Here is a 288,358-nt window from a genome sequence, read left to right as displayed (position 1 = left end):
CCCCCATCAAAATCTAATTCTGTATGTTCTCTGGAACAACACAGAGAGGCCAACGAGAGATTGACACGGAGTCTTTCAGAAATGGGAATCTCACCTCTGAACAGCAAATCTCACACTCCAGGCAAAAGCAGGGCCAGCAAGGCACAGCTGGGTACCACATGAGCAGGTGAAGAAGTGATGGTGAGATTTCTGACGACAAGCTGGTGTCCAAAAGACAGACTGTCTCACTGCGAGGCTCTCGTTTGCATCTGTAATGGATTTAGGGATTTGCAGAGGTAGTTTTAGAGATATCCAAGCAGGTGCAATGTGCATGATGGAATGGCCTGACTGAGTGAAGAAGCAATAATGGGAATATGAAGCAGCACAAAGAAAGGTAACAGCATGTGCTTAGAAGAATGTGAGATAAAGAGTGCAAGAAATAAACTGGCAGTCTCTACAGAAGAACAATGCAATGGAATACCTTGCATTGAGAGTTCATTTGGAAAAATCTTTGTCACTGTACTTAATTATTCAGAAGTGTTTGAAATACTTCAGAGATTATTTCTTCATTATTTACCTGCCAGGATGGGAGTTGAGAGTTTTGCAGTTCTTTGAGACCTTGTCATCTTGAAACAACACAACACAATCCTAAATTAATGAAAATTAACTCCTGCTACAGCCCTGAACCTGCAGTCACAACTCTGTTTTCATGTGATTACTTGCTGGAACAGACCTCATACTCAGACAGAAAAGCAGGTGTGAAAGGTGGAGTAACTTCCATGTGTGGGAACAAAAAATGCCAAAACTTTCATTTAGGCCTAGAGTTTCTCATGCCTTTTTAAGGCAAACAAATGTTCCTTGGGTTTAGGCTCTACAGAGCTAAACTGGTGCAATCCACCACGGATTGCTGACTGCTCAAACACTGATTATTCTCAGAGGAAAGTAGGCCATGGAAGCTTTGTTTCACTTCTACATAGTAAAAGTCTAGTAACCAAATTTTCTATATGCTACTACCAACTGTTCTGCCTTTTCTCCCCCACCCCATGACTACACAGCAACTTGTCCTGCAACAGTATCTCCCAGCATAACCATTTAAATTCACATTACTGGCTGCCACTTTTATTTAAAAATAGTACAGGACCTACAATTAATGAGAAGAGAAACCTGTATTCCAAAAACAGAGTTTGTAAAGCCATAGCAGGTGGCAGAATTTGTCCTCCTATGTAACAGAGCTTAATCCCAAGCCTTCTATTACTCCTGGCTGATTTAAACCTTTCTGTTCCTTTTCAGTTGGATACAGTCCTTGATAGCTGTTGGACAAAAGCTGATGACATCCATAAGTGCTATATAGCTCTCCTGTCTTTAACAGCCACAGAATTTTCATCTAGGCATGGAAAAAGTCAAACATCAGCTTGTAGGAGATTGTTCTACATTGTTTCTAAATTAGTGCTCTGCAATTTAAAAGCTAATTCTCCTATCATCCACTTCATCCTTATCTGTTTGCCAGCTCAGAGGTTAAATGAAGCAAATATCATGTTACGTTCCTTTAAATTTGGAAAAGGAAAACATATGGGGTAGTGAAAAAAAAAAGAGGTGTAGTCTTCAGATATCTTAAACTATGAAAATATTGTCAAATAACCATTATTGTCTTGTTAAAATAAATATCTGAACACAAAACTCCCAGATAACTAATGACCAGAATATGGTAACAATTACTTCTTTTCTAAAACATTTTTTGAAAACTGTGACAAAAATCCAGACTAAAGAAAGCACTAATAATCATTTGCACATTTGCCTTGCGTTTAACTCACTTCCTTCTCTGTCACTCTTCCTGTATGAGCTTTAGGAAATAAAAGCATTCTTTTCTCCATTTCAAGTACAATCCTGAATAGTGAAGTAACAGCTTAAAAATTGCAATTATTACTCCCTGAGATTCTGCAAAACTCGTGTCTCAATTCTCTTTTTCCATGGGATTACTAACAAGACCATTGCCTGTCTCTCTCCAAATAATAGACAGTAAGGACCCCATACAAAATGATCACTTGGATTATCCAGTTTTTACACTTCATTTTGTAGAATTACTCCCTTCCTGTATAATTTTCAGTGATGTTTAACTAGCTCCCAAATGGCTCACAGTGTCCACTTTGCTTAACTAGCTTCATTTTTTCCCAAAATCTAATTGTTCCAGCAAAATATTTCTGACATATAACCCAAACTTCTCTTTTTCTGGGTGTTGCTTTGTGAAATGGGAGGCCAGCAGAAACACTGCATTTCTGAGTAAATACAGTGACAAGAACACAGCAAAATGCCTGCAGAGGGACAAGAGCTCCAGCAGCTGAGTTGAGAGAAGCTACTTCACTAATATTTAATAGAATGTGTCACCCAAAAACATTAGGAAAGAAATAATTAATCACAACTCCTATACTCTGCTATTGCTCTGTCCCTAATCAGGACCAAAACCTTCGATATTCTCTCACAAGAAATGAACAAAACTTAGTGTGACTCCAACATATCTACATTATCCGTAAGCTTTAAGACTCCTGTTTTGTTGATCAGCAAGCTTGTGGATTGGCTAGTCCATAAATTCTTATATTTATTTTCACTCCTTAAACACAGCATATCCCTGAGTTTGGTGCCTTCTGAAATAAATTTTCTCTTGACTTGCTTGTAAAAGCAGAAATGTTTTACTGAGTTGTTGGCAATTTTTGTCTATGGTATTTCTTGCTTTGCTCATGAAAACCAAAGTAAGAAAAGATAGGAGTAATTTTGTTATGAAGAAAAGATTCCCCAGAGCAGAGGCATGGAAATGCCATTTATTACTGTAAAAACACAGGGAACAAGAGCAATTGCAGGTCCTCAGTTTCAGTTCCTGGGCAGAGGTTTAGGTACAGTTGGTCCTCTCTCGAGTGGGATCAGGTCTGGTTCTATTTTAATGATTCCATTATAGTTCTTTAACAACATTTACCTTTTTTTGACATGAAGAACTGCTGCACTGATATCCAGGGATGAAGACTGGTACCCATCAGATGTTGCTGGGGATATCTTTCCACGAACTATCAATCTGTCTTTGCCACTATGAGGACTTATAGTATCACTTTCTATTTGGCAAGACAATGCTAGCATTATATCCATTTACACCAGCAACAGCCTTTTTTAAGAGACTTCAGGATCCATTCCTGATGGATTAGCTGTAATATTAGATCAGATGCAGAATGTTTAAAGTTTAAAAGCATTATTTCAATTTGGTCTTGCAATACATTATTAATAATACATTGCTGAAATAATTCCTCCCAAGTTCCTTTAGGGCTGTAGGTTATAAAATATTTGTAATTAGAAGTGGGATTGTATGACAGAGGTGCTCTCTTTTTCTCAGACAGAGCAGAAGAGAAGGTTGATTTCACACACCAGGCTCTATTCGTGACAAATCCGTGCCTGTCACAGAGGTTTCGTACAGTGATGGACAGACTCACACAACAGTGCAGCCAAACACCAAGTTATGATTCTTCATGCTTGACATGTCTTCATTTCCTCCTCCTTAGCCCTGCACCCTCAGGGATTCTGCAGATCCACTAGGAGATTGCTCACCTGGAATACAAAACCCAGGGCCTCCACCTACAAACTCTATTTACTGGCTGCACTTCTGTAAAACTTCTGGGGGTGGTTGCTTACATTCCACCCCCACCCCTAATCTCTTCTTCACACCTTTACTCAGTCCTAGCTCCTGTGTCACTGCTTTTCCCAGCTCTCCAAGCTGCCTGTCTCACAGTCCTACAAAAACACCAGATATAACAAAAACAAGCTGCTCTCCTTGCTCAGCATTTCATTGTGTCCCTTCTTCATTCAAATCCACCTGACAGATGCTCATCTGCTACCACATAAAATTTGTCCTGTGTCAAAACTTCTTTCCTCTATCATTTATCTGAACTGACAAGCTTTGCACTGGCCTATCCCTCCCAATCCATCACCTGTCCATCTGTCTGTCACACTGCTCTACAACCACCCCACGTGTCTTTCCCCACAAAGAGCTCATGCCAGACACACACGTGTTTTTTAAAGACACTTTCAAAGCCCTGTGACAAGCCATAACTAACATGGGCTTGTACCCATCCTATAAGGCTCTTATTATTAATTAAGGGACAGAATACACTTGCAGATGTGCAACTGCTCTCCATGTGGAAGCCATTCCTTTAGATACCACCCTCCTGGCAGGAAAGCACTCAAGCCCAGACGCTTTGCAGCTTTTCCAGTCAGCCAAGAAGCACCCAAGTCACCAAAAGGATGCACAAGACAGAGGGAAAGCTCCAAAACAGACACAAACCGGCTTATTTCCCATTTCAATAAATGCCAGTGTTGTACGTCTTACATAGGAGAAGCCCCTCATATCTTCTGAAGAAAAAAACTAAACCAAACAAAACCCACACACTGCATTTAATGGTATGAAAATATCTGCTATAATGCACTCCTTTGCTCTTGATTAGGGTTTCCTGAGCTGCAAATTGTGCTGCCCCTCCGAAGTCCCTCCTCATGCTGTTTATGGTGGTGCCATGTCATTCCAGCAGAAGGAAATTCATCCATGCTGGTCCATGCACACAATCACTGTTCTAAAAGGTGACCACACTCAGTTACTCATACTAAATAAAGCAACAAGACAATTATGACCTCCCTTACTCCAGGACATAAAATGTAAAGACTGAAGAATGGGCTTTCTAGCTCTCAGGCCTCCAAGACTAGAAAACCAAGACTAGGTTGCTCTGGGACCTCCAGGTTTTCACGCTTTCAAAGCATGTGCTTGAATTTCCTAGAACACAGCAGATCTGAAACAAAAATAAAACCTTTTTTCTCCTTGTTGCAAACATGCCTGAAATAATAACCAGTGGAAGTAAACTATCCCTACTGAACAATTTTTGAATGTACATACCTCAAATGTAGCCTTTAGCACACTGAGAATTACACAACTGAAACTTGCAAGCTTTTAAAGGAATAAATGAGGTGGAGTTAATAACAGTCAGCAAACAATACAGAAAATGCAGAACAAACTACTGTACTCAATCTGTTGCTTTCATAGTACATAAAGGAACTCTTTTTTTTTCTAATGTAAACACCACTGGCACAAAACATCTATATTGTAATTCCAGAGGAATGCAAAATTCAGTGGCCTGTCTACAAAACTAACCTTGTCATTAAAGCTGTCCTTAGCTGTGGGGTCAAACAAAAACGTAGTTCTTCAGTTCATTGTGAGGACTGAGGCAGCAAAGGTGGAAAAAAGAAACCAAGTTCCTTTGTATTATGCAACAGAAGTGCTGCCTGTGGTTAAGGAGGTGACACTGAGCCAGATGAACAGCTGGTACAGGCTGAGACCGAGACTGCAAATCCCTGAAATCAGTGGAGGTTACAGGTGTGCAGCATCCTGACAAAACTGTGTTTTTCAAGCCATCAAGCACAAGGAAGTTTGAAAAGCATCCCAGAAGTTCCAAGCACATGAAAGAAAACCATGTCATATATAGTTTACTCTGCAGGAAAACTTGGGTTTGAAACAATGGACTCTTGGGGATCCCCTTGTAAGAGCTTTCTAAGAGGAGATCCAAAGTCTGCTATGTGACTAGAACCAGCACAATCAACTATTCTGATGTAACACTGGTCATCTCTTCTGACTCAAGTGCTCATATCTTTGAAATAGATGCAGATTATAGTCATACACAATTGTCTGGGAAATAGCTGCTAAAAACAAACTGTTTTCATAAATCAGTTCACTCAGTCACTACAAAATTTTTGGTTTTGCCCCCAAAACTGCAGAGAATTTCAAAGCAATTCTAAAAACTGTAAAACGTTTAAGAAATAGACATTACCTTTCATCTGGAGGAAGCCCAAATGAGTAGCTATCCTTTTGTGGCATGAAACATCACTTACTGTTCCTTACAGCAATTACACCTGAAAAGCGCAACACAGGATATGGCACAGCTACAATAAAAAGGGTTAATTCCATCTGCAAATCATTATGTTTTCAAACAAAATGAACTTTATCAAGAAACCAGCCATTCCATTGCAAGAGCCACCAAACACCCATTATTAATTGCACGGAATTACATCATCAAGGCCTTGCTTAAAGCTGACCCCAGCCCAGCCAGTGCAATGTTCTTGCTTTGCCCACACCGTGTCTGCAAATCTGCTCTAAGCCTCGTCACACAAGCTCCACCAGTCTGTGCTCAAAGCAAACAATAAGTTTTCCATCTGTTTATAAAGTATAAAAAAAGAATCTAGAAAACAATTTGCTACTCCTTAATGAACAATAACCCTTTCTGTCCTTATTATGCTGACACAACTTTATAAACACCCCCTTCTTTTTGAGGGGGACCAAAACCAATGCCCTGAGGGCCCTGAGACAATGCCGGAGAAAAGAGGTGGATAATGGGAAGATTTTCTTCTGTAACTTTCTATCATGTCATTTATGAGGCTTTTTTGAATTAATCAGATATGTTTGACTAGAGTAACAATATATTAATTAGACTAATGGTAAGTTCCTGGTTCAACTCATTTGATGTATTTCCTTTTGCCTATAAGAAGATTTAAAAGTAACATCACTCAGGTTAATTTCTAAGATGTTTCTCTTCTTTCTTCATTCAGTACCTTCTGGCAATCAAACCCTCACAACACTAAAAGTTTTACAACATTTCAGGACAGCTGTGATTCTAAAAACAGCAATTTCTCATCATATCATAGCAGGTGCAAGAAAGTTCATTTGGCATAATTTTTCACCTGAAAACATGAAAATAGGTCACGTCAACAACAAAGTGAGATCCTTACCACGTGTTCTGTAAAGTCCTATAAGCACAACATGGGTACAGCCAGCCAGAGAACCCTGGGCACTGTGAATGCAGCTATCAATTATTTAAGGAAAATCTGCCTGCAGACAGCCATGCCAAGCACCTGAATCCACTTTTATGGTGGAAGTGGACACATGTGCTCAGGGACTTCACGTCCTTTCTGAGGTGCACTCACTTATGACATAGGAACAGCAAACTGAGCAAGACCGCAGTAAGCACTGGGATTTGAGGGAGCTCAGCCTGCTGTGGGTTAGCAGTGCACCAGCTCTATATTCATTCATATTCTGTATTTGTTGATGCACAGATGAAAAGTCAGGAGGTTCAAGTGATCTGGCATAAATGAAGGTTTGTGTGTCACAGCTGCTTGCTTTGGTAGTACTTACATGAAAAGGCCTAATGAAAAGTTAAGTGAATAATGTTGCACACTGGAAAAAGTACTCCTTTTGACAAAGTGATTAACTAGAGAGCCTCCACCAGCGCTCCTTGGATGCATTCCCAGGAAAGCCTCTCATGTTCCTGCTATTCTTCATCCTAGATAAATAAATGAATACAAAACATTACTCAAATATGGAGAAAGTTGTTTTCAGCAATTGATAGGATGTGTTTTGATAATAGTGTACTTGGTAGTGAAAATACACATATCTCAGCATTTACAGACAGAGCATTATTTCTCATGCTGTATTTACTCTCAGCTTAACAGAGCATTTCAAAGCCATTCAGTTGTGAAAAGCAGATGAATATATGATACTGCAGAAAACCTTACTTTTAAAATATTTTCTTTCCTCTATCAATATTCCTTCATAATAACTTATGAAGCTTATGAAAAATAACTTTATTTTAAGCAACCATAGTTTGAAAATATTCAAATCAACTCATACTTTGGTGTTTTTATAGGATATAAATCCTTCTTTTCCATGAGGTATTATATGTGTTACCTGGAAGCACAAGCTGTGTCAACATTTGATCCAAAAGGCAATTGACATCAGTCAGAAGAAAAGGAAACCACACAGCCCCCCCAAGAAATTGAAATTACTAAAAATTTTAGGCTTGTAGGCTGTAAAAGCTGCACAAGATGAAAATTGGGCAGGGAGGCACAGAAAAAGGGTTTAATGGGAAATGAAAGAGGAAATACTCCAGAAAAGAAGAAAGGAGTGAACACTTAGAGGAAAAGAGAGCTGTGGCGGTTTACAAGCAGAATGCCTTCCAGGAGAGATGTAGAAAATCAGGCACCAGAACTTGAAACAAAAGCCCCAGTGGGACTGAGACTGGGAGGAAAAGCAAAGAGAGGGGAGAGATGAGCTGTAGTGTTGGCTGGCCACAAAACAAAGACCTTCCCAGCCACATGTGTTGTCATGGCTAGCAGGCAATGCAGATAAATACACCTCCCAGTTCGTGGCATGAAAGCATCTGCAGTTCTTAGAGAAGAATCTAAATTAAGTTAGGAGGTTTTAATTCTGATTATATCTCTAATTTTAGACCTGGAACAATGGTCTTGGGTCTTTTTGATGGTCCTGCTCTTATTCTGGTGCAATTGTTGTGCTGTCTCACCACTTCTTGCTCTTGTGTGCATCACTGGCATGGCCAGGCAGATGCAGAGTCTCTCTCCCCCGTGCCATTAACACATTTGGCATGCTGGAACTGAAAATTCCTGCCTACACTGAGAGAACTAGTGGTACCTTGGCATGCCAAAATGCTCAACAAATCAGTATGCAGTGGGTTCCCAGAAGTTGCAACAGAAAAGGTGGACAGAGATGGGATTTGGGTTCCTTTACCAGCAAATTTAAACATTTTGAACCCCAAGGGACCATAAAGTACCTAGGAGTGATGAAGCTGAATGGCCAAGGATAAATCTGTGGGATTGTGGTACTAACTAGCTCCATATGGCCCTGCACAGGTATGCTGAGCTAAGGTGTGCAGAGCTGCAGGCAGGCAGTCTTCCCTAAACACATATGCCAGGTTTGTTTCTGCTACCCCTCCCTCCTCTTGCTGGTGTTTCTGTTCTGCTGCTGACAGCAACCTCACTTGAAAATGCAGTTTTGTGGGCTGTGCTGAGGGTGTTTCTGACGAGCATTTTGCACTGTGGCTTGAACACTGATGCCACGTGTCGTGTGGATGCCTAGGAGGATTTTAATCCCCTGTAGTTCAGTAGCCCTTCATCCCATGATCTTAGGACACGCTGTTTCTCCCTGCCACAGCAAAATGGTGGAAATTACATCTCCCTCTTGTGTTTAGGCTGCAGAAGCTCATAAAAACATGTCTGCATTACAAATAGAACATTCCTATAACTTCACAAGAAAGAATTATTTTCTTCCTGGCTCCTCTTCAGAGCTCAGTGGTTAACAGGGCCAGGCTGCCTCTTCTGAACACAGGAGATATTACCAGAGATCTTGGCCATGCAGCACAAGAACTTCTGCCCAATCTGAATCAAGAAACATACTGTCTTTTGCAAAGGAGAGGGAAAGAAACATGATGGTAAAGTCTTACTTGGCTCTTTTCAGTTGAGCTGAGAAGCTGTTGTAGGCTGGGTGACTGTGGGCTTGAACAAGTTGGCAGGAAAAGAACAGTGTTTTCCAAGCTGGACTCTCTAGCCAAGGCTGATGGGTAGCATAACAGACTGTATAGCCTCCAGGCAGAATAAAATCCATAAAATGAAAAAAACCACAACAAACCACAGCATGCAGTCATCAAATCTATTCATATGTTCAGGACTGGCTGCATAATCAAAGGAAAATTACTTCATTGGGCTCACAGCCCAATAACAAGCTGGAAAGGGTGAGACTTTATTTCTTGGATTTAATTGAAGGCAATCAGGATGACATCTCTAACGCCATAAAGCTGATATTCCTTGAACAGTTCATGATGGCTTTTTGTTTACTGTAATCCTGAAAATGCCACAACACAAAGGAAATTCAGAAAATAAATGATGCTGCCATCATATAGAACCTACACTTTTAAACAGGAAGAATTTCCCTAACTTCAAACACAGCCAACACTTTTTATTGGTGAAATCATTTTCCAGTCCACGATGTTTGTCCTGGTTCAACAGGCATCTGTGTTTTAAGCTACATACCCCTTTCATCTCATGACTCTTATTTAAGTTTTAATGAACTTGGGTGTTTAGACCACACTTTGACACCTTGGCTGAGGCAATACCATTAAGCAAGTGTACTCCTTATGAATGCCTACTGCCTTTCTCCATCCTTGGCTCACCCTTGGAAGAAAAAAGGCACAAAGGCAGAGAAAAGGAGCCAAGTAGTTTCTCCAGTCAGGGCAAGTATATCCTCCACTCCTGGGAGATGTCTGCCTGCCTTGTTCTTGACAAGAAGACTCTTGAGAAGGAAGACACACCACCACTTGGAATAGCTGTCTATTTTGGGAGATCAGCTCTTTCTCACATCAAAATGTCTTTTTCGTGCAAACTAGTTCTCTCCCTATCCCTAGGGAACATGGAGAATCAATCTGCACCATCCTTCTTACATCCAGCTTCATCAAGAGAAATGTCAGACTAGCCATTATAAAACAAATCAAAATCCTCCAGTTTCTCTAAACCCCTTACTGCCCTGACACACTTCTCTGAGAACTTCTCTTTATTTATTTGCCTCAAATCTTCCAAAATTGTATCAGGCCTCAGACGTTAGATACAATCATTAGCTGACTGCTTCAGCTCCTCTTTCAAGTGTTACACATGTCATGGAACTCTGATGTATGCCTAAATTAGGTACCTATTCTTAAACCTCTTTTTCAGTATTTAGCTAGAAGTCTAAATTACTGGTTGTCAAATGAAGTTTAAGGATTTAATTATTTGCATGGTGCCAGATCAAATGTATTAAAATTAATGTTCACAACATGTAACAGTTCTTAACATTTGATGCTGGGACCAAAACCAAACTGCTAAACAGCACAAAAAAATCTTGTTATTATGTCTTAATGAGAACCACTGATTATTTTTTACATTTCATTTGACAGTCTTCATCCTAATTAATTCTACATGCAAAGATAAATTACTCCGGTTGATGAGGATCATTCTGACTCTGAAATACACTTATTAAATGAAATTAAAGCATGGTGCTAATCAGGCAAACGAGCATGTGTTGCCAACCAAACATACAAACCCCAACAATGAGATAATGACAGGTACAGTGACAGACACAAAGCACTGAAGAGACTAAAAGGCTTTGAGCTTCTCTAGGAGAAAGAGAAACCTAGATGTAAATCTCTGCAATCCTCATGAAGAACATCTTTTGCTTTTTAAATTGTGTTTGGTTTCTATCTCAGAAATAAAGCAACCCTGTATATCTGCAAAGGGACTAAAGATTGGTAAAGTAGTGGACTGCCAAGCTGTACCAGAGCACAGGCCTCTGCTAAGGCACAGCGAGAGCTATTTTCCAGTAATGCCCACCAATGTTTCCCAAGCTTTGGCACATTCATCCAGCAAGTTATTTCAAAACAAATAAAGAAAAGTCCGGATTCAACGCCGTCTTCCAAGCGACTTTCACTAAATCAGGATATGTTTGTTAGATCTTGAGTCAAGGCAGTCCTGTGTGTGTGTGTTATGGGAATAAGCTGGCACAGGTAAGCAGCGCCAGCAAAGCTTGCATGTTGATGTGATGATAATTTCTGAATTAGCCTCAAAAGCTTTGTTTTGCTCAATGACAAGTGAGATTATTAACACCAGAACTATTTGCTTTCATTTGCATAGAACACATGGCTCCCTGGCTGAAAGGATAATTTTTCCTGGCAAACCTCTGACACAAGAAAGGGTTGAAGACAAGACCTGGCGATGCAAATGTGTGTAAGGATGCAGGCTGACAGAGGAACTTTGCTCTTGCTGAGCAACAGAGATTTCTGGCCATGGCAGAGATCTCTTTTGTGCGTCTGAGGAGAGGGGAAGGCTTCTGTGTTTGCCTGTCCTGAGTGTCTTGGAGCTGGGCCACTGCTGGGGTGATTATGCAGCCTGTCTGCAGCCACTGTCCTCCGTCATTTTGGAAAACACATTTTTAGAGAGATACAGCCATGTTCAAGAACTCTAATGGCTTCAATTAATTTCTCACATAGCTTTTCAAAGAACAGACAGGAGCACAAGTAAAGTACCATGAAATACTGTGGAACAAACTCCTGAGTATATTATTTACTACTTCTGCATAGCAATTACTCATGGGTTTTCCAGCGAGAGGAAGAAAAGTCTGCTTATGTTTCAGAGAAATTAAGTCCTATGCTTCTCCAAATATACAAGAGGAAGTTCACCCAAATGTTTTGCTCCCTGAAGTATCCCCCTTCCTGACATTTCTTCTTTTGCTGGGCTGTCCCAGGGCATAATTAAACCCAGATCTTATCTTCCAGGGACAAACACAGGCTATATGTTAAAAAATAAAGTAGCTGGGGAGCTAGAACAGTTGTTTGCACTGTGTTATTGTCTAGATCCTTGAAGCTTTATTACTGATCTTTTGAGGAATGCACTGAAGTACAGAATAATAAAGTGCATTAACTGATATTAATCTCTTCCTACTCTGAAGAGATGGGAGTCTAAAATAAGCCACATACAAGAAGAAAAAAGATGGAGGCAGACTCTTCTATTATTTAAATTTGTGTTCAGCTCAGCAGTCTCTTGCAGAATAATTTACACCTGTATTTTGCACCAGCATGAGGCAGCACTCTTGGGTCTACAGCTGAAATTCAGAGTGGAGGTGTCATATACAGACACATTAACTACTTGTTTAGGTAGTTAAGATACTTGGCTAATTGTGCTGATATCTACACTAGCAGCTCTGCACAGGAATAAATCATGTCTTGTCATTCTCTGAGTAAATTTTTATTTGGAGGTGCCACTTGGCTGTAAAAGTATAAATTTAATTACCTCTTTTTCTTTTTGGAGCATGGCACATAACGTAAAAGATATATATTCCAACACACGTATAACTGTCAATTAGTTTTTCCAGCTTACCCTATCTCTGAACAATTAATAATGAATTGCATTTGCCATTTTCTAGAATGGAATCACTTTATACAGATAAGCACTGAAAAACTTGCTGTTTTAATAGATCACTTTTGGTGTAGGACTGACTTGACTCAATTATAATGACATTTTTATTACTATTGCCACATTTCCTTTCGAAGCTAAAATTTTAGTATCCAGTTTTTAGAAAGGTTATTTGTTTTCATCCAACAGTGCTGCAGGGGCATTTTGTCACACTGTGGTGTACATTCCATCCTGTTGTCATTCAATGATGAGCATGGCTCACTCTGCCACTTCTGAAGACAATTAAGTGCATTTTGAACTCGGGGAGTGCCAACATATCTTAAGAGCAGTCTTCCCTGACTTCTAATCTGCACATACATTGATTTTTATGGCTGTCTGAACTCTCCACTATCCTCCTGTTCCTAAATGCAACAACTAAGAGAGATGATTGTAACATTCAAGATAAAAAGAGGGTGTAAAGATGCAACATATCATCTTGGTATTTAGTGTAACATGTACTTTACAAGAGCTGCATTTATACCCAGCACTGATTTACTCTGCTAAGTTGTTCAAATTCCACACAACCAGCACTCCTTGGAGACGTATTATTGGGGCAAATTCTTTTCCCTCAGCAGTGCTGTAGAAAACTAAATATAGATGCCTAAAATGAAACCTAGTCATGAATTGCAAGTGTAACACAAACCAGCATTAAAGCCAGTGAGAGCTCTGGGCACTCAAGAACGAAGGATACTTTATATAAACCATCACAGACAAGAATCACATTACTAATTAGCAACTGACCAAAATAAACAGGGATCAAGGATATCATGGAGCTAAAATAAGAATCCTTACTCAAAATGCATGCCCAACTTTTTCCTGAATTTTTCAAGTCCAGTTGACCAATAGTTTCTATGCTCATTCTGATTCCCTATTTCTTGCAGGACTAGTAAACATATTTTCCAGGCTTCTAGGTAAATGGGTATACTTTTCTTTTTCAGAGAGAGACAGAACAGCTGTACATCAGCTGGAGGAAGCTCTGCACTGTCTTTGCATGGTGGCCTATCCCAAAACTTCCCTAAGTTGTCCTCCTCTGCCAGTTCTACTGACAACCTGCCAGAAGGACTTCTGTTCAACAGCAGGATTAGCTTCCATTTCACAAGATCCTAGCAGTAATTTTTTGACTGCTTTTTTTCCATTGCCACCTCTTCTATATTCACCTCTGCTTTGAATTCTTAAGAGCAGACAACTCTTGCCTATCAATACATGGATTTGGTCTTGCATCCTCCCATATCTTTGTGGGCACAGCAGGCTCTTCGTGGCCTGAAAGGCTGAGAATCCTGTTCTCCAACCGATGCCTGCTCTCAGATGTGCAACTGCTTTGATGCAAAGTTAATCCTCTCCCTTCCAATCTTTCACTCTGCGGAATAAAGGGAGGTTGAAATTGCAAATTCTTAATCCACTGCCATGTTAAACCTAAGCCGACTCCAACACTTCCATCTTTTCACAACGCCTTTCACACCGTTCCTCTCCACACAAGCCCACACTTCTCTTGACTTCATTTACCCCTGGGAATATTTCAGGAGATGGAATCGGTGCCAAAACATTGTAACCCACATCCCTTTCTCTCAGGAGCAGAGAAACAATGAGGCTCTGGAGTTAGGGCTAAACATGCAAGGACACAAAGACCTCCTGCGCTGCTGTCACTGGTGGGGCAGCTCTGGCAGCACAGTTTGGATGAGCTGCTATGCCAAGAAGCCTCTTTTATACCTTTTAAAGGCCATTATAAACTGCCTAAGGTGCAGGATACCAGCAAAAGACCCAGCGTACCTTTCACATGCAAATGCAAGAAGAGGAAAAGCTACGACTGGAGGCAAAGAGTCAGACAGAAATGTAAGTGCCAAACCCTGGCAAATACAGCCAAAAGCAGTGTGTGCCTGGCTCCACACACCCAAACTGAAGCTTTCTTGGCCCAAGAGATAATCAGTCCTGGGAAGACGACATGGAACTGTTTTAGTGTCAGAAAAAAAATACTTTTTGCAACACTGCTATCTTGTCAAGAAAACTGCTGTGCTATGAAGATGGATCATATGAAAGATGGGCAACAGCTCACAGACAGTGTATGGACTTCCAAGATTTTACCATAACACACTGGTCTTTGCCAAGTGGAGGAGGAAACATGCCAGCAAAAATAGTTCTTCGTCCCAAGATGAGACCAATTACACTCACTTTGTTCCAGGCCAACAGCTTCTGGTTTCCCCCAAGTTCTGACTCAGGGTTGGGGGGGTCACTGCCTCTTACAGACACTTTTCCTTACAGTCTGCTCATCCAAGTTTCTGGCCAGAAGAGCACTGTGGCAGGTAATTCCAGGTCTGACCCTGAGTGGGTTTTGGCATGCAATCCATCGATCAATGAATCCAGTGTGATGCTTTTGTCCTGGTGAGCAAACCCTATAAAAGCTCTGAGCCTAACTTCTGGCAGTTTGCATCTTCTTTGCACCAGTGCCACAGTCAGATTTGGTATCACAGCCTCAGTTTAAACACCACTTGTTTATACATACCCTGTGGGTTTTCCAGGCAAGGTTATGCACATATAACCCTTCCTCAAAACAGGAGCTGCACTAAATATTGTAGTATTTAGAACAAATATGAAGGAAGCGTGCCTCAAGATTACTGTGGTACGGCATACAGCCCAATTAGACACACATGGAGTACTACATTCTTTTAAACTCCTAATTTTATTTTTTTTCATGTATTTTCAGGATATTTTAGTCACCTAAACAAGCTAGCTAAAGAACTGACTTGAAAACATTTGGATCTGGACATCTACTACACACGTTACACTACACTCTTTTCTAGTTAAGAATATGCAACAGCTGATATAAATCAACAAAGCTTCTTTGATTTCAGTGCAGCGGTGCCAATTCATAATGTACGAGGATTTAGCTGTACTGTTCCAGCTAAAAACCAAAATTTTATTCAAGCTGTCCAAATACACTTTTGACTCACATTTAAGAAAGAAGAAAAGAGACAGACATGTTTTGATGAGACTAATCAACAAGAGGTGCCTCCTCCTTTCCCACAAATGCACATTTGTATGGCACTGACGACTCTCAAAGTCCCACCTTTCTCTCAAAGGAGTAACATGGAATAACCCCATCCTACTTGCACAGCATTCCTCTCTCTCTTCAGATCACTCCCTCACCTCAAATATTTCCTTTTGATGTCTCAGGACACACAAGAACACCAGCTTAGGAAAGGGGTCTGTTACCTGTGACCTTCAAAAATAACTTACTCAGAAAGATGGGAAAAAAAAACACCAGCAGGCAGCAAAAACCTTGTAGGGAATTTGGTGTAAGAAACAAGACAGGTACTTACCAGTGCTCAGTGTCCTTGTTTTTCGGGCAGAGCTGTGTGCAGGTGTGCGTAAATTCCGTTTCCAAGTCATGTGGGAGGTCTCATTCTTCCCTGCCTGCGGAGATCCTGTAACAAAAACTTCTGTCACCCTGAAACACATTTCTGACTGCTGGCTTCTCTTATTCACAGGACTGTGAGAAGAGCTAGACTGCTGAGGATGGAAAAGACAAGCTTCTTTCTCTGCTGTGCACAAAACTGAGTATTTGTGCATTTGACACACTTGTACAAATTTTCTTCAGAATAAGGTGCTACTTCTGTCCTTTTGTCAACACAGAAAACAAAAAAAAAGTGATTAAGTCTGTCTTCAGTTGTAATCTCCACACGAGAGTCTTACTTCTGGGCTGAGCACCTGGTGATGTTTTCTCTGTGCTACCAAGCAGAGAAATCACAGATCCCATACCCAAGAGATATTTACTGGTTTCTTTCTTTAAAGAAAGAAGCATGTAAGAAAATGAACTTGCAAAACAACATTCATTTTTTCTTGCTTCACTTTAATTAGATTACCTTATTTGGGTTTAACACACTTAGCTAAACCATAATAATCTGTATCTACCAGCTACAGATTTTTGCTATAGAATGCGAATGGCACATTTAAATGTTATTAGCATACAAAGTTACTTTTAGAAAGAACTGACTGCACAGATGCTGTGTTTTCACTTTTGTATATAGATACCAATACATACAACTTTTATTCCTCTGCTCTATAGTAGCTGGTAAACAAACAAAACCTTTCTGATGTTTCTTTTCCTTCATCTTGTTGGGGGAAAAACATAAAAGCACAACAACAAAAACCATCAAACACTGTGAATTGTCAGGTTACTTCCACACTTCAAACCCAGGCTGTTAAATTAACAATCATAATTATCTAATGACCACTGCCATTAATGGGAATCCCACCACTGATATCAATGAACTATGAATCAGGCAATGAAGCCAGTTTTCACATTTGTTACTAAGTTTGAAATAATAAGGAGTTGATTAATGCTACATACAAAGATGCCCAAACCAGATCTTAATATTTACACTGGACACAAATAATGGGAGATATGAGATACACAATAGTTGCACTTTTAATTTGCCAACTGAATCCTATACTAAGACAAAATATTATTATTCGACATCTAGAACAACTGGAAGTGAGATCAGAGTCCAATCCAGAATTTTCTGGAGAAAATGGAGAAGACTTGAGGGGAAAAACCCAAAGTCTTTAGACTTGTTTTTCCTTTGAAAACATTGCCAGATGAGACAGTCTCATCAATCCTGCAACAAAGCCTTACATGTAAATTAACAATTATGAGGATAAGAAGTATTAATTTACTGTCCCTGTACTTTCAGTGGAAGAATTTTATCTGTAATTTCCCCTAGAAACTAAGAGCTTGCTTTCCCTACGTGCTCCTGGAATAAGTGCAAAGCAAATTATCAAAAAAAGCAACTCACCAAATACAAAAAGTATACTCCATTCAAGTGACTTGAACTATTTCACTCTCAACAGTCATTTGAAGACAGAATCCTAAGCTGCACTTGAAGGAAGGAAAAAGAAGTATCTTGAAAAATAACTTGGCCTTACCAAACTCTACCTCAACATCTGCAAACACAGACCTGTCCCTGACCTCAAGTCAATGCTGTACATAAACCTGCCACAGTTCTTCGCCCCTGAGCCATCAAAATAGGAATTCCTCCAAAGCCAATGACTTATTTCTCAAAGAAGTTATTTCACCTGCAAGCATACCCTTAACTTACCTGCTGAATCATGCCAGTCCTTAGTCTGAAGTAAAGAAACATGACTTGATTTCTGTTCTCATTCAGAGGCAAGATTCACAAAACATCATGTTGATGGCTTATCAGGGTGCTTTTCACTGACTACACTTCTTTTTAGCTAACTTCAAACCCCTGTGAGCAAAAGAGAAAATGGCTGACAACCAAAGCACAGAAAGACATTTTTCAATTTTAAGAATAAACTTAAATTTGCAGTTTTGGGCAGATTATTCTGACACAGATTCTGTTTTCCATGATATTTTCAGTCAATTTCTCTAGCTTCCCATCACATATACATTAATCAGACACATACTTTCTTAATTATTTCAGGGAGTGGCATTATAAATCTCTGCTTTTCTCAAGATCTACAACCTCATAAAATTAGAATAATGTGCATCATCTCTCTTGCATAGCTTCTGGCATATCATTTTTACCCTCCTTCCAGCATAACTGAATACTCCATGGGATATTTGTAGTAACAGTCATCAGTCTCTCTAATGAAAGAAGTCTGGAAAAAATATGGCAGTTTAACTATCAGATGCCATTTCATAAAAATAAATGCTAATGCTTTCCAAGTACATATGATGTTCTTAATATTATTAAACTTGGGAACTGTACATGAAAGCATTTGTATGCTGAGCCATCAGGACTGGAGCTAAAACTGTTTGGAGAAAACAGGAGTAATTTACAGTGAATTCTGTGACATTTCCCTATCACCAGCATACTCACAATAAGGGACAGCATAGACAAGGGCTGCTCCCAGGTGAGTTATCCATGCCCCTTTTTATTGCCTAATAAACCTACACTGTACCTCTGTAACCTGCTCTGAATACCAGGTGGTATTTAGTTACACAAGCAGCCCCACTGATTTTAGTTATATTTAACAGGGGTAAGAGTATCCCTCACGGACAAAATTAAGAAATCTGGAAGTTAACTTGCTTTCCTATTTTAGTTCCTGGTTACCAAACATTTTATTGATTTGCTTATTGCTTTCCTACAACAAATGCAGATGCATTCTGTTTAAATTTCTATCTCAGAGCTGCTATCAGCTGAATTTAAGTTTCTATTTGAGTACAAGCTACTATTTTTATAGAGTTGCTCTTATTACAGAAACCATAGAGAAAAGGCTGCTTACCAAATGTGGTAATAAGCACTGAAGATAAATCTTGGGTGTTGAGATAAACACAGTGTAATATAAATTTGATTGAAATTGACTGGAGATGCTACCTCTCAGAATTACTCTAAATTCAGCAGAGTAATTCAATCTTGAACAAGATAATGCAGAACAAAAGAAAATCTTTGCAAAGTAGTTACTGATTTTTGTGAGGTCAGTTCTAATGAACATGCTCCCTGGGAGAGTAAAGCACCACAACATACACAGCTCCAAAATTTCCAAAACCCAGATCCAAGCCACGCTTTAGAAATTAATTTCCAGCAAAACTGTTCCTTTGAAGAACTCTGCTTTCATGTTCACCAAATTCTTATTTTTTTATTATTACTCTAGAAGCCTCTCTTCTTACCTCCTACATTTAGTGTAGCTACCATCATGTTCACTACCCAGTTTATTTGGCCAGCAAATCACCAAGCTCAGTAGAGATGCAGTAGAAATTAAGGTAACAGGACACTGATTCTCCCAAGAGCTTCTCCATGACAAATATGGTATTTAATAAAATTACTCCATTGCCCAACCTGGAACTTTATGCTCCCTCTGAGCATGACATACCTTGCACCTATGAAGTCAATCAAATGCCAATGTTATTTTTGCTTTTATTACCCAGGGCCAGTAGAGCAGTTTCAGTAAAAATAATTTATACCAACTGTTTCCAGTTAATGGAAATTCAAAGTCTTCAGACAGCGTTTTTTATTTCTGGTGCTTGAATTCTCAAAGAAATAGTGAAGTATAATTGATACCATATGCTTTTTATTGTTTTCCACATGAAAGAATCACCATTTCCAGCAGATCATCGAATTCTGCTGTGGCACTGTGCCAAATCATCAAACCAAGGTGACCATCACCAAGGTCACATGTGATGAAGGTAAAGTGTTCAAAGCAGGAATAGCATGTATCATATCTTGGCATTGAAGGTTTATTTCAGTTTGTCTGAGTACACCCAGACAAGACATTTTCTGAGGTTTTCTGCAGTCTACAAACCATCTCCTTGTAAATTATGGGCACAAGCCCAAGAAAATGTGCAAATATTCATCACCAAACAACAGGATTACAAAACACTATCAGTTCAAAAAGTGCATTATAGTAGAGCCAAGCCAGTGTTTCAGACATTTCAGAAATGTTAATAACCATCAAATCTGAAATTAACTGCACCTACCATATTTCAGGAATATCACTGACACAGAAAAATAGTCTCTTTGTCCCACAGTTGTGCCAGCAGAAGCATCATGTTTGCTGATTGAGTATTAATTTAATCTGCTTTACTTGTCTGCTTCAAAAAAAGTCAACAGCTGAAGGGCTATTTTTAGAAAATCCTGCAAATCTTTCTGCTTTGGGAAAAAAAACCCACTTTTCACTTTGCCTGCAAGTCTACTGCACTTAGTCTTACTCAAGCAGGCTGAGTAACTGTATCTTTTTATCATTTTCAACTGATTTTGTGATACTACTTCCTACCTTTACTTCAAGCTGAGAACTTCTGGAAGGAGAACATCACTTTCATGATATGTGCTTCACACAATGGAGAAATGAGACACACATCCAAGAACTCCAGTTCCAGCAGCACAGGACAATCAAAAACCAAGGTGTGAGACTACCCACAAAGTGACAGCAGTGGCTTTTAGCTTAAACAAGGCTTCAAAACGCAGGAGACAGCTTCCTTTCCTCTCAGTTTGTTCTTCACATCATAAAAGGAACAATATAACACAGGGAATGACCAAGCATCAGGAATAAATCTGGAGTTATAAAGGCTGAAGTGCTTACAGGGGTATTGTACATGCATTTGCCATCAGCACAGCAACTTCTCCTTTTCATGTCATATTCAAAACCATTTCTAAAATAACGGACATATCAGCGAAAGAATTCACCCAAGGCTGAGGAAACAAAACTTCCATGTAACAATTCGTGATGCCAATAATATCAAAAGAAGTCCAATTGGCATATTTTATCCAATGGTAGGACTTTGGTAGAGAAACAGGAACCCAGGCAGATTTTATCTCTCAACTTCTCAGGCAGGAAATTTAATTTTTCGCCTTCTGGAAAGGTTTCAGTTGCAAAGACTTTTGAAGGAACATAATGACAGTAAATTGATGGTTTTAAAGAGAGGAAATACTAAATTTATGGCAGGGAGTATGCTATAATCCAATATCTTGGCCTTTGTTAGAGGCAGAACAAACATCACCCCAGGGCTTGAATGACTCTGGGGACAATCTGAGAATCTGTCACCATGGCTCCTCCAGGTCACAGATAAATTGATGGAAAAAGCAACCCTCCCTAAAACCATGAGCAGGCAAAGAACTCTGAGAAAGAATCTTCTTAGTTCTTTCTGCAAAAAATATACAAAAGTGTTATCTTGCTGTTTTAAAGTTTTCCCTATTTTTTGCCTTTCTGCACGCTCTCTTATTCATATATAACTTAGCCATGAAGTTAATTTCTAAAAACATCTCAGGGGGTTTCTGGAATCTGCTGGCAGAATAGAGGTAGCTCAGGATAGAACAAGGTCACCAACATTTCCCACAAGAAAATGAAAACTTACACACCTTAGAAACATTACTTTGTCCTTTCACGTGATCGTCAAGGCAGGAATGAGGATGCTTCATTTTTTTTTTTTTTGAGGGAGGAGAAAAACTTCCAGAAATTCTCATTCTGATAAAAGAATCTGGGATTTATCCACCTGTTATTTCTACAGAGCAGCATCTGTTGTAAGATGACATGCAAAAATAGCAGCAGTATGCATATGAGATGCAAATCAAATTTTTACCTATCAAATATGTAAGAATATAAATCGAGTGCTAATACCTACCTGCTAAGGTTTTACAGTCAAGAGGACACTTTATATTTGTCTATTTTATTAACTGGTTATGAATGCAGTATTACCCTTGCAGCTATCATATTTTTCTTCTCCTCATCTATTTACTTTCTTTTTGTTGTTTTTAAATTACACATTCCTGGGCGTCTGCCTACAGGAATTTGGACATTCTCAAAGAATGGGGGATGCTTAGGTCTGTCTCAGCAAGGGGAAATAAGATGTGGTTTTTCTGGAAATTGCTTTAGAGAAAATAAAAGGATTGGGGAGGAATCTGAAGTATTAAAACCCATTTAAGTCCAGCTCCCTGTTGTGAATTCAGCAGCTGTTTACAGCCAATTTTGGTCTGTGTCTTCCCCTCGTTCTCTAAAATAATTTGTATTTATGCTAAACACATACCAACTTCACCCTGTAAAAAATGTTTAAACCTCTCACAAATGAGCTTCTACATAAATACTGTTGGATAAACAATACTCAAAGAAGTCAAGACGCTGTAACAAATAATTGGAGCTGATGGCTACAGCCATGAAATGCTTTTGCCAGGGGCAAGTAAATTAATAACCTTGCTGTTGTACTGTACCATCTCTAATGCAAAATGCTTGTCTTTACTACTTATTTAGACATGTGCAATGAGACATGAAGCCATGGTTTCTGTAAAATCCCCTGGAGGAAGCTTACAGAGCCAACACATCAGGGTCCGGGGTTTGGTTCTGATATTGTGTTCTCATATGTGTTTCCAGCTCTACATATATAAGATAAGAAGCAAAACAGCTCAGTTCTCCAGCAGAAATTCTGTCACTTGGCTTGAGAGACAGCAAGGCATTTAATAGTTTATTCTCACTCCTATACCCTGCCTCCTTGAAAATTTTATTTGAGGGAGGCACTAGCAGCAACACGTGCTGATGGTGAGCACATTTTACTCCTTCAGGTGTACTCTGAGGATTTACTATGCTAAATGTACTTTCAAGCCAGAGGTATATAGCCTTTGTTTCTATATATTGTTATATATGTCCCACAGATTGTATTTCCTCTTGTAACACAGAACCCATCTGGAAATGTTTCCAGTTGTACACAGTTCCTATTTCTTTGTTGAATATCTTCAACAGAATGGCCAAGACAAATGGGAGGAAGCACAAGCTTTTAAAAATAAACAAACTGAACACAAGACAGCTCTCAGCTTTGCACCACTTGTTCAACCCCAGCCACACAACTGAATTAACAACATTTTCGCCAGACGTCTGAGGCATCTCTGCCTGTTCATTTACTCCTGTTTACAGAGGAATATTTAACAGGCTATCAGTTCTGTGGAAAGGGTACTGTGATTTCACCTCGTCACTACTGCACATCCATCGTGGTCAACTCTTTTCTTTGCACTCCTTCGCAGCCTGTAACAGCTCTGAACTTCAGGGCCAACAGCGCGAATGCAATTATCCAGTCTCTCCAGTTACTTCACGCTCTCCTGTGAGAATACTCTGAGCCATCTGCTGTCAGCACCAGTAGGCCTGCAGACCCTGGAAGCATGTAAATTAGCTCAGGGTCAAAGAACACAAAAACCTCTTCTCCCAAATGTTGGTCACCATGTGGCCTTGCAAGTCACAGCTCTCACAATCCCATCCCAAACACAATCCCTGCCCACATCTCATCGTGAGAGCCAGGAACTGCATGGTTCTACGATATCAGGCTTTTTACTTTAACTACTTTTCACCATGGATCAGTGCAGATAATGAGTGAATATAATGTCCACTTCTAAAAGATGCGTGTTTCCCTGATGAACTCTGCTTTAACACTTAATTCACTTGAACACAATTAAGCACAGGGAACAGACAGCCCGTGTGAGCCTGAAGGAATGATTTGCTGAGACTGTCACCACTGCTAGCAGATGGAGCAGAGCTGTCACCAAAGCAAGTGAGACCTAAATCCCAGATGAGAGCCCAGGAATTCCCTAAACTCCCTCATCCAGGAGACATGATGAACTAGGTCCCCGCTTGCCAGCTCTGTGGAGAAGATAATCCTGACAGCTTTTGCATTAAACAGCTCCAAACTTCAGACACATACAACTGGCTGGCAACTGAGTAAGTCTCATCAAGGAGCTATAGCTGGGACTAGAGGTGGATTTTGGATCTATTTCTTTTTTCTTTTTTTTTTTCCTGAAAAGGCCATATTTCACTGCTACAGAGGATAATGTAAAAAGACACAGGTGCCAGAGCATGCCCTGTCCACTTTAGTAAGCAGAGCATCAGTTTGGGACTTCGGAACACTGCTCTGTGACAAGAGTCTTGCATCCTTGTCCAGAAACCCTCGGCTTATCCTAGGGTAATATAGATTGTAGAGGAAAAATAAATCAAAATGCCACAGTTCTCTCTGGAATAAGACAGGATTAGAAAATTACACTAGAATACCAACAGAGAAGATCAGATTCAATTTTGGCATCCAGAGCCAAACTCTGCAACACTAGCAGTGCTTTTGGCTCTCTTTCAGCTTATTTAGACAGTAGCACTGATTCTACAATTACATTTTTCAGTATGGCAAAGTAGCTATTATCTCTCCCTCTTTTATTCACATTTGTCACAGCAACTTCCAATCAAGCACAGAAACATTATACAAGATAAATGTGACTGAGCAAATCTGAAACTCAGCATCACTTTCTCTTCCCTTTCAAGACAGCAGATAAAGACAAAAAATGTTCCTGGAAGATTAACATGATTAATAAAAATATCTGCAGGCTCAATGCTGAAAAAAAAGCAAAACTTCTCCTCTGATCCTTTTACTAGGAACTGTATCAATATAGACTGATAAATGTCCCATTTTTCTAACAAAGTAACATGAAGGAAACAGCTGAGATATACACTGTTATGGATGCAGAGAACCTAGTAAAAAACTCAGACAATCTAGAAATATAATATTGCATTAATGAGGAACTATGACTGATAAATACTGATGATACTGGAAACCTTTAGGAGAAATATTTCAACATTGGCACTGTCCAACCCAACTAGAAAACTCATCTGATTACAATAATCCCCAAAGTAGGAAACCATATCAGGGATTTCCAGCTAATAGCTTTCCAAACTGAAAAGGTAGCAAAAGCTCAAGGCTGTCAGACTGCACCACAGGTTTCCATCCACGTACAAGAAGGTCAAATGGGTTTTGCAAGCTGAGTGCTAAAAGCAGTGTTCAAGGAATAAAGGAGTTAATGCCTGAGCTCTGATCATCTGAACACTCTTCAGAATCCTCTCACAGGTTTGCAGAAAAGCACTGAACAGCCCTTACAACATCTTGTAGCAGTTCTCCAACAAATGCTGCCTGGGACTGACAGCATCCATAAGGCTTGACATGCAGTGCCCTGGTAGAAGAGGTGGGCATAAATCCTGTCCATTTCAGCAAAAAAACATGAGTGCCTCAAGGATGTCTGCTGCCTCTTCTTTTAACTTCTCCATGGAGACAGGCACTACTTATGCATATTGTGTCCATATTCTGTTTTATGCTACAGAAAATATATTGCTAATGTGATCTTCAGGTAAGCAGAACAGCTACAACCAAAGTCATAGCTAACATGACATGATTGAGAGGAAACATAAATAAGCTTTCAGGGCTTTTCTGTACTTCACCTGTTCTAGATCACTCTGGTGAACATTCTTCATTCACATATTGAATGAATATTTTGAAATATTTTCAATATTTCAAAATTTTTCAATCATGCACTATGCTGATTAAGCATACTGTGGATAAACCATAACAAAAGATGTGGGGTTATAATAGGACAATGACAATAGAGTACTGAAATCAAGAATACCTGTCTACAGGTAACAAAACAGAGCAATTTTCATCTGTTTTTTGGAGATCAGCGTCTGTGCTCTCACCATATATTTTACCCTTGTTTTCCCTTTTCGCTCCGTTCTTGCAACACCAATTGTCAAGCAATGCTTTTGGTCAGCACACACCAGTAAGTACATTTCTCCATGTGGAATTCCTGCACACACACTTCCTTAGGAGTTCCTGACAGGCTGCCTGTGCACCAAGTATTTCACTTCAGCTGTTCCACCTGCTGTCTGCAATATTACCAACAACAACAACAGTTTTTAAAAGACCTGATTATTATTGCCCAACCTCAACCTCCATTACACCCAGGAGAGTCTCCCTGATGTCTTTCAAAGGAACAAGCTCTGGCCTGAGGGCACTTTTGAAAATCCCCTCCTCAGCAACAGGAGGGAAGCACAAGCCACCATAAATCACGTTAAGAAAGATCAGAAATATATAAGGAGTCTGTTAGACAGGTATTTTCCAAATTAAGACCCCCATCCAGCAAAAATTATAGAGACCGAGCTCTGCCCCATGTGGAGATAATCACACGAGTGGGGGCAGCATCTCTAAATAAATCCTTATGCACCCTCCACAAAGACTGCACAAGGCAGTGCAGAGAACAAAAGGAGCCACAACAGCACTTGGTTCCATATTCTTCCAGGAATATATTCTCTTTGGTTTGAAAACATTCAGGTCCTCTTTACCTTATCATTACTTGCTCTCAGATCACCAAGCAAGACACAACTATTAAATCTGCAGATGAATTCTTATTATAAGAATTTAGGGTTATGACAGAAAGACAAACACTCCTCCTTTTGCCTGTTTTTCTGCTAATTGTCTCTATTTTGGTTTTTTCCTGGCAAAAAAGGTAGGATTCACACAAACAGTGGAAACCATCCACCAAACAGCACAATATTCCATTAGAAAAGCAAGGCATCCTAAGTGGTGATAATATACAACAGAGCACAGGAGTCACTGGTGTAAGCTGCTATGGAATTGCTTGGAAAAGAAACCTTTCCCCTCTGGCAGCCTGCATTCGTGCTGTGAGCTGAACAACAAAGTATGAATTGGGAATTCTGCCTGCAGGAAAGGCATGCATTGCATAAAGGAATAAATAAAACCTCGATTTTCTGTCCAAAAACAAACCTCTTCAGGAAACTTTCTCTCAACCTTTGCACAGAGTGCAAGGGCCCACTGTGGGCAGCACTCAGTTGTGTAAACAGGGGTGTGCAGTGGCATTTTGGCTACCCCGGGCCATGTCTCCTTGAGGCTGACAAATGAGTCAGGACCTCGTGCTCTTCTGGGCAAACACAGGCCCAAGTGAGTTGTCCTGGGGCATCTTCCAGAGCACAGCAGGGATAAATGCTCAGGAAACCAAATCCCACCCACAGCGCACGACTCGCCAGTATCGGGGCCTGAAGCCTTGGGTCTGTTACAAGCAATTCATCTTCTTTGCTGGCTGGTTTTTGTTATGGAAACAATCTGACCAGAGCAGGTACAAAAAGATGAAGGAGGAAAACAGACAGAGAATATGGACTCAAGTGTAGAGTCCTGAAATAGCCAGACAGGGATCCCAAGGTAAAAGAAAATCCTGCCGGCAAGGCTCTCCTTCCCACACATTTGCTCCTGCTATTATCATTCACATTTGCATTTACTTATCTCACCTTGCAGCGTGGAGCAGCATCTGAGTGCTGCACAGTGGTAACAGGTGGTGATAATCCCACAGATTTCCTTCAAGATATTATGGGAAATTAAGTTTTCACTGTCTGGCCCACACTACTCATGGAAGAATGTGCAAGAGGTAAGGAAGACAGCTGGGTGGGGAGGATCTGCTTCTGATTAGAGGGGAGGAATATTGTGCACTTTGTATGAAGGCTCCAAGACCAGAAATCATCCTCTGCCTATGCTGGCATCTGCCTCTGAATTTCGATCTTACTCACTCCACAGCCACCTAATTCCAGCTGATGTACTTAGGGCCAGCTGATGCTCTGCTCTCCCAACACATGTTCTGTGTACAGCTATGCTCAGCCATTTTGGAGGCACTGTGCTCTTCCTGCACTTGGAAAAGAGTGATTCCAATGAACACAAAGAATTTATCTCTTTGTTCTTTCTGAGCACAGAGAACAACACTAACGTCTCAAAGATATCAAAAGACTTATTTCCTGAGTTAGTTCAGAATGATTTTCTAAGAGCTCACCACAGCCAATAGTTGAAATAAATCAATTTGCAAACAATATTGTACAAAGGTCCTCAGTTAAAACTGCCAGTTGCATCAGAGAAAACAGGCATTACATGTCTATATGCCATAAATTCCCAAAAGTTTTCCACTGTTACTTTGCAGTGGAAGTGCCACTAAATTCAGGAACTTAGAGCCATAAATACAGCAGTGAGGTGCAATTAAACACCTCCCAGTGTAAGCCATGGGTTTTACACTCATTTTGCAGCACTATAAAACAGTTACATCCAGCACAGGCGAGCAATGAATCAGTCGTTCCATGCTGCACAGGCACTCAGACAACAGGAGCTAACCGACAGTCAATGGAATCTCATTTCATTTCAAGGAGAGGATAATGTTTTGTCCCCTCTCCAAGGAAATCCCAGGGGGATTTATGTTCCAGAATGGACTCCAAAGCAAACACCCAGAGTGATGATGCACTTAACTACCTTCAGACCTGGAAACCACAGAAGTTGAAACTGCACAGCCTTTCCCACTTTAAGGTCTGAGCACTGGGATTGCTAACTCACGCCGAGAGCTGGGCTCTGCTGCTCCAAGGATCAGTGCTAGTTTATCTGCACAGTACTGAGTTGCACATTATGGCTGTTCCAAGCCAGAGCAAACTTACAGGTCTTTGCACTCCTTTTCCAGTTACATTTGTTCTAACTTGGAGTGCAGGCCTATAAAGAAATGCCAGCAGCAAATGTAGAGGGGTGAATGTCATCAAGCAGCAATGGGTTGGCATTCTGCTTTCTTTGAGAGATGTCAAACTCAGAGCATGCTGATTTCTAGTAGTGCTAACTAATGTAGAATTGTGCATTTTAATGTAACTGCAAATGGCATCAGAATTCTTGCATGAAACCTCTGATACCATTCAGGAGGAAAAATCCAGAGAAATTCTGATGGTATTCCAAACATGATTTCATAAAATGCCTATTACCACGTGCACAAATGTAATAAATCTGATAAAGGAAGCAATGGTGCCAATAATAATGCATCTCCTCAAGTCTGGCCCCACTTTCAGAGGCTCAAGTTGAATATGTTGATTCCAAGAGCCTGATGTTTGAGGCTACAGCCAGAAAAAGAGAGACATTACCAGCTCCACGTCCTTGTCTGGGCGGAAAGCATGTGAGAGCTTTGATGTGGATGCAGAATACACGCTGCTCAATCTCATGTCAGGGTTCCAGTTTACTTTGCTTCTGGCTTCACATGCAACACATGTTCAGTTGTTAGAGGTTTTCTGTGTATTACCTCACTGTAACAAGTGACCTTGTGAACTTACACCGCTAATTCAAAAGGATTAGCGACATTTGCTCAACATTTCTTTGAACTTACTTTAACTAAAGGATGGGCTGTTGAACAGAAGTACATCCTCCTGTAAAAATAATAGAAAATAGGCTTTGGTATCTGTTAAAAACATGTGTATCAGCAGGAAGCCTCCTGTTACAAGAGGGAATTACTTCTGATAACGCACAGAACTTTGATCAAACCCTTTTTCTCTGCTGAAATACATTGACCCCTATTGTCTTATGCAGTTCCAGTGGCTGAGCAGCTTCAGCTTCAATTACTGCAGTGTGTCTTTGATAGATCACAGAATCAAGTAGCCACAGTAAATTATTCAGAGTTCTAGATCATAACTGGTTCCAAAGTATTCCCACTAAACTTCAGGATTTAGGGTATTTAGCAATCTACAAACAAGATTTTTTTTGTATTTTAAAGAAAAATTCACCATTAATTAGAAGATAAACAAACCATGCTGCCTTTTTTTGTTTTAGATTTCTAACTTAAATTAGAAACTTAAATTAGAAACTGTGTTACTTCCCAGTGTTGCACTCATTGAGTATTTTGTTTTATTGTTCAGATTTGGAAACAGAAAACTCTAAGGAGAATGAACTGAGAAGCAGACACAAGCCAAATAAAACAGAAATTGCAGCACAAAACCAATGTCTCTTTTTAACCTTAAAGTTGTCCCATCTGGTTGCTAGGACAGTCTTTGCTGTAATGTCAGAAACAGAGTTCCATAAACAAACCCAGGGGTCCTTCCTTTGCCACTTTGGGATTCAAAGCCTTGGGTTATAAAATCAGCTTTTCCAGGGATAGACTACCACAAAACACACTTTAAACCAAGTGATGCACCTGCCTCCCTTTCTCTTCAGAATGGCACATCCCAATCTGCAAACAACTTTTTATTCCAGGCCATTGCTCTGCAAAACAGGACAACCACAGGGCAAAGCTCAGTCCATATAATGTGCATGTCATAAAAGTAAAAAAAAAAAAAAAAAAAAAAAACACCAGAAAGTGTACCTTCATCAAGCACATGCTGTGCTTTATACGATGCTTCTTGGTTTCCAGCTCTTGTTTCTCTCTTCTTGAACTGCAGAGAAGACCACTTGTCTTATTACGTGTGTACAGCCCCTAGCTCAGCTGCCAAGGACCTCCAGGCTTTTGCTGAAATGTAGAAGACAAATAAGATAATGGAACACACACACTCAGGGTCAGTCTCAGCAAATCTCTAGATCAAGTATCTTCCCGGAAACAATCAGCCCTTTAAAAGAAGCACACAGCTTTCACCTATTTGCTGAGTTTTGTAACATTTGTTTTATATATAGAAAGATGGGTGGTGGTGGTGGTGTGAAAATTAACTAAGTGTCGTGTCACTCCAAGAATCTGACACAAAACAATACAATATACTGTTATCCCATAAATCTAACCCAGGCTGGAAACTGGCCAGTGCTGCACCATTTGAAATACAGTTTGCATACTGTCACATATTTTAAATCTAAGGGTAACAATATATATCAAAAGCAGATTATTCTCATATGGGGAAAATAAAATAAAGGAAAAAATAATTACAAAAACATAGTCAAATCCTAAGTTAAACCAAATCTAAATAATAATCTCCAGGCAACCATTAATTATGTGGTGTCCTCAGTCAATTGAAAAGCCACTGCTGCATCTGTGGCCTGGGGGACAGGGATGGGAGAGATGGGAGAGCTTTGTTGATCAAATAAGCCACAATACTTAATGCAAATTGAATACTACATACTTTATTTGAGCAGATATTACAGGCCCAGAGTGTTGCTTCAGACACTGTGCAGTTTTACAGCAGTTATGTCCATTGTCAAGGGCTGAGGTCCTGCTGGCACAAAATACCCAAGGCCAAGCTATGCCTGAAAGGATTCAGATCCTCTGCACCTCTCACTCATCCACTGAAGGGTCACCAAACTAAGGAAGATGTCCACTGAAGATGATATGGCCATTAATTTTAATGATAACATAAGAAGCTGTAACGAGAGTGTGCCCTGCCATTCTGTTCAGTTCATAAGAAATTTAAAGTTTCCATCTGCACACTATTTACTGAAACAAGCCAGCACAGCACCCTCCCTTCCTCTTCAACTAATAACACGAAAAACAAATCATAGTGTGACTGTTCCATCCATCAATAATTCACATGTAGGGCAATATCCCTCTGCTGGGTGATCCTGAGCAATCTTTTTTGGGTCAGCAATGCCTGTGTCCTTTCTGCTGGGTCACACAGATCTCCTGCTAATAAAAAGTCAACATGAGTCTCTTGAACTCTGTGCATATGTTAGTTTGCACACCATCCAGAGCAAGAGTTTCATTTTGCCATTCAGTTTTCCAAGTTCAGTTTTTACCTGGATGCAATTTCCTTCAAAAATTTTCTTTTTTCTTTCTAACAAGCTAAACTTGCTCAAGAAATCTCAGTTTTAAAAGAGCAAGGGGTGGACTTTGAAAACCGTTAACAAACTGTCAGACTTGGATCAGATCACTCACAATCCTCAGGGGAATTTAACACTTGAAAATGGCAGAACTTAAAAGAAGTCACTTCAGAATTTCCTGTGTGGCTGCATCCTCTTGAAATCTTGCTGAGTTTTGCAACTTTTGCCTTTCTACAGTGAGATAAAACTGAAGAACACCATTGAAGGGAAAGGAGTTTGCCTTGATTGTACTGGCATTGAAACTATAGTTTGATTAAAAAAAAAAAACAGGCAAGTTCTGTAAGTGATTATGTTCCCATGAGTTTACCGGAATATGAGTTTGCCTATCACAAGATGTGACTTACTGCTTTTATCTTTCCAGATACCAACTGGTAAGCAAACTTCCAAGTTACATGCCTGACTGCACAAGGAAGATGGATTTTGAGTCACTCACAAGCCTAGGAGCAGAGCACTCATCCCCCTTCCCCACTCAGAATCACAAATGGTGCCACACGACTTACGTGGAACTCGGCGTTGTTTGGATTTCTAACATCAGATTAACACACTGAGAAACGTAACCACAAATACCAGCCCTGAACAGGCGAGAAGGAACACGTTCCTTCAGAGGACACAGAAGTTAAATTACTCAAAAAGCTACTCACTGTAGACTTTTCACTGAGATGTAGTTAAAATGTAAACAACCATTGGAAATTTAGTTTGTTTTTCCTCTTCCTGTGTTATGCAACGTGCTCAAGTTACACAAGGCTGTTTTTTCAGCTGGATCACAACATGGTAGCACATTTGCAGACCAGAGCTGATGTTTCATTAATGATCTCCATAACAAGAAGATCATTGTTGTCTTTTATGTAAATGCTGGCCAAGTTACAATCACATTAAAATTTACTACATTCTTTTGGATGGCCCAGTATCAGAGAGCAGGTCATGCTTCCTACCAGTAAGGACACTCCAACAAAGTACAGGCTATTTTGGGTGAGTGCCTGGTGATTAAAAAAGCCACATAGTTAATGAAGTCTGCCAGCAAAAGAGGAAATCCCAGTTGTTCATGTCAAAACAAGAAAAGAACTTGGTTTGTTAGGTGACATTCAAACTACTCCATATAAAAAAAAAAATAATCATTTTGTGCAGCTGAAACCCTTCCCAGTCACAGAGTCTGATCTAACAGCTGACTGAGAAGAGTTTCAAATTCTAATTTTGCCACAGACTTCAGAGCATGGCCAGGCCAATTCATTATTTCATCATTTATCAATCACAAACTAAGAACAGTATTTGTTTTCATTTTTAACTATTTATCCAAACTGTAAGCTCACTGGTTAGGAACAGCTAACCTGTTACACTAGAAAGTGACACAGCATCCCAGGCTGGGAGAAACAACAAGCAGAAGACCACAGTGCACACGTGAAATAAAACTGTCATTCTAAGAGTAGCATTTTCAGTCGGCCAGTGAGGTTTCATTTCACAAATCTCTCAGCAAATACATTCCCTCAATGAAAATCTTTTAGCATAGTAAAGAACTATTACCATATTAAGGAAAAAATATGCACATTTTAAGCGGAATCACAGTTTTAGGTACAAACTAGCAAGAAAATGCTCACAACAACACATGTAACACCCAAACACTATTCCAAGCTGCAAACAAGGTTGTCAGACCAATTTTTTTTATTACAGCTAAAGTACTAAGTTACCAAATAGAAAAACATGCCCAAAAATCCACCCAGTGCCCTCCTCACATGCAGACTCTGACACTCACACAAGCACCATTTATGCAAACTGGAGATGCTTTAGGGAAAATCCAGCACGAGACAGAATCAATACAGCATCAGTAATAAGCAATTAAGATTTTTTTTTTTTTTAAGAAAATAACTACAAAGAAACCACAACCTTACTAACCTTCAATAAATCTTTCACAGAGGTTGCCACACAGTGGGCTCCTCTTGGCTGGGTAAAGTGGGAAACAGAGAAGCAATTCCAGAGGGATATGACACCTTCTCGTTCAACACAACGCCTCCTTCTCTCACCAACACTTGTGGGTCTCCTTTGGCTTCTTTAGGAAATACTGAAATACTGGATAACTGCAAGTGTACTAAGGAACCAAATATCCTGGTATTTATCTTCCCAGTTTCTGCTTGGACACATAATTAACATAACAAGCAGCCAGTCTCAAGTGTTCTTCTTAATCAACATAACAATGCTGGCTGCCCTCTATTCAGGTAGCTCTGAAAATGTTAGAAAAATGTGACTAAAACACCCCATAATTGAGCACTTCAGTAAAACAGGTATATTTTACTGCAGGTAATAGTAACAGCTACATTCAAAGTTAAAAACACAGTACAGATTGTGTCAAACATATCAGAACACAGCTTTTCTAAGGATCTTGAGCTCTGCATAATTACTTAGGTTAGGAAAAAACCCCAAACATTCCTGCTACTACCACTTGCAGATGCATTTTACTGGGTCACATTTTATCCTAGAAATCCACAGCAGTGCACAACCACTGCAGTGAGAGTTTGAGCAGGGATAGAGATCTGGCAGGTGCCTCTGGAGAAAAGCTGCAGAAACACTGGGAGGAATATTGGTTCAAGTTGTGAAATCAGCAGGGAATATACCACTCATTTTGCACATTTGTTCTTCTGCAAGTAGATGAAAGCATCTTTCCAGATTTCTTCAAGAAAGATCTAAACACACAGAAAGATGGCCAGGAAAGGAAGGGTTGTGAAGATGACATGGAACAGCAACAATAACCTGAAGGGAAAAGGCAAAGAAGGGAAAAAAGGCTAAGAGGGAAAACAGATTTTGTATCATACCTAATCTACTCCAAGGATTCTACTAAAATACAAGATTCAGTGGAATTGAGCACACAATGGTAAGATATTCCAAGGAAACACTTCTGACATTTGCTGGGACTTTTGCAATGGCTAAAATTCCATTTTCCTCTATTTCACATGAAAAAACACCTCAACTTAGAGGAAAGTATGAGCTCATTCTGCATCTCATCTGCCATACACCTAGACTCTGAGATATTCTCTCCTCAGTTTCCACATTCTACCCTGCAAAGTCCCACATTTTAGCTGTTTCTTCTAGAGAACAAAAACATTCTTGCAGTCTGCTGCTAGCACGCTCTCACCAGTTATTCCAGCAACACCACTGCAACAAGAATGCTGTGAGGAAACAATTCAGCCTCCTCAAAAGAGGCAAATTTGTGTTCAGAAAGCAAATATGGCTAAATGAAAGTATGAAAAAAAATCTGTCATTTGTGGCCACACAGGACGTGGAGTTCTTGGCTAGGAAGATCTAAATTGCCAGAGCCACTGCAAGGGATTCTAGTGAAGGGAAACACATGATCCATTAGCAGCTGCTTTCTTTTCCCCTCCTCACTTCTACACCTACTTATCTATTCTGTTCTGCCACTGAATTACTACACAGGTTTGGGCAAATCAAATGTTACCAGCTTGGCCCACAGAGACCCTAAGTTTCTGCAGCTCCTGTTTCATTCAATGCAAGATGCAAGTGTTTGGGTTATTGGCAAACAGGGAAATTAACCGCCTTGTGCTTTAGTTCCCCAGTCCAGAAAGCAGGAGCAATTTACCTCCTCCTTTTCTCTGTAATCTGTTCTCCTACAGCAGTGGAGAGGTGAGAAAGCAAGACAAGGAAACATTCAGAGGATTTCTTCAGGAGTAACAGGGATGTGGACACCATCTGAGCCAGCCTAGTAATTACAAGGAAATGGCAGGAGATCTAAATCACAACTGGGTGGGAGGTGGCCCTACCCACAAATGTGACAGTCCTAGAAGGTTCTGCTCAGCAGCTCTTTTTGCTGTAACAATATTATTGCACCAAAGTGAAATATTTTGGCCTCACTCCAGCAATAACTGAGGCATGCAATTGTTCTGGAAGAAAAGTTTGCTCAATGTGATGGAAGCAGCCACTGCCTACTGGAGAGAAAATTCAGCAGAAATCTCTCTTTGTTCTGGTGTTCTGGACTGATCCTGCACTTCCCGCCCTGCTGTCAAGAAAAGGAATACTCTGCACGCAGGACCTTAGCAGCAGACGGTGGTTTGGCTATCTGTTGCCTTGGTCTGGCACACTGCCTGTTAAAACAGTTACACCTTTTCTTACAGCCATAAGACCTTCTGGCTTTCCTCTAAGTCAGATAAATTAATCTAAACAAAGCATAGAGTGCAAATCAGATCTAGTCAGAGTGCAGACTTCATTGCTGGAATCTACTGGGCATCTCAGAAACCCTGACACTCCAGCCTAGGAGCGTAACATAAATAATGAAAACATTTTGATAATGAGACTGTCAAGGAGAAAACCTAACACAACACCTTTAAGTACTCAAATGCACTTTAGGTGTATGTGCATAAGCCCTTTGCCAGCCAAAATTCTGAAAAGAAAACATCAACAGTTGTAGAAGCAGAACGCAGACAAGACTTAGCCAGATAATGCTCCAACGAGACTTTGACTTCCTGGCTTGTCACCGATGCTGTCACCCTATAAAGCAACGCTGGGCAGCAATTAAAGAAGGGCAGTTATTCACCACTAACTCAGGAAAGGAAAAGAAATGAATGAGCTTTCCCAGGCTGCAGTAGTTCCAGATTGTCTCTCAAAGGGCTGCATCAATTACTGTCACTTATTTGTCAGCAGTGTGCAGTGATTAATTGGCGAGATCCACATTTTTGCGTGCCTTACGTCAGACACGGCTCTGCTTCCCCATCTGTTCTCGCTGGTGTTAGAGACCAAAACGTTCCACACCACGGACCTTGTCAAGGCTGTATTAATGTCTCACAATGGACCCGAGCTAAAACAACTTAAAACCCTACAGATTACCTAAATGTGCTGAAAACAGAGATGTAAAGAGAAGTGACTGAAAGATTTAGTAGAACTGAAAGCTGAGATGCAAAGAACAGCAACAGCTTATGTTTTCTTCAGCAAAATGAGAAAGTCGTGTTGGCAGAATAAGGGAATTTGTTGTCAGTATTAAAATACGTGGAAAAGTTTTTATCGCTAATTCGGCAAAGGTAGCACTTGACAAAAACCCCCGAGATATTTACAAAGTAAGCTGTTACTTAGCAAGGATATCAAAAACAGCCTTAAATGTCACACATCCTTACTTTCCTATTTAGCAAGGCATTTGAATGCCTCTTCCTTATTTTCTAAAAAACATGTGCATTCTATGGACTTTCACAGAAGTCCAACATGCATTTGAATTTCCTTGGAGTCTTAGCAAACACATAGACACAGGCATGTGCCAGGTAGGGAATAAATAATTCCATACACATAATAGAGCACAGAACAGCAGGACAGTATTGGGTAACACAAAAACTTATGGTTACAACTATAACAAAGGATTAATTATCAAAATACCATTTATCATTTATGTGATCATTTTCATGCGTAGAGATGAATGTGCTTTGAAATTTTATTACAATACATGTCACAGCATGATACCAGCATCTTCCTGGGCCCAGGAGTTGTGGGCTATGTGATCTCTGCCAAATAAATTGCATAAATTTACTTCAAGGCCTTTATCTCACTCAGTTTCTATCTGTTGTTTTACTATTTGTAACAGCACCACCTTCACCAAAGTGACCTCTAAAGCTTCTGCTGCAATACTTCAACATCAAAGTGAACACAGAAAAATCAACAAAATCACAGAGACTACAAACCAGGTCTACATGAGGTAGCACAGTTACCATCCAGAAATGAATTTCCATCCACTTCGAATATTTTTACTACTTTCTCAAAATTAAATGGAAATAAAATTCTGGAACATCATGCAAAGTATTCAAATGTAAGCAGAGAGGAGTAATGTTAATATAGGGGAACATTCATGCCAAAATGCAGCTGGCCATGCTTGTGTGATGGCTCTAACCATGACTCCGTGGTGGTTATCACAGTATCAGCACTGTCAGGAGGGCAGGCTCTGACAGCCCCTCATCCCAAGCTGTTGTGTAGAACAGAACAAAACCTGTCTGTGAGATCTGCCCTTGATCCGGGATTTACTGGGCCCAGAAAGCAGGTTACCCACGTTTGTGGTGCAGAGCTTGTCTCTGTTTCCCAGGTGCCATCAGCACCTTGGACAGTGAGAGGAAACCAGTAACTATTTCAATTTCTGCTCAAGAATTCACTTTTCACACTTATTTTTCAATTCCTGACTTTTGCCCCACAGTGTACATTTGTCCTTTCTTGACCTTTGACTGTTATCCTTTATGAGATATAATCTAAGAGATATAATCTAAAATATTTTGCGTTGACACAACAATACTGTCTAATAGATCATTCATTTTACATTAGCTGAGTTTCTCTGTTGCACAACATTAACATCAAACACCGCTTCCTCCTATTTCTGTAATAAAATCAAAGCTGCATTGGCTTAAAAACATTAACAACATTATGCATTTTTTATTATATTCTACCTTGCAGGCTCACCTACACTAATCCTCCTGGATGCATTCAGCACAGGAGTGACCCCTGGCCTCTGGCTTTAAAGCAATTTACTACTACTGCACACACAGCAACATTTTAGATAGAAATTAAAGGTGGGATTGGAAAAGTGTTATGTTGTAGAAGGCTCTCATCTGTTTACCTTGTGACACTAGAAAAAGTTGCCAAAGTTCTGAATATATCAGTGGTATTTAGTATCGATTCATGGTTCCCTGAGACAGATTTGAAGAGCAATTGTGTGACAGTAGAGGGTGAGAAATGACAACATATGCTTGACAAAGATGGTTCAAAAACACAACAAAAGAACTTCCCAAACCAGAGAGTTTAGAGAACAATTCTTGTAGTCAAATAATGCATTCAGAAGAAATGCAGAAGAATCCTGGAACACATATGCCCCTTTCTGTTCTAGATAATGCAAAGTAGTCACCAGATCATCACAAAGACCTTTAGCCTTAAAACCTGGATAATTTAAATCTACAGTATTTAATGCATTTAAAATCCACAAGAGGGCAGACACAGAGGTAAACTGAAGACACACATCAAGACAGCAGATCAAAAGAAGCCTCAAAACCCTGCCTGGTGCTCTGAAATATGTGTGGTTGGGTTTGCCTTGGTTCTCTGGTTTAAGAAGAATTTGACCATTTGATGGGGGAATTTTATTAATAATGCATTTAGACTCCTGACTGCCTTTACTTAAAAACATAACCTTGCCATATGCTGAAAATACAAATCCTATTAACCAGGTTCAGGCAATTCTTCATTTGTTCTTGAAACTAGCTTTGGTTCCACAGATAATTATAATGACCAAATTATTTCCCTTGTTCACTCATAATTAAAAATTCATTCATATTCACAGCAACTCTTCCCTACAGGGTACATGTTTTGATCTCTGTATGTGCATGCATGCTACACATGTAAGCTTTTTAACTTTAATATACTGCTTGTGCCTACTGTAAATAGCAAACTCCATAACCACACTCTGGCACATGTATTTACTGTAATAATTTCTTCTTCCTACATGGGTATAAATCAACTTCCCAAAGCAAAGTTCAGCAAGAACAAGATGAGAACAAGAAACATTTCTCATTTTCTCAGAGGATGTGGTGCCAAAATCTACAACAGCTGTGGATTCACCTAAGGTAAGTCTGAAGTGAAACAAAGACCCAAGGATTCATCTGTGATCTATTTAGCTTGGTTTCTAGAAAATATTGTTCTTTATGTCTGGGCCTTCTCAAAACATGGCATGAGGAACACCAAGCAGAAAAAGAGATGGTGAAAGCAGTTTATCCAGCCAGGATCTGCTTTCAGAAAAATCAAATGCAAATGCCACAGCCACTTTGAGTGCACAGCAAATATGAATTCCACATTCTTTCGGAGTAAGCGCATTCAGAAGTCATTTTTATATTTCTAAAAATACCCTTTGAAGCAAAACATTTACGTGTTTATCTTCTACTGACAGAGAGGTGAACTGTGGCTAACATGGACAACATGACAGTAGCCCATATCCTTAGCAGACCTTGCCAGACTCTAATTTAGGAAACAGCACAGCTAATCATAGGAAATTTGTAATTACAGGATTAGCTACTGACTGGGGTTTTATATTCACAAGGGAAGTTACCAGCAATTATGAAATAAGTCTGCTAGGGAACACACATGTGGTTGGGCTTTCTTAGGTTTAACACATTTATTCACCTGACTAAGAACTTGACACGATCAGTACTATGCTCAACAGTAGCAACTTACAACTAAGGGCTCCAAAATTGTCTACTGATTTTCTGTTTCTGGAAAAATCTTGCTTTGTAACATTTAAGAGAACTCAGAAAATATATATAACCTTGTTCACCATCAACACTGAGCAATCACATGGCTGGTAGCTGTTAGCCTGAAATCTAAGTAGGATGATTCTCTGTAAGAATTGTCAAACAAAATAAACAGATTAATTAGACAATTGCAGCTGAAAGGATAAATAATTCTTAGTGCTGCTGAAAAATACAGCAGGAAGGTACCATTCTGGTACAAAGCAAATGCACTAATTCATACCAGGGAAAACCACCTTTTTTTTTTTTTTCCTTTTACTTCTAATGAGCTATTATGTCTAAGTTTAAAAAGAAATCATTAAACCTGCATACCAATCAGCAGTTTGTCCTTCTGATTGAGAACATATTTTAACCCCTTTGCCACCCCTACAAGTGATTGGCTGAGTCATGTCCAGTTTTGTGGTGGCTTTCTAGACTTATGTTTAGAATGGAGAAAACAAACAAGCAAACAAAGTTCAAATCATTGATTTCACAGCTTTTTTCTACTCCAATTCTCATTTGAATTCTATGGCCATGTTCAAACCTTACTATAATTGCTAGGCTAATGGAAAGTACCGAAGCAAGGAGAAGAATCACTGTTTCCAGCCACCCTTGCTGCACTGTAGAAGTTTGGGTAGAAGAATTTACAGAAGGTTTGCTTTGCAGGTTTAGTATACCTGGCCTCATTTGTAGCTCCAACAGAACTGAACTCAGGGTCTTTTTCTATATTGAAGAGCTAAGCCCAGCCCTGTCATCCCACACAAGAATTTTGGACATGGCTGAATAAATAGTTTAGAAAGGGATAACCTCACCTGCTTGGCCTACCAGCAACTGTCCTTACTGCAGAGGAAACCTTCCACTGCACTCATTTGAGGAAAACTTTTGGGTCAGGTTACTCAAAACTGCAGAATTTTCTCTCAGAGTTTAGAAACAAAAACATAGCAAGAGATGTAAGAGATTTTAAGGAGGTGTCTTCACAGGGCCCAAGGCTGTTCAAATCACAAGGAAAGATAGGGAAGCTCGGGCCTTGGCACCCTCTGCCTAGAATAACCCAGTAATACAACAACCTTCGCCTTCTGCAAAAGCCAAACAGTAAAAAATGTCCTCTGCATAAGCTGTCAGTGTCACCTGGCAAGACTGAGTTACAAGCTAAACTCTCTGGTCAATACCAGAAGGGAATGTAGCAACCTGCCCTGGTCAGAAACAGCAAACTCCCATGAATACAGAACAAGTGTGCATATTGAAAAGATTAGTATACTCTTAATCTAATAATTCATCCTCCTCTTGCATTTTCCAGACTGAATCTGATTCAACAGCTGTTTTCAACCATGGTTTATTTGTTCTAAGTTTTTAACAGTTTTGTTCTGAATTATAAAGGAAGAAAATAAAGTAAGATCCATAATAACAATTTTTTTCTTCCATGCCCAAAGGGCTTTTATTATTTCATCTCAGCAAATCTACTCCCCACCGTACCTACTATGAAACTGAACAAATTGCACACAGATGCAGAAGGTAACGTAGTGACCAAACCCTCCAAGTTTTATCACAGTATAACTGACCTATATTAAAAAGTCAGAACATGCCAGACAAAAGGATTTGAATGCTTTAAAACATTTAGAACAAGATTTCCTTTTGTGAAACGACTTCAGTGCTTCTTGTCTTGCAAAGTGGATTTATGATTGACCTTGAATTTGGCAGATCAAGTCTGTTAAAAAGTATTTTAAAGTCTGAGGCACGACACAGAGAATGATCACAACATTAGTACTGAAGAGTTAACCTGGCTAATGCTGCAGTGGAGGTCTCTCCTCCATCAGCAACCTTACCTGTTGTAGCACTTCCTCCCAGTTTTGTTTGAACAGCTGGTAAACTGGAAATGAACTTGTGGATTTAAGGGCTTATAGTCTTTTCCCTGTAGAAGGATAACAAAAAAAACCCCTGAAACCACAAACCCAAAACAACTTCTGTTATTGGTTCCTTTTTGCTGAATGCCCTTCTCAAAGAGAAACGAAAACAGCTTCACTTCGATTATTGTTCAGCCAAGAACATGCTGCTTCACCGCGCAACAAATGGAAATAGAAAATTAACAACCAGTTATTCCCAGTTCACTTTGTGCTACATCTACCTGCTGCTGCTGTACAAACATGCTGAGACACTTCCATTTGAAAGGTAAAGGCTATGAACACGTGACTAATGATACCCAAAGTACAGCTGATCACATCTGTTTACAATGCAAGATGTCTTATGGGAAATTTATATACAACCAACATAGCTTAATAATAAAAGATTGCCATTTTGTATCATTGTTGCTCTAAATTTTTTTGAATAAAATATCAAATTTAAACTGGGGCATTTTCAACTGGGGTTGTATTTGTACAGAACCAATGTCCTGCTTATCAGGACATCCTGCTAGTGAAAACCTAGACCATTCCAGGTCCAGGCTGGAATTCCAAGCTATAGTTAGACTCTACTAATTTCCAGGAGCACACACAGAATCAGACTTCCAGATCCCTATGAAACTGTGATCTCACCTTTCCATTCTAGCCTCTTATATATCTGACCTATGTAACACTTTATGCACATGCATGCATACATACCTTTTTTGTGAAAGCCTTGTGGGATCACACCATTTAAAAACTTAGGTGTCAACTCTTACTATTTTTCTCTTTCTTAAATTGAATGATAATTCCTAAATCCAAGTTTCCTTGGGTTTGTTGGAAAGACCTCAGGGTCTTGCACAGTAACACCAGGAGTCAAACACTAAGTGGTTTTGTTTCTGTTTCTCCATCTTACTGCCTGGATTTTTCTGATGTACCAGGCCCAGGACATGCGCAGTGATGGAGATCCAGGAATATTTTCCTGCCTACCTCAGCTGGAGTCCGTGGAGACAAATGGACCATCAAGTCTCTCCTGCAGTTGTGCCACGGGCCGCTGCTTCTCCCTCGTTTCCCTCCTCACTGGAGGGTGATGACAGCTGGGATATCACGGCCAGCTCTGATCCCACCACTGCTGTAACGTGAGAGGCGGCTGATGTTAGCAAACTCCAAGACATTGCTACTTGAGCATAACAAACAGGGCTCAGGGAAAGTGAGCAGCCAACACTTTGCAAACACTGAGCTCTGCCAGTTCAACGTCTGCCCCTGCCCACAGCATTGCAGAGTCAGGAACAGCTTACAAAGAGAAAGGGACAGAAGATAAAAGAGACCAAATCAGCAGTAACTATTAAATGAAACACTGGCTATCCCAGGTTGAAATGTTCAAGGAATAATTTTCCAGGTCAAAGAAACTTTATCTGTGACAACTTTTCAGCTGTGACTTAAATTACTTGAATTTCTCCAATCTTCTTGATGTACCACAGAACATACAGCTGTCAGAATTCATGTTGAGGAACACAACCTTACAGCTGTAACTGCTATTGTATTCTGAGCTCACTCTTGCCTAAAAAAAACCAAATAAGCAGATTTCAAATCTCACTGTGAAGAAAATCCCAATACTTCAGTGGAATAAGTACACAATTGAACAGAAAACATTTTACTGTACCCTGATCACACCCTGACAGCAGCACACTGAGCTCCTCCGCCCAAAGTGGTGCTTAAGAGGGACTGTTATGCTGTCTTTTAAACTGAAAAATTAAAATAGAGTCAGATATTTTGGAAGAATAAAAGCACTGGCACTTGTTGACACAAATGCAGAGCACTAAAGGCTGCAATCTAAAACAACCCAAAATGCCCAGCAACGGTTAACTTACACTGTTCCCTCCTTTATTTGATTTCTAGTTAGGACATACTAGATTAAATTAAAGAACTCATAAAATCCTTCACAGTGATACAGACAGACCAGAAATCTAACATTAGAAAATGAAAGGATATTTATCATCTTAATGATTTGTATCACCTTTAGGTGATACCTTTAGGCCACACAGCTGATCAGAATGAAAAGCAAAAGGAACTAGTCAGAGTGCTGCTGTTCCTAACATCAGTGATGGAGCTCTCTCCAAGACAGGCCAATGTTAATGGAAAAATTAGGAGAACAAATTGAATAGTATCTGCAGAAAATTACAGAACACAGGGAAAAGGTCACAACCTTCTAAAACTGCAGTGACTACACACTCTTGCAGGAATATCTCTATATTTTCATACTGTTCTGCAAGGCACCATTACTATGGAAAAGTCAGTATTTTTATAGATGATGATTAACAAACATACAAACACAACACTAAAAGATTTTAAATTACCTTTAGAGCAACAGGTTTCACTTTATCACTTCTCAAAATCAGGTGCAGGGAACATTTTCTATTTTTTCCAGGTAATACCAAGTGGGATACTGTCAATGGAAATTTTTACTTATAGAAGAACGGTTTGCTGGTTTGCTTTTTTTCCTTTCTGATTGTTTTGCTCCTTTTTTTTTTTTCTTTATGAAAGCTACAATCAAATAAAAATATGTAGCATACTGGTAAAGTCTGCCTTGCATATAAAATCAATTACACAGTTCATTGATCCAGTAATGTGAAACATATTACCCCTGAGAGGGAAAAATTCAGGCCCCCATGGAAAGAACAGGGCAGCTCTTGCTGTGGAAAGGCCTGGAGCTGCCGAGCCAGGTGCTGGCTCTGTAGCAGCTCAGGTCTACAGCAATTTTAGCCCAAAGGGAAAGTTCCTGGAGAACAAGATGGAAAAGATGCTCACCTGGAGCTGGGCTTCAACCTCCAGTACCTGCTTCTTGTGCTTGCCAGGAAGGTGTAAATTCCCACACTGATCCTGTCAATCCCTTGTTCTGTTGACACCGTTAGCAAGATCAAAGCTTCAGCTGCTTAACAGCTGTTGCTGATTGCACACTGCAAAATTAATCTTTATATATTGTAGCTTACCTAGAAATAATTCTTAAAAAAACTACATTCTCCTCTTTATTTACTGACTTTCACAATTAGGTATTCTCTTCAAAAGCAGATATTAACCCTAAACATTCAACTTTGCAGTACAGATTTCTGGTAAAAATCCTATGCAAAACATGTAAATATGTTAAATTATCCTCTTTTTTTCCCCCAAAAGGACTTTCTTCTTTGTATTTTAACAACTTGTCCCTCAAAAACTCCTTAGAAAACCTTCACTTTTGTTTTTTTTGTTTTGGGGTTTTTTTTAGTATTTCATTTTCCTTCTACTGTTCCTTGTGCCTGGGTTTGTTTTGACCAAATGGAAAAAGGAAAAATATAAAAGGCTGAAAAACAAAGAATTACAAAGAATTGGAATCTTGGTTTTCCTATGTGTCAACATATGCACATATCAAAAAAGTCACCAATCTAATTCTTCTTGGACATAATTAAGAACATACAGATAAAAAAAAAATCACACAATTCAGTATATGATACTGGTTGTTTTGGCTATCTAACACTTAAAATTTTATTATTTTTATAGTAACTACCAGTAAATTAAAGTTTACTGGACTGAGAAATCAACTGTTCTGATAAATTGTAACAAAATCTCTACAAACAAGGAGAGGAAATGTTATTTACTCAACTTTATAATGCTTACACACATAGAATATACTTGATTTATATGAACATATGATTTGTGGAATGCCAAGTCTCCAAATTTCTCCTACCTCTCAGGAAGCAAATAGGGGATGAAGGCTTAGGATGCTGTTACTCATAGGAGGTTGGCACAAACAAGAGAATTACTCATAATTAAACTTCTCCAAAACCTGCAGGAACCCTATAGAGATGTCCCAGGTCTTTCTGCAAAACACTGACAGGTCCAGAATGAATCTGAACAGTTTGCTAATGCCAGAGCCTTAATATTAACTGCTGATAACTCAGGAATTCCACAAGCAATCACCCTCTGAAGTTACAGTTTTACTGTCCTTGTAGATAAGAATTTCTTGGTTATCTGGCTGTGAAAGAGGGCCTGTGGGAACTCTTTTGAAGAGTCTTCTGCAGCAAACAACTCACTCTGATAACATGAAGAATTTGACTGCTATTTCGTTTTAAAGCAGTGTTTTTCCCAGAGCTCATGAAGAGAATTAAGAAAAAAAAAGAAAAAGGTATTTAAGTGGTATGAAGAAATCCAGGGCATCTGATTCAGCAGGAAGAAGCACTGTGGGAACCAGCTATTCACCAAGAAATCAAATATATTTCTATTCTATCAACAATTCTAGCTTCTCAAGCCACCCTGTTAAGATGTCTTTCCACTTGCCTTGCCAGCCACAGTGATGAGTATGAATACAGTACTTAAATCTAAATAGCTCAATATTTTCACTTCAGTCTTGTTTCATGTAACCAGAAGAAATAAATCCTCCTCAATCTCATACAGGAATACTGAACGTTGACAGATTTCCACAGTTCTCTACCCACACATTTTGGCATCTCAAGAACCAATTTAAGTTAATGAGTTTCATACAGTAATGAGAAAGCTGCAAATAAAATGAGACAAAATTGGGTTACAACAAAATACAGAATTGTGATATGAATAAAACAAGCCTGGATACAATCAGCAGTCAATTAGAATGACAAATTCTGTGTGGTTTCAAATTAAATAAATTTAATATAGCCTTGTAGGTTAGATACAGAAATACAGTTGCAGACAGCCAAGAGTTCCATTGCAAGTGTCCAGGATTTCCAGGCACTGCTACTAATATCTAAGTTTCTAAGGATGTCATTAACAAAGAGAAGTTTGCTAAAAGCTTCTTTGCTTAAATGAGGATAAAATTTTTCCAAAGTTCTTGTATCTACTTTTTTTTATTATTTTTTATTTTCAAGTTTTATTTATTTTCAATCAGAATGTCTTTGGGTTTGTTTATTTTTTTCCTACTAACATATTTTCAACAAAACTGGGAAAAATAACATGTGAAGGCATTACAGAGTTGTTTTTCCTGACTGTGCTTACTGGCCAGGTGGAAAGTCTGGAATCTGTACATGTGCAAATGCACCACTGTGGATCCACTCTTCTCGCTGAGGCCGTATTTAGCTGTCAGTTTCTCCATGGACATTTTCCATGTGCACTTTGAGGTAGTCATTCCTTGTAAACTTCTTGTGGCAGAGCTGGCACTCTGCCATGGGGCGGTTAGGGTTGTGAGTCAGCTTGTGGCGGATCAGCATCTTCTTCAGGCTGAAGGACAGGTCACAAACCTGAGGCAGTGAAGACAAGGACAAAGTATTAAAATTTTAAGCATGTAAAACACTTCTAAGGTTACATCACTGAGGCCGCAGCCACACATACCTGCAGTACTTAATAAATGAGCTGGTCTTTAGAAGAAAAACTCCTTCAGAGAGCACTTGAAAGACTTTTACTCTGCCTGGTATCTCTTTATGTTGTATATTAGGAGTGGTACCACAGGCACAAGGATGCTGTCTGCCTACAAAAGACTCAATCTTCAAAATACCAACATTTTGAGGTGTGTCCTGGTAACATTGTAGTGCTTTGTTCAGGCTTCTTTAAAGCTACTGCTCTATCTGGGATGCAGCAAAAATTACGGCAAAACATCATGAGCATCCATCAGTTCAAATGAAATATTTCCTTCCTGAACTCCAGAATGACACCTGTAGCTTCTAAAGGAACCAGTTCCAATTGCTCAGTCACAAAAAGGGAGGAGTGAGAATGAAGAAGTTCTGAAGACTGCAAGAAAGGTTAATTACTAATATAAAGGAAACCTCGTTGTTCCAGACTTTCTCTGCCTGGTCAAGAAAAGGGAAGACATGTGCTAAATGTAGGTGCAATTCCTTTGCATATCTGGTGTGCTGCTTTCCTTCCTCCACTGTATTCCAAGCAGTCCAGTTCATTCTGCTACTTGAATAAATGGACAGAGGCATGAGGGACTCTGCCATACTAAACCCACCACTTCATAAAAATCCCTGTATTGAAGTTAAAATGAGAAACACAGAAGGTTAAAAGAACAAGTTCAGCAAAGAAAAGTTAGAATTAAAAGTTAAGGCAAGAAACCAACTCAACTGAAACTGTGCAGTTACATTGTCGCACTCACCTACCATGGAAGGAAATATTGTAATATAAATTTGACAGGGAAATGAAGAAAAAAAGAAGCAGCTGCTGATTTGACAAATGAAACAGACAAGAGTCATAAAATTAAACAAGAATGAACATCCACAGGCTTGCACTTGTAAAATTCCATGTTCATTCCAGACAATATCTCCTTCATGCAGAAAAAACCCCAAGGAACCCAGGACAATCCCTCCTGAGAAAAACAAAGCTTTAAATTTATACTGGCACCAAACTACTGCAAATGATCCCTTTCGAAACCACAAGAGCTGACTATCCAAGTAGATCATCTTGACCTCCAGCATACAGATTTTATGCCAGTGAAGCCAAAACCATTAAATGACCATAAAATGGCAATGGCCAGAGGGAAGTTTTGTACCCAAAATAATTCCTCCCCACACTCTACGTGCTGCTGCACCAGAACATTTTTGACTCTGTGACATGACATAATGTTGAAGACCTTCATACAGCAATTGCAGCTCTCCAGCTTTTCCCCCAGTGAATAATCTCTGAAAAAAAACCTCTTTGAGACCCAAGAAACGGCCAACCCTTTGTTACTGACAGTGAACCTCAATTACAGCTCTGAGAGCTGCTTTTGCCAAACACTGTTTCTGTTTCTCCTCCACAGAGCATACAAAGGGAACCTGTAACATGTATCTAATCACAGCCTCAAATCCCAGTGTGTTACAAGTGTCACACCCTTGTAAATACTCCATGTTTCTTGAGAGCTAGCAGTCAGGGATATACACACATACAAGATGTGTGTGTGTATGTTCTGTGTATCCTACACACACCTCTTCATTTCTAAAATAAACAGCTTATAACACACCCTCAAAGTACATTTTTTCATTTATTCTGCTCATGTAACCAATATAATGTGTCCTTCTGTTCTTCCAAGGCTCCAGCACGTTGTGCTACCTTCCTTCTTCAAAAAGAACATGGAATGCGCAGGAATTGCACATCCTGTGCTGTGCTTATGCAGAAAAGTTTGGGAGATTTTTTTTTTAAGAGTTCACTTCGTATGTCAATTTTGTAATGGCAATATGATATTTTATCAATTTACAACCACTCTTGCTAATGTGCACTTGAGCTCTAACCAATCTCTTCAAAATGATCAAAGTTTTGGTCAGGTAGGGAGGATGGAAAAGACTGACATTCGAAAGTAAGTGTAAGGTCAACCAGAGGCAGAGTGGAAGGAAATACTGTACTGGAATGAAACCAGGACAGGCAGTACTTGACCTTTCTACCCCCCAAAATAATGTATTGTCTCTGAGAAACTGAAGTTTAATTTGCCTTCTAATAAAAAAAAACAGGCTTCTCTGCAGAGGACAGACATCTAATTTGCTATGAAAAATTGCATTTCTATTTCCATATTTCAGTTATTTTCACTTTTCTAGGTGACATGTATTAGAACTGCCATCTTAAAATGGGAATATTCAATTTCCACTATGATCCGTGGGATGTGAGAGTTGGAGATATTAAGGTCTGAAAATGCTTTCGCTGACTGATAAGACACAGGAATAGACACATAAATAAACTGTAGCACCTTCCTCAAACAAAGCAGAAGGATTAGTTTCACATGTAACTCAATCCTGCACTGTAATGACTGTTCCATGTGCCTGAGAGAGAAGAGTGAAGACAGGAAGAAAAGACTTGATTTTTATTTCTGACTCTAGGAAAAAAAAAAATCTTTGTAAAGCAAAAACACAGACTAAAAGGATACCAAAAAAATTGGTATGTGGTATTCCAGAGATAAGAACTTGGGGAAGTTGTTGCCATAAATTACCACTTAAGTCACTGTAAGAAAAATGAGAGCATCTACAGCTATCTTGAGTAGAATAAAAAAAAATGTAGGTGAAAATACTTGAGTGTAAAAAGGAAATTTAGTATCAGGTAGCCCACAATAAATGTCCCCCATAGGGACATTTTTCTGTAATTGTCCACTACTGGTTTTCCTGTAACTTCTGCATAAACATCTGGAATTATGCCATGTGCAAGACAGCTCTGGAGGAATGGGCTGCTCTGGGTGATATTTACTGTGTCCCCAGCACGTGCAGAACAGGAGCCCAGGTGAAATAAGGAGAAATGATTGAAAACATCAATTTTAACCCTCTCCAAGTGTGCATTAAGCAACAGATCATGGTGGGCACTTGGGTGACTGGAGCATGCAGGAATGAACAGTGGAGGCAACTGTTATTATGTCCAAACCTCAAAAGATCAGCAGCCTCTGGCAGGGTGCAGCCAGCAAAAGGCTCCTTCTGAAGAGTGGTCTTGGTGAAACAAAGCAGAAATTTGAAGTACAAAAAACATCACCAGTAACTGAAGGTACACTCTGAAAAATTCCCAAGTGAAGGACTAGGACTAGACACAGATTACAGCTGTTTCTAGAAATGCTATGGTTTGGGAAAGTACAGCTCTACTTCATTCATTTTTGAGGAAAACCAAAGGAAAAGCCAAAATAGGGAAGCATATTTTTCTACAGCTCCTATTTCTAATTAAAGCAAGGGAAAAGAATAAAATAGAACCACCATACCAAGTTAGTCTGCAAAAGCACGGTCTGAATCCAAGAGCAGCGAATCTTGGATCCACAGTGTGGGAAAAACTGCATTTACACTGCAAGCTGGCCAAGAGCTGATAAACAGTACAACAGTCTGAAAGCTGAAAAAGTTATTGACAATGATTTGGAGTTAGAGAAATCCTTAAGGTACTATGCAGAGCCAGAGCGAGATTAACCCAAAAGAATACAGCAAATCTCTTAACTTGGAGACATCCGCAAAATATCTCAGTTGAACTTTTTCATGAAATTAATATATTTTATTCTCAATGAAATGACATCAGATTATTCATTAAAAACCAGAACAGTTAATAGACCCTTGAAACTTTCCTGCCAAGCTGTTATTCTAATTTTGCATCTAATCATATAAATTTCTGAGCAAATTCATAGCTGCTCAGACTGAGCCATCTAGGATATAACTGGGCTGGGAGTCCCCTGTGAGTGCTTCATGAAGAAAACAAAACACCTACACTAATTCTACATCCATTCTGATGCCTTTCTATAAATCCTTGAGCAACAATTTTGGCATTCAATAAGTCTGGAAGACATTATTCCCCAACAGTTTTTGGACATTCAGCCTTCCCAGCTACCTCCCAAAAGCTGAGAGATGCTGTGTACAAGGGGGGCAGGCCACATGACGGGTACCTGACAGTGATCTATGAACTGTCACAAGATAGGCTGCATTTCAGCCCTGTGAGCATGCACAGCATCCCAGACTGAACAACAACAAGGAGCTGTGAGCAGATGTTGAAAATATCAGACCAGATTTCACCAGAAACAGGCAATTCTGAATTCATATTTGTGTCATTCAACATCAGAAGCATTGAGAGTCTATGTAATAAATGAAATCCCTTTTCCTACACAAGCTAATCTCCAACTATTAATCTGTCATACAATTCATACAGGAACCCAAGCAGCATGAATTTGTAAATGGCAACATCCAAATTACATTACTAATGGTGAAAATAACTCTCATGGGATCCAAAACCATAAAATGAACGGCTGTGCGTGGCTCTTGGCAAGCAAAGAGGGTACATGAAATTCCCTGAATGGCCTTTCATTCCTTGGGCAATCCAAGCCTACGTGAAGTGCAACTACGCCACAAGCAATAGGTGCAAGGCCACAGTATCTCTGCAATTAAATCCTGCTGCTGCACTGAGGCTGAGAAGACAAAGGAAAAAGAGGAGAAGAACTCACATCACACTGGAAGGGCTTCTCCCCTGTGTGGGTCCTCATGTGCTCGTCCAGGCCCCGCTTCTGACTGAAAGCCTTGTTACACTCCGAGCACTGGTACGGCTTTTCCTGCATGGAATGACAACAGCGAGTGAAAGTGAGTCAACACAGAGCCCAGGTCATTAAAGCAGCGGAATTCCATGCTGGATGGTGCAAGTTTTATATTCTCTCCAAGGTATTACAGTCAGTGAAAACAACAGAAAACGACTTTCAAATGATTAAGTGAAAGCTGGGAAAGCTGTGGCCTGACAGTTTCCACTTCAGCACCCACTTATGAATTAATTATCTGTTCCAGTCTTTCAAACCCAGCCATTTGGGGATTCTGCTGTTTGTCACATGAAAGGTACAGAAACATAAAAATTCCAATGTTCTTTCCTTTATCCTCCACAAATGCTTAAAGCATACGGACAAGTAAGATTATCCACAAAAGCTTCGAGTTTGTTTGGAGGTTTCCAAACAGGGGGAGAGGTGAGGGGAGGAAGAGGAGGTAGAAGGAAAGCTTGTGGTAGCAGAAAAACTTATTTTGAAAAGTGGTGACAGAAGGTTAATCACATACTCATTGCAGAATCTCAAAAGAAGGGCAGATGGCAACCAAACCATCTGTATTTTTATTAGAGCTATTGGTTAGCAGCTACTGTAAAACATGATGTTAGAAAAGTTGCCATCTCACTGACCTCAAATAAATAATTTACATACACTTATGTAAAGATTTTTTTCTTTGAAGTTCTTCCTTCATATAGAAATTTATATAGGTGTAATTCCTCCTTGACTCCACTAAAGTTACAAAAGCACTGTATAGAAATCAACAACAAATCAATTAAATGCAAGACTTAGCTTTATGGCAATGCAAATGTCCTCATTAGAATTTTCATGTTCTAGAGGCACCCTTATTTTTGAACCAACTAGACTTTCCTCACTCTCATTCTACTTTTTTCTGTGGTCTCTAATTCTGGACTGCTTAAGTTCTGAAGAAAGGTATTTTAAGAAAAGTAAACACTTTTTACTTGAAATTAAATTGAAAGCAATGACCATAAATCAATAGGCAAAAAAAAGCAGCTAGATCTATGAATTAACAAATAATAGGCAGTAATCAAGTTCTTTTGGGAGATGATGTGGGATCCAAGAATAAGTGAGATGGAACAACACAAGCAACAAAGAGAATAAGCTGTCTGGTTATTGAATTCCTCCTCTCAATCTCTGGGAACCATCAGGTGTCCATATATTGCTGAATCCTGCTAGGATTCAGCAGCATTCCCCATCCACCTAACACAGAGCACTATCAATTAGTGCTGGGTATGTCCCAGTCTCTCTCTTTAGGGCAGCTCTCTGCAGGTCCAGAGACCTCAATGGGGCAAAGATGGGGTTCCTTCATTTTGCAGTCTCCTCCCATCAAGTCTCCTAGAAAAGGCAGTGTTATCTCCATGGTCCTTCAGTAGACAGGAAAACATAAAAAATTACCTGAAAAAGATCCGAATCGATCTGTGGAAAAAAATAAATTATCGTCTAGACCAAAAAAGTTCATGTCACAGGGAACTTTGCTGACCTAACTAAAGACTTCATGGAGCAGGGTCTGCATTTTTAAGGGAAGTGTATGAATAAGCCATGTGAAAAGCAGGTTTCTGCAACTACCCCTTAATTGGTTTTGCATTGTGGTTAACACAAACCACATTTCTGTGAGTTCTCCAAAAGCAGCCTTTCTGTGTGGAGGCTGCTCCCCAGAAAGTGCAAAGTGAAATATACGATGTGCACATCTTAAACACCTACAAAAACATTCACTACTGCAAACTTCACCAGGTGGACTCGCTCCCTTTTTATTATCTTGGTCTTCAGCTATCTGAAGAATTGACTTGAAAATGACCAGGTCAATCATTCCAGTGCTAAATGGATTTCAGGATTCCATTTTGGATAAAGAGCCATTTTAAACTCTGGGAAGCTGGAGTCACAAACCTGGGCCTGTATTATCTTCCCCCAGGTTATGTTTGGCTGTTATATATTTTATATTTATATTATTCTCTGTGGCAAAAAAGGGTGTATCTAACATCCCCTTGGCATTTGTATTGAAATTCACATATGTAGTGCATGAAACACATCCAGAGCTGTCTTTGATCTAATTTTAGATCCTTTCCATCTGTATATTCCAGTGACTTCAGCAGACATGACTCTTGATTCACGCCAGCCTCCTCTCCCCTGAGTGAAGCTGCCCCTCCATTCACATCTGTGTCTGTTTCAGGAAAACCAGTAGTGCTGTCCAGAGCAAAACTTGGCCCTCAGTTTATCAAGAGAAAAAAGGCTTTTTTTCTGTGTGTCTTTTGTTGTTTTGGTTTGGCTTTTTGTTTGTTTGTTTTGCTGGTTTTGAAGAAGGTATCATCCTCACAGATCAGTTTCTTCAAAAGAAAATGTTCTGTGCTTTTCCTTTTCTCTCTGCTCCCTCTCCCCCTCGTGTCAAATTTCTGTTGCACAATTCTTGGAGAAAGCAACACTTGTAACATGGAAAATATGATGTTTGCTTAGCATAACCATCGCTGCTTTAAATGTGAGCAGAGGGAAAAAAAAAAGATAAAAACCATGGCAACAGATCTGAAAAAGTTAATGCCACCATGAAAAGACAAAAGGGGCCAACGCTGAGATGAGAAAAAAGCTGGACAGATTTAAAACATCAAAACAAGGGAAAACCTGCTAACTGTCTACAAAACAGGAGCTCATTGGGAAGATGATCCAAGTCTGATTGCAGAGGAGTTAGCAAGTGCTGATACTATAAATCTGCCCTCTGTTGAAGAAGAATCTGCCAGGCCATGGCTATGATGGCAGCCAAGCTGAAGGCCTACATGTGCTTTCTTTTATTGATTATCTAAATGAGGAAGGGAGCAGGGAGAGCAGGAGAGACAGGACATGGCTGATACTGCAGTGATTTAATAACACAGTTTTAAGCATGCCAGGTATGAAGAGAAATATGTAGATGAGGATTTACAACCTTCCTGCCCCTGCACAAGGAAAGGCCAAGCAGAGCCCAGTGCTACTCTGGAAGGTGCTTTGTTGTAAGACTGACACATGCTAACCTAAAAGCTCCCATCTCTGATGGGCTTCACCATTAAAACTGAGAGAAAACAAACATTTTAAAAACAATATCAAATAAAACACTGCCTGCAGCACACATTCCCATGTCTGCGGATGGCTGAATCACAAATCACACCGTGAATCCTAAGCAAGCTGTGCTTTGCATTAGAAAGACCTCACTCAGAACACAACAAATCTCAAGGACATTTGATGCACCTTCAACAACTTGACACAAAGTGTGCACAGAGTGTCCTGCAAGCACAGCAGATGGAAATGCTCAAATTCAGAATATCTGAACTGCTAGCTGCTGCTGCAGTTGCCTGTAGGTCCCTTAAGAAATATAAATACATTATATACACTAAGTCAGCACGTGTGCACTCGTTGTTTCTGTAAACCTGGTAATATTGGTTACAGAGGTGAAACATTAATGACTTTGATAGGAGTCTCTCCAAATTGATTTCTAAATCAAAATTTAGAATCTAAATCTAAATTTAGAACTATTGCATCCGCTCAACAGTAACAGCAAGACAAACATAATTTAAACATTATTATTACCAAATAAACATATCTCAAGATTAAAATAAGAGTTAAGAACACAACTACCAACTTGATGAGTCTGCATTTTCAGCATGCTGAAAAACTAAGATTGAGAGAAGTTCAGAGAAAAAAGGAAAAGTTTATCAGGTACACTTGTGACATGAACGTGAAAACTGACAGACATGAAGAATTAGTCATGCTACAGAACACAAAAAAATAAAATAAATAATCCTTTTCTTTCCACTATTGTAAAACAAAGCCTTCCTTTGCAACCAGTAAAATCTTAAAATGTCTATTGATGAGATACTGATACAGTAACACTACCTGTTTTCAAAAGGCATTTTATGTGAAAATTGTGAAAATATCAGTATTACTCTAATCAAATATGATTTATGTGCTTGCATTATCACCTCAACAGAGGGTTAATAAAAAGACTGTTTTGAAAAAAAATCAGGAAAATGAAAAAACATGGCCCAGAACGAGAAAACATGACCAGCCAGATAACATTAAAATACACCAGTCATGACTGCAGCTACCAAGAGCTCGTCATTCTCAAAGAGAAATCTGGAAATCCTACAAGCTTTGCCAACTGAGAATTCAAGAAGTCTGCTTACACTTAAAATCACAGATAGCCCAAGTAAACAGACTCCAGTTTTTGAAAAAAATTCAAGAACTAACAAGATGCTCCCTTTGTAACTGGAAAGTTTCTGCAAGTTACAGCAAGTGGCTGACCCAGAGACAGAGGCCTACTTAAATTACAAATGTTACGTTGACACTGGAACACAAAGGGTAATGAGAATTTACAACTCTACACAAGTAGTAGGGATTTGAAACTTATAATATTAAACCTCAATTAAAAAATCACTTTACAAGAACATGTTTCTTCTGTTGAAAAGTAAAATCCTGTAAAACAAAATATTTCCAACCATTAAAGCAAGCCAAGAAATTTTCCTGTTAAAACAACTGTGAAATAATTCTGGCAGATTTAAACAAAAATGTGACCTTTATTTGAAATGACTAATGTTTTTGTTAGAACAGGTCTCAATTAATTCAGTTTTAGGAGTATTAAAAAAAAATAATCTTTTTTGCAATAACATTTGTAATCTAAACAAAAGCATGCATCTTCTCTGAAATGCCTGCCAGAAAAAAATGAAAAAGAAGTGCATTTCTTAAATAGTTCCAGTATATGCAATTCATTGGGCTTTATCATATCATTAACTTCCCATTTTCCATGCTAGTCCTGCCTACTTGATACTCATAAACTGAGAAGTTCTGATTTCTTTGTGTTTTTTTGATCTGCTGAGGTAATTCCTGCCCCTAAAATTTAGTGAAGGAGAGTTTATTTAATCAGCATTGATGAAAATTCAATAGATGTTCACCTGCTCCTGGAAAATAACAGTATCAATATAGAAAAAGTACACTTTCACTCTGCAAGGAAGGGATGATCATCAGTCAACATTACATAAAAAAGTGTGAAAATATAGGTGCAGTGGGATTCAAACCTTCCACATTCTGTGTGCAAACATGGATTCCAGAGGCAAGGAAACCACAGCCCTGGCAAAGTCATCATCCTCAGGTAGATGTTTGGGAACTCACCCCTATCTCACCAACAGGGAAATATAGACAAAATCCTAGATGGAAAAACCCCACCAAATTCAATCATATTATTTCATTACTCACTGTCATGTGCACAGAAGTCTACAGTTAGTACACAAAGGAATTTTTTTCTGACAACAGCATTCTATAGTGCTTCTAAAACACATGAACCTTTTTCAAACTTTAAGGTCAAATATTTCCTGGGAAACACAGGAGAAGTGAAATTACGTCAATATTGTCCTTGTATTATTTCTCATTTACTATTATTTTAATATTCTTCTGGGTTAAAAAAGAGGGGGCAGTGTAAAGTTCCAAATGAGTGCCTTGGAAAGCCTGTTTAACTCAGGATCTCCTCTAGTTCAGGGAACAAAAACACTGTCTGGAAGAGTCCTCTACAGGAGACTCTCTCACTTCCACACTCACCATGATTTATCCCTATTCCCACGAAATTCATAAATAAAACTCGATATTATTTCAAGGTTGGTTAATTTTCGCACATACTGAGGTTTTAAACATATTTAAATATTAATGTGTTTTAAAATAGTAGGCACTTATGCATGAAACAAAAATGATATACTGAAATTTCTCTAATTTTAAAATTACCTCAGAAATGTACCTCATTTAAGCACAGGCTGGCAGCTTCCACCCACTGGAATTCAGATTTTTAAACAAGCTATAAAAATTAAATAGATCAGTTATATGTAAATGTGAAATATTCAAATCAAGTGACAAAAAGCCATTTTCAAATAGCTTCCATTCTTTCTGTTTTCCATCACTGAACCCAACTGTAATAAAATCACCATTTCAGAAGTAATGAAAACATCAATTTAACATGACAACAACTCTGAGCACCTATCAATGGCCGTATTTCCAAGCATTACCAATTCTGTTGCTGTAACATACAATAATTTTTCCACATGTTTAAGTTCAAACATTGCAATGTTAAAGTCAGGCACTGAATAAAGCCTCAGGAAAGAGCTGAAGTTTCCTGCAGTGTGAGGATTGGAAATGTGCATGTGCAGCCCTCAAAGCTGATATGGTCTGTAAACTCATTTCATCAACAACTTCAATAAGTTCCTCGTTTATGTTTTCCTAGGCTGTTATATTTCTCCTTAAGGGGGAAAAAAAAACCAAACCCATCAAACCATAAAGCAAACACATTTACTTTCATAGAAACAAATCAGTACTCAGGTGACATTTTAATGTCAGGTGAGTGGTGTTCTCTCCCCTGCCCTGGCCAGCAGGGGTTTGGCCTTGCCTTCTCTGTTTACCCCAGAGCTGGAGCTGACACCTGCGGCCACCCAGGCTGCGCTCACTTGAGCAGCTGCCAGACCTTAATCAACTTTCTACAATGATTTTTCCAGCAGCTTTCCCTGATCCCCAGCATCAGGTCTGGTATTTAAGCCCACTGGTAAAATACGTTGAGATTTAATCTCTACTGTCTTTGGTGAATGTCACAGTGTTACTTTTAAGCTACTTCACTATCTTTCTGGCCAAAAGACCAGATTCTTTTCTTCCAAGATATTTATGAGAATAGCCCTTGCAGAAGGGTGCTATCATTGTGTTAAATTCTACATTTACATGTACATTTACATGTACAGCAGATACAAAAATACCCTCAGGATTTATACATCTCACTATTTATTCTTTCAATAATGATTTTGCACGGAAGAATAAATTTCAAATAAAATGTATGTGTAGGAAAGGGTAAAAAAAAAGGAAGAGCCAACAATCTTATGGAACTTTGAAAAGTCAAAACACGGGATGACTGAAAAGAGAAATTTCAAGTGTGACTTCCTGGTTTTTCTTCTTAGAACTGACAGAAGGACCCAAACCTTTGGCAAGCACAGTGCGTTTTTTATTTCCTAATCTTTAGTTCATCTCTGTTTAAATAGCCTAGGAACACAGAACAAGCATTAGCATTGTGCTCAGGGGTCTCAAACTCTTTCTGCACAGGTTCCTTTCTTCCCTGGAGAAGTCCTTACACGGTGCAGTTAGAAAACATCTCCTTCAGAGTCAGTATTCAGATCATGAGCCCTAACTTCAAGAACAACACACCTGAACAGCTCAGCAGCTGTTTTCTCTGCTGAGAGGGGACTGGTTTGGTTCTTGTACCCTGCATTCCTGACAAACATCAACCTACTGCTAAGATTAAATAAATCTTCACATTCTTGCCAAGCACACAAGAATTCTTGTAAATAATGGCGTCTTTCCCATTTACCTCTCAGTATTGTTGCTTCCCCACTTCCTTTTCCCCCCCTTTCCAATTCCCTACACCACTCTGTCCTTTCACATCAGCTAAAATACATATTTGTTCCCTTGTACCTTCACTAATATTTACTCACCTGAACCATCAAATAACAGCTTATTATCCTATAGTACTTCATGCATAAGGTTCTGCAGAACAGACTCAGGTGAAATTCCTCCTTCTTGCTTGAAAATATATGGAAGTCAGTAGTAAACTTTGTTTTCTCTTCTCTTGTTTTTATTAATAATTCTAGCCCATTTTTTTTCTGCCTCCTCCTAAGACCTCCTTTGATTTTTTCACTTTCCAGTTCTACTTAAATATTAAATGAGGTGAACAGTGAGGAAGAAGGAAAGTTGTGACATATAAGATTATAGCAAGAGGCTTCAATTTAGAAATTATCTTTAATGTAAACATTATCAGTACTGATTCCTGTTACCTCAAAGTAAAAAAAATATTTACATGGAGAAAAATGAACATGCAACGGCAATCAAATATGAATGAGCCTCACTGTCAACTTTTGGGACAGAAGCAGCATCACCACAAAAAGAACCAAAATCTAATCAAGTCTAAAAAACCAGGTTTTGCCTGTATATTTAAATCCTACAGCATAGCTGTGGGGATGACCAGCAGTCTGCTTAGCACCTTCACACACCAAAATAAAAAAAACCTGAAATGTGACCTTTCAGATGTAATGATCAACACATCTCAAGTATATGGAAACACTTGGAACACATTTGGTGTGAAATGAGTTATTTGTACCTCTAAAGATGGCCTCCATGGTACAGCAGAGCATTTCCTGAGACATTTTAAAACAATTTTTTTTATGTTCTTACTGCAACACAAAGCCTGTGTAATTACAGTGTCTACATATATTAAAAAGAAATACCCACTCCTTAAAATAACTCCTCCCTTTCCTATCAGCTAAAAAATGCTTAGAAGAAAACACCACTTGGTGTAAATCACTGTAGACTCTAAAAGCCTAATTTTATTATTGTTTCCTCTATTTTTCTTCTACAGAGGCTGGGGGGTGTTTGTTGCTTTTAGTCAAACTGTATGAAAAATCAGGGGAAAAAAATTCAATTTGGCACTGTTTCAAAGCTTGTTTACCCCTCACAGTCATGCAGAACTTAGATGGGTCATGAAATTTCTCCTGGTGCAAACACAGTTAAGAGGGGACAGTAACAACAGAAGAGAATTTATAGCACCTCTTAAAGTGATTTAACAGCTGGAAAAAAAGGAGAAACAACTAACAATATAGGACTAGTCTGTTCCCAATGAACTACCAAGAAGTATTACATGAACTACTGATTACTTGTACAGTTTGGGATACAAAAGCTACCACTTTATCTAGGACCCACAGTTAATATGCTCAAGACCCACAAAGAAGAGTAGAAATTTAAACAGTTTTTCATTTTACTTATTTAGAAAGCAATTCTGTGTGCCCATTTGCATATGAAGACTACAAAGTTAAATGTCACCATTCCTATTTCCCAGTAGATGCAGAATTTTCTTGGTTTGGCCTCAAGGCTGCGCTGATCTCTGTGAGCTGTAACAGCTCCTAGTTAAATACAAGTTATATAAAAATTGTTATCAGCTAATAAAGGACAGCCTCTAGAAAAGCTCACATTGACTGGACTTTACTGGATATTGAAGTTTCGCTAACAGTGAAGCCTTTACAGAACTGTTTGCTCAGTAAACAACACTAATTTATATCTATAAATAACCATGGGTTAAATGAAGAGGTTAGTACAGCTATTATTTCAACATAAAAGAAATGAAACATGAAAAATTAGAAGGTAAGGGAGTTCTAATTAGAATTTGTAAGTTAATGACTTGAATCTTTGCCTCTTATTTTGATAGGTATAAAATACTTTGGTTGGCAGAGCCTGATCTCCACACAAACAGCAATTAATTACTTTTCACCACAGGAGTCACAGACAATCCTCAGGGAACCATAAAAACTCATCCTTGGGTGGGACTTACCCTGGTGTGGGTGCGAATGTGCATCTTCAAGCCATCGTTCTTGCTGAAAGCTTTGTCACAGTAAGGACACTGGTAAGGACGCTCACCTGAGAACAAGAGAAGCATCAGAACCCAGAAATGTGCCCTCAGAGGATGAAGGCCTTGCAGCACAGCTCTTTATCAAACTGAACTGCTTTTCGCTTCACAGAACAGATTTAAACTTTAGAAAAATTACAAATAATCCTGCCTGAGCGGGATGCAGCGCTGGATCAAAATATTCCTCTTTGCTGACTGATTTTGCATTACAATGTATGAATACACACAGACAGCCCTGGGGAAAATAAAACCAAAAAGAAAACACCTAATGCCCTTGCTCAAACCACATTCTACAGTGATTTACACATGGTCACTTTTATAGTTAGGCATTAACCGCTCCCAAATATTTCTTCTATTTCACATCTGGTCATTATTAGAGGCCTCTGGGTGTCAGAATCCCAAAGGAATATAAAATCCACTCTTTTATTATGCTGTACCTATGTTAGAAGCTGGTTAATCAAAAGTTTCTGCAATTAACTGTGCTCCAATTTATGACTGGAATAGAAGCAGAACAATCTTAGCATCTCCCTTGCAGCACCCCATATCTGAAAGGTATTTGTTTAATGCTCCATTACACTGGTGTCATTTGGCATCGATTTTCCTAAACTCACATTAGTGTAATGTGGATACTGAGCTGTTCAGAGACAAACAGTAAAGAGCTTCTGAACACCATCATTTGGAAGAAATGTATTTTTATTTTTAACTCTTCAGGCAATGTACTGGAATCTGAGTCTACTGCCTCCTGCTCCTGTATACAACGCATTAAAAGCAAAGATCAGGTTGTTTTCCATTGCAAAACACAGTTGGAAAAATTAAGATGATAGAAAATTTTCTGTTAACAAAGTGGATTTTGCTCTACACAACCATAATACTGAAGGTGTCTTTTCAAATAAAGATTTGTCACAAGCAAAGCCTGTTTTATAAAGTCAATGCACAGCTTTCAGCTCACAAAGGTATTTCTGCATGTATAGATTCAACACAGACTAAATGCCAAGCACTTATTAACACTCACACTCAATCTTCTAAAATAGCCAAGTAAGATTAACTATATTTTACAGTTTAAAAAAGCCCAAACCAGACTATTTCACTGATATCACCAAGATACCAACTGAGAGTCACTGCTGGATGTGAAATCTCCATATCCACAGGCTGTGGAGAGATTCAAGGGCACCGGAAGAGCTTGGCCTCCCTCCCCTATTCTATAGACAGATTATTTTTTTCTTCTCTATCTTTTACTTCTTTATAGGTAACTGTGAATGGCAGAAGATTGGCCAGCAAGGCACTTGTAAACACAAATATTTTTCTCTCTTGTATTCTGTCATCTCTCAGAAAGCACAACCGTGTGAATTGGGGGGGGTTGGGGTTTTTTTAGGAATGATGACAACAATCTCTGTATTAGAGCTATGTTTTCACTGAGCGGTTTGATATATGATCCTCTTTCTCCTGACCTTCGATGCCTTTAATTCATGCCTCCGAAATTCAAACACTCCAACAGTTGTCAGTACTCAAATATTTAATTAATTCAGCTGACATTTTTATGTCTGGGGTCTTTTGAATGGAGAATTTAAAGCTTTCAGCAGTTTGTAAGCAGATGAGTGATGACAGTTAGGAGCTGTACCCTCCTTCCTCTCTCCCCCACCCTCATGTCTCTTTTAAGAGAAAGACCTTTGCCTTCAAAGGATGGGTTTGAGTTCGTCTGAAAGAGATTAACAGTGACCCTCTGAAATCAACCACGGGCACGGTGGTGCTTGATGAGGAAGGCCTTAGGAGCTTTCAGCAGATGCCAGTAGAGGGCAACAATGACTCCACATCAACTTGTCACACCTGGAAAAGTCAGGCTTGGAGCTGCCGTTACAAACTGTTCACCGTCAAAAATCTTCACTGCTCCAAAAACCAAGTTTACTACCTAACACAGACTGCCAGCTCTGACTTGACATTCTAACTAGAAGCCATCTTGTTTCTCTAAATTATATAAATTTCTCATGCATTTGCATCAATAACTGTCAGTAAAACTACTTAGAAGATGTTTCTAAGGAATGTTACTGTTGCTCTTATTTTCTGTTATTTTCCTTTGGAGCCTGAATGCTTAGAATTTATTGGTCTTGGTGCTTACACGAGCATCTACACTGTGCATACACATCTTTTAAACTTGTAACTTCTACCTCAAAAAGTTTCAGGATTTTACAAAATTAACAACAGGCCACTTAAAATACATCCATTCTAGCAACAACCAAGTCTCTTAGTATAAATTTCTTACTAATTTCTCTCTGGAAAGGGGCTCTATTGTCTGTCTCAGAAGTGAATAAACTGCCCTCTGACAATGCATCATTTTTGCTATTTACTGTCTCAGGAGCCCAAGTAACTTAACAGATTAAATAACTGATCTTGTGGACAGCTAATCAGGCAAGACTATTACAACTCTACATATTACCTTCTCTATCTCTGGTAAAAATTAACTTCCTTCCTTGCTTCTGAGCCAGCCTAGGCAAACATTATTCATGCTACAAGTCAGTTTCTCATCAGAATGATTCCAGATTCCTCAAGTAGACTGTTGGGAAGCAGGTGTTCACCAAGAGAAGTCTTAAACACTCTGGCCCACTCTAAGTCCTGTAAGATGGACAGGAGCAGTTCAACAGTTCAACTCTTATCCTGTGATAAGAAAATGGAATAAGATGGCAACTAAGGCAAAGACAGATTTCAAAGAAGGAATGCTAAAAATATTCCTCCCACGTGGAGGTTTGCTGAAGTGCAACGTTTCATAGAAAACCATTTCCAGTGTCCACAAAGGAGAAGGGTTTGTGCTTACACCAAGTTTAGAATTGTCACTGAGACAAACTGGAGAGCAAGGACCATCTGATTAAAAGCTCCTGGGAAAGTGACATTATCCATCAGGGCTTTCACATCCATCTACAGCCCGACAAGGACTACTGAAACTCCATTATAAATATTATTGCAGTAATAAACTTCAGGTTGTGCCCAAGAAATTGTGGAGATTTCCAGATGCAAAACTCCTCTGATCAGAAAATGAACGGATCCTTAACAAGGAGATTAAGAGCAAAAGTATTGAGACAAGCAAATTAAATACCTTGCAAGTCATGAAGCTCTATTTGTCTTGTCTTCACAAGGAGTTACTAAGAATCAAAATGAAAGAAAGTGACTTCCCCTACCATAAACTACAATTCCTTCTTGGATTTGTTGCAAGAAGAACATTTTTGAGATGGTGTCAATTTGTGAGAGCACCATACTGAGAGGGAGTGCACTTTAGGTAAAGTCAATGCCAGTTAACAACTATGCCATTTGCACTCCGTGTTTTTAATTAAACACTTTTTTATACATTGCTAAATATATATAATGCAAAAATGCTTTTATGTTTGAGTGTTTTTAAAATCTGCTTTCTAAATAAAACTATTGCATTCATTAAAACAACAGAACAGTCAAGCAAGGCAAATGTAACAAATATTAGGTTTCCCCCCCGAGTTACAGCTGACTGTCATGTCCCTGCTGTTCCAGAACAAACTGCTCAACACATTAATGGCACTTCTGTACAAATAACCTCAAATAAATAATCCTGGGATAAATTGCAGTGGATTTAGCATAATTCAAAGTCTAGACATTCTACTTCCAGATTTTGTATGAACAAAAACCCAAAGCTTTTAGCATAATAAAAATAAATTTAACCTTAATACAAGGATTATGCAAAACAATTCCACGATTGAAAAACATATGGGATTTTGATCTGAAACCATGTCATGACAAAACTGACATCTTTTTTTTTCCCCCCCTCCATCTCTAGCTTATACCTAGCACAATACCTAGTAGACCTTAATGTAGCTTAAGAAGTTAAATACCAGATTCTCCCATTCCAGTTTGACTCAGGACAGTTTCCCATGAGACATCTGCAATCAGAGGTGCTCTAAGGCAAGATTTACACTGAGTTTAGCACACAGATCTCCCAAACTCAGATACAAAACAATTAAGAAGTAAATCCATACATTAGTTTTTGAAGATTTCAAGATTGCAGTGGCTACAGCTAGACATTTAATAAGGACTTTGAGACAGTTAATCAAACTAGTCATATGCATTGCTACTTTCACACTGTTATTCTGCATTCCCTGTAGTCAGCTGAGCCACAAAAAAAACAAAAACAAACAAACAAACAAAAAAAGCCTGCTTCCCAAGTTAGGTGGAAACCTGACAGAAGCACCAATGTCAGTGATTACTTCAAAACAATGACGTCAAACCAGATTAAACAAATATATACTTTATAGGTGAGAAATGCATTCTCAACCGAGGAAAAAAACGAAAAAGGAAATATCCAAATGAGAAACAGTCCTAATCTGAAGAGACTGCAACAAAAGTGACTGAAGAACCCAGCAAACCAAAGAAACAATCTCACTGCTCTTTCAAACCATATCCAGGCATTACTTCCATTTCAACTGTGAAATTTGCAGTCCTGTTTACTGTCCCTGTTCCCCTGCAGATTGCTTAGTCACCCAAATACAATTCTCAGGTATTCATGTTAGCCTTCAAGCAGGATTTCCTGGCTTGCTATCTTAACTGGAACTCAACTACTCAGTTAAGGAATGAAGAACTTGAATTATGCAGTGAAATTATCAAGGTGGAGTTTTTTTATATACTTTTTAATATGTCTCTGATCAGCTGGGGTATTCAGCATCAATGGTTTTGGTCAACACTCACAAACATCAGAAAAAGGCCTACAACAAACTGCACTGAACATCAGACCACGCACAGCATGTGCAGCTTCAAGGAATTCCTCTCTTCAGTTTTCCATATAAAAATGAAGAAATTACAGAAATGCCATCCCTCAGGCTCTTACACAGACCATTTCCCATGTCCTAGATATAGCTCCCTTTCAGATAGTAAACTACTAATTCTTGGGATTAAAAGACTGTTTCTTAAAAACTATTATCTTTTTCTGTATAAATACATATATGTGCATTATTTCAAAATATCAGCTTTCAGAACAGCTACAGCAAACTATAATCATTTTAAAATCCTAACTCAAGCTTGGGTAGGGAAGAGGGTTAGAAGGGAGCCTCCACCATCGCCCAACTGCGGTGGAATGAGCACAGTTCACCTGGGGAGGAATTTGGGGGCCATCTGGATCACACATTTAACACTCCTAACCAGATGATCCACAGGGCAGCCCAGAACGGGAATTTCAAGGGGGCTTTTTTAGTCAGAGATAATCTGGGGTGATGACAGCATTCAACAGCAAGTAAGGATGGGCAAAAGGTTAACGGATGTAACAACATTATAATAATCTGTGACATCTGCTTTAGAACACTGCTCAGAGAGGGCACCTGACAGCTTCACACATTTATCCTCAGCTGCTCTTGCCCTTAAACAGCGTTCCCATTCAATTAAAAACTTTGCGTCCTTAACTGAACACTGTTCAGTTAATGCACTATGCAAATATGTACACACAAACACAAATAAACCTAAAATACACAGATCTGAATTTCTCCCACGTGGAAAGGGACTTCATTAGGAATCAAAATAAAATTAAACAGGAACTCAATGAACCCAATGATTCCAACAGAACTTCAATTAGAAAATACCAGGAAAGCAATTACTGAGTAAAGATTAAAAATTCACAAGTCAAGAAAATAATCAGTAAATTTCACCACTTTGGTGTTACAGGCCTGTGAGAAAACCAACACCTCTAAAATAATGAACTTCCTCTTGTGTAGAGGTGGCATTTTTCTACATCCTGAGTAGCATCTTCAAAAGTATTTAATACCCTGCATCTCTCAGGCATTTCTGTAATTCTGACCAGGGATTTCAGGGAGGGAAAAGAACGGAAGAGTAATCAAGAAGCTTGGCCAACTACAGCAGTGAGCCGATTTCTTTATGACATCTGGACTAGTCTTAATCCAGACTAGACAATAAAAAGTGATCTGGCCTGTGCAAAATCCTGGCCTGCCTCCTTTTCAGCCACCAAACACTCAAAATTTAGCACTTGAGAAGATACAGAAGTCCCCACACAGGAACAGCTCTCTCATGCCAAGAGCTAAGTAACTTTGTGATCTGAAAGATAAAATACTTGAGGACATCAGCTGAGATAAGACCCAGAAACACCAAAAGCACAGGTAATTTTATGCTCATAGTGGGCCAGGTAAAAGAAAGGGATAACTCTGGCTGCTCTGAGAACAGCCCTGTACTCTGAGAAACTCTCCTCAGGTACGGGGCAATTAGAGACATTTCTTACTGCATTTTAACCAATATTCAAATCTGGCAGACTCTGAAGACAAGAGATTAAATGCCTCTGTTTTTTCAGGTGGTTAGTTTCCTCACTGATGATGAATAATTCTAAGTTGATGTATTTGTGAATGCTTTCTAACCAAGCTCCAACACTCATTTTCCAGGCACCAGGGAGAACTAGAACTGGTTCCATGTAAATCAACTACGTGCATTTCCCATCCACTAAAAATAGTCACATATTTAATAAGAAAAAACCTCAAATCCTATTCTTTCAAAATAAGAGAAAACCAGAAGGCTTGAAATATGTATTTATTTTTTTTCCTATTACTTATCTTTTTCTAAGTATTTCACCATGCTTTAGTTTTTGAGGTATGGAAGTGGTATTTTCACAGCTGAGGTGGTTTGTTTTCTGCAAAGTCTAGGGTTTAATTCAAAAAATTCAGATTATTTCTAGCTGAGACCAAAACAATGTTTGCCCTATCTGTCCCATCAAAATTATCACGATATAATTAAATATTGGCTATTTGCCACTAAATGAATCATAAAGACTAGTAAAAAATCCTACAAAAGAAGAAGACTACCTGAATCCATGCAGTAAAGCATGAACTACCATTATTACTTACAGGCTCTCATCAGTTTTTCAGTGATATCAAGATTTTAAGTAATTTTAAGTAATAAATAAAAAAGACACAACTTTAAAGAACAAACCATTCCATTTTTCGAGTTCCATTCTTTGCAGCTACCAGTGGAATTAATCTGATTTCTCTATGAATGGAAAATGTAACATCTATTATTTCAGTGAACCCAATGGTCAACTAAGTCTTTTAAAGAACATGCATTAATCAATCAGTAACTCATTTGATCTTAAGATGTCTCATCCAAATAATCCACCCCTCAGAAGAACATTTCCTCATTCATGGGTACAGACAACAAGAAGCTGACAGCTGCATGAAACTTTACAGGTATTTTTAAAGATTTAGCTGTTGTCTGGAGACGAACAAGACAGTGATGTATAAACTGAAAGGTTTAGAAATGCAGAATCCTTACCTTTGAGGCCTTCTGCAAGCTGCTTTTTAAACCGGTTAGATAAAAGAGGGATCATTTATAAGTTATTAATAGGAAAAAACCTATCTGTAGACATTTGCAAGCTGTTCACTGACTAGATACAGATACATTCTTTCACATACTTCATTGGCATACGAGAGGAAGTTCCCTCAAGCTTGCCTTTCATCTTTTTTCCCATGTAAGAAAATATAAATTACTTGTAAGGCAATTTAGCAGAAGATGTGTTGGAAAGAGGATCCTGGCTGTACATTATTATGTACAATGAACAAACAGTTGCTTGTTTAGCTATTAAACCTTTATGGTTTAATATTTATTTATTTATATGATGGTGATACCCTTTACAACATAATAAATTGAAGTTATCCTGTACCTGAACTCATTACTTCCTTCAACTACTTTGAAGCCTTCTGTGTCCAGAGACGACTGAACTACTGTTATAATAACAAAGATCTGTGGTTTTTATCTCCACCACTAATGTTTTGCTTGCCCAAGAATCTTGTCTTAGAAGTACAAAATTTGAACTCAGACATTTATATAGTTGTGACTTAAGCAGGATTGTAAATATGCTCAAAAGCTTAGTTCAGTTGTAGAAATGGGACTACGATGCCAAAATTAGGTGCATAACATCAGGCTCTCAGTGCAGGAGGCATTTCAAGAAGGCAATCAGCACCTCAAGTTATATATTTTTGAAAGCTTATAAAGCAATCTCTTCTTACATAAACTGAAAAGGTAAGATTAACCATGTTAGCACAAAGGATATACAAAAGTCCAAATGCTTGTTGCTGTTTTAATGTAATCTCTTGTTATTATCTTTTACTCATGCACATGGAAATTAGTTTGCCAAGAACCTTCTCAACTCCTGCTTAAAAAACAAAGCTGCTTTTTGCACCTGGCAGAGCATGTGAGATATACGAATGACACAATCAGTCCTGGCTTTCAGATGACACAGAATTGAAAAATGCATCTTTTCAGAGAACATATAGGACAAATTTCAAGTTATAGTTATCTTACTGGCTTATTATCAGGACTTGGACTAACTGTGATGGTAAAAGCAAAATAAAGTTGTATTTTAACCTATATTTGCATGTAATTTTCTGGAAGACATCTGTGGTCATTAGCTGTTCCTCATCAGCCTTTAAACAACAGCAGGGAAAGGACTGTAGAAAGGACAGAATTACAGTTAAATCCCTTAATTCTCCTAACTCTAAAAGACATTTACCTGCAAATATAAACCACTTCAGAACAATTTCACTGTTGCACAACTTGATGAGCTACATCCCAAGGATGGAAGGGATTAGGACACAACTAATTAAGAAGGCAACAGTATAAATGGCAAAGAGATAAAATGTGTGTGTTTATACCCAGATCACACAGGCACACACAAATCCACACACACACCCCACAGCAATTAACACCTTGAAATAGATGTGCATAAGGCAACTGAGAAGCTACAGCCAGAAACTGCTAACACTGAAAGTTGCCTAAAACTTCAGGGAAGCAATTAACCTCCCAGCCCCCGGGTTTCAAGCCCATGGAGCAGACCATAGGATTTCTTTTACAATTTATGAACAAGCCAAGGAATTTATATCACAGTCAAAGGATTCTTTTGCTGAATTAACCCCAGCTCCCTCTGACCCTAAGAAGTCATAAACCAACAGGATACAGGAGAGGGAGAATGTGCTCTAGTGTTTCAGCTGACCTGCAGAGCGCTGTCTGTGTCATGCCAAGGCTGAAACCCAGATGATGAATTACAGAGCAATGCTCCAGGTTCAGAGGCAAACATTACCCCCTTCCTTCTGCACATGCAGACATGTTCACTCACCCCAAACCAGCTCAGTTGCTGCAAAAGGCCAAGTACTGTTTGGGCTCATTTACAGAGTCTTACTCTAACACAGAAGAGGGAAGAAAATTGCTTATCCAGGAAGCATGCATGTCTGTGTGGAACAACATTTAAGAACCCATGCTGCATATTAAATAAAAGACAAAAACCCCACTGAGCTTCTCTTTTTTTATATGGATTATTAAGCATATCAAAAATACAATTCCAAAGCAGAACCAGAGAGGTACCCTAGAACCCCAGCTTTAGTAAAGAATAACTTCATAAATATAAGGAGGACAAAAAGTGATGCACAGCTCTCTTTAAAATAACCTCTACCTGAATTTATTTTGTAAATACAGAACAAAATCTCTTACACAAAGTAGATAATAAAACAAAGTCTAGCTGACCACAGAGAAAATGGGATAATGCAAATGTCTGGACACAGACCTCAAACCTCATCACCTGTAATCACTAAGACATGAGGTCTTTGCAATGTTTACATTTATGACGGACTGCTTAGTCACACCAAAAGCTCAAGGCTTACTCAGAAGGATGAATCATCTCTTGAAAACAGACAGTGGCTGCTTGTTTCACTTCTAGCTCAGAATGAAAAGTGATACTTTGAAGTCTGACCAAAGAGAAAAATTTGAAATGATCCATTCAAACCTAAAGAATTTAACAGATATCAATACCATGAAGTGTTAATCACTGCAACATTTAGAAACTGAACACTCATCTCTGAATAAAGTACATTTGTGGCTCCACTATTTGATGAACTGAAAACTTCTTACTGCTCAGGAATTCCCTGAAAAGTTGTCAAGGATTTTCACATTGTAGGGTGAATAAGAGTGCTCAACTTTTGTTTTACCCTGTTTACAGATGACCTGGATTTCCTTCAGCAGCTCCCCTTTTGTTCCTTGGGAATGATGCAAGCTATTCCTCAGAAACCTATGTTTCCTCAGGCACCCTGAACATTGGACAACCATTTCCTCTCGTTATCAGCGTGCTTATAACCAAGAACAACATGGCTGAAGGTTCAGGTACAGCACCAAACAAAACCATTTCTCCAGAATTGCAACATGCATCCAACTACGGCATTTTCTCACTCAACCTTACATTAGCCATTTTGCCACGTAATAAAAATATTCTTTCTAAACCTAAAGTCACAACTTAGCAGCAACTTCCCCCTACTTTTCATTAGGATAATCAAAAATTAGCCAGGAACTGTAACAGAGTGACAAAAATAACCATGAAAATCAATTTTGGTTAATTCTCACAATAAAGGATGCAAACCACCAAAAATGTAACTTTTGACACTGTACTAGCAGCAAGACTGGAAGAGGAAAGGATCAGAGTTTATTTATCACAGGTCATTATAACTGAATTTAGCAAGGCATTTTTCCTGAATTAGTAACAGTAAAATGACTGATTCTAGCTTCTTAGGTAAAAAAAGAGGCCTTGAAAGTTTCCCTCTTGCAGCATTTCTGATTTATAAATTGTTTCCACAGTCCATATTGCTGTAATTCCAACCTGTCTCATCTCCTGGCAAGGCAGTTTCTCCCCCTGCATTTAATTTACAAAGGTACTAGAAATCTTCAGTGCCTTTCTGCTTCAAGTAAGTTCAAAATGTCACAGCCTCCTGTAAGAGAGGTTGCAAATTTTGCAGGGCTCTAAACTCAAGGTTAGAGGTCCCTTGTGTGTGGTTTCACAAAACTCATGTTAGCCCAACTCCTAAATTTAGGAAAGCCTGCTCGAGAGAGCTGAAATCTAACTGGTAGCAGCACACATGTGAGAAGCATTTTTACTTGGACATCTCCAGAGCATTTTCCCAAGAGCCATCTGCACTATGAGCTTGAAAAACTGGGGCTTTCTGCTCCATGCAAACTGATAGGTAACACCAGCAGCACACAGAAATTACTGTCATCTCCCTGCAAGGCAAACTTGGTTATGCAGAGGGAAGAAAATGTCATGCCAAAGTCAAATCTACACCATTTTATGCTGGAAACAAATTATCACAAAGAAACCTCTTTCAGCTGCCTGATGCCCCTTATTTGAACCCAAGTGCAAACTTGCAAAATGAAACCTTGACAACAACAGCTTTTACACATTAAGCAGGGAAAATGTCTGACAAAGAAGCTGTGTTAAGCCTATCTGTAAATTTGACTGTTTGCAGACAGATAAGCTGTGGACATAGAGATACCTTGCTACAGATTTAGAAAGTCTTCTCTGTTCATTACAATAAATACCTGTATGGCTTCGAATATGGACTCTCAGTGTTCCATTGCTTGCAAACTTCTGTCCACAATAGGGGCAAATCTTCTCTTTTTCTCCTGTGTGAGTCTACATGGTTTGGGGAAAGACAAGAATGACTGTTCAGCACTAAATAAAAAAGTGAAATATGGAATATTTAACTGTATTGACATTGACTGTTGCCTCGTTATGTATTTTACCATCACAGCAAGCAAAGAATCTAATTAGCTGAGAATTGATCACGAAAAGAACATTGTAACTATCACCTGCACTAAATCATTGAGTTTGTCTTTTGAAATCAAGCTTTTTAGGGCTAGAGGGTCTCACTTATACAAGAATAATTACTTCAAAGTAGGAAAAAACCCCATATTACAAACTCTCCCATCGAACCTGTGTGGTCAACAAGATCACCCTGAAATCAATTACACACAAGGTCACCATCATTTTTCACACTGTATTTTCAACATCCAATTCTGAACTGAAGATTTATCAGTCTATTGAATTACTTTTCTTTATAACTGTGGTACTCTTCTCCTTACAACTGTGCCTGTTCTTTTAGTGAAGGATTTCTGATGAGTTAATTTAAAAGTGTTAATTTCAATGAGATAGGAAAGGTAACACATTCAATTATATGTGCAGCTGACTATTTGGGTTTTTGAGCTAGCACATGACCCTCTTCAGATAGGGAAATTAATTCCTATTTTGATGCAAGTCACTGAAATGACACAAAATTCTTCATTACATCATTAAGAAACCTATCTCACAAAATAGTACATTTTATGCTGCAGCTGAAGCAAGAGTAAATGAGATCTCATTTCAACACTGGATGGACTCACGCTGTTTTCATTCCCTGACATTGAAGGCATGAATGCTCAACTCCTCTTGACTAGGATACAGTTATTTGGAAATAATTTGCCTCTCTAGCAGCAACCTTGGGATATACCAGACAGACAGCTACAAATCCATTTCAAACACCCAAGTGCCAAAAGGATTTCTGGGAGCAGTACAGTACAACTACAAGGCTCACAAACACAGCCAGTCCTAGTCTGACAGGAGCACAAAGCAAAAGCAATTCCAATTTTACACATATGTATGAAGCACATACTTACATATGGCAAGCAATTCATGCATGACTTTTTTAAACAAATTCTCACAATGTGAATGAAGTGGCAACACCTAAACTTCCTTTTCTCAGCTGATTTGTTCTTATTCAATTATCAATATTCAATTATCTTCTTTGTATTTCTTCCCTGTAACATCAATCTTACCTCAGTCCAACCTAGTGAGGAAGCCTCCTCCTAAAGTTTACCCCAATTCCATTGCAGAGTTTGGTGGTAAGAGCAGTGCAGCCAGGCCCATCCTGCCTGCTAGAGCACCTACACTGAATTTATACACGAGCACCAGCTGTAGATTCTGCTGGGCACCAATAACCCCACTACAGCAAATCAGCACTTTGGGGTAAGGACAATCATAGCTTTCTACCAAAAAGCCAGAAAGGCAGAAGAAGCTGGGGATTCTACATTGATTCACAACCTTAAGGACACACAAGAAATGATCAGTTGACTCTACTCACTTTCTTATGGCTCTTCAGGACTGAGGGTGTCACAAAAGCTTTGTCACACAGGTCACACTTGTATTTCTTATGGCCATCGTGTACAACTTGAATATGAACATTTAATGTGTCCTTTCTTTTGAAAGTGGCATCACAGTGATCACACTTGAAGGTCCTCTCACCTAACAAAGAGAAAAACAGTCCACGTGAGCTTCCATCCTCTTCAAGAAAAAAGTCAAAGTGGATGTTTTTAGAGAAACCATCAGGAAAATTGACAATCCTGTACACTGAATTACACATCTTGGATATTCTGTAAATGTTTGTTCATTAGAATACAGAAATTATTGAACAGGTTTTTAACATTTTCCCCCATCATTTCTAATGTTGTGAAAAAAAAAGTATGACATCCAATGCTTTAAAAAATTGCAGAAGCTTTGAAAGATAACTATAAAAGAACAAATGGAACATTACCAATCCAATAATTCTTCTAACAGAAACACTGTTAAGCAGAATTATAAAAGGAAAGATTTGTGGTTTTCTTAGTTATGCCAGTGTGAATATTCCCCAAAACAAAACACTGTCTTCTAAGCTACAGGGATTTTAGATCATAAGCATTTTCTAAAACCTAAACTGTTGATATTCAAAGGGTTGAATGATAGTCTAGGGCTCTGCAAGTATTAAAGAAGGAGAAAATTCCACCAAAAATAAATCTCAACACTGTCAACTAAAAATGAAGGACAGAATGCTAAGAAAAGTTACTCATGAGGGAAAACAGCCACAGCATTTCTCTGAGCAGCTCCAGTTCTATGCCAGAGGCAGCAAACATGAGCCTGGGATGGCACAGGAGAGACAATCTCAGTGTCAAGCTCTAAACCAGATTACCTACAAAAGCTGAGCAAGTCACCAACTTATCCCTGTTTCCATTTATACTTTCTTGAAATGGAGGTAACACTATCACAGTTAATGCAGAAATAAATTTCTTGCCATCAGACCTCAACTCATTGCTGGATTTTCTGCAGCATATTTTGATTTGCATTTAAGTGTATCTGAAGGCAAGGTTTCAATTTGGCTCTGCATTTTTTAACTCCCTGGGTACAGAGGTGAATCTTAGTACCAGTTTAACACAGCAAGTTGCATACTGGAGCAAGGTGCCCCATGTTTGCTTTTCTCAGTCACATATGAGAATGGAGAAAGCTGTTTTTCCTCTGACTTTGCACTTACTGTTGTGGATTAACAGATGTCTTTGTAGAGAGAAGGGGGTTCGGAACAAGGCTTTGCATTCCTCACACTGGAACGGTCTCTCTTCAGAATGGGTCTGTGGATGAAAGACAATGTGTCAGAGGAAAGGCTCATGGAAATCCATCAGTTGTCATTGCAGTAACTACAGTTAATTTTCCAGACTCAGGAGGGGAGATCACAATTGGAAGCATCAGGAGATGAAGAATTAAAATAAACATTCTGCCATTACTCAGGATCCTGAAAACCAGCACGACAACTACTCAGGAACTGCGCCTTCTCCAGCCTCACAAGTGTCACATGAGGTGTGCACATAAACAGAAACAAAAACACAGAATAACCAGAGGAAAAAAACTACAAGCTCAGCTGCATTGCTTTAGCAGCTTCAGCTGCACTAACACTGGCCTGGAATACTTATTAATATTAATAAATACCTTAAAGTTGAATGCACACAAACCCCTTTCGTTTTGGTTAAGTTTTACGGTAAAACCAACCTGATTTTCAAGACAGCACCTAAAATTTGGTCAAGAAAATTCCTCAAATCATGAGACTACTTTTATATATAGCTTCTTCTATTTAAAAAATAGCAAACAACAAAAAACACCAGGAAAAAAAAAAAACAAAAAACAACAAAGCCACAGAAGCAACAGTACCAAGATTTTTGTTGGCTCTAGAAAAATTCATTGTAGCTGAAAAACAGCCTCAAAGCTATGAATAAAATAAAAGGCTAAGCTTGGATGAATCTCCCAGACCACAGAATTGTTGAAGTAAATTTCTTTTCTGAAGCTTGGGAAACTTCCAGCTTTATTTTACTTTTACAAATTCCAAAGCACTTTCCCTGTTTCCTAGTGTTTTTAACAGCTGTCCCACTGTAGATAGTAAGTTATACTGATTAATTTACTATCTGCCCGATTTCCTACGGTTTCAGCAAAGGAAGGCAGGTTTTTAAAGTATCAGCATCCAAATACTTTATTAGCTCACAAGGACCTTATTACAAGCTGGAGTGCCCAGAGGAAAAGGAGATGGACAGTAAGTGTTTTGTAGTATGCAGGAAATTAGGTAAATGAGTTAATTTGGCATACTAAGGGCAAATATTAGCATAGTACATATTTATATAATCTATTTCTGCTGTCCAGAATCCACACAACTGTTATTCTATTCCTTCAACTGTGGGAATAAAGGGGGCTGTGGGGAGACAGCATAACTCTTGAGAGGCTGGCTGAGGGCCTTGAACCCAGTTTGATTTTAACACCAATGTCCTCTCACATACACACAGCACCAAAACCTGAGTGTCCTGCAATGGTATAAGGAGGCCTCAGGTTCAAAATCAATTCCTTGACGTCAGCCTAAGTCACTGAAAGCAAAAAAGGCTGCTGGAAGACCATCACAGGTGTGGAATAAATCTCACATTCCTTGAAATCTGCTGCATGTTCCAGTCCAGACTCTACAGGTTCCCATCACAGCTGGCACCCTGCTCAGCCCGCCCTGGCAGTGAGGCCAAGGATTGACAGGACATGAAGAGACTGAACTGCCTTCTCACCTCAACAGGGGGTTCCTCCAGAACAGGGTTGGGACACATTGATGAGACACTGTGGGGAAGCTCGCAGTGCTGCTGCCTGTGCTGTACCTGTTCTGTGGATAAATAGAAGGGTTCAGTCTCCAGAGCTGTCAATCTGGCACCTTTCACGAGCGCAAAATTCATGCTGCTTATTTAAAAAATGCCCTGGTTTGGAACACTCACCACGTGGGTGACAAGCTCTGAAGAGCACAGTGACTCGTACAGAACTCCTTCTTAGCATCTCCTTTATACTCTCCTCATCTTTTGATCAAAACACAGATTCATCTGCACATCTTAACTTCCCTACAAAGAAAATCACCCAACTAGGCATACCCACATGCAAGGGCACACAGATCATCCCAGCAACTGAGGATGTCCTCTTCTGGAGCATTTCATGGCAGCCTTTCCTATCACAGCATCTGTAGAGGCTTAAGTCCAGCCCAAGGCTACTTATTCCCAACAGATAAACTGATGGAATACAGTTGTTTCAAATCATTATGCTCCCCAGGACCAAACAACCCGGGATTAGCCATAAACCCTTTAAAATCCTGCGTCTGATGACCTATTTCTGTTGACTGTCATATCCTCATATTTTGTTCTCTGAACTCATCCTCTGTACTTAGCAACAAAGGAGCAGATGGAGCAAAAACATCTCTTGTACGGAGGTAATCTGCATTACGAGGCTCAGAACATGCATCCTCATCCAGCCTAACCTGCATGAAAGGTGACTACTTTTATCTGTAGCACAATCCCTTTTTTGCCTCTTCATTTCAGGTTCTGCTCTCTTGCCTTGTCACAGAAATGGAACTTTATTCATATGTTCATTTAAGTCACAGCCTGAGCTCTCACACAGGACATCTGAGCTGGTTCCATATCCCAGAACTCCTCCAGCCTCCAAGTGAGGGGCAAAGCCAGCTTGCACCTGCTCCTATGCAGAGCAGTGCAGCACCTGTTGGCAGGAGCAGCAGAACACAGAGGTACTGCAGTTCCTGCCTCAGATGTGCAGCTCTAAGAGTGTAACAAGTGATAAGTTAAGGGTCACATCCCAGTGCTCCACTGAACAGAGCAGATAGGCTCTTGGCAACTCCACTGTACCTCCCAGTGAAATCCTGTGAAATGTGAGGAACTACTCTCCTTCTGCACTTTTGAAATGACCCAACAGACACCCATAGATGTTTAAAAACACATGTTGTGGGAGCCATTTTTATTCTGAGACTTCCAGCATGAAATCAGGTTAGAAGAAACCCCCACAGGAATTACAGAAACAACAGCAACAAGTTTCCATCTGAAACACAGATCAAGAATTCAGAGGCACAAAATGTATCTGTATTCTCTTTCATATAAAAAGGCTGTAAACCTTCTGTAAAATCCAAAGGTTTTTTAAGCATGCTGCTATCAAACTTACAGGTGTATTTTCTGTTAAATGCTGTTGATTTAAGTGCTTTTAACTCTTATGCCCATCATTCCTACTGCAGGTACCTATGCTCCTGCTACTAGCCCAGGAGCCTAATCCTGAAGCTCAGAAAAGCACCCTGAAACTATTCAGAATTCAACTCTCTTCCTCCAAAAGAAAATAAACCTAGGAAGACATCTTACAGGAAACACACATCTAAAAACCATTAAAAACCCAAGCTGAAGAAATACACAGAAGTAAATTATCAAACACAATAAAGTTTTACATTTACACTGCTCCTGGATCAGCATTCCTGTGAACAAGCAAGAGAACTGCTGTCCTCTTTCTCTAGGAATAGCCTTCCCAAAATCACGGTAATTCAAAACTATTTTGGCCTCCCAAACCACCACATCCTTGAATTGTACAGTACAAGTGGCTTTTGTGCACACACATCCAGATTCTCCTCTGCTGTCTGCTACCTCTCCTCTCCTGCTGTTTCCTCGGTGGAAAGAGGTGTGTCTAAAAATGCAACTCAGGCCATCCATGTTGGTCTCCTGTCTCTCCTGCCCACCTCCTCACTCAGCAAGTGAATTTAGAGACCTACATGTGGATGGGTGAACAGTCACAGCTGTTTGGGTAACCTTTATGCAAGCACAGGAACAAGTTTCTCTCAATATAGAGCAGAGTTGATTTACAGCCAGTACTAGGTGCAAACAGGTCCAGGAAAGCAGAATTCCAACATGCTTTAAGGAATTCGGTTAAAATTTGGTCCCCACTAAAGCTGTCTTAATTTTAATATTCTCCCCATTCAGTGAAGCTTCTAACCCTTGCTTCTGCTGGTAGTGCTGCTGCTTTAAATACGGAATTGGGTCAAAGTGTTTACTCCTTCATACTTAATCCTCAAGTCCACTTTCAACCCAAACTCCCTACCTAGTCGACTCCTAGTCGTCAATGGCAAGCTAACATCAGGAAAGATGTAAAAAGTATTAATTTAAAATATAGAGCTATCATTCTAGATAATATTTTATCCATTTTTCTCAGAATATATCCAATCTGCAAGGTTCTGTCCCATTTTCTTAAAGTCTAGAACATCAAACATAATGTATGGGAGCTAATCTTGTCCTTCAACAGGCTGCTGCATTCTTTCTTGCTTGAGACAGTCATCACCATTTCATCCTGTGAGAGGCATTATTATTGCTCTTACATGATTTATGGCTACAAGTGCAAGAGATGGTGCAAAGATCCTGTGCCAAATTCCCAGATGGAACATAACACGAGCCACACCACGAAAAACTTGGAGGTATGGCTGTATCAGGGTTGGGGGTTTTTTTTCTTTTTTTTTCCTTCCTGCAGTCTTGTAATTCTGAAACAGCAGTCCTGGATAGTGCCTTGCTGTTAGAAATGTAAGCCCAGGTTAAAACTAATGACAGGCATTACAGAAATTAGGCCAAGCAGATTTGAGCTTCAATCACCACAGGCAGAACAGCCCTTTTTTGTGAGTCTATTTTTCAGGTAGCGTTTCTTCTGGTGTTGTTTTAATAAGTGAACACTGCACTGAGTTCAAATTTAGTGCAGTTTGAAAGCATCTGCTGCTAAGTCCAACAATGACTGCAAGAGGACTACACATGGTTTTATTCAAATACACTATTAAAAAAAATGTATCTGAAGACATCTTTAAATCAGTAACATTAACTGGGTAACCTAGTACTTCAAAAAAAACCCCAAAAACGACAAGAGAAAAGAAAGCAAAAAATAAAAACAATACAAAAAAGTCAAAATGGGATTTATTTGATGCTTTTAACCAAGCAACTGTGCTTCACTTCTGCTTATTTAACTTTTTTGTTTACTAGAATTGATTGAGCCTTTTGAGATTTTGGATATAACAAAGAACACTACATTCTCCAATACTTTAATCCCATGTTTATAAGCATGGCAGAGCTTAACAATGAACCACTTAAAAGAAAAAAAAAATAAAAAATCTGCAAATCTGAGGCTGGCAGACCTGTAAACAACAACAGCAGAGTGCTTTACCTTCTTGTGATTCTTGTAAACATTTCTGTGAGCAAATCCCTTTCCACAAAGCTTGCATTTATAAGGTTTATCTTCACTGTGTATTATTTTGTGTGCAGTCACTTGATCAAGTCGTTTGAAGGACTTATTGCAAACCTCGCAGGTGTAGGGGCGTTTTTCTGCAGAAAATGAGTGGGGGACATTTAATCTCCTGTTTATACAGGGGGAGAAGATGAAAGGCAGAGACAGTCATCTCCTCAGAGAGATTTCTGCAATTAAGTCAACCCAATTAAGATTAAACCAATTAGCAAGACACCTAATGCCCTTTATGTTAGACAGTTAAGTCACTTCACAAAAGATGAGCCATGGTGTATCTCAAGAAATTGGCACATTCTTTGCAATACTCATTGCTAAAACTAAACTCTGATTAATTAGCTTAAATCAAAAGAGAATGACTTCAAAGAGGAAAACTGTGTTTCCAGATTACAAATGTGAAAGGGGCCATGACAGTTTAAATGTTTTAAAACTTAATTAACAATATACATATTAGCTTCCAAACCCAAAAGTTGCTATGCAAAAAGCCTTTATGCTTCAACTGGTGACTGCAACTTAACTGCACTAATGCTCATCCAAAAGTGTCAAAAGAAAGCCAGGAGCCTCTGAGATACAGATTATGTTACAAGAAATGAGCTTTTGCTGTGGACTGATACCAAGAAAATAGTTCAACTCTAAGCCTGTACAGCTGTAAAAACCTGCATTTGTTTAAATGCTAATGCATTTGACAGAACAATGTTTTTGTTTCCATTGTGTTGCTTGATGTTTCTAAGCACTGGTGAGAGACACAGAAAACGCTGGATATTTGCAGTGACCAGAAATCCTGGCAGAGCCAACTTGTGCCATACTGCCAAACCTAAAATGGGACACTCCCTGCTCACAGTGGCCTCGTGCTGGCACAAGGGAACCTCTGTGGATAGGGCGGCCCATGAGCTGCTCTACTCTGACCAGAAGCTATGAGCCCAAAAACACAGATAAACAGTATAGCACTGATCACTGACACACAGCACACCCACCTCCCAGCCTCTTCTTCTCAGCATAAAACCTTAGGCACTGGTTTTTTACCTCCTCTCTAAGCTATGTAGCAACCTTTCACGCCACCCCAGCTCACTGACCTCCTCTACCCCAGCTAGCACCACGAAACAGCTTGACAACGCAGCAGCAGGAAGAAGGCTACACCACTTCACTTGCAATTTTGGAAGGCTTGGAAAAAAGCTGGCTTAGACAGTTTCCTTGGAACCTGAGATTGGCTTGCCCAGCTCAGGACAACACAGATTTCATTGAGCCTTCCATAAGAAACAAATTCAGGTGAAACTCCACCTACATGAAATACATACACATACAGCTCAGTGTCATTTGTGTACATTACCTGAATGAGTTATCATATGGCGTTTCAGCTGGTTTGCCGAAATGAATTTCTTGTCACATTCTTGACACTCAAAGATCTCATGGACCTGCAAAATGTTTCATGGTAATTAAATGTGTGTCAAAAACAAGACCATACCTGTTACATAGACAGAAATTCTCTAACAGAATGTAGCTACTTATTTAGCCAGTAACTATAATAAAACTCAAGAATATTCTGTGATTTCCCCCTTGCTTGTCTCTTGGTGAAAAACATCATCTCCCAAAATGTAAAAATTCATTACTGCCAAAAAAAACCATCATTACATCTATACTGCAAGTTTGCATAACCTGTGTTTCTAACTAGCACATCCATTTAAAATATCATTATTAGGAAAGCATTAAAAAACCAAATGGAGACTAACTTGTCAGGATTTCTTCTTCTAGTCAAGACACATGTAAGAATAACACAGAAATCACTTCATAGCGACTGTCAGAATTTTAAAAAACAAGTACTATCACACTCTTGCAGGACTGTTTCTCTTAATAGCTTTTAGAGGCCAGACAGTGGAGGGGCTGCATTGTCTCACACTACAAATGCAGTATTTTCAACATCACAGCACATGACAGCATTTAGGAGTAAATGCTGGAAAAATAGGAGGCAGTTGAGAGCAACTTTTGGCAAAGATTGCCCAGTAGAACAAAACACGGTTCAGTGTTAAACAAAAAGTCAGAAATTAACCAAAAAGAGATGCTTGGAAACGGCAGGTAAAAAAAAAGGGGTCAGGGGTTGGGAAGCAGAGAGGATTTTTAAGTGTGACTCTACTCACACCAATTTTGCCAGGAACAAAAAGAGCTTTGTCCAGCTCTACGAAGTTTAAAACGTTCAGAAATACCCAAGGGCTCCTCATACACACTCTCAAACTCTGACCGAAGTAGGATCTACCTTGGTTTGGTCCCTTGGCAGACAGAACTGCAGCTGAATGGAACAGTACAGGTTCACATAAGAAATCTGCTGGGAAGCCCAGAAAGGCACAAGCACAAACCAGTCCTACCAGTGACGCAGAAAAACCTGCATTTCCAAAGTCAAAAAAGCATGACTGCCCTACACTCTAAGGTGTCCTTCATCTTCTTTGTCAAAAGAAGAACGAGCTGCTTTACCAGGAAAACACCTGCCTACAGTGAGTCAGAAGCTCAGCCCACATCTGTACAGCCAGGAAGACAGAGACAAGCACTGGAAGTCCAGCACTATCAACTCTGACTTGGAAAAGAAACCAGCAATCCCAGGATGTTTGAATATTTCTTCCTTTTCCACTACAGAACAGTGGAGCATCAGTAGAGAGGCTTGGCAGCCTCTGCTACTCACATGTACCTGCTCACTCTGAAATCTGAGTTCCTGTGAACAATTCAAATCCAAAACATGAGATCCTTATACTGAAAGGAAACACTTAGCAGGAATTTGCATCAGTGAAGATTAACAGTCCCCTCACTTTCCTCCTCCTTATTATCATTGCTGACTGATTGAACTTTGCATTTTACTCAAACTTCAGAAATCAGTACCAGAACACAGTTATTCAGCTAAGGCACAAGCAATGCACAAGACACACGAAGCTAAAAATGAGTTTAAATCTGACATGAAAGCTACCGATGTGAATAACCATGCCTTCAGAAAGTAAACATCTATCAATCCCCTACAGCCACCCTCTTTACCTCCTTTCTGTGTTTGTCAGACTTTTCTCTTTCTGTTATTTAGGCTTGATTTCTGTTATATTTTACCTTTTTATTCTCTACTTTTAATTTCTTTACATGGAAATGGGTGGAGGGAACAAATCTGTCTTTTTCTCCTGGTTTTACCTATTATTTTCTCACTGGTTTTATTGTCTGTACAAATGTTCTTGGCAATGCTGATGATCCTGCCCCACTACCTATAAAAGGAAATTAATTCAAGCAAACGGTGTGAGTACTACTATGTGTAATCTCTTTCACTATCTGATATAAGTGCAAAAATCTGGAATATCCATTTTCTGGATGTTTTAGAAGAAAAGCCAAATAAGAAAAGCAAATAAAGTTTTATGCACAAAATCTCCATGGTGATTCCTAAGGTAAGTGCTCAACTGACACAATCAATCATATTTGAGAAACTTGTGTGTCACAATGTGTCCAGAATTACAACTACTGAAACAGAACAAACATTTAATAAAATGGACAGACTAACCAGGATATTTTGCATTTGAAAGGCCTGATGTGCAAAACCTGTGCCAATGTATAAAACTTGTAATAACACATGGCAAGGCACACCATGATAACAAAATATAGCCCCATTAGACAAGAAGTGTGGGGCATACTAACACAAGCAAGGAGAAAAACAAATTAAAAAGGAGGGGCCCCACCATTTCCTTTGCAACAACATATTTTAATTGATATCATTTATATCCTCAATGGATTCACGTTATAACCAGGGCATTATTAAAGACTTACAGTTAATCTGATAAACAGTACAATGCAGCTTTTTGCAAAAACAGATTCTCCTGGGTTTTAGTGATTTATCAAATTAATCTTGCAGGGACTTCCTTTGGGTATAATGGATTCAGAAACTCATATTCAGGGTCCATCTGTATTTCTACATGAACACCCTTATTTCCAATAGATGCTTTTCCAACTGTTAACCCCTCCTGTTCTGGTTATAAAAGATTATGTGCATAAACAAAAAACATTAAACATCTGGGTTTGAGGGAGAATTTTTTTTACTACTGCCTAACTACAATAGAAGTAACTCTCCTAAGTGGTATTTCAAAAAGCAGTAAGAAAACCACTGTGCTTTGTACAAAACTTGAAGGCTGATGAAGCTATTTTATAGTCTGTATGTATGCTATGATTACATAACACACTTAGTGTTTAAGAATGCTGAGGAATAGCAACTCTGACTTAACGCTGGAGTGCACAAACATATCAGCATTTGGTAAGAGAGGCATGAAAACTTCAGGGAGATATTTGGCTTGAGCAAGTGTGACTACAAAAATAAATATCCACACGAAACCAGGTTGGCTTTGCAACCATGAAAGAGAACACCCAAAGGCTTGCATTACAGCAGCTCTCAAGTGACGTGAGCAGCACAGCCCCACATCTCAGGGAAGTCAGTGCCTGCTGTGAGTCTGCCTTCATCTCACTGACCTTTCGATGCTCCTGGAGATTTGCTGCTGAGGAACATTTCTTATTGCACACTGAACACATCAGCTTCTTCCTAGAATTTCCTGAAACAGAAACAAAATACCACCAACATCTTAAAGAGGAAGTGCTAAGAAAGAACCTAAATATTTCCACTGAGCCTGTGACTTTTCACAGGTCATTTGACTGACATAAGATTTTCACATTTGTATCCCATCTTCAAAGTGCTCCGTATCAGGAGTTCTCTGTGGGTGTCCAACAAACCAGTCACTGGTGGAATGTAAATTAAGAAAACCAGAACAATAAAGAAAAAACCTTTCAAATAGATGTTATCATACAGCACCAATCCTACATGAAGAGCACAATTCACAACTGAGAGCAGCTTGCTCGGCAATTGAACAGTTCATTTCATCCAGAAATCAATACAGGAGTTAGAGCAGCAGTGACCAAAAAATACCTCACACTTAAGTCAAAACTATTTACCAATTTTGTTTATTTAGAAAGCATTAAGTGTCCTACTATATAAAATATCATTAATGGTCTTTAATGGAACAAAACAGGGAAATCATATTAGCACCAGATCATGAATTCAAATCTTTTCTAAAATGCAAACTACAAAACAAGCTAGAGGTCAGTTACCAGATATTTTCCTCCCCTTTTCACAGCTGCTTTAAAAAATCACGGAACACTTAATTGAGTTTATCTATTACTTACCTTTAGAGACTCATTTTAGTACCCCACAAAGCCACCATAAACCAAATTCTTTGTTGATAATTTAAGATACCCATGCAGGATAGTTCCTAGCTTAAGTAAAACACATCCATACTACAGTGAACAGCAGAAACATTATTAAAGTAAAAACTTATAAAACTTAAGACAAGTATTTATATACACAAATAGACACAACACAGGAATACACTTAGTCCTTCAGTGTGGAATTCATATCCCACTACATAACTGACAAAAGCTAAGCCTAAACATAACAGTGATCATGGATGAAAAAAAATATTGCTGATACCAAAAAAAGGAGATAATCTTTTGTAAGAATGATTACAGAAAGATTTCGCTATGCTGCAAGAGTTTGGCAGCAGAAAGAGACTGAAAATCCTAAAAAGCATCTCAGTGCTGTCAGCATCAACTGAAGACTGTTTTCTGTGCGCTCTAGAATTCTGCTGCCCCCACACATAATGATATTCCTTTGACACAGAGAGGAAAAACACATAGAGAGTGCAGAATGCCAGAACTGAGATCTGTGTTGTGGACCTGAGAGCGCTATTTTGCCTTTTCATGAGAAGAGAGTGAAGTTTCAGTGGAAATTATTCACAGCACACAGATAGGAAAACATTGGGGCCTAAGAGGACCAGTGGATAGCCTGGTCTGGCTTCCTGCATAACAGATGTTATAGGATACTATGCAATCCTCATCAAGCTTAATCGTTTGATTAGGCAAAGAAAAGACATCCTATTGTGTCCTGGAAATACCAAAAAAATCAAGAACTCATCATTTCCTGTAGCAGTTTGTGCCACCAGCGGTTGATTTTCCTCACTACTGAAACATTTTACTTCATCTACTCTTTGCCTAGTTTAAACTTCTCAAGATTTCTATTACATTTTCTGCAGGAGATTAATGATTCAGGTGGCCTACAGTAATTTCTCCTTGGGGGGGAGGAATAGTAACTCTTGCAATTAAGTTACTTCTTAATTTTCTATTTGATACAAATGAATCCATCAAAAAAGAAACCAAAGACAATGTTTACTCTGATTTGCAAATTTATGGCTAGGAGCATATCAGAGGGTTGTTTTTTTTTTTCTGAAGAAACATTAAATTCTTTCTTACCACTGTGAACATTTTCTTTGTGCTTTTTCAGGGCATCCTTGCTCTTGAACCTCTTCCCGCAGCTATCTGCCTTGCATATGAACCTGGCATCCCCTCTGCACGCCTCCTTGTGCTGCTCATAACTACATGGGACAGCAAAGAGAGAAAACAAAAACCCACATCAGGCAGTGTTCTCCAGAAACCAGAGCTGTAGCAAGTACTCAGAGCTGAACACATGCTGCAGTACAGAGTTCCAAGGCCACCTCATGCATTACTTACAGCAGAGAGGAATGAAAGCATTTGAGTCCTTGCCCTGTTAGGGTTCCCAAACACTACCAAGCTTTTGGAAAGCTAACATGCAAAGGAAGGCCAGCAAGGACATGACAGCAGTCCTCTAACTCGGACACAAAACCTCGATTCCGAGCTGAAGGCACTATTGCAAACAGAGCACTGGAAACTTCTTGAGGAGTCTCCTGGGCTGATATTCTCTGTGCACTGCAGGACACTAAGAGACAAATAAAGGAATAAAATGAAGTAAGGGCAACATTCTACAACTTAGATAGGCTTGCACTAGCTATAAACATATACAGCTCTACAAAAAATAGGCTAACAATCTGTAATTAAATTATAATAAAAAATAATACATCTATCCAATTGTAAGAAAATACATAGTAAACAAGAGAAGAAAACCAGTTATGTTTCTGTGCAGAAGCATAATTCTAAGATATATGACTTTAGCTACAAAACTGCGTATTTACACTCTCAAGGACACTAAAGACATGTTCTTAAATCTCACATCTTTCACATTTCTATTTTGTTTTTCATCACCCAAATATTTAATTAAGCAAACATGAAGTACTGGTTTTCCTCTTTTTCCCCCCCTTAAATCTTATTTTAATTCTGTACCAGCATCCACAGCTTGAAAATTACACCTCCTAAACTACTAAATGTTCCACCGATGGAGACCAGTAATGCTGCACCAAACTGCTGCTCTCGTCTGGTCTCCAGAGTATGAATTTAACACATAAAAAATTGTCAATATTTTTGCAATTCCCATTGAATTCTACAACAAATGAGAAATTAAGACATTAAAAGACTAAAGCAAAGGGTAAGGGTATAAATACAGATGCATAAAAACTAAACCTTAGCTTGTGATTAGGTCAAGAGAAATAAAGGATTGAATGAAAGTGATTTAAATGATCCCTGAAAAAACACTCCTGTTTCTACTCACTGTCTTTGTAGAGCTTGTTTAACAGGGAATTTCTTTCCACAATTTCGGCACTTAAATTCCTTTTCCTCACTGGGTTTTTGGTGCAAAGTCTGCAGGTGCTCAGCTAGAATCTCCTGGCTGGCGAAACTGGATTCACAGTTTGGGCATGCATGGTCCTGTTTACAGGTGAGGGGATCTGCATGATTGGAAGCAAAACCAATGTAAAGGAGTAGGTCCCAGGATTTTTGGTTACATTAAGAGAGACTCTCTGCCAGAAACAGATTATGCAAAATGGTGGCATGAAAATCACAAAAAACAAGGTCTCTGAAGGGATTATAGGCAGCCTATTATTAAGTGGATTACATTACTGAAAATGGATGGGAAGTTTTAACATGGGTGTGGACTGCTGGCCCAAATTAGTCATTCAACTCAATTAGAACTCAGTGCAATTAGTCTTACATAAATTGATCTGTATCTTTGACAAAGATGCTAAGAATTCCCCAGACAGCTCAGCTCACCCTCCTTTTCCTAGACATCTTACTTTAGGATTGGCTGAATAGCTTTATGGGAAGTTTTAATCCTCTCCCATCTAAGTAAGAAGCAAACTACCCCTCTCAGAGCAAAAGCTAAGTATTTGTAAGCCTGTGTGTCAGGTGAAACAAACTCAGTCTTTAGTTCAAAAATTAATGGTTACCTTTTAAGAAATCCAGGCTCACTCATTCACTCAGTAATTCACAAGACTGGCTGCTCCTTATAAGGCAAAGAAGCTCAACTCAAACTCAAATAAAGAGATAAAAATAACACAAGAACTCAGACTAAGTCCCGGGGACCTTCCAGTTCCCCAGTCCTATACAGTTAGTGTTCTCATTCTCCATTACCACTTTTAAGCTCTCAAGTTACCCTACATTTTACATATTGCTCACCTGCAATCTTTTCACCAGCTGGTTGCACTTCTTTATTGCTGCCACTGTCTTCATCTTCCTGGATAACTGTTACTTCCTCCTCCTCCTCCTCCTCTTCTTCCATGTCACTGTCCAAGTACCCAATCAGAAGTTCTGTGTCTGTTTCAATATCTTCCACAGCCAGATAGAAAATATTTTCCCCTTCCTGAAACAAATAGGAAGTAGAAGCAATAAATAATTGCCAGAAAAACAAAAGTAGGAGACAAAAAAAACAAGTATGAGATGCTAAACTAATGTTATCCCTCAGCCACAGAAGGGTTGGCTCCATTCCTCAGAGATCACAACACTGTAACAGGCTTGCTAAGACTTCTTTCCCAGTCTGGCTGCATGGATAGGGTGCATTTGTGTTCTGCTATTTTGGGAATATTCCCCTACCTCACCTGTGAGACTTTTCCACTATTTCCTGTAGCTTAGATCAAGGTGGAGGTGGCATTGAAGTCATCTCCTGCCACACTTGACAACTTCAGGGTTTGAAAAGGAAATATTCGAGGATTAGGAAAAAGCAGAATTTAGATAACCAGCACAGTTTTATCTCTCTCCCCAGCTGACTGCAGGAATTCTAACACAGTTTTCAGCAGTATGTTTACATAGTGTTATTTTCTCTCTTTTTTTCTCTCCTTAAGATTCCCAGCCTTCTACAGCAGGCTTTCACCCCTAGTCAGTTATCTCCACTATCAAATTGGCAGGCACATCTGGAAAATGCACTTTAAACCCTGTGCTGGTTTAAATCAGTGCAGATCCACAAAAGGCCAAAGGATCCAGTCCCGATTCTGCTCAACAGCACAAACTACATAACAATAAGCTCCAAAAGCTTCTTGATAATGCCTGGACAAGCTTCCAAATAGCTACATAAGCTAACAACTTTGGGCTTTGACAATAATTCACTGAAGTTACCAAGGCCAGCACTATGGGGTGTGGGGAGGAATCCATGCATCTGTCCCCTAAACTGATATTCTGTAAGATAGAGATACCTTTTTCTTTCTATATGTGAACCAAATTCTTTAGGTACTGCCCAAAGCACTGAAGGAGACTCATTTTTATGCAGTGAAGACTCCCAAGTTCTATCATAAATCTCAAAGCTTATCTGGTTAACACCCAGAAAAGTTAACTGAGGCTTCTTTGCCCTGCATCTATCTAGCCATATATTTTGTAACAAGCTCCCTTGAGCAAGGACAAGATAATGATTTTTAATTTTTGTAATACGCTAAGATTAATTTAAACTGTCAACAGGGATGTAGCATTCCTTGAGCTGCAGAAGGTCTGTTATATTTTACAAAGATATTGTCACACAGGAGTGAAACCTACTTAATTCAGTAGACTTGATACAGCTGCTCCTTTGAAGAATGCACCACTTCTCTGTCCTTATCTCAACAGCAGCATTGAAAAACAAAAAGTTATGATTTTTTTTCCTCAAGATCTGTTCTGCAGTCCAGATATCTATCAGCACACCAACCTAACCTCTGTACACATCTACAGCTTGCTGGGTTTCATATGTCTCTGTCAAGTTGCAGAAACCTTTAATTTAGTACAGTCTAAAGTCAAAACAAATCCTCTTGACATGAGGAAAAGTATAAAGTCTTTCTACACTCAGTTTCCACACAGACGGGATAAAACCACTGTGGTAAATCTCTAATACATCTAACAATACTGTTTAGGACAACTTTATTCTAAAAGTGAGACAACCTCATGAAGAGAAGCACGTGTCTATGACTGGATTACCAAAAATAATAATGAAAATAGTTCTAAAATTAAGGATTTTGAAAATTTGAAAATTGAAAGAAAAAAAAGGAAAAGTCATGTATCCCAGGCTAAAATGAAGCCCCAAATACTAGGAGCTGTCAAAGTTTGAGTGCTCTGGGTTACATTTGCATTGGAAAGAAAACAGCTTTGTTGCCAGCCCAGTCTAAACTAATTTCTCCTCCAAGGTTAATTTGTTTGGCTTTTCCATCCAAACAAATGCTAATAGCCAGGTATTCAGAGCACTAATTAATCAAGATAGACCCACTTGCTGTAGTAGCTCCTCAAGGCAGCGTTTTGAGCAAAAGCAATAGAAGCTCCTCCAGAAACCACAAAAGAATTTACATCTCTCCCTCCACCAGCAGCACCTGCATGGATCACATTAATCTACATGTAGACACAGTAAACACAGTAAACAGTCTTTTAAATAATTTTAATAACCCTTCTGTTTCTAAGAACACATCTGCAGCCATTCCACTGGCCTGTGTGCTTAGACCATGCTGGCTGTTTTCCTAACACTCATCTGCAGCAGACCACAATGGTCCTTGGGAGAAAACTCCAAGTGCTTGCTCATCATGGTGGCACCACAACCTCCCTTCATGTTATTCCTGGGTTACCATTCAATTATGTTTTTCTCACCTCTACCTTCACTGTCGTCTTTTACACTATAAGCCACACAGACCTGCTCAGCAAATACACTTTTCCCGTTCCAACAGCCCTTGCTATCTCCTTTTTGGTCCACTACAGGTACCTCTTCCATGCAGACTTTTGGCTTTTCCATACAGTTACACACCTTCGTTATCTGCTTTGTAAGAGGGAACACAGAATCACTGGCAGCCCGTCACACTTTCATCCAAAAGCATAAAACACTTATGTCATCACTCCTGGAAATTTAAAACACAGTCTTGTGTTACCTGAGGGAGTGTAGGGCTTTTCCATCCTTCATAGCCTGCGCAGCTGGCTCCAACCCAGCCTTTCTAATCCTTACCCACCTTGCCTCTGTGCCCACAGAGTGTTACCTGACTTCCCTCTGTATCTGACTCCCTGGCAGCAAACCAGCTCTTCAGCCTACCTGTTCTGCCACTTCTCCCTGGCTACCCCTCCAAACAAGCACATTGCCTTTCCCACTCTTTCCCTGCAGCTCCAGGATGTCAACTTTGGCAAAGGTAAAACCAATACAGGAAATGTCTGAGGGCAGAAACTGCAATCCAGGAAATAGGTGGAGATGGTTTCACACATAGCCCAGAATTCAGATTAAACCTCATCTAAAACACAGCACCTGAGCCACACATGCGTAAGATCCAGAAGCCTCAGCTCTCTCCTGATCTATTCCTATGGAGTTATATTGCATGGCAAGGCAGAAAACCTCTGAGACACAAACGTGAAACTAAACAGAACACAAGGCTAAACTAGCACAGCAATTCTGACATTTCTCCACACTGCAGTTTTCAGTAACAGCCCCCAGTGAAGGCCAGAATATTTTTCCATCTGAATATTCTGTGTTAGGACAGGCTTTAAGGTCCTCAAAAACCTTATGAGATAATTTAGCAGATTTTTATTTGTTTCTATCATTTTCCTTATAATACTTTTCCATACCACTGGTATGCACTGGATATTCCATTAAAACTTCTATTTCACAAGTTCAGGTCATTTACTGGAAAGATAATAATGAACATGAATTGTTCACACTGCTCTCTCTTGTGAGCCTTACTTTGCATTTTCTAACAATGACTGTGCACTGATGAGGAGTTAATCACACCTCCTGTATGAGAGACTTTCATATCTGCTACCATAAGAAGGACAACAAATTTAATAAGAAATGAAATTTTGTTTTTTTGGCACAGGAAAACCAAAATTTTTTTTGTCTGGCTTCAAAATAAACTGTAACTCTTTAGTCAGACTAATCCTTGGTGGAAAAAAATCATCTCATGATGAAAAAGCAAAACAGTAATTTTAACAAATGCTGATAAATAATTCTCCTTTTCCTAATTGTTTGCCAATTTGGATTATATCAGCAAATACCTTAAGTTAGCCTGAAATAATATTTTGTAAAGTATACATTTTGAGAAAAAAAATTACAGAGTCACATAATTCTTACTTATGTGGGAGTGGGAGAAATTAATTTACTGTGAAGCTGAGCTGTTAAAAAAAACCAAAAAACAGAGAGCTAATTTCTTTAGTAATCCCCCAAAGAACAACAGCTGGAAATGGAAAGGTATCCCTGTCTCTGTTGTATCCTGTAAAGTCACAGAATGCTTCCAAAACTGAGCAATTAAACAGACTAAGACTCTTCAGCTTGAGAGAAGAGCTGTCAAATAAGAGTGAAAGGATAGAATTTCATAAAATCAAAGATGGCATAGAAAAATAAAGTAACTATTCACTGTTATACAAGAATTAGGAAATAAAGTGAAATTAAGGAGTGTCTAGAAGAAAAACAGAAGCATGTTCCAACATAATTAAAGCAGCAGAACTCATTACCACAGAGTGCTGCAAATGACAACTATAAAAATGAAAAAATAAGCTGGATAAATTCAGATCAACAGCAAAGACAAGAAAATTACCTTTTTTATTAATTTATCCTCAGGCACTACGTGATCATCCTATCAGATATTTAGATTGTTCAATTTTCTGTTTCCTACTTAAATATTTTCAGCACCATGCTTCCTTTCAAACCTGTCACACTTTCATAATTCATTATATAATAATGTGTTATGTACATTATATGATACTATTAATTTTATTGAACCATAATGTAAATGCATGATTCTGCTTTACACACACCTAGGCCCACACCCAAGTTTGGTATGAAACACATACAGGGCTCTAAATAATTAGTCCTTAAACCTTTCAAATAGCATCAGATTCCAAGGACTTTTCTGGTCTTTCATCCTACCACTCTTATTTGTGGTATCATCTTAAGCACAAGAGTTCTCTTTTAAAAAGAAAGGCAGAGAAAGAAAAGCAGATCACTACTTTCCTCAGACCTTGCAATTTTATTACAAGACACAAAGACCAACGAGGAGATCAAATTAGTAAATCAGTGACAGGAAGTGAATGGTAGGAATCCACCAAATCTACCTGGATGGCTGCCAGGTTCTTCTGTTCCTGGGATGGAGCCTCATGGACAAACCGTAGCCAGTTCGAATGGCGTGGGTTGCTGGCATCCAGGACATAAAGGACCTCGCCTTTGTTCCCACGAACCTGAAACATTAAAAAAAAGCCAAACAAAAAAACCCAAGCAAAATTGAAATTAAAAAAACAAATATGTCCAGGTTTTGTCCACTCAGTGAAAAAAAACACTTTAAAAAAAGAATTGTGCCCACAAGATACATCCATCTCCTTATCTAGACCTTTTGGCTACCATTACAGATCCATAAAATTCATCTGATTGCTACAATTTTGACATAATTCCAACTTACATTGAAAAAAGGAAATAATGGAAATAAAAACTTAATATTAACTAAGTCATTCTTCCCCCTCAAAACACATACTGCTATACAAATACATCTGCAACTGCCAAAAAATCCCGTTTGTTTCATTTTAAATAATAGATCACTTGAATCTCCACTGATCCAGACAACAGAGAGCCATGCAAAAAGGTCATGCAGCCACACTATTATTCCATGTGATTTATTTATATAATGAATGGATTTTATTTTCCATCTGTCAAGAAGTAGTATCCAGGGCAGGTATTTCCTAAGAGCCAGGGAATTTGGCTATATAAGACCAAAATTTGATTGCCTTTGTGGCTTTGTATATAAATTGCTCACATTCTTGCTATATTTGTTTCTAATAGAATGCACTATCATATTTCTTCAGTACGACTGCTTCAATTACCAAAACGTTTAGGGCATTATTAAAAAGACAAAAACTGTATTCCATTACAATAATAGCTGGTGACAGCATGTTGTTCTCAGATTAAGAAAAAAAAAAAAAAAGAATTATTGTAGTTCTGCAAACAAGTAAGGATCTTCAAAATTCATTACTGCTCTTCTGAAGGAAAAAGGACACATCACCAAAAGGTGCCAACATTCAAACTTTAAAAGCTCTTACTTTCCAACACATGGATTAACCACAGTGAGAAGTGTCAAACCTACACATTGAAATGCATCTGGAAACAATATTATCTGACACTAATGGTTTCCCAGAGAGGCCATGGATGTCCCATCCCTGGGAGTGCTCAAGGCCAGATGGGATGGGGCCCTGAGCAACCTGATCTAATGAGTGGCATCCCTGTCCCTGGCAGGAGGGCTGGAGCTGGATGGTCTTTAAGGTGCTTTCCAACCCAAACCATTCTGTGATACTGTAATAATCACCCAGTTCTACAGAGGCTTTGTGCTTTAGCTACCCAAGCACAAGTTACAGGAGCCCACCACGTAGATCCTATAAAGGCTTACATCAAACCTTGAGTTGGAATGAGAAGCAATCCAGGTCCTATTATAAAAACTATACATTACACTATCTAACTTTTCATCAATTTTTCTTTACTTGCTTGATCATTAAATTATATAAGAATAATTTATATTTGCTTCAGTGATACACAGTCATCTCGGTTATGCTTTCAGTCTCTGCCAATCCACAAAGGGATGCCAAACACGAAGCAGAGCTTTAACACATAAGGAAACTATCGATAAAGGAATATGATAAATCCCTTAAAAACATTCTGTATTTTCTACTGCCTTTTTCACCTCATAAAGAAATAATGCTGCATTGAATATACAGATGTGAGCATGAAAAGTCATGAAAAAGTGCAAAAACATGGTACTTAGCATGGACTAGAGTGGTGCCATGAACCAATCCTTTTCTGGTTGCATGAATAGGGAGTTTCCTAAATGAACTGATGGCAGTGGATCCCAAACCTAGCACTTAAAAGCAACACCTCAAATGTATACATATACCCTTGTTATGTATCTGAAACCCAAGAATTATCTTCTTGACAATCAGCACAAAAGGTGTCACTGAACGAATTCAGTGCAATGCTTTCAACATAAGATGAAGCACACTACGCTCCCTGTCACCACACAGGGTGAGGTTCCACCTCAAAGCCAGTCAGGACAATTTGAATGATGCCACATTAACAAGCACCAGGAGGGTGCAGAAACAGAAGAGCTCAGGAGCAGAACTGGTCAATGTGTAAGCTCCCCCCATACCAACCCCTCAGAGGCGTAAATAACACCTAAGCTGTGGCAGTGCCCACCAACAACAGGCACCACTCCATCTGCCAGCCTTTTATGCTGCAATGAAATTACCCCCACGTTTCCAAAATACATCCAAATTTGTCACTTATGCTACTTCTAAATCCTCACAAGTGTATTGCAAATGCCACACCATGCACACCTGGGAAGAGAAGAAGAACAAAACTTCACTGCAAGTAAGCAGATGGCTACTTTTGGTGAAGGCAGTAAGCTCACTGCCTGCTTTCTGGAAACCATTTTCTGAACATTTCTAAATGGAAAAATCTATGTTCATCAAACAATCATGTAGAGAAAAGTACTGGTTTCTGCATTGCTTCTTTTTTGATTAGCTGAAAATATGATCTTTATTGCTGTAGCATAAAACAGCTAGATGCAATACTTCTGCATCCTGAGTTCAGACCATCATAGAGCTCACTGCAGAGTAGAAACTCACATTTTAACATTGCTGGAGAAAGCATTAAAATAACTCCAGCAAAAGAAACCTGAGGCAGCAACTCCCGATCTGCTTACTCAGTAAGAAGTCTGGGACAGAGACAGCATGTGCCATTTTCCTTCAGCCAAAACATACAGCAAGTTTTCCATGCTAATGAAGCTCCTTCTGGTGCATGACATTCCCTGACCCTGCCAGGGACAGAAGGGTACAGGAAGCTCACTCCTAGACTCCTGCAAACATTCTGTGGAGCTTTCAGGAGCGGGGTTGAACTTCCATTTCTCTGGAATGATACCCAAATCTCCCTTAAGCAAACTGTGTGTGATCTACAGTAAGTTCAGACAGGAATAGGAATGCCTCAGCCCAGCAAGATGCGTTTTCCAACATCTTAAATATATCCCATAACTGAGGATGGGAAATTAACACTCTTGGCTACTTCCAGGAGCAGATCCTTCTCATCACCAAAACCAAAAGATCATTAACGGGACTGCTCAAAAAGTCACTAAAATTAATGCAAAGTCATACATTTAACATGGAAAAATATGACTAAAACAAATTTTAACAGAGTTGATTATGACAACATTAATAACCTCTCTGGACAGCTGCTTATTCCATTGGAGAATAATTTACCAAAATTGAAATTCTGGGACATAAGACTTGCATATAAGATAGAGCACCAATTTCTGATTTGTGTAAAAGCCCAGATCATTTAAGAAATGAGAAAAACAAAAGCATTGAAAAATAAACAAAGATTCACCCAAAAACATTTAAATGCAAACGGTTTTCTATGTAAACAGTATTTGAGGAACAATGACTGGGAAGGTAGACTTCATACAGAAAAAAATAAAGACTATATTGTTCAGAACTAGATTAATAATATTATATTCACCTTGACAGCAAACACAGAATTCATCTAATTAAGATTTCTTTTACCATGAATCTATGGACATAATTTGACTTAATGTCTTGTGTGTAAGAGCCTTCCTATGCCAGAAGAACATTTTATAGGCAAGATACCAAAGAAGGAAGAAAAATAAAATATAAGAGGAAAGCCACCAAAACACACCAAGCTTCATGTGCTTGACTTCTTATACCTTGATCCTAAACACCACAGCTCTGATCCAAAGCTGGCTGCAGCCAAGAGCAGATTCTCTGTTGCCTTCACTAGTTTTCAGGCAGGCTTATTTAACTGAAAACAACTGTCACAGCAAAAGTGTTGAGAGTTAAGCAGCAGAAATGTAAGTTCATTTCATTTTCTTATATAAATAAACACAAACATTGGCTACCACTGAAAGACTGATTTCTAATCTCTTTGGTTTTAATGTAACAATGAAGAAAACATGATCCTGGCAGATAGACAGAAACCCAACCTGAAATATGTAACATTCAGCATTACATGGCGTATTATGTTCCATCCAACCCTGACCAACATTTCTTCATGGTATGTCAGAGTGTTTGAAGAAGGACAAAATCTTTCCAGCCCTCCCTGTTTCAACATTTGCCAAAGTCATCACCAGAAGTAGATGCCTGCCACAATCCAACAGGAGTGAAATGAATTCCCCTTTCTTGGTTAAGGATAATGAAGAAAAGGAACCGAACGTACGTACATGAACTGATATCTTCCCCTCACAAAGGCACATCTGAGCCTCCACAGCAAAAATGTCTGTGAACTTTTAATACCTGAAAATGATTTCCTGCTTGCCTTGAAGCACTTGCTTCTCCAGCAAATACACACAGCTCTAAGCTGCTATGCCAAGTTTACTAACACACACAAAGAAGTATTTAATCAAGGTGTTATTGGATTGCTAAGAGTAAGAACAAAACTGTCAATTCATCACCAGCAACGAGCTGTGTCCTTCACCAGTACACTCAGAGATCTGGGGGACAACTGAAGATGTGTCTTTTTAACAGAAAGAAAGAGAAAGCACACAGCCACTTGGACGTTTCTTGGCTTTTTATTATCACTCTTAACTAAATGGTTACCACAGGTTTGTTGGGGATTTTTATTTTTTTTCCTTTCACACCACTCAAAAATAAAACATTTCAGCCTGTAGCTCTTTACAAAGATAACGGCAAGATCATGGATGTTTCCCACCCACTGGAATGAATCTTCCACTTCCCCAGAATCTGCTGAATGAACAAGTATAAACCTTTTGATGTCTTCGCAACTATGCATGTTACAGGCAGAGTAATGGCATCCCACTACATTTAATTTAAAGAGAAACTCTAACATCTTCAGAATTTAACTGAACAAAATCATTGGGCTCAATAAATTTTTTGGGTGCCACGTTTTCCCTGAGACCAGAAGAAAACGTAATGCATGTGATTATGTCTCAACGTGATGCCTAAAAGATGCCAACTCACAATGCTGGTCTTGGAGAAAAGAGAATGGCTTGATCAAAACAGACCACATCACAGAGCACCACTCTGCACAACTAGAAATGCATGTGGCAAACTTCCTCACAGAAAAATATTCCATAAAATTGAAGCCTGGATCCCAGGCATCACGTGTCAAGGAAAGAAAACAAGCTGCGCTAATGCCCGTTTTTTTCCTTGACTTACAAAAAGCCTCAACTGCTTGAGCCTTCTTTCTGAAGGTGTTCTCTCTGGAAACTTTTTATTTTTTTGACTGCCATCAGACTGTGAAGTCAGCCTTTAGTGTGCCTCCCTCCATTAGCCTTCAAATTAATTATTTTTTATATCTTTGGTACAGCTGGCTACACAGAGACTTGGCCAGTTTCTGTGCATGCCTCCCACAGGCTCTGGAATAACCATCTACTTGTGCTGTTCAAGTCTTAACTTTCTGCATTCCTGGTCTCAATTTTCAACTTCAGACTACTCCCAGCATGATTTAAGTTATATTATAAAAGCTCACGTTCAGATCAACTTCAGTAAACACGAACAACTTGGGTTAAAATTTTCAGGAAGTCATAAAATTTGGTATGCAGGAATCTTTTCAAGGCTCTCAAAACTAGGTTACCGTAAGATATTATGAAATGATTTTAAAACAGCTCATAAAAACTTCATTTTCTGATTTGCTGTCAACGGGGTCACATTAGTGTCACTAATAAATACATGTATTTGCCTTTTCTTTTCTGTTGTGCAGAAACAGATAAATCTCATTTAAGCATGAGCAGTGAGGAACCTGGAAAATCATAAAGCTTTCCAACAAACCTAAAGGCCTTCTCATTGCTGTAATCCACCCACTGCCTCTTCTGAAAACCTTGCTCTAGCAGAAGCATTTTACTGATTTCAAACAACCTGCAGAAACATCAGGAAGAGCCAAGTGAGCCAGGGCACAATGAACACGTACTGTACTCTGCAAACATCTGTAATAAAAGCACATTGTATTGCTCTGTCTTCAGCTGGGAACAAAGAAGATGAAATTGGTTGCTCTGAGTACATAACCCAAAAGGGAAAGGGGAACAAATTGTCCACACCTCTTCTCTGGGAAAGGGCATCTGGGGCACAGCCCTAGATTGAAATAGACAAGGGAAACGCAGAAGACAGGGCTACACAGGGTGGAGTTAGCACTCACCTAGGAATATTTCACCATTCCCGATACTTAATACTGAGTTTGGGTAAAAAGAGACAGCTTTTAACATTCTCTCAGTCATCATTCTAGTGCGTGGAATCTATCTGCAGCTCTGCTAAGGCTGCATCACTACTCTGCTCTATTCATAAGCTGCTCAGTGAGGTTAATGCCAGAGACTTTTCAAACAAACATGTATTTTGTGGTAAGCACACTGATAGCACTTTAAGCCAGATGTCAGATATAAGCTTTTTTTGTACAGTGCAGTAACAGTCCTCCTTCCACCTCTAACCACAGAAAGGTAAAAAAGTAAGAAATTAGTCCTCAGTGTAAAAGAGGACTAAAGTGCATTCAATAGAAACTGCTTGGCTGAGATAAAAAAAGAAAAGAAGAAAAAAGAAATTCTGCTCAAAGAGCTACAGCAGTAAATAAAGATTACAAAGACAGAACAGAGGCAGCAGAAAGAAGGCATTTTTAACAAGTTGGAAGCGTTGCTATTGCCAGTAGTTTTCAGTCAGTGTCATCTCCTCAGCTGGTAAACTCAGATTTCACTTCAGGCACACACAGGTACAACAGGATGGGTTATGTACCTAATTACAAGAACTAGTGTATAAACTGCTGTTCCTACCTAATGCATATAAAAAAATAAAAAACTGCCCACAGCACCAGGCTTCTATTTTGCTGAAGACCTCACACTGACTCATTGCATTAAAAACTGCTAAGATTTTAAAGGTTCACTTATGTAGGCTGCCAAATCCCAGCACAAGTGCCACACCAGGAAATGTTTCATATGACAGCAGAAGGAAGCCATAAGCTGGTACCTGTTCATTCAGCATAAATCAGTATCTCTGTAACTTACAAACTGCTTCCCAATTAAAATTACTTTAATTTTCCTAATTATTTTCATATGTTTTAATGATTTCACACAGTGTTATTATATTTGTATTTGGCTTGACTTGCTGTTTTTTCACATTTCATTGATTAGAAACCATCATTTGCCTTTTCTTTAGTTTTAAAGACGTCAATACCACCCAGGCAGCATAATTTAAAATTATTAAATCTCACTACAGGATCTTTATGAAACAAAATAGAAAGGATTTGTTACAGTAAATCTTAATTCTGAGAACACTTTTTGTGAGGTGTGATGATGTCACTTTACTCACTTCCCACATGAGCCTGCAGTCTGTGTCCTCATCCAGTTCCTGCGGCATTCGCTTCTCCCCTGCAAAGGGGCCAAACTTTTCACCCTAAGGAATAATTATAAAAGCAAAAGAATCAGCGGCAGGGGGGAAGAAGCAAAATGCAAGTGAATCACCAAACCCCAGCAGAGGAGTAACATTTAGCTTCAAACAGAAAATGAGAGTTTTGCTTTATTGTCCTACTATATGCCAAGAAGGTGCACATCCTTCAAGGGTTCAACTTGAAGCTCATTCCCATTCTTCTCATACTTGGAAGAATCTCATAAAACCATGCCTTCCCTTTGCGTGCTTATTTCTCCTCTGGGAAGCAGGATTTTTCTTTATCTTAAATAAGGCTGAAATTTACAAGTCAAATTTCTTACACTTCTCATAAAATTTTCAGGAAGCACCTTGCAACAGGCATCCAACTAAAACAAAGAACTTGGCAAGCACCAAGTTTATATTAGATTCATTTGCGAGATTACTTGCAACGCTACTTTTTGAAGTGCCACAAATCAAAAGACTGAAAAACTGAGGGCTTGATCATACAGAGAGATTTGTTTAAAAATATAAGGGAGCATGCACATGCTTATGAATTAATTTGAGCCTTCATAAACAAAATTAAAATGTTCTACCACCTGCTAGTCAAAACACCCGCTGTGAAAGCATCCATTGATACGTTCTTCCAAAAAATTTTGGCATCTGGGGTTTTTTCCTGCACAGACGTCACAGGAGCAGCGGGGCAAAATAATTAAATGGGACTTTCTTCATCCACAGGCCCCACTTCCCCCCACACACACTGCCTTGTCCCTGTTTGCAGGGACAGGCCCTAAAACCTGGAATGTAGGATGCTGTGTTCCTTCAGGCAGCATTCAGGTCCAAAAGCATTTATATTTTCAAGCATTAGAGATTTAAAGTGTATATTGAGAAGTGACTTTGGTGTTTCTTTTAAAAACAACAGTATTTTGGTTAAAAAAATGTATTGATCTCGTACATATATCCCTTCCTCCAGGCACATTCCATACTCCCAGCAATAGGCTGCTACATGCTTTCCTTCTTGCTTAGTTTTCACAGATTGCCTACAAGTAAAGAGAAAAAAGTGGAATGGAAAACATCCAGGACTGTTCCCCCTGGAAAAAGGAAATCAATTTTTAAAAAAAAAAAAAAAAAAACAACTTGTATTTAAAATTAAGCCTGAAGTGGTAATAAGCAAAGGAAAAGAAAACTGGCATTGCAGATTGAGGCAACAGAACTGAGGGACAAATTTTTAAATGTGCACAAAGAATATTTCACTACAAGGAACAGCAAGGAAGAAACACAAGAACAGCAGAAGTCAGCAACTGGAGTCCAGAGAAACAACAGAGCCAGACAGGGAGAGTGACAGTAAAAAGTGACACTCTGGAGCTTCATATCCTTACTTCTCATTGATTTCCACACCGCGCTTCATCGTTTTGCTGATAAATAATGTCAGAGCTCCTCCCCTGACAGTTTTTCATATCCTGGGATTTAATGCTCAGGCTGAAACTTCCTCCTTCTCTTTCCTCATCAGCAAAGAAGGTGGAAACAGGTACATACAGCTGTATGTGTACAGCACCTACAGTGTTAATTTTCTACCCATCGCTGAAGCCCTCAGGAACAGCTCAGAACAAGAAACACTTCACACCATTCCCATCTCAGTACTCCAAACCAGGAAATCTCTAATGCAATATTCAAGTATTCAAGACCTTCTGAACACCTCTGAACAGAGTAAACATAATATAAGCTGCAGGTGATGCAGATTTCTGAGCACTTTTTGTGGCTTCTCAAATTTGTGGGGGGGAACCAAAACCTGATGTCTTGGCCCATGGGAATAAGTGCAATTATTTGTTTAGCTTTTCAGACCATTCTCTTCAGCTGACACACACACACACTTTTACACTTTATTTCTGGTTAATAAACATGCTGTTATATGCCAACATACATTAATCAAAAACTACTCATACAAGACTCCAACTTCCCCTCTGATCAATAAAAGCGAGGCAGCCAACACAGTCTGAAGGCAGAGAAATTATTCAGTATATACAAGCACATTTTTCCAACGCTGAAAAAAGCTATTTTCAACAGTTGCTTCTAAAAAAGCAGCAGTGACTAATCTTCCAGTTGCAGCAAAACACTGAGAAATGCAATGGCTCTCTGATGATTACACCGAGAGCCTCATAATGCAGGCGCTCTGCAGCCTGAGGCCAGCTCATGGAAAACAGAAGGTACGCGGGAATCACAGCTTTGTTAAGGTAACAAAAAGAAAACTTTCCACCTTTTATGTTCACAACCAAAATCCTGAAAGCCCCGCGTGCCTGAAGGTGCACAAGCAGATGGCAGGCAGCAGCAGCTCAGAATGTATTACCAAAACTTTGCTAACAGCAGAATCTTTAGAGGCCTGCACAGCACTTGGAGAGCTGGTATTGCAATTTCTGATCATAAGATCATCCAGCTTTTTTATTTTCCTTTCAGTTCAGACAACTGCAATTGTGTGACAGCGCCAGAGAGAAAACAGTGCAGTATTTCCTACTCAGCAACTTAGATCTTACTTCACAATAAAGTGTCACGTTCAACGCCTCCTCCTAATCCCAAAACTCCATGGAATTAATTTAACAGCTACAAGCTACTCTTTATCACAGCCATGAAGCGTGGTACTTCTGCCTCATTACCAGACAGGGGAACAAGTTAAGAGCGCTTCAGGTGTGAATTTTCTTTCCATGGAAAAGAGTAACACGGAGTCTGGCTGTGTCTGATGTACCACCTGTGTCATTTACACACCCACCTTTCTCCCAACAGAGAACACTGTCATCAGAAGCTCCTAATATGAACAGATCCTACTACAACTGCCTCTGCCTTTACCTTCTGAAGTCCACACGAAGTACACCCTGCACTTGCAACACTTTTTCTAGGTGCTTGCGCAGCTCTGACCTCACACACTTTGCCTGTGTGAAGTTTTTAAGTAAGGTGGAATAATTCAGGCAGGAAAATGCTCTGTTTGTCCCAGCATGCAGCTCCAGTGGTTCAACTGTCAAGTGTAAAGGACGGAAGCTCAGATTCCCCCCAGCTCAGAATTGGGTATGATGATTCCCGTGACTTTCACTTCAGAGCTCACTCTATTTCAGAGTCTGGGGATTAACAAACGCTAATAGTGTACAATTTTCCCTGCTGTGTGAACCCACAAAGTTTTCATATCAAACTTCAGAACATCAGTGGAGAAGTTTTAAAGAATTAAAGCAAACGATATAAAATTGTTCCCCTTTCCAGCCCCACTTTTAACACTCAGGGACACCTTAAAAATGAGACCTCCACCCCATGGTGTTGAAGTCTTGTTGATGAAACCACTGAAAAATTAGGAAAAAAATCAGAGCCAAAAGGAGGACAAAGATGGAAAGCAAAACGTACAAAACACAGAAAAGTGTATACTAATGATGGGTTCACAGTTTTGGTATGCCTTTATGTGTCCTAACAAGCCACCTGGACAGTCTCAGCTGGAATTTCATATGATCAAGAGACTTTCAATTATGAGGTGTGAAGCGGCATCACCTGGTTGGGGTAGGAGACTCGGTTCAGCTGAACGACATCGTTCAGGGGCCCGGCCTTATTATGCCGAAAAAAGGAATTAAACCACGGTCCCGCCGAGCCCGGAGAGCCGTGAGGGGGGTGACAGGAGCCCGCCAACTCCGGGCGGCCCCCGCTCCCCTCAGGGAGGCGGTCCCGCCCGGGGGAGCTCTGCCCTCACAACTGTGCCAGACGCACAAACTGAGGGTTTTTTTTAAAAAAATTAAAAATAATAAATAAAGTTTAAAAATCACAAAACGGGGAGGAATAAAATTCCCTCAGAGCAAACCCTCCGCTGGCCCCCCCCGCGCCTCTTCCCGCCTGAGGCGGCAGCGCCCCGGGACGCTCCTTGTAGCGGGAGGGGGCAGCGGGCGGGCGGCGCCTCCCGTGAGCGGAGGGAGCCCGGGCGGGCACGGCTCGGCTGAGGCGAACTTGGAGCGGGGCAGAGGGGCGGGAGAGCCGCCCAGCTCCCCGGTGATACGTGGCAGCCGCTCCCCGCCGGGCCGGGCCAGGCCGTTCCCCCGCCATCACCCACCTTCTTCACTCTGCGGGCCGTGTAGAGCCCCATCCCGTCCTGCACCCGGGACGACTTCAGGGCGAACCTATCCGGCACGTACATGCCCAGCATTTTTGCACCGAACTCGGGGCCCCCGCCGCCTGCTACCGGGGAGAAGGAAGAGGCTTACGGGGGACTTCCATCCCCACCGGGAGCGGCGAGCGGCAGTCCGGGGGAGGGGGCAGGAAGAGAGGGGCTGGATGCGGGGGCTCTGCCCGGCTCCTGAGGGGAGGGGCCAGCGCGCGCCACGGGGCGGGGCGGCCGCAGGGGGCGCGCGCGCCCGGCGGGGCAGTGGCGGGAGCGGCGCCATGGCCGGCCTGAGGGGGCGGCGGCGGCGGCGGCGTGAGGGGGTTCATCTTCTTCCCCCCGCTTTTTTTATGTGTGCTCCAGCAAGGCGTGAAGGCAGCTTCGCTTGGAAACCAAGTAACCCTTCGATTTCGGGGGTTGGTTTTGAGGGGAGGCGGATCTGAAGGCAGAAGTTGAGCGTCCTTACGAACGGCCGAGAGTGATGCTTTTTGTCTAAAAAAATAAACATTCCGTGTGTTCTTACAACATACCCAGCACAGACATGCTATTCTGATTAAAACTACACAAAATGTAGTCGAACGGGGAAGAAAAGTCGGACTCCAACAGGTTACTAGCATCACGTCAGTACTCTTTCACTACAGTATGCGTTATAAATACACATTATATATATGTGCAATATACACTGACCACCTTCTAGAAAGCTCAGTAGCTTCCTTGGGGGTTTTTGGGGTTTTCGTTGTGCTCTAAACTGCATTGATGGCGTAGCTAGAAAAGGGATTTGGTTGTATCTGATTATGGAATTTAAAATAAGTATGAAGGGATGTGAGGCAAGCAGAAGGAAAAGGAAGAAGAGGGAGGAAAAAACTATTTATAGACATATTTTAAAATTGTGCTGCTAATAATAATAATTAAACCACTGGAGCGTAACAGCACCTCTTTTCTCTCTACCTCTTTTTAGATGTATAAATAGTAAAAGCTCATAGTTTTCCATCAAAGTATTAAAAAAAAACTGTGCTGGTGTCATTTGGAAGGAATGAAAGAAAAGTCCTGAATTTTAGTTGCCACATGCCGGGCATCAGATCATCATGAAAGTGCTTTGGATCACTTGGATTCCTGCCCATCCATAGGTGGACATTCAGGGAAAAATTCAGTTTAAAAGGTCAGGTCTAGCTGAACATGAAATTCCCTTTGACTACTTTTTTGTTCCCTTGTCTATTTGCACACAATGGCTTTTTGCACTTAGTATCTACAGTGTCGTAGTTTAGCTATCATAAAGCTTTATAAGAAAAAATATTTACAGAGGTGATGTATATTTCCACCAACACGCATGTATACACAGAAAAATTTATATAGTACTGCATGATAGTCAATATATGAGCAAATGCTCAGGTAAATTTGATGAGGCCCTTAATTTGACAAGAAAAAAGGATGACAAGCTCCAACAACATGGGTGAAAGAATAATTTTGGGAATGAAAACACACCAGACCCACAGATTTCACACTTTGATAACCTGGACACCGACTACTAATTTAGTAATAAAAATGGAGCATCTAAATCTGTATAAGAAGGAATTTTACCATCTCAAATACAAATAAATTGAACTGAGAGGAAATAAGTTACCTGGGGCAATTGCTACAGTTTTACAACTAACAGCAAAATTTAACTATTCCTTTAATTAAGATCTAGCTCTAAAGCTTCCACATGCATAATTGAACATACTTAATATCTTTGGAGACCAGAAAACTTCCTTGATTGGATGCCAGTCTTTCTTAATTTATATTCGATTAAAACGTTGTCATCATTTTCCATGTCTCTGACTTCTTCCAAAGGTCATGAATATTCTAAAATAATTTTTCACATTATGAAGGCCTCAGTATTTTTCTCTTCAGAGGAGGAAAAAAAAATCATTGTGGGGGTCCTTCATTTTGAACCTTAATAGATTTTTTTCTACGTGAAGTTAGAGGCAATAATACAGCACAGTTTGAATGCATTTGTGTTTTGTCTTTAAGCTCTTTCAATACACAAGAACAACTGTTTTATTTTGTAAATTTCAGCCATTATTGTTCCGATGTGGATTGCCATTTCCTGTGCCTTATTCTGTTTAAACAAACCAGAAAAAAATGCTGTAGCACTGGACAAAACTGTCACCTGTCTTTCACAGTGTACTGGTGGTGTGGCATTGATCACAGTTTCACAACTGCATGCCCACCTGTAGCAAAACACCCTTTTTTTCTACTTAATCACCCATTAACCTTAAAGCTGTAACTCATCTGCAGCACAGCACAAAGAAACTGAACGTGTTGACCCTCTGTTTCTGTGTTTCTCTATACAGAGTGCCAAGGACAAACAAAAGGGCATCCAGCAGCATTTAGATTTGAAGCCTCACGCTGTCAAAATTCATTTACATGACTTCCTTGGAAAAGGAACAAGGTGTTTTCAGATGGAGGCTCTTACTTAGTCATGAAAGCTGCCGTGCCCCACATGAAATTCCATGGCAGGAATCCACCTGTGGTGACAAACAAAATAATTGCAAGAGTTTTTCTGTCCAGAGTTAAAGTACTTGTTGTTGCAACACCATTCCAGAGGCACGGGATGTCACTCCCTCCGCTTGAGGAACAGCTAATTAATTAAATGTCATACTTAATATGTCACATTCTGACCAACAAAAGGATCTAAGACCGAAATGCCCTTACAGGATGCCAGAAGTAAGCATGCCAGCCCCCGAAGTGTCCAGCAGCTTAGAAGGAAAATGTGTTCTCCAGGAAGAAAGGGTGGCTTTTCACTGCTAATCCCTCGTTTAGATGGTGTGGTATAATTTCTAAAACTTTTCAGGGACTTGACGTTTCTGTCCTCCCTCCTCCTGCTCTGCAGGCAGTTGGACTGAAATCAGAGAGGTTAATGGCTTTTTAATCCTTTCAGGAGTTCCTTGCTTCCAGGAGTATTGAAATATTAGCTTTTGCAGTATCCATAGAAATCCCAGAATTGGATTCTGGCAGCTGACACACCTGAGAAAGGGTGTTGTTCATGATAATGGCTCCTCCTTCCCAGTCTGAACTGGTCCACAAAACATTTCTGCACTGCAGTTTAACCAAGTTTGAAAACTTCCTTCCTGAATCTATAGATCTCCTCGCTCCATCCACTTCCTCTTAAGCAGGTATGATCAGGAGCAGCTCTTCTAAAGCAAATCTTTATGTTATCTGGATTGTACCTCATGTGCAGGACATGTACAGTGTTGTCAGGCTGTTCCCTCTTAGTTCATGTGTACCTGCATATTTCTGGTGTGCAAATAACCCTTAGCTTTGACCAGGAATGCAAAGGTTTTGGTCAGGTATTTCCCTGGAATTTGCCAAGCCTCTTTCTCTGCCTAGGTACGAAGTCCTTCACTTCATTTGGGACTGTTGTTCTTTTTTCACTCTGACTTCCCAGACCTTCCACACTGCAGTGCCTGGACCAGGATGGGAACAGGGTTTGCACTGACTCATTTTGCACTGCACGTTGTCAGGAAGGAAAGGTTCCAGCTCGCCTCATGACAGAGTCTGAGTGAAAGATGGGAAAGAGGAAGAGCATAAAAACCTCTCAGGGCTGGGTTTTTTTCCCCCTCTCCTCAGCTGTGCAGAGTTCCAGTTCAAAAAAATAAGGAGAAATTACCTGAGCCTGGTAAGAGCTGTGCACACCTTTAGAGCTTGCCCTGCTTTGGGGACAGTGGCACCCTTGCCACCAGCAATCACCAGGCATGGGAACCTTAAGTACCTGGAACAAATTGTGTTGACATGGAGTCAACTTAAACCATATGTCAAACTAGCAACTCAAAACTCAATCTCTTTCATGTAGAACAATCTACTTTCTGAAACAATTAAATATGCCTGTTTAAAATATGGAAAAAAGTCTCATCTACTCAGTGTCTCAAGGTCTTTTTTAGTTCTAACAGTGTTTGTTTTGTCTGTGTTTTTTGATGCTCCGAAAAGCTAAGTTGTTCTTTCCCTAATGCACTTTGATTTGCTGAGCAAAATTCCTTTCAGAGCTATTTTTAAGGATTGCCTTTTTTTCTTGTGTGGTGGGTGATTTTGTTTCTTTTTCCTACACTGATTCTTTTGAAGTTTTTTGAATTCAGAAAACATTGCAATGAAAATATTATTTCCCTCCCAAAATCTCTCTTCTAATCAATGCACAGTTGGCTCTTTGGGTTTTCTGTAAACTAATAATCCTTGTGTTGTGATATTCAAGATCATGAAAAGCTGTAAATTATAAGAATGGTTTTAAGCTTGTCTCATTCTTTGCTTACATGCACAAAGTAGTTGCTGTCAAAATACCTCTCTCAGATATTTGAAGTCCTAGAAGTTGGTGCCAGGATTTCAGAATCATTTTTTTTTTCTCCTTCCCCTTTGAAAATACTAAAATTCAGACATGCATTTGTATTTACATTCCCCAGCTGACGGCATATTAAGTGTTAACTTCTGTTGTTTGAGAGGGTTTTAAACTAGGGTTAAGAAAAAAAAGAAAAAAGGCAAAATTTTGAGTAAGTAGGAGATTAAGCTAGTAATTCAGGTTTCGTAGTGACAGACCTAAGAGGAGCACAACATAATGGGATTGTAGCAGATTTTTTTTTTGCTATCTCGCATGAAAACTTCACATAAGTGATATAGGAGAGAAGGCTAAAAATGAAGTACAGAATGGTTAAAAACACTTATTTTAAAACATTTAGTGTAAACCATCTCCATTAATTTCTTCAGAGACAGCAACTGACAAGCACTTTATGTAGTAAATATGAGCTAGGCCACATCCTTACACATCCTAGAAGTGTCTTCCTCAGCTCAGGAGTATCTGATTTCAGCTCCAGAGTGACTTCCCTAATTGATGTTCCCTCCCCCCCTGTTTTTCCTGTCAGCCCCTTCAGGATTGACTCAGCCTTTCCTTCATTAATGGAAAGTGACTTCCCAGATCCAGCCTCTCCCTGGTGAGCTACTTCCTTCAATCCTAACCATTCCCATACATGCCCTGGTGCATAAAGGTTATACCTTTGCATTTCCCATTACAGCCTGCTCTGGAGCTGATCCTGTGCTCCTTTTGGGAGCAATAAGCCTTAAACTTGCCTGCTTCCTCCTCTACTTGCTACCTAATCATGAGAGGGATCTTCACGGAGCACGAGCTTCATCGCTAAGCTAATTTCCACGCTGTGCTCTCTATTTTTATTTGTTGAAAAAACATGGAAATTAGGCTCCCTTTCAGTACCTGCTTTGTGCCAGTCATTTAACTCATCATGTTTGGCAGTCCAACCATGCAACAAATTCTTTCTAAAACCTTGAAAGGGCTTTAATGCTGTGAAGTGTTTTTCCACCATCCCTCAACAGGACATGAAGCTGGAACACCATGTTGGGTTTTCCTGTAGCAGGAAGACAGCTGACTACAATGAACTCACAGTGGTTTGCTGGTATTATTTTAGCAGATGGATGACAGCTCTCATGACTGACCTCTGCCTTTCATGTCTGCCAGGTGCTGTTGGATATTCCTATTTTCTCTTCTCCATGAATCTCCACTACATCCAGTATCATTAAGGTGCTTGACAGAACGTTTTTAAATCCTTGGAGAATGGCTACATACATACAGAAGGTATTTCTCAGAACTGCCAGCTATGGAAAATTCATTTTGCCATTCTGAGCACACCTTTTCTCAATCTGTGCTGTCCTTTGCCCAGAGACTTGTCTCAGGTCATCTTTCACATCATTTCTATGCATTTTGGCCTCACTGCTTTCTTCCCATTCTCAGAAGAACAGCATTTGAGGTCACCCTTTTTTCAACAGGGAGAATGTCCACTACACCTTCTAATCTTTCAGTATTCAGCTGTGCCTGACCCACCAGTGAAGGGATTAAATCCCCCAATTATCCACACTACAAATGTGTTCATTTCTTCCTGCACTGTGAGCTGGAGCACTTTAATTCCCCTTCTCAGGAAACCTGGTCCCAGAAGACAACAGTTTACTTCAAGGCCTACAAAAGCCCAAACCATTAGGGCTGATCGCAGCAGATTTCAAAGGCAAGGGGAATTCCCACTGACACCAGGGATCTGGGAACTGGGATATTGTTTGTAATGCAGTTGGATTTATCTTTCTTTGCTGGGTTTTTGTTATTTTTAGAACAGCTGAAACCAACACACCATGAAATTTGACATCCATGTCCTATGAGGGAATAGCACACACGACTTAAGGATGGGCAACAGCTCTGCTGAACACACCTTAAAGCTTTCCTTGGTTCTCAGTCTCCTGCCTACTTGCCCTCCACTGAAGTCACTTTCTCAGTTAACAATATCTTCCCCCAGGAAACCCTTCCTAGGACCTGAACAAATTCCTCTGGAAGAATGGGAAATTCTTACTGCTTAAACACAGGCCTAGAGGACAGACACTTAAATTGCTCTGTGGATCTTTGCTCCACTCCATCCACATATATGTTCTGTTCTGAGAAAGAGCAGGTAGCTCTGAATATGAAGATTTTAAACAGATCTGTGAGTTTTCCACCTAGAGGCCTCAGCAGAGCCAGCTTCAACAATGCTTTTGGGCATGAGCTGCTTTATGAAGCTTAAGGGCTTGCATAATCAGGGGCACCACATGCATGTTTAGAATGAACCAAGCCTAACAAAAACCATCCAAAAAAGAAAAAAAATTTCAAACCACCACCATTTGCCAGGAATTAAGTTCTCATTAAATCATGCAGGATGAGTGTTTGAAAAAGGCTTTTCTGTTGAATGCTCCCATCTAAAAACTTTCATCATTATATTCCACCTGACACCACTGGTACTCAGCAGCTCTGTCCCAAACATCAATATGTCAGATTAGACTCTAAGAAAGATAAGAATCATCAAAGATATGACTCTGTCTCAAATGATTTTTTGGATATTATTGCCAAGGTCTGCAAGGATCAACTGCAATTTTACTTATGCATATTAGAAAAACAAGCAATAAAGGAAAAATGGAGAAAAACCAATAGCTATTTCAAAGGTTGTGTTCTTACAAATACTTCATAGTGAAATCACTCAATTTTGAAAGCAATAGGAGGGTTAAAGGCAGGAATGTAATTTTTCTTTATTCCCTTCATCATTATGTTTTCAAAATTAAGACAAAAAATAGAAATATGTCCTTCCTTATGAGCATGATGATATAAGCATCTATCAAGCATGATACAGCAGGGTTCAAAAAAGTTCCCTCTTTCAGACAGAGCCTTCTATTTAAACTTTACAGGTTTACTCAGCTTCACAAAGCAGAGATGTCCCGAGACTGAAGTAGCTGGGGAGAGGAGGATCTCACGTGTCCCCCTGTCAGGAACTGCCTTCACTGCTCACTGAGAGCAGAAGCTGATTCAAACCTGTGATACACCTGCACTTTGGGGCAGAAGTTGATTTTGAGAGCAGACTAAAGTCGACAAGGAGTTCTGTAAGTATCTGAAATAAGTGTAGGACCAACAGAAGAGTGCTTATGTATGCTCTGTACGTACAGAGTAATCATTAGATTAATAAGAGTGCAGGTGGACTCTGAGAAGCAGGCTTTTGGAGGACAAGCAGCAGCTAGAAAAGACATGTGTAAGATGCCTGCCACTTCCTTTCTGAAATATTCACCCTTGGTTAACAAAAAGCCCACAACTCCTCGGACTAAAGCTGAAGCTGGTTCTGCTTTTCCATGTGCCAAGCCTGCCAATGCCCAAATGCTTCCCCTTAGCAGCAGTGAGTGCTCCTCTCTGGCATTTCAGAGAGCACAATGGCACCCCCCTGGGCCGGGCTGCAGCGAGTTTGGGTTGGAGATTGTTTGTGGGACGCCGTTCTATTTATCACACAATAGGGTTTCTGTTTCTCCCTCGGCTCCATTGTGTTCAATCACACGGGGTTTTGGTTTGTTTTTTTTTAAGTTACGTTTTAAGTTATAGCCTGTCGGGCGCCCTGAGGCATCTGGACACTGGGTGCACCATAAATCTGAAGTTATTACTGCTCAGGATTGCCGTAAATGAGTTAGTCATCTTTTCTCATAAGGGACCAGGCTGAAAGTACAGGGCAGCTGCATCTTATTTAAAAGTGTGTCTTTCAAGAGGTACAAGACATTAACATGCCCTTTTGGAAATTATATGAAAGTCTGCCCAAACTGTAATAAGTCATCACAGAAAGTCTGGAAAAAAGCCCTGTCTGTACTCCAAGAGCAGCCACAGCCTTTAGTCCCTGTACAACATGTCTGTGCCCAACCTGCAGCCAAACACACTTCCCTGGTCTGTCACCAGGGATAAGAAGCGTTTACCTGCCTGGAATCACAGGATACACATCACAGCTAACACCTTGGGCCTGATCCCTGCCTGCTTACAGCACCAAGGGAGCCCTGGGAGAGCTGGCAGGGAAGGAAGGGTGGATGCAGACCTCTCAATGAGCAGTTTCTGGGGGGATCCTGCCTGTCTAACCAGTGACTTTTTAAACCCACCACCAACCTGGTCCTCCCATAGGCACAGCTATAATGCACAGAGCCCCCAGCAGAAAGCAGAAACTGAGTCTCCATTCCCCTTCTCACTTGACTTAGAGAGAAACCATTTTTTGGCACTTTGGAATTGCTGAATTCCATTATTTGTACAATAGTTCTTGACAGTACATTACTTCCATTTAGTTTACAAACTGCAATAAGAGTTATTGGGTTATATACAACACATTTTCATTCTGGTAAAACACCATAAAAATATGATTTGCAGTGGTTTAATTTTACTTTGTTTCACCTCTCTACATAGACTTGGAGGCTACGGGCATAACTGTGACTCCTAATGAAATTCTGAAGGTTGGAGAATATTTATAATAACCTAACACTGAATTGTGATAAAAGACATAGGGAAAAGGTACAACCATCTAAAGGGCTTGAAACAAAACATGAAATAGACATGGGTGAACATTTGTCCATCACAGGTATTTTAACTCTGTTTAGCTGAACAGAATCTCTAATGCTCTTCAGCTGGCTTTTGAAAATTTATGAACAGATACTCTTATGAGGGATTAAAGGCATATAATGATCCCTGATTTAAGAGCCAGATGGTTACTGGATCTGATAGGTCCCACTATTGAAAGCTGTTAGAAAGAAGTGAAAGTTTGAAAGGTTTCAATATACCACAAAAATTTAAAAAAAGAAATCTGAATACTTCCTTCGTAAGAAATCTACTGTTTTGAGTGGTCTAAGAAGGAACAGCTACTGATTTTGGTATCATCCCATAGGGTATTTTGTCCATTCCTTCAGCTTACAGGATTTGCCTAATAGGACAACTCATCCAAAACCCCCATCATCATCATCATGAAAATGGAGATATTTGTCCATTTCAAGTGCAGCATGGCACTGCTGAGGGCTGCAGCAGCCCAACCTCAGTACTAACTAAAATTCCACACAAGTTATTTTTAGCATACTCTAATTTTTAGCACAGACCCTAAGCATACCTTTTATGACAAAACATTAACTAAAAATCTTCTTTCCCCTCTCTCCTCACTTCCCTCCCATAGAAACAATGAAAAAGATGAAGAAAACATCAACTGCTAAATAAAATTCACATTGAAATGGAGAGAGGCATAGTCAGGAGCATGGGTTTCCTGCAGGTTTGAGCAACCTGTGAGCTTTCACTTGTTCCTTCAGGCACCAAAGGGCATTTACCCCGGGCTTTGTCCAAGGGACAGACATTTGGAGTGCATTAAGCTTCCAGGGGGTATGTGTGCAAAACTCCAGTATGGAACAGTTATTAAAAAGGCTGCATGTTTGCTATTTCTGTGGTTTGTCAGAAAGGTCATTGTTTAAGATGTTTTCATTTAATGACAATGTGCCTCTATTCTTGTTAGTATTGTTTGTTTCTTTCATGTCCGTTCCTCCTCCTCAGTATCATTGTTTGTCCCTGTCCTGTGAAGTGTCTTGCTGTTCTGGTGCCGTGGGATTGGGAAGATGTTATAGATTTGTCTAACTTCTCACTACACTGGTGGTTCATTTACAGAGGGGTGTTTCCACCATAGCCACTTCTCTGAACTTACTGGGAAGATTTAGTCTGGAACAGGGAAAAAGGAACCATCTTCATTTAGGCAGAGCTCCATTACTTCAGCAGATGAAGGCTTGTTACAGTTCCCAGAAATTCCTCATCAGATCACCACCTCTCAGAACTTTCCTCCTAATCAAAGCCCCTACACTTGAATTCACACAGGTCTACAGCAGCAGGAGACGGGAGCAGAATTATTCATCCCATGCAGAAAATACACCAAATACTAAACCAAACTCTCCGTTAGCACATCTCCTGAACTGGCAGAAATAAAGCAGCCCAGGCCACCAAAAATATTCCAACAAAGGACCTGAAAGCACAAATTCCAGCTGAAGTACAAGATTGTCAAATAGATCACCCATTTATTAAGCTTGCACAAACTGGAGGTGTGGGTGACTGCTCTTTTTCTCCATTATCTGAGAACTCAAAGAGATGTTTCTTAGTTTGAGATGGGAAAGAACAGTGTTGTGAGATGGGAACATCATACAAAGAAGCACACAAGCAACTTGGAAAAGATATCAGGAAACATTAACAGATGAGTTAACAGTAGCTAAATATTTATATTGCACGTTTCACAATTATCACAACAAACCCTTCTTTTTCCAGAAAAAATATCTGGGTTAGGGGCTAGGACAGAGTATCCAATTTAATTGTTTCTCTTGGTATAGCATGTTTAAAGGGGACAACACAGCCAAGTGGGCCCCTCCGCAGGGGAAAAGATGTGGTATCTTCATGTGTGAGCTACTGGGTGTGCTTAAGAGGGGAGAAGCAAACATCAAGGAGACACAGCTCAGGCTCAGGAGATAGCTGAGAGCAGCAGAACAAGCCAGAAAACAGCCCCTGTGACAATGGGAAAAGTTCCCTAGGGACCACAATGAACTTGCAGTCTGCTTCAGCCCAGAAAGCCACAGAACTGACTGAAAGCAAGACTGGAAGCAGGGACAAAGTGAGCAGCAGGGGATTTGTTTATAAACCCTTCCCCATGTCTAGTCTGTCTTTTCTCTCTCTCATCTCTGTTGCAAGAGGTTTGTCTGATGTAGGCTTTTTTCAAAGAAAACCTGAGGCTTGAGTTAAAAGCTCTTTGAGGGAAGAGCTCTGGACAGACCTACCTCAATGCTCTCGTCAAAGATTTGTGTTCCTTAATGACAGAGGTATTTTGGTGTTTCATTTAATTATGATGACGAAGACTTGGATGCTATGTGCAGCACAGAAGTGGAGGCTTTGTCAAGCTTCACCTCTTAGAGAAGGGTGAGTGGGTGCCAGCGCCACAAGCTGTGCACTGGGGCACAGTCTGAGCTCAGGAACAGCCATGAGCTCAGAAGCAATTCCTGCCTCACTTGGAAATAAAGGCAGCAAGAGGTTCTGGTAAAAAAGATTTCATAACTTTCCAGTCTTCCTCCACTTCTCTTGTGCTCCACCTGAACTAGGAGCTGCTGATCAAATGCTCTGGGAAGAGCCTCCTACAAAGCCTGTCCTGAACGCTAGACTGAGTTATTATAAAATCACCTGTGGTGCCACTCGGGCACAGCGACCAAACAGCCCCAAAACACAACGAGAAAAGGGCCTTTGTCAGTACCAACAGAGAACCTCTGACTACCCAGGATCCAGAAACACTTGTGTCTTACTTCACCCCACTACTCCCACCAAAGCAGCCTTTTCTCCATGTCCCTTAGCCTGTTCCACCCGCTCTGGAGAGGGCATGAGCCCAATTACCCGGCACTCGGCAGCCAGCAATTACAGAGGGAGCAGAGCCCCCGCATTGTCCATGCCCTGTCAGGCAGCATCTGCCTGCCAAGCGTGCTGCAGCAGCCTTTGTCACCGTGCTGTCCCCCCGGCAGCCAGCTGCACAGCTTGAACGAGAGCGGGAGAGAACAGAAGGAAGCCATTAGAGGTTGGGAGCAGTTGCCCAACATGGCTCAAAGAGGGATCTGAGGAAACATAATGGAATCACTCATGAGCAACTGTCCGTCCGGTCCACATCTGCAGGCGGTCTGCAGCTGCTCTGCTCTCAGCACGGACCACACCAGCTCTCCAGAACAGCACCATCTCTGCATTAGCTTCGTGGACCTGCCCTCTAGTTTTAAATGTGTCAAACATTAAAAAAAAACAAAAAAAACACCCAAACAAAACTCGTGGTCTGTGAGAGAGTGGCCATGAAGAGCCGGTATGCGGGAAAACAAAAGCCAGGAGGAGGAACAATGCCTCCCTGTTGAACGACAAACAGAGATAGTTGGCTCCAGCTTTTAATTGCAACACCATGCCAAGCAACTTGAAATAAATGTATTTTTGTGTTTATTTCCCATTCAGCTCCCCAGTTGTGCGATGGGAAATGGAGGAGAATGATCGCAGTAATAATGATCGGGGCAGGACTGCAGCTGGCTCAGGCGTGGGTGCGTGGGAGGAAAAACATCAAGAGTGCCCACAGCCTGCGGGTGAGCCCTGCCTGTGCTCAGCAGGGGCCCTCATCCCTGTGTCCTCAAAGAATTAACTCATTTCCCAGGACACAGGAGGTAAGTCCTGATTCCACTAATGAGCAAAGTAAGAGCCATTGTTAACTGCCTGAGACACCCTCCCTCATGCTCTCTGCCTTTGAGATGTAACATCCTTTTAACAGCCGGACTATTTCATGTCCACAAACAGCAAATACTCGAGTAACAACACTTCCACCTGCCCCTTTCCAGTTTTCTTGGCTGTAGATAGGATCAGTAAGGAAAGTCTTCAGAGGAAAGAGGATCTCTTTTTAAAGTGACAGACAAACATGTTCTTAACAGTTCATCAAAGGGTACTTCAACTCTGCACAGTTTTCAGCGGGCAGAAATCAAATTGTGAATCAGTTGACTTTCCAAAACACGCAATGACTGCAAGATCAGATGCCAGCTGTACTTTCATTATTCACTTGTGCCTAATTTGAAATAGACAAGTCCCTTTTTTTGTTGGACAAATTGTGCTGGGAAGTAACAGCTAGCTGCATTCACAAAACCTGCCAGTGTAACTGGGTCACTTAAACTTTAATTTATAAACAGTTCTCTCTAAAAGAAAGGGTTTAAAAAAAGGAGGGAGGATGCTCCCCTCAGCCAGGTACCAGCAGTGGTTGTCTAGGCAGGCTGAGGATTATGGTTACTATAACCAGTGATGGGCACTCCAGAGAAGTGATAAAAGCCTTCTTCCAAAGTAGGCTTTGGAACCATAAAACACATGAAATGAAGTAAGAATTTGTCTCCCTGGCAGGATTAATACCACAAGTTTATAAACCAGTCTAAACACTTATTTAGAAGACTAAACCATCCCTGAATTGTGTCAGTTGCTGTCGTAGCCTTTCATGGATTCACTGAAACTCTAAAGGGACTCTGAAATCCATGGAGCACCTCAAGACAACAAAAAAAAGGCTCTTCTCACTAACACAGAGCTACTGGGGAAAAGGTTTAATATGGAAATGATGTGAAAAGCTCAGCTTCTCCTCTACATGTTAAATGTATTTAAAATGTAGGATTAAATTACACAGCCAGAAACAGCTGCTGCAGCTCAACAGGAGAATCCAACATTTGAAAAACAGTGGCTTGAAAAGGCAGGGAGTGGGGAAGTCAATATTTACAACACACTCATTTCTACTTAACAGTTAAAGAAATCAGGAGGAAGAGTGGATGGGACTAAAATAATTTACTTCACAAAACATCTCAGTTTTAGTTCTCTATCCTTCTTTCCTCTGAAAAAATGTCCATTTCCATGTGTGGAACAGCACAGGTAAAATCAGTATTAATTAGGAATTACATTAAACCACTGAATACCAGAATCATATCATTTTATAATCCAGACTCTCTGATCTTTTCCCCCATCCAAAAAATCCCTACTTTGAAAATTAGCAGGATAATTTCTTAACTTCCATTCTAGAAGCAAAGCAAGCCACAACACTGTGTCCCCTTTGTGGTGTTACTCCCACCTTACAACCAGATTTCACACAGTCAGACGATCTCTTCACTACCACACTTGCTAGACTTAGAAAAAGGATTTTAACACAATTAAAACAAGAACTCAGGTCTCTTTGCAAGGTATGCATTATAAGATTAATACTTAATAACCCTGTCAGCATTTATTTAAACTAAGGCATTGGAGCAGAAATTTATAGTCATTTTAGCTGCCTGTTGCTACAAACACACATTTCTCCAAATCGAGGGAAACAATTAAGCAAGTGACTGCTTACCTCTAGCAGGCATTACCCTACATGAATATCCAAACCCAGAATCAAGACACAGCCACAGCATGTATCAATGCAGCAATAAAACCCTCAAAAAACAGCATTTCATTATTTCCTCTCTATCAGCCTTTCAGCAGCTTTGCCATTTTATTATCCACACACGTTTGGGGTATGAAGCATTTATTCCTTGTTTGCTCAGAGAACAAAAGAATAATTCTTTTGTTTGTTCTCTGAAGTAAGACATCATAGCTTAAGTTAAACTTCTTATGCACAAGGTTAGCAGGTTCAGGAGACCTCATACAAGGAAATAGGCTTTTTTCACACTTTTCAGACAAAAGGAGAGACAAAGAGGGAAAAAGTTATTTCAATAGGGCCACACTTACTAAGCCCTCACAAACAACTGTGTGAAATACCAACATCACGATACAAAACCGAGTAGCTCTCTCTGGCAGAGTTAAAGCATAAAAACAAAGCTTCTGAAGGCCTGAACATTCTCTTTTTACTCAAAAACAGATTTAAAGAAGCAAAGACAAACTGACCCACCTACCTCTAGGAGCACACTGCTGTGGCAGGGGAAGGCAAGGAATCTTCCGTAGTTGCTGTGCAAAGGTTTGTTAAGGGAAGCAGGATCACCTGGCCCCAGTGGTGAAGCTGCTAATGAAGCCCAGCTACATCCTCCCAGGCTCTGGGTGATATTTCCCTGAGGAATTGGATTGCATTTTGTGTCACTGCTCAAATCAGTGGAAGTGGGGTAAAAGCAGATGGAAAAAGCCGCCTTCTTTGGAGCGGATTTATTTTGCACCCATATTGCCATAAAAAAAAAAAAAAAAAGTCCATGTAAGAGGGAAAACCAGCAAAGAAAGGTATTTTTGCAAGGTTTTCCCTCAGATTTCTATGGCTTCAGTTTACTGATATGCCACAGCCCCGTGGTTTTTAACCCAATCAGTTTTATTTGTCTCCCAGAAGAGGAAGAGAAATTGCTCAGAGCTTGTTTATTGGGCAAAACTGTGCATCTTATTCTCCTGCACCTTCTATACAGAAGTGTTTGAAAGAAAACCAGCAGCAAGAAGTAAGAGACAAAAAAAAAAAAAAATATGTGTGTAATAGTCAAGAATGAAAAAATTATATTCCTCTAGCCTCTTAACATCACTGGAATGTCAGGACACCTTTTAAGTAATAGCAAACATTATCAAATGGAAGAGGACATAAAAAAATTGGGAATTTCAATGAACAGATGCAGAACTGAGAACATGAGTTTCCAGCTGTGCTGTTCACATCTGGGACAATCCCAGTCAAACCAGATTCACGTATTGCCACAAAACTGAGGGCTGATCTCTGCTGTCACAAAGGTTTCTGAATAGGTTTCCAAGCAAAGAGAGAGAGGAGAGTCCTGAAGTTCCTGGTACACATTTCCCCGGCATGGCTTATGTACTGAATTAAATAAAATGCATTTTCACATGACTGAGTGTATCCAAACGTGGTAACCCAAACCCTGACTTGTCAAAGGACTTTGAGCAACCGCAACTATTGCATTTTTTTGCCAAGTGCTAAGGTAAATGCTTTCTGTTCAAAATAAGGATTTGCTTTTTCCCTGTTACCAGTCTTAAAATTGCTGCTTAAAACCCAAAGAAATATGGCTCTCAGTCCCATCTGTTGTTGCTACTAGTGGAGTTATTGAAATGTTTGTGTACATCACTGGTGAATTTATTCTGCAGCTTTGCCACCATCGTAACCTTTTGTTCTGTAACTCATGGACCATTTTGGGCGCTCTGAAGTTCCCATGGTAAGACAGCTGCCATATTTACCAGTGAGTAAAGGAGTAAAACTAAGTAAGCCCCCTTTGACTGATGAAGGTGTTGAAGATTATCTTGCTGTGGCTTTGCAATGGCTCAGTGACTCTTTAGCAGCTTTGAAACAAACCTCATCTCTAGAGAACTTCTCTGTTACAGTCCTGCAATAGATGTGCCTTAAGGAGGTGCTGCCACCCCTGTGAGCCACCTCTGCTGCTTTCCTACAGCCCTGCATGTTCCTCAGCTGCAAATTCCAACGTGGCATTCTGTCCCAAAGGGACACATACCATCAGTATGAATACTGAACTCCATCTAACCTTCTATTTCCCAGCTTAGCTTTCTATTTTAATTAACTTGCCAGCTTTGTGCTTAAAAAAAAGAGCCCCTATGTATATTTTTATGTATATTTATATATGTATGTGATATTCTGGGGTTTTTTGACCTTATACACCAGGTATTCATCTATTGCATTCTTTATAAATTCTTTTCATATCTGTTTCCATGTTGCCCATGCTATGACTTCTTACATGGGCTCTCTGCTTTCACAAACACTCACTCTGGAGCCTTCCCAGCAGGTGAGACCCATTTTACTTTAACCCCTGCTTCAGTCACCTCTCAGTTAAGCTTGTATTTGCACTGTATAAAACAGTGCCTTTATTTTGACTCTATCCTTCAAAGAACAGCCTCTCTCAGATCATTAAGACCTGAATACTAATGTGATGATTAGTAGATATGGCATTAATATGGTCTCAGTTTAATCCAGAAGAATAAACAGAGCTGGCTGTTCAGGAAGAGAAGAATTCCAGTGGGAAATAAAGACAACTCCTGTGACATTTTTCTTCGAAATCAGTGTGCTCAGAAATAGAAGCTGCACACATCTTGGGGAGTTTTTTTAATTTTGTGACATGCTGCAAAAATAAGGGGTTAGCAGGCAGGAAAGCCAAGTGAGCTGGGTGAGTATCCAAACTCAGAGAAATCTGGCTGAAGAGAAGAAGCAGAGCTGGAACTGTGGTAAAACATGTGTTTTGAAGTAAACATCATACTAGGCCAGTAGAAGGGGTACTGATCCCCACACAACTGGCAGCAGTAAAGAGAGAAATGCTTAAAAATTTGTCTTCAGCTTAAGAATTCAGTAGCTTTCCAGACTATGAAATATAGGGAAAGTATCTCCCTGGCAACCAGTGATCTAACCTTGGTACCAGTGTCCTGTTCTTGAGGATTTCCAGCTGGAGTCACCTACTGCTCCTGGACACCCTGGAACGGTAATCCAGCAAGTGTGTGCTTCTACCTTCCTTTAAGGAATCAGAGAGATCTGAATCGTCTCCAGAGAAATCTGAATTCCCATTATTCCATTTATTATATAACATTAAACACAGCAGGTGTCTTCTGATCAATCTTCATATGGTACCTATTTTTTTTTTTTTGGGTCTGGGGGGAGAATCACAACAAATTTTGCATGTGGAATGGCACAGGAGCTTGTGCAGCCACAAAACCCTACTGTCACCCACCAGTCTGCAACCTGCAACGTGCTAGGGGCAGCAGAAAGGAAAATGTGAGGAGCTCAACACTGTGGGGCCAAGGAAAACTGGAGCTCACCTCTGCAGGGAAGGACAGGAAGACCAAAACTTCTGGTTTTCCCTGTCAGCAGCATAAGAGGAACCTGCTTTCAGCCTTTATATGGATTTTGGTCCCTTTCCCTCCTACCTTCACTGCTTCAAATGGGGCTGGTCTAGCTGCTTCTCTGAGGAGTGTTTTCTATTAAGCAGCTCTCTACAGGCTCTTGAGTCAATGGAGGTGATGTGGAAAAACAAAGAAGACAATTTAGAAAATATGATATCTAGAACTACACTATCTTAAAGAAATCTACACCGTGGAAATAGCTGCAAATTAAATGAAACTATCCTGCGTTTTGGTAGCACTTCCATTCTTGTCAGTGGAAAAAATACAATCTTTTCAGCTTATTACTGCTGTGGTCAGACCCAGCAGCACCCAGAAAGCAAATGCTTCCAATGACAATCTGACAAAAAATAACAAAAGACCGTACAAAAGACTCCCATGGCTTCTCTAACTCAGGCTCCAAGCCACAATGAAACAGGAAAACTGAATTCAGTTCAAGTTTCAGCATTTCTCTCTCATCCCCATGTCTGTCTGCCCACTTAGAATTTAAAAAAAATCCCAACAAAAAGTCAACAATATATAATCTAATATTTTTAATTTTATGTACAGGAATATAACGTTATGGCAACTTTGTACATGAAATACATACAGTATTTAAACAAGAAAATCAGCTAGGTAAGAATTTACATTAGCAATGAAACTGCTTCATGTGCAGCCCAGTTAATACTTAGTTTAGATCTGTATTTTATTGGGGGGAGATTTTAATAGTTTACAATCATAGAAACATAAACATTTAAAACAAGACTCTATAAAATAATTTACAGAAACCCTACCATCTACACTGAGAGAAGGGGCATATGTCTGTGAGTTGTGTGTGTGAGTAACAAGGTGGACAAATGATGTACCTCAGCCTTTTAAAGTATAAAATAATTTAGAAGCAGTTCATGCAATATGGAAGCAAAGGTGTGCCAGTTCCTCCGAGGTTTTCTGCTGCCTTGGACATCTACTGAGCATCATACGTGGGTCACTGGACTCGTGGTAACACCGCTGCCAGCTGCTACCAGGCAGCACCAGCCTCAGCTCCTCCAGACAACGACTTATGTAAACATAAATATACAAGTTGATATCTTTTCTACACAGTACAAATACAGGTCACAACTTCTCAGCTGTGCAAGTAGTCAATCCCTATACTCGGAAGCAGGATAGCGCTCAGTCCGGAGTTCCCTGTGTTCCTCTGTCCAGGGGCACTAACAGAACTTCCTTGTTTTCACCAGTTTGCTCTGGTATTTCACCGAGTGCCCGCCGTGCCCTATCACGTAAACATCCAGCAGGTAGGACTTGCCAGGCTGCAGGCCTCTGATTGTCTCTGTGGTCACTGCTTTCTGGATGTTCTGGCTGTGGAAGTATTTACAGAGAACCTTTTCCGACTTCTTCCTCGTGTCTGGACCCAAGCACTGGTTCTGCTCTCTTTTCTTCTGCTCTTCGTTGTAATTGTCATCCACTTCCCTCTTGTAGATGCAGAATTTGTTCCTCTCCTGCGTGCCCAGCCACGCCACCGTGACCGAGGAACACGTGCGGAGCTTGTCGAAGGCTTTGATCCGCGTATCTTCGGGAAGGGAAGGGAATGACTGCTTGTTAGGCCTCGTTGTGGCCAGGATCTTCAGCATGGAAGCGCCTTTCTTGCTGCCCTTCAGCCTGATAAGGTATTTAGCTTTTGCTTTCCCCCGGAGCTGGAACTGCCGCACGCCCTCCACGCTCTGAGACAAGAGAAGTTTTCCATCCCTCCTAACTTGGATCTGAACAGCATCCAGGCAGGAGTGAACGGAAAAAGTGACTTTTTGGTGAGATGAAACAGGGGCAAAACGTAGAAATTTGACTCCCTTTCTTTTGATGAACACATCTGTAACTTTGCCATCCTTCAGCTCGATTGTCTTCTGCTTCGCCTCCTCCTTGGTCCTGGCAAAGGTGCCGACGTAGGCGGTGCTCATGTTGGTGTTGGTGTTCACTGCAAACATGTCGAAATAGTACTGGGTGTCTGGCTTCAGGTCAGACACGGTGAAGATGTTCTTGTTCCCAATGCAGACTCTATGCAGGTCAACTCTCGGCTTTGGGGATGTTTGCCGCCCAAACTTGGACGATTTTAGGAAACCACGTTCTTTGCCAGAGTTGCTGTCTGCAGGGAAGCCGAAATGGGCAAAGTCAAAGGGACTGAAATCCAGGCCCGGCTTTGGAGCCATCATGAAGGCGTCGTCAGAGCTGAGCTTGGCTTCGACAGCACAGAGGCTTTTGAAGTTGTGCTCTTTGTTGATGACTATGCAGTACTGGATGGGCTGTCTCAGCAAGGAGGCCGTGGGGCTCGGTTTCCATGCCAGCGTCACCGTTGTGCGTCCCAGAGAGGTGACATCCACTCTGGGATCGTAAGGTAGCTCGGGATAAGGCTGGTCTGACTCCGGAGTGGTGGTTGCATACACTTTAAAATGGGTGTCTTTCTCTGTGGACAGCAGATCCAGCTGGTACAGCCCAGATGGGGAACTGGAGGACACAAAGTACTCCACATCGTTGCCTTTGTAGGAGAAGAGCTCCGTGCCTTCCTCGTTGGTAATCTGCTGTTTCTGCTGCTCAAGGGGCTCTGGGTCACCTGGAATACGAGCAAAAGGAAACATTTGTACAGACACACTCTGCAAATGTGAGAAAACGGAGCTCTAACAGGCACATTGATAAAATACAAATGTGAGATGGAAGGTTTTGTCCTCTGAGGAAGATGTAATTGATCAACAATTGTGTCAAATCAGAGAGGAAAATTGGTTTAGCACTCGGGTTAAACCCAAACACAACAGAAATTCCACCTGAACAGTATTAATGGAGTTTCATGAGTGGTAGCTAACACCTTCCACTGGAGTGTCAGGCATCACACTGGGAGTTGCCATGCAGTTTTCCCCAGGGGAAACTCACTCACCTGCCTGTTCCACCTGGATGTGGACCCTTGGCTTTGGCCATCTGAGTCACACTAAAATTTTGTTGCTAAACACGGTGGGGACCAGTGGCCATACCATGTGGTGTGTGACAGCTCAGCACATGTGTCAGAGGCTCTGGCAGCCCTTTTCTGTCCTGAGCAGCAGCTGCACGGCTCCGTGTCAGGGGGTGAGCCCTCCAAGGGGTGAGCTCAGTCCTGCTGCAGTGCCAGCCCCGTCTCTCCAGTTCTTATCTTGTGTCAACACCTCACAGCAAAGCCCCCATCCAACTGAGTGGCTCTGGGCTAACACAGTTTGCTCTGGCAGCATCCAGACCCCTGTGACTGTAACCTCAGCTTTTACTTTGTAGTTCTTTTCCTTTTCATGTTGCTGCCTGTTGTCAGTCTCCTGCCCTGGTAGACAGAAACAGCAGGAGATGATAAAGACAGCCCTGCTGCGAGACTCAGTGTTTGAGGAACCCAAAATCCAGGAGAAAAGCAGGGAAGGGGACAGGGGAAGTCTCTGATGGTTTGTTACCTGATCCTTCCCCGCTGGCTTCCTCTGGGAGCTCCTGCACACTCAGTTTCCACTCCAGAGGGGCATCACACGGTGTCACTGTCACTGCTAAGGGAGTGTTGTCCTCTTCAACCACGAAGAAATACCTAGAGGGAGGTTAACAGACCCACGTGTCAGGAACCCCTGACGGCAGTCAGCTGGCAGGGATTGACTTGGCACCATCAGGGATGGTCTTGGTGGGGCCACAGAGTCAAAAGTGTTACCAGCAGGCAGAGGGAGAATGGGAATGGGAATGGGAATGGGAATGGAAATGGTGGGCAGAGCTAGGGAGGAGAGTTCACATTTGTGTGTCAAGGCAGAGCAGAGGGGTTTCTGGCCTCCTGCCCTCCCCTCCACCACCTTTACTTACCCTATACTACCTAGACACAAATAATCACAGAGATAAATGAGGGAAAGGGGATCTCTCCTGGAATGTGCTCTTCCAAGCAGGACACACATTTTACATTGTATCCAGGCAAGCACACAGAGGTACACACACATCCAGCTACCCTCCCACAGCCCTCCAGGCACCACACATCACCCACTGTAAAATGTTCCTCAGTAAAGAGGGCTGGAGGAGGTGTGTGATATGAGGCAATGCAGCTCTTCCCTGAACTCTCTGGAGCCTCAGGTTCTCCCCCAGCCTAACCCTCAGTATTTTCTGACCCATAGGGTGGAGTTTGGGAAGTGGGAAGTTCAGACCAGACTGCCTAACGCTACTTCTTTAAAGCACAGTAGGGAACAGTGAAGAGGGACAAGCGTGGTGGGTCAAGCCTCTAGTTTCTAATTTCCTTCCCACTCCCACTGCCTCTGGACAGGGACAGTGGCCCCACTTCAGGGAAATTCTGCGGTCTGGGGAAGCTCTGGGCTTATCCCAGAAATCAAATAACTTGGGCAGACCCTCAGCTGGGGAGGCCAGATCAGGAGGGAGGCTCACATATTTACTTCACCAAACAGAACACTGGCATTTGTATTTTTCTGGTTGGGATCCAATTTTTATCTCGAAGCACCCAGCAACCAGAGCTGCTGTCTTCAAAGTTCTGCTTCCTCACTTGGGCCAGGCAGAAGTACCTTTTGGGGGTGTCTCGGAAGAGGTAGCTGCTGATTTCCGCTCCGTCGGGGATGACTGACGAGTCGTGGAAAAACGCCTTGTCCCGGATCTGCATCTGGAAGAGCTCCTCATCCCTGGTGGGCAACTTCTGGGGCCTGGAGCCGAGCGGCGGCAGCAGCAGCAGCAGCAGCAGCAGGAGCATCCTGCAGCAACGACAGGGAGTGCCACCTCAGGAGGGGCACCACGTGCAGCTGGTCTGAGCTGGAACGTGGGCACACCTACAAGAACCTCACGGGAGCTTTGTGCTGTGCACGAACCTTCGCTGCCACGCAAAGGCCAGGAAAACTCACGGTAAGGACTCAGCTCTCACTGTCACAGGGCTCAGATAAAGGGTGTCACCGAGATTTACCCATCCTGAACTGTGACTGCTTGCAAACTGGAATCGCTACCAACGAGCAAAAGGCTTCCACATGCTTGGGTGAGTTACACTTTGATGTTTTGCCACGGCAGAAACGGCTTTGGGAGCTACAGAGCAGAAGGAGGGTACATCGATTTTGCTTCCCCTAGGAGATTTTGGTTGGGCTTCCAACAATCCTCTGGAAAGTAAATATTTCCAGTGAAACTGTTCTTTACAAAAATAGCGAATTAGGAAAACATGTGACACAAACCCACACATATTCAAAGCACATTGGTATTAGCATGCAATTCAGCAGGGCTTAGTCCTCAAGCCTGATGGGAATTGCAAAACACAAAAGCAGAGAATCCTTTACAAATTAGGCATAATAATTCATAATCTCAGCCTTTCATTATTATGTCTATAACTAGGTCAGAAATGACTGCCCTAACAGATACAGTGGGACAGGCTGGAAATCTCCTTTCATCTACTGGATGATCTCATATATAATGGCTCTGGGATGGGGGGGAAAGGGGAAACAGCCCATTTATGTACAAGTGTATCAAGTTTAAATTGTTAAAGGATAACCATTTTTAATTAGGAGAATAAAAAAAAACAAACCAAAAACCAAAAAACATTTAGGCCATTACCTAAACTGTGTTAGCACTGATTTTGGGGAGAAACCTGGTAAAAAGCTGAGCTGGCAGGAACAGTTTTATCTTGTCCCTTGGCTGAGTGTGCAGTCGTGCACTGCTCTGGGTACTGCACTGTGAAGTAACTACTACTTTACAGCAAACTCTTCCTTTTACCTTTAAGATCAAATCTGTTGCTGAGATAGTTCTTTTTCCCACCACCCCAAATATTTTATGTAAAAATAGCAAACATAAAGCTCCTTGAGAATTGGCACACTGTAGTCCAAGCCATACTAAAACTGCTCTTCCAAAATCCCTCTCCCTGCTGCCTCCAGCTCCCCTTCTGCCTGTCCTGCTCTCATGAGAGCTAAACACAGCCACCCACATGCTGCACAGCAGGGTTTCTGACACCAGCAAGGCTGTGGGAGGGCTATTTTCACCCTCATTTTGCTTACTCTGCCTCTGACATTGTTATTTAATCATTCCTTCCACCAACATGAAGGTCCCATCTCCTCCTCTGACCTGATATCAGCTTGTTCCCTCCTCCCTTCCTACTGTTTTCTCCAACTCCTGCTGTCCAGCTCAGTCCCTTCATCTTTCTATTTTCCCATTGAAATTGGTGATGGGAGAGGGAAAACACATGGCAAACTCAGCAGGATCCACAAGCCAGGAGTGACGTGCACTGAGCACTCCCTCACAGGACACAATTTTAGGTCTCAAACATTTGGGATGGTTTAATGCCAGCTTACTGCAGTGCTCTGCCCTACAGAAGGGAAAGGAGTCCAGGGCTTTACCTAACACATGCAATTGCTACCTACAGGTAAATCCTGATTTAGCTTTCCCAGCCTTTGTCAAAATCTATCCCAACCAGGTCCTGGGTTAGCTTTTGATGACAGTGGCTATAGTTGCTCCATTTCAGACCGAAGTGTTGATACTTACCAGCAAAGTTAAAGACATTTGACCTTTTGGAGCAAAGATCGTAAGTCAAAATATTTGCTGGCTTGAGTCACCCAAGCTGGCAGAAAGCTCCCCTCACACAAAGCACGATGAGTTTCGTGTGCTCTATCACGCTGTTTATTGATTTTTCGAGTATTATTGTTGGCCAACAGGGATGAAATTCCTTCCAACTTAATCACAACAGTTACAGCAGATTATTTGGAGAGGTAAGAAATTCTGGTGCTTTCTGCAGACAGCGTCCTCCACATGAACCCCCTGAAATTGCAATCCTGTGTATTCCCATAGTCAGCTATAGCGCAATGTAACCTCTACTAAAATAAACCATTTTGATTATAGGCTAAGCTTCACTTCTTATATAATTTCACTAGCTAATGCACTTTAAAAACTCCCATAAACTGTGTTTCTGTCCCCCTTAACAGCTACAGAGCAGTGACAAGGTACAGATTTCTCTCCAATTTCTTTATCTAATTGTAAAAGCATTTCGGCTTAAAAATAACTCCAAAAAGACACATTAAATTTAGTTCTGTGATCCCTGCCCGTCCCACACATGAAATACCTTGCAAAGTTGTCAACTGTTACTGACAAAGGAAACTTCTATAATCTCTGTTCTTTGACAAATTAATAGAATTTTGAGTGCTTTCATTTTCACATATTTAACCTCAGAGGCTTAAAATGGGCACAGTTTTCACACACGACACTTCCGAAAGCGGGACAACAGCAAAGTGGCATCCAAACCTCGCTCACAGTTTTGGGAAGCTGTGCTGTCAGTGTTACACCACCCTTTCACAGCAGTTAATAAACAGATTTTAGTTTTTGCAACGCACTCATTATAATTTGGCAGGGTTTCAAGCTAAACCCTCCATAGTTCACCCATGGAAAACGTCAAGAGGAAAGCAAAAAGTCCATTTATACATCCCATCTTTGTTTCTGGGAAAGATCACCAATGACTTTGACAGTGTCCCTCAGAAAATCCACTTGCTAGATGTAAGCCTGTGAATTCGTGCTCTGCCACCCAGCCCTTTGAAATTCCCAACAAACCATTTTCTTGTCTTGGATTTGTTTTTAGGAGCCAGGTACAAGCTGAGGCCTAAGTGCTGTGCTGCTAAGCCACACAAATTACAGGAAATATGTTGTGTGATTTTCTGTTCTCTAGGCTGTGCCGCCTCCTCAAATGTCTTTTATTCTGTTTTCTACAAGTTTGTCTTGTTTTTTTTTTTCTTTTAAACTCTGAGTCAATATTTTATTGATATATTCCTGCTGACTGGAGGGATTTGCCTGCTGTTTATCACTGAATTTAAGAGAGTGCCAAAACAAACAGTCCTAAGTGAAATAATAAGCACCCTTTTCCTTCTCCAGGATTGCAAAAGTGCCCTCTAATGGCCCAACTTTACCTCTCACTTCTTCTCCAAACTCTGTTTCAGCTGAGCCTTACAGCCAGAGGGAAAAGTCCTGCTGGCTGACCGACCTTGGGAGTCAGACTGAGCACGGAGCATCCAGAGGGTTCCATCTGCTCCCAGGCAAGGCTGCTCCCAGTGGACAAGGCCACTCGATTTTGCCTTCCAGTCACCAGGACACTGAACCTGAGCAGGTGAGGGATGCCAGGGCAGGTGGCCAGGGTTTCCTTGGATTTGAACCTGGAATGCAGCAGTGCCGTCCCCAGGTGAGCGGCTCCCAGGCTACACAAACACTCCGGTAGCAGGAGCCACACCTCAGGAGAGGTTTGCTTAATGAGCCCAGCTGTATTTACCTAGAAAGATCAATAGATGAAAAATACATACTGTACATTGGAGAGGGAGATACATGATTTTAAACACTTCAAAATTCACCGCCATTTTATAAATGGCATTTTATAAACTTGAGTTATAAGCACATACATGAAAATAATTGTTAAGTCAGGTCACGGGTTTTATGACAATTACAATTAATTCCTTTTTTTTTAATCAATCTCCTTACCCAACCTTCCCAAAATCCCACCTACAAAAGCCCTACACAGCCCTCTCTCCTGCCCTCTCTCTCAAGACCTCCAGGTAACAAACTCCATCTGCAAATCTCCAGGTAAACTGCAATTACGACCAGAAATGGAGAGGATAATGGGATCTGCAGCTGGCTCAGGTTCTGAGCTGAGGGATAAATTAGCTGGAGCACCTCATGGGGTTTTTCCCACACGCTCAGCAGGGTGGGCACATCCTCAAGCCAAGCCTTGGTGGCCTTGGGGACAAATGAAATCACCCCGTTTTTGATTTCCCTGCTCAAGCCTATGGTATTTTCTGACTGACCTCTTTTTCCAGCACTGAAACACGTCTATAAGGGATCAGAGGCTCCCTGCCTACATCCCACCACAGAAATCCCACCCAGCAAGCCAAAAATCCATTTTGTTTGGCTGTTGGGGATCCCAAGCAGTTGTGTTCTCCTGTTTGGGCTTCACTGTGCATTCGTTTTGTGCTCCCAGGAAGGCTCAATGTCACCGAACACACCTACACTGTGGAAAAAGGGAGCAAAGCGTTGGATTCACCAAATCAAACACTGGTACCTGCTCACAGTCATCTTCCCTCATCTGTGGAAGTAATTTGCTTTGCTCCTCAACTGTCACCCAGACCTGCAAAGGAATTACAGCACCAAAACAAAAAGGATCTGGGTTTACCTGGAGCAAATGCATCTGGAATAACCAAACCCTCCTGTTAATTACAGAGAGTGGGAAGGGCACGACTGTAATTTAGTGAGGATAATTTCAAGGCACTGCCTGACACAGCGCTCTTGTGTTGCATTTCTTCTCTTTTTATTGTATGGATGCTTAACTTTTTTTTCCTCCTTACATCCTATTTTTAAACTCTGGTGTGCTGGGGGTGGGGTTTATTTTTTTCTGTTTACATTACCCATGCTGCATCTCATAGTGAGTCTGCAGATTTATTGACGTGATTCAAGTCCAGCTTTGGAAATAAAAGGGCCCTGTGTGACTTCTTTGACTTATTATAGGAATGCTGGAAGTAAAGAGGCTGTGAGCTTTTCCATGATACACTCCATTTCCAGAGATATATGGCACAAATACATGCACCTCAGCACACACAGTTATCACCTGAGCAACAGAGGACTTTAAAAGCGCTTATAAATTTGGATTGCAACGCAATTAGTTATTTTTAATGTGCAAACAAGGAAAAAATAACTCCTTTGCAATTTAAGCATTTACTGGGAGCTGCTCAGTTTGTTTGTTTAGGGGGAGACCAGAAGGGAGAAGTGAAGGCCTGCTGTTTAATGCTGACTATTCCCCGAAGGATGTGGAAAACATTTGGTATGCTTTTCATTTGGTTTTTTTTTGTGGTTCCTTTTTATTTATTTTTTTTAAAGCATCGCTTTTGAAAACTTGTTGTCTGGTCCTGCCTGGTGCCTGGGGAAAAGCATGGGCCAGGCAAGGCTCTGGGACCTCTCCAGGGGCTTGGGACAAGGAATGCAGCCCTGACAGGGGGGATGCAAGGGTGTACCACTGTCTCCTTGGATTTTAAAGACCAATTTTTTGTGTAGGGCCACAGCCAGCTTGACATGGCAGCTCCCGTTGGCAGGACCAGCTGTAACTGGGAGGGCAGGAGCTCTCAGGGACCTGTAATCCATGGATTAAAGCTCCCTAAGTACTGGGGACACGATGGACTATAACGATGCCTTTGAAGCATGGAGGGTCCACCGTGTCAATAATCTGTGGATTAACCAAGCACCTCTTGCAATTCCAGTTCAACCCACAATTTTCCTTTGCTGGGAATATTGTTTTAGCCAAGCAAATCACTGTAGCATTCCAGAGGAAAAAAATACAGCCATGTAAAAATAGGAAGGTATGAAGAAATAAGGGTACATTTCTACCAAGTCTTGATGGACAACAATGGCAGTGAGCTACAGCTTAGGGGAGAGGTGAACTCCAAAGGGGCATCATTAGAAAATGCAGAGCCGTCTCAAATTAGACATGTTGAAAAGCAATTATACCCGGGGAGATACGGTATCAAAAAATCAAATTTTACATGGGCTATTTTGTTTCTAAACTGAGATTTATTTATTTTTCCACTTTTAGTGGAAACAGATTCAACCCCGATCACATCAAAAATCGTCATCCTGGAGCTGGTGGCAGCTGGACGCTTCAAAAACCAGCTGAGCCAGGAGATGCCATTTGGGACGCTCGAGGAAATGCCTCATAGTTTTCCTTTATTCCATCAGAGACCACATACCAGCGCTTCTCTCTCTCTCCCAGCCACCTCTGCCCACCAGACTCAGCGCCGAGTGTCAAACCCAAACAAACAGCGCGGCCCCTGTTACAATGCTCGGTTGTTCCGTGCCTCTCCCTGCAAGGGGGTGGCAGCAGCACGGGAAGCAGGGATGTTCTGGAGCAGGGGTGGCAGCCAGCTGGCACAGCCCTCTTCCCAGGACAGATGTTACCTCCCCTGGCCACTCCTGGATCCCTGCTGCTGTCCCTGCTCACCCTCCCAAGCCCGTACAAAGCCTCCAGGTGGCTGGATGTCGCTCCTGGAGAGGGCAGGTGGCATGGGATAGGTGAGTGGTACCAGCTCCTCCAGGGGAGAAATACGTCACACTTGGAGAGTCTGACCCAACTCAGAGTAGAGGAATTTTTTCCATAGCCTCAGCAGGGGCTGAGCCCCAGTAGGAGAAATAAGGCAGAGAAATCTCAGTTTGCACAACTCCAGGCCATTTCAGATAACCAGCCCTGAATGCCACGCAGCTCTACCACAAATCTTTCAGCGCAAGCGCTGGGGGTGTTTTATAATGGGAAGTAATTATTATCCCCTTGTTACAAGCAATAAAAGTAGGGCAGAGACTTTCCTTGTTCAAGGAAATCCCAATATAATCCTTTCCTTTAATCATAAAACAATAGCTACTTTCCTCGGCCAAGTCATTCTGCCTTCAGCACAGCTCGCCGGGTGTAGGTTGCTCGCTCTCTCTAATGAATTTCAGCAAGGGGATTAGCGGGGAAGAACACACGAACAATTACAAATTACAACCAACACCAGCTACAGAGTTTCCCACTGTTCCTCTGGAATGCTTCAGGATGACATTATGAGCGAGTGCCCTCGCCAAAATCCTCCAGGGACTGAGATGAAATGTCAGGGCGTGATACAGAGCAGGGACACAACGAGGATCTGCATCCTGCTGTCACATCCTCAAACCACAGGAGCAGGAGAACTTGGAAAAATGCTACAACACAAACCCAAAGTCCTGAACTTCATTAACTACCAAAGGAGCTAAGCTTGCTTGAGCCACTCCTAGGGAATACTGCTGGCATGGCAGCTGCTCCTGGCCACCAAGGTGTTTGCTAAAAGGGAGAACTTGAGGAGCTGCAGGTCTCCAGAGTGACTCCCAGAGCAGGAGCAGGTGAAGCAGAGCTCCAGCAGCTCCAGCAACAACCAGAGCACTCCCACTCTGTGGAAAGCTGTGCCATGAGCACACTGGAATTCCTTATGTGCTTCTCCCCTTCCACTTTTTGGTTGGTGATTAATAAAGGGAATATTGCTTGGAAAACCTGTCAAGTGCAGGGGGGCTGATTCCCACAGCTTCCATCAGGCAGTTTCCTTCGGCATCAGGAGCACCTCCACACGTACACAGGATTACAAACCACAGCCAGCCCACAGGCATTGCAATTCCCACTCACTTCCCTACCTCTGCACACACAGTTTTCCCACGACAGTGACTCAGGAATTCTCCTTTGCCATGTTACCACACCGCCCTTGTTACCACTGAGAGTTTCCCACCTGCCATAGCGGAGAGGAACAGCAGCAGCTTTCCAGAAAGCTGGAAAAGCAGAGCAAAACAGCAGCAGTAACAACCCATTGCTTATCTGCAATGCCTGGGGAAGAGCCTGCATCCCTGTGCTGCCACCAGAATGGTGTCTTGCCATGCTGCTGACTCCAAAGGAATGATGAGTTCTTCTGCTGAATTCAGAGTTTGGCCCATTTGAGAATTGCTTAGGTTGGAAAAGCCCTCTGAGACCATCGAGTGCAGCTGCTAACCCAGCACTGCCCAGGCCACTGGTAACCCATGTCCCCAAGAGCCACAACCACACACATTTCAATACCTCCAGGGATGCTGACTCCAACCACTGCCCAGTAAAGCCTGTTCCAATGTTTGACAACCCTTTCCATGAGGAAGGTTTTTTTCTAACATCTCATCTAAACCTCCTCTGGCACAGCTTGAGGCCATTTCCACTTTTCTTACTTGGGAGCAGAGACCAGTACATATTACTTATGACCACAGTAATACACTATTTTATATATATATATATATATAGATAGCTGATCCCCTCAAAATTTCCAATCCCTGAATTATCATCAGAATCCAAGTCTTTCTGATTGCACTTACTATCCAAAACTCTATTTAGTTTTAGTATTTTCTTCCTCCAGCTTTAGAAGTGTGGAAAGGAAACCTTAGTCCCTGCAAGTCCTTAATGAACCCTTAAGGTGCCCTCTCCTAATGATTTGTTGCATATCAGAGTAATTCACAGATGCTGTGTCTCATTTTCCCCAGCTGGAAGAAGGCTGCTGAAAATATGTAAACATTTGTCAAGTGTTTGAAAATGGAAAGTATCAAATGTAGTGCTGAAGCTGTTGATATTTACATATTTCTACCAGGAACCCTTAGTGTTAGCTGGCAGATCTCAGCCACAGTTACAGCAGCAAAGACTCCAAGATCCAGCATGGATATTGTCCCCCACACTGATCCCCACCATCCCCAGGAAGCAGCACACACCATTTCTTAGCTCTGTTTCCTCAGGGGCTGCAGTGGCTGAGAGCACAGGATGGCTCATCCTGGATGAACCACATCCCAGCTCAATCAGCCTCGGCACCGCTCCCGGACGACACGCAGAAAATTCCCCCTTTTCATGGGGAGGTATGAGAAGGAACAGGAATGCTCACACTGCCTAAATTTTAGTATTTACTCCCCCAGCATCCTGCTTTAGAAAAAGACACAGATTTCCACAGATAAATTAGTGAAATTAGCTCAATAAATTAGTTAAAGTTGTTAGTGGAGGGCATGAGCTGCTCCAAATTTCTTGGCATAGCTGTCTGCTGTCCCCACCATGGTGCCTGACACTTCCTGGTGCTTCCCCCCAGCATCACTCAACCCCTCCAGCACATGTCAGCCATGTCACAGAGCAAGGATTTCACTCCAAAAGGCAAAATGATGGGGAGACAGTGAGGCAGAGCCCTGGAGATGGCCTTGGTCAGTGCTGACCCAGGCACAGCTGTCTGCAGCGGCTGTGAGACCCCACGAGTCCAACTACAGCACATCAGCCACCAGCCTGCCACACCAAAGTGGGACAGGAGCACATATGGGAGCTGCCAGTCTTCCTTCTAGCACTTTTGTGTTTTCTAAGCAGTGGACTTATGTATTTCTGAGCTGGAAAGTCTTTCCCAAGTGCAAAAGGGATGGGTACTCCAAAGGGATGTGGCACCAGAGGTTCAAACCTGCCAGGGTCACCTGCAGAGCTGTGGGAAGGGGTCTGAAAAATCAGATTATTGCAAGGGTTGGTTTCAGCTCCACTTTAGTGCTGGGCCAGTGTTTATTTGTGCAGGCTGGCAGGGGAAAGGTTAGCCCTTTATGTGCTGGCTGCCAACAAAAGCGGAGGGAACCCATGCGGGCGGGGAGGCCAGGCTGTCATGGGTGAGCGAACATCCAAACAGCCCCAAAACCTCCGGCCCTCTTATGGAAGCCATACATCCCACAGGGCCGCCAGAGGAGGAAAGAAGGGAGAAGAAGGGAGGAGTTTCTGCATTCAGAGATGACTGAAATGCACACCAAGGGCATTCCTTTTCCCAAAGGGGAAGACATGGTGAGAGCTGTGGTATGGGTGCTGCCTTCTGGGGACGTCCCTTTGCCAGCGACTGGAAGTGGCTACAACATTCTTAGACGAAAGTTACTGCTAAAGGAGTAATACCAGCATCGCTGCTGATCATTGTTAAATCCAAAAAGCTGTAAATTCATAAAACAGTGTCTGCTCCTTGGGGCTTTGTCCCCTCAAAGCATCTCAGCAGAGGCTTGGGCTTGAGCCGTGTGGGGGACGATGCCCCCGGGTCCTGCTTTGCTCCCACACGTTTCACCGAGGGCCAGGAGCTGGGGTCTGCTGGACTCTGCCCAGTGCTCAAGTACCCTGAGAGCAACAGGCTGAGCCAGAGCGTGTTTGGGGCTACTGGAAACACACCTTGCTGAAGTCTATGAATTTTGCATTTTCTAGTTTAAGCTGTAATTGCCTGGATTTTCTCATAAACACCTTGCAACTGCTTCTTCTTAGTTGAGTGGGAATTAGAACGTGCTCCATAAATTAACACAGCACATTTCTTTCCCTGAGCCTGCCACCCTGCTATCACACACTTTCAAGAGATGTCTTAGACTCTTGCTTTAAAATACTTGCTTAATTCAAACATTAAATTTAGACTTGTTCACATGATGTGAGAGGGTCTTAAAACCTACTTATTCTCCCTCTTATTATCTTTTTCTGACTATTGTACTATAACAGGATTATAAAAGTTTTAATCAACTGATATTAAATCTTCCCTGCAAAATTGTAACTTTAATACCCCCTAGGACTATTAGACTTTTATTCATTATTTCTCATTACTGAAAAATCGGTTTGAAAGAGCCCCTGGAGTCTTCCCCAAGTAAGGATAAGATCCTATTAGTCGTACAAATCATACTCAAATAAGTAATTCTTACCCAGGAGAGAAAACCCCCAGACAATTAAACAGAGATTTAGTAGCCAAAGGAAGGGAAGGAATGGGGACTAGAAACTGTTAATGCTGCTCACTGATGTTTTCCTTTGCATCCAGAGACCAGCTGGCAGCTCCAAGACACTTGGCTTTCCCACACCATCATCATCCAAATCTATAAACTGCTTAATTTCCATCAGGATTCTGGATTTCAGAACGCTGAGGCACACTTACACTGTTTGACTAGAAACAAATCAACAGTAAATCTGCTGCACCTAAACAAAGAGACAGAGAGAAAGAGAGGGAGAACTTGCTTCTTCACGATATTCTGGCTGCTTTGTACAAACATCTTCCTTGTTCAATCATCCCTGAAAATGTGTGTGAGGAACCCGCGATCCCGCCGCGACTCGCCTGGTCCGCCTGTCTTGGTACCGAGCAAGTTGAAGGTGAGAAAGATGAAAAGCATCATTTTTCTCACCCCCTAATAAAGTTTCAACGAAGTTGTGTTTTCTCAAATAATACAGGGAAGAAGAAGAAGAAAAAAAAAAGAAATAGACTCAATTAGGCAAACAATGCTTTTCCCCTGTAAATCACAGGGGAAGTGTCGGCCTCGGTGCTGTGTCACCTTGGGAGCGTGCGAGGGTCACACCGGAGGGGCACTCATATCCGGCCCCTTGGAGCAGGGAATGAGGCAGGAGAGATAAATTATTGCCTTTTGCTTTTCTGTTTTCCAGGTGCTCACAGCAAGTACCCACTGCTTCCTATCTCAGCTGTCACACAAGCAACAAACATCTCTCTAACCACTGAGTTTAATTACCCTGAAGCCAGAGCAGTCCCAGGTCAGGCCAAACCTGAAGAAGCCTGAGAAATCAGTGAGAAATGCTGAAAATACCTGCCTAGGTGGAAGGCCAGAGCCCACTGCGAGATGCTCTGTGCAGGATCTGCTGCAACCCTCTGGTAACTCAGGCATGTTTGTGTTTGGTGAAGCAGTCCTGGAGCAGGGCTGGCTTCTCAGGCCGCTCGTGTTGCCGGTAACTCCAATGTCATTTAAAACCCATCCTGTAAAATGCCCCCCATCAGGTTTTTGGTGAAGTTGGACTATCAGCTACCTCACACATGAGGTGACATGAAGCTGCCTGTTTCTGACATGTCCCACATGACCGACGTGCTCCCTGCGGAGCAATCAAAGCCATCCACGCAGTCATGAGATTTTCAGCTGGTTCCTGTTACAGCTCTGTGTTAACATTTATCCTTCTGCTCTTCGGTGGGTGTCCTTGCAGGCAGCAAATGAGAAAATTAATTCTGAAAGAACAAACTTCTTTCTAATATTTACTCTCTTTCTCTCCCCTCTGAACGTAGTTCCAGCTTTAAGCACTTTCTCCTGGAGTTACGATTTATTATCCTGACCTGTTTCCCAATCTAAGGGCAAATACTTCCTCTGATGATATTTTGTTAAAGTTTTCAAACATAACATCTCCTCAGCCTTCAAAGCTCCTTCCATCCATCCATCCATCCACAAGCTTATTTCAGTCATCTTCTCAGGCAAAAGCTATCCCTGTTGGATCTAATGAGGACTTTTGCCACAGAAGTACATCTCAGTCGTGATGTGAAACAGAACACTTTCTGCACTCTGCCTTTTCCCCAAAGCGATGCTCGCTCGCTCACTGCTCTGCTCATGAGTTAGCCGAGCTCAAGCAGTACCTAAGTCCCTTCTCACTGGTCTTACCTGGGATATTCTCCTTCCTTGGATGCAATTCTGATTTATTCTGGTTTATGCCTGCCCGTACAGTCAGTGCCACCAAAACACAGAGCTCACCAGCATTCAGTACCACACCGGGTGCTCCATGACCAACTTAAACGTCGGTCTCAGGGCCTGTATCTACGTTCTCACATGGAACTTACATTCCAAACATGTATTCCTTGAGATCTAACTAGCTGGGGTTATCCTCCCCGAGGCTGGGGCATTCCCATCTATAAGGGCCTTGCAAACTCGTTTTCTCGTACAAAAGAGGCTGCCCTGCCCTCCTTCACTCCGTTCTACTCTTCTCCTCTGCATTTTGTAATCAAACAGGAAAAGAAAGCAACCCCTCCCCCGTTACTTTAACTCTCACCAGTGGCTGAGCTGGTAGCCCAGAGCAGCTCTGTCGCCCTCCAGGTCACCAACCTCAGCTCTATCGAGCGCCGTGAAGGAGAAACCTGCGGCTTTCACCAGGCTGCCCCTAATGCAGAAAACGTGCGCGTTCGGCGGGGGCGGATGGAAACGCGCCCGCCCTCCCCGGAGTGGCCATCGCTACAAATTAGCGAAGCTGCCTCCCTCGAAAGCGAGCCAGGCACTCAGAAGATAAATACCCACTTAGCACAGCAAAATAAAACCAGCTCCAGAAAGATGCGAGAGCCCGAAGGGGGACTGAAACAGCCCCTTGCAAACGGTGAAGTAATGGGCTTAGAGTTTTATTATTCGTATAAAGTTTAGTGACTTCAAAATGAACGCGAAGCCAAGCAAGACTTGTTATCCCACTAAAATCTGTGCTGTAACTGAAGCCAGTGCCCAGATGTTCCGTGGTAAAATCCACCGCCTCGCTGCATAAAAGCGCCACATACCCTGACGTACAGTCCTGGCTTGCCTTTATCCAAACCTCCTTAGATTCTGGATTGTTTTTCTAGCAATCCTTTCAACTGCCATGGGAAGCATAAAAGGTGGTCTCCTACGAAACCGTTTGGTACCAGCTTGAAATGTAACCGTTCGCAGAAATAAATCAGGATTTCTTTTTAATAAACTGTTTATCGCCAGCCTCTCGGGACATAAATCGTGCAAGAAAAAGCAGGGCCTGAGTTTAATAAACATCTCATCTTTTTATATATATATTAAGGTAGAAGACCCTGGCACACTTCAGAGTGAAACATCCTGCAAAAAGCCTCCATCCAGCCCTACTGAGGGCATGGGATGGAGCAGAAAGCCACTGCATGGATGGAGCTTCCAGCAAAGGGTTTATCCCATCGTTTTTAGGGGACATCTAAGGTAGGCAAACCTTCTAAGGAGGACAAAGGGGACTTGAAGATGCCCTTTCTGCTCCTGCACACAGCTCAGGATCCCCAGCCTGGGTGCTGGGAAAGCCCCGCAGATGGGCCGGAGCTGCGTGCCGGGAGCTCCAAAGGACAGATGAACACCAGCTCTGTGGCGAAGGCATTTAAGCCGAGCTGGGAAGGCAGCGCAGGCGTGACGTGATTTTGAACAGCTTGCTTGACAGTTTGCACCAGATTGTATTTATAAACATTGGGGAAACCTCAGAGCTTTTTCCTCCGAGCATTTCCGAAGCTCTCACCCACAAGAACACAGGCGCGCGGGGCGATCCTACGCAGCTCTGCCTCGCCTCGGTGACAAACTTCTCACAGTTAAATAAAGGGGCCTGTAGTCATCTCAGGGTGATCAGCATCCCACACAGTGCTCAAATTCCCTCTCATCTGACCACCAAATCCTGACCTTCCCCAGGGAAGCTGAGGTATGAGGTGACCTGCTGGCCCATGACGCCAGCAGCACGTCACACGTGTGTGCCACCGCCTGCCAGGTGTAGCTGGTGCCAGGGAGCTGCGGGCAGAGCCTGGCATGTCCCCTCTCAGGAGTGGGACATGCATATTTTGTCCCTTCACTGGTTGGGCTGCGATGACACGCTGCAGTGCCCACCCTCCACAGCACAGAGATCAACGGGATTTCTGTCCAGGGCCGCATGGAGACAAGGAGAGTGGGATGCATCCACAGTCCTCATCGTGGAAACATGACAAGGAATTTTGCAGATGTATTATAAAGCTCTTTCAAAATTAAGAAGGGCTCCTTACCTGCTGGCACAGAAAGCCCACAAGGAACAGCTATCACTTTGCTCACAACAGGGTCAAACACAGCCGCAGGAGCCTGGATACATCCACACGGTAACTGCACGTGATGCGCTACTGCACATCTCACCACATTGCTAATGGTCAAACTAGAAGCTAAAAATCTCTCAGTGCTTTAAAAAGTCCTCTCCTGCTTCAAATATCAGCAAGTTTTAAATTCTAGACATTGCTCTGAGTACTTCAGAGAGTTGTAGTGGCACTAGAAAGCCGACCTGGGCAGCTCTCCTGCAGGTACGTGTTTCGCTATGAGGTAGGAGAGCGCGGCAGGGAGGATGAGGCAGTCCTGACAAGAAGCAATCTGAAATGCCATTCCTAAAATAGCTCAGATTCAGCGATTTTCAAAGTAGGCTGAGCAGAAACACAAAGTTTTTTCCCCCCTGCTCCCTCAGGGCACAGCCAAGGGTGCTGATGGTGTCTAACACCCAAGGGCTGTTTTTATGGAAACCAGCTTATGGCCAAGCCAGCAGAGCCTGCCCAGGGTCACCGATGCCATAAATCACTCGCCGCCAACCTCCCAGGGAGGAATTCATCCTCACATCGCTCTCGCCCCTTCCACTTTCACAGACACAACTCCGCCGTCTCCACCAAGCGTGAAATGGGTGCATCGAGGCTGGGAGCCCGAGCTCAGTGCCGGAGCAGCCTGACTGCGGGATGCTCCGGCGGAGACAGTGCCACACTTGTGCCACTCAACACCTCCCGCTGTCTGTGGCTGCTCACAAGCAGCCAGGACAGGGAGGTCCGCGAATTTACGGCAGGGACCTTGCCTCCCCTCTGAGCTCGCCTCCTGCCGCTCAGTCGAGCAACAAGAACAGCGATACTGCTTAATTGTTCTAATTAACACTGTAACTAGATGCTAACCAGCTCCTTCGGTGGGGAGGGGGAGTCCGAGGGAAGTTACAAGCTTCACGACCCGCTGTCTGAAACCAGCCTTGCAGAGGCTGCCTAGTCCACGTCGGTGTCCACCGGGATGATTTCCAGAGCAGCCCCGGGCAGCGAGGCACAGACAGGATCACGCTCATCCCTGGCACCACGCTAACCCGTCCGGGGAACCAGGGCATGCTACCGCGCTCAAGTGTTAAATTTGTCCAGAAAAAACACGTTCGGAGCATCACAGCTTTTCAAAAATCTGCGCTAGCCTTTAACTGCGAAGGTTTAGATACATAAAAGTTCTATCTGCAAGTGATTAAACAACGCTTTGTAGCCATTGTCTCCGCGCTGTCGAAATAAAACCAGAACCAAGGCTGCGCGTAGCAAACCTCGGCACTTACATCCCACCGCAGAGTTTTCTGTCTGCGTTTTTTCGGTAGCCACTTTTTCTTCCCCGAGAACAACGTAGGATGCTGGCGAAGCCGGAGCCGCCTGCCTGCCTGGCACAGACCCGCTCCGCGGCAGCGCCGGAGGACGAGCCGGGCTCCCCGGCAGCCGCACGGGCTGTGGGGCACCGGCCGCCGCGGGCTGCGAGAGGGCAAAAACGGGGAGGGAAAAACAAACCTCGAAGGCGAGGGAGGGATCCGAGAGGGCGCCGAGGCTTCTCCCGGCAGCATCCCGCAAAAGCCGCGGCGGAGCGCTGCCGGGACGCGGGCTCAGCGCCGCAGCCGCGGCTGCAGGGACGGCGCCAGGGTGGCCGCGGCCACGGCCCCGCTCCGGCCGAGGGTCCCGCAGCCGGCTCGGGGCACCGAGCCCCCCGCCCGCCCCGGGGCAACCGGAGGGGGCTGCGCGGGCAGCGCCGCTCCTCGCCCCGCTGCCGGTGCCTTACCTTGCGGCGTCCGGTCCCGTCGCGTCCCGGGCTGTCCCTCCCGCGGCGGGGGAGGCTTGGCTTGTTTTTTAGGGGGGCGGGTGTTGACCTAGCCCCCCGCTCCGGCGGAGACGGGCTGCAGCGGGGACTGTGTCACGCACGTCCCTTCGCGCTTTATAGCCCCTTCCCTTCCCCACCCCTCCCCGCGGGGAAGGGAGGGAAAAAAAAAAAAAAAACCCAAACCAGGAAAAACAATAAAAAGCTGGGGAAAGAAGCCGGGAGCCCCCCCCCGGGCACCCGCCACCGCCCGGGGCGAGGGCACGGCTCCGGCTTCGCCTCCCGGGAGGAGCCGCGGGGCGGCCGAGCTCCGGCAAAAGTTTGGCGGAGGGGGCGCGGAGCGGCGGCGCCCGGCGCGTCTCGCTGCTGCCGCCGGGCCGGGCGGGCAGGGGGTGCCCCGCGGGCGCGGCCGCCCCGCCCCGCCACCGCCACCGCTCCGCCACCGCAGGGGCGGGCCCGGGGGGAGCCCGCGGCACCGCGGGGAGCACGGCCCGGCCCGCCGCCCCCGGCAGAGCCGCGCAGGGGCAGCGCCCGGCTTTGTGCCGCGCCCGGCTGCGCTGCCAGAGCCTACTCAACATCCATCTTGGAGGGTTGGATCCTGCCCGAAAGCAAAGCCCGGACGGGGGGGATGCGGGGGGGACGGGGGACGCGGCGCTCCCGCTCCTCTCCTTTTACGCAGCCGCTGCTTGAATCTGCCGGGGCTGCGGGAACGCTGCGGAACATCCCAACAGCGATGGAGGCGGGAGAGACCGTCAAGGATGCGTGAGAAATGGGATTTATGAAACACTCCTACAACTGAGCAAACGGGTCTCGAAGCTGCATGTTCAGCCTCTCACCTTCTCCCTCCTCACGTTTTGGTCAGAGGCAGCTTTCAGGGTTGGTGACCGAGGGACAATTTTCTTACCGTTACCTGAGAGCTGCAACGAAAAGACAAAAACTATCCTTTGCCATTGAAAAACAAACCCATTTCTTTTTGTTTCCCTTCTGGCACATCAGTCATAAAAACGTCAAGTGATACATAAGCATTAAATAAGTTATTACTGATAGCAGCTGATGGGTAATTCCCAGAAGCTAATCATTCCTGCCCTATTATTTCAACAGATTTGGGGAGCAAAAATTAAATAAACATTTATTTCTTTTTTTTTTTTTTTCCCCCCTCCTTGCAAGACAGCTGAGCAAATCTGACAGCAAAGCCTCAGCGGAGGGATGCGAATTGTCATATTCTGTAGGGTGACAAACAGCTCCACTCTGTGAAGACACAACCCCCAGAAGAGCTCATGCCTTAAGGGACACACAGCCATCCAGACCTCTGCTAATTGCCATTAGTTACTGCCACTTACCTCCCACTCTGTCAACTCACAGAGCAGCAGGGTCCAGCCAGCCAGTATTCTGCTCAAGGGTCTGCTCAGAAATATAAGTTCACCAAAAGGAACCCAGGATTAAGGAAAAGAGCCCTGTGGGAGCCCCTATCCAGTTATCCTTCTGTTCTCACATCCCTATTTTTACATATTTAACAACTCTATTCATTGTTTTCAAATAGGTTTTAAGGGTAGGAGTTTAGGGAAGGGAGAAAGACACGAGTTTAAGATTCATTTATGTATGTTTAAGGAGAACCAAAAAATACCTGGTATTTGCACACAGCATCCCGACTTCTCTCTTCCTAGAGGACTGTTTCCTTCCAACTGCAACACCTCAATAGAAAAATCTCAGCCAACTACATGTGCTCCTCTTGTGATGCAGAAGACACGGAGATTCAATCATCCAAAAATGGGAGAAACTGACTAAATGAGAAAGCCAAAATTAGTGAAGAAAACCTGGTATATTCTGACGGGCTTCCCCCCAAGCCTTCGGAGCGTGCAGGAGCCAGCAGGGAGGGATGTGCTCAGGTGAAGGCAACAGCTACCTCCGGGTGCAGTTCATGGCACAACAGGGTTTTGTAGAGCCTGCAGAAACGGCTGGCTCGGGTTTGAGGTCATTAGAGGTAAAATATTGCTACCCAGCCAAAGAGCTCTGGCGACCGTGCGCTTCACACACAGGCAAACCGATTATTTTGAAGCCAAGGACAGTTTTAGTGCTATTGTTCTTAGGGGGTATCACTGTCTCCGATTCCAGGGGAAGCAATGTGACATCCCTGGGATATTATTTGCAGGGGTGTGTGCACACCAGCTCCTCTGCACAGATCACTCTTGTTTTGGATGTCTGCGGTTCCACCTCTATCGCCGCTGTAAATCTCCGTCGTGATTTAAAGCCCAGCACAGAGTGAGACTCCGAGCCAGAGGCACAGTAAAGCACTTCCACAGCAAGATTCGCCTCTCCCAAAATTTACAAGGTACAAAAACATTCAGTGCAGATAGAGGAAGCAGATTTGGGATTTAGATGCTGGAAACTATGGGAATGTCTGAAAGGAATACTGGGGCAGCCTCCTAAATGGAAACCAAGCAATGAAAGCCAAACACAGAAAATTCTGCCGTGTAGGTGATTCCTTTGAAATCCATTAAATAGTAGCTGGGATAGTCCCAGCTGCTATCCCAGCTCCCAGAAAATTGGCATTGAAACATTCCTCCCTGGAACCAGAAATGATTCACAATCATTTACAGGAACAGGTCCCAGGCATGGTCACGTACAACACCCAAGGCAAGAAGTCCTCAAGTGTAAAATGCTGTTCCTTATGCCTTTGGGGCAAAATCGAGAAACTAAAGGGGCAGAAGAGAAGAAAACCTCTAAATGATTTCTCTCTGGGCACTCACCTTCTCCTCACACCCTCTCAGAGGCTTCCATGGAACTGAGTAACCAAATTATTCATCCACATGCAGTCTGTAGCCGTGGATCGCTTCCTTGGGGGCTGAAACAGCTATGATTGCAATGAGCAAATAAATATCTCAAATTTTGAACATCTCTAATTGGATCCCAAGGAGAGCTGTAAACTGTCTGGGTAAAAACTGCACTCCTTCCAGTTTCCCCACACTGGGAGGCCCCGTTAGAGCAGATGGATAGGTGCTACCAGGAAACAAGATGCGTGTTATGTATGGTGGAGAAAAAGAGCAGGAAATGTTTAATAAGTTATCCAGTGAAAAAAAAAATCCTGAATAATAAATCTTTCCGAAACAAAAATGGAAACGGGCAATTGGATATTCTAGGAGGGGAGAAAGAAGGATAATTCATCATATAAATAATTCATGGCAAGTTTTAGCAGCCAGCGCTGCCGTGCATTTGGTATGGAAGACAGATGACACTGGGAGTGCTCGCGTGTGTGCTTAATTTTGTGGATACACCATTTTTTTGCCCAATTATATGGTTCTCATTGTGGTGCAGGTCTGAAGATCCGTTATCAGTAGCCCATGGATTAGCATTTGTTACTAGGGAGAGGGTATTGCTATTTTTTAACATCATCAACTGAGGGGCTAAACCAGCCTTACCGATCGATGCTGCCTGATAAGCCAGGCTGTGATGGGTTTTAGTTATGCAGCATCACACAGAGCTCACTCTCCCAGAAGAGGGATGGGCGGAACAGCAGGGGCCTCCAGGGGCATCTTGGAAGCCTCAGGTTTGGGAGCTGCCACTGCCTTCCCCAGAGGAGCCACACACGAGTGCCCAGGTGGAACCCAAGCAGCGGCAGCACCCAGGAAAGGCTAAAACCGAATGCTGTGAGCGTAGAGATCGTGCTCCTATTTCCAGCAGGAATACTGATGTTGCCTACAGATTTCATCTGAGGAAGAGGGGGTTTGCTGCCCTTTAGGGAGCAGGTGAGTGCTGCTCGAAGCTGTGATGGCCTTGTGGGGCCAGAGCCAACACCATCCCTCATGTGCTGCTGCTCCATGAGCACAGCCAGGCAGGGAGCACCGTGCCAAGCACTCATGGCTCCCTCCCTGCTAACCCCAGCCCTGGTTTCTTTTCCTAATAAGAGGCATTTTCCTCCCTCTCTCCTGAGGGAAATCAAAAGCACGTGCCATGGTTGGCGCACCACTGAAGCCAGCGTTTGTCCTGCGTCCCCTGGAAGTGCTGGGGGAGCAGGATAAAACGAGGCACCCCAACAGCACAGCCCTGTTAATACAACACCACAACACCTCCAGGCTTCACCCAGAGGCACTGCTAGCTGATGCATTGCCACTGACCCCAAGAAATTACACATTTGGGCTGCCCTCAACTCATTACTTGCCCATTTTATCCAATTATGTTTTATTTATTAAGCTACTCTGCAAACTCTCCTGGCGTTGACTGTTTTACACCTTCAGTGCATTTTTTTTAATCCTACCGTTTTATGAACTGATTAACAAGACTTACTGCTCCAACAGTACAAAAATACAATACAAATCTTAAATATGGTCCAATTGAATAAAGAATCCAGCATTGGTTTTTCCATATCACTATTGGAAAACATCTGCCGTTAGACACCACTGCAGCACTTGCTTTATTTTGCCAAATCTGATATAATATTATAAAACCAGTTTAAAGATGAACAACTTCATTCTAAAACCCCAAATATGAATGTGAAAAATAATGACAAGCAGAGCTTTCATGGTCCAAGCATTATTTCTTAATCATAACTTCATTCTACTGAGAAAGAAAAACGATGCTACTTTGCATAATTGAAATAATCTAATCTGCTTTCCAGATAAAATTGTTAACAAACCACTGATTTAATCTCAAGTGCCCAACAGACCTTGTAAACTCTGATGCCAAATATCTATTCTTTTAATTAAAACAAATGAACTTAATAAAGATGACTGGTATGGTAATTAGACATATTATGAAGTATAGGCTACTTTGATCTAGAACACGCACCCTTTAATTCTTGTGTGAAGGTGTTCCCACAGACACAGCCCAGACCTGAGTTCTTGTTATATTCCTGTCTTCAAAGAATAATTGTTTCAGACATGTCACAGCAAAGTGTTGATTTAAGTCACTATTTTCCCACCACAATTTACACACACAGACACAATGGAGCAACAAGAATCAGCTGTTCAAAAATGGCACTTGAAACTAAATGCTAAATATTTTTTATTTTTTTTTTTACATTTAATGCTTCACGTGCCCTTACCTTCAGCTCTGCACACATGTGGGCAAATAGGATGTTCTGCTGCTCATAAATCCTCAGTGCAAGAGCAGTAATTGCAATTTTTAGGGCAAATTTGAGGACTCCCTAAGTGGTTGCCTGTGAAATGCGAAAAACTGGAATGGGTTTGAAGAACTGATTTTGGGTTTATGTGATGGCAACTAATCAAGAAGGATTTACCTTTACTCAGGACAGACAAGGGAAGTCTGCAATGTCCTAATTCCTTCCAGGCTGCTGAGAAATCCACAGCATCAATCTCCTCTACTGCTCCTTCCTCTCTCAAAGTGAGGGCCAGCCTTTGACATCCTCAGCTCCCGTTTCAAGACCGAGACTACTTCCCTTCTGGTTAACCAGTGGCACGCAGGATTCCCAGGAAATCAGAATATGCAATTTACTGAATAGACGGAAGACACTGAGAAAGAAAGAGAAAAGGGAAATTATCACTCATTGACCAGTGATACCATTACTGGGAGAACCTGAAACACAGCAGAGCTAAGATTTGATTCTCTGTCATTACTGTCAAGGAGCAAACCTTTCTCCTCTGAGGAGTCCCAGGTTCCAATTTTGTCCATTTTCAAGGTCTGTACTGCAGGCTGTAACAACACAAAGAGAGGTTAAATTAAGCATGGTGCCACATCTGCCTACTGCAGAACTACAGCCAGCACTCAGAGCACACATCCCGCTCTGCTAAAGCACATATGCTCTTTTTTTCCTACCCAAGTGCATCCAGCAGCACTCAGCAATTAGCAGGGATGTTTTGTGTGCTGGCATTCACATGCACACAGCGCAGGAGAGCTCCAGGCAGTGGCAGAGTGCGATGGCCAGCTACAGAATGGTTCTTCTAAAGGCATTACTGAAGGCAAGCTCATCCTATATGATTTAGAATAAAAGCTCATCTGACTGGTTTTTGTCTCACAAAGCGAGAAATCCCATGGCATGAGGCAGGAGGGCCTGCTTCATGCTGGCTGAAATTAAAGGCTGCTCAGTATGAACACAGCTTTTGGTCGGTCGGTGGAGCTTAAAATAAATCTGATCGCGAGTCCAACTCAGCCTCATCTCACCCCCAGGATGTCCCCAGTGCCAGCAGGATGGGTGGCAGGGAACAGAGGTGTGCTGCAAGGGCTCACCTGTCTCATCAGGAGGTGAAATCAGTGGCATCCAGTTGCTGTGTTTTCCCTGCAGAACGTGACTTGTGGCCGCCTCGGGCTGCGCGCGGAGCAGGGGCCGAACCCCAGCGGTGCCTGCACCACCCATGTCGAAGATAAGCACCATGTCCTCATAGGCAGAGTGTTTACACTGCTCCTTGATGTATTGCTGGAGCACTTTGATTGCACGAGTAACAAATGGGCTTCTAAAAATGTGTGTTTTAAAAGCTTTTGAAGCTGAGGGGTGACGTGCACACCAAAATCAGCGCGGCAATGACGTGTAGCTGGGCCTCTGAATTCGTGGATTACACCTTCGCAGACTAAGACATGCTTAATTCTGCTTTCTTTGCCACACTCCAAAGTTTTATTAGCTGTCTTTTAGGTAACTAAGTTTAAGGCTGAATACTTTTTCTTTCCACTCCCCAAATGTTTGGGCTTTTTTTTTCCCTTTTAAGCTACTAGGAAAGTTTTCCACTGCTTTGATTTTACGTGGATTTAATAACTAAGGGGTGTAGTTATTATAATTAAATATGAGCGACACACTAAGGGACAGATATATCTGAGTGCTAAAACAGTTCTGCAAAATAAGACAGCAACAAGAAAATTTAAACATCAGTGAAAGCTCCAAGCACTTCTAGCTGCAAAAAACATTTCCTCTTTCCGCATCTTTAGCACTGAACGTTTCCTGTTACAAGCAAGAGCTTGGAAAGCCAGGCTTGCTCAACTCACCCCTATTACTGAAACAATCCAATAAAAAACAGGTCTATGTCCTATTTTCCCAGCTTCTCGCTAGAGCTTGATCCCTCAAACACGAGCTCCACCTGGTGGGCTTTCCCAAAAAGTCGGAGCATCCATCCAGCCCTCCCCAGGGCCAAACAAACGTGCCTCAGCATGGGAATTCCAGCCATAACTTGCTTCAGGGGATTGATTTTGGTCCCCGGGGTCAAACCCAGAGGCACAGACATTTCCAAGGAGAACTCAGAGGACCGACCATACCTTTGCCACAGAGCTGGTCTTGCTTTGCAAGTTAAAGCTGCTTCAGTTTCCCGAAGAAAGTGCCCAACACTCTCTGAGACATCTCTGGGGGTCCTGTTCTGCCACAGCTCCCTGTACTGAAGGGAGAAACCTCCCACTGTCAAAAACATGTCTGCAGATGTTACAGTTACCCCGTGGCATCTCAGATGGCATTGGGTGACTGCTTTTAGATGGCAAAGTGAGCCAGGTGTGACACATGGCGAGCAGGGGCAGCAGCAGCAGCAATCCCTCAGCAGCCGCTCCAGCCACTGCGCAGAGCTTCATCGATGGGAGACAGCACAGCTCAGGAAGGACAAAGCTCCCAAGTTTGCACTCCAGGATGTTATCACAGTTTTAAATCCTCTCTCCTGTTATAAAACACGGCGTCCTGTGAAAGACATTTTGCTGTGTCTAAGTAGGACATCTCTGTTAAAGATCTATAATTGCTTCCCGTCTCAAGTAAAGAGATGATAAAGCCCAATGCAGCAGATTACAAGTTAATTGTAATAAATTGCATTGGCCAGGAAAGCAAAATTTAAGAACACACAAGATTGAAAAGATAAAGAACACAATTATGCAAAGCTTCAAGCCCAACATCTTATGTAAGTGCAGGAGTTTGTCTCTGCCTCAAGAACACGGCGTGTGGGAACGCACGTAACCTGTTTGCCTTCGGAAGCGCTCGCTCCTGGTCAGAGCCTCCCCAAACTGGGCAGGGGAGCAGGATTCATATGGATACAACCTCAGACGTGTGTGTGGAGGCAACAAGCCCCACTGCTGGGTCTGTTTTTTCATAGAATTCATATGTTGTGAGGAGCAAAAGGCACAACAGAGACGCTTCTATTGATTCGCCATTCCCCGGTAGCCGAGCACATCTGAGCTATTCAAAGGAAGTTGTTTCCCACCCTGGAGAAACTGCTTGTTAGAAGGTGGGTAATTAACAGAAAAAAATGCCAGAAGAAGCTGAGTGTCTGTGTGGTCCCCAGGAAAGCCCATGGGACAGCTTGGCTCAAGACATCAAGAGATCTATACAGAAGAGCTGGCTACCAAAGGGCCAAGGAGGAACTGATGGGATACATTTAATTAATCTTTCCTGTCACTTTTATAACTCCAGCTGGAGGAGCGCAGGGAATCCACTGAATGAGTGTGGAAAGAGCACCCCTGAACTAAGACTGGAAATGCTCTTGGGGTGTTTCTTATTCCAAGTGGAATTGTTTGCTTAATGATAATTTTTTTTCTCAGCACCAGCTTTAAGTTTTTTCATACAAGCCAATGAAATATTTTCCCTAGCCCCAGTTTCTTCTCCCCCTTCTCCACACAGAACTGGCATTTATTGTCTGTAAACGCCCCAAAAATCTGTTACATCTACTCTAAGGACAAGTCCCAGAGAATAAGGCCTGGTGATATCCCCAGTGTTGCTGAAAATATGGGTGTTCCAGGGCTCCTTTCTAAGATTTGCCAGGGTTGGCTCAACAAGTAGAAAAGGAAAGGAGATAGCATTTTAAAACCAGGCAAAAGCCAACTAGGAAACACACAGCTTAGAAGCCACTAATTTCCCCCACCACCATCACAACCTTTGAAAGCAGGGGAAGATGCAGTACATTTGTTTGCAAATGGCATTTTACTCCTGCTAAAGAAGAAAGATGGAGCACTAAGGTTAGCACCAGGTGCTCCCTTAATACATCCCACTTTTCCAGAGAAGGAAGAGTGGTTCCTCTGTTTAGCCATCAAGATGATGATGATGATGACCATGTCCACAAAAACCCCATTGCCAAATCAAGGGAAGACCAGCATCACAGCACTTCAGCCTGGCACCAGCAATGACATTTCAATGTATCGACAAGATCAGCTGCCAGCCCATCAGCTCATTTATCATGCACTAATTCGCAATGTTCTCCTGCTTTATTGACAGCTTTGCAGATTTCCTCTGGATTGGCCTGGATCTGGCTTACAAATGTCCCACAATTTACGTGCTCGTTTCCCCGGTGAAGATCCTTCCCTGTGCAAAGTCACACACGCTGTTGGTTGAAGAACTTTAAGATCTCCAAAGCAGAGATGAGCCTGCACAGCAGTGACTATATTTTGACACTTTTATCCAGACAAAGTTCCCACTGATTAAAATGGTTGGATTCCATCTTCTGAACACGCTGATTTTTACTTAAACACACACACAAACGTGTACATGGTATCACTGACACTTTGTCAGTGTGTAACACACATCCCACGTTTATGTGTTATTTGTGTGTTATGGCCTGCCTCTCCCCCTCAGAAAAACCTCATCAGCCTGCACCCTGCAGAAGCAGGGATGGGGATCAAACAGGCAGTGTGGCCCTGGCCCACTGAAGTTGGGTCTCCTAGGGACAGGTCCCACCTGGCTGAGGTCCTGTTTGCATTTTCTGATGTCTACCAAGCCCTGAGATTTCCTTGAGCTAAAAGGTTCCTCTGTCTTCCACCTGCCCACCTCTAGGAAGCCAACACCCTTGGAACCTGCTGGCTTTGTAGCAAACTGGACATTTCACAGATGATACGAAGTCACTGGGAAGGCCTGGCAGACATGTGGCCTGCACAGAGCCAGCACAGCTCCTAAACACTGCTCTGTAGGAAACCAGACAAAAATCGTGGACCTGCTCTGCCTGGGTCCCTTCCCCAGAGCTCCTAAAAATATTCTGTTCCCTGTAATGAAGAGTTTGTGCCTCAAGGAAGAGTTTCCTTCCTTGCAGAAGGAAATCAGCTCTGTGAGGTGGGGAAATGGCCCAGGGAGTCTTTGGGGAAGTCAGTTTTTATACTGCACTTTGTCTCTACAAAAAGAAGTGTTTAAATTGGGAAGTGTTTAAATAAGGAATGGTTTTTCAGGCTGTACTAAAATCACATCATTTTGGACAAATCCTTACTCTCAGCTGTGAGCACAGCTCTGCTGGAGAGACACTGACCTTCTCCATCCTGGTGAAACCCCACACACAGCAGGGTGGAGGAGGCTGAGGAGAGCATTCCCAGTCCAGAGATGCACCACGAGCCTTTCCGCAGCCCACAGGCAGGGAGGAGATGGTGGTTCAGCTCCAGAGGCCCCTCATCACCAAAGGAAAAACAGAAGCAGAGCAACAGCACGGTTTTGTGAGCAGGACAAACTGCTTTGGAGCCCAATTAAACTCTTCCAGTAAACTGGGAGTGGTCTTATAAAAGAGTAAATAAAACCTGATGGAAACACGACGTCTCCCTCAGCAGAGGATAAACACAAAGTCTGCACTGAGAAAACAAGCAGGGTGGCAGGGAGTGGGCTCTGCCAGCCCTGAGTGCAACACATCCAACAACTACCACAGGCAAAGCTGCTCAGCCTGGGAAGACTTTAAAAATCAGACCCTGGTGAAGTTTGAACTCCAGGCTGAAGAGAAATCTTCATTTTCTCTCACTACAACATTGTTCCCTGGGGACACCGACTCTTGTTATGTGGCCAGGTTAAAAGTTTTAGCAACCTTGCTAAACCTCTTGGAGATTTCTCTCCTAGAGGAAAGAGTGTGTGTAGGGATTTATTTAGCTCTTACACTCAAACCTTCAAAAGTGAACACTTGTTTTCTATGTATATAATAGAAATAGAAATACGCAAGTACACACAGGAGCACAGACTGTGCACAAACATCATCACCTGCACATACAGGCCCCTAGACCACCTGGAAGAGCCCGAGTTTTCCACACACATTTTTCCTACAGAGCAAGGAAAATCCATGCAGTTTAGCAAAGCCAGACTCAGTCTGGGCTCTGCAGAGCCCTCCCTCTGGAGACCTCAGAGGCAGAATGTCTGCACAGTTTCAGGGGCTAATATGTCAAAGCTTTAAGTAGCCTGAAGAATTTAATGGGGATTTAGATGCCTGCAACTGAAATGTAGCATTTTTGAGAACAGTTGACTGAGATGAATGGCATCTGCTCAGGAGTCATGAAACATCCTGCCAGTGTCACACCTTCCCAGCACACAAAATTGAGGTGCAATGCCTGCATCATTTTCTTCTCAGAAGAAAGGCTGACAGTTGTCATTAGCTGAATCTGTTGCAAACCAAAATGAAACACTGCTCATAAACAGTAGCAGTGTTTCCATACAGAAACTAAACAAATTTGGGCAGAACAGGCTGAATGAATATGAACAAAGAAGGAACTCTTAAGGGATATCCCTTCCTTATTAATATCCTCTCCCTCCCTGGTACTACTCAGGGTTTTTGTTTGCATTTCCCACATCCCTTATCTGTGCTTTCAGACTCAGAAAGCCACACAGCATGCCGTAGCTCGAATGTTTGCATTCATCAAAGTGAAAATTCCTATTAATAAGAATTCAATTATTTGGAAAAAAGTTCCTGGAAGTACAGCACCGCCTTTCTAAGTTCTTTTCCAATGAGCTGGACTGCAAAAACTGAGCATGAAAAGCAGAACCTGTCACAAAAATCTGTGGAACAGCAGGAAGTTATGGCCAGCTTGTGACAGTAGCACTAAGATTCCACATGGGAATACTATTAAATTAACAGCACATTGAGATTAATTGCCTTTTTTTCTGGGGATTTTAATTTTTTTTTTTTTTCAGTTGCCCAACAGGTATCTTGTAATGCAGTGGGTTTGATTTGGTGGGGAGGTTTTCTGGTTTTGCAGCTCTTTATGAGCTGTGTTTCCAAGCCCTGTGTTATTAATTTATCACCCAGGAATAGAAAAGCAGCTCCAGTGCTCTGACCCAACCACACCCAAATCCTCAGGGAAGTCAGATGTCTCTTCAGAAGTCATGGACAGTGAGATAACAACATCACACACACACTTTCACTTTTAATTATCACTATTAAGGATTAGGAACAATTCCTGTGAGCAACCAATTTTGCTGGCATTACTAAGCCAGACTCAAGCCTGCTTTCAGTTAACTGCAAAGCAGTATTCATGCCTCAAACCTGATTTTAGCGAGTTCCCTTCCCTTCTGGAGCAAGTACATCACTGGAGGCTCCAAGTCTCCTCTTTGGCATCCCCACCCTCACTTAATTCTTGACCACAGGGGAATTTTAACAGAGAATAAACTAATCTCTCTCTTGCTACTGCCAACATACGACAGTACTGTTATGCCAGTTCAGAAGAGATCAGCTTTTCTCCTGTTAAGTCTTTCTTTCCTAAAAGAAAGCTGGAAATATGGGGAGATTGACTGCCCCTCCAAAGCTGCTTTAGTGTCTGAACAGGTCATTTACACAGAAAGAATTTTCTTTCAAATATCCTGGTGTCGATGATCGTGTTTTTCTGGTATCATCACTAATCCCCTCCATTCCATAACAAGGATTGTTTCTCCTGACATTATGTCTACAGATTCCATGCTGGGGCATGACTATAAAGGACAGGCTGCAAATCTGGCACTGAGGAGAGAGAAGGAAGAAGAATAAGAACTACAAAAAGACCAGCTCTCATTTTAACCTTCAGAAAAGTGCAGTTTTTCCTAACTTTTAGCATAGGGAAATAATCTGGCTGGTGCTTTGTGCCTTACCTTAAGTGAGAGTTTTAAGTGACTGCTATATTTAATCAAACAGAGCTGGTTTGGTGAATAACTTGCGAAGAGTCTCTTCATGTGCCAGCCCTGCAGGGTAATGCCGTTGTCTTAAATGGATTAACGTGGGATTAACACGACCAACATCTGACACACAGGATGCCTGAACACAGGGAGGCACAACACAAAAACTTCCTCCAAGAAAATGAAAACATCTCACTCTCTTCTCCCAGCTAAACCAAGCAACTAAATGAAAGGAACCACCCAGATGACAGAAAGGCCAACAAAGGAGCTTTACCATTCGCCAGAGCTGTCACTTCTCTCTCGATCAGGTCATGTGCTACAAACATGAGCAGCACACATCCTGCTCCACCAGATTTCCCTTCTCCAAATCCTTTCCCTTGGCCATGGGAAGCGCCTCAGATCGCTACCTTGGGCTGGTATCTCCCATTAGACCAAAGCTGCAATCTACAGTCGCACTGTTGTGAGCTCTCAACTCCTGCACTGACCTACTTATGAGGAACCCACCAGGTCCCCCTTCCCTGGCTGCCCCAGCCCTGCTCCCAGCACTGCCAGCCCACGGCCAGCGTGGGCCTTGGGCTCTCACAAAAACAACCCTTGGACAGGAAGCACCTGGGTGCTGCCCTTTTATAGGGCAGGTGGGGTGGAAGCAGGGCTGTTGCTGCTCTAAGTGAAAACACAGCATTAACCAGCATCCTGGCTCCTGGGGGGAAAGTGTTTTATTAATCAGAAAAATGCTTTCCACCCCGTGGTGTCTTGCAGACCTTTAAACTTGCATCTGCACAAATCAGAGAAATTCTTCTGTCATTCTCACAATAGTTTAAAATACAGAAACCATTATTAGACTTCAGGATTACGGTTTTTTAAAATAAAAGAGAGAAATTTAACCTGATTAGAATTACCCTCTCAGGTCAGCACAGGGTGCTATGGGCGAGGTAGAATTTCCAGGGTATGTTCCCTATCCATTATAGTGGGAAGCTGAGATTGCTTGACCAAAAGGCATGGTCATACACTACCTGCTTTTTCTCATTCTGTTCCAGACTGCTGAAAAAGAGAGAGCGAGAGAGAGGGATGAAGATCAGGAATGTTGGGCACCCCATAATCCTGATTACCCAGAAACTGCTGACTGGTGGGAGGCTGGGAGGATGATGTGAAGGTAATGAAGTGCAAGTCTTTGGGTGTGAGGACCCAGAGCCAAAGGGTACAGAGCATTATTTCACCCCCAGCATTCACCATGCATTTCTAGATCTACTGTTTATACAATTCATTTCATCTGAGAACAAAATATTTTCATGGATGGTGTGTTCTTGCTGTAATTCATGAGACTATGTATAAAAACAAAACATTTTTCTCCACAGGAAAAAAAAAATAATCCCCAAAGACCCCAAGTTTTTTTAAGGGAGAACTGGGAGTGCTGATATCCAGTTTTGGCATTGCTCAAGGAAGAAAAAAATCCCTGTTAAGAACACTATGGTTGATTTTAACTAAAATAACTTACCCCCTCGGAGTTGCCTGGGTCACTGCAGAAAGCGTTTCCTTTGGGGGTGTTTGAGCCTGACAATGCTAATTCAGACAGATGACAGCACCTGCACTGGGGGAAAATACATCATTCCGAGAAAATCAAGCGGAAAAGCAACTTCCAGGCATTTTATGTGCGTTTTAAAAGATACAAACTCTCCATCACACAACACCAGGAATTTTGGCGTGATTAAGATTCGTGCGAGCCAAAGTTGACAGTCTTGTGCCCAAGCCCGACAAACATTAAAAGCCTGTGACTATAAAGATAGCCCTGCAAACACCATTTTCTCCCTGTGAATAGCTCCCGTTCAATCGTCCTTTTGGGCCGGCTAATGCTGTCAGATAATGAGTAAAGCACCACGAATGGCCGGAGCAAAACCTTGCAGGATGCTCGGGGGAAACAGCGGCAGTGAATGGAGCGGGGTGGCTGCCCCCACACCGAGCACACAGAGCGCGTCTGTTCGGGGGATTCCCGGGGGCTTTGAGCGCGGGGTGCTCTGCCCGCAGCGCTGGTCACCTGCTGGGAGCTCCCTTTGAATGAGGTTACACTCTAATTGGATTTTCCGAAGGCAGCGCATTAGCATTTTCCATGATCTCACCCTTATTAGCCAAATCGCTAATCAGGAGGAGCGCGGTTATATTGTGCGCTGCTTACATTATCTGCTGCCGCAGCGTCTGCAAGCCAGCTCCAAATTCAGGCGGAGATAAAAACTCCTCTCTCTCTCTAGCAGAGGCTCGGGAGTCTATTATGGAGCTAAGGTTGCAGTCAAATTCTAATTTTCAATAGTTCACCAAAAAAACAACAACTCTCCAGAGGCTGCTTTGCTCAGTGCTTCGCTCCTGCTCTTCCTGAGTTCGTAGTGTAAGTCAGGAATGTCAGTTCTTTCATCCCTGTTGGCAGAAGCAGCATCGCTCCACCATGTAAAAGCAGAAGAATCCTTTCCCATGGACTGCTCCCCATTGAGTCCAGAATCAAATGCTGGACATGTTTAATCCCCTGAGGTTATTATTTCTATGCACAGGCCTTTGTATATTGAAAGGAATGGAAATACCTGTTCTGAAGCAGAAATGACACATGCAGGCAGTCCTGTAGCCCATGACTCTGCCTTTGCACAGCTCAAAAAACTGTGTCAGAACTTAAATACTCCTGAGGTACCCAGGAAAGCAGGGAGGACATCTCACGTCCTGCAAAAATCTGTTTCTTCTTTCAGGTGGGGTCCCAGCAGGGTTTGATACCTATTTCTCACAACAGCAGCCTCCTTAAAAGCCTGAAGGGAAGAGACAATCTTGCACACAGATTATCAAGTCATGCTTGCTGGACACTCATCCACCAAAATTTTCCGAAAAAATTAATTATCTAAATACAATTTCACTTAAAAAGCCAGGTTTTATTCTTGGTTAGAGGTTACATGACGATGTTCGGATTCATTACAAGAAGAATTTGGAAATATAAAGCCATATTCACTGAGAAGTTAAGCCCATTCAATATTTCTACTAAAATTCTTGCAATACAATACAATCTTGTAAGGACACACAGAAAAACCCCCCTGTGATTATGTTTTACATGTAATTCTAGAGCCAAAACAAAAGGAGATCTGACCTGGACTCAAAAAGGGGAAGTGGGCACCTTCTCCCTGGCCTGGCATTGGTGGTACCCTGATTACAATTACACAAAGGGGTTTAAACAGTGAAGCAGATTTCCCTTTTACCAGCCAAGAAGGACAGGACAGAATTCAAGGTGCTCTATCAACCAATCATTCCCTGGAATCAAATAAAAACCCTCATAATTCCCAAACAACGACAACAATCACACCACTATTGGGCTTGTAAGGTCTTGAATTCAAACTAGATGTGACAGTCTGAATCCCCAGCAAGAACTGCATCTCTTCTCATCAGGCTTTTAAAGAGATTCTCACAAGGCAGCACAAACAGCATCTTCAGAACAAAGGGCAGTAACGCTTCCCAGCAGAGTTTAACTGGATCCTGAGGATCACCAGCCTGTATGAGCTGCTTTTCTATTGTCCTCACAGGGATTTTACCAGCCATAAATCACATGCACTGAAGAGATAAGGAGCTAGGGGCAAAATAAAACCCAGAAGAAAACAGAATAATGAAGCTGCAAGAGTCCCTCGCAGCCTTTGGTTCACAATTCTCCAGAAGCCAGAGGCTGTCAGCGATGGGATCTCTTCTCCAGGGAGGAATCTGCAAAAGCAAAACCAATGGGAATTATTGTGACATTGAGAAATACAACTCACTTAGGAGTCATTTTCCTCTATTTTGTAACACTTTCACACCCACACCCCCCTCAAAGCCAACCCTGTACTTCATTACAAGACTGTAATCAAACCAACGCAAGTGGCAGCAGGAGTGAAGAAACAAAAGAGAGTGGGGATATCATAGAGTGCTCCAGGAGTCTCTGTCTCAGCTTTCCTCTCATCCTGATGGTTGATAGACAGCAAACAGTAGGGTCTAATGGATTAAAGTCCCTCTGTAAAATCTTTCCAGACTTCTAAAAAGATCAGCTGGCATTCAGCAGTGCTCAGAGTTGTACATAGGCATCAGGTGCACCCAAGAGAGGAGCTAAATCTGACAGAGGGATAATTAGGTGGAAGGACCCACGGCAAAGCAGGTGTCTGTGGTCCAAAAATGTGTTTGATAGCAAGTCACTCTAGCCAGGAAAACAAAACAAAATTGAAAAAAGGTTTTGGAAATGCTCTAAACACATCTCTAGTATCACAAGCACAAGTGCACTTAGTATTTCACTTGAAGAGAAACGGTAGGAATGATGAATCCTGATCTGTTGGCTCACAGAAATAAAATGATCAAATCCTGCAGCTGTTTAAATCACATATCCTGTTCCTCTTCCCATGAGACTTTTCTGCCTGGTACTCTGAAGATCACTGTTCTGTGATCTTCAGCTCAAGCTGACTTTTAAAAACACTTTAACTTCACGTGTTCTGGAGTTAGGAATCAGAAGTGTGCTAATGGCCTTTCTGAGGTAGCAGAAATCAAGTCATATCAATAAAAAAATGCTGGAAATAATCACATTTTCATTCCCAATGGGGATGGCAAGCTGCTAATTAAATCTGTCTTGACTACTTGGAAGCACTGATAATTTCTCATGTAATGTATGCACGGAGGACAGGCTAATACCAAAAATGTTAAGGGTCTGGGATTTTTTCCAGGAAAATTAAGATGTCAATTAATTGACTTTTTTTTCCCCCCCTTCTGGTTTTTATTGAAGACCTCCACAAATCTATTTTTTTCAGGTTTTCATATTTTCCCCTCTCTCCCTACAGATGTCATTATTTTCAGTGGCAAACCTCACACTTCTCCCTCCTCTTCTTCCAATTAGCTGTAATTATAACAACATTAGCAGCAAATTAGGTGCCTCGAGGGCAAAAATCTGGGAAGCAGCAGAGTGCGGAAAGGAAGAGGAGATGAGATTATAATGGAAGTAAGCAGGCACATCCATGTGCTCATCTGGGCACCCTCAGGGCTTTGCAGGTTGAGCTCTGCTTTCCCTGAGCATGCCAAGATGAGCAAGTGACCAGCTGCTCCCACAAGCCTCCAGAGCTACTCCTGGAGAGGGAAGCAAAAGACTCCATTTGGGCTTCTCCCTGTGCCTGGCATCTCTGGGTCCAACATGAAAACATCCAGCTCAGGCTGGAGAAACCCATTGGTTGTATCTGATGTTCTGAATGGGTAATCGGGGTCCTTAAATGCATCTGCTGGGAATCTTTCTGCCAACAAAAGAAAGGCAGTAGGATTAATTGTGGAAGTGAAAAAGGCAAGACATGCCAGCAGTTGCAGCATGCAAAAGGGTTCTTGCTCTGAGTAGGATTTTGAGCAATAAACCTTTTTTCCAGAGAATTTTGCATGAAAAATTTGGGTCCAGGGAAAATCTCCAAGATCAAGCTCTTTTTTACAACTGTCTTTTCAATTTTGCACAGTGGGATAAGGAAGGAAGTCAACACTGCTTGCCAAATAAAGTGACATTAAGTACATTTGCTGGAAATCTTTTTGCCTTGCTCCTCAAAAATTAAAAAAAAATAAACCAACAAATCAACCACAACAACCAAACAGAACCACATAACCAAGAACAAAAAGGTCAGAAACTGACATCAGGAGTGCGGCAGAACACAGAGAGACTTGGGAGCTAAAGTTCCTCCTAAGGCAGCACTGCTGGTCCAACAAGGCATGGCTGGGAGAATTTAAGCATAATTTAGGACAAAGATTTCCTGCACAGCAAGGTACCTGGGGAGGGACCAGTCCAGTGGTGGGAAAGGAGAGTTATTCTCTTGGAAATCTATTGCCAGTGCAGTAAGGAAATATCATCTGTCTTAATCTCTGTCTTGTATCACTTACATTTCCACTTTGCTTCTCCTTCTTTATTGGGACTTTAAAGGAAACACCTTTGCTTTTTTGGAAGACAAGCTAAACTCTGCTATGAGTTATCTGAGGTTCTCAGCAGTTTTTTGAGGGTCGGGGTTTTTATTTCCTTTCATTTTGCCTACTCTATCCCCCCCATCCTTTCCTGTTTTCTGACTAATTTATTCCCAGTTTATTAGAAAGGGCTCAAATCCAAAAGTGCCAGATCCAAACCATCACACAGCTACCAGAGCTCAGTGCAGGACACAACATTCCTTAAGTGACCCTCTGCCAACTACCACAACACATCTCTGGGGAAAATAACAGTCTGGAGAGCAAACTTTAGAAAATGGCACCTAATCGTGTTCATCAAATGTCTGTAGCAAAGGACTGGGCTTTTTTTTTTAATTAAAAAAATTCTTCAGAGATAATCCTATATTCAGATGCCAGAAAAAAATGCTTCTTAAACTAAATAGAAGGACAAACTGGCCTTAACAAAGGCAGCAATCCTTTGTGACAGCCTCCTATCATGGGAGCAGCTGAGGAAAGCAGTGCCAGACAGAAGAAAAGTACAGATATGGTTACAGGAGAAGCAGAAAACATGAGATTACAGCTGGTTACAGAAGGACCTACAGAAGCCAAGTCAAGTTCCAGAGTACCTGGGTGCAAACACCTTCCTCCCTCATAAGAGGGGGAGGAAAACACAATGAAGGTGCATCTATTCAAAACTACAGCAAAAATTAGTAGTTACTGCTTAGTGACCTTTGAAGTCCCAATCACATTATGAGACTCTCACAGATTTCAGGTATCTCTAAACCAGGCTTCTTAATGGAATATTGTCCAAAATATCCATTTTCCCAATTAATTTCACTTGTGTTTCATAATTACTACTTAAGAAAAAATGCCCAGTGTCAAAGGAAAATTTGTTAAGGGAAATTTCAAGGTTTTCTCCAGAAACATCAATCTACTGAAATGACATTCCTAAAGGAAACTGTTTCATGCCTAAAAGTTGCTGCACTGCTGATTTGTTTCCTATAATGAAGACCTAGCTCAGCAGAGAGAAGATTTATTGGTCCATTCATAATCTACTGAGAAAATGAAGGATGAGAACTGAGAATCAGGAATGCTGCTGCACATGCTGGCTCATTTAGACCCACCAGTGCAATTAGCACTTGGACAAAACGGAGCAAAGAAATAGGAACATCAAGAACTCTTGCTCATCACATATTCTTGGAGCTTCTATCTTGGAAACTCTTCTCAAAATACTTACAGGCAGATTTAATATAGACAACTATATATAATACATGAAGCCAGGCTAGTGACTCAATATTTTGACCTCTGTGTCATCAATGGATAAATTATCAAAATCATCTGTTTTAGCCACCAGGATAAAAAGAATAAGAGCCCAGAGAAGGTGTTAAAGCAGACCTCCTACACAGTACCATGATGGGACTATTAAGAAATCCTCTTTAAAGGGACTGGAGCAAAAAGGGAAGGGAAAAGTCTCCAAATATGCTAATCCCTGTCCAGCTGAGGAGATGTTTGAATATTCTGGGCAAGGAACAGCAATAGAAAAAGCCCAGATTTTGAAGAAGTTTTTTTTCAGGGAGTGAGAAGTCAAGTCACATAGTCAAGCAGGGTAGAAGAAGAATTTTCTTTCTTCAGATCTCCAAGTGCACTGCCCTGGACCACAGCTGCAGTTGGTGGCTGGACTGGTTTGATTCCCTGTTATAAACATCCTCCCTCTATCTTCTGGTGCAGTAAATCACTTGGAGTTTGAGTGGGAGGAATGGCAAAACTAATCTCTTGTTCTGTTGTGCAGGCACAGCACTACTTTCCCTGCAACCACATCAGAACCCTCCAAAGAGCTGCCATGTAATTATGGGATGCCCATCAGCCATTTTGGGGAGCTACATTCCCGCCCTCCCCTCTCTTCTGAGCAAATGTGAACGACAGCAAATAATGGAACAGTTCCTCTGTAGCCATCTTCTTCTTCTTCCAGATGTAACAAAACAGCTTCTGGACTCAGCAGTCCCTGCCACCCCACTGGCACCATGGGATGGCAGATTCCTGCCCAGAAGAGATTCCTTGTGGTGTGCGTCTTTTGAGTGGTCTGAAAGAACCAAGAACTCAAAACACCCAGGAATGATTTCAAATACAGATAAAAATGTTAATTATTCCTCCCCATTTCCAAGAAATAGTTTGTACTGACGCTTTGGCAGGTATTTAACTCTGTTCCCTTGCATGGCTCTATTTTCAGACCTGGCACCCTGAACTACAAGAACAGATCAAGAACAGCAATGGGCATTTCGCTTTTAAGGTGAAACAACATCCTAAAGCCTGCACTTTGTTAGCAAGGACACCTAAACCTGTCCCATGCTGGCCCCCAGTTTTGGCACATCATTAAATTCAGCCTTTGCTGGAGCAACAGAAGCTCTAAGAAGAATTCTGAGGGTATATTTTCTTTAGGACTATTACTAGGTGTTTAATGAGGCAAATGTGTGATCCCATAATGTGTAATAGAGACATTTTATGAATTGCAACAAAGCTGTAACATAGATGGTGTTACATCAGAAACCTCACCTGTGCTGCACACATACCAACCTTGACTCTCCAAGGCAAAGCTGTCACATAAGCACTCAACAGATAGACAGGAAAGTTTACTCTACATCCCTCAAAGGCCTCCATTTGAAAAAAACATACATTTAATACATACTCTGTACAGCTGTTGTCTTACCATTTGCCTTATGCTGCACATCTGGCGGAAGCTGGTCAGGAACATACCACTGATAGTCTGGCTGCACAGAACAATAAAACATTATTGCAGCAATATGGACTTAACAGGCACTTCAAACAAAAGCACAGCGACATGATAAAAACATAATTGTGTTGTGAAGCTTCTCATTAGCCATACAAAAGCTATTTTTTACTAAAAAAATCTTATATTTAGGTTTGTTTCCACCAATCCCAGTCTTCCAGCTTGCTTCCTCTCCTGCGGCATTAGAAAAATTGGTGTAAACCTTCCTAGATCCCACAAATCACAACGAAACCTTGAGAGAACCAAAGCAGATTGTGAAAGGGCTAAGGAATAAAGTGCAGCAGAAGATACCAGCAGGCATCTCCCTCTACCAAAGAACCCCAGAGAAACCTGGCCCACCTGACAGGTGAAGCTGCTCCAGTTTGAATGCATCTGTAACAGCTGTAAAATGCTCCAGTGTGACAGGAATTAACCATAGAATCAAGTTCTTTCCCCTCCTCCCTTTCCTCACAGGTTAGCACTGCTGTTACTACAACATTAGCTATTATCAAATAACTTCCTGAAAACACCGTGGGATAGGGAAAATTCCCATCTCTCTCGTAAGAGGAAGTACTGGGAAGGTTACGTCCATGCAGACATAGTTTTGTCCAGGGAAATCTTGGAAGAAATACTGCATCATCATTTATACCACCCACTGTGGTACATGAGCAGCAAATCACCACTACAGAAAACAACTCTGGGACCAGCCATTTCAGCTGAAGCTCTGTTAGGCTGTCTGTCTGGAATAAGTAGTCCATGCAAGCTTGTCAAATTCTAGGTAGCTGCTGCTTCAAATTAGTTACACTGGAAAAATGATTCTTGTTTTGCACAAATTACTCTGACAAAATCATTGAGTAGTCCCAAAGGGAATCTTGCAGATTTCAATTTGCAGGGAACAAATTTCAAAGACTCCTACAGAAGTTTTGCCTGAACTAAGATGGCAGGATGAAGCTGTAGACAGAGAAAACAGATTTAACTTTTATGTTTCGCTGTCATTCATGCTTATACAGCAGTAATCACTCTCATACACTGTCAGGAAAAAAAGGAGCTATTTATATTTTAACTTACATTGTACCAGTCACGGGAATTATTAACTAACTCTGTGCTTGTGGGCAAACAAAGTAGACTTTGATACAAAGCTTTAAGCACAGGTAGTTTTTCACCAGTGGCTCAAATGACACTCATTTGCATTGCTTTCTTGAGTTTCTGGCAAAATTTATCTTCTCTGATTGATTCTTCTCTTTTCATGTACCTACACCCCCCAAATTTGAATGAATTTCAGGAACAAGATGTGTATTTCACATCAGACTGACCAAATTTTTTCTACTAGAGTGTAAAAGGGAAAGAAAAAGTGCAAGAACTGAAAATGATCAAAAAAGCAAAAGCACAGCCTCAACATGCAGGATTACGTATCAGAACACCCATTAAATTCTAACACCTTTCTTCATTGCTAACAAATTGCTCAGGGAGGTACCCAAAGCTCAGAGCAGCAACTCACACAGGCAAAGAACTGGAAAAAAAAGGGTCAGAAAGAAACTGGGAGTTACAAAGCAACCAGTCAGACTGACACCGGCGCTCCGGCAGGAATGACAAAGTTGTAAACCCAGTGATCCCTCACAGAATTAGAAACCCAGATGATGAAAGTTCAGGGAAAAGAGCCAAAATAATCTGGGCTAGTTTCCAAATTGCAGGGAGAAACATTCTGCAATACTTCCAACTTTGATAAATAGGCAGATAAGCACACTCCTGAAGCACAGAAATTACTTGTCTGACCACAGCTTTTCCATTGGCTTTCTACAGCCTGAAAGGCTTACATGCATTTTGCAACAATTCAGCTATAATTTCTCAAATAATGAGCATCTTTCCATATGTGACAGCTTTATAGCCAGAAACAGATATTGTATATTTAAAATGACATTCACCATGTTTAAATGCATTCTCACTAGATTGGAACAAGCCAGCCCACTTAGATAATCAAAAGCACTTCAAAAATGTTCTTTGAAGCAGTATTTTCCTTGGAATAAATAACTCCCACTCATAGAACCTGTTCCAGTGCAAAGCTATTCTTCTTCATGCTGAGGAAGACAGGACCCTGTTGTGTTCCAGGAAAAAAGGCACATTTCCCATTGTGTTAGCCACACTCAGATAGAACTTCCACTTCTGCTGATTTGGTTTTTATCTTACGTTGAAAGCTCAGAGCAGATCCCTACTTCTGAAGTGGGGTAATTATACAGCTAGAAAGGGCTCTGAATGTGTGTCATGGAAATAAATTAACCTAAGAAATCAGCAAGACTCCAATCAAACAACCTTATTTTTTTAATTAACAAACAAAATGCAAAAGAATCCTGTTTTTCTTCTTAGTGCTGTTACGGATAAAGAGTATTTGCCAAAGTAAATTCGAACTTGGTCTGGACTAAACAACATGCAAGGAAAGCACAGATTCAGTTGCTGCTGAGGATGGCAGGGTGATGGCATCTGTGTTCACCATGCTGTGAGAAAATCATTGTCCTTGTCACACAGCTGATGTGACAAGCGCTTACCGAGTGCTGCTGCTGCTGCTTCTGTGCCCTGCGAGGCACTGGATGCACCCGAGGATCTGGGTAGTGAAGAACCATCCCACAACCCCCATAATTGACACATGGAGAAAGGAAGAGTGGAGCTGGATAACTGGGCCTCTCAGGCTGTACTGGGAGGTCTTTTGTCTGTCAAGAAAATAAGAGCAAGAAGAAACGCATTAGCAGTGGAATACAACCAACAGAACATTCGGGTGCAAGTGGGCTGCAACGCTGCTTGTTCAGACCCTTCAGACTATTTAACACTAAAAAATTTATTAAAGACAGCTGACTTGTGCCACACCAGAGTCTTGATGCCTTTTATGTGAGGAAAATATTGGTTTCAAGATATGACAAGCACATTTCTGTGTGTCTTTTATATTCCAAAACAATTCTGTATTTTCATTACACACAGTAGCTCTCAATAGATTGAAGCAGAACTACACGGACAGTTGCTCGCATGACAAGATAAGTAAATAATTTTGGTACAGGAGCAAAGTTGTTGGCCTCAGATTTGGGTCTGCCTTCCCTTAGGCCCTCTGCATTCCAGTAGAGTCAACAGGAATTTGCCTAAGGACAGAGCAAGGAGGGGCAAAAGATGATTAATATTCTGTGACTTCGTGAGTCACAACTAAATAATTTGACTTCAGAAAACAAACCAATAAATATTTTATATGCTTGCTCTCATCTTTAAAATCCTCCACAAGCTCTGTTTAATCAAATCCTGAGGCAGGAAGAGACAAACAGGAAGATCTCCAGTGTGAACTCTTGGTGCACTGCAGGGACAGTCAAGCACAACATTGCTGAAACCGGCCAGAGCGAGGGGCACTGAGCAGCACCCAGCCTCTGACACTTCAGCAAGACCCCACCAGCACTCATGCATGGCTTGGTTGAGAAGAAGACAATCCTGAAGCTTCTGTGTCACAACAATGCTGGGGAGGACAATAAATCACCACAGAGCATTTTGGCAATCAGCCGTTCTTTTAAAGCATTGCACAATTTTGTCAAGACAGGAAACCTTGGAATTTCGTCATTCTTAAATGGGGATTGAGAAAGCTCAGAGTTTTGCATGCCATGATTTTACTATGGCATCCTACTGACACTACTTTGAAGAGATAAAAAGGATGTTGCAAGAAAAAATTATTGCAGAGGCTGCTCAGCTAATTTGTATGGAGACCATTTTTTCCTCAGTGATATTAACATCACTCTGTAATTCAATTGCAGAGGTCAGGATTAACTACAGAAGCTTGCTATTTCAAAAGTTGGTTTGATCTTACAACTCTTATATCAAGTGCCAGTGAAACAATCAAAGTCCTCTGGATTTGTTTTTGGTTCTGTCCACCCTCCCCCTCCTCCATTTTCAGGTATGTCTGAAAAGTTTTTGCAATAAATACTCCCTTCATCTACTTATTTTGTAAGTCTTCTCTAATCGTTTCTCATCTTCTTACTGCATTACTTCAGAATGATTTCATCCCAGGTGGTGACCTCATATAAAATCCAATGTCAATTAATGGAAGCCAGAAAGCCTTGAGTTGTGTGGAAAGTGAGAAAAAAAATAAAATACACATGTGCTGGCAATGGGAGCTTTCTTTTGACTCATACCTGAGAGCTGAGTTTACTCAGTTGAGATTGTAATCTCTCATTAATTTTCTGCAGTGCTTCTTTCTCCACATTAAGCCTCTCTCGGTCAGATCTCTCCTTTCTGAAGTCTTCCTCGTATATTTGGACCTGCAATAGTCATGAATGGTGTGTGAACTTCAGCAGAGCCACTTTTGTGGTTTGGTTGCTTTCTAAACACTGCTCAAGCAGAAGGGTGAATTCCAAGGGGATCCCTGCTCCGTACAGTCCTCCAAACAAAAGTTTCCCTGGACTTTTTTTGTGACCAATATCAAGTGACAAGCAATGGCCATTGTCCAGTGGCACACATCAATTGAAACAGTTCCCAGTGCCAGTTTTTGTACAGCCTTGCAATTCAAAAAGCTGACTGGCAAATATCAGTTTCAAATATTATAAACAAGACAGTAAATACTAGTATTGATCTTTTTAAGGGATTAGCAGTAGCAGGACAAACATTTTACCAACATTTTTCCAGTTTTCTCTTCAGTTATGGGCACTTTAATTCCCTCCTGTATCTCAGGTGCAAGGAGTTAGAGAAGAACCTCCCCACCCCAGTGTAGAGGCAGAGGGGAGCACACTGTACACAATTCCAAATGGAATGGAATGTACACAATTCCCAGTGGAAATGCAGATGTTTGACCCTGTTCCTAGAAAATAAGCTGCCTTGCAAATGCTGAAGGATGCTGTGGCTTGTTCCTTTTTTATGTGGTCAGGAACAACAGAGCTTCATCCCATTAAAAAATATCTGACCACCCCAGGCATAGGCAGCGAGCGCACAGATTCGGAAACAAAACACAAATCCAGAAATTATTTGGTGTTAAGATGACTGCCTTAATGTTTCAGCTAATGGGCAGGCATCCACCTGGTGAGAAGCTGGAGGCTGGTGGCACTTCTGCTGACAAATAACAGCAAAGGCATGTTTGGGTGGAAACTGCCACCAGAACTTTCAGAAGCTCTTTCATGTCCTCTTGGCTGCTCACTAAAGCCTGCTGACAGTCTCTTCCCAAAAAACTTGCTTGCTGTGGCTCATGCCCTGCCCATTGGACAGATCCAGTTTTCTTTTTGCTGGAAGCAGTGCTATGACTTCACAGAATGCTAGAAAAACATTAATATCTCAGGGGAAGAAAAAGGTTAACACAGGGCTCTATAAATTCTTTTCCTGACCCTCCGAAGCAGAGACAAAGCTGTCACTTGCAGAAATCCCTGCATCCCCTGTCTATCTACACACTTCTGTCCTCACTATATCCTCATTTTTTTCTCTCCCAATTCCATTTTTGCTGTCCCATCTCCCTCTCCCCAGCTGTACAATCCGCTGGAGCTGCAAGGGAACATCTTTGGCACAGTTTTGCCATTTATTCTGATGCCCTGAGAAAGAGAGGACACCTCCCAAGGAATGAATGCCTTCATCTCCACTGCTGTGGCCAGGGATGGGCTGATGAGAGCCAAGCTCCCATGGGGCTCTGCCAGTTCACTCTTTGTCAAGAGTCACTCTCCTCCATCCAGTTAGAGCCTTCTGCTCCATTTCATGTAGAAGGAAGTCTGGACTCACTGTACAGATTTATACAACTAGAAAAACACATTCATAAAATGGATACCCCATGAGAATTTTGGAAAAAAATCGGTTTACTCTATTTTATTGTGTAGAATGAAATAACTCATTACTGTACAATCAAGTGCAGGATTTTGTTCTCCAGCATGTGGCAAGCATTACATTAGAGAGCAAAATCTGGCTCTGCTGTCAAACGTGACAGAAACAAGTATTTTATTCCCATTGAATAAGATTCCCATTCTGATCACATCCATTTGTGTGTCAATAATGTTAACCCTGACACTATCCAGGACAACAGACCTGAAGTGTTAAAATTATCTGAGAACTATATTGTTTTTAAACTGATTCTTTTTTATGGAAAGAAATACAGTGCATAAAACACTTGAGTTGCCCAGAACAAAGATGAAAAAATAAATAAATACAAGTCTATAATCCTTGGGATGCAGGTTATGGATGCAAATGGTTTGACTCACACTCATAAAAACTGCAGTGCCAATGCTCTAGTTTTCCACGACTAGGATCTTTGGATAATTCTCTACACTGGCAACTTCTAAGATAAAAGGAGCAGAAAACACAACCAGTAATTAATGAAATTTAGCATTCCCTCTGGATGACATTCAGCCCCTAACAGAGAGCTGGCAGAACACCTCCAGGAGTCAGGAGAGCCATTCTGCTGCTTTGAGTCCTCTGCAAGTCCTTGGTTCAGTCCTTTGCCAGGACTCAGTTTCACTTTGTGGATACCGCTGTGATGACAGCATCTGAGGAAACATCATTCCAAAGGGCTGTGGCTAAACTGGCTCTTCCTTTCAAAAGCTCTACACAGCAAGTCTACCAAGCACAATCCCTGGGAGAGAAGGCAAAAAATGCTGTGTGAAATCCATCCAGGCTCACTTGAGCTGTTCTTACCTGCTGTTTAAGAACTTCAAGTTGGGTTCTCATCTCCTCAATGCTGTTCCTGTCACACTTCCCTGGAGGAGTCCCAACAGCAGGCGGGTGTTGCTTTTTCAATGCCTCCAGAAGGGCCTGCAACATCAAACAGCAAAATTACTAAATTCACTACATGAACAAGAAAAAAGATTCTTTAAAATTATTAGAAAGAGGTTTCCCCTTCACTTGTGCTTGCCTCAATTACACACACTGGATAACAAACCCACTTTATTACAGCAAAGCCTGACTGAAATATTTTTTTTGCACTAAAATAGAGATTTCTTCACGTGGAACAAAGTAAACCCTCCTGAGAGGAAGTTGTGTAGTCTCGACAGCTGGTCACTAGAGGGAGTTATGAATACACACAACATTGGTACCACTCTTAACCCTGTTTTATACTGAAATCTGCCACAGTTCTTTGCTGACTTTGTTTATTTATAACAGTTCTCCCTTGGACTGGAATAAAAATCACTCCTACATCTCTCTGTCTATAACCACACATTGTCATTATCTCTTATTTTCTTTACTCAAGCACAAATACCATTCAGTATTTTTCAAATTCTCTCACATAAACTTCAGCCCTTTTTGAAGTTGAATTCACACTGGTGATCCTCAGCTCTCCCTTGCTGCCCATACTCCATGCGGGAAGGATGGAAGGTATCTGGAGGAGGAAGAAGCAAAGGGGGAAGAAGTGGCCAAGCAGGAGAACCAGTATCCAAAGTAATCCAAGGATTGAGATTAATTATCCAAGGCCCAGTGAAAACCAAGCACTTTCCATGGAAGGCACAGAAAAGGAAAGCTTTTTATCTGATGAGGGAAAGCTTTTTATCTGTCCCTAAGAACTGTGCAGAAGTGAGACTGGTGTAAGAGTGGCAAAGCTTGTGTTCAATATCTGTACATAAGGAAGGTTGAACTTAAACTGGGAGGGTGAAAATACAGTTACCCTGATTACTGATTAACACTTTTTTTGCCCCTTTGAACCCCCCTTTAATACCTTTTTGAGGAGGTTCTACAACTCAGAATTATGAAGGGGGAAAAAAAAAAGAAAAATCCAGAAAATTCAATCTTCAAAAGGTTAATGATAAGATGAAGATTATTTTTAAACTGCATTTGGAAACAATACTGTGAGACCCTTCTTTATCCATTCACATAAAAAGAAGAAAAAGTTGTTTGATTTCAGAGAATTTGTCATAACTTGGAGTGGCTGAACCTGAAATAGCAGGGGACTAAAGTTAAAAGGGCACAGAGGGTCACTTCCTGTCTCATGTGTATTCATGACGTAAGATTTGAAGGATGTAAATACACAGAAAAATCAGTAAATTACTGTTGGGAAAGTGTATATGAAATTGATGCTTCATTTAAAAGAATGGTCTGTATACCCATCTGTCTTATTATAGCCACATCATAAGACAGTAAAATAAAACATTGAAATAAGTCGTTTTTGTTTAACAAACAAGGCCTTGAATTAAAGTTGGACAGGACCTTTGAGCAAGTCTTGTCAATGCATTTCAAAAAGAGCTATAGGCCATGAGTTCTGTCAGATTTTTTCTTATGGAAACATTATTATTATTTCTTGGCTTGACTTCTGCACATCATGGCTCTTTAGCTTATTAAAGCATTTATTAAAGTTACACAGCAATGGTTGTTGCAGTGCATTTCCTCAGGAAGTGTTTGTGGTTCACCATGAAATACAAAATTGTTAGAAAACACCCACTGCTTTATGTGATCTTTTGATTAAACAAAATTACATTTATTACTTTCCCCCAGTTAAAAAAAATCCCATTTAGCTATTTAATGACAATTTCCTTGGTGAGACATACATACATATAATATTATAGGTATAAATGTGTGTGTGTGTGTGTGTGTATGGATATAAACAGTAAGGCAGGACCATGTCTCGTGAAGAGAAGCCATCATTCTCAAACACAGAATAGATGCAAAACAGGTTTTAAACTGGGTGACCTTGATTTTCAACCAGTCTTTCACCAGGTGCATACAGAAGCACCTTTGTGCCGTTTCCCTTTTGCTCTGAGGAGGGAAGATGGAGAAAGGGCTTAGACATGATTTGTAGGAAGGTTTTACAGGAGAAGCCTAATACTCTCTGAATTTTAATCCTTGCAGTGCAAGCCTACTACCTGCCAAGAGCAGCATGCACAGGTCTGAGCTGAAGTGAGTTCTTGCTTGTTTCCCCAGCTCCCAAATGGTGATCATGTGTTTGCCACCAGGTTGTTCACCCAGGACTGAGAAGATGCTATCTGGTAGGTCACTGACAACAGAGATCCCAGAATTACAGGAATCAGTAGCTCCCTCATGCTCCTACCTTGTTGAGACGACTTATTTCGCTCTCATAATGTTCTTTCTTTCTGGTCATTGAGGCATTCTTCTGCTTCAGGAGTCTGTTCTCTTCCTTCACTTCATGGAGAGCTCCACTAAGGACTTCTGTATCTTTCTGGGATGCAAAAATACAAAGAGATGCTGCAGAAATGCAGATGGAAGCATTTTTCAAGAGCAGTTTTCAGAATAATCTTCTGTCTGACAGATGTGCTGCATTTTTGTTGTCCCGAACACAGTTGGGAAGGGAGGCAGCAGGAAGGCAGATCATTAGTACACCCAGATATGATAAAGTCTGTAGAAATTGTTTTGACCACTCACCATATGATGAGACAGAGACAACATAACAGACTAAATCCCTGCTCTCTGCAGTTGCACAAAGGCATGGGAATGCTGTCAGACCAAGCAGATCAAAATCACACCCACAGTTACCCCAGACCTGCTTTTATCTTGTGTACTCAGAGAATAAGACCAGGGCTAAATGCTGGTGGAGTCCCAGCCATTCCCAGTGCCATACAAGATTGAAGACAAAAACAGGAAAAAAAAAAAAGTATTTCAAATATTTTCTGCAGCTGCTTCATGTGAATAAAAAAAGTGAGATCCAACAACCACAGGCACAGCAGACCACAGGAATGGGGTTTTTTCTGCATAAAAGGCACATCTCTGTGCGGCCAGTCACAGTTTGGGCTCATCAGAAGTTCATCACTATGTGCTAACTGAGCCAGTGAAAAACACCCCTGAGTAACTGTTGCTTACACATGAGGAAGCTTGATTCTGCTGTGTTCTAAGTTAGCTGGGACATTGCATTTTCTCCAAAAACTAGGCAAGATTAGCGGGGTATCTCTGCAATAAGTATAGGAACTCATCCAGCAGCTAGCTCAAGCTGACGAGCACTTACTGGCTGAGCGTGTAACTTTCAAGAAATTGCAGATTTAAGACCAAAGTTCCATGCTGGTTAACCTGTCCCCATAAAAAAGTTTTGGACTATATTGTCATTTAGTTCATTACTCATGTATGTAGTAAAAAAATCTGTGAGAGTGTACTACTCATCCTTATTTTTATAAAATGGTAGCTATTTTCCCAGGCATCATACATTAAAAGGCAGGCAGTAACATGAAGAGAAATATGGACTGTCTCCCATTGAATCAACACTCAGAGCAAATATAGACAGAGATTCAGCAAGTTCATGGCGTGGTTTGTCTTAGAACATGTAGATTGCACTATGGATTTGGAATCAAGTACATGCTTAGCTAAGACTAATTGATAAGCAAGTAAGATGAATGTTCTGCTTATGCAGATGTAAGCTAAGGGGGTTGCATTTCTTTTCCTGCAGCAGCTAACTCACATCTTATCTGAGCCTGGAAATGATGCAATTGCCACTTGTTTCAGGTTACCACGTGAATAGAGAAGCCCAGCTTCAGCCATCATCACCATCCAGAAACTCTCACTAGAGGTCATGAAGTACATGATACCATGAAGCAGAATGAGAACAGGAAGCACCACTCTGTGGGGTTTCTAAAGTGGAGCACACACACAGTTTTGTGTAGGTGCACATCATTCAGGCTGGTGGTTTTACTGAGGTGGGAATCCAGCTCAGTGATCTTAGATGGCAAAAGCCCACCACAAGAGCCAGTGCCCACAGAGTCCTGAGAGAGCAGCCCAACCATTCTGAGGGTGAGGTGAACACCACACTGGAGCAGCTGATCAGCCCAAACACTTCCAGCCCCAATAACTGCACTGACAGTGTCACCAGTATTTGCAGGAAGCTGAGATAGCTAGCACATGTATGACAGCCTGTATTGTCAATACCAAAACCTGGGGGACTGAAGCTGCACTCACTCCTCAAGTATTTCTTGCCAAGCACTTTGTGTAACATCTGCACTGGTGCTCCTCTTCCATTTGAAATAACTGCAGCATTTTCCTTCACAATGAAATTCACCCTAAACTGAACTGTGAGGAGGGAAATCTGTGCAATGTAGATAACAGCCTGCTCTTTACTCCCCACCTCCACACACTAATGCTGTGCTGTCTGCAGTCCTATTGATTGACTCTTTCTCTATACACAGTTCTGTGATGAGGCAGCTCAGCAACCACTGCCTTGGGCAGGATATTGAAAAGCCACAGTCTCACCTCTGGGCTGTGCACAACCCATGCTCTGCCTCACACAAGTGGAGAAAGACGAAAGGCAAGAGAGAGCTCACCACAGAGCACAAAAGGGGTGCCACAGGGCACCACCCTCCTACCTTTTCCTGCAACAGCCTCTCTCTGCCCAGCGCTCGCCACCTCTCCTCCTCTGGATGCTGCCGGTGTCTCTCTTGCTCCAGCTCGCTCACTCTCCTCTCTGACACATCCAGCTTTGCCTTCATCTCTGTCAGCTGAAAAGCAAGTGACAGACCATGCTGAGCTCACTGGGGATTCTGAAAGGTACAGCACCTTCAGGTCAGAAGGTGCCAGAGGCATAAAACAGTTCCAGATTAAATAAGGAAGAGCCATTCGGATTCCTCTTCTCTTTGGGGCAAAAAGAAAATTAATGATTCAGATCTCAGTAAAGCTTTCTGGAAAATATTAGAGAGAAAACTTTCCTGATAAGCACATTAAGTTATTCTATAAACTTCCTTTTCATAGCAGGAAACAGCAGATGAGAAGTGTCAGTCAATGAACCAACTTGGGTTCTGGAATACCAGACAAAATTGTAAGCACTAGGCAGCTGATGATAATGCAGCAATGATGCCACACAGCCATAAGCAAGGAATAAGAGCTACGTCAATTGGATCTTGGATGGAAAAAAAAAAAGGGGAACCAAAATATTTATTTACAAGTAATTTTGAAGTTCTCTGCTTACAGAGGGCAACTTTCACGAAGAATTTACCAGGGAGTTCTCAGACTTCACAGAGATGGGACAAGAGCCAGCATACATGAAATTATGTGGGTCAGGGGCTGGGCACACCAGGCTGATTTTCAGTTAGTTGTGCTCTCAGTTATTTGCAATTTTTATTACAGTGTGGAGGGCACGAAGATCTCTGCTGTCATGTCCACACTGGTCCCTACTATTTTAGGGACACTTTGCATCTCTGGTTAGTTTGTCCTACTGAAGAGTGACACACACATCGGCTTCACTTTTATATGATGAAGCTTTTTCAATTTATGAGCTCAAGACAAAGTAAGAGATTTGCCATGGCTATGGCTGGCTGGTACTTGAGCACAGACTTAACTGTCAGCAGGTGGCACACATATTGCAACACAAGTTTGTCAGCATTCTTACCTGCTTTTCATAAAGCTGTTTCATACTTCTAAATTGATGATCCCACTGCTTGTTCACCTCCAGAAGCTGTAATTACCAGGAAGGCACAGTAAATAACCCTTATTTCAACATTTTCAGCAAATCAAAAACAGACTGGCATTCTAATTCTCTGTCAGTGAGTGTTCCCAACCTCCTCATCATCTGGCCAGTTCATTTATTTGAGAAGAAGCAAGTTTAATGTTTGGCAAGCCTTGCAGCCCATCTGCCAGTGCTTTGGTATTTCGGTTAAAGCACATGAACATTCAGGAAGCAGCTCTCAGGAAACATGCAAATACACGATAAGCTACAGGTGGATCATTTGCCATGCTGCACAAATCCCAAGCTGCAACTCCTAAATGGCCAAGGACTTTCCTGCTAGTTTGCTACAAGTTCCACAAACATATTTCCAATCTGAAGGGCTTTGACTTCAAACAAATGAATGGAAGACTCCTACTGACTGGAATACTACTGGGGGCAAACCCTGCTTGCTGTTCCTTGGTCTTTAGCAATAATGGTCATTAATAGAATTTTCCCTTTGAACTAAATAAACCTCTGCTCTTCCAGATTCATAGGCATGGTACAGTCAGTCATCATGTGATTAAGGGTATATTTAGGATTACCTCTCGTTTCTGTCTTTCCAGTGTGAGGATCTGTTGCTCCAGAGAATTGGATGATAAAGGCTTCTTTTTGCTCAGTAATGTGTGCCTTGACTGGGAAAAAGGAATGTACAAAAAAATTAAAGCTTCTGGCCTGCTCTCTTCAAGATTCTCATGTAAAGCTCCCATCCTGACATGTGCACATAAAGAAACTGAAACAAACATTTTCTTGCACCAAATTTGTATCTAAATACCTTCCACCTGCTGACAGCCGAATCTGGAGCGTACATCTGCTTTAAACCCTCTCAGGCTGTGTTTTAATTGAGGCATTATGCAAATACCCACTGAAATAACCAAAATTGTATCTATTTGTACCATCTGAGACACAGAACACAAAATAGGATTTTAATTATCTTGCAGATGACAACACAAACAAGTAGTACAAGCCACAAAAGTTGAGCGTGACTTGGAGTGGGTGTAAGTAATTTCCCTCATTTACAAGAGCCAGAATAATTAGTAGGATTGCTCCTGGTAAGTGCTTGCAGGCCCAAGGTGATAAACTTTAGCACAATGGGCTCAAAACAAGCAATACAGAAAACAAATTCGCCATTTGGGGAAATTTAGGAGATCAGTCTGTAACTGTTCCATTCTTTTTTTAAAAGTGTGGAGTTTCACCCATGCAGTAAAACAGCAGCTAGACCCTCATTTTCATAATGGCAGTGTTGTATATCATAATTTCCAGGAAGTTTCTATGGATTGTCATGAAAACAAACATGTGATCTATTAGAGAGAAAGAGAGAACTGTACTGGAAAAAAAGAGACAGCCTCATAAAAAGAGATCACGCTCTGTTAAGATTCATGCTCAGAGATTTTTGTTTCCCTCCCTAAATTCTCAACCAATATATGAAAAACAAGAATAATAGAGTGAGCACTTCTGAGGTCTGGAACAAATTTTCTGTAGATAGAGAATTTAATGCTGAATACCAATGAAGATCAAAGGACAGTTTTGCTGTGTCTTTTCAAAGGCAAAAATCCCAACCACATATTTGCCCCATGGCCAGTCCCGCTGAACTCTGATGTGGAACTCTTGACTTCCAAGCCAGAAAACACTTAATCCCTCTTCTTGTAGTTCACAGACATGTTTAATTTAGAGTATCTGAAGCAATACCTGGCAGCTAATGGAGTTATTCCCATGCTGAATTGCTTTCAGCATCTGGGCCTTAGGCATAATACATTGAAGAGAATGTTTAAGAATAGTAACAAAGTGAATAGGACAACTCACAAATCTAACAACTACACATACACTTGGCACCAACTAGCCCAAACACTGCTCACAGAAATTGTGGGGTCACTCCAATGAACCACATTGCACCCTTGGTGTAACTTCTGGAGGGCAAAAAAACCCCATTAGGAAAGGGCTTCTTTCTAAGAATGCCATCTGCAAAAATATTTCTAATGTTCCCTTCCACTCTTACACAGTTTAAACCATTCAAAAAAATCTATTAGAATACAAAGATCAGCTCATAGTTGTCAACCTACAAAGTGACCTGTACCAGCTCCTGTTAATCAGAAAACACTTCAGAGAACAGCCAACGTGGTCACTTACTTCCAATGGTTCTGCTGGAGCTTCCATGTCACTCCCACCTGCCCAGGTGCATCCAAGCTGGCCTGGAGCGTTTCCTTCACTGCGGGTCTTGGGAGGAAGAAGAGCAAAGAAAGAGAGATTTTATGTAGGAGCAGGAGAATTGCTTTCAGACCCACAAGATCCAGGAGTGCTGCCTGTGGAAGCAGCCAAGGTCCAGAAAGAAGTGGTATAATTCTGATTTTAACCTTTTCCTCCTTCCTGGCTGGGGCTTCCCAGAATGGATGAAGCACAATGCCTATGACTAATGTGCCAGGCAAGGCAGCTCTCTGCTTTGTGTGCATGGAAATCACAATTGCCTGGCCAGTTCCTCCACAGAGAGGAAGTTGCATGTATAAGGGAAGGAAGGGTATTTGATTTTTCGGTAAATAAGAAGACAGGCTTTTCTATCCCCGCTTCCAGTTATAAAAAAGGACTTGAGTAATTACAGCAATTATTGACACTAAGAGTGACCGATCAGAACAGAAAAATGAGTGAGTCATGTTTCTAAAGGAGCAAGAGCAAAGTCTGTTAACAATTACGGGGAAGAGAACCCCCATACAAAAATCCCAAGATGTTTAGGGGAAAACCAAAATTGGAAAACTGATTTTTTTTCCCCAAATAAAAGCTGCACAAAGATGAAGAGTGACTGATATTTTATTTGTACTTCTGCCACTTGCCTTACCTGAACACGGATCCAGCTTCAAGCTGCTCAAGACTTGGGTACTCAAAGGTATCCAACACTCCAAAACTGTGCCTCAGTTTCCCATTTGGAGGAAGATGTTAACTTTACCAAGTTAAACTCACAGAAAAGATTAACAAACTTCCACAGACTTTCTATACCAAGTCAGAAAGAAACAGAAAAGTGCAGTGTTTACATCTTCAGTCTTGGAATTCTGAATAATAATGGATTTCAGAGGAAAGCATGAAAGAAAAATCCTGCTCCTTATTGTGGAGAGACCTCTGGGTCTAAGGCTTTTGAGATGCAGCAGAGGTTGCTTACTCCGTTTTCAGGGAATGAAATGAAAGCTAGCCTGTGAAATTTGACAGAAAATAATAGCAACCCCTCTTTCAATTTCCAAAAATGAATTTGGACAAAGCAAAGCAATCCTGCGAAATGCTGGAATTTTGCAGCCACATTCCAGATCTCTGGTTCACAATGTGTAACTAAGCAACTCCTCTTCCGCAAGATACAAACCCCAATTTGAAAGAAAGCTACTATTTTATAATATTTGCATATGGAATGTGTTCTGCTACCCTGGGGTTCTTTCCATTTTTCTCCTGGTTTATGGAGAAGCTGGAAAACTTGTGGTGTATCACGAGAAAAATTAAAAAACAAAGGTTATTTTAATGAAGATATTTCAGATTCTACACAGTAGTCATCCTACTCACCAAAAATTAGAAGAATTTCATCTGTACCTATATCAAAACTAGTTTTTGAGCATATCAGGTACAACACTGAAGATTATGAACTCATGGCAAGAGTCCAAAGTACCCACACTGACCATCTGATTAATAAAAATACAATCTCAAACCTTCCACATTGCACATCTGCTCTTGAGGGTGATGCCTCTCAAGCCCAGACACTGTCCCTTCCCCAGCTCCCACTCTCACCAGTCTCATCCCCACTCCGGCAGCACGTTCACTTCTGGACAAAGCTCAGGTTCAACAGCTGCATTTTATGGTCTGGCCTGCAAAGGTAAAGCAGCCCCAGTCTCTGTTTCCTCACAAGAGCAGGGGGATGTGGTGAGGGAGGCACTGAGCGGTCCCTGCAGTGGGGACAGAAGAGCAAACTGATGAGAGCCTCACTCATGAATCACAGCTCCCACTCAAAAGATATTAATGATCAAATTACTTTGAAGAGAGGATGAGGCTGAGACCTTGGCTGATACTGTAATTTAGGTCACAACAGCTTCCTGGAGAGCTGAGTAGTTTCCTGGAAAGCTACCTGGACATTAGAACATCAAGTCCTTTGTTGGTGATTTCTCCATGACTGCAATAATTTAACTACTTAAAGTGAATGATTTTACATGAAATTGGACAAGATAGAGCTAAGATTAAAGTACTTTTCAGTGCCTGTCTCATCCAGCTTAGCAGTCATAGGAGTAACTGGTTGCCACGTAAAAAACAGATTGGAGAGAGAAGAGTATGTCTGAAATCCGTATGAACAGAAGAAATGCCAATGAGTAGGGAACAAAAAGCTCCTCAGAGATGGTGGTATTCTTCCAAGAAAAACTGGGAGGTTGAAGTAAAATCATTGCCTGTCTTTGTGAAAACAGTGAATAGCCCCAATAAGAAAGACAAATGACGACATTCATTTTCATTGATATCGTAGTGATAAAGACACTATGTTTGTTTATGTCTACTGCTATCAAGAGAGTCTTAGTTGTACAACAGCACTACACAAACCTGAGATATACAGAAATCCATGGAAGAAGGACACTTGGAGACCTATCAGGTTTCAGAATTCAAAAAGCCCCACAAGTATTTTAAAGCAATTATACTTGGTTTGAAGCTATTGAACAAAACACAGTTTTAAATTGCTTGGAAAATTCTAGTTGACAACCAGACTGTAAATGCAGTCACAAACCTAAAAATCTGCCAGGTATGGAAAAAGCTTCTCAGGAAGTAAATGGGAGAATTTGCTGCCCCTCACACTCCCTAAGTTAACTCCCAAGATGCATCTCCCAACAACTTAAATAACCTCTTATTAAATTCTATTTTATTTCCATGATAATCTGTAATTTCTATTAGTAGCAGCTTTGAAATTGTTGGTTTGTTTTCTTTTGTAAAAAATGAGAAATATTTCAGTTTGTATTCTAGGATGACCTGAGCTTCCTGAGTACAAAGACCTTTTAGGTATCTTTGGGGAGCTTGCAGTGGCAGAAAAATCAGAGCCTTGGAGCTGTGGTCAGCACTGAATCCTCTCACAAGCCTCAGCACCACAGGAAGATAAAAGTTCTCATTTTCAGAGTGCTGGATCTTAATTCTGGGAACAACTTGTGTCACAGTATTACGAAATATCACTCAAATTCAGATAATGAAAACCATTTCTCACTTCTGAAAATTCTGTCTATTCAGTAACTGCAGTGAAACCAAGAACCACTAAAAGGCTCAGTGAAAACAACTGTGAGAATATCCTTGATGATAAAAAAATTGTTAAAAATTACAAAGTTTTGGGTTCTTTTTCCTAACTGATTATGTGTCTGCTGTGAGGTTTGTTGGGAATTTTTTTTTTTTTTAATTTTTTTTAATGTATTGTTCAGTTGCAGACTTGTAGACGCTAGATTAACTCTGAGATTACTTGGGTTAAAATTTGGTGGCTTTTGGGGAGCCTTCACTTTGCTTATGTTTCACCTGAGCTTTGTTTTTGGCTTTATTGCTGAAGCTGTTTCGCCAGCAGTTTTTGCCACAATATCCATTTTCCCATTCTGAGGCATGTGGTGAAATGGAAAAAAAAAAGAGTGTTTTTAGCTGAAGAATAAAATTGGTTCTTGAACCAGAAGAAGATTCTGCCTCTTCCTACCTCAACCTGGCCCCTGTGCCTCACCAGAGAGGTGTACTAGAAAGGGATTTTCCCTTCAGTAAGTGTGTCAGCCTCAGTCTTTTGTGCTGCTCAGTTACATGCTCCCTCTAACAGAAAAATAGATGCAGATGAAAATTTGTGTCTTAATATGTGAGAACCAGATAAAATTAGAGCAAGACGTGGTTTCAGTGCAAATCAAAATATTTGAGCACAGGTTCCTGCTTCAGGATTTCCTTTATCCACTAACCATAAGGGAATGGCCTCCCAGGTACCTAAGCATTTGCAAACTCAGGCCTGCTGATGAAAATCCAAGTTTCATGTGAAAATAATTGGATGACAATTTGCAAATCTAAAAAATGCAAATCTATTCCCTTTCCTGGAGTGGAGAATGCAACATCAGGGCAAGCTGCAACTGAAGGAATCAAACACTGAAGGATGTGCTGAGAAGTTCATTTTGCAGACCTATATTTTCTCTCTCTCAAATATTTGCATTTAAAACCATATTGATATCGTAAGTTTTTATGGAAAAAAAATCCCAGCAAAAAAAGGGATTTGTTTACAAACATTTACAGATCAGCCTTGAAAGTGATTTAAGGTCAGATGGAATTGCCATTCTGCAGAGTGCAATTTGTACTCTTCACTCGAGAAAAAAAGTTACAGAATGAAAATGACCTGCTGGCTCTGACAAATAGCTTCCTGATGAATGACTGACACAAGAGGGAAGGGTACACTTTTGTTTCATTATTAACTTTTTCTTAACTCTTAAACATATAATTTCCCCCTCATTTTAAGTCCAAAACAGCATAATTTCACAAGTGGATATTTTCTGGAGTGGGTTGGGTTTTTTGTTTTTACTATTATTTCATAATCTTCACAGAGTCTACCAGGTGTTAAACATATGCCCTCCTTTCCCAAAACACACAATCCAAGACAGGTACTCCTAGCACCTTACACTGAGGTTGTTGAAGCTCATCAGAATTTTCAAGCTGTCATTCACTTGAAGCCCAGCTCAATAATCAGCCAAGTGAAAAAGCTGCTTGACTTAAAAGTATAAATAAAAAATAGACAGCGTGCATCTAGTGCAGAAATATCATGAAGTGTCCCTCTTTAAGCTCTGAAAACCACACATGCACACACTTTGCAGGCAAGAAATGCTATAAATGCAAAGAGCATAAAAGCACCACAGATTAAATACTGCCACGGTCTCCTGTGTGAAGCACTGCAGCACCCCTTAGAAAGGGTCCAGGTGAGCACATCCCTTCTCTTTCCTCCTCCCGTTCCTCATATCCCCCAAATCCTTTCCTGTGTCTCCTTCTGCTGGAGACAGGCTAAAGTGTGGAACACGGTGTTTCCACGGATCATTTGTGGCTTGTAATTTCAAGGCTTGGTTCTGCCCTGACTTCTGCTTCACCACGCTTATTTCTTCCCTGCCTCCGGGAATCCCCATCTCTCCCTGTGGCTTCTCTTTCTAATCCCACTGGTCTGACCCTGCGGTGTCTCCTTAGGCTGGGCTCAGCTTCATGCCCCGAGGTCATGAGTCATTCTGGAGATGGCGGTTTGCATGTGAAAGGAGCCGTGTGTAATTTCGGATTTCGTAGAAGAGAGTCATCTCCCTTTTACCTCCTCACCAATTTCCTGCATCGTGCCTCGGGCTGCAGCCTTCAGAGTTTGCCTTTCCCCATCCCGTGCTGAAGTGGCACAGGTAAGAGCGTCATCCCTTGCAGGTGAATCATTCACGGTTTAATCACTCCTCTCCTCCGTACCCCTCCCTCCTCCTGTTCCCAGTTTGTGGAAAACGGGGAAATTCCTTCTATTCTCGCTATTTCAGGGGAGAGGAGTGAAACTGAGAGGTAAACCCAGAGCAAGTTTCTGTCAGGCTTGTTAACCACTGCTTGACTGCAGGCAAAGACAGCCGCCTTAGCAGCTGGCTTGCGATTTTCTGTTTGCAATACCACAGAAGCGTGGGTTTGAATCGTCATTTTCCTTCTCTCCTCCTATTCATCTAAAAGCCTTTCTGCCACTTCCATAGGTCTTTGTGTCCCACACCTCTGTTCATTCCCTGTTAAATCAGAACTTCCAAATGCATCAAAAATGACGGCGTTTTGGGGGTTACACAGTTCCAAGGACCTGTGTTATCCAAAAGGCACATCTGGATACAGTTGACACTTAGGATAATAATCAGTGGATTTGGCTGACCTTTTAAAGCACTTTAACATATACCTTCTCAGTCACTGTACCTCATAGCAGGAAGTAGCTACATCAGGGGGGAAAAAAAAAAAGTGTAGCAAGTTCATTGCATCATTTCAGAAATCCTGAAGTTTCATGCATAGTCAAGTCCCGCAGAGAACACCCCTTGAACGTTCTTTCCTGGAAGATAAACATTGCAAAAGCACACTGTGATTACCTTAAGGGAACATGCAGTCCTCTGAGGGCACAGCGTCTTTTGGGCAAGTATTCTGGGGTCCTCACACGATTCAAAAGTGTTGCTCTTCCCTATTAGGTTTCTTATTTCAACATCCAGCTCTTTACTTTCACACCTGATAGGGAGAAAAAGCAATGTTAAACTTTACACCAGAAGTTTAGGCTTTCTTCTGAATGTGAGAATGCAGAGCTGGTCCTGCACCACTCTAGCTCCCTTCCTTCCTGGTAACAAAAGCAGAGAGCACCAGGGCAGTGACACACAGTCTCTAAGTGCTTTGTGGCAGAAATTAATTTAAAATACTTACACAAGAAGCCTTTATGAATTATACCACTCTTCACCTACAAAATCCAAATCTGAAGACTGCCATGTGCCCTCAACCTCACCCACTCACAGTTTCAGGAGTTTTAAATTCAACTTCAGCAAAAATGCAATCAGAATAGGTGAAAAGGTTTAGAACTGCAAAGCTAGGTGCTCAGTTCACCAAGCCTTTTGATGGCACATTTTGTTTTCTCTAACACTTTGTAGGAGACACCTGACATGCATTTTCAAATTTTTTTTTCCTTAAAGGTTCCTTTTAAAAACATATGTATCTTATAAAAAACTGGTCTGTTGAGAACATTTAAAACTACGTGTTTTTTTAATGGGAAAATTATTTTCTTTCAGTCTCTCTGCTAAGGACATACAGGACTTAGGTGCACATAGGGCTTGTTCCAAATTCACAGAACAAACTTGCAACTAGGGCTGATTCACTTGATACAGTGTAATGGTGGAATGCGGCTTCCAGATAATTAACTGAGATATAATTAATACAAGCCCCTAAATCTTGTAGATCAACCCAAGTTATCACGAAAGATTGATCTCTTTTGCAAGCTTAAGACTTCATGGACTAATCAACTTGAACCAATTCTAAATATAAGTAACGCGTGACCAGAAAGCAAATTGCAAGGCTCAAAAATATCACCAACCTGTTACAGCAAGACTACTTCTTAATTTAGGCAGAAAACACAAAATCCTTTATTTGAACCACCAGAAAAACTGAAAGCTGTAGGAGTTTATCAATTTTACTTCCTGAAGTTTAGACAGGCAATCCTCAGGGATTGCACCGCAGGGTCTGAGGAAACTCTTGAAGTGAAATTTATAAAATTACCCAATAAATAAACTCATCTATCTTAATCATAAGAGTAAATAAGTGTGGTGAATTTCATGCTGACAGCATAGAATGATTCATTTAATGCTCCATGTTTAAAACACAGAGACTGTAGCAGAAATATATTTTCACTAAGCATGGATACAAAATCATTTCCAGGAGGAAATAAAATACCAACAGTAGCAAATCAGGGCTAGTAAAATTCTAGAGTTTTTTTTTGTTTGTTTGTTTGTTTAACTCGCTGCTGGTAGTTAGATAAACTGTACTTTCACAGCCTTGAGGATTAAAAGCAAGACCTTCCCAAGGCACATTTTCATGAACTCCATGGTGGTGCAGGAGGCTGCAGCTGCTCTGAGGGCTGGTGGCAGCTTCCAAAGCCTCAGCTGTGCGTGGGTGGCAGGTGAGCCCCAGCAGCAGCTCAAGGAGAAAACTGCAGGAGGGAAGCAACAAACTTGGTGCAAGAAATCCAGCCCTTCTCTGTCTGCCTAAATGTTGCAGAATCCTGGATAAGCCAGGGCAAGTGGCACTTTTTCTAAACAATTCTGTGCTGAGGTCCCCAGACCTCAGGCAGCAGCCAGAGCAAGCACTCTGCACTCTCAAGTGCACTTCGCTGAAAAACAGCACCTTCAGCCCATTTGGACTCCAGTTCCTGGTGCTGTCTGAGACACCTTTGTGTAACAGAGGTGCACATAACCTGTGCAGAGCCCTGGCTGCTTCTGAGGCTGCTCAGAAGAACTGAGAAGCCACAGCACGGAAGCAGCCACTCACTGCTGCTATTTACCACCCCCAGCTGCCAGCACAACCTACTCCCCTCAGCTCGGGCAAAGTATCCCGCGCTTCTTAGACTCTTCTAAACCAAATAAAGCAGCTTAGCCTAAGGAAAACAAAAAACTCAGAATAAAGGAGCACTGCCTAAGTGCATCCCCGGGGACAGTAAAAGATGAGCAGCAATCTGGCAGGAGTGCAGCAGCAAATGCTTCGGCGGGCTGCACTCAGCTCTGCTGCTGGTTCAGCCACAGCAAGTGGAGATATGTGACCACAACCTCCTGAGGTCAGAGCATGAACCAAGCTGAGAAATACCCCATAAACATGGGGGGGTTGGCTTTTAATATCTTTTTTCAGCAGAAAGTGTTCATTCCTCTGCCCTGTTCCCCCACAGCTTGATGATGTAGCTGTAAATTATATTCACCTCTGGCTGCTCCTACCCTTGCCTCTCTCTGCATTCTTCTTTTTGGACTTACCTGGGCAAGAGCAGGACCCAGCTGTGCCTGGGTAAAAGAAAGAACTACAAAAGGCTCAGATCTCTGCAAACCAATTTCTGCTCTGTAATATCCATATGTTTGACGATTATCATGAAAGTCAGAAAGCTACTTCATTTTTAGACTGAGATACTATATCTGCATTTTATTATAAGCCCCTTTGACAATCAAAAGGATACATTTATGGTGAGCTAGAACATTAATTATATCTGCTTTGTAGATCTAATTTAGAATCTGGACTTTCTGAGTGCTTGAATAGATAAAGGCACCCGTGATTAGGAGCTACCCCAGACCAAGACAAGCTGACAACCAGAGCTTCACCCAGAGAGCTCTAGAGGGCATAAAGTATTCAGATTCAGATTAATTTCCAAAACTGCTTTTGGTTTCCTGGAGTTCACAGGTACACCTCTGCACCTGCATTGAAACTTTTCACAAAATATTAAAAGCATTTTTCTGTGGTCATACAAGACAAAGTACATCCCTTCTATGTGCTAAAGTTTTCTAAAGTATACAAAGATATAAAAACTGCACAGAGCAAGCTGTGATTACTGCAGGAGACAATAAAAGGCTAGAATGTTAACTCTTCTTTGTAAACTTTGAGTTAGTTGCAAAATTTCCTCCTTTTTTTGAAAAATTAAGCGATATTACATGGAAGCAGAAGGTACAGATGTAATGAAGGAAGTTGGCCTCTCAGCACAAATTTTAGCAGCTTGCAGGGAAAGAAGAAAGACCAATCTTCCTCACAATTTCCATGTCATATCCAAAAAGCCATGTCCTCTAAGAATAAAAATCTAGGTGTGTTCCCTTTGGTTTTCAAGTTATCATATCCTTGCAGAACTTCACTGTGCACTCCATTAAAGGTGTTTTCATTTCTCCCACGTGTTCAACTGGCTGCCTTTAAAATGGTTTTCACTTCTTTCCCCGTGGTACATCTTTGCACCACTTCAGTTTCTAGGCTCCACTGGCCTATCTATTTATAATTATTGGTATTATTTAAAATAGTATAATGCTCTAAGTAGTAATGATTGTTTGTTTATAAATGGTTGCATACTTTTTACAGCAATTCCATTTTTAAGCTGAGAGCCAGAACAGGATCAGCCCCATGCTTTGGGCTTGAGCAGCATAGACTGAAGGCTGAGAAACAGAAGTTTGCCAAATAAGAAGGTAGAAGCCCCATAAGAGTTCCAGTTTTCAATCTCTTGGCTTTCCCTGTTTTCCACTGGAAACTGGCATTATTCCTTACTCATTGCAGATCCATGGCAACAATGGACGTACCTGCAACACGTTCCAATGCATTTATTGCACAATATTAATACCAAAGCCATATAATTCTAGTTAAAACATTAATTTCAAGGCTGGTGTGCCTGGGTCATTCTCTTGTGGTGGTGAAAGCACAAATACAAACCATAAACAATTGTGAAAAAAGGCTTTAAGCCAGGATTTACAGCCAGACGCCAACACCATGGAGTCATATTTTGATGGGAAATGAATTCCAGAGTTTAATAGTAAAACGTGCTTCATCCCCTTGGGTGGGCATTTGGGATGTAGGATTCTTGCTTGACTAAGCCTAGGGGGTAAATTCATGGAAAGAAAGAAATTTCTGCATTTGGATTATGGGGAATGAACCTGTCAGATAAATTACAAATGTGGCAAATTTCAAGACAAATTGTTTCAGCTAATATTTCCTCTATTTATGATAATATACTTCATGTCAGAAAAAAGCCTGTAGAATAAGGGGGAGAATCAAATTGAATTACAGAATATTCAATTTGTACTAGATCTAACTTGTACTAGAAATAGGCTTAAAATAGGAATAAAAATAGAGATCTAATTCTTTAAAATGACCATTTATCTGTAGAATGAGCCTATTCTCTTATGTTCCAAGTGATTTTACAGAATTTTTTCTCTCTTAATTCACTTTTGTAGAACTCTTACATTTTTTTTTATGCAAATACATTGGGATTTTTATATTAAAATTTTCTCCAGTTAAGACTAAAGAATAGCAAAGAATTTCCAGTCCAATAAGCAATAGGAAGAATAAAATTTTGCTAAGAAGACAAAAATACTTTTGTTACAGAAAAAACATTTTGCAGCCCTGTAAGCTCTTAGAAGTCTAGCAGACTCTGAGCTGATAGAGAATAGTTAAAATGTGGTGCAACTCCCTAAGGATCAATGGTGCTATTCCAGTACTCAACACCCCACTAGAAGTTTAGGCTCGGGAATTTGAGCCAGAACTCTTGAAATTGAGCTCCAGTCATTGCATGTTCCACCTCACATGTACCACCATAAAAAATAGTTTATTGGGCATAAAGCATACTGTGCTGGGACAAACACAAAAAGAACACCTGCCTTTGATGATTATGAGTAGATACTTACAAAGAGACGTGGGGTGGGGGGGTGAAGGCAACACATTATTTCAAATTGCTCCTAGCTTAATATTCTAACCTGAGTTTCACCTTCCAAGAGTTATCCAGTATTTCAAGAGCATAGCTGGAAAGCCAGCCAAGCATCAGCTGAGATCTAGCTGGCAGAACTGCATGGTCTTCACAGTGAGATGTCCCACAGGTCAGTGTGGCATTGGGAATAACCTCACCCCAGTGCCAAGAAGAGAGCTCCATAAGGTGTATGATAGGGGTTAAATCATGAACTGTGACCATAGCAGAGAAACCACTTAAAACTTTCCCTCAAATCTGATGTAGCCAAAACATCTGCCTCTCACCCCATAAACGTCCCTACACTTCTGTTCCCTTTACGACAAAGGAATGGGCCTTTTAAGGCACATTTAACAGCCGGCAGCTGCTGGGCTGTCAAATGCCACATCTGGAGAAGCTGTGTGCTGTTAATGTGAGCAGAAACAATTATTCCTTAATAAATACTTTTGTTTAATTTTAAGAATTACACAAATGACAACTAGAGGGGGGCATGTTCTTAATGGAAACACATCTGGTTTTCTCTGAAAAAAAGCCAAAAAAAAAAAAAAAAAAAAAAGAGGAGGGGGCAGTGATTAAGTGAAGCTGCACCTATAATCCATCCCTGCTCAGTGAGAAGGACAGCTACTGATATACAGGCACTCAGTGTCTCTCAGTGTTTGACTACTCCCCTCAAGAAATTTGCAACATGCAAGAAGACCATGGCTGTTGCCTTGCGTTCAGTGATGTTACTTACCACACGGTGCTGTTCCCTCTATGCCTGGGTATTCCCATCCCTTGGGAAGTGTCCATGCTGCTGCCTCACTCCTGCCCCCTATACAGCTCGTACATCAGGAAGAGAGCATCGTGACCCTTTCACTTGCATCTTCTACTTATTTATACTACCAAGACGTTGAATGTCCTCCTGATGGATAGCATTTTATCTGCATTCAAACCTCAGGAAAGCAAATTAAATTATTTCCACTGACTTTCTCAGGCTTTGAATGAGCCATGAGCTGCAGAGGCAGCAATGGGGCACTGTCACCCAGGCTCACCCCCAGGGCCTCACGTGGCTGCATAGAGATCACCAGTGGAAAGGGAATTGATTCTTGCCATCAAAATACATCAGCTTGAAAGTTTGGCCAAGCAGAGCCACCAAGCAGCATGTGCTGCCTGAGCAGATGAATTCCCCCACTGAGGCATACATGCAGAAAGTTGTAGGGAGGTGGCAGGAATGTGCTGAAAGATCTGAAAAAGGACACGAAGGGAGGAAATCTCGGTATTTTCAAGTGCTCACTCTTTTTCTGTGGAGATCAATGCCTAGAAAAGCTTGTGCCCCTTTCAGGGCACTTTCCTGGCCTCAGGACATGCCTTTTTGGGATGGTGTCGCTCCCACAGCCCCTTCTGGACTGGCTGCTTGCCCTGCAGATTCAGCTGAAGCCCCACAAGTCTGTTCAGGTCTTCGATGTGCTTGTTCCTCTGGAAAGCTGTAATTCTGATGCACTGCAATTGCACAGAGCTGACATTTTTAACTGGTACTTGATAAAACAACTCTCTTTTCGAATCAGGCATCACCACAAGCAGCCCATTCTGCCTCCTACTTCAGCCTGGGCCAGGATGAGGATGCTTCATCAAAGCCCTGCTGAGCTGGGCTCACAACTGGGCTGAACCTTTGGAGGAAAACAAGCCCATGATTCATTTGAGTCTGTGTTGCCCACGCAGAGCTGAAGTATTTTCGGTCATCTACTAACAGCACGAGCAGGACAGACAGATGAAAACCATTTGGAAATGCAGCCAGGAAATGTAACATGCAGTAGCTGACAGGGGACAACCAGCTCTTTAAGTCAGACCAGCTCCTTGCCTGTTGTGGCTGCCAGGCAGCCTCAGTGAAAGGCAGAGGACGCTCACTGCATTGTATTTAATACTCTCAGTACTATCAGGAGAACCAATACTACCTTGTGAAACTGCAGCTGCCCAAAAATTTGTTAACAAAGGAGTTTTTCCATGTAACATTAACACAGTACCTTTCCATCTCAACACACTGATGGGGGCACAGTTCCATGCAACCCTCTTCACCTTTCTTCTTCATTTTGAGCTCCTCACAGTGAATCTATTAGGAGCAGGGAAGAAAAAAAAAAAAAAAAGGAGTTTTTAAGGGGAAGTAAAAATATTAACAATTTAAGAAGAAAAAGTTAAGTATCCAATTACAATGAGAACAGATAACAGTGTCTTGTATTTCTATTTTATTCTTCATAAACTACAAATGGTTGACAAGCAAGCCAGGAATCTACTTCCCCCTTCCCAGTACCATCCTCTGTTAAGTTCACCACTGTGTCAGGGACAGTTCTGCAAGGGCAGGAGCAACAACAATCTCTGACTGTGGTGACAAAAATCTACCCAAGGAACAAAGCTGCCAGCAGGTTCAGGAACATTGGAAGAGTTGCAAAAAGGGCTTTTATTAATCATCCTAAAAGAATCAATTCTTTTTCATACTCTAGAATTCAAGCGTGTCCTCACATTGTTCAAAAAATTCCTATGCTTCATGGAAGTGCCCAGTAAAACTACTGCTCCAAAATTAAGAGAATTTGAGTAATGTCTCTGATCTAAATCACTTGGAGAGAAAAGGAGCCACACGTAAGTTATTGAGCCATGAGTGTGTTGTTCAAGCACTCCATAAGCTCCTAACAAGATTCCCTCTCATCAGGCAAGTTACTCACCAGCAGTGCATTTCCAAAGGGAGACAAATAAAAAATCTCAAACCAAACTCCCAGAGAAAAGGGCTGCTACAGGGTAACAGAAAGCAGTCCACATTAAGATAATCCCTTGAAACTGGAGGTTTTGAACTCAAACTCCAAACATGAAAAAAAACAAGTACCACCTCACCATCTCAAGTGGGAGAAGGGGCTGTACAAGGAGTGAGCCAACATCACCTCATCCAGAGGAATCATTCTGCTCCTGTGCTGCAGGCTGGTGACAGCCTGTATGTTTCCTAAGACACCTCTAGTTTCCCAGAAAAGGAGCCCAGAAGCCTTACTCTTCTCTTTTGATCAAACAATATCATTATGGCATTTACTAGAACTGCAAATTGACAGGTTTCATAAGACCTATCTTAAGGACAGCAAGGTGACCACTGAAATGAAGTGGGGAACCATCAAGAGCTAAATCTGCTATTTATAAGCAAGTAAGTTTTCAATTACAACTCACTCTCTTTATTGGTAGCATCAACTTAATGTGAAACCACAGCTGAACATTTTATAGAAACCATACTGCTTTCACGGTCTATGTACAGGGCAGAAATTTAAATGAAAGGTTGCCAGCAGAAGATCTGAGGTGTTTGGCATCCCTCCCCCTTCTTAATTCCAATTCCTGCAGGCATTTCACACGTTCTAAATGCATCTGGTAATCACTAATTACAAGGATCCTATGAAGAAAAAAAAAGTCAATTCAGTTTCATGTGAAACTTGATTCCAGCTTGTCTCGAGTTTTATGAGTGTCTGTTTAATCATAACACAATCACACTGAAGTATGGAAAGCTGCATTTGATTGATTTCAATTGGCACAGCAGACACTGGGGACTAATGAGGATTAAGCCTTATTTTGGAGTGTCTGAACTTGGCCTGCATGTGACTAACTTAAAAATATCAAATTTGAAAAACACTGACCTGGAATAAACACTCTCTTACTGCCACTGAAACAACAACAAAAAAATAAAGCAAAATTACTAAAAGAAATCAAAATGAAAAAAAAACCAAAGCTGACCCAGAACATCACAGAATTCAGACTGCTACTCCAGCTGTAATTTGTCCCAATGAGCTTTGACATTTCACCAGTTTCAGATGTATTTACCAAGCTCAGTACTGCACAGTACTGCAGCCCACATTGAAGGGATGCAGGTTAAATGTTACCGAAAATATGACACCCTGATGTTGGTAAGAGTCATGTAAGAAGCAAGCAACATTCTGAAAAACTGGAAAGGAAAAAAGCAGTGGTGAATGAACAAAAATATATCGATTTAGTTATTAGATGTGTTCTCTCCTGGTTGTGCAGTGTGAGCCAGATTTGGGGGCCCTGCTGAGGAGATCTCTGGGGCTGCAGTGAGGGCACTTTGGGTTTTCTGTGTCCCTGCTCTGCTGAGCCAGGGAAACAAAAAAAGGTGCTAAAAGCTGATAAAGTCCTATATCCCTGCATGGCCCAGCTGCACACCCAGGCAGCATAAACATGCATTTCTCCAGAAGCCCTGCTGCTCACACTGCTGCGGTGGGGGATGTTGTGCAGGTCTCCTGACTCTTAGTCATATGCAGATTTTGCAGCTAAAATCCAAATCTCCACTTGAGAACCTGAACAAAAAGAGACAACCCAGTCGCTGTAACCCCTGCAAGTGTTTGTTATTAGAACAACCAGAAGTTTTTACAACCATAATATGCAGTGTAATGCTGTAGGTTTTTATTAGATCTGGCAGACTGAAGCCAAGATGGATAAAATTCAGCTACTTCAAAGAATTAAGGCTCTGTAAAAGAGAGGGTTGTAATGGTCATGTAAAGGATTGCTCAGAATTACATAAATTTTCTGCTTTCTGTCAGGGCTTTTAAGAACAGGAACACCCTGAAGTAAAACAGAATCAGTTCTGCTCACAGATTTATGGGGTTTTGCAATAACTGGAAATGTTTGTTAAAAAGTGTGCAGAATTTCCTTGGTGCTCACCCACCAGCTCCAAGCCCTAAGTATTTCCTAGATACGCCCAGAATTGGTCAAAAAGACACTTTTTTGGCTGGAGTATTAATTTGCATTAAAAACAAGTTTCCCACATAGAAAAAACATATTTGGAGAGGAAAAGAAATACATTGTTCAAGAAAGACAATGAGACTCACTAATTCTAATGAAATCTTAACTCTGAAATTGATTACAGCCAGAGAGGCACTCATCACACTAGTGTTTCAAAATATTTTCCAAAATGCTTTTCACAAACATTCTTATTGAAAATGTTAAATCCTCCACTGCCCTTGCCCCATTCTCTTTTCCTTTCCCCAAGTCTAGTTCTAGCTTAAGAGCGTCTGATGTTAGCAAATCCTTGCTCATTTTATCCAAACTTGCTCAGTAATTCACTTGTATTTCATTTGTACCAAAGCAATATTTTGTGGGAATGCAACGTTGAATGAATGTAAGAAATGAGCCGGACTAATAATACAGTAAAAGGGAAAGGAGATGTTTGGTTTGGTTTTCCTGCCTAGGTCAACTCAGTGGTTCAGTTTTACAGACCACCACCATCACCAGACACTGTCCCAGTAGAGAGAACAGAAAAGAAATAATATACCAAATAAATTAAAGTACATGCTAACAAAATTCACATAAGGAATAAACCCACTCATAAATTACCTTTCCAGTAATACACATTTTTCTGTTGTGCAAGCTGCAGGGCCTGTCACAGACAGGCTGAGTAAACTCACCTCATTTAAGCATTAGCCATATTGCAAAACAGCTCAAAAACAAAGTGGAACAAACACCATCACCAATGCTGTTGATAAACAATCCAGCAGGTTACACATTATTTGTGTGTAGCTGTCGTGTAGGAGGAGTGGGAGGGAGAAATGCATTATTACAGTAAATGTGATCAAAATGGAAGAACAACCAGAGAAATAAAAGAGCATTTGGTGAAAGAGAGCCTAAGCAACTCACTGAAACTAATCTAAAACAGGAATAAAGCCTTCAAAAAGCCATCTCCCCCTACCAAGATATTCCCAGGTTCTCAGAGTAGCACCTGAACTAGCCACGACACTGCCTGCCCTTTGCTGAAAATGCAGCTTCATGCACACAAATGCTGCCTAGAAAAAGCCACAAACACAGCAAGATCTGTCAGCTGTCTCCTCTCCCCGTTATTTCCTGATAAAGTGCTGAAACTTCAGTATATGACAGTTTCCAAGCAAAATTTTAAATCTGAAGCTTGATTTTAGCCAAAAATAAAGAGTAGACAATTTCCTCTGTCCTGTCTTGCCTAATTTCATTTGGACAAAATGAAACTGGTACCTGCCCTGTGTGATGCAGGAGGATTTAATGCTGAATACCTTAAGCTGATCTCAGTATTAAGTACAATTCCCCATGATTAAGGTAACAGTAGATTTTGAGCAGGAATCCCCTCAAAGAATTTAATTCCCAAATGCCCTCCCCATGGAACTATGATATCCACAACTTGATAAACAATGTGGGCTACGGTCCCCCATACTGGGTGTGTGAAAATGCTCCTCTTGACACACACAAATTTGTGTCAGTGGTGAGTGCAAAGCACTGCTTTAAACTACAGGACCTTATTCCAAATCAATACAAGACTTGTTTCTTGAATTGAAAGGGAGACAAAACCAATTTACAGGCATGTTTCTCCCTTTGCCAACCAGCAAATTCCCAAACATCTTTGGACTGAAGAACTCGACAAATTCTACAAGTCAGAAGATGATTCGCACATGAGTATAAATCCCTTCTTCAAGCAGCAATCAGTTGCACAAATGTCACCAAGCAGCCACCACAGTTGTGCTCAGCCTGGGGTGACACACATTTTACTTTTGGGCTTCCCATGTCAGCCACTCCACACAGGCATCTGCACAAGCAAGTTTAAAGCACACGGACTCGTTTGAAAGGCCACGAAACACGAGCTCAGTGCCAAAAATATCATGAGCACACTTCCAACATGCAAAAGAGTCACATAAGAAGTGACCAGAGGAAGTTGCAAATATCATCTTACCAAGCTATCAAAGTCACACACAGCCTACCTCAAAACACCCTCAGTACTACTGTTAAAAATGAGACTCCTCATTTTTAATACATTTAGAAGAAATCTTTTCTTCATGGCAAATGTTCAGTTCAGCTAAAGTCAATTAATGTACAGAGGTCTGGATGCAAAGTCCATGATATTTTGAACACACTTACTGTACACAATTTCTATGGAAGCAAATTGTTAACAGAATATGAATTAATTTTTTAAAAACTATAAAATGTGTTGATAAAATAAAGCCCTTAACAGTTAATATCTTTTCAATGCTATTTGCTCATTATCTGAGTCCAAATTTAATTTTCTCAACAAATTATTTGGAGGTGGGAGAGATGGGAAGGAAGTATTTAGTTATTTGTTAAATGTCAACTGTAAATTATGCAGTAAAAAAAAGGTACTTTATTGTTATTCAATAATAATGCCAAAGCACGGATAGGAAGTTTTCCAAAAGATAAAATACAGAAATGAAAGGGAAAAATGCTGCAGGATAAAAGCAAGATTAATAACTATGACAGTCACTGATAGCACCCAAAATGTGAGGTTTTTGCAGAACAATTTTTAATAGAGATGTCACTGCAGTGAAACTGTGATGTCGTGACAAGAAAGGACATAACTCTCTCATACAATCCAAACCAAGAGATAAAAGTTAGGATGCATCAAATCCATGACTTTGGAATCAAATCTCTGCAGGTAGAATATAAAAAAGTAACAGAAAGGAGATAGCTCCAAGTACAGGAGCCACGTGGCTGTAGAAAAAGGCACAGGCAGCCCTTGAAAAGAAGGGAAGTTTAACAGCAAGAAGACAAGAAGGGTTGATTTAGAAGACGAATGCAGCTCTGTTCTTTGTAAGATTCATGCCCTGCAAACAAGCTTTAAAATCCCAGGACAAAAAAAATGAAGGCGAAAGAAGAGCCCACAGAAAGGTGGGAACAATCCAACCAGCCAGTTGCAAGAAATCACTGGCATTGCTTGGCTGGCAGGAACACCAGTCCTAAACAATTCAGAAGCATATGTGGCTTTCCACACATTCCTGCACTCCCACACTTCTGGATATGTGGTACTGCTGCTGCCAGAAATTTGGACTCTGCCAGCAGCATAACACGATGTCCTGAGGATCCAGAACCAAGTCAAGGGAAGATGAGAACTTTTGCTTCATTTTGGGAGGGAGGTAGAACAGTCTAGAGCTCCTACAGCTTCCCCAGCACGAACAGGAATGTGCCCTCTGGCAGCAAACACCACCATCCCTGGAAAAAGGAGGTTGTGATACTGCAGCTCCAAGTATTCCTTACTCAAGGTTAGGATGCATCAAAACTTCTGAGGTGCAATTTTAATGCAAATTTACAGCCACAAGGCAAGCAAAATATCACACCTAGCCCATTCACAAATGCTATGTGGGTGGTAGAAAATAATTTGTAATCAATTCCTAGTGACAGAACTACCTAAGGGAATTCTGTGCCTGCTCCAGGCAGAATCAGTAGGTCAGGGAACATCCCAAACTCCACAGAACAGATGAAACTGCCAAAGTTCTCAGCAGAAACCTTATCCAAAAAGAGGAATTTTGGTCAAATCCAGCATAGGTGCACTACATCTTTATATCACTAAATTTACCCCAAAATAAGACTTTAATATAGTCAGCAATATATATGCCAATATATCTTTTACTATTGCTGTTCTCTTCATTGTCCAACTTTATTCAGGAAAAGTAAATATAAGAACATTCCTATATAAAGTTCTATATAAACATTAGGAAGAATTTTAAAAGCCACTTAGGAAAAAAACAAAAAAAACCCAAAAAACCACACCTTTAAAAGATCAGGTTTTGGATTTGAGGTCTTTTTGGTAGATGAGAAGGGAAAAGAGGCACACGACTTCACTCTGAGGTTAGGAAGAGACCCACCAGTACAAATTTCCAGCGAATGCAGGTGTCACTCACCATATTTAGGGAAGGTGTCCGTCTCTGTACTGCCAGGTTAGGACATCCCAGTCTCAAATAAAGGCTCTCTGAATCAAATGAGAACTAAGTGGTTTGGAGGCAAAAGTGTATCTGTGTATATATATCTCAAGGTTTAACCCACACCCCAGGCTTAAGGGAAACCCCTTTCCTAAAGTCATTCTACCATCGAGAGCACATTCATCTCTCTCAAACAAACACAGCCCACACAGACCTACTTGAAAGCACTGCTTGTAAGAGACCACAGAGGATTCCCTCTCATTCTTCAGATTAGCACGGAACAGTGACACAACGCTTCACCCACGCACCAGCAAGAGCTTCTCTGTGGGAAAAGTGGTGGTCTAGCATGGTGGAAAAGCTGCATCAACTCAAATTGAATAGAATACAAATATCAATCTAGAAGCAGAATCATTTACTGTAAGGGGCGAAGAGATCAGGGAGCCATTTCTAGGAATGCATTTTAATTAGAATTTATTCTAAAGGTTTCCCTTACAGAATCAGTGCTCAGTTTGACCAGCTGCAGTCTCCTCATCAGCAGTGAGGAGGAGTGAGCTTTCAGCTCTGCCCCTGACCAGAAACACCACCCTGTCATATCTGATTTTCATTCTGAGGAAGAGGGTTTATAGAGGCGAAGGCTGCAGACATGCCTCCCCTTTACCAGATAAGAAATGATGCAGCATTTTCAAGAATCTACTATTCATTTCAGGCTGTAGCCCACTGCACACAGTTGATTAATCAAGTTTCACAGATGATAAAAATGAACATTATCATGCTGTCGCCTAAAAGTGAAAGATTCACCATAGGTAAGCTCAGAAAAACACTCATCTGTGAGTCTGATTGTTGTATCGGTTTCGGTTTTGACGACAACAAAACCTGTGCAGTTCTGCACCGAGGACTAAAAGCCCTGCTGAGATTTTCAGGAGATTCCTGTTGTAACGATTCCTTCTCATCACTCGTGATCTAACTGCCCTGAGAGCATTCCCATCCTCCTAGCAGAAATATCTCAGCTGCTCAGGAGAGCAGGGCGGATCTTTTTCTGTCCAAGCACTTACACCCAGCTCCTCATGTGCACACAGAGAACAGTCATTTGCGAAATCATGCTCAATTCACTGAAGTTCTGTTCAAACAAAACTATTCTGGAGGCATTTGCAATTATAACAGAGGAAACAACAGACCAGGATCAGGATCAGGACTGGGGAACCAAGGTCCAGTTCTTCCCCCTGCCTTTCTCTGAAGGGAGTTTCACTGTGTTTGTACCTCCTGGATGAATGTTTTAACTGCTGGAGATGCAGGGTGATTTCTCCAGTATTTTGCAATAATAGTGTTCCACTCCATATGAGGCATTTACTGTCACTTTCTCATACAAAATGTTAATGACTTCAGTTTGATGGTTCACACATTTACCAACAAGAGTTCAGATTTACTGTCTGCCTGCTTAAAATAAATTTAAAAAAAAAAACCAAAACAACAGCATCAAGATCTTCCACTTCTCAGAACAGCATCCTATACTCCCAGCTCCACATCAGCCACTTGTTCTTACCCTGATCCCTCGTTTAATTTTATATAAGAATTTATAAAAAGTTGAACAGCCTCAACAGGGGACATTTGAAACCCAGCAAAGGCTCAGTAGCAAAGTGCTGGAGCAGTGTCATGGGAGATGAGTGACACATACTCAAATCCAAGCAGCAAAAGAAATCAAAGCCAAGAGGTAATCCTCTGAGGGGAAATGCTTTTCCCATTGGATGAATAAGAAGGGAATAGCATTAAATATTACTCAGCAATGCATTCACATAGAATACAGTGAATTCTGCCTTCTGTGTTTTTGCCTTTCACTGCACTCAAACACAGCTTTCACCTTTGGACTGACCAACATGCTTAATTGCAATGGGACTGGAAATAGCTCAGGGCACTGTCATTTTGTCATCACCTGTCAGCTCAACGATGATGGGACCAAATTAAAACTTTGTATGTGTGTAGTTCCTGGGTTTATCAATCATCACCTGTTCAACCAAACCAAAGTGATTTCTGCCAGGAATAGCTGCTTTTCTCATGCAGGACAAGGCAAAGCCGGGACTGTTAAGGCTTTAAGGTCAGGTGCCCTCTTATGCCATCCCACGAGCTACAAGAAGTGACCAAAGATGAGAATTGATTCTGGGAAGCATTACCTGAATAAAATACAAAATACTTAAAAATATTTTAACTGGAGTCCTTCTGAGCCTGGACATTTCCTGTTCTGCTGGGCTACTCCAAGCACCAGCCATGCCCAAGGGAGGCACAGGCAGGGATGGGATGCTCCATCTGTGCAGAAAAGGTTAACAGGGCACAGTATCCTTCCTGCTTCCAGAGAGGAGGAGAGGAACACGTGTGCCCTTCCTTTCCTGTTAACAGCAGCTTCACAGCCCTCCTGACTCAAACAATTAGAGGGTTTTCTTTTTTAACTCCAGTAAACATTGGTGATATGAAAGTATTGACATTTTCAGCACAGCAAAGCAGGCACAGCACCTCCTTTGTGGAGGCAGAGAAAAGCAGTCAATGGAAAATTTGAAGGGGGAACCCTTTCTTTTAATGCCCAGTGGAAAATTGTGGGGGTACAGCAGAAATCACCTTTTTACCTGACTTTCCCACTGCCCCCATTCAGAAGAAGAAAACCCCTTTGGCGACACCACTCACAAGTGGATAATAAAAATTTCATTGCTTCTTATGCATACTCAAACCCTTTATCTAGAAAAAGGCCAGGTTGGATGGCTGCCATTTAAATTATTTTATAGTCCACTGAAGAACTGCTTGTTTAGGGGCTTCCCATAGGGGAAAAATAAGGAAATGAGTTAGAGAAAATTTAATATAATGCAAAGACAACAGCTTGAAGCACCAGATCCTCAGTGACTTGTAAAAGGCTTAATTGACACATAAGTATTATTCAGGAGAGAAAACACCACTACAAAGAGGAAAGAAGAATGGAGGGGAAAAAACAATTTCAAAAACGCTCAAAACACTTTGGGACTCCAGTATTCTGGAGAGGCAGCTTAAGACAGATTTGCTGCACAGAAATGTTCCAAGATTTAGCTTGAAGCTGACACTTTGATACCACACTTAGGGCATTAGGAGTTTGTTCTGCTGAAACAAGGCAGCCTGCTGTCCTCCACCCAAGCCTTACTTTCTCCCTGTCTGCCTGCAGCTGTCCTTCTCTCTCTCTGGTGCACAAATGAGAACTGCTCCCACGCACTCAGGGCTTTCTCAAGGTAAAATAGTCTCTTCTGCTTCACTCACAAGCAGGCTGGCTACTCTTTTTTAGTTGCATATGTCTTGAACAGGTTCACATGCCCCAGATCAAGAAGTAGCAGTGAGACAGCCACTCCCAGCCTGTCAGGTTTTTGAGGTGAACTAAACACTTAAAGGTGAGGTTATCTCTTATCCACTCTTGATATACTATTAAAATATATTTTTGTGCTCACAGAAGTGGCTTTCTGAGGGAGATGCTGCTGCCCAGCTCTACCCTAAATTTTAGGGAACTGCTCTGATTTTAGTTTGGACTAAAACAGCTTTTGCCTGAGATGTATTAAAAGTCAAGGCACTTCCCACCCATTTTTTTCCTGCTCACTGTGTGGCTTTCCTGCTTAGCCGTGAACAGAAGACCACCCACAACAAAATCTCTCTTCCTTATGGAAAAATTGGAAATGCCACAGCTCCTTTATGAGGTCTTACATGGTGCTTCTGTGAATTCTTTATGTTTATTCAAATATATTATGCTATTTCACTGGGTTTTCCTAAAGATGTTCATGAAGTTTGATACAACATCAACTATGAAAACAAGCTTTACATCAGACCAGCAGCAGGTTCCAGCAGAACATCCCTTCCATCACATTTGTCAATCCCACAAACTTTAAGCATGCAGCTTAGTGTCAGGGAGGTTTCACTACAAACCTTTTTTCTTGGCAGTAAGGCCATCCTGTTCTCCAGCTGACTGCCCACCCACTGGTCTCTACCACTACATTTTTTACTGAATTACTGCAGTGTTTACATTAATTGGAATTATGCCTAATTTTAAGCAGTGTCTAAACCCTCCAAGAAAGCATTTTGTCTTTCTGCACTAGCTTCTGTGAGATTTCATCCCTGTCCATAAGCACTTTCACCTGCTTGCCAATTACCAAGAGAAAAACGTCAACCCTGGAGCTATGCTAAATTTACTACTCTCTACATCAATGAAATCTTAAAGCAACATTTAGTGGTTTGACAGAAAAGTGACCTTTACCTCATGGAGACACAGTATTTTTGCAGGAAGCAAGCATTTTCACCCAGATTCAGGGACTGCCAAAACTTGCAAGTTGCAGACACTTTCCTGCCTTTTGCAATTTCTTGGCTGAGCTGCAAAAATCAAATCAGACAAATCCCAGGGGACTTAGAATTTTCTCAACAAGTTGATCTACCACAAAACTAAGTTTTTCTGGTCTCTGATTTTTATCTCAGCAGCAAGGAGTGCAACCAGCTACTATGTTCACCCAGAACAGTGGATACCTCCAGAGACAGGGCTGAGAATGGAGTAAGGTGATAGACAACAACATGGGTCTGGGTTAAAAGTGAAAGGAAGAAGAAAGCAAAGTAAGAAAAGGAAGAAAGGAAGTAACTCTGATGTACCCAATGAGAGGTGGTGTTTGCCCTCAGTACAGGTGGCTGAACAGAAGATGCCTCCACCTGGGTTTGCAGCTGGCAGGGCAAAGAGAAGTGAGGGTATCTCAGAGGAGGTATCCTGGCTGTTGGTGGATAGGAGGAAAGGCACTTTGGAGGAGAGGAAGGTGGGGAGAGGTGACAGATCTACATTTCAGATGAGAACAGTACTCTTTCCCAGCTTCTCTGGACGATCTGATGACCTTTCCACAACCACCAGCATTCATCATAATGCTGAAGCAGAAGTTGTTCGCCCCATCTTCCCCATGAAGCATACGAATCTAATTTTCCCTTTTTGTGAAATCAAGAGTAATATCTGCTTACAACTCTGCAATATTGTTCTCCAAGTGTGTGGTAAAGCTAATAACCACACAAGAGAGAGCTCTCTGGCTGTTAGAAGCCAGATCCAAATATTCCTAAGGCAGCTCTCCATCACATAAGCATGCAGACACACACACACAGAAATCTATAAAGGCAAACACTCCTATATACCCTAGAAGCAAGCTGCCTTAGAGCTGTTTCCTGTTACCAAAAGAAAGGACTATAAAAATGAAGGAACTCCTGATCTTAGGCTGCTATTTCCACCTCATATGACCTCAATTTTATGGAAACTGTACCCTTGTGTTATTTAGATTTTACTCATAAAACACAGACAGAGGCAGTGTATAGGCATTGGGGAACAATCAAGAAAAATGTAAAACTTCTTTGAACAGTAAAGAAAAAAGTTGTTAAAATGATTCATTTTTATAAATGATGTAAGGAAAAAACATTTGCTGGATTGGAGATAAGGTTTTTTCTTTTCTATTTTCCTTTAAGAAGAAAAAAAAAAAAAGTTCTTGGAGCACTGAAATGTTGTGGCCAACAAAGTTCTACTTCCCTTATGTATTTCCCTAGCAATTATAACCTAGAAAAAACATTAAACACTGAGGAGCATTTTATAATGTAGGGATATTTATCCACCTATCAATCATGACCTTACTCAAAGCTTCTGCAGTTCTCTCTGCATCCTATTTTTAAGGAAGCCTTAAACTACAGCAGAGTGCCAGTGAATCTTTGATAGATTACTAATTTTAAGTCTTCTAAATGTTTGCAAGCATTCAAGGTTAGTTCAACCTAAACTCCTTAAAAAGCATATTCAGCCTTTGGTCCTGTTACCTGAGGGGATTGCAGCTAAACCAATCAGGCATTATAGGGCATTGCTATGGGATTCTGAGTCTCCAGCATTAAATACCTTTGAAGAGATGCAAACCCAAAAGCATTTTGGGGTTTGAGGGATGGACTTGTGTCCTCTCATTCAGCACAGACATTCCTGTCAGGAAGGCCCTTTCCAAGCACTCTAAGGAAATCCTCCCACCTTCAGCTCAGAGTGTTTTTTTAACTGCTCTCTTTCTTACAGCATTAGTCAAAGGCTATGGGAAATTGTACATCTTTGTGGCTTTTATTAACTTATTTCCTTTCCAGCAATATGCTGTAAAACCAGTAGTGAGACTCTTTTTCAACTAGAGTGTTACTGTGGCAATCAGCACCCTCATGGTCCGTTTCAATGCTCAACAACCACAGCCTTCAAGATCTTAATACTGAACACATCAATACAAAATGCCTTTAAATGGTGCCTTTTGTGGTTTGGGGGGTTGTATTGCTGTAGCCTGTAGAAGTTCTCAGGTAAACTCTGAAAATAAGGACAGAAATCTAGAGCTGAAAGAGGGTGCAAAGTCAGTGTTCAGAGGATAGACCTGGATTGCCAGCATCCCTGACAGGACCAAAGCCTACTTCCAACTACAACCTCCATCTCCTGTATGCACAAACAGGGATTTGGAAATTGGTCAGAACTCCAGCATGACAGAGCACTGCAGCAGTTACTTCAGATGAAATAAAGTGAGAGATGATAGTTTCAGAACACTGCAGCTTAAAGCAGCAGGGCTAAACCAACAGTAATAAAAATATGAGGATCATCAGATTTATAATGAAGAAAGAAAACTGAAAGCAATCTTCCATGTCTGAAAGAACCATTCTTAAAGCAATTCAATTTTGAATCCTTAATGAACATACACAGACACACAAAAAAGCCCAAACCAAACTATGTTTCTTGCTGAACTGATTTTATTATCCATTGCTAGAAACACAACTAACTATTATGGTTTGGGGGTTGTTTTTTGGTTCTTTATGTTCAGTTTCAGAGATGCAGAACTGCTTTACAGCTAGAGATTGGTTTTGATCTACTAGACTTCTAAGCTGCTTGCTGCTCAATATTTTTATTGACAACATGGATGAGGGTATTGAGTCTTTCATTACTAAATTTGCAAACAACACTAAGCTGGAGTCTTGGTTTGAAAAGACAGTTGTCTGCTAAGGAAGGCAGAAGACATTCTTGATGTTCTTAAATTCTTAAATGTTCTTCCCTTGAAATTCTTAATAGTCTTAAGCTGCACCAAAGGAAAATATAGGCTGGATATTAGATAAAAGTTTTTTACAGAAAGGGTGATAAAGTATTGGAATGGTTTGCCCAGGCAGGTGGTGGAGTCACCATCCCTGGATGTGTTTTTAAAAAGACTGGATGTGGTACTTGGTGCCATGGTTTAGTTGAGGTGTTAGGGCTGGACTCAATGAGCTTGGAGGCCTCTTCCAACCCAGTGATTCTGTGATCCTGTTACTGGAATTGCCATTAAGCCCCTAGTAAACAAACTAGCAGCAACACTGCTTTCTCACCCTACAACTCCCCCAGACCTTCCTCTGCTTTCAACTGCAACCTACGCAATGGAACAGGATTCTATTTTAGCAACAAGACAATTTCATAGTTGGAATCCCCTTCAGTTTGAAGCAAACAGCAGCACTGAGTCATCACAAGGCATTTGAAAAAAAGGGGATTTCCTACTAAAGTAAAGCACCAATGAATATCAAAGAAGGCAAAGATCACAGTAAAGCGGGAGACCAAGAATTCCTTAGGGAGGTGATACAACTACAGAAAAAAATGGCTTTTATTTCAGCTGGAGGCTTACGATCCAAACTGGATTTGTTATTCTAAAGCTGAAACCAGACACACACCAGAGAGTGAGGCTTCACTCTGAAGCCCGGCAGAGCCAACACAGAGTTGATTTCAGCAGCCAGCAGTGGTTTTGGAGCTTTTGATTCATTCTGGATTCCAGCAGGGACAGAGCCATCATACACATCATCTGCAATATGGTACCTGACATAGAACTAGGCTTGCTTGAACTGCTGAAGCAGGCAGTAGAGAAATGCTACCATTCCCCAATACCTGGGCTCCTTCCATGAGTCACAGCCAAGCACTCTGCTGCTTTCACCAAGTATGAAGGTCACCTTTTAAGTTACTGTTTCTAGTACAGATAAACTCCCCTGCACAGTGAAGGCAAACTAAGTGGGCTGTTTCATAGGTAGACTGTTCATAGAAGGGGCTGCCTCCTGCCTTGAATACAGATGCCAGCAATTAGGATTTTTAGTAACTGGGTGTTACTGGGTGTTGATTTTTAGTAACTGTCTGAGAGCCTCACCCAGTGGGTGAGGCTCTCAGAGCACTGGCATGCCAGGAAGTTCACGGTGGCATCACGTTTTTGGGGAAAAATCAGCAGGGAGAGCCTGAACCCAGGTATGTTCTGCTACTGGACCACAGTGTTACCTCACCAAGTCACAACTCCTGTCTGCTTCAGTCCAGGAGAGAATGAAAACTGCAGAGCTCCATGGCCCTTCTGCACTCAGCCCCCCAACAAGAGCTGCTTTAGGTATCAGCTTTGCACTAAGTTTGGCTACAAAAGTTCTAATTCTTCACCACAGAGAGATGGAGACTGGAGGCAACACCAGCAGGTCAATCTGCCTCTGCCCTCTACCTGTGCTATCTGCATGCAAAGAAAACACCACAAAACTGAGCAACAAGTCAAACATCTCACTTTCAACTGCCAGGCATGGAAAGCAAGAAGTAAGCAGGCAGTATCAATATGCATAAATTAAAAGGAAAGCAATGTAAGGGGTATAAAACAGCTTCATTTCTCCACATGAACTGCAGAAGAAGACCTGGCTAAAACCTCCTCCAATTTGTTTGTGTATTATTAATTACTATATAAATTAGAGATCAAACTCACCCATTTGTAGAGCTGCTTTCTTTCACAGCAGGGTTTTGTGAGAAGTCTTTGAATAGAAGAGGTCCTCTGGACTGATTAGTGGATTCAGGTGTTAGAGACCCCTTTTTACTTTTCTCAGGCTCAGCTGGCCCAGTGCTTCCATCTAGGGAAAAGATGGAAGCAAAGAACACTCTCAATGGAATCAAGGCCACCAATTAAAGGATAAATCACACAACTCCACAGAAGCCTACAATGGCTAAGGGAGGGGTAGAAAGCCAGAGGCACCAGGCATGCAAGGGAAGGAAAAGATGAGTGCTTAGACAAAAAAAAAACCAAACAAAAAACTAATCAGTCTAGCTGGGCTGTGCTGGAAGACAACCCACAGCATTTTCTAGAAGTCTCCAGTTTCTCCTTCTCAGTCAGTAAAGGATCAAGCTAAATTTCCATTCATTGTACTTAAGTACAGGCAGAAGAAATATTCTTCTGAGCAAGCAATTTTTCAAATCTCTTTTCAGTCCTCTTTCCCAAATTATCTTCATGTAGCAATTTATCTTCCTACATCTCCCATCTCCCCTGCACTCATCTCCACACCCATAGGCTCAGCAATAAAAATTCAAATTTTTATTTGGTTCAAATTATTTCAGTTTGGTTCAAAATTTCCTAAAAAAACTGGTCTGTCTCAAAAAAAAATTTGCTCTGTTCCCCTGGGGTTAGCTGGGATTCATCTTCTGACCAGCACAAGGCAGCAAGCATTTTCAAATGCCAGATGGGTGAAGCTGCAACCAGAATAAAACTTTAAGAACATAAAAAAGAACCATTTTTTACGTTTTCTACAGGAGATTTTGGTTACCCACAGTCTTGAGCATCTCCACAAAATGAGAGCAAGCAACAGGAAACAAATCTTTCAACATACCTAGCTGAAACAGTTAAATCCAATATCACTCAATAGGAAAAAAAGATCTTACAAGTAGGTGAAAATCACCAGAATGTTCTAAAACCAAATTATTGCATAATGAAATATCGATTCAAGTTCTCTAAATAGTAATTTTTTTTTAATTGTTTGAGATCATTTTCCTGGCCACTTTTTCCTCAGAATATCAAACCCTTACCAGGCAGGACAATGAGCTGTGTACTGAGTACACCTAAATAATGCCAGCTGATTTGCAACATTCCCATTTCTCATTGTTTCACTTGAAAGTAAATTTGTTTCATTTCTAAGAGTTAAATTTTATTTCTAGATAATATTATTGATATACCCACAATGGGTGAAGTGTTTAACACCTCAATGGACTAAGGAAGGACAACTTTAACATGAGAAGGTTTATCAGTATAGCTTATTTTTAATTACAGGTGAGTGAAAAGGTTTAAGTGTATCCCAGTATTTGAGCAGCTTTTTGTACAACAAACCTTGCTTCCTTCCCCAAAAAAGTTGAAGGCGATTCTGTGAAACATCCCACAAGGTGTCGCTAGAGATGCATCAGCCAAAACACTCCTCGAACGCCCTTCCCTATCATCCTTTGCTCCCCCTTCCTTGGAAACACGTTAGACAGCTTTGGAACGGGATCACAAAGAGTTGATGCCTGAGCAGTCCTGGTGCAGCAGGCGCCTTTCAGCTGTAAGCAGCAAGGCGATGATTTGAACAGTAAATGAACCGAGTACACACAGATCAAGAGGAAAAGCAAACAATTTTAGGCATCAGCTTTTAATGAACTACCTCGAAAAAGTGACCCTAATACAGAAAAAGAAACAAAATCAATCGTCAGCTCTGCCTCAGTTCCACGCTAATGCTAGGAAAGATGGTTTGTCTCATTTGATTTTGATCATTCACAGTTTCATGCCCATATTTCACACCTAACCCTGAAAGCTACACAGACACCTTGGAAAAATCTATCAGATATAATGGTGTGCTTGATCCTCATTTATAGTTATCACTTAAGGCCTTTTCTAATGAACACTGCACAAACACAGCATGAATTCAAATCTACTGTGCTGGATTTAAAATGAATATACACCCTTATAGTTCCCCTTCTACCAACCCCCTGTATTTCCCACTCGGAAAAAAAACCCAAAAAACAAAAAACAGATCTCACTTGAGAGAAGGGTTGCTTAACATTTGAAAACCATCTCTGATACAGCTCTCAGGCAGAAATTACAATCCAGTATCTAATTTTTCATAATCTCTAAAAAATCAGTAGGAGCTGGAGCCTTAGATGATGACATAATTACTCACAGGTGAACAGAAGCACAGCTGACCCAGCATTCACCTGGCTCCAAGATGCCCCAAGTACACCAGGTGAAAGGACTTACTTTGCCTATTGCCTGGCAGACACACAGCTGCAGCACAGGAGTGAACAAAGAAAAAAGTTCCAGGAGCATTTGGGATCTCCAAAATATATTAAAAAAAAAAATCAGGAAGGAATAACATGGCTATTCTGTAAGTTTACTTTAGAGAGGAAAATATCACATGCTAAGAATACTAACACTAATATTTTCCTCAAAATAAAAATAAAAAAGGAAGCCAGTGTTTGCCTTTTTTATTTTTTTTACAAGATTATCAAATATTTCCATTCAAAAGAGCTGATTACTGTAAATTCAGAAAGTTCCTTTGCCTGTTCAGGTTACTTCGCAAACAAACAAACCACTTTCGTGGCTACGTCCTTCTCTGCTCCTCCCCCCACATCAGTAAAGTGGGTTTATTCTATTTCAGACTTTATGAACACCCATCAATACCTCACCAAAAAATATTATCATTCCATGAGCAAATTATGGCAAATTTCCTCTTTTTCTCACGGTTTGTGTTACCTTGGATAGCCAGTAGTCTTCTCCTCCATTTACATTCTTAGCAAGTTCAAATAATAAATAATCTTCATTTGGCCTAGTATTTGTGGAACCTTAACTTAAATCACTATGGCAAGACTTGTATTTTACAGCTGATCTTGACAGGCTGCTACATTTATTTGCCTGCACAAGGGTATTTTTTGCTGTTTTTAAACTTTAATAGCAAAGTTCTTCCACTCCCTTTGAGAATTTAGAGGTTGTATTTTTTTTAGCTTGCATAAAATGTTTAAACTAGTATCTGTGAATAACAAAAATATATATGTGAATATCTGCAACAAAAACAGATCACTTTCTGAGACCCTTTATATTTTTAAGTTCACCATTTAGGAACTGAGATTTCTCCTGATTGTTAATAAATAACACTTTATTCTCTCCCCTTTGCATTTCCCCTTTGGCTTCCCTCCACTATATCCCCAGATTTGAGAAGGGGGATACCTACAGCTACAGGCTTTTTAGTACACTCGGGGGAAGAATCTGGAAACTATTTGTCTCTGAAGGATTTCAGAGAGCCTTGATCTCTATTATTTTTTTCATAGATCCATTCACTAATTTGTATTTCAAATGCTCAGCTTCAAAAATAAGAGAGGCTTAAGAGTGGTATTTATTTGTTTTGGAAAACAAGTTTTCAAAGCAAAAGGATGACTCTCGATGAAACTTTAAACATTTGAGATACAATAAAACAAATTTTGACTGGCTTGTTTATACCATGGGTCCTCGCTCAGTCATGAGCTCCAACTGCTTTTCCAAGCACTATTCCACAAAGGGAAAAGAACAAAAAACAACCAACCCCTCTCTCCATGTTTCTCTCTAATCCTAGCGAAAGAAGAGCTCTATCAAACCCTTACCAAGTCCTACCATGAAATACATGCTTCCAAACGCCTGTAGGATAATTCCCTTGGGAGGAAGAGCTCAGCCTTTCATGTGCAGCAACGGTGCCATCTACAGCCCGAGCGAGGCCACAACAACCCCACCGAGCCCCTGGAAAGTTTTCAGATGTTGCTTCTGCCACACATCTGCTCTTCCAAAATTCAGTTCTGCCTGAGGACGAAACTTTAATATGATACTTAATACTGATCTTTAGTAGGATATATTTTATACTTTACCCATGGAGACATGAAATATTTTCTACCTGTTGCACTGTCTTTAAGATTCTTCAGTTATGAACTGAACTCACTAATAGCTAAATTGGGTGTTTAGCAGATGTATCTATGGAAACCATGTGTTAGAGGCAAGAAGCAGAAGAACATTACATTTCTGCTGTCACACACACACAAAAGACACTGCACTGAGTGTATTTTACAGACTACCAGAAGTCACTGGACCTTTTTATAAGGCATAGTTTAGCTATCATCTGTACAATAAAGACTGACATCTATACTTGTTATTTAAAGCAAAAAAACCCAACTCTCCCAGTGCAGCTGGCCCTTTACTGAGAAGCCTCACTTCCTAAGAATTACAAGTCTGTAACATCAAAGAAAAAAAATATTAAAATGGAAACATGCAGCAATAAGCAGCCTGAGACATAAAATGTCAATATATAAAGTCAACTCAGAAACAAAATATACACATGCAAGCCTAATGTAGCCAGTAGAGTGGGAAAGGTCTTTCCAAGGGTGCCTGAAATAAGGACTGGAAATGCAGTTTGTAATCTGATAATCAGACTTGATGGAATAAAAATTCTGAACCACAGGGCTGCTTCACTTCATTGTCAAAATTCATTGCCTGCTTATTCTAATCTGTGTAAAAGAGGTAAGGTCACAAGGAACTCAAGGAGTTGCTTCAGGGAAAGCAAAAGGGAGAAAAAAAAAGGACAGACACTAAGTGAGAAAGCAAAACAAACCAATGAGAGAAAAAAAAAAGAGCAAGGCAAAAGGCAGAAGTCAAAACTCAACCTCCTACTAGACCAAGTTTAGTTGTTAGGAAAAGAGAGATCTTAAGCAAAGGCAGCTGCAGAGTTCAGTGACACCATGAAAGCAGGCGGTCCACAGGGATGCCAACAAACAGAGCACAGAGCAGCCCTGATACAAATTGAGAACTATAATTCAGCCTCTTCCCACACACTCCTGTCAGCAGCTTTCTCACCCTGCACAGCCAAATCTGGGCACTATCTAAAGTCTGGGAAAGACACCTTAAAAAGAAATTAAGAAAAATTTTTAAAAACCTTAAACATGCTGATCTTTTTCTTATACAAGTAGAAAGAATATTTAAGGATATTTTTTTTTTCCCTCCAGTGTGGTGGATCTGTAAGTCAGTGCTCTTCTGCTTTATTAAGTCAGTCAAGAATTTGTCAACACTGGAAAATACAGTTCAACCCTGACTAATTTCTGCTTGAGCAAACTGTTGAAGCAGAAAATGCAATTAAAAGACTGCACCTGTGATACCATAGGAGAACCATCCCTGATCTTGCAACAGTTCTATGTCCATACATTAGAATACTTATCAAGATGGCATAAATGCAAATAGCAAGGATGTGTATTTCAGTTGGGAAAATGAAATGGATTTACAAATCAGATGCCAGAGCACTGAAAAAGCCTGAAAGCTTTCTCATGACTTTCCAAGATGAAACAAGAGATTTGTGGAGACCGTGCCATAAATTTTAAATCATTTAATTAAGGCTTTGCTCAGGAGCATGGGGAAAGATGGTATAAGATCATAAAATTTAAGAAAGCATGGAAAAGACTAGAGATAGAGTAAAAAAGGACCACATCCAAGGGAACAGTAAATTTACCTGATAAAAATGAGTCCTGAGAGACCCCGGTGAAATTAATTTAGAAAGAATTAGTGATGGCATTGAAAAGAGCAAATAAAAATTAGAAGACTGTAAAGAGAATTCAACAGAAACTTAAAAAAAAAAAAAAGACATTTTCCTCTTAGAAGTGCTAATGTAAAAAAGTTTTTCAATGCAAGCACATTATGTCATTTTAGGACAGAGTCCCTTTCATAAACTAAACATATTCCACAATATATTTGGAGAAAAGGTATAATGATTATTTCTCAAAACAGTAAGAAATAAGCAGAAGTTACTGTTTTGTGAAAAAAAAATGGAAAATGCAAGGAAATAAGAGCTTTTCATATAAAGCTTTGTATTACTCCACAGGAGGCTGAGAAATAAAATTCAACCTTTTTCAATCAGCAGGACATCTTTTCAAGTCTTGGTTGGCATTTTAAGCACCCTACAGGGCACAGATGCAATTTGTAGAAGTTTGTTTGTATCTCTACTAGATTTCTTTTATGAATTCGTAAGGTACAGGTAAATACCCTTTAACCTTCTCAAAAACAACCCTGGCTTGTAGGATAGCCCTTTTGTAGCAAAACAAACATTGTGTGAGCCTAACTTGTCGGACTGTGAGTTTGTATTTTATGGAATGAAAGGAACCAGGTTTTACTGCTTTTGACTGAGGAGGTTTTGTTGTACTGATGTGGATGAGGAGTTGGGGGGAGATTAAACTCATAATAAACCAGCACATGACCCTTCATCTCAAACCACACCAGCGCTTTTAAAATAACTTCATAATCCATCAGCCTCACTGGAGCTTCAACAGAGGAAGCACTAATGATGGTTTCAATGTCCAGCAGTACTCCTGGAAGCCAGTTTTAGGGGTCAAAGCAGGACTTTGAGTACAGACAGAAATAAAGAGATTGTTATGTCAATGTTTCTGAAGGGATTTACACAATCAAACCTCTTTAGTGTGCATTAAATCCACATTTACCTCTCTTCTCCTGCTCGGGCTGGTGAAGTTCCTGCTCCATTCCACTGCTCCCACCTGGAGAGGAACCAGGACAGCTTCCACGTTTCCCAGCCTTTTGCCCTGTGCACTCAGATGCTGCTCTGTTCACAAAACCACTCTCTGAATACAGTTCCTAAACTTTCCCAACTTTTCTAACACTCAGATCAACTCTAATCTATATAAAAATATAGCTTGCCATGATTATCCTCCTCTCCCATCTCTCCAAGTCAACAGCTCTACTAAATCCTTTCCTCTATTTACTCCTCTTTTTTTTTTTTTTTCCTGGGCAATAATAATCCAGGTCTCCTCTTCAGTGTATTTCTCTGATCTCTCAGGTGTCCCTTTCACTTTGCTGGATCACGTGTCAACAGCTTCTGCCATGCTGAAAGCAGCACATCCAACCACTGCACATGAGCTAATCCTGTAATGAGCACACAGACAGGGCTAACACATCTCCATGCTGACAATTTATGTACTTACTCCCTGGATGCAGGCACATTACACATCTCTGCTGCTTTGGCAGTCACTGGCAATTGGTTATTCCTTGGAACAGGGTGATATTGGATATTTTTTAATTCCTACAGTTACTGAGAAGGTTCGCTCTCTTCTACTCACTGTTTTCCTTGTTAATGCTCTGGTATCAATCGAACAAGCTGACAAATCTGACACTTTTTCCTCATCCATTTCCAGAGTCTCTGTTCAGTTGAATTTGTCCTTTTAGGCTCCTGTCTTCATCAGCCTGTCAGTTCCTGGCATCATCTCACTGCAACCTAAAGGCTTAGCCCCTTGCAGCTGAGAATAAAAGAAGCTTATCATTAATTTTATCAAAGAAATTATAAGAAATTCATAACCAAGATAGTAAAAAACTTGAACAAACATTTCTCCTCAAAGAACACAATAGCTTTGATAAATATTCTCAGTTTAAGGAAATGAGTGTGGTTATTTTTTTCTGTTCTCTGATAAATTCATTAGCCAAGAATATGTTTGTATGCAGGTGAACTATGCAATTATGTTACTGAAAAATGGAAATAAGCACAGGCAGGCTGAGGGACAGCAGGGCTTTTCCTGGTTTGTAGCACTCACTTACAGCCACACACAGGGTACAAGCCACTGCAAGGGACAGGCTACCAGCCTGGACTCAAAACTGACACACCTCAACAGAACAACTGGTTTTGGTGGCTAAATCAAAGCTGAAGCTCTGACAGTTTTAAAAAACATGGGCAAAATCCAGGTGGTGCTTACAGCAATAATGGATCTTTAATTCCCTGCAGCCAGGACAAGATTGCCTGGCTTCAAGATAACTACCCTGTCAAAAATGCACAGATAATTTAATTAGCATTAAGAACAGTATGAGAACTGTCTTTTGTATTTTGGTTTATATTTAATCTAACCATAGTCCCACAAATCTGTGCTGAAACATTTATTACTTCTCTCCAACCAAGAGACTGGACTTCTCTTCCCTTTTCCCACCTCATTCTGTAAAGTCCTTTAAACCACAGCTCTCAGAATTACAGGAGCAGCTGGCACCTGTAACAGGACTGGAATTTAATCACTAAAGAGGCACAGATAAGCTCACATGAATCTTTAAACAAAGAGAGACTCAAAGTGACGTTTACAGCAGACATCCCCTAGTGCAAAACAGCACCAACAAAGCCATAAAGGAACTTTAATGAAAATTAATACTACAGCAGTTATTAATTGACACAGTTTTATGAGACAACAGAAGAAGCAGGTAAGACAAAACAAAAACATAAGATACTTGGACGTTTTGGTTAAATGCATGTTAAAATCTGTTGCTGAAATTAGCAGTGCAAATACATAAATAGCTTAAAATAAATTAGTTTTCAGGCACAGATTCTATCCGAACACATAGTTCTCACCATCAGGCAGTTAAAGTTTACATCTGCTGAGGAAAACTATGACAATAATCCATTAAGCTCTTAATTCCTGGCCCTCAGAACAAGTCAGGAACTTTCTGTCAGTGCACAGGAGTGTACCATATAGAATATAAAAAATATATATATGTAAATAAAGTGTGTCACAAACCCATTGCAATCTGCAGACATGAGAGAAGGAGCAGATTACTTCCAAATTATACAAGGACATTTTATCCTAAGTTTTCATTTACAATGAAGTGTAAAGTAGCAATGTGAAAGAATCTTGAGTTGACTGCCAAGGCAGCACCAAAGTCCCATAAGGTGAGGCAAGGGGTGACAAAAGAGAGCACTGACGTTTTACAGGCTCTTAAAAGACCCAATCTAACCTCAGCTGGAGTGGCAAATTCTGTACTTCAAGGCCTCGTTTATGGGATCAGATCCCAGTGCACCACTCCAGATCATACCTCTACCCAGTCCCACACTTGCAACCATACCTTTGCAATTTTGCAGTTTGGCCCACTGAGAGCAAAAACATTTAGAATTTACATGGATATCAACCCCACAATTTACTGTGAAGCCTAAAATAACAAAGCACTGGCCCAGTTCTCAGACAGCAATTAATCCCATTTCAAGATGATGGAGAGACAGAAAAATGCAAGCATGGCTTCAGAGCTTCTGGTCAAAAGACCACGATATTCCATTGAAAGCCTTATGTGAAGTCCAAACAGGCTCTGGATCAGGCCCTCATAACCCTCCAGAAAATGGTAACACCATCCTTTCAACCAGAGAGTCACATGTCCAAGCATGACTGGAAATCCAATTCAGTGCTCACTCTACAGACCAGACCTCCTGCATCTGCACTCTCCTGTACAGCACTTTTTCAGCTTCTCCATTTTCCAGCAGAACAATGCAGTTTGCAGAGCAGTACAATGGCATTTAAATTTGTACCCAAGAATTAACCTATAGAAACAGTACAGTAATTATGCATGCACTGTTAATTACTTATATGCTTCCTGTTAACAAAATCTGAACATGCATGCGATGTTTAAATCTTACATCTCTTCAGAGTCATGTTCTGGATAGCTCTCTCATATTCCCTTTCTTTTTTCTAAAAGAGAATTGCATCTCAGTCTCCATTATCTTTCCTGAACTCAGATCTAAAGCTCTCCTCTGTCCTCAAAGATGCAGAGAGCAGATCTTATAAGGTCAGCCCCATGTCAGACTTCCAAGTTGTCCCAAAAAAGGTGCACGTGCCCTCCATAGTTCCTGTCTTCTGTGTACAGTCCAGACACAGAATAAATGGAGCAAGCCACAGTTGTTTTGTTTACCTAAAGCACAGGGCAACCAAGCCCTAAATTAGGTCAGGAAGAAATTAATTTTTTCTCCTGAAAATCATACAGTAATGTTGTTTTCCAAAGTTTTACTCCTCATTATTATAAAATAAATTTTACATTTTCTCAGCCACTATCGCAACATTATCAGAGTCCATACATTTTCTCCCTTCATTTCAGCATGCAAAGTAGCAAACTCTTTTAACTCTTAAATGGCTTATTGAAAAGACTTCTCCATTCCCAAAACCCTTGTGATGCTACTGTCCATTTCCTACTGCAGAGTGCACAGTAAGCTCAGAGCTGAACAGGACCAGGTGCCTTTTCAAATTCCTTTTGGAAGCTGGCTGATCACAGAACTTGACCTCGATGTTGCCATCACTGAATGCCTCCCTCCTGCCTTCATCTGAATCCAGGGGATCTCTCTGAGATGCACTTGGCTTTTGCCTCCTCATGGTAATTCCCGAGTTCCCAACTTGCCTGCTTGGGGATGTGTTGTCTTTCACAATGCAGAAGCAGAGAGCAGACAGAAAATTTTTCTTGAAGTTCTCATTCATGAAAGCGTACACAATAGGGTTGCAAATAGAATTGAAGAACCCTATGATCTGGACAATTGCAAAGATCATTTTGATTGTCACATCATCATACTTCTCCTCAAAATTACCTGGAGAGGATAAAAGAAATATGCTGTAAGCACAGAATATCATAAATGCTTATTACTTTGCCTATTTCTATCCAGTTTGGCATTAAATGCTTTTGTTTAAAATCAATAAAAACCCATGCTGGAAGTTCTTAACATTAACAGTTGAGTTTCACCAACAAGATAAAATCAAGATCTATCACACAGTCCTGCTTTGTATGTAGGTAGCAACAGAATCAAATGTAAGAGAAAATTTCTGAGGCAAAAAAGCTGGCTGAACTATTGATTTATCTGCTACAATCTTATTTGTGATAGGAGACAAAGAAACAGCTCCTGCCTTTACAACTACTGAAATTTCCTCTTGTTCCTGCACACAGGCTGCTCCAGTGTCTATGGAGGAGGTGGGAGAAGAACAGTGGAAGACCCCAGAGAGTACAGCAAAGAGCAAAAAAGCCAACAAAACAAGCATTGAGAGCATTTCCAAGCCAGTTTTCAGTAAAGAGCACTGAAAAACTCCAGCTGGATTCATTGGTATCATCACTGTGATGGCCAGTATTTATATTTCCAATACGCCTACCTCAATAAAAGGGATGTTTCATTTTCAGTTGAACTCAAAACAGTTAAGTTAAATTAAATATAATTAAAAACTTCAAGAGGTTTTATGCTCAGAAATAACTTTTACCTTCCAGCCAAATACTTTTGACCTTTCAGCAAATGAGGGCAGCATAACAGACATGGTAGGAAAAAGAATTTACACAGAGATGCTCCCCCCTCTAATAGTCCTGTTTTCCTTAAGTCTTTCTTATAAGCAGGACATCAACATTTGCTAGCAGAAGGTATTCTAGACCTGAATGGTGTAGCATCATTAGCTTTTCACAACCTGAAGTTCCATTACCAAAAAAACCCAAAAAAACCCAAAAAAACCCCATAGACTTTATTCTATGAGATATGGCAGGTACTCACTGTATTCCATCATCATGTGAATCACATGGAAAGGAGCCCAACAGACTGCAAAGAGAAACACCACTGTCACCATCATAACAATTGCTCGCTTCTTCTTCCTGAAATTGCACCAAGAATTCCACACTGAATCACTGGGAACTAGCTGGCAGTTACATATCTCTCTTCAAGTTACATCTGTGACTGTGTTCTGATGGCTGCAGATGCAAATAAAACCCTCAAGGAATGCATCATATAAATCTAGCACTTTATTGCTCTTTTTTGGGACAGTAGAGGACTTTGCAGCATGACATTAGCATGTCTTGCAAGGCATTTTCAACTCTATTCAAGAGGAATAAAAAAATCAGGAAAAAAAGCTTTCTAGAAGTCAAAGTTCCAAGTGCATTTTGCTTACAAACCTTGATATTTTAGACATTTCGCTCCCATGAATGGTTTGAAGAACTGAAGCGTCTCCCACTCGTTTCTTAATCCAGAGTTCATAGCCAATTTTAGTGTACAATAAAAGCATCAGCATCAGTGGAAGAAGGAAGAGTATAACAAGAATGAAGGTTGTATAGATCTTCTGATAAATGGGACTGGCCCATTCTTCCAAGCAACAAACATGCACTTTTTCATATAGAAAGTCATATTTAACCTGTAACAAATGCAAAGAAGATGAACACTAAGGCGTTTATCCCAAGTGAAAAACCCAAGCACATTCAGATATTAATTTCTCTTCATGGAACAACCAAAATTCAACAGATTTTTCAAGGAGACAAAATTCCTTCAAGCACTTTTCCACATCAAGTGCTGGGTTTGATCTGAATTGACAAAGAGAGGCCGGGAGATGCTCTGATTTGCCCTTCAAAGGAGACCTTGGCTACACACCTTGTAAGTAAAGATGGATGTAGAGAAACCTTACACGTTAGCCACCTTAAAAAAAAAGAAAATTATTAACATTCAGACTCACAAGCAGCAGATTCTGACAAGCCTCCTGCTTAACCTCCACACAAGTGTGGTAGCTCATCAAATATAATGAGCAGCTAATTAATTTTAAACTAAGCACAGTTCTCCCAGATCTTGGGGAACACTATATGTCATCCTGAAACAGCAATCTAAGCCCTCTATTGCTGTGTGCCAGTGCACCTATAAACCAAAAGAAAGCCACAGTGGAAGTCACAGATGTAATTACTGTTCTTTGACATAATTAGGGAGAGTAGGCGTGACTAGTCCTTGTTGGTATTCCTTCTTCCAGTGCATATAAATTCTAATCCTAAGCCTTTCACAGGCTGGCACACAGAACCAAAGGTCCACCTCCCTTATCACCCTCTAATTTCACAGAGTTGATTCAATTTCACCTAAAGGTACAAGAAGATCCAGCAAGGACTGAGTTTAATAAGCAAATCCCCATTTGACCTAACCTACCTCAAGCCGTTGCACGTACCACATGGGCGACCCAACGATAAGAGCCAGCAACCACACTACACCTGTAAAAAAATACATTTTTTAATAATTTGTCCAACAAGCAGGATTTGGTATGAACAGTTCAACAGCTTTGAAAAGTCAGGCAAGGCAGAAAATTGTAGCAAAGAACAAAGTTTTCTATGAGGTATATATCAGTCAACATTCACATCAATAACAACATGTTCTTTTGACATCAGTTTTCTGTCTCTTGAACTACCTCCATTTATTGCTATTCCACAGGAAAAGCCACTTAATCTGCATAAGGAGCATGAAGTAAATCTCTTTGTGTAACAAAAGAAGGACCATTTCCCTTTGACATTGCTTAAGCAGCACTTGTACATTTTAAACCTTTCTTGAAAAAAGAAAAAAGAATGGCTGCTAAAGGCTTATCTTTGTTAAGTACATTTTTGACTTCAAATGCTAAATACCTTGTTAGAGTTTTGGCTAGTAAATACTTTACTTGTAGGCACTATCCTTGAGCTATTTTATAAAGGTCAATTAACTCTGAATCACTGGTCATATCAGTGCCTTCTCTTATGCCATGCCACCTACGCTGAAGATCATTTCTCACACACAATTACTGGAGATGCTTAAAACCTTACCAAGCATTGTGAAAGCTCTTTTATTGGTGTACTGCCACTTCATTTTTAGGGGATGCACAATTCCCTGGTGTCTTTCCACAGCAATGCAGGTCATTGTAAGAATCTCAGTTACAATAGCAGTGGACTGAACAAACGGCACCATCTTGCAAGCGAAGGCACCTGCAATAATCACAAAGTAAGGCATGCAACAGCTATTAACACTGGACTCCACTACTAAAAATAACAGACCAAGATTCTTAGATTTATGGTAACATCTAAACTGCTAAGTCACCTATTTAAGCCATTTGTCAAATGCAGCTCTCTCTCCACAGCCATTCTTTATTGTACACATCTGCAAAGCCAGGATTTCTAAGGACATATTCACTTGCTCTGTTAACAGTCTGAAACTCCTATTTCACTTCTGCCCAAGTCTTCCATCATCTGTTTTCAAACATGTCAAGTTACAGAGACATTTATTATTTTTTCAGAGACATCTCTTATTTTTTCATTTTGGCAGCTTACTCTCCAGTTGATGAAGGTCTGAGTGTTACCTGTTTACAAGTTTCCTTTTTCTGCTGTTGCTATCACATTCCTTAAGCTCTTTTAGGTATCACTCTATCTGTACACTTTGGCATTTAATGCATCGTCCTGTCAAGTGAGATGTATAGAGGAGGAGGCCTAAGAGGAAAAATTCAACCTCGCCATCATCCTTCTCTTCTCCAAATCTCCCCCTCTGCTGATTATCAAATTATGTTAGTGCCCCTGTCCAAATCAAATGCAATTTCCTGCCTGCATTTTCTAAGTAATACAGTTTCCTATTGTGTATATGCAACTTCAAGTTTTGTTGCTGTAACAGCTTTCCAAAGTCCACATTCAATTCTTAACATTACTCATTCTCCATTATCCATTCTCCAGCCCTAGCCATCTTAGAAAGAGGTATAAATTATTCTGCAAAAAAACCTTACCTTAATGCCCTTCCCAGTCTTCTTCTCATTTACCCATTTTCTGACCTGAGATAATTTTCTCTGTTCATATTTCCACAGTTCCCTCACACTCTTACAGTTCAGTATCAGCTACTCATTTCAGCAACAGACAGGGTTATTTTTCTTACTCGACCATTATTTTTACCTTACTCAGATATAATCCATCAATTCAAAACAGCCTAAGAACCATCTGATCCAATTTTCAGTTAAGCTTTAAGATGCTGCAGACACCTTAAGCAGAAACAGCACAGAAAACAGACAAAAAACAAACTCTGGAAACAATCCTACCTTTCATGAAGGGAACAAGGAACAGAGAAACTTCTACTTGCTAGGCCAAGCTAAAAGCCACTCCAGCTTATAAGATGCAACTGGTTTGCTACTGGTCTTACCAATTCTAGTTGCCAAAAAATCCCTTTTTCTGTGTCTCCACAAAGGGAAGGAGAGGACAAGCAGCAATGGGTGAAAATCAAGCACCTTTCAAGCACATACTCAACACCAGCAACACGGTGCATGTGCACACAGACGTGGCTTGAACCAGAATAAAACCATACCATGCAGCCCAGTTTCAAGCTCCTTGAATGAAATCTTAGTGTGGCCAGTAGGAACTGCGTGGCTGAGTTGAGCTGCAAGCCTGTTTTTCACCTGGTATGTATTTTTCTAGTGCATCAGGAAGAGCAAGGCAAGACATCCTCACATCCCTGTATCAACTGCAGTTTATAAAATAAAATTCCCCCTGCTTCCTCCTTGACTTCAGTAATGCATTAAGGAAACACCTCATGAAACACAGCCAATATTTTAGCAACTCAGATCTCATCAGTTTCTGACTACACCCAGTACAGAAAGTGCTGTACATACAACACCAGACCCACTCTGTCAAATTCACATCCTTCACCCAGTGGGATTAAACTTCTGTTGGGAGATAAAACCAAAAGCAAGCCCAAATCCTACCTACTCTGCACTTGGCGAACAGTGAATGTGACCAAAGAGTTGGTTTTAATTTTTTGCTTCACTAAGTTAGAAGGCACTCCTGCTACAAATAACAAACAGAAAAGCAAAACTTGTTAATGAAATGTTTAAGCTCCTGTTGAAAATGAGGACATGAGTTCAAGTCCGTATGCTGCCACTGGGGGAAAATGGAAAAAAAGCAAACAAACAAAAAACCCCAAAACTTATAAAAACAACCCAAACTTTCACCATAGGCTATTTCTGACAGTTTGAAAAAGGCCAAACTTAAATTAAGTCCACTTGAACTACACTTGCCTTACAAAGATTTATTTTCCTATAATGCACTACTCTACTGAAGCCCTAGCACTCAGGGATGCAAAGGAAGTATCACTGTTACTCAAAGAACAAAATGAGAAAAGACTTTCACCATCAGTCTGGTGGAATTTCCAGCTGGCACCCAATTATTCAAAGAACAAAGAGAATTCCCCCAACTACATATTCCACATTTGGGAGAGAACTCCCATTTGTTTTTTTACATTTTTTTAATAGATATCTTCTCATTTTCTCCCAAGTAACCACACTGTCAAGGAGCAGAGACTACCACTCACTACGCCTTTAGATCAGCTCCCAGGAGAAAAGGCTTCAAAAACCCTCTACTTCAACTTTTTGAAGACAAACAAACAAAAAGTAAGCACTTATGCTACATAAAAGTAGCTAAAAATAAAAGTCTACATAATGCCTGCAGGTTGAGCCTACTGAGCTGGACAAGGAGTGACATCAGCACTTCCAAGAAATGGCAAGTGAAAGGATATTTTCCATTAGACACAGCAGGCTGGAACAGAAACACCTTCTCTGAGGCACACAGCACACACTTTGTGGATTTGAAGGCCACAACAAAACAGCCACAAGGTTTTTTTACAAGCAACGAACACCATGACATTTTCAAATGAATAATAGGTAAAAGCTACTCACAAAGCATATGTGTACCAAAAGTAAAAACAGAACAAAATTCAGCTTCCCTGAAAATTTTGATGCCACCACTTAGAGGGTCTCTGAGTATTAGTGTTATTAACAATAACAGTAACACTTCAGGGCTCTTGTGCTTGCCCTGAATTGTCACTCACTACACAAATGCTTCCCACTTTCTGAAATCAGAGACCCTCAAGTGCCTTCAAATTCAAACCTCCATCAACATTGAGAGACTGCTGGCAAGGAAGTCAACTCTCCTTCACAAAAGTATTTAAAACAGATTTGCTTGGGTGAAAAAGGGAAAGAAATAAACTGTTTAGAATGTCAGGGCCAACAGAAGACTTCAATGGAATCAACGGCCAATTTCAATGGAATTCTGACATCAACACACCTGAGATCCAGCTCCACCATCTGTGTTTGAATGGGATTTAATCCTGAGATACAAGGAGTCCTTGTACTGGGCAGAATAGTGAATGATTTTCACATCAAGCCTCTTCTTAGTTTTATTTTATTTATTTTGTGGGGTTTTTTTAGTTTTCAGTTGGTTTTTTTTTTTATAAAATACAGCGGCCATTCCCAACTGCTTGGATAATTACTAAGAACTTTCTCCAGATCTTTCAATGCTTTAAATTATATAACTTATGTTTTCAAACTACAAACATCAACAGGCCTTTACCCATGGAAAATTAAATTTACTGTTAAAACAAGGTGATTATTTCAGAATAATACATGAACCTTTCACTTAATATTTAATCCATTTGTGTAGAACAAACTTGACCTGCAGCAAGGAGAAATTGATACAACCCCATTCTAATGTGTCTGTTAGTTCAAAGTCCCTTACAGAAAAACTGAGAAAAAAGTGCCAACATTTTACTACAAGGAAGACATGGTAAGTTTTGAGGAAAAAATATTAATTATGCTACTACACTGTAGTAAATACAGTGAAATTAAAATGAGACAGGCAAAGAACCAGCTGTGTCAAACACATACATTAAAACCATTTCAAGCGAATTTTCACATTTGTGTTCAGACTTAATGCAGAGTAACAGATAATTTTAAAGGAATATACTAGCTTAAACCTTTGTTATAATCCAGCTGGTAAAAATGTGGCTGTTTGGAACGTGGTTTGGTGATTATATGACTAACAAACAAACACAAAGAACAAAAGTCCTCTTTAGTGAGGTTCAGTCAAGGTTATTGAAATCTCACTCCATAGGTTTTCCAGTGCTGGGTTAAAGCCTAAAGTGCTGGGATCACCTAAAAATCACTGGAATTGTGGTAATTTCTGCACTGGTGGCAGTACAGGAAAGTGTTGACTCTTCTGAATAGTTTAAATAATGGTAACACTTTAATTAATATCTTAGTTATGTACCAGAATGTTTAAACTTCCACAGTGTTAGGCTTTCAGAGAATACTTCCAACAGACTGGCAGTCAAGACAGCTCTGCAGCATCTAATACTGACCACTTTCAACTGGGAAAGAAAATCATTTGCAGCAGAACACTGGGAGTGAAAATAACTAATTGCTTCTCTTTTTCAAGAGGCTGCAAGTATTCCTTATTCACTGCTTGCTAAAAACTGCATAGATTATTCAAGCAATGAACAGTTTTCCCAATAATAACATATTCAGAGACTGCAACTATAAATTGCATTCCCTTAAGCAATGTTTTATTCCTTTTATCGGACATTGTGCCTGGAACTGTGATTTAGTCATTTCAAATATCACTTTTTCATCAGGGTAACAAAAGTAAAAGCCTGAAACGATTCTCTGATAAAAGTAAAATTGCTCCTTCCTCTGGTAAAATGCTATTGATCAAGCCCTTGCACTGGAATTTCTATCACAGCTGGTAATGAGCTCTCTCCACCTCACTTGAAGCAAGCAAGTTGATTCTCCTCACATTTTGTAACTTGGAGCAGTACACATCACTCTTCATCACACAGATGATATCCCTAAGGGTGTTGCATACCCGGGCATGCTTTACATCAGCTCTCGGTATAGATGCAAGATCCAGCTCTCATCCCTCAGCAAGGAATGTTTGTGTTCTCACACACCTAAGTTCTAAAAGGTAACAACACACTGCTTGACACAAACAGCACCTTAAAGGCTCAGCTGGGTAGAAGGTTTGATTTTTCACCAAGCCTTTAGAGAAGAGGAAGCTGTCACATCGAGAGGCAGCATACAGAAGACCCACCCCTCTCCTGAGTGGCAGCTGGAGGCCAGATAAGATACACGAGGGCACCTCAGTATTCAGGAGTGCGTCAGATAACTCACTGCTCTCAAAGTGACAGGGAAAAGTCACCCTCTGACACCTGTCTTGAGAATACCCATTCCAACTGATAAGATGCAGAATTCACAAGAATGTAGCACAGTGCTGGCTGTGTTTTAAGCTCAAGTTGTGCCCTTATCTTTCTCCAGGGCTGTTACATTACACAACATTAAATTAATCCTCTCGTCACCCCAGGCAGCTCTGTAGAGACAACACTCGGCTAACTAAGCAGTGTCAGGAAACAAAGCAACTGTTGTAATATTTGACTCAGAGATAAAAGCCCAAATTTATCTTTAATAGTGCTGTCATCAGTATGACAGGACCACTGCTGCTGCCTCACACCTAGGACTACATGAGAGCAAGTCCTCAACTGCTTCAGCTTGCACCAAGACACACTGCTGCTGTATGCATCTATTTACTGCCACTTGAGTTCCCATTTCGCCCTTCTTATCAATAAATATGATCCCAGAGACCATTTATGACAAAGCAACAATCTTCATTTTCTTCTGCATTACAGAGAGGTGAGCGTGCTGGGTTTTCATTCCAAGCTCCCCTAGAAATCACAGCCATTTCAGCTGCAAAGTTTAAATTTGGAATTAAATCATATACTTGTCACTATTACACTCACACAGCTACACAGATTCTTAAAGAGATCAGAGAATCAGAAGCAGGACCAATTCAAACCTAATTTTTAGTCAATATGGTGCTGCTTCCAGTTGCTACCCATATAGAATTAAAGGGTCTGTGTTAATGCTGCTCCATCATCAGGCAAAGTGAGGCACACCGAGATTTTTAACTGCAGGTGAAGTTAAGAGTGTATTATAATAAATATAATATATTAAAGACCACAGAAGAAGTCACAGCTTCAGTTACTCTGAAACTGTGGCTGTTCTTTTGTTTGCATTACAGTGTCTGCAGCTCCCTCTTCCCCTCTCCCATTCTTCTGTGGGTTTCTGAAGGGAAGAAACACAAACACACATATACAAAATGTGTATAAAGACACAGTTCTAAATTAAAGCCAAGTACAAAACATACACATCTCAGTTTACACCGCCTAATACAGATGCTTGTTTTAGTGATGCAAGTAAATCAAGATATGAAGTGACTAAAGGCTCAGAATCCCCAATAAATTTCTAGCATCAAGTGTCTCAGGATGTGCCACTTTGTCCACCAAGGATATACCACAAGTCAAATCACCTTTTTTATAACAGAGTTGGATCTTGCACTACTCAGTGATGTTGCATTACAGTGGGTGACAACAAGGTTTTTTTCAGACGCCAAAATGAAAGCCTAAACGCAAATTAAACCAGTTAAGCCAGCAAGGAAAAGACTCCTCCAGGACTGGCAGGCTGTGATTTGCAGTACAACTGTAACCACCACTCACGCTTCACCATGTAAGCATCAGGAACCAGACAGCCTTGTGATACCATCAGTTCAGACATTTGTTTTCCTCAATTTTACTTCACACCCTCCACCCCCCAGAGTAAAGGGTTAACACCCATCAATGATATTATGTACTCCCAACACTGTGTCAGATCAAGGTAATGATCTCACCAAATCAGAAGACCTACGGATTCACTTGTACTGAAAATGCTCCAGCACAGCAAAGAGGGCAGGCAAAAAATACAGTAATCCCCAGAGAACAGTGTACTTTAGCTACCCAAATACTGAATACCTGAGGAGATTTGTTGTAACTGCACAAGACCTTTTAACATTCACTACCTCTACATTTTTGTCAGCCACCCTCAATAACAGAGTGTAAATAAAGACATACATTTTCCCCACACTGTTCCATATGCCCATGCCCTATCTCCTGTAATTCACCCCACATGGAGGCTTCAGTTGATTCTAATCAGGTGTTTGGTCAAGCTGACAGATCAGAGCCTTCCTTAGGAGAGAGAACTACAAAGGTTATCTTCGGCAAAACAGCTCATAAGAAAACAGCACAGCTGTCCTTACTAGCAGTAGTCCCGGGAGCTTTGGATTCATCACTTCTCACTGAAGTTTCTGTAATAAAGCCCATTTCTCACATGTGCTCCAAGTCTCCTCTGACCTGTCAATTCCCACCCAGCATTCTTGTTTGTAAGAAGTTCTGGAATTCATGTTCTGACAATAACCTTCACTGTCTCCAAACAACAGAAAGACAGTAAGCCTTGGAAACTGAAACATAAATGTGTCACTTCATCAACATCTTTCCTGATCATTCTGAAATATTCTGAAAAATATTTCAATTTGTGGTTGTACAAGATGTTGTTTGCTACTTGCCACAAAACCATCCCTTTTATTTTTCCACTTATAGTTGTCAAGCACTGTTTTAAGAACAAAAAAAGGGAAGATAAATACCATATGCAGTTCTACTGCACCTGTTTCTGCTTACTCTTTACCAGCTGGAAATGGGATGCATAGAAAAGGGGTGGGGCGGAAATTCCTTCTTTCTACGCATCAAGGAAGCTTTGCCAAAAGGTTGTTCACATCAACAGGAATACAGCATAGCTCCCAAGAAAACAAGAATTTAAAAAAAAATTTAAAAGATGCATTATTTCAGCATAAATTCTAAATATTTTCTCAGTCACCTGTTCCTCTACAGATATTATTTTCCTCACAAAAGGTTAAGGAGGTCTGTCTCCGAACAGACAGCTGTCGGAGGAACTTAAGCTGTATGAAGACTGATATCTCATTTGCCAGACATATTTCATTAACTAGCGAGAAAACAAAAAAAAAACAAAAAAAAAACAAAAAAAAGGAAAAAGTAGTACGGCAAGACTTCCTGGCCAGCTCCACACAACGAACCGCTTCCCACACGCACACAGCAACTTTTAAGGAATACAAGCCGGAAAGCGCACTGGGTTATTTTAAGAGAACCTGAGGGAGGGATGGAGAGGGCATCCCTCGCAGGGGACGGGAAGGGTTAGGTTCCCTCACTGAGGGCAGGAAGGCTCCCTCAGAGACGGGGGGAACGAAGGTCTCGGCGGCGGCGCTGCCCTTCATCGTCCTGCCCGCTGCCCCCCGCTGCAGCCCGGCCCGACCCCGGCACTCACCGCCGAGCCAGTTGGAGGAGATGTTCTGCAGCATGGTAAAGGGCACGCAGAAGAAGGCGATGAGGAGGTCGCTGAGCGCCAGGGAACAGATGAAGATGTTGGTGACGGTCCTCATGGCTTTGCTGCGGGTCACTACGTAGAGCACCAGGCAGTTGCCGAAGAGCGCCAGGACGAAGATGAGAACGCAGATGAGGACGAAGGCCACCTTGGTGCGCCCCGGCAGCTCCGGGATGTACACCAGAGGCTGCAGCCCGTAGAGAGCAATGAACTGCTCCCGCGTCACGTTGTTGTCCCGCAGGAGCTGCGCGAACTGCTCCGGGGTGATGTTCAGGGACTGCATGGCGCCCGCTCGGGGACCGACACCTCACACTCCCCCTCAACCTCCTCAACGCCGCCACCCGCGCCTCGCCATGGCCGGACCACTGTGCCTCCGGGTCGGACCCCGCGGTGCGGCGGCGGCGAAGAGAGCGCGTAGAGCCGGGAGCAGCCCGCGGGCGAAGGCGGAGAAGAGAGCGCGTCGAGCCGGGAGCAGCCCGCCGTGCGGCCACGGAGGGCGGCAGCCAATCAGCGCCGGGCGCGCGCCCGCTCCCCCCGCCCCAGAGCGGCGGAGCGGGATGGGCGCGAAGCGGCTCCTGTGTGGAAGGGGCGCGCGGGGACTCCCCTCAGACCTCCCTCCCCCCCCACCCCCGCCTCACAGCGCCGCTGCTCCCTCACAACCCCTCACAGCTCTGGGAACCCCGCTCACAAACCCTCACAGCTCCGGGAACGCTCCTCACAGCGCGCTGCTCTCTCACAACCCCTGACAGCTCTGGGAACCCCTCAGAGGTGCCCCTCAGAGCTCTGGGACCCTCCCTTCCCTCACAGCTCCAGGGCATCCTCACAGGCTCCTCTCACCGATCCTCACACAGCTGTCCCCTCACCGTGCTGGGTCCCCCAACCTCCCACTGCATTGGGACCCCCTCATAGCTGCCCTTCACATCGCTGCCCTACCTCACAGCATTGCACATCACTCACTGGTGATGCTCAGGCTCGAAATGCCCAAGGTGGGTGCTGAAACTCCCAAACCAACCTCTCCTCACTTTGGGATCAGGCTGAGAGGGAAAAGAAAGAGACGATGCTGTGGGGAACACGGCCTCCTGCGTGAGGGGAGGCTCATACCACCCACAGCAGGTCAGACTGCCGCTGGTTCATGCCCAGCCCAAACCAGACAGCACAGGGATTTTATCTGCCTTTCCAGCTCCTTTGGTGCCAATGCCACTACAGGCCCTCCCCAAAGTTCAAACAGAAAAGTGGTTTTCTGAACTTCACTGAGAGGACCAGAGACTCCTGGAGACCCCTTTCCCAGCAGTACAACCACCACTCTTGCCAGAGGGGATGTGACCGAATTCCATCCCCCACAACCTGGCTGGCGAGGCTACTCAGGTAAGGTCATGGAGGCTACTGAGGTGAACTACTTTTGCACTGTCTGCAAAAACAATGCCTCTGCAGTTTAAATATGGGTAATAATGACAGTTAAGGTCTAACAGAGGGACCAAGTTGAAAATATGCATTGATTTCTTTTCCAGCCTAATATAACTTGCCCAGTACGGCTATCTCACTAGCACAGGTAATATTCCCTTTGTATCATATACAATGTATACATTGATACTATAAAACAACGTGCTTTAATCAGTTCCACAAGAAATTACCAAAATATATCCAGAGAAGGCAATAACAATACAGAAGCCTGTTCTGGCAACACTTCCCACTCCCACAGAGATAGATGTTCCATAGGGAAACCACATCACCAGGAAGAATGCTGCAAAATCAGATTTTGTGTAGAACAAATGCTCCATGCCCTGGGTACGTCACTTTACCTGTATAAGGGAACTCTAGAAAAGAGTGAAGAAAAGTCTAGCAAAAGATGTGTTTTTATAGAGTTTCTGGCTTGCCAAGGGAAATTGGAGAAGGAAGAGTTCATCACCAATTCCTTTTCAGCAGAATAAATATGCTCAACAAGACCAAAGATATCTTGTGTCATCCTTGAAAAAGAAAAAAAAAACAACTTGTGTTAAGTGGAAATCAGTGGGGAGAAGTTCCAATGCCTGCACTAACTTGTGCTGCTTCTGTCCTCCAGGTGTTGACAACCCTCTCTTAAGGTGCAGGTCCATGGCAAAGACTGTGCTTATTATCCCATGGTGAGAGGAGGTGTCACTTTTCTTTGGTGCAGCATAGCCGTGCGTTTCTCACTTGAGACCAATGTCATCAGGCTCCCTCTCTGACAGGCTTTCTAAGCCTTGTTCTGGAAGGCAGATACTCATCAGACTGACTTAGATGCTGACAGCCCCTTTCACATTCCCTTAGGCCTGGCCTTGTTGGCTAGAGAACTCAGTCTTTTATCCCCATCATGATCCTGCTGAGCTTATGCTCCGTATCACTCAGACAGATTTCTTTGGAAGTCAGTTTTCCCAGCACCTTCCCTTGAACTATCCACTATTAACCACAGCAGGTACGGCCTGAAGCCACCTTCATGTCCTCTGTTCACACATCCTCTCCTGTACCTCTGTTTCTTTTCCCTCTTCCCCCTCCACTTTGTGCTGGTAACAGAAACCTCATTTAGGAGCTCTACTATTAGAAACAGGCCAGATGTGTTTCAGCAGATTTCATTCCTATCACAGATAAAGTGCCAATGCAGGAGGCCATTCTGTCATCGTGGACTGCTGTGTTGCATTGCTCGCTGTAAAATGCATCCAAGTGTATCAGGAACAAATAAATGGGAATAAGCCCTCACCTAAATACTGCAGATATAATCTGGGTTTATGGTTAGCATGGATATTTGTTTTTTCATATATCTTCATTTTATTACTGTGATTGCTCATTACAAGTAATCAAACAGCATTAAAAATGAACAACATCTGAGTGGCTATTCCACAGAATATAAACAAATTTTGAAGCTGTAGGCATTTGAACAGTGCCATTGCATCTAGTGCAGATTTAGCTGGGTTTTTTACATGCAAAGAAAGGCAGATCATTTTAAAAACAACTTTTCTTGTTAATACTTACCTACATGGAGAAGACAAATGTAGGATTTACAGAAACTTTCATTTTTCTTTGAGCATTATCCATCCTTTTAGCTGAAACAATAAAAGCAGAGACATCATATAGGTTGTAGGGCAAATCATTAGTAACTGTGTTTCTCAGCTCCTTGACTTGGATGAAATTGTATTTGGGGTTAAAAGGGTTGAGTTACAAAAGGTGACCTCATCTCAAACCTGTAGAAATTACTGAAATGACTTCTCTGCTTCCCTGGGCTACAAAATAATTGGCAGGTAGTGAAAAGTGTTTACTCCTCAGCGCAGCACCTTGTGTTCTGCCTTTATCCTGCACCCCACTGCTCCAGCTCCTGCTGCTTCCTGCAGCCAACAAAGCAGAGCTGTGTGGGGCTGCCCTGACTCTTCCCACACGGTGAAATCACCAGCCAGGTAAACTTTTGCTTTGGCTAGAACTGGAAAGTGAAGCTGAGCAAGTATCCTTAAGCAAAAAGGCATGAAACTGCTTTGTCAAATGAAAGGAGTTCTTTTTCCTTAATTGACATTCCTAATTCAAAGATTTAAGCAACTTCCCTGTTGCCTTGCTCACCAAAATATGTACACACTCGCCCACCTTGCTTTATCCTGCATGACTGCTTTCAGATTTTGATGATGATTTTTCCCAATTCTTATCGGCAACCTCCAAAATGCACTCCTGGTACCACTGAAGTCTTTGGAGTTCCAATATTTGCATCAAACTGAGATGGCTCATGCCCTCGTATAATCTTTGCAATATTAAATTCATCTCTGCTCTAAGTTTTGGGAACCTATAGCGTGCTGTTAAAAAAAAACCAAAAAAAAACAACAAACCTATTAGTAGCCTGTACATAATAATAATAAATTACAAGGAACCATTCTGCTCCTTTGACAATTAATTATTAAACTGATGCATTTGCAAATATAAAGCAGGGTTTGAAAAAGCCCAAAATCATGTAGTAAATAATTGATTACATGGAAACAATGCATTTCTCATTATTCTTAACTGAAAAATAATTAAGCCTCCTACTAATTAAGTGGCTAGAAATATTTTACTTCTGTGTCTAGAATCCCAGTGGAAAAAACTTGCAACTTGAACACAGATCAAAAATTGTGTAATTCTCCTTTGGCTTCTGAAGGATTGTATATTCTTTGATCACAAACAGACAGGCTGATAAGCACAGAAAGTTGTGAAATGTGTGTTGTACCAGACTGCACTCCTGTCAAAACCACTCATTGCTTCTTGCCACCATATGCTTATTTGTTTTTTGCCAACATGATTTATCTGCATGACGCTTCCTTCTCATTCGAAAGAGACAGTGGATTTTCTGCAGGCTGAGAGATCCTGTTAGTCAGTGAGCAACCTTTTCTCTCACTGAGAGGAAAGAAGCTGTACTTGCACTCCGTTTCCCTTCTAACTGCACACAAACAGATCCACGTCTGGCAGCTGTGAAAAAAGGGACGACAACAAAGAATGTGCCTTCATAGTTTTGCGTAAGTTTTGACAACTGAGCATGAAGTTTGTAGAAACTGTGAACAGCAGACATTTGGAACACTGAAAAAGCACATACTTGCTGTATAATCCTAAACCAGAAATTTTAAAACACCTTTTTTCCCCCTTCTAAATCTCTACTCATGTGATCTACTACCAGTTCAGGCAAAAGAGATGGCAAAACTAACAAAGAATCTCTTTCCTCCTCCTCTTTCATTCCCTGGAAATACTTTGGAAGAGACAATTCAGATCCATGTCACCAACTTTTAAACAGCCACTGCAATTTATGATTAGTTAACCTTCCTGGCCTTGGATCATTTTGGTAGATACATTGGGGATGAACTCCCCTCTAATCCAGATCAGTACCACAGCTTTTGGGATGAATCTTTAAAGCAATGGAACAGCTTACCATCATCATTAGGTAATTTTAGATTAGGTCAGAAATGGAGTGGTTCTTAAAACAGCCTCTGAGATAAATTTAGATAAAGCATTTGCTGTTGTTGAGAATATATGTTTGGAGAGAGCACTGAGGCTAAAACTTCAGCTTTAGATTTACATGCTTTAATACACTTAGCCAAACCATAAATTATCTTGAAAAAGGGAAAACTCGACACTAATTGGACTAGAATTTTACTTGGTATCTAAGGATACAGCTCAAAGTTGGTCTTATCAGTGTATACTTAATTTTGGCTATTGTCTCATCGTCATGCATGCTTTACTTTCCATCACTTGTGGAGACAGGCAGCTTCCACTAAACAATATTTATGAAGGGAAGCATAAATCCCTAAAAGCAGAGTAGCACCCAGCTGCAAAATATGTTGGAGTGGCTGAACAAGAAATAAATTTTGTTAACTTAGCACATTGGCTTAACTCCAAATGTTTTGTCTCCCACTGCGTGGCTGTGCTGATAAACACTGCTAGCTGCTAATCTTTATTCTTGTGAAGCCTCGTGTCTCTGCACCTTTAGATTTAGGGATCCCCACTGAGCTTTATTACCCAGCCTCTCCTATCAGTGATATTAATGCATGGTGTGTGCATGGTGGGGCGGAAAACACAAACCTTACAGCCCCATAGAGCTTGCTGGTCATAATTGATACAGCAATTCAATTAGAAAGAACTGCTTGTGTAAACTGGCCTTTGTTTAAGCTTGGGAAGCCCAACCTCAACAGGCTGCAGGTACTTCAACAATTCCCTGTGGGACCCTGCCACTGTGACAGCTGTGAAGAATTAACACAGAGACTAACTTAATGTTCTAGAGAATAAGTAGCCACCCAGCCCAGTGCAGGCTCTTACTCACCCAGCCCAAGACTTTGTTGCTCAGGCTATTCTGATGTTACTTGATTTACAGTTTCTATCCCAAATTGTACAGCTGGCATTGGTTGATTGAGCAAGAGCCTTTTAAAACCACCTTGAGAAATTGTTCCCTTCCCTCCAAAGAAGCACATTTGTCATAGTTCCTGGTGCATGTGACACTTACCTCCACTTACTCTTTCCTCACCTTCTGATAAACTTTCCTTGGGCTCCTTCCTTGAGTTTTCTTCCTACTGGAAATACTTTTCTTAACAAAGTCTGTGCTGGACTAGGATTTATTTTTTAGACATTGACTCCTCCAGCCATTTGTCATGCCAACAATGTTTAGTGAAACTGTGGAATCAAAAATAAGCTGCAGCAAGCACAATGCTCAAGGGAAATAATTTAATGTACTTGCTTTTTCTATTTTTCTTCCTTTTCTCCCCTATTCCCTTTCCTCATGCAAATGAAGTAAAAAAAAAAATAAATAAAACAGTCGACAGTTTCACAACTTAAAAAAAAATAGCATATACAAAATATTTAACTTGTGAGGGTTTGAGGTTTTTTTGAAGAGTGAGTTTAATTTTTTAAAAAATAGCCAGTGATGATGTGCAAGTAGCATTTGATATACATGTATACATGCCAAAATACTAAGCCATATATTGATTAGGTTTTAAGTACCTTCCTTGTGCTGACCAGCAGTTCATCCATCCTCAATTCACTAAATTTTTCCATTTCTATAGACAATTCCAATTGGTATTCTCTTTTATCCACATACACAGAAAACCAGCAATTTTTTTGACACCAGTTATCAAGTGCCACAGTTTGCCCAGATATGAAATTAAATTTCCTCATCTTCTGATTTAATACCGAGTCTAAACCCTGGCCCAGTCCCATTTGTTAGGAATAGTCACAGATCCCACAGGAAGCAGTGTTCTCCCTGGCCAACCACAAATCTTTTTCTGTTCCCAGAGCACCAGGAGACAATGGCACCAAATATCCTCACTCCTTGTGGCCTTCGTGTCATTTTAATTTCTTTCAATGACTTCCAGGTGACATGTACCCAAAAATCAGTTCTAAACCCCCTATTAATCTCATTTGCACTTACCGAGAAAGGTTTGCAAAAGCAACTCTTTTCTTTCACCTAAAATATTTCAGCTGAAAATATATTTGAAAGTCTGAATACCCTTTGCTTGTTCTGTCCCTTTAAGTAAGCATTTTTGTAGTATTTTTTAAGACTTCGGTTGACTGTCACATGAAACCTTACCTAATTGTAAAAGGCCAATTACCTGGCACAGCTTTCAGCTGTTAGGATGCTATTTATCTTGCACCAGATTAATTCTCCATCTAAGAGCAGACACAGTCATTTCCACATTTTCATTCAAGAAATACAAAATGTAACAGTAATTTCATTTTCTGCTAGTCCAATTCTCATTTTCTTCCTCTCTATTGATGCTAGTACCCAGCTTTGTCATTTGCAAAATGCGGTGTTAAATGTCTGTACTGCAGTGACCTGGATCTTTTGCTTCTCAGATAAAAGACCTACTTATCACAAAAAAACTGATTCAGTTCTAGGTGTCAAAAGTGAGAGAGCCTTTGGATCTGAGCCTCCACAGGGATGTGCAGAATATGGTGCTAGAGGGATTGAAAAGGGGTTTTGGAAAAAAAAAGCACTTATGAGAAATGTTACTAGCATTTTAAATTTAAGTTACAGTTGTGATTTGGTGTATTCTTATTAAAATACTATGGTATGAAGATTATCATGCTGTAATGCTGTCAATAATTTTAAATGTTTCTATTTAAAATCATTAATTTCATATTGTCAAGTAGAGATTTAAGCTATTTTCACCTATGACTGTGTGACAGAATTTCAATCTCTCATTTTCACATACCAAAAACACCTCGGGGAAGGTTCTTTTGTAGTGAATATAATGCTGCAGTTCTGTATTTCAGGTACTCAGTAATATAATTGACCCTAAATTATTTCTGAAGAAGAAATCCCTGTTAGCAAATATACTTTAAAAGGTGAAATGAGCTCATTAAACTTCTGCAGGCAAGATAGCAGAATCCTACTTTCTGGCCAAGTGAAAACACTGATTATTCACCAACAATCTTTTGAAAAGCTCAGCAAGAGAGCTCGAGATATGCAGCAGAGTTCATCACTGGCAATTTCATGGCAACGATTCATATTTTGCTTCAGGATAGTGGATTTCATGCTTTATAGCTGCTGCATCTCCAAGAATGGCTTTCGCTTTCTGGAAAGGTACTGCTAAGTAGTCCATGTGTGTTCTGAAATTTTACAAGCTTTAAAGGCTTCATATTCCACACTCTGGAGCAAAGCAATTGACTGACTCAATTTTTACCCTTGTCTTACATAAACACTTAAAAATCACAGCCCCTGTTGGACCAAATGCAAGCAGTAGCAGGTAAACAGAAGATGCCATGTTCACTTCCATGTCATGATTTTTCTATGTTATATTAGTATTTGCAATCCTTCAGAAGTCCTTTTACAACTTACAATGGATTTATAAAGGAAAAATAACCACTTCAAATGCAAGAGAGTGCTGCTGAGAAATTACCTGGGGGAAAAATCTGATGAACAGAATAAGAAACCTTGGAAATACAGACTGCAACAGAAACAGCTAGAGAAGATCAACATAAAAGCATTAACAAAATTTGGTAGTATTGTTTGGCCTCATAATTCCTTTCCACAAAAGAGCTTTCAGAGTAGAGTGAATGAAGATGGCGCACAGGGAGATAAAATATTTCTTATCCTTTTTGATGAAATCAGAATTAGACTCTCAGGCTTGTTTTCATGTAAGAGTCTTCCTACTGTGATTAATCTGCACTTTCTCTGACAAGGTAATTAAAACCTCTTCTATGAAAGATTTTCAAAAACCATCTGATGGCTTAACAAGTACTAGTCCCAGTGAAAGGCACCACCACTTAGGAAACTAGCAGGAAGTGGCTGCTCTTACCCTTTTTGATGTGGGAGTTTGCTGCTTTGCCATGATTTGAGAGCAGCTGAATTTGTTTCTCTCAACTCCAGAGAGTAAGGCACCACCACTTAGGAAACTAGCAGGAAGTGGCTACTCCTACTCTTTTGATCTGGGCGTTTGCTGCTTTGCCATGATTTGAGAGCAGCTGAATTTGTTTCTCTCAACTCCAGAGGGTTTTATTACACCCAAGATTGGGTTTGGTCTGATTGGCAGCACTTTCCTAATTAAAAGATAATCACAGTATTTCAGAAAGGATTAAAACAAAATCAGTTCTTGAAATGAACACCCTGTGCACCACTCTACTTCGAACAATCCACATGGTATTCAAGGATAAATCCCAGTCCCAGCAATATGGGGCTCATGTGAGTGCTAATGAGGCTCTTTGGCTGTAAGCTGGGTATCATTTCAGCATTCTTTAGTACTGTTGTGACTGGTGACCTTCCTGTGATGCTATTGCACCATGGTTTAGTTAGATGTGATTAATTTCATATAGCCTATATTATTCTAAATTAGATCAGCTTGCTCTGAATGAACAATTCCTTTCTTTCAATTAGAATATTAAAACATTCTTCTTCCTTTCTAATATTTTGCATAACATCAGCTAGACAGGGTGGTATCATGTGCTACACAGCAAGAGGCTTGTGCTAGCACACTGCTGCTTGTGCTGCTGTTACCACCTGCTATCCCCAAAACTAAAATTTAAAGAAGGGGATGTATGTGCAAAAACACCGATTTCAAAGCACAGGCAGATTCCAGGGCGTAATTATAAATATATATTTTAGGACATTTAACTGAAAGGATATTTAAAATGCTAGGATCAACAGCATACAGAAGCAATTGAATTTTCTGCTTTTAAGGGTTTGGGGATTGTTTTCCACTTGGCTAAAGACGATGGTGATGGCTTCAGGGACAGGTTGGGTAATTTATTTTCAGTTAAGACATCTCCATGAATCAAATGTCACATAACACCACGTAAGGTTACCAGTAGGAAGAGGTACAATTTGTCACACAGTCACAGCAGATTAACGAGGTAGTCACTGGGCTGGCAAAAGCATTGGCAGGTAGAAGACTGAGGGGAAAGAACAGGAGTAGGAAGGGATAGGCCTCATTCTCACAGTCCCTGTGGGCAAAACAAGAGTTTATCTCCCCCTTCAAGCACCACTGGATTATACCTTGCTTTTGAATAACAGGTTAAAAGTGAATCTAGTTACAAAAGAATTCAAAATATTCAAGCATTGAATAAGCAAATGCCATCATCAGCTAGAAAAAGACGTGTAGGATTTTCATTGTCTATCACAGAATTTCAGTCTAAGGCTGAAACAGCAAAAACCACTCTCCTAGGTAGATGCAACCACCAAGGACCTGGATTTTGGACAATTTTATGCACTGGGGTGGTATTAAAAAACAGGAAGCTTTTGTAGGTACCTAAACTATCCCTAAGGGTTATTTGCCCAGGTAACAACTTCTTCAGAGTATTCCAAGGATAAAAAAAAGCTGAGGAAGTAAGAAGAAGCACTGAGGGTTAAATTGTGTAAAAAATCCTGAGAATCTTAAATTAACTGAAGTACAATGGAACAATCTGATCTTTAAATGGTGTCAGTATCAATCAGCATTTTTGGTACCATTTACTTTTCACATTACAGAAATGAATTCAGGGCCACTGTGGTCTTTGTTTTGTACGAATGTGAATGGCTTACAAAGTGAACACCAGGAAATAAATCTAAGGAGTTTTCTCTTGAATGTAAGAGAGACAAGAAAAACAGAACTATGAATCAAATCTTTGCCATTTAATATTTCATAGCTATTGTTATGTTGTAAACTGCTCACCATGAACTTCTAGAGGATTTTATAGGGAAAAAAGTTCAGAAAATATTCAGCCTATTAAGGAATCAATGGCAGAGAACGCCACATTTTTTCAAGGAATGTTTTGACCATGGCTCCATGAATGCTTCCAAGTCATTTACTGGGTAAACAAATTATTTAGTTGAAATAGGCAAAGACATTTTGCAAAAAAATCCAGCAAATCAAAAAGTCTTATGCCAGCACACAAATTAGAGGTTTCCCAAATTCTCAGAAGTTAAACAACCTTCATATTAAGAACCTCATCCATGCTTCCCTAGCAGTGCAAGGAGTTTTCCAAAACAGCTGATTTGTTTGGACAAGTAAGTCTTGGACAAGCTTTTGTGTTTGAGGGGGCCACAGATGAGGTAAGCGCATTAACTCCTCTTCAGCAAATTCCTAGAAATGTCTTCCTAAATTGTGAGCTTTCCCATTTCTCCCATATCCAGAACAAACTCAGGGCTGCAGTCCCAGGTGTAACATCAGTGAACAAAGACAGGTTTTTACAAGGAACTCTTCCTTACCTTAGAAAGGACAGAATAATGACAACAGTTAAAGGCAATGCTTGTGATGCCTCTGGAATGCAACCTGCCAGGCTCACAGACTGTCATCGATTGACATTCAAAGGCTTGACAAGGAGAGCAGTAAATGCTGTTAAGGGGGAAGCTGAGATCTAGAGAGATGATTTCCTAAAGGTTATTCCATAAACAAAAGCAGGCTTGGCACCTGGGCATTAGACCAATGCTTTTTCCACTAGATTCCAAATCCCCCATCATGAGAAATTCATTGCATAGGTTTGCTCTTCTTTCATCAGCTCTTGCATAAGATAAAGTGTGTGCCCCTAATCAGTGTCCACCTTGGTGTGGGGGAAAAGGGCTCTCACCTAAAGAGCTCCTTCTTTTCCTAACACCATGCCCCATATCCCATGCTGGCAAGCTGAAAAACTCATCTGGGACAAACACATGTGTGGAATAATTTTAAAGTCAGGAAAAGTCAACATTTTTACAAAACCTTATCAATGCATCAGCCTATGCAATATCAATATGTTGAACCTGAAATGCAGTTCTGATTACTCAGTTTAAAGACAATCAAGCCAAGCTGGAAAAGGTGTGGAGAAGGATGGTTAATGAGACCAGGTTTTCCCATGTCCAAAAACTCTTCAGGTTGGAAATGCATGACTAAAGGTGGGAGAAAACAAGAGTCTAAGAATAACACTGAGTGACAGAGGTTGGTGAAGTGAGCATGGCTGTTTCTTTAATACAAACAAACAAAAGCCCAAAACCAAATTAACTTCCCTGGTTATGTTCTCTCTTTTCAAGCTGACTACAGCATAAAATATTAAACCCATAATTCTGAGAAGCTAAATAATGTTTAGGCTTCTAGATCATTGTTAAGTCTATTATGTTGAAATATTAAAGAAATACGAAGAAAAGAAAAAAAAAATAATTATTTGACCCAGACCAAAAACTTGAGATGTTCATTAATAAACATCATACCTTGTCATCTCAGCTCCAGCAAGCTGCCAAATCTCGATGCCTGAGGTTTTTGTTCATTGCTAACTTCAGGTTCTAGGCTGACAACACTTGACAAGCTTTGGAAAGCTTTGCCCTTCCTTGACTGTTACTCAGAAAAAATAAAAAAATAAAAATCATCCTAAACCTACAAGGGTCATTAAATATAGAAAAGAAAAGCTTTTAAGACGTAACTAAGTCCAACTATAAAGTGTCCCTTCTGTGTCACTATCCAGCCTACCTGACATCAGCTGCTGCTTCAGTCTGAGCCCTGGCAAGAGAAATGGAGCAGGAGCTGTGTGATGGGTGACAGCTGAGCTGGGGCCAGTGCTGTGAAACAGCTTCTGATCTGCTCGGGAAAAACAGATCAGGAGGACACAGTAACCAGAGGAACTGAGGCTCAAGGAAGACTGAAGGAAAAGCAGGATGCCTGCAGGAGTCTTCTCCCTAGTGCACGGCTCCAGCTGACTTCCTGTCTAGAACCCCAAGTCCTCTGGCCAAGGTCCCATTTATGAGTTATGTTCACAAATGGCAGGAACCTGCTTCACCTCGTGCTGGTGGGACACAGACAAAGAAACATGGGAGAGAGGGAGCAGGAAGTGGCTACTGGACATGGAAATGGCATTTTCACTTACCACTGGTTTTAAATGACGCAGCTGAATGTTACCTGTGTTCAGGAAAATAGTATTTTCTAATATCTCTGTCTTCCACATCCTCAAGTTTATGACAGACAAGCTATTTCAGTGCACAAAAGATTTTTTAAGTTACTTCTTTTGAATAAAAAGCCTGCAGCTTTTTGTAGAGTTATGCCTAAATACATTTTCTGCCTAAAATAGCATTTGAAATAATTACATTTTTTAAATATAAAATAGAACTTTTAGAATTGGTAATTAAGCAGTAACATTGTAAAGAATGAAAACCACTGGATGAGGAAAATCACTGCCTGAGGAATTGGTAACAGAGTTTTTTGATAGCTGTCCAAGTCAACTGTTATGAATTGGTCCTGTAGACTCGGCTTCCCTGCAAATCAGCTTACCACAAAAGTTATCATTCAGTGCAGCTCAGCTGCTCTTTGCAAACCAATTAAGTATGAAAGCTAAAGGACAGGAAATTTGGGTATGAAAACATGATTGCTTCCTCTTGCTTTAAATGACACTGATTTACATCAATCTTCATTGTTTAGTCTTATCTTTTGACTTTTCAGGAAAGTATCATTGAGGTCCTTTTTGTATAATTTTCATGTAAAAACAAAGAGTGTATTTTCGAGAAGACATTATTATGGATTTTTATTTTTTTTTTTAATTCAGAAGCAAAATAAGTACCAGGGCAATCAGACACTTGGCATTTAACACTTGATAAAATCAGAGGTCTGCAGAGAACCATCTGCCAGATATCAAGATTTCATTTGAGAGGGTCATATCCACCTTTTCTTAGCTTTATAAAACTGCTAACTCCAGAGATTACCCTGCCTTATCATGTGAAGCTTTTACAGAAGAGCACTGCAAAAAACTTACTTTTTTCTTGCCATCTCTCATGATCTCACAGAGCCCAAGACTGGAACTCTCTTCCATTTTAATATGGTTCACTGAAAATATTCTTATAGGCACAAGCTGAAAGCCTGAAACACCACAGGCAACCAGATACCTAAGAAACATTTCAGGAGAAAGTGGTACCTGTTCCACCTGCTCCTGAGCCACATTAGTTTTTCCCAGCTTCAGGTAGCTGCTCATCCTCTCAAGCATTATTAGTGTGCTTGGAAAGAGCTGTCAGCTTCTCCCTCAGACACTGTTTTGTCGGCCATTTACTGGAAAAAATAACTCTGGAGGAAACCTCACACGTGTCATTTGTCAGTTTTGTTTTGTTCTTATTTAAAGGCATGACTCATTGAGCTGAGGTATACAGCATAAATAAACAGCATGTCACACAGCAAGTGCTAGGTTGGCCTGGTATCCCTTTTTGCCCTCTGTTCCTTAAATCCCCAATGTTTTGCTTTCTTCTGACCACAGTGCAGCTCTCAACCCTCTGGGAATGAGAGAGCTGTAATCATTTTCCAGAACCACAGTCCTTTGGGAATCTGGCATCAATAAGTAGCTGTAATTGTTGTTCCCCTGTCCTGTCTCACATCTCTCACAGGTAGCCCACGGTAGCCAGGCTGAACCTTCCTTGTCGCAGGGCTGTCCCAAAGTGAGTGCTGGCACAGCGGTACCACAAGAAAGGACACCTTAAACGTGAATGAGCTCCTAAGAAACACTGACAGGTAATTAAAAGTGTGATGTGATGATAGACAAGGCATCTGAACCAAGATTCCTTCATGCTGTCACAGACTGAGCCTAGTAGTGTCAAAAACATGTTCTAGTTAGCTGGCATGTGGGAATTATTTCACACTTGCTTCTTAGGTAGACCCATTCCACACTTGCCTTTTCTGTGTGTTGAATTTACTACATCCTTAAAATAAAAAAAATGGTAATATTTTAGGTTTAAAACATTGTCCAATGAATGCTTCTTTTGGCTGAGCCTGAATTCAAAACTGCAGTAAGAGCCACGGGGTTGTTCTCTCTGTTGTGAAACAAGGTAATACACAATACAACAATAGGCCCATGTTGCGTACATAAGTAAAGGAAATTCCTTCCCACGGTTCATCTGCTAGCCCTCATTAAACTACTTAGATTGGGACATCAGGACTACAGTAAATACCTTTAAATTCTGCAATATGTCATGTGGTAAATACAAATGCCACCATTTACTAATAAAACTGAGTTCTGGGGCAATAAAATTTTCATTATACCTAACAAATGCATATTTATACATTTTAACTCAAGTTTATGCATTAGTCTGATTTTAAAAAGAAAAAGTAGGAGGACTAAATCACCTTTTTTTTTTTTTTTGCATGCATGTTAACCTTGTATACAATGCCTACCTTTGGAAAATAATTCTCAGGTTTCCTTTTAGCAAACCCATGTGACTGTGATTCTGCAAATGGGATTTCATTTGGTCAGCCTAGATTATATAACTGTGTCTTTTCACTAATCTCTACATGCCAAAAATTGCAGCTCAAAGAATATGGTTTGTTTCAAGGAGCTGTAGTAGCAGCTTTTCCCTGAATTATTGAAGTTATTTCAGTCATCATGTTTGTTATCCCAGAATAATGATTAGGATCTGGTGCCGTTGCCCACGGTACACAATCTGTACTCACGGCTAGTATATTTTCAGTAAATAGTTTGACAGCTGCAGCTAACAATAAATATTCTTGCCAAGACTGAAAACTTCAGAAAATGCTTTCTTTCTCTTACAGTTCATTACTAACTTCTAGTACAAGACTGACTGCGTTCTCTTTCCAGGCTTTTACATACGACTCTAGGTAACATACAGTGACAGGACTAATTAATTTTAACAGTATTTTCCAACCAGAGCTGGAAATGTCATCCAATTTCTTTGGATCATCTAGGTTTATGGTGAGTTATTAAAATCTAAAAAAAAACAACAACCAAATAGCACTTGGAATCCAATTTTGACTGGAATTTGCAGTGAAACTGTAAGATGTAACTCAAGTTGGTCTCTCCAAGCACCCTACTTTCAAGTGCCATGTAACTATAGGCTTACCTTGCAAGACCTTTTCCATTAAAAAACACCAGGAACAAAGGTATACACAAGTTTCCAATGCTTCTCAGAACTCTAAGTTACCATCCTTTAATTGAGGGATTTGGAGAGATGAGGAGGCTTGACAGGCACTCAGGTTTAAAAACAACCCACAGCTTTTTCATTTCATGTGTCAGAAAGATTTGGCAACAATTGTTGACATGGAATTCAAAGCAAATTTGTTTTCAAATTTCAGATGAAATTCAGGAAGCAATTGCTTTGGTGGCAAGCCTGGCCTAACAAACTCTTGGTTTTGCTTCCCTGCTGCACAGTTGTTTTGTGGAGTCACGGATTTCAACCCTACCACTGAGACAGCAAGCCAAAGCAGAGAGACTTAAATTAGGATTTAAATTATTACAGGAATATACCCTTGTATGTTTATAATGTATATAATGGCTGGTGCCATTACCTTATGAAATTATGAAATAATTTTTTTAAAGGTTAGGACCTTAACTCTTAAACTGGCTTTGGAAGTTGGCCAGGACAATCTGCAGGACTGTGAACATAGAAGCAGTATATTCTTGGAAAACAAATTTTGAAAGAGTCAGGCCATTTTGTTTGGTTCCTGTGGACAACAGGTACCATTTTCCTAAGGACATCCAATAACACAACTGGAGGTGACCAGGGTATGGATGACCACTGCTAGGTCCAAACAGTGAGGACTTTTACAAAGCAGAAGGATCAGGCTTTTTGATCACTTGTGGCTAGCAATAAATTCAACAAGAATTCCAGTGGTTTTCCAATGACAATCAGCAAATGCTTCTGTCACACTGGGAAATGAGAAAAAAGGCCACAAATTTGAATTTGCAACTGCTTCTAGCTTCAATATTTGTATGCATGCAGATGCCATTTCTGCCAGGAAACTGGGAAAACTTTTTGGTCACGAAACCTTTTTATTCCTATGATAACTTCATTTTCAAACTTCAAATTATTATTTTTACTTTGAAAAGGCAGCTCAGAATATATTATAGAGAAAATATCTACAGAGCATTAATTTCAAGAGATAATCACTCTTGCTTTGCCAGCAGCAGCAACTTAATGAAAAGAGCAGCTGTTTGGCAATGCCTTACAGGATTCACATAGGACTGGCCCAGGAGATGTCACCAATCCCGAGAGGCAAAGTAAGAGTCAAATGCTTGAGGCAATATTCATTCCTTCTCTAACTTTCCAAACTTTTGATAATGCTAACAACAATAAAAAAAATCAATAAGAGTGATTTCTGCAGGCAGTCTGTTTTCAGCTGAAATTATTTTCTCAGAAAACAGCACGTACTTGTATGATTTCAATGGCAACTGGCTGCTGGAACCACTTCTAATTACTAGCCTGTTCTACAGTGCAAGATTTCTTTTCCACATTGCCCTTGTGTTTTTACAGGTATACCTTATCTAAACTTGTTCTCCTTAAAACTGGTTATGTTTGGCAAGAGAAAAGATACAAGAGGAAATGACTGACCACATTTAAATCTTCAATCTCTCAGCCCAGTGAAGAGCAGCCCCTCTTTTTGGGTTGCTTAAATCAATCTGCCTCATTCCCTCTGAGAGCAGTGTCCTCCCATGCTGCCATCTGAGTGGCACCTGAAAAGTCTGCATATGAAAACTAATATAAACACACATTGTCAGGCAGACAAAAAGAACATGGGAAATAATGCTTTGGAGACAGTGAGAGGAATTAGCACCACCAAGAGAGATGAAGTCTGAGAGCAGGGATAGAGAAAAGTACCATGCTTACCCTTACCATCAATTTTGAAAGCATTAACTCCACACATTTTCATTTGTCAACACAGTCATGGAGGAGCAAGAATAACCCTTACAGGATTATGTTTGCATAACTGTAATCAAGGTTTCCAGAGTTTTCCCCCAGTTTAATGAGTAAAAGAAGTTTTGAACGGTTAGAAGTAGTTGATCTTTCATACTTATCCCCCAGAGAAACAGCTCTCTTGCAATGCACTAACACTTGCATTGACAAACAGGGTTTTTCCTAGACCTGAAATGTCACGGGATTTCATAAAGTCAGGCTCACTTCTCAGAAGTGTTTCTCTTGAATGGCTACAAAGTGATTGCCTTTCTGATTCATTTCTTCCTTTGTCTGTGCAGCGGCAGATTACAAAGCTCTCTTAAAGCCTTTGGTGAGATCACGGTGATCTAACTCACCCGGAGGCCGTGATGGTGCAGAAAAGTTGCTGAGCTCAGACACCTGCCCTCCAGCACACCACTGAGTGAAAACTGTTCCCAGATGGAAATGTGACCGTCTATACTTGTGACAACATTTATTTCTGATCCTGTCCATGAAGAGGGCACTGCTCCTATTCCAATGCTCTGGATCATTGGGTAAACACAGGGTAAAGGACAGCAGATAAATACTGTTTGCTGTCACAGACCTGTGACAAACTGGGGAACTGCTGACTCCTGCAGTGATGCTCACTTCCATAAGCTCACTGCTTTCAGGAGAGACTCATTTTCCTTGAAAGATGCTTTTGTTTTAACACTGGGCTCCATTAATTTTGAACTAGGCATTGTCCTCCCCACTGCTGAGTTGAATAATCACTGCTTTTCTTTCTGCCTGAAATTTATAGCTGCTGGCAGCCTCTTCATCAGATAATTCTTGAAACTTTAGTCACAGGAAGGCATAATCATTTCTGGTATTTAAAAGCATATAGTCCCACAACAACCCAGCATCTCTTTCTTAAAATAAAATCTTAAAAAACTAATAAGGCTATCCCGATTAACATTTATAGCCACCTCCTCATATTTGAAATTAATCATCAATAAAGCATTAGGAAATACTTTAAATTGCTGGAAATACTAATATCTTTTTGCAAATATTCTTGTTACTGAGCACTTCTATGAAAGTCTGTGCTGAAACAAACCTCTGGCAGCAGCAGCCTTGATGGCAACTTGATGCTGTCACCCACAACTCAAAAAAGAGTGAACCCTTCCCAACAGGCACACTAGGAAATGGTCTTGGCATTCAGCAGCTTCTTCATCTGCAAGGGCAGGTGTCATTTTCTTACAGGAACAACTGAGAAAAGTTGAATGGCAATAACCTGTGAAAACATTCTATTATTTCAGTTTTTAGAAATGTATCAATGCTTTTGCTGCACCCTGTTTGGTACAACTGAACACTTCCCTGGCTTTGGGACTTCACAGCAGCACCAGGGTCCAGACAGGAATGCTGCCTGGGTAGAACACTCTCTTTCCAGCTCAGAGAACCTGCAATACCCACATTTCACCTTCTCTTGGACATTTATTTTTATTAAGCACCACAGGAGTGTTTAATAGATGTGACTTAGAGTCCACCTTGTCTCATCAGTAAGGCAGTTCACCAATACTTTTAGTTCCAACTACAAGTTTCCAAAAAACACGGTAGGACACTGCTTCCACACGTGCTGCAAATCATAACAATGCCCCTGCTTTGTCTCTTGACAGCAATGATGATGAAAAAAATACTGGAGACAGTTTGAGATTACCAGCTGGTCCCATACTGCTTTGCAATTAGTTTCAAGGTCATGAATGGCATTTTCATCCCCAGAAAAGACCCTTAAATTAAGATCATCCACTCAGCCAGCACTGCCAAGGTTAGCACTAAGCCATGTCCCTACATGCCACTTGTACACATCTTTTAAACACCTCCTGGGATGGTGACTCCATCACTTCCCTGGACAGCCTGTGCCAGGGCTTGGCAACCCTTTGGGTGAAGAAATTTTTTCTAATAATATCTAACCTGAACCTCCCCTGATGTAACTTGAGGCCATTTCCTCTTGTCCTGTGTCACTTGTTACCTGGGAGAAGGAACCAACCTCCACCTGGCTACAAGCTCCTTTCAGGCAGTTGTGGAGAGCTATAAGGTCTCTCCAAGCCTCCTCTTCTCCAGCTTAAACACCCCCATTTTCCTCAACAGCTCTTCAGACCCTTCACCAGCTCTATTGCTCTCCTTTGGATGCAGAGAAAAGGACCAAAAGAAAAGGAAATAGGAAAGAAATAGTTACTCTGAGTCATTCATATCTGTCACACAAAAATCAAAGTTTTCATTAAATTAAAGGGGGAAAAATCACTTGTTCCTTAAATTGAAAGATTAGTTAAGAATTTAATTTCATTTATATTTTTTTTTAAGAGGGAATGTTAGTTCTGCTCTTGGAGGCCATTATTCTTATGGCTTAGAATTACATTTTACTGATGGGTGTTCAATACAGCCCACCTGCTGCCTTGGTTCTTCTAAAATTCAGCTGCAGCTATTCATTTTACCATAAAGGAGAGGTACAGAATTATCAAGACATACAAAAGAATTACCGTCTGCTAAAAATAATTAAATCCAACATCAAATGCAGCTTCAGAAAAGCTTACTGATTCTTAATTGCTTTCCTCCATAAATGGCTGCCTGCATTGTACAGCTCACACTCATTAGCCAGTGCCATTTCTGTCCCCTCATGGCTCCCACTGTGTGAGCAGCACAGCGCTGGCTTCCCAAAGCTGTGGCAGCTCCAGCTGAGGTGTGGTTTGCTCCCTTCACAGGGATTATTATCCAAGGCAATTGGCTTACAGTGCTCATCCACCACACAGCATCACCACCCTCTGCAGAGACCACAGGGGGCTGGAGGCTCCATAGGTGGGCTCCCAGCTGTGACAAAGTGCTCCTGGAGAAAGAGAAGTGCACAAGCTGCCTTTGTTCAGAATAAGGGCACAAGTTGCCTTTGGAAAATTATGATGTATCCATTCATTTGTATCCTCTCACAAAATCTAAGGGAAGACAGTCACTTCCCCTCTGGTTTCCCTCAGACTCACCTACACAAAGCCCAGAGAACTTGATCTAAAGTGCTGCAGCTATCAGGAAGCTCCTGTTTCCCAGACAGGGACAAGACAATTATTCCTCAGGTGGCAGTAGCAGCAGAGAAGTGATTGAGTGACAGAAGCCCTAGCAGTTCCTGCAGGAGATCCGCTCCCCAGGCTTCAGAGAAAGGTGGAAATCTGATGGATCCCTGTGGTGCAAATTCATTTCCAGCTCATCTCAAAGAAGATGCTCAAAGCTGAGCCTATACATGAAGCAAAAATGTCAGGGAAAGACCAGAAAAAGAACCATTTGTGCCACCTCAAAGGTCTATCCCATTGGAATCTTGTGCCTCATCTCAACCTAAGTTCAGTCCCAAGCATGCCAGAAGATGTCAGGAAAATGCATTCTGTTCTGCTCACAGCTAAGTAATGAAGTGTTCCTGGCCATGACAGGAGAGCCTCCACAAGATTTTGTCTCAATATAGACCCACAGTGACTCAAGGGAAAGCAGGGGAAGCAACTCCAATTACTTCATGTAATCACAATTTCAAATTGCTGAACATTAGAGCTTGATTCAAATCATGAATTCCAGTCTTAGTTTGCATCTGCATTTTTTAGCAATTTATTGTTTCCAATTTTCTCAGAAACCATTGGAATCTGCAAGTAAAACAGGAGCATAAACACTGTATTGAAACCAGTGCTACTCTTCTCAAAACAAGAGGGCAGCTTTAAAATATGCACCTTAAAATAGCAGCCAATGAACTCGATACTTATTTTACTGCATCATCAGGTGATATGTATCAAAATTATATTTTGTTTAAAAAGTGCAGGTTACGTGCCAATTCCTATTGAAATCATACTATAACATAGCATTTACTATTTATTCATTTAACCAGCACTACTTTATGACTGCTGCAGAGCTCCTCAGGGGCATCACAAGCACATACAAGTCCCTCAAGGTATCATTTTCTATTTTCCCTGTCACACTTGCTGCCTTTTCGTGGACCAGCACAGGCATGCTCTGTACAGGATGCTGTTTACACAATTCACTAGCAACCTCTTAGTGAGATTTCCTTCCTTGCTCTTGCTTTGTGCACACTCACTCCCAGCCTTCAGCAGCTACAGGGTCATCCAGATTATCTCCTTTTCCTTTACTAGGGGCTGAAGCAATTCGGTTACCTGAGGTTTGCTTGCAGCCATGAACACATGCAGTGTGTAACACAGCCCCCTCTGCTCCCTCAATTTACATCCAGAGTACAAGGTCCCTACTTATAAGGAAACATCTCAAAGATGTCTTGCATTCTAAAAACTGGTTTATATATTTTTAATCTTTCCATATTTTAAAACAGACCTCCATCCATACTCCAGTTCATGTAAACAACCCATGCATATCCCACTTGCATATAAACTAGGGATTACACTGAATTCTCAGGGAAACTAACAGGAAAAAAAACTGCTCAAATTGGCATTAAATTTAAAGGGCCTATTTCTGGTTTTTGCCAGAAAACCAGAATTTCCTCATATCATTAATTTTAAGAACATGAATGATGTTTCTTTCCTGCTGATAATCTTCTTTCTTTATGGCAAGAAAACAAATGCTCACACATCTACGACTTCTGAAACTTCTGTGCCTTTGGAATCTTAGAAAAAATCCTCTACTCTGTGTAAAAGAACATCCTGTTGGTAAAAAAACAACCATTCCCAGGCCTCAAAAGCAGTATCCCTTTCCACAGGTTGATGGAAAATGACCATAACAACATGATGCCCATGAGTTGCTTGGCTTCAGCAAAGATGACAGCTATGCACATCACACCAGCCCCAGCCAGAGTCCTCCAGAAAGGCTCGACACCCTTTCCTGGGCAGCTGTGGAAATTAAAGGCTTGGGTGAAATTCTTCTATTTTCATCTACTAGGCTAAATCAGCGTTTTCACTGGCACTGGCTGGCAGAATTTATTTATTGGTACATTTGTCTTTGCGCTGCTGGGCAGCAATTGCAAACCTAATCATCGCCAAAGTGGCTCTTGGGGCTTGTGCACAGGTGTTTTGCTTAATACTAAATCTAAATAAAAAACTCACTAGCAGGGACCTGTTTATAACAATTTGTGACATGCACACTCTTGAGGAGAAAAGGCACAGCTTTCAGCCCTCTCTCCCCTCCAGCTCCTTGCTATTTAATTCTTCAGGCAGAAGCACTGTGCAAATCAGCAATCATCATCACACCATTTCCAGGTAACAGCTTTCAGAGTTGCCAAGCAAGCGTGCTCAAGTGGGTCTTTCCCTCTCTAGCACTGCTGACAACAACTTAACTGATTTGTGAAGCTTCATCTCAATGAGCTAGCTTCGTTCATTTTGCTCAAGCCGTGTTCTCAGTAACATCTATATAGTCCCACACATGCAGCTGTCAAGAATAATAAATAATTCCATTCAAAAAGCCTGAGAAGGAATTGAAAGTAAATCAAAATTCTTCAAGAAGCAATTTAAAGTGTGTTTGCTACTCTACAAGACACATCTTTTTCTTTCAGTAAATATGTAAATAAACAAAACAGAAATTTCCCTTTTAAACACCATGTAGTGTTTCTCAGTAACATCAGCATAAAAGCCTTGTAGTCTTGAAATAAACAAATAAAAAAACACTTGCTGGAGTTTTCAGAGCTTGACTCCAAAATTGTGATGCAAAAAGCACAGCTGTGACCAATAAAAAGATACTCTAGAAGGTGTTAACACTCACTGTTCTTCATCCTGTGCTTCAAGATTTGATATTAAATCTCTGTGTAGATTAGAGGGGTCTTAAATGAATGATTAGGTTATTTATTAACAGCTGTGCTTCTCTGCTCTCGCAGCAATTTATATTACCTGATCAGAATGTTATGCTCTGAGTTATTTTTTTTAATTAGATTTTCAAGCTTTTGCTATTTCAGAGTAATATGAGTGTAGAAAACAAGAGACGTACAAAAACATGTAATAGTTACCTTTGGTGACTTCAAAGAGGTTTTTCCTGAGCTTTAGCTCCTTCAGAGTCCTGAATGTCTTTTACATATTTTAAATCAGACAGTGATACTCCACTTCTAGCCCCATCACCGACTGCTTTGCCAAGAGGAGCAGGAATAACCCTCCAAAGAGGCTCCTGTTTCTGCCTTCTCCAAGGTAATGAAAAGAAATGCCCATAACAGGTTTAGTAATTTTTTCAGTCTAACAGGGAAGAAAGGCAAATTTCAAACTATTTTGCCAGTGATCACCCATCTTCCTCTAGTTTTTGACTGCTTCAATCACATTCTTTAAACCAAAATCTAAGGTTAACAAAAAAGAAAGGGGGAGGATGGGCAACTTTATCCATACCATGTCATAACTTAGCTGTGATTCTCAGTACACTCAGAATTTTTAAAAAAATAAAGCCCAAAAGATCCATTTTAAAAAGAAAGAAATGGAGAGACAAGACACTGAATACATCCTGTAAATACCACTGGTGCTTAAGCAGTCTATATTTTCAGGATGGCTGCAATTAGTTTTTTGCTTTTTCAGTTTTTTTAAATAATGAATCAACAAAACAATGAGTAAGGAGTAAGAGCACAGATCAAAATGGCAATTATAAGAGCATGTTTTCCATGATGATAAAAGCTACAGAAACACATTATTTGAGCTCTTGCTGATTAATTATCAAAAAGGACATTCAAATATGGTTAGAAAATTGCTACATTTATCCTAATTTGTTCAGTGCTGTCAGTCACATTTGTAGTGTTATTGAACCATAGGTATTTCATTACTGTGGCTAGAAAAATGTGTGTGGGCTGAAACTATAGCTGAACTAGAGAAAAAACTGTTTCAGCATAGAAAATCATCTTACTTGTAATTCTTCCTTCCTCAGATTTGTGTGCATAATACTGAGTTTCAACATCAAATGGGAGATTGTTGGAGAAGATAAAGTGATCAGCCTGAAAGTATAACTGTCAGTAAAAACCCACTGAGAAGACCAAAATGTTTTCCAGAAAAAATGTGCAGTCAACAAATTTATAATTCCAACCAGGGCAAGAGGTAATGGTCATTTAGGTTTTTTGAATGTTTAAAATCCTAACATTTTTTAAAGGGTATAACAAAACTTGCTCCAAATCTTCTGGGAAAGATTAGAAATCATGTCAGTGTCCCATCTCAAAAAAATGTACACAGAAAAATGACTGCTGACAAGCACAGCTGCTTATTTGAAATCACACACTTGCCTCAGTTTGTTTAGACTAGAGGCTTCTTGACAGCTTCATATTGATTATTTCAGAGATTTCACTTCTGATGTAAGAGTATTTGGACAAATAGTCTTTCAAAATACTGCATTCCATCCACTTTGTCCAGCTTTGATAACAGCAGATTGATAGAGAAAGCAACTTTCTGCATGTTTTAGAACTTCAGAAGAAATTTCAACTGAATTTCATCCTAAAAATGAGTAAAAAATTTAAGTTGTGCCTGGAGTGAGAGATTGCTTTATCAAGTCAGCTAGCTTGCTTCTTACAATAGAGTCTCACACCCTTCCTAAGCCTGACATCATTTCCTTTGTAAAGCAACACCTTTTCGGTGATGAAACAGATGAGGACGTTAGTCATTGCCTATGAGGAAACATGAAAGTAAACATGAAAGGCATCCTGTGTATGGCTTAGAGCCATGACACTGCCAGGAGAATGAATGGACTTCACACAAGTCTAAAGAAACACAGCGAGACAAGGTGAGGTGAAAGTTTGAGAGTGAACACGGAAGGTGTCATCACACATGGAGATTCAACTCGCCTTCTGCCGTGATTCCACTGGGTACGTGAAGATTAAGGTTTTACTTCAGGGCAATTGAGGGTGCTTTTGGCAAGTCAAGAACTTGGAGCAATTTTATCACTGACCTGCAGAAGGAGGACAAAGTGAAACTTTTCATCTTCAGTTTATTACTGTCCCTGGGTAGCTGATCTCCTCACCTAACCCAAACCGTTTTTATTTAACTGTAGAGGATTCCTGCTCCAAATTAATACAGCATTAAAAAACAAGTTAATGGGATGCAGTGTACTCCACACTAGCAATTTCAGAACTACTCCTTATCTTTGGGCCAGCTGCAGAGTGAAAGGCAGCCTGAATTTCCCATAACCCTCCTAATGAGTTCTGAAGCCCACATTGCTGTGGCTCTGCTTTTAAAGTCCTGTTTCTTTGTACTTTTATGAATTTAGAATGCAGTTATCAAAATATGAAAAATATTGTCTTCTTTACCACATAAAATAGATCAAAAGAGTGAAACATTAGCAACTTGTTCAAGTGTTGCAGTGAATAGTTCGTCCAACAATGATTTTTATGCATTTTATGGCCACCTACCCATTTCATAATAAATTTTCAATATAAAATCTGATTCACAGTTCTTCCAGAGACCTTAAAGAGGTCAGAGCCTTCACTGAAAAATTAGAAATATTGTTCAGTTTATACAAAAAGGTAACTGAAGAAAGTCTCTTAATACTAAAAGGCTGAAGAACTAGAACTTTGTCATTTGAATGGAAAGAAAAGCCTAACAGATTCATTTATTCCAGGAAATATTCATGTTGAGTTTCTTACTGCCTGAAAGAACCTTTCAAAAGTCACTCACCCCACAGAAGAGTAAATCCAGCTTGCCTAATAGGTAGGTAGGTAGGTGTAGAGGAAATAGCCAGCATTTTTGGAAGGCATAAAAATTGAAAACCAGCAGTAGCCATTACACTTGATTTAAGTTTCAGTTCTCTGGAGCACACAACCTTCATGCCTGAAGCAGACTTGCAAGCACACACCAGCACAGAGCAGGCAGGACTCCAACTCCACATGGTTAGATTTTATTTCCCAAATAAGCTTTTAATAACTCACTACCTACCTTCATCTCGTTTCAGTTTGGGAGATGAATGAGAAAGGCCATTTGAGATGTGTGGTTAGTGAGATCACAAGCAACTCAACAACTGTAGATTCTTCATTTTTAAGGAGAGCAGCTGCCATTTGGAGGTGGAGAAAGCAACAGATTTTGGGGAGGGGGCCAAGGATGTGTACAAGTGACTTATAGGAAAGTTATCATCTATCAAGATCTGATAAATTCTACCACATACACATCACTCAGTCTGCTCATGCTCCTGTTCACCACTGTTGCCTAACACATGGAAGCTGCACAGGCAGTAAGACCCCCAGAATTCACAGCCAAAGTGTGAGCTTGGGAAGGATTCCTTTTCTGTGCCCTGGGGCATGACCAGCTGTACACATTGTTCCTGACATGTATTTCTGCACCGTATTCTTAAAGGCTTCAGAGCCTGACAGATCTCAGCCATTCCAATCCTTGCTAACATTTCTGTATTCTTGAAAAGTCCAAGGGAGCACCCTCTAATTTCCTTCAATTTAAGCCTGTTCATGACTTGCTTTACCTAGAGCAGCTAGGCAGAACAAGCCATTCTCTTCCACACTGCAACAGTCTGTAATTAGGAGCAAAGGATGGATTCTCTAAATCCTCTCTTCTTCAAGCTGAAGAACATCAATTTGATTCATCTTTGTCATAAGTCATGTTTTCACACTTTCAACAACTCTTTTCCTCTGTCTACACAGTCCTCAGTTGGTGCACAGCTTGCTTGGATTTTGGTACCCAGATGGTCTAGGTTTTGGTACCACATCCCCTAGGACAAGCCCTAATTAAGCAGAACAACTCACTCATCTCCCACCCAGGCTAAGAATCTCATGCACATGCCTCAAGAGCATTTTTATTTTTACAGAATTTCCCCAAAATTGCCATCCATTCCTGTAGAAACACTCCACAGCCAGCTCTCCCCCATGCCATTGCTATTTCCTAAGCACTGTGCTTGGAATTTGGACCTGTTGATGAATGTTTTTTCTTTTCAAACTGCTCCTCCTGTTTGAAAAGATCATTCCAAACAAATACTGAGCTTTTCATTCTCCCACACACTTCTGGCACCTACTCCACATAGTGTGCTCAGAGAATTTGAACAATTCAATTCAACTCCAGTTCTTTGTCCTAATCATTAATAAAAGTCAGATGTAATACCAAGGAACATATAGATTCAAACTCCCCTATGCATAATCAGACAGGGAATTTGGAATGTAAATTAAGGCTTTGTTTTGCACATTATTACTCAATAGCAGTGATATTTCAGCTCCTCCAAAACCAAACCAACTAAACCAACATTTCTCAAGCATTTTATGATTTCAGCTTTTGTGCTCCTTTTTATTCCATTTACTGAGCTGCTGCTTTATTGTGTAACTCCTTAATTTAAAAAAATGCATCACTGATACAAAGCAGTTACAGTAATAATTGCTGAAAGATAAACACGCATTTATTCTGAGAAACTAGCTTGTCACTGACAATGAAGACCATTGTTTAACAGTAAGAAAAGCATCTCATGAAGATGCATCTCATCTCTGAGAAAACTTACTTTTTTTATTTCACCTGAGAACAGTTTGTCAAGAATCTTTATATTCCTCTAAGCCTCTCTCAAGGTTATCTCACAGATGTTCAGAAATTAATTGAAAGTATCAGGGACAAAGTAGAGAAAGCTTTTGCCCCTCGAAGTGATTTTTAAGTGGGAGTTAACTCTCATAATCTCTGTGCACGGCCAGAAGCAGGTGCAGGCATGGCCCAGAATAATTTAAGCACTCACAGTACTCACAGGGACTGAGTTTTATCCAACCTTGAGATTCCTGCAAAATAAATGAAGGAATAATAGGCTTCTCTCAGGAGCTTGAGACAGAGGAGGACATTTCCTGGATATTACAGCCTGGCTGCTCTCCTGCCAGTGGCACTGGGGAAAGGTGGTGACATGGTTGTGTGAGCCCCACAGCAGCTGGGAAGCCCACCCATGAAAGGTGGGGTGTCAGAGCACCACTTCCAACTTTCTAGGGCATTGATATCACCAAGGCAATGATAAAGGCCTTTCAGAAAGTTCCAAATCAGATCAGATACATCCACATTTTATCTATCATGCCTCTGCTTCTGTGGTGAGGAGAAGCAGCTGTCTAAAGCACCATTTGGCAGCACCCTCCAGCAGTGGACAGGCAGCACAATTTCCCATCTGACTAGGAACAAGAAGTCAGCTGTAACACACAGATCAACCAATCAGACAGAAGCCTGTTGCCAGCCCTTTGTGGCTTCAACACGGAATCACAAATCAGGCCAATGATCTGCTGCTGGAGAGACACCCCAGGCAGGCCTAGGGCCAAGTGAAGCACCGGCCCAGCTGTCAGCTGGGCAAGAAGGGAGCCCATGGCACAAGCTTCTCAGGAGAAAACCAAAGCAAGGCTGTATGGTTAAGCCATTCTATAGGGAAAGGAAAAGGTGGGGTGCATGGGAAAATCACAGTGGGAAAAATCACGTTTCTACCACACGTGCCAAGTGTACCTTAACAATCTATAAGGTTAAGGAGAGAAAATATCTGAAAGGAAAGTACCTTAGCTCTGATAACACTGCAGGATGTCTGAGAAACTGTGAAGCCCAAATAAAGATGAGTCAGACTTAGAGTCTCGAGTCTGCTAGATGCCCTGAGAGCTGTACCCTAGTGCAGGCTGTACACTATGTTAAACAGAGCTCTCAACACACTTCATCAAAGTGAAATTTGCAAAGGCTACCAAAGGGGTTGTCACTCAACAAAGAAGTTTGTAATGGTCAGCTTAAAACACAATAAGGGAGCTAGCATTAAACAGAGCACCAATTTCTTTTTTCTCAAAGGGGAGAGATATGGTCATTTAAAGTAAGAGAGAGACACAGATAGATGTATGTAAGTGTATGGAGACTGGGAAAAAAAATTGAAGGTCAAGGACGTCTTATTTGCTTAGGTCCCACTCAAACTTGCAGAGTAGTGTAGTGCCAGATGTGAGAGAGAAGGTCAAGGAGAAAGGTCCCAGAACAACTAGAGAAAGTGACTGTGAAGCACAGATTTTGGGCTGACCAGGGCATGGTGTAATCAGGAAGGAGACTACTTAACTGTAAAAATGTGTATACTGCCTGTATACCCAGAAAACACAGTAAAGATGAAGGCAAGAATTAAAACCTCTGGCTCGCTATGTGCTGCTGGCTTTCCTTCCTTTTCTCTCATAGACTGCAGACTATCAACTTCTTCACTTTAAAAGACTTTTTGCCCCTAAAATTGAAGTGCACGCAGGTGAAGAAAAGCAACTAAATTCAACTAGCATACCTTGGATATTTTTTTTCCTCTAAATATGATTTGGCTGCTGGTCTGTACAACTGAGTCAGTGCCAGTGAATGTTACAGAGGCTGACTCAGGGGTCAGTCAGTCCCAGGAATTTTCTTTTTGAAGGGAACATTTGGTAAAATCTCACCTATTATTTGGCACCTTTTTCCAAACTAAATATAATATTACAAATAATGCTAACTGCTATGCAAATATCTTTATATTAAGAGTCTCCAACTATTCAAAAGCTGTTTCAAATAGACATTTTCAAATTGTTAAAATACACAAATAGGTTGCCTCTGATCTGCTGTTTTGGCTACTAAATACCTATTGTTTATTTAACAAAGCTACATAAGAAAATACATTTGTTTCTCTGACGTCCAGATATCGACTTTCACAGCCACAGCAACAGGAGAACTTCGTTGGGATGTAACCAAAACAAGCAAAAACCAAAGTAAATTGTTTGGAAAACCAGTTCTGTTACCCTGGCTTGCTTTCATTTGAGCTGCGCAGTCATTGACAGACTGCTAATAGCAACTTAAAGGTCTAAAACAGGACCCATTTTTTCATAGTTGTCAGCACATTTTCCTGCTGTGACTTCTCTCCTAATAACTTCTTCTGCCCCATATTCATCCCCCTAAACCATATGCCAGGATCAGAAACAAGACTGTACAACTTCAGGGTAAGCAACTGTAAAAGGCTTGGTGTCAATAGAGAAGCCAAAGTTTATGATGGCTGAAAAGTTCAGGAACCTCCAGAAGTCCAAGCTCAGCTTTACAAATGCTTTTTATATTTTCCAGGCTGTATTACATCGAGGAGATTTCTCTTGCTCCTTGGGGCACACAGAGCATAGAACACTGATTGCTTACAGTTTCATTCAACCATCTCTCATGTGCATAACCTGCATTTATTAAACATTCAGATTTTGGTTTTCCTCCATCTGGAGGCACAGCAGATTTAGCAAGTCACCAGCAAACTGGCAATTGCTTTCCTGTGGCTGTGACCAGAGCTGCAGAGACTCCCTTAATTAGGGAAAATTAACAAAACCCCAAGCATGTGCTGGTCAGCTGAAAGCAGTAACCAGTTTGACCCCATTCACAGCCACACCCACTAAACACATTCCTCCTGCTGTCTCAACACCTTCCCAACACCAGGGTTCCTTTGTACTGTTCTGAGTCTCCAACATTTTGAAAGAACCTAAAGCAAATTCAATACAAATCTTTATTCCTCGCAGTCAAACAACCTACAGTGTCTTTTTTGGGACAGTTGACCCATTTATCATTAGAATGAAGTTTTGAAGTGACATGTCACATCTCACATCAAAAATGCAGTTTGATTCCCAAACAACTTGATCCAAGCATCTTCACTTCAGATGTTCTGGTTTAATGCTAAGTGGCTTTTTCCACCATGAGTTCATAAGAGCGAAGCTAAAGAATAAAAACACTTGACATTTTTTCCTTCCTTCTGAGCTTTCATACAGACTTGCAAAACAGCAAAGTGTGGTGTTGGAATCAGAGGCACAGATAGTGTGCCCTTATCCCTGATACCTGGCTCTGACATCCAAGAAAGCACTGAATTTCATATAATATCCTGAAAACAACTGTTAAGGTTAAACAGAAAAGCTAGGAGTGTAAATGTGTAAATTAAAGAGTTTATTTTGTCATTGGGTGAAAAAGTTAAAGTTTGGAGTTTAAAGTAGTTTAGAGAACAGAAGACAAGATGGAGGATTTAGGGTGTTATCTCTTGTCCTCATTCTTTCTTCTTCATCTTCTTCTAGCAGTTTTTGGGTAGTAGAAGGTGATTGGATAGAGAATGCCGCAGTGCAGCACCTAAGTGTTGGGTCATTGGGTCACTAAGAAAAATAATTTACTTGGCATCTGTTAATTGGGATAAATGGACATATAAAAGACCTTGAAGAAAATCTTTTGTTAGCCATTTTGCACCTTTCTATCTTAGTGCACATAGCTCCTTGTACCTTGTATACATGTAATGCAGATAAGAATAAACAACCAAGTCCGAACAAAAGAAAAAACAGCCTCCCCCTCATCAATTTCAGTTCAAGGGGAGAAAGAACCTAACCACGAGAGTCCATATAGAGACAGTGCAGAATCTGGCTGATGCTATACCAGAGAAAATAGCTCCCAGGCCAATGTCACAGCTCTACTAACTATAACAGGTTCATAAAGAGTTCTTGGAAACCAACAGCAATATTGCAGTGTGTGTCAGGATATAAAGGTCTCTGAGCTGCCTTCAGCCTGGTAACCAGAAGCACATTGACTGCAGCAATAATATGGCCAAACAGATGAACCTGCACTGAGCTCTGTGCTGGCAGATCCACACTGCCTGCTCATGTGAAGAGGCTTCAGCAGCTGCTGAGGAGCCAGCAAGCTGCTAGTGTAGTTTCTGGATCATTATGAAAGGGAGACCATCTATTTTAATTATAATTTCAAAAGGCATGCCCTTGTGCAAGGCAGTGCTCTGAAATTCTTATGTACACACTTGAACTTGGGATAGTGGCAGTTTTAATCTGTTCCAGGGTTGATTCATCTAGCACTAATAACAGAAGGCAGTTGATGCTTGCAAAAGAATAGCATAGGTATCCATCATCTGAAGTGTTTCCTCTGAAGCATCTTATTTAGCATGATTTTTCCTCCTTTCATTTTTTCTCTCTGCGTGTAATCACAGTCTTCAGAGTCATCACTCAATAGACTTTGTTCTTACCAGCTCAAAATGCTTTACCTTTTAAGTGGTGAAGAGAAGCTTCACTCATTTCACACTCAATATGCTGCTCTTCTGGAGTTCCTTCTTTCTCCCACAAGCAGAAAACTCTTCAGAGTGAAAAAGGCTGATTACAATATTTCCAAAGGAAAGAAAAAAAATCAAGTTGTTACATTTGTCTGAAAATTTGTTTCCCTGAATGTTGCAGTCTGACTTTTCAGACCACAAATGTTTGAAACCTTCACAAACCCCACTGACGTTGCTCATTGCTAATAGGATTTCACTGTTTCTAATGTGCACTGTTGCTGTTTCCCCTCATGTCTGTGTGTTTCCAGCCATTTATTCTGCCAACCTAGATTCCATACTGGGTGATAACTCCAAATCATAAAAGTCCTACCTGTCTCCACTTGGAAAACCTTCTGTCAATTCCTATAGACATTTCCTCCATAATCCTGCTTGCCTCTCCTCGTTATGCTACCTGCCCACAGTCCTGCTCGTTATCTGACTCGTTATCTATAACGACAAATGCCAATTTGCTTTGCAAACTAAGCCAGGAGCTCACATTTACCCTGTGCCTTTACTTGCTGCTCCTACCCCTCTCCCTCCCATCCCATCCCACTCCCCAGAGCTGCTAACGCTGCGCCACATAAAAAGCTCTTTTTCTTTAGCTCAGTTGTAAAAGGAAGAAATCTGTCAGGATCCAATTTGTCTCTTGCTGGTGCAGAATGTGGACCTCCAGAGGAACTTACCTCAGCATCCCCCACAAAACAACTGCCTTAACTGCACATCCCTTCAGGACAGCAGCAAAGCTTATCAGCTTTCGTTCTGCTGCTGCCCTGAGCCATATTAGCCCCAGCAAGTGAAGTGCAGGCAGGTAAAGTGTGACATCCAGCAGTGCCCTGAGTTTCAGCATGTTCAGTTGTCAGGGCAATTAAAGCTGTTTCATGCCAGCACTGAGATGCTGAACATGACAATGGGATGTTGATATAAATAAGGAAATAGTCTGTGCCTGCTGCTGTCCTGGGGTGGGGTAGGATCTCTAGGGCAGAACTAAAGGAATCAATGGGAAATAGCTGCATTTTATGGCCAGGTCCACATGGCACCACGGGAAACATTAAGACTGTACCAACTAAACTAACCCCAGGAAAGGAAGATACATATATTTGCATCAGAGCAGCTCTTACACTGTAATTTGGCTGCTGCTTCAGCCATCACTGATTTCTCTCTTTCTGACCATAGCAAACCAAGATCTAATTTATTATCAAATTCATCTGAAAGAAAACTTTAGGGCCTTATAACATTCAGTACTTTCCAGTACTAGAAATCCTCAACATTACCTCTCATTGATTATACTTCCTCAGATATTTTTCTTGTTAGAGATGCATATTTTACTGCACACTCTCCAAAATTCCAGGAACAAAGTTCTCCGTGGATTTAGCAGACTTTACTCTTCATGTGCTCACAATAGCATTTCACTGTACTGACAAAAATAGGCTCCCAAAATGGTGTGTCTGCTCAAAAGCACATCACTCTCCCAGATTCTATGTTGTAAGGGGCTCAGAGAAACCCACAGTTAAAGGTAATGGCTGAAACAGAGTAATTAAGAGTTAGGAAATAAACATAAAGGAAATGCTTGACTAAAAAGGGGAGTTTTGACAAAAATCATACCCTGACACCCTGATCCACAAGAACAGGAGAAGGGTCAGAGTGCAAGGTAAGACAAGGAGCCAGAATACACAAACAAGATGCAAAGACAAAGGCACCACAAAACAAAAGAATTCCTCGGACCCAAGCCACAAAGAACGAATTTCAAGTCCCAAAAAACAGATAAAAGACTGAAAGGGGCATGGAGCTAATTGTAATATGAAGTGAGGACAGGCGGGGTTAGGAAATGAATTTGTATTAAGCGTATCGTGTAACCCTAGTTTGTAAAAGACAAAAAGAGAAAACCAAATCTCAAAGGTGTGCATGCTTTTTGGAGGAGATATCCCCATGCACCTCAGCACTGAATAAAATTCGTACCTGCTCTTATAACTACTCTGCAAGTTATAGAGTTCTTTTTCTATTCACATATCATGGCCACTCAGCTTTGTATTCTATTCCTCACTAAAGGAAGTAAATTTCATGATTTTGGCATGTTATTTAAGTTTCAATTGTAAAATTGAAAACGTTCATGTTGTGAATGACAAATTCTTAAAATTGAAAACACTATAGCAGAACACTGGTACACCAACTATACATTCCATTTAAAGCGATCTTTTGCACATAATTAAATGAAAAAATTGTTTTTCAGTGATTTATCAATATTTATTTCGCTCAATCTTTGTGTTTCTCTGAGCAGGTTTTTTTTCTGCTTTGTTTTGCCACATGGGTTTAAATTTTACAGATGTAAGATTTGATTAGAAGTAACTTAAGAAATAATTTTCCATCCATCCAGTAACTGAAGAAAACTAATCCAATGTAAAACATAGAAAGTGAATTAGAAAACATTTAAAATATTTCCTGTATTTTACATATTACTCAGAGTAAGAATGAAGAAAGTGCAGAGTAAGAATGAAACTGGCCTTGAACTTTGTGCAAGACACAATGGAAGCCTTTGAAGTGACAGCTATTTATATCACATTTTCTAGTAACAAAGAAAACAAGAAAGGTTTTAAAGAGTAACTAAGAATGATGAAGTGCTCCCATGGGCCACCTCTTTGTTCTTGGGTTTATCCAATGGGAACAATCTACAGCTGCTGTTCCACAGCTCCCACAAGTCTGCTTGTAGGGCTGGGCCCCCCATGCTTAAAAACTGACATTGAATCAGCAGCTTTGTTGTAAAAAATTAATGAAATTTATTTTGTTGAAAAATATTCTGAAAATGATTTTTGAAAACTTACCAGTTGCCAGAGGCAGGGCTCTTGAGAATATGAAGTCCAAACAAAATACAAATTAAAAGTAACTTCTGAAAGATGGTTCCTTAGCTATATTTCAAAATCCGACCCAGAACAGAGCTTTATGCAACAGACAATCCTACTGGGGCCTCCTTCCTCTATTCTCAGGGATGTACAATCTATTTTACTTCTTGTAAAAATCATTTTAAGAGCATAAGGAAATGCATAAATGATTTATACCACTATTTCATGAATAAGCTCAAAAAACCTTCAAAAGTTTATGACATTAATGTATGTTCTGTAGCTGAGCTGATGTGATAAAAATAATGAAAAAAATTAATCACAATGCAGAGATTACCCAGCTCAGATATTAAATGCCTTAAATTCTTCAATGCCATTTGAGAAAAGCATGAAGTACGATTACAGAGCAATGTATAAATTAGAATTAATTTCATCAAAATTTATCCAAAAATTTGCATAAGGAAGATCAGATTCTCTAAGTTTGTAAGAAAAAGTACAACTACTAATGCTGTACATAAATATCTGAGGCAACATCAAAATGAACCCTGCAAAGAGAATGACTGGCTGCTCACAGAAATGAAACCACCAAAAGCAGATTTCAAAGAACAAATTGCTCACTCCATTCCATTATTCCAGGCTATCTTAGCCCTCATTGTAGACATGGAAAATTATACTAAGTAAAATAAAATGGAAAATAACCCCTCTATGTAAGCAAAGAAGTAGGTGAGGCTTTTGAGAATTCATTCCTCAAGGTTAATTAAAAAAAAAAAAAATTAAAATCCAAGAAAAACAAAGCACAGAACTCCATAAAATGATCCATCACAAAATGTATGCCTTATTTCCAGATATTGCTGTCAGAACAATTACTTTTGTACTTTCTCAGCATGTGATTGTCAGCTGATTAAGCTTTGTACTTTTTATTTGAGACATCTTTGCTCAGAGTGCAGATAATCTTACCATATTTTCATCTATTTTTTCCTTCATACGTTGAACAATCATATGTTTGAAATGTTAGGGAACTACAGAAATTAATTACTAAACAGAAAGTACTAGTGCTGTTTTTCAGTTGCATCCTGATCCTTTATATCACAGAGGGATTCTATTGCTATAAAAGGAGATGAAATTGTCTTTGTGACTGGGTTCAATTCAGGTTTATCTGTTTTACTTCTTGTGACTCATCCTGATGTTGCCATACAGAAAATCACACAGTAGCAGAGTTACACAGCCTGAGGAGCGAGAGCTTGCTCAGTCACTGTCCCTCTGAGGGCATCAGATCAGCCCCAGGTTAATTTCAGTAATGCTTTTGCAGCAAGTCAGGTAGGAAAATGCATGAAGTCACAGAAAACTTTCTTATGAAGTGCACCTAAATGATCTACTTAGAGAAATGTCCTGGTTCCCATTTTTCTAGTTGTGCATTCATCCTATCAAGGGGGCTTGGGGGCAATTTTTTTGGTTCTCTTTGCTGAGGGGGCCACATTTGGGATTTGCTGGAGGTTTTTTTGTACAGATGAAATCGATTTCAGAAATAGCTTCAGTACTTGCTTATTCACAAATAATTTCTTACTATAATCTGGTACTCTGGACCTAGCCCGGGCTCTGAGAAGGTCTGTGTACTGTTGAGAAAGCAGTGACACTTCTCTTTAAAAATCAAATCTTTTGTTGAGGGCTGATTTTTTTTTTTTAATTTGTAAGTGAAAGTGTAGAAGAAAACGCTGCTGCAGAAATAAGGTAAGCTTATCTTGAATTTCAGAAAGCCAAGATACTGAAGTTTGTGAAGAGGGGGAAAAAGCATTTCTTTGACATGACTGGCTGATGAGTGAGCTCCAGCTGCCCCTTGAGTATCATGGCACAACCAGATTGGCTTTTCCTTCCACCACCAGTTCTGCAAAGAACCCGGCTGAGAAGCCAGATAATTCTTTTGAAAACAGGAATTCCAGGTAATCAGGTACTCAGCTTGATCTGACAAGCAAAAGATAAAACCATGCATTCAATTCAATCTTAAGAAAAACTGTTATCTGCTTCAATGGCTAAAAGTGTAATTTCAAAGCTTACCAATAATACAGATGTATTTCAGCTTTATCAGGGACAGCCTTTCCTGCTCCCCCCCTTAAAGCATAAAGGAAATGTTATCTCACATCTCAGCAACAAGCCATGCACTTATTTCCCATGACATACATATTTTTCTCCAGCAGCTTACAAATCTCTGGCAACATCAGGAAATGCTGGGAGACCGTGCATTCCAAAAATTTCAGAAACAAAAGGCAATTTGATTTTCAATGTTCTTTTAGAGTTGGCACTCTACAGTCCTGATCATCCATATGAAAAATAAATATAATCCAAACTAAAACGGTGACCAGGAGTGGAAAGCAGAGCAACCTCCTCACTAAGAGGAGAGTTACAGATTGCCCTTGTGCAATCAGTCTGGTAAATTAGGGACTGGGAGGCAGGACATGATTCCTTCCCACAAACACCTGAAATCCTGTGAGGAGTAAGTGCTGCTCAAGATGAAAGACAATTCCCAAGAAATGGGAATACAGTGGCTGATTTTAAACTGAAAATTAGGAGGATCAGAGCAATGACGTCCTGGGACAGTCAAGACAAAAGGAAATGGAGACACATAAGCCACTTTTAAGATGGAATAAACACATTTACAAAGGGGATTGTAGGATGTAGTGGCTATGACAGCAAGGTACAAGACTTGGTCATCCAGGACATCTTTTTTAATCCCATGATCTTGAATATAGACATAAAACAAGGAAGAAATGTTTTCCCTTCCTGTTTAGGTAAGATACAAATTAAAAATGTGCCCAGACCGGTACTACTATAGTGCAAACTGCAATTTTGCTGTAGAGAAATGCTGGAGAGCAGCATTTCTGTAGCAGGCTGCAAAACAACCGAGTGATTTGGCAAATAAGGACAAAACCGTCTCAATTATAACGTTTCACTTTCAACATTTCAATCTGTGCAGAAATACCTCACAGAAATACCAATTAGCTGCATCAGAACAGCAAACAACTTACTCCCATTGATATCTGTGACAGTCTCGATTCACATTTCATCAGTTCCTCTGCCTCTTCTGCTGTGCTGTGTTTTAGCAATAAATGGTTTTAAAGTGTCAGTCAGGAAACTACAAAGCCACACTATCAATATTGAGAGCAAATTTCAGCTCCCCTTGATTGAAATTGCAGACGCCAGCCCTGACAGCAGCCAGTGCCACTGCTCCCACAGTCAAAGTCTGGGAGTAGGATAGCAAATTCCCAGCATCACAGCACAAGAAAATCTCATTGGTAGGATTCAAATATGTGGAATTTCTACCAGCTATGCACATGAGAAGACAATGGGTGTATTTATTAAGCCTTCCTGGACAAAAAGCATCTCTTAACGCTGTATTTTCTAGTTTGTCTTTGCTTGAAGAAATATATTACCATATTCCATATGTAACAGATCTTTTTTTAACAGAAGGTTGAGGTGAAGCCAACTGTGCTTGAAGATTACTGAAAAGCTACTTTCAGTTTTAAAGTGCAGACAAAACCTGTAGTTTTATGTACTCACACTCCTCAGAGGGAGTGCAAGCCCCTGTTTAGGTCCAACCCCTTCCCCAGGCACAAGCTGAGCCACAGCCTATCTAAGGCAGCTACTTCAGCACATTTATTGGGGCACACAGAGACAGTAACACCGTACTACTGTCATAAGGCTAGTTGAATTCTAGTCTCCTCTTTAAATAGGTTGCTGGAATATCACAACCTCTATAGAACTCGAGACTTTCCTGAGCTTTGACAAGATCAATTGCTGGATATTGACTTCAAACTCTGCACACCACAACACTTTGATCTCAGCCAAGTACCTTTGGTTTACTATTTAAAGAAGCGAGAACAAAGCTATACAAAATCAATGCAAGAAATAGCAGAAATCTATCCTTAATCTGACTGTATTTTATGGCAACAGACAGTCTGGCTGGAAATCAATTCCTTGAAATGTGCTGCGTCTGAATTATTACTTCTAAATCTCTTGCATAACTTGAAATTGAGATTTTGTTTTATCTTCTTGCAGATGTTCAAACTTGTCAGGAGAGCAAGATTTGATTGCATTCAAATTTGTAGTTAATCTCACTTTACATCTTCACACTGCCATTTTGCCTTGCTCTTCGCTCTCTCTCTGAGAAGCAATGCTGGCTTTTCGTGATACTGAAAGCCTTGTTTGCATTCCCTCCTTCCATAATGCTTCCATCCTTCAACATTATGTTTTAGAAAGCAAGAACAAGGTAACCAGATGTGACTGGAGCTAATTCAACATACACATCACTTCATCCTGAGAGGTCAGATGAAATTACATATACAAAACATGTTTCAGCATCCACTCCTTAGTTCTTTGGAAAGATTAATTTCTTATTCCTTACCAACTCAGAAGGGAAATGACAAAGCCTGTTATTTTCACAGTTGCCATTATCTAGTAAATACGAGGCTAAGGTCAGTTAGCAGTAGCTGGATATGCTAACAGTTACCACAGATTACTAAATTAATTACAGCAACCTAGAATAATTTCTAATTAGAATTACGCATGACCCTTCTTACTGGAAGCCAGACAAAAACTTTTTGAATGCTCACAGCAGGGTAGGCATAATTTGTGTTAAGTCCTTAGGCGTAGATTTCAGCCCAAACAATTACAAACATACAAATAATTGCACTTGTAAATCTCTCTGAAGCCTGCAAATTATTTCTGTCTTTTCACGTATTCATGCCACTTGATCCCAAAGCTCAGAAGGTGCAGTAAGTTGGCGTTATTCTGTGAATTGAAAATCTTCTTGCACACGTGTCAGAGGCACTGGCTTGAGCCAGAAGAGCCAATTTCCCCTTCTGCAGCCATCACAGGACCCATTTAAGGAGATGCTCATGGAGAATGTCATTACTGAGAACACAAGCCTGTGCCTTGCACTGGAAGGAGGCTTGTGGCTCATCTTTGCATGGGCCACCTCAGGGAAGCGAGGCATTGTACTGAACTGGGCAGGAAGAACAGCCCACAGTTCCTGCAATTGTTCCCTCCTGCACCTTCACCCATTCAAAGCCCTGTGAATTCAAGCCCACAGAAAATAATGAGCAGTTCCTCTTTACTGTGACATGAGGGATGCTACACCCACAATTTACTCTGCTGCACTGAGCAACGAGGTTTTTCTCTTACTTTACTGTTTCTGCTGGAAGTTATTTTTAAGGACAGGTATCACTTTTATTTGAACCACCAGGAGACAGGTAACAGTACAGAATAAAATCTTGGGACTACATAGCTCCTGTTTCACAGCCTCTGACAACACTCCCACATTTATCTCTAGGTTTACCCATAACCCTGCAGCCTACTTGTACTGTGGTCATTTTGATTTCCAGAATCCAGAAAGCCTTTAAACACACAGCTGGGATCCTGTTAGCTCCCAAATCCTGTAGCTCCTCTAGCACCAAACTGTACCCCTGTGCCTTGTCTGCTGCCTGACTCCTGTCTGGTCAAGCAGCAGATACTGATCCCTCTTCCCTAGCAGCACCAGCCTCCTCCTCACGCTCCAACACTTCCAAATCTTCAGCCTCCCACCCCTCAAACACTAACTCCAACTTCTTGCAGTGCTGGGACTGCAGCTGCTGAACCCCCAGATAAGCAAAATGAGAGCTCTGTGCCAGCCAAGTGCACATCTTCCAAAAAGTAGCTTCTGCCACATGAGTGAATTGCTCAGTGCCCTCAAAGATCAGAGTTAATTATGCAAATTGTAAATTGAGACAAAACCAGCCACCCATAGGGCATACCAAGGAAATAAAGACATTAAAATCAGATTCCTGAACATGTCAGTGACACAACTACGCCAGAGATGAGAAAGTGAGACCTGGGGGCTGACAAAATGTAATTAGCAAATGAAAAACTGCCATCCCAATTCCTGAGTGGGACCAGCAGCATTTCCAAGCAGCTGGTTCTGAGGTGAGGTTGTGAAGAGAAGGAACATGGACCAACAGATCACACATACAGGGACTCATCTTATAGATTACTAGAAAAATTTGCACTGAAAATGGTCATATTGACCTCAGCCATTACATATCCAGTTAAATACTAATAAGTAACTTCAAGTTAACTATTTAGTAATCATTCATAGTTAATTGTTAATTAATTAATGTTGGAGCTCTGGTTATAAAAGGTATTCCAGCCCACCCCAGTTAAATTCTGCTTTTTAAAATTAAATACTTGCATGGCACTGGAAACAAAGGTTAAACATGCTATAAAGAAAAAGCACCATAAACATGAAAGCATTTAGGTGGGAAACACGAGCTGGATCTTTACATTCCTTGCATATCACCTATTTATGCCAAAATTATACAGCCATTACATATCTATTAGACACCATTCTGCTGCCTCTTTTTGAAAATATAAATGATTGCATGATGTAAAATGATGGAGAAGTCACAGGTCAGAATCTGCAGCCCTTCTGTTCGGCTGTAGCTTTTCCAAACAAAATGTTCTACTTGGAATAAGATATTCTACTCAGAATAATGAGAGAAAGACAAGCTCTATAAATAAAATAATCAAGATTTGAAACAGCAAGAAATACAGACTTGTGCATACAGAGAAAAAGAGAGAAATGGAAGAGCAGGCCCAGTTCTGCCATGAGGGAACTCTGCCATCACTCAGCATTGTTCACCTAATAGTGGCTTTCAGTTCTGTTCCTTGCCAAAGCATCTGCTAACCTGTATTTGGCTATGAGCAAATGGCAGCCTTGGGAAGGATATTTCACCATGCCTTTCATGTAGACGTTTGCAGATTGATTTCAGTGAAAATATAATTGAGAAGATCCACATTATCCATTTTAAAAAGATACACCACCAACACTAAGCTTTACAATTGATAACTACAATATTCTGAGAATCTTAATTCAAAGGCTGAATAATACTTCAGTTGTTTAAAAAGATGGAACTTCTGCCATATGGGAAATTCTAATAGTGTTTTTTTTTTTTTCTCTTCTGAATGAAAATGTCAACAACAGAAGCCAAACAAGCAAACAAAAACCCCCATCTCAAAAGAAATGCCTCAATCTTTTTTTAGAAGTACTCAACTATCATTTCAATTCTTAACTATAAGTGGATTTCATTTTACTAGTGAGGAAAATCGGAGTATAGAAGTGGATACAAAGTAATTGAAAATTATTTATGATTACATAGAATAGAAACAAAAAGAACAAAGCTATTTTAACATAATTTAGATGGAACCAGGTTATATTAAACTACTTTAAGACTGACAGATTCCAAAAAATATTTTGCTTGTTTTTACAACAGAAAGAGTTTGCATGGAACCTGTTCCACTGATTTCTTTTTCCATTATGTTTCACTATAAATGCAGGACAAGACCAAACAAAGACGAGGCAGAAGCATGGCAATTAAGTTCAGAGGAAGACTACGAGCATCCAAGTCACAATCACAGAGCTAAAAGGTCTTGTTCCTGCATTCACCTTCAACAAAAACTTCAGGTTTATCTACCTAACCTGGCAGCACCAGTACAGTGGGAGGAATGGCACACATTTTGCCCCAGTTCTCCACTTCTCTGTACCCTGTGTAATTATTTCTAAGTGTATGACTACAAACCATAAAGAGCTGAGATATCTAACAGCCACACTGCACAAGTGTAGATCAGCACATGTAGTACAAAGGGATGACTAACTGGGCACTGAGTAAGGGATTGGCAAGGTAGAAAATATGAGACCTTTTGGTAATTCGGTGGTTTTTGGTAATTGCAGCTCTGGGAGGCACAGCATTTGGGCTTCACAGCTCCCCAGCTCTCAGCAAGGCTCTCAGGGTGTGCCCTCACCAACCCTGCTTCTGCCACCTGGAAATCTTAACTCTTCCTCCTCCAAGATGTGGCACACCCAAGTCTTCAATGATTCAAAAAAAGTAAGAAATTCATAAACTGCAGCTCTGGAGCAGATCCTGCTGTGTATCCATCACATCATGGCAGATGGTGAGCAATTCCCACCCTGAAAGTTGAGCAGTCCTAGAGTGAGGCTACACTCAACAGAGGCTTGAAGCGAACATATATTTGGTACATTTTATTTAACTGAGCTCATTGCAAATGAAGGAACATTTAGGGAATGAGCTAATTTATATGTTTATTAGGGCACTGAGCAGAGCAAAAAGCCTGGGATTAATCACAGCAACCCCATGAGTTTACGTGAAAGAGAACAAAACCTAAATGGCTGTTTTGAAAACAGGGTAAATCTAACCCCATGCCTCCCCCCATGAATGCTCATTAGCTTCTTTTCTTTAGTCACAGACAGTGTATGCAGGCTTTTTTTCCTCCCCTGCCTCTTGTCTGAAAGCTCTGGAAAGGGACCCGCCTCTCAGTTGCGGGGAAAGCAGATCTGTGTCTCACTGTAAAACTAGGCTGCTCTGAAATCCCTTGTATTCTCCCCACAAACATCCTCTGCCACTTACGCTGTCATTCTAACTCAGCAGGCAGCATCGAACTCAACCTGAGAAGTTCGTTGAGGGATTTTAGCTACTGAAAGAAAACATCCAATTTGTTTCTTTTCACATAAATGATGCATTATTTATATAAATATTTCAACCACCCACACTCCTGAAACTCCCCCCCCACCAGCTTCTTCCAGAGCTCACCACCATTCTCAATCAAAAAATTGGTGCTTACATTTTCCCTATTTTCAATTGTCTCCCTATTCTCAGCAACCACCATCTCTTGCTTCCCCTACAAGCACTCCCAGGCAGAATTGTTAGCCCCCATGAAAACACCCCGAGTCAGAAGCAGCCCTGTGGCATTTGGGTTTTGTACCCAGTCTAATGCACAGCACCAGAACCCTCTGGCTTGTTGGGAGGATGGAACCATTTTTGAACTCACTGTAACTAACAAAAACCTGTGAAGCAGACTGAATCCTTTGGAAAACGCTCATCAGGAAGGCCCTCCCTTTCCCATGCCATATTTAGCAGCAGAGGAGGGCGGAACCTGCGGAGATGAATGGGTGCCACAGACATATTTTGCATTCCATATTCAAGCTTCCTGTACACAGGAGATTGCTCTAAAGTCTGAGCTGAATGCAGCAGGTGTCCCACTTCCCATTCCCATCCCAGGCTTGGCTTTAGCAGCTGTCAATAACCTTTAAGGTCGGGTCTATTGCCAATCTCACTCTAACACTGGTACTGTCCAAGGGAAACGCACTTCATCGCGCTTCGAAAAAAATCTCAATCACCTGCCTGAAGGGAACAGAAAAAGTGCTGAGACTCACCCAAATTCACCCTCAGCAAGAGCTTCTCTCTCATGGCAAAGCTGTGTGGCAGAAGTCCAGGTCAGCCTCCAGCCTGGAACGAAGTATGTGCAGACAGCACCTCATCACCTCCTTTGCCAATAAGGCTCTTGGTGCATGCTTGGTGGGGCTGGGCAAACTCAACAGCCTTGGTCAATCCATTACCAGAATATTACAGCAATACTAAAGAAGGGCCTCCTATGGCTTCCAGAAGAACATTTCAGTTATCTTGGCCTTGTTCCTTTTAATTAATGTTAGGCAATTACTAAAAGTTTACAGCCCACTTCAGATTAGGTCCATGAGCCAAATGACACGGATTGTGATTTGTAACAGCAAGTGCTGTTACAGCAGCCCAACCCAGTGAGAGCCAGCCAGTGGTCTGTGACCACCTGCCTTCCTATTCTGCTCTTCCTCTCTCAGTATTTACAGCCAGAGGTGGCAAAGAGGACAGTTGCTCTGCAAAATGCACATTGAAGCTGAATCAAAGTCAAAGCCAAGGGAGCCATGCTATGTGCGCCTGATAAGCAGGTCTCTAGTGCAGCAGAGAGCAGCTGCCTGGTGTGGGCTCCACCCTCTGCACTGCCTTCAGCAGAATGAGATGCCCAAGGTACAGTTATGCTCCAGTCAGATCTCCCTCTTCCTTCTGTGGTTCATACAATCACAAACCAAGCCTAACTATTACAAACTAATGAGCTGTTTCCTCTGATTCAACAAAATCCTCCTAATCTGCTCTGGTGAGACCCACCTGCAGTGCTGCATCCAACTCTGGGGTCCCTCCAGCGCAGGAAGGACTTTGACCTGTAGGAGCCAGTCAGCAAGATGATTAGAGGGATGGAACAGCTCTCCTATGGGGAAAGGGAAAGAGAATTGGGATTTTTCAGCTTGGAGACAAGAAGGTTTTGGGATTACCTAATTGTGACCTTCCCAGTACCTGAAGGGAACCTAAAAAAAGCTGGAGAGGCACTTTTAACAAGGGTCTGGAGTGACAGGACAAGGGGGAATGGCTTCAAACTGACAGAGAATAGGTTTAGATTAGATATTAGGAAGAAATCGTTCCCTGTGAGGGTGGTGAGGCCCTGGCACAGGGTGCACAGAGAAGATGTGGCTGCCCCATCCCTGGAAGTGTTCAAGGTCAGGTTGGATGGGGCTCTGAGCAAGCTGGGATAGTGAAAGGTGTCCCTGCCCATGGTAGTGGGTGGAACAAGAGGATCATTAAGGTCTCTTCTAGGCCATTCTGTGAATCTATGATTTAACTGTATCAAAGGTGATAAATGAGAAAAAACAGAAGAGACAAGGGAGAGGGATGGGCTTTGGGGGCAAGAACACCAAATATATGCCTAGAATAGCTGGTTGAAAAAGAAACCCAAAATTTCCTTTTAAGTTTGCAAGCTAAAACATTCTGTATTAAATTAAACACAGGACTTGAATTAAAAACACACCTTGAGATTCATCCAGCAAATAATTCAAGTCCAAGTGTTCCCCCTCAAGGATAGAATAGCCAAGGCCAAGGGAAATTATATAAACAGTTTTCTGCAAAACAAAACCAGTGTAACAAAATCAACAAACTGCTGTAAGATGCAAAAGGAGGTACGTTCACAGATTGCTGGATCTTCCCAAGTGGGGCTAGAAAGGAAAAGAAGAACTATATAACATTCTACTGACTGTTCAAATCACATTGCTGCAGCACTGGGGAAGCATTCCAACTTCCCGAAGTGAAACAGTGGGACTGTTTACATTCCTGCACCAGGTACAGGCTTTGTGCTTTCAGTCACAACAAAGGAAAATATCAATTCTGTGAAACAGTGTTTGAGAAGAAAATGTTGGAAACACAAATAGAAGGAAATTTCTAGAACAGATGAACTGAAAAAGGTTCAATTTTGGTGCAGTCTTAATGCACCGTCAATGAGCTTCCCATAAAGATGGCCCATAAAGGAAGATATCCTGAATATCATGAGGTCACTGCCCTAAGATGACCATTAAAGAGCCGTAAATGTCCTATCACTAAATAATCCCTCAGTGTACTGGTAACAAAATATTTGTTTGGAAGGGCTGTCACTTCACTCCAGAGCAACACTGTGAGGTTCAAGTCAGCTTTCAAAATTATACATAACTAAGCACTTGATCAATTTAATTGGTAGGACAGTCACTCATCACTACCAGCAGAGCTTACAAGTGGCCATCTTCCCAACAGACACATTCACTGTGTGTTAAAAACAGGCTTCCAGCATCAGGGCTTTCATGCTTTCAATGAGCACAATCCCAGTTTTGGAATGAGATCTGCTAACAAGTATCCAAGGTTACAAATTTTGGTCCAATTTATGGTCCTTATTAGAGCTGCATGAAGAATCTTCCCCCTACTGAGATGCACAGCAGTCCCTGTAGGATGGCCCTGGGCTGCTGGCACCTCCTGGGGCTGTGTCTCGGGTGCTCTGGCAGCCTCAGTGTGGTCACTGCATCTTTCTGCTCATCTAAAAATGAAGTCATGGAGCAATGAAGGAAAAAGACTGAACCAAAAAAGCATCCCTCATTTACCCTACTGGAAAGCTCCTTCACTTTTTGTCCTAAGCAGGAAAATGTCCTCATCATGGAGCTACAGCATCCCTCTCTCCGAACAAAGATTGGTTTTCTTTATTAGAGCTTTATCAGCTTTTCATCCCTACAAGTTCTCAAACTGTCCCAGCAATGAGGGTTCAGTGCTTCCCAAGAATCCACTTACAAAGGCAGTAGCTCTCACCATGAGAAGATTTCATCCTACGTGTTGTACCTGGCTTGATGTCATCCCACTATTTTGGCTGTAGCCAAATAAATGACTTCTTTATCTATCTTCTGCTCAATGTTTGTAACACATCAGTTCTTTAATTACCTTTCAATTGGTGTTAAGACTCCATCTTTTTTGCCAAAAATCTAGATGACATCCAAAAGCCAGTCTTCTAAATTGCAAAGCTTTACCAGCAGAACAAGGGTTTGCTCCCTGCTTGGTAGCAAGGTTCCCAGACCAGCCAGAATGGCTCCTGTTGCAGTTACACAACATCACAGCTGCCACCTACTCACCCATCCTTAGGTTTCTCTTTGCATTACTTTACTTTCCGTGTTTCTGCCTCAAATCTATCATCTCCTCACTTGGATTACTTTTTTCTTTTCATGTGCTAGTTTGCACTTTTCCTAGTTAACTGTGAAGTTTTCTGACCACATAGCAATATCTGTGGCCTTGAGCTATTACTCCTATCTAGAAGCAATCTTCTTACACATAAATTAGCTTCACAAACTATCAGTCCCCCCACAGCCAGAAGCATGTACACACCTCTTATCAGTAAACAGTAAATAGCCAAAAGTCTCATCTTATCAATATTAGAAGTAAAACTGTCTGTTTTTCAACAAGTCAACCAAATAGACATGATGATTCTTCCTCATTATTAAGAAAGTCCTTCTTGCTCATATTCCTCTAACACATTAAATGAGAGAGTTCTAACACATAAGGAAGTGCTGAATATTGTACATCTCTCTGCAGCTAAGCACATATGAATGGGTACTAGAAGATTCCTTGTCTGCTCCCCACATTGTTCCTCAAAACCAAGAGCATGCTCTGACCCCGTGGCATGGCAGCAAGCTACTCACTGATCTACAAGTACCTAAACAAAATCCCCTCCATATGAATTCAGAAAACCTTGCAGGTCCTGAGGATCCTGTATTTATCCACACAGAAAAATCAGAGAATTTTCTGAAAGAGCAGAACAGCTAAAGAGAACAGGCTTAATTCTCCCTTCAACCCCTGTGACAGCTGGGAGCCTGAAGTAATTGCTAAACATGATGAAATTACTTTAGACATACAAAATCAAGAGGAAAAAGAACCAACCTCCTGCAGTGTGATAACAGCAGGGAAAATCAGCTTCTTTATAGTTCTACCTTTCTTCTGTGTGTTACACAGTTTATTTGTTCTTGGGACACATGGGTTGCTACACATGGATCCATCAGTCTTTTAACTGCATTCAATTTGTTTGGTTTAAGTCACAGAACAAGGTTTCTTTTAAACACCACCACTAAAGCAGCAAAATAAGTCATGCTTCGCCCAAGTTCTGGCTAAAGTTGTGGAGGGAGCTCTGCTCCAAAAGGAAAGGATTAGGCAGATCAGTTTTGGCAGCATCTCTGCAAGCACCAGACAAAGAAGTTTTCAAGACAAGAAAAAATGCAGGCTGCGAAAGAAACTGAAATCCAACCAGGAGCACAAGTGGAAACAAAAAGACACACTCAGATTCAGGTGTCTGAAGGGCCTCAGTGGGGTTTGTCAACAAAAAGTTCTCAGAACAAATGCAGAACCACCACTGTGTTAGGACATAGGGGAGACAGCATCACAATTCCTCCTTTACTTTATTTTGCCTGCTGTTTAATTCTTTTAAGCAGGAGAAAAAGAAGTCAGTGGTTCCCTGACTTTTAAATTAATAAATCTCTTTTCAGTTTGCTCTCATGGAACAGATCTTGGTAAGTTTACCTCAAAGGCTCAGGTCTCACCCCACACACAGAAGTTCGTACCCTGGTGTGCCAGCACCGTACCCAGCACAAGAGCCAGCTCCTAAAATTATCCCAGTATGGCACAACACAGGCAGGGAGAAAAGCTGTTTGTTCTGCAGCACCTGGAACCAAAAACTGCACTTCCACTCGAGCAGCAGTGACCCCCTGGCTCTCTAATTCTCACAGAGACTTTCCACCCACATCCTCAGTGCTGCACTTCACTCTCCAAAGGCTGGAGGAAACACCTGCTGCATTTTCCTGTTGTTCTCCACACAGCTGAAGAGCCAGAATGAAAATCAAACCCCCACTTCAGAAAGTTACACAGGATAGCATCTTGCAGCCCAGCTCTCACGTTTCATCAGTGCAGAGCTTTTCTGAAGCTCCTACATGATATCCCAAATCCTGCTGTGTTACACCAACCAGAGTGCCCAGGCTCACCTAATCCCAAGCCACCAGCAGCCCTGATCCCTGAGCAGGCTGCCAGAGGAATGGCAAAAGAGCAGATGAAAGGATTTGTACATCACTACAAAAAAGTAATAAACGCCACTTTGGCCAGACCAAATAAATCCAGAGCTGACAGCTGTTATGGATGGCATGGCAACAGGTAACCAAGGCCACAATAATGACAAGACAGTTTAAACCTGCAGAAAAGAGAGTGATGCACATCATAGACCTGAAAAGGTACCTGCATCCATATTTTGATTGCCTCTATGCATGAAAATCCGTGATGTGCCTCTCTCCTGCTTTGTAGGCATGCCTTAATAGGATGTGACTGGGTGTCATGGAGTTACTTTACCTTTAAGAAAGTTTAAGTTGCTGGGATCTGCCTGGCGTCTTTTCTCCTGACCAATTATCGGTCATTGCTGAGAATTGACAGCAGTTTAGGCCATTGAAAAGTGGGATCAACTTGTGAACCCTACCTTAAAGTGTAAAACCAGAGCTCTCTTGGCTCTCTTTGTTTCCTGGCTGGGAAGGGCGGCAGAGCCCCACGCCTCCCGTTCCCTGCCCAGGCCATGCGGCCGGGCGGGGACTGGGCTGGGCCCAGCGTCTCCCGGCCGGGGGATGCGGGCCCTGTGGAGGGGGTTTTCTCCGGGCTCCGGCCGGGCCGGGCCGAGCCGATCTCTGGCTCGGCTGCAGGTTTTTTGCTGTGGCTGGATTCACTGGAGACTGCTGAGTGAAGAAGGAGAGGGGCTCTGGGCCTGCAGCGGGCTGGGCGCGGCGCCTACACTCTCCAGAGCAGCCATGAGGAACTTTCCATCGCAGACGGCTCCAGCTCCTGCACCGGCCGAGGCCACAGAACTACCTACAACAGCCTGGGCAAGATTTTAACTCTTTCATTTCCCAGATGAGACTTGCGGATTAATCTTTTTATCCAGACAGAGAAAAGAGAGTGATCAACATGAAAAGAGACTTTATAAACTACTAGTGACAGGAAAGAAAAGAAAAGGTAGAGAATTAAGAAGATGCTTTAATTAAGCTGAAATATCTTTCTGTTAAAACTATGGAAATGGACAATAAGATCTTGAAAACGCTCCTTTAATTCATGACAGTAAATAGGGAGGAATAGAGTGTTCAAAGTGTAAATTTTGAGTAAAAAGTAGAGTAATTATGGTACAGTGAAGTGCTGGAAGATTTGAAGCCTTGAGGGGCAATGAGAAAACTGTTTTCTGGTGAAGCTCACGGAAACAGATGAAGAAGACTTTTTGCCTTTGAATAACTTATCCTTAAAAATCCCATCCCTAGACTCATGGCCCATACACACTTGAGAGTGATGTGAAAAATGGAAGGAGTGGGCTCTAATAACAGCAGCTCTGGGCAGCTAACATTAGAGCAATGGAAAACTATAAGAAAAATAGTTTTTCTTGTGAGAAACTCCATAAATTAACAGGAAGAAACTTCTGTTTCTCTATAAAGACTGGTGAAAAGACTGTAGCAAGAATTGGGACTGTTTTAACCATCAAAGTTCCAAAGGTTTTGTCTCTTTTGTCATGTGAACAAGGGAATAGTGGGTAGACAGGGGATGAAAAGGTTTTTCTGGAAGTTTATTCTGGTGTTCTTATTGTAGTTTGTTAATAAACTTTCTTTTTTTTCCCTTTTAAGTTTTATGCCTGTTTTGCTCTTGTTCTAATCCATATCTCACAGCAAGAAATAAGTAATTTTCTTAGTTATTGGTTTAAAACCACGACACTGGGTATGGCTTTAGTGACACATTTGCATTCAGAAATCTCTACGACACACAGGAACTGAGTTTTGGGGTGGGTTTTTGTTTGTTTAGAGTTTAGGGGTTTTTTTTAATTAAGCCTGTATAAAATGACAACACTACTTTACACCAAAGAAGTTTTGCTCTTTTATGCATCACAGCAGATAATTGGAGCCACAGGGCAAGAAAAAACCTGTGTACTATGCAAAATGTCTGCAGCTTAAGTGACACCCAGGGGATGAGTGAGTTACACAATCATGAAGATTTTGAGTATTGCTGTGACAGATGTTTTGGGGACAATAGTTTGAAAAATCCTGGAAAGATGTTTAAGCAATAAAGTTGATGCCTCAATTTTTCCACCTTGTTTCTTGAAGGCAAAATAATTTATATCCATGAGACTGAAGTTCGGCCTCTAATTCCATGCTTCACTGCCAGTGCCTTTAAAGAGCAATAAACACAGAAAATATTCCAGGTTTTCCATTAGGTTGGTATCTCATGAGCCTGAGTTCCATCCTGTTTTGCAGAGTTTTATGCTTGGAGTGTTATTCAACAAGAAATCTGCGAAGCAGCCCTATGACTTTTTCCTCATTAGACCGTGAACCTCAGCCAGGATATGGTCCCCCAAAATGTGTATAGTTGTATTATTTCATCACTCCTGGTCTAAGGGTCTTTCTATAAGAGACCTTCTCTAAGGCACACAGTAGCTGAGAACTGTTCTAAACCTCTGTAGCACAAAACTTCTGGTACAAATTATTCCTTCATTTTCACTGCTTTCATTCAAACATTTACTTGTTCCTAATACCTTCAAATCTCCCATCATCTCTACAACAACTGATCTCCCCAGGTCCATCAATCCCTGCAAGATTAAACAGAGCCCATGCAGGCTAACACTGTGGTATCATTACAGCCAGTGTCTCCAGAGGCAGATTTGGAGCAAAAAGGCCTTTTGCCAGAGCAGGTATTTCCATGTAGGGAAGCTCAGACTCCTGAAGCCCACCTCAGAGAGCACAGCACGCTGGCAAGCTTTATCCCTTCATAAACCAGCAGTCCCCACCTATGGATGTGTGCCTGCTTTCCTCTGCTCTCCTTTAGAGACAAGTTTACTCTGAATACCACTGGAGGTAACTGAGCCGTGCAAGTCATTTACTGAATTACAGAAAGAGCTCGGGAATGCTCTGATGCAAACACCAAGAAGCAATTTTCAAGTGTAGAGCCACTCTCCTTCTCTTCTGCAGTGCTGACAAACCAGTTGCCTTGTAATGTTTCATCACAGCATTCTAATGGCTCAGAAAATACATTCCCTCTATTATGTGGCTACTAAATAATTTATTGCAGTCTTATTTTGAGCCATATGCAAAACAGAGACCTGCCAGAGATTCAAGAGTCTCTCCTTCCTGTATTAGAAAGGAAGACTAGGACACAGAAAGCATCTAAATGAGCAAGAGGCTGACGACTCCACACTGGTCTCAACACTAGCAGGGATGACATTTCCAGTAAGCCTAACAGAACATGCTCCCCAAAAAACTGCTTCACTTCAATAACCATTTAAATAACCATTTTCCACATCAGCTTTCTTTAAAATCACACACCAGACTTGAAATGCCAAGGAAAACAAAAACCCCTGCCTGCATTTAAGGTTTTGCTGATTAAGAACCAAAGAAACACGTCCAGTCAGAACGCAGGACTTGAGTCAATGTTATCTTTGTGCAGAACTGAAACAGATTCCACACAAAGCCTGTGGCAAGGGAGAGAAGCACACGGGAAAATCTGCACTTTTCACAGCAGAAGCAGACAGACAGATAACTGGGCAGGCTGCTCACTGCTTTATGAAATACCAGGATTGTGTGACATCCTTTCAGACCAACACCATTAACTCCTGCAGATTCCCCGACGACATTTCTGTCTTCATCCTTTTAAGCCTGTTCTATGCCAACCAGCAAATTCCAAAATGAGATCCCTATGGTGTCTTCCTGAAATCAAACACCAAAACAGCTGCCTTTACACACAGCCCAAAACAAACTGATTTCTTTGCCTGGAATTTAATTTTGGATTATCCATTACAACCCAGCAGGAATTGCCAGCAGCATGGAGCACAAAAAGAGGACTGAGCATGGCACAACACGGAGTTGGGGGGCACCTACGGCAAGGAAAACCAGTTGATAACTCCTTGGCAGATATCCTAGGAATTTGCTTGATACAATCAGCTTTGAAAGGACAGCTCAAGAAACACACTGGATTTTTTTAAAAAAATAAATCCTGATTGTGCTGATGGTTTGAAACTTATTGTTAGGATACAGTGCCTATAATTTAGAGCCATTTGTTGATTACTTCCCTTTACACCCTCCAAATTAGCAGCCTGCATTGCCATCAGTAAGAACTTGCATCATTTGTGTTCAGTTTCATTACAGGAATCTGCACAAATCTGTGACAAGTTATTTAACAAAATTCAGGGGAGAAAGAAAAATAAAATCAAACACTGACCATGATTTGCAGTTTGCTGTGGATACACATCAAGCAGGAATTCATCTCTCTCTATTCATTAATAATGCTTACTGAAGCTTGGCTTATATCTGCTCAGTCAATATGAGGCAACAGAAACAACTCATTCACATTTCTGAATTTGATATCTTTGCTCACACAAAGAAAACAAAGATGCAGCCAGACCCTTTTGAAGGTACCATACACTGATGTGGAGGGAATAGAACAGCTTTTTCCGTTCTTACAGTGAGAGCTTTTCCAGAATGCTCATGAAAATTGTGACCACCATATTCCTTCCCACTTTCTCTTACCCTGCTATCACTACAATATTATCCATTCCTTCATGTGGCATCCATAACACTGAGACAACCAGGAATCCCAGGGCTAAGTTATTCCATAAAAAGTATGGAGTACTTTGCCTTCCTCTAAGCAGGTGCAAACCCATATATAAAATCCTCACAGCAGCAGAGAGGACCTAGGAGAATTGGGATTGATTCCCTTTTCTGAAATGCTTTGTTTTCCCTGTTCCAAGATCCAGAATTTCCTAATCTATTTTGAACTTTTACCAGAATCCATTCCCTTTCAGAAGGTTTGGAATCAAAAAAGCCTTAAAGATAACACAAAGGTATAATTTCAAATTATTTTAATGTAAATGATATCAAGTGTCTCTCTCATAATCCAACCCAAAGGTCCCAAGATAAGAGCAAGGGAGACAGAATGTGCAAATATGAGCACAGGGTGGTACCTCATGGGCCTCATCCTTGTTTTACAGCTCCACTTTCTACTTATGATGCATTAATTTCTTTTTCCTTAATCAAAGTTATCTGCTTACGCATTTTCTAAGCTAAACATTTGCATTGTTTCTCTTCTCATGAGAAATAAGCCCATTTTTTTGACATTTGCTCACAGCCAAATGAAATGTGTTTTCATTTGCAACAGCGTAATAAAGAAGCCAAAGTTAGAGTTTCCTCTCCTGCTCCTCAGCTGCCTCTGCATGCTTGTAATGCAGTCATTGATTTGGGAGTAAAAGAGATTAATACTAATTGGCACAAGCTGCAGCAAGGAAAACTTTGACTACCAATAAGAAAACAAATATTTACAGCAACAGCAGCTAAGCACTGGAACAGACTGCTCAGCAAAGCTGGAGGATATTCCTGGAGATGTACAAAACTTGGCTGGACAAACCCCTGAACAACCAGACCTCACTTTAAAGCTCATCTGGGGTTGGACAATACAACTTCCAAAGCTCCCTTTTAATGTAAATTTAATGCCAGATTGAAGAGCAGGTATTTATTGTCAGATCGTGTGCCTACAAATCTTTGGAGATATACACCCCAAATCAACTTTTTATTTCCAGCCTTGCGGAAATGAGGCATGAGCCATGCAATTCCATGCTGTTTGTTCGACCATTGTTCCTCGCCACCTTCTCCCAAACCTGCAACAACTTCAGAAACAACTGAGCCAACATCAGAAATGATTTGATAGAGGGCTCAGAGCTAATCATATTTTTAAGTGTTTCAAAATAAATATAAACATTGACACACACTGAGCAGTCACACAGCTGGAGGCAACCAGAGCACACCATTAGAGTAGATGGCTCTATCATGAAATGCTTTACAACATTCCTCTTTCCCTGCCTAAGGCCTTCATCCTGAATGAAACATGGCTGTAAAGGGACTAGCAGAGCAGGTTGGCTGCATCTCTGAGGCAAGATGTAAGACAGACATAAGAGCATCCCTGAGTGCATCAGAGGAGTCCAGGGAAAAATATTGGGCAGGGAAAGATGCATTTAATCCATGTATATGTGCTGATTTATGTCCTCACATGACAACTTTCCTTACGACTTGCTGTGTCTTGGTAAATGCCTGAAATTTTATAAAATAGAAAAAACCCCACCAAAATACACTTGATAAAAAGAGTCCTGCCCAGTAGAATAAGAACAAAATAAAAGCACTGCAGTACACACAGGATCTGCCAACAGGAGAGGTCCTTCCTTGTCCCCAGGAGGGTCAGAGCAGTGCTAACTACACTAGGCTGGTGCACAGCTTCTACTGATTTACTGTGTGGCCCACATTGGAGACAGAAATGACATTTTAAACAAGACATCCAGGATGAAATCTTCAAGGTTCCTGCTCCTTCATAAGAAACTCCTTAATTGATAATGAGGCCACAATCCAAATCACTGAAGTAATCCAAAAGCACATCAGAAGTGCATTAGAAAAGCAAGAAGCACAGACAAGAGGCACTTACTGTGCCTTTCCTTTAAAAACTTAAAAACCTCAAGTGTTTCTTGTGTCCAACAGAGAATATTTTATACAATACAGCAGCAAAATGCAAAAGCTCTAAGAGCTGTCAGCCCCAGTGTACCTGCAGGAAGCATTTCCCACCATAAACAAAGTTTCCTATAAATCAAATAGCCAGACCCGTTTCACCACTGTTGAGAAGAGAGGTGCTTTGGGGCTTACACTTCACAAACACAAATCCATCCACACAAATGAGAAGCTAAAGGTTTTCCTTCTGCTGCACACGATTTTTAAGCACTTCAAAGTCATCTAAGTGTGCTGTCTTCTTTCAAATGGAGATTTGTCTGGTTTTCAGTAAGGTAGTGACTGAAGTCCCCATTTGAAACAGAGGGTTCCATCTTAGGTGTGGCACTTCCATGCTAAGATGCGACTCAAGAAATTTTAGGTGCATTTTCTCATAGCTTTTCTGTTTAATTATTCTATTTTCAGCCTTTTGGACCCTTAGGTTGTAGTCTTGTGAACCAGCTGGCACTGAACAACACTGCTAAAGGTCATAAAGTAATTTTGCATTTATGCCATTACTACAAGCAAGTTGCTACTGTGCAAAAACCATTGCTTCAAGCCCTCTCTTAGATCCTGAGCTCACTTTTCAGTAAGTGTTAACAATTAATTAATTAATCAATCTGCATTAGCTCACTATATAGCCAGGGGAAAAAAAAAACCCTAAGAATTATCTGTTCAGATGTATACAAGCCAACATACTCATTTGCTCTGGTCTACTGAGTGCCTAATTCACCAGTGAGATTCTAGCTGAGATCAGTTTGAGCCAGCAACAAATATCTCTCAGCATTCTGCTTTTATTTCCATTATTTGTCTCATCTACGTTGTAGAAAGTGAAAAACACCATCTCCCAATATGCACCCCTCCCCCTCCAAAAAACCAACAATTTTTTTTAGAAATATAAATTAAGACAGATCCAAAAGATGTCGTCAAAACCAAAAAAAGTCATCTTTTCTCAAACCTCAGTAGAATCAAGAAATTAAATAGCCCAAGGGTATCATGTTCTGTCTGTCTTAACATTATGAATAAATTTCAGCCCTTGATTTCCATACCCTGTTTTAATTCATGTAAGTTTAATCACAAAAAGTAATTTAATCTTACTTCTTGTACCAGCATATTAGCATTTCATTTTCTGTGCCTTTGTTTCAGCTGGTTTTATATAGCCATTTAGAAAAACCAATATGTCCTGATATTTTCCTTCCACTTTTCATTCAAAACAAAATCACATTTTCTCTAGTTCCCACTGAAGTCTCCCCACTCATTTTTCTCTCTACTTATTTATTGAGCCAGGCCTCACAGAGCAGGCTAAATATCTGTCACCCTTTAAAAAATTTCTTTTTTCAGAGTTCCAGCAGGTTGTAAGCTAAAGAATACAAGTCTCTTGTGGTACCACCAGACAGCCTCAAGTATTTCACTGGAACTTGCAGCGATTGCTAGAGTGGAAAACATATCACATAGCATCAAAACAAACCAAAAAAAAGACAATTCTGATTTATTACTCAACCACATTTCTCAGACTTTATGTAAATGTATGCGTTAAGTTTTTGCTCTAGCCTCTGCTCAGAAAACATTTTACCTCTCAAAATAAAGCAGCTATTCAATGCTGGCATTGAAAATACATTTTAAAAGCGAGACCAGCATAAAATAATGTGGGATTGTCATGGCAAGTTCCCTTCCTCCTGACTTGCTTTCTCAGCTCTGCTTTGGGAAGGCAGAGCTCTTCCCTGGCACTTCTCTCCCCCTGGCTCCTCACCAGCCTCCCAAGGGGGACACCTTTTTTACTGACGTGACTGTAAACATATGGAAAATTGAAGATGTTCCAGGTTCTCTCCTCCTTCACCACTTTTGTCAACTCCCATCTCTCCTCTCATTCCCTTCGCTCTTTCCTTTCTGCAGGTCCTGGAAATAGTTATATATTTGAACAAGAACATTTTGTTACTGCCTAAAATCTCTCTCAATTATAATTTGTGACTGCTTATTAAAAGCCATAGAAAATATATTTAATTCAACCATCAGCCAGGAAAAGGCCTTATTGATTATCTGCACTTACCTTTCACAGGAAGCCACCTCTGTATTTCATGTCATTCTTTAAGTGTCAGTTCCCTATGATGGGGGTCTCTCAGGCTAAATTTCTGCCATCCATTACTGTGAGAAAGCCACTGTTCCAGACAGCCACAGATTCTCACAGATTTTAAAAGTCATCATCATCATATTTGAGATCATTTTGTCTGGCTGTTGAGTGCTCTGATGCCAAAAACCACATGAGGCAGAAAGAGCTGTCCCTGAACTCGCAGGAAGCAAAGTAAAATACAATTCTGGACAGAGAGGAAGATCCCAGGTATCCCTACAGCCCAGATTAGTGCCCCAGAGCTGAGCTGGGAAGGACAAGGCTGGTAGACTCAGTGCATCCCTAAGGAGCCAAGAGGTAGGAGCCCCTCTGGCCCTGCCCAGAGGAAGTGGAAGGAAAGCAGCAGGAAGTTCGAGTTGCATAAAAAACCTATGACCACAGGTACACAGTGTATTTAATGACACAGTAATAGTAAAACCCCTTGCAACAAGGCTCTACTCAAGTGGCCTGTTCAAACATGTTAAAAGCCACACATTTACCCTACATGAACCCAAGGTCTCAGTAATCTCCGTGTCATTAAAGTGCTGCGTGATCTTGCTGGATGAGATCCATCACAACCTACCCCTGAACATGTACCTGTGTAATTTAGTGCTTGTATGAGGCATCTGGTACTCTGTTAAGGTCTGATTTCCAGCCATCAGTGCTATTGAAATCCCCTATATAACATGTTCTGGCAGTTTCTGAAACCTGAAGACATTAAGGTGCATGATTTCTTTGTGGAGCACATCTGTCTTCACAGCTTCAGAGCTTCCCATCAATGTCAAACCCATGAGATTTTCAATCTGCAAAGATGCAGGTCCCTGACAGAGATGGATGATGAAAGCTCTTCTCTGCCTCTCTGCTGTTTTTCCAAATTAAGAACAGAGTGAC

General features: G+C 41.2%; 4 protein-coding genes across 15 annotated transcripts; all 4 read right to left on the bottom strand.

Annotated features, from left to right (window-relative positions):
- Nucleotides 1-46,811: 46,811 nt before the first annotated feature.
- On the bottom strand, nucleotides 46,812-119,881 carry PRDM5 (PR/SET domain 5). Of its 4 annotated transcripts, XM_088056490.1 has the most exons (18): nucleotides 119,797-119,881; nucleotides 108,689-108,790; nucleotides 106,760-108,576; nucleotides 100,866-100,949; nucleotides 93,624-93,746; nucleotides 88,770-88,953; nucleotides 87,868-88,042; nucleotides 87,049-87,141; nucleotides 86,658-86,779; nucleotides 84,828-84,907; nucleotides 81,682-81,766; nucleotides 80,280-80,437; nucleotides 75,283-75,376; nucleotides 74,083-74,243; nucleotides 72,506-72,599; nucleotides 61,076-61,161; nucleotides 51,622-51,726; nucleotides 46,812-47,005 (listed from the first exon to the last, which is right to left on the bottom strand). In XM_088056490.1, exons 4-18 carry the CDS (start codon nucleotides 100,911-100,913, stop codon nucleotides 46,841-46,843), a joined length of 1,773 nt encoding a protein of 590 aa, XP_087912616.1. In that variant the 5' UTR covers nucleotides 100,914-100,949; nucleotides 106,760-108,576; nucleotides 108,689-108,790; nucleotides 119,797-119,881; the 3' UTR covers nucleotides 46,812-46,840. The 4 variants fall into 4 exon arrangements, with proteins under 4 accessions (XP_087912616.1, XP_087912617.1, XP_087912618.1 ...); XM_088056491.1 differs by lacking the exon at nucleotides 108,689-108,790 and having other exon boundaries at nucleotides 119,797-119,858; XM_088056492.1 differs by lacking the exons at nucleotides 106,760-108,576; nucleotides 108,689-108,790; nucleotides 119,797-119,881 and adding exons at nucleotides 76,838-76,924; nucleotides 104,992-105,084.
- Nucleotides 119,882-123,234: 3,353 nt separating this feature from the next.
- NDNF (neuron derived neurotrophic factor) lies at nucleotides 123,235-145,271 on the bottom strand. Of its 5 annotated transcripts, none has more exons than XM_088056507.1 (4): nucleotides 145,194-145,271; nucleotides 127,234-127,416; nucleotides 126,145-126,269; nucleotides 123,235-125,294 (listed from the first exon to the last, which is right to left on the bottom strand). In XM_088056507.1, exons 1-4 carry the CDS (start codon nucleotides 145,211-145,213, stop codon nucleotides 123,904-123,906), a joined length of 1,719 nt encoding a protein of 572 aa, XP_087912633.1. In that variant the 5' UTR covers nucleotides 145,214-145,271; the 3' UTR covers nucleotides 123,235-123,903. The 5 variants fall into 5 exon arrangements, with proteins under 5 accessions (XP_087912633.1, XP_005530960.2, XP_087912635.1 ...); XM_005530903.3 differs by lacking the exon at nucleotides 145,194-145,271 and adding an exon at nucleotides 143,534-143,882; XM_088056509.1 differs by lacking the exon at nucleotides 145,194-145,271 and adding an exon at nucleotides 140,001-140,020.
- A 14,574-nt stretch (nucleotides 145,272-159,845) lies between these two features.
- Nucleotides 159,846-209,993, bottom strand: TNIP3 (TNFAIP3 interacting protein 3). 5 transcript variants are annotated; one of them, XM_088056648.1, is made up of 16 exons: nucleotides 209,962-209,993; nucleotides 207,676-207,817; nucleotides 203,172-203,284; nucleotides 192,239-192,324; nucleotides 185,383-185,515; nucleotides 179,438-179,524; nucleotides 177,856-177,945; nucleotides 177,218-177,283; nucleotides 176,199-176,330; nucleotides 173,945-174,073; nucleotides 172,193-172,285; nucleotides 171,604-171,720; nucleotides 169,134-169,259; nucleotides 167,520-167,681; nucleotides 164,920-164,980; nucleotides 159,846-160,013 (listed from the first exon to the last, which is right to left on the bottom strand). In XM_088056648.1, the coding sequence occupies exons 4-16, from the start codon at nucleotides 192,301-192,303 to the stop codon at nucleotides 159,982-159,984; spliced, it is 1,293 nt and encodes a 430-aa protein (XP_087912774.1). In that variant the 5' UTR covers nucleotides 192,304-192,324; nucleotides 203,172-203,284; nucleotides 207,676-207,817; nucleotides 209,962-209,993; the 3' UTR covers nucleotides 159,846-159,981. The 5 variants fall into 5 exon arrangements, with proteins under 5 accessions (XP_087912774.1, XP_087912771.1, XP_087912772.1 ...); XM_088056645.1 differs by lacking the exon at nucleotides 203,172-203,284; XM_088056646.1 differs by lacking the exon at nucleotides 203,172-203,284 and having other exon boundaries at nucleotides 209,885-209,975.
- A 5,961-nt stretch (nucleotides 209,994-215,954) lies between these two features.
- QRFPR (pyroglutamylated RFamide peptide receptor) lies at nucleotides 215,955-229,907 on the bottom strand. Its single transcript, XM_005530902.2, has 6 exons — nucleotides 229,251-229,907; nucleotides 221,071-221,229; nucleotides 220,430-220,491; nucleotides 219,424-219,659; nucleotides 219,029-219,126; nucleotides 215,955-218,089 (listed from the first exon to the last, which is right to left on the bottom strand). Exons 1-6 carry the CDS (start codon nucleotides 229,588-229,590, stop codon nucleotides 217,686-217,688), a joined length of 1,299 nt encoding a protein of 432 aa, XP_005530959.1. The 5' UTR covers nucleotides 229,591-229,907; the 3' UTR covers nucleotides 215,955-217,685.
- Between the last annotated feature and the right edge of the window lie 58,451 nt (nucleotides 229,908-288,358).

Source organism: Pseudopodoces humilis, chromosome 6, assembly GCF_049639895.1.
Source record: "Pseudopodoces humilis isolate 2021_Gansu_Grassland_sample_001 chromosome 6, ASM4963989v1, whole genome shotgun sequence".
In the NCBI taxonomy this organism is placed as follows: Eukaryota; Metazoa; Chordata; class Aves; order Passeriformes; family Paridae; genus Pseudopodoces; species Pseudopodoces humilis.
The sequence above is the reverse complement of the archived record's forward strand: the minus strand, read 5'-3'. Positions and strand labels throughout refer to the sequence as shown.

What these genes read in the sequence shown, in the direction of transcription:
- PRDM5 (XM_088056492.1), bottom strand. Translation starts at nt 105,084, where the DNA reads ATGCTGGGCATGTACGTGCCGGATAGGTTCGCCCTGAAGTCGTCCCGG. An exon ending in ACTGCAGGCTCATGTGGGAA is followed by an intron (nt 93,747 to 100,865) that starts GTGAGTAAAGTG and finishes TTAATGTTTCAG; the next exon opens with GTTCGTGGGAACAAAGGCGA. An exon ending in CCATATTCGAAGCCATACAG is followed by an intron (nt 61,162 to 72,505) that starts GTATTTATTGTA and finishes TCTTGTTCTCAG; the next exon opens with GTGAGCGTCCTTACCAGTGT.
- NDNF (XM_088056507.1), bottom strand. Translation starts at nt 145,213, where the DNA reads ATGCTGTGTGCAAATACCAG. An exon ending in TTCCGAGACACCCCCAAAAG is followed by an intron (nt 126,270 to 127,233) that starts GTACTTCTGCCT and finishes ACCTCCCTCTAG; the next exon opens with GTATTTCTTCGTGGTTGAAG. An exon ending in AGCCAGCGGGGAAGGATCAG is followed by an intron (nt 125,295 to 126,144) that starts GTAACAAACCAT and finishes CTCGTATTCCAG; the next exon opens with GTGACCCAGAGCCCCTTGAG.
- TNIP3 (XM_088056648.1), bottom strand. Translation starts at nt 192,303, where the DNA reads ATGAAGAAGAAAGGTGAAGAGGGTTGCATGGAACTGTGCCCCCATCAG. An exon ending in GGACTGCATGTTCCCTTAAG is followed by an intron (nt 179,525 to 185,382) that starts GTAATCACAGTG and finishes CTTCCTCCCAAG; the next exon opens with ACCCGCAGTGAAGGAAACGC. An exon ending in AACAGCTTTATGAAAAGCAG is followed by an intron (nt 176,331 to 177,217) that starts GTAAGAATGCTG and finishes CTTGCTTTTCAG; the next exon opens with CTGACAGAGATGAAGGCAAA.
- QRFPR (XM_005530902.2), bottom strand. Translation starts at nt 229,590, where the DNA reads ATGCAGTCCCTGAACATCACCCCGGAGCAGTTCGCGCAGCTCCTGCGG. An exon ending in AAGAGCTTTCACAATGCTTG is followed by an intron (nt 220,492 to 221,070) that starts GTAAGGTTTTAA and finishes ATTTTTTTACAG; the next exon opens with GTGTAGTGTGGTTGCTGGCT. An exon ending in GGTACGTGCAACGGCTTGAG is followed by an intron (nt 219,660 to 220,429) that starts GTAGGTTAGGTC and finishes CATTTGTTACAG; the next exon opens with GTTAAATATGACTTTCTATA.